This window comes from Aythya ferina, assembly GCF_964211825.1.
Source record: "Aythya ferina genome assembly, chromosome: 11".
NCBI classification, from domain to species: Eukaryota; Metazoa; Chordata; class Aves; order Anseriformes; family Anatidae; genus Aythya; species Aythya ferina.
The window spans coordinates 18,656,517-18,871,820 of NC_140307.1; the positions used below are offsets into that span (position 1 = coordinate 18,656,517).

Genomic DNA, 215,304 nt, shown 5'->3' on the forward strand with positions numbered 1-215,304 from the left:
AGGATATAGTCCCTGTGCAGTTGTGCACCTCTCGTTTATCCTGTCTTATTGGTAGTTCTAGTCTCCAGACTCTGCTGCCTGAAGATTGAGAAGGAATTCTCACAGGGTAAGTTCTGCCCATCTCCTAGGGCTTTCAGATAGAGCCTGCTCGGTCACCCTGAGCTTACACAGTCCACTTGGCAAGAAGAAGGATGTGAGGCAACGGAATGTGCTTAGCACAGACTCTGAACTACAAGACAATTTCACCAGCAAAGTCATAACACTGAATTCCCACCACTGCCTCAGCCAGTCTTGCAACTTCATGAGGACAGAAAATCTAGGATGAAGACAAATACAACTCTCACGTCAGGTGAGTTTAGCTCACATCAGGAGCTAGCAAGCAGAAATTTAGCATTTTTTCTAAACTTGAGATCCTACTGATAAGTATGAATGGCACTAGAGCTTCACGATTGATTGTAAGAATTCTCTTTTTATATGGATAATTTGATCTTATTCTTGATTTCGGAAATACCCCCACTCCTTTTTTTTATTTTTTTAATGTGGGGAAACATCTAGCCTTGAACACTTGGGCCTTAGCAGGGTGCTAAAGATGCATATGCAATTGAAAATCAGTGTTTCTATAGAGAAAAATGTTATTTTAACTTAATAACAGGTGGTACTGTAACAACAGTCTGTTTGTAATACTCACCACTGTGCTGGGAACTTAATTGGTGATTGTTTGAAAACTAGATCATAAGCCAAACATTACAGGTACTGATCAGTTTCCTTAATGTAACAGAAGGTGTTCAGATCTGTGGTGATGAATGGTGTAGGATATGTGTGGTGTAGGAGCCTATGTAGAATATAAGCAGCTATATTTAAAGGCTCTTTTTATGGTAAGTTATGCAAATGACTGAAAAATAAGGCCTGTCTGCTACTTCACCATTGTGTTGATTTTTAAATGGGCTCTGCTGCAGTACTGTCCTGGGAAGATACTCCACAGATGTGCACAACTGTCCTTTTATTTTAATACTGAAAATATTTTTATACCTTTTTACTGGAGAAGTGTAGCGTTGCTCTCCTTTTCTGTAATGCCTCTCATCAAATGCCTCTCATGTTCAAAGTGTAAATGACAGTTCATATCTTGAGGATTTCTTGTACTGTGATGTAAAGAAGGTGTAAGGCAGATCCAGAGCTCCTGTTTCCAGCACTATTTGTTTTATTTAGAACAGAGACTAAACTTCGTCTTGTGTTGTTAGAGGTGTGATGGTAAAACCAACCAAACAAGGCAAATAAAAACAACAACAGAAAAACAACCTGTGTTACAAGAGTTGTCATCTTCGGTAGATTTCCTAATGACTGACTGACTGACTGTTCAAATTTACTTGTGGTAGCTAAAGTAGGAATTAAACCAAACTTTGTTCAGATAAATTGTTTCCTAGAGGAACAAATCAAATCTCTGCACCAGTTTATACTGTGAAGTTTGTGGAGCTAGCTCAGAGCAAGTAAATGAAATGAAAACTTTGCTCAGTGACTGAAAGTTCAATAGAAGCTCCTGTGATGATATTGTTATCCAAGTTCACAATGCCCTTCCAACTGTGAGATGTTTGGGGCAGTTATTCTCAGATGTCCAGTTAATATTTTAACATTTTGGAGCAGAGGTACTTAAAATAGCCATGTAATTCTTGAAATCTCTTCCCTCAATCCTGTTTCAAGTTAGGCAAGTGTTTTGTATATAAGTTAGCAAGACATTGTAAGAACACTGTATTTAAATTCTAAACTTCTACTGGAATATAATTTTATGATCCTTTAAATCACATATCTGTGAAACTTACTGTAACAGATTATTTCATTTTCTCTAAACTGGTGCCATGTTGGGCTTGTAACCCACTGAATTTTCGGTGTGGATTAACCTGCAAATTCAAGGCATTAGCAAACGACAGTTCAAAAACAAAGAAAAATAATAACAAGCAACAAAATCGAACTTGTTATCATACTGATCACAGAGACAGGACTGATTAGGATCTCAGAAAGTCATCTGGCCAATATATTTACCCTATTGATATGCTCTTGGCATACCTGGACTTTTTACCTAGAGAGTTATACTTTGTTTTTCTCTGCATGTATTGACTAGTAGTAGTTTAAGTATGCACAGGGAAAACAAAAATCATGTTTTATTAGTAAAGTACTAGGAAAATGTCAGCTGGTTAGAATTAGAAATTAGTTATAGAAGGGGGGGAGGGCTGGTTAGAATAGGTGAGGTTTTTTGTAATACTCTACATGAAACAATTTGTATTGAACTATCATGTGATTCTTTCATTATTAGTGATTTAGACTACTGGTGCTGCACACCAAAATATCGCAAAGATTTTGTAAGTCTTACAAACCTTAACATTTTGTGGGGAAGGCCTGAGTCCTTTTTAAATACCTTATCACGTTCAGAAATGCAGCCTATACTGCTGGAAATCTTTTCTTTTTTTCCCTAGGCTGAAATAACTAGGTGTAAATTGGCCTAAATTGCCCTTAATACTTAGTTTTTGCCATAGATCAGTTTTAAACAAGGAAAAAAACCCAATGTTCTCTTTGAAGTACTTCATTGCTGTTAGGGTGTGTATAGGCTAGAGAGCAGGTATCACGACTCTGGTTTCTGGCTGGTTCACTGATTGCTTTGAAAACTTGAGACAAACAGGTTGGCAGTTTGTGCCTCAGTTTCTTCTGTCAGAGGACTGGACTGATGCTTATTTCTGAAGGGTGTTTAGAGGCTAATTATTATTTGAAATCTTCAGATAAAGGAGACAAAAGTGATAAGATTTTTCTCTGTTTAAAACAAAAATATAATGCTGGGGGCTCCTCAAAAATGAATATACTTTGTGACTTTTTTTTTTGTCTAAGAACCAATTTTGTAAGTACATTTTTCAGACTTAGCTTCAAGTATGTGATGAAGTCAGTGGAACTGCATGCACGAAGTCAAGAATATTTCAGAGCTTTTGCAGTTCTGGGCCTCTGTTTATAAGCGAAATGCTTTTTATGGTTTGAGATTTTTACAAAATCAACGGTGTTCAAATGTAGCACCTCTTCAACATTTGTCTTTATTCCAACTTAATACAATAACACATCTGCATTAAATATGTCCCTTTCATTTTATATATAAACATTGCCTGCCAGTAAAAGTATTGGTGTAACATTATTAAAAGAGGAAGTCATGCTTCTTATCATGTTGTATGTGACTTAAATGACTGTTTCATATTAAAACTAATCTTTCCTTATGTACTGCTTAAATATACCTGTTTTGGGAATATCAGTTCAGTACTTTTATACAATCTTGAATGTGTTCCACATTGGTGACATGTATTTTTGCAACAACTTTTTTGTTTCAATTTTAAATTAGAGCATGTCTAAAGTAATACATGCATTAGTGCTGTGGTGTGTGGCAAAGTTAATGTATGTAATTCAAATTGGAAAAAAGTTTCCAGACTTTGTCCAACATTAACCCTGTGGCAAGGGATTAAATTACTATGTAATACAAATTATTTCATATCATGATGTGTTTTAAGCTACTCTATGAAGTATGTGATACATTATTGTTTATGGATTGGTAGCTGGCCTGGTATCTTGCATAGAATGAGGTATGATAGATGGTAGCAGTTCATGATAATTAAAACAGGCGACATTTCACAACATGCTGCACTTACGTGCGTTGTCCTCCTGTTGCTGTAACTATTAGCATGAATTCCTTGACGGTATCCACTGACAAATGGGTGAACATGTAGGTGGTAAGCTCATGGGTGTGAAAATCCTATTCTGACGCTCTTTACTTGGATTACAAAACATGATTTATTTTTTTTAATCTATTGGATGTGATTAGATATATGCAGGAAGATGTAGAACTGGATGTACTTCGAAGTTATTCTGCAATGACTTAAGTTTTGTCTGAAGCTTTCTATATTAGAATAGACTCTTCCTTAAAATTGGAAAATTAAGTGTACTTAGCAGAACTTTCAAGGCAATATAACTGTCCTACACTACGTACTGAGTTATGCACATTCACTTCTTTGTATGGAATGCCTCTGATTTCTTGTTGCTTTATATGGAAATAAAGGGTCTCTTTAGTGCCCTAGTGTTGTGTGTCATCACTTCTGAGATAATAAATTCTGAATGGTGTTCAGCCCCTTAGAGGTGCTGCCTATAGCTTAAAGTATTCAAGGTTGCCCTTAGCCATTTCCGAACCAGGGAACTTACACCAAGACCATATGGAGCACCTGTTTTTGTATTGTTTACTGTACAGGATGAATTATCCTTTTCACGATCAAACTGTGTATCTCAGAATAATTTTTGATCCAGCCCAACCTTTTTCCTCAGAGGTATGCTCACTGTATTTCAGGAATTGCTGTATTGAAAACAGGTCAGGGTTGGAGGCATGAGAGGTGTTGCCTTTATACCTGGAGACTCATCATCTGCTAAAGGATGGTCTAAATCTGAATTTCCATGTAACTTGAGGAGGGCAAACTCTTAATGTATTTGTTCTTTTCTTATTTTTTTTTGTCTGAAATGTGTAGTAATTGAGGGATTTTTACTTGAAAGACAGTGTATCCTCCAAGCCTTTGTATATGGCCTCTAGAGCAGATTCTGTGTTCTTTAGGGCCTTCTGACTTGGACTTTTTTGTTCATATTTTCCTTTCAGAGAGAAATTTTTTTTTCAAAAAACGAGTTTATATAAAAAAAACAAGTTACCTATCTACTGCCATCCAAGCAGTGCAAAATATGAACTAATCAAGGTTGTTGACATTATTTTTTTTAATAATGATGTGGTACTTGACCCATTTAGAAGAACAATTATAAAAATCTGAATCAAGTGTTCTTGGAAAATGTGTATGGTAGATTTTTGTCCAGCGCTGCATGTAACTGTGTTGCTTTCTGTTGTCTGGTTTCAGTTTCTTTTAAAATAAAGATTTTTTGTGTGTGTGTGTCTGGGGAAATTGCCTTCCGATTTACGAAGATGATGTAATGTGTAAGTTAACTCTTGAAATGTTTTGCCTGTGAGAACACATTTGGATTGGGCATAATCCTGCAAGAAACTGTAAGATCAAAAAAGGCAGCTTCTGCCTCTATTAGAGAAGTCTGCTGTTCTCTAGAGGCATTAATCTGAATAACTTCAAAGCAGATTAGAAAAGGTCTTGCACCATGAATCCTGTTATTTCTTGAAGGAAGGCTTAGTCATCATTTGCCTGAATAGATTTGATATTTATTTATTTATTTATTGCTTTTGGGAAGACATTATGCAAATAATTATTTATTCCAATTAATAAAATGGGGAAGAATTTTGCGGGGAGGGGGGGATTATTAAACAAATTAGGTAAGGAAATGCAGAGTACTACAAAGATACTTTTTTAAGCCTCCAAAGCCATTAAGAATAAAATAACCTCCTGGAAGATATGAATATATTAGGAACTAGAAGCTCCAGAGCAATATTAGTAAGATTTGATGGGAATAGAAGTCTCCATCCTTCAGAACACAGGAAATAGGAATTTAAAGTTTTTCCAGGGAACGTTTAATCTCTTCCTTTCTCTCACTACAAAGCTTCTTGCACTTTTGACTGATAAAGTAGTAACAGCAGAAGAAAGATCCTGAACGGACCTCTCTTCTAGTTTATTTTGCAAGTGTCACAGCAAGAGCTCAGTCATTTGTCCAAGCAAGCTAGCAATGTGGAATGTCTCTGACACAGGTGCTGGTTTTGTAGATGCATATCAATACAACATGGGGAAGGGGGATTGGAGTGGTTTGTTTTTTTTTTGTTTTTTTTTTGTTTTTTTTTTTTTAAAAAAAAAACGTACTGAAGCTATTTTGTGTAATTTAAGAAGATCAAATACTGGTAAATGTACCTGTGGCCTATATTGTAAATTGTGTATGTGTAATGTCTTACTGCTGGCAGGAATAAATAATAAGCTGCTTCATTTCAGTATATTCTCTGTGATTAAACTAAAAACAACACGTGGATGACCAAAGCAGAAGGCCAGCACTCCACAAGTGTAAGATGTATCCGTGAGTAGACTCTACAAAACTGATGAATGTATTGGGGATCACCACAGCTGCGTTCTGGAGCAGTAGGGGATTTGGAATTGCTGTTACATTACAATTGTTCTGTCCAATGTTGCTCTTTCAATACCATAATTTTAAAACAGTGAGTGAAGTTTTTTTTTTTTTTTTTCCTTTTTTTGAAGGTTACATGTGCCAAAAAATTCCTAAAGTATTCTGACTTCTGCTTACATCTTTTTCCTCGGATACTTCTGAATACTCTGGGAATGTGGAATTTGATTCCGATTCCCGTTGATGATACCAGATCTGAAGCCAGACCCAGATGATACTGGTCTGGGTGAAGGGAGCTGGAGACTGTCCATATTGGTCAGATCATATCGATCATATTGGTTATTGTGGCTTTCTTCCTCGGAAAGAGTCTTTAAACCTTTGATACCTATCCGTATGTTGTACTGATGAAGAACTACAGTTAGATCTTAATGAAAACTGCTAATATTTGCTCGCTCCTTTGGAATACGGCTAATAAAATATGAGAAATTAATCTTCGCTGTGACACGTCAGCAACCTTACCAGGCGCGCCTGCTTTTAAACTTGGTGCCTCACGGCCCCGCGGCCAGGGGGCATGGAGGGGGTGACGGGAGCCCTACTGGCCCCGGGGACCACAACTCCCAGCGTGCGCCGCGCCCCGCTCCCCCCGGCGTGCTATTGGCTGAGGCTGCGGGGCGCCTGCCTGCGGCCCCCGCGGGCGGTGAGGGAGAGGCGGAAGCGCTCCCTCAGAGCCCCGGCAGCGCTCCGCCCCCTCCCCCTCCTGCTCCTCCCTAGCAACGGGCGCTGCGGGCGCCATGCCGGTGTGGCTGCGGGGGCACAGCTGGCGGCAGAGCGGCTCCGCCGTCTTCCTCTCGCTGCCCGTGCCCGGCGTGCGGGTCACCGCCGCCAACATCTTCTGCACCGAGCGCTACCTCAAGGTGGGGCTTCCCTAGACGCAGCTGTTCATGCTATCCACATAATCACGAAGTGGAGGTCTACTGGAAAACAAACCGTTTCCATCTCTTATTTGCTCTAATAGGAGGTAAAATCTTGGTATGGCACACTCGGCAAATCAGCCTTGTCGGTAGCATGTGTTTCCTGAGGTTTGCTGTATGCTTGCACCGAGTATTTTGGCTGTATGGTAATTCATTACAAATTTAAGTATTAGTACATGCTCATTAATTATGTTTCTATAGGTAAGCGTTCCTCCCTTCTTATTTGAAGCCATCTTATACGCTCCTATTGATGACACAAACAGCACAGCGAAGATTGGAAATGGAATTGTTTTCTTCACTTTGTATAAAAAGGAAGTGGGCATGTGGGAATCCCTAACTCTAGAGAATGGTAAGCTTGTGAAAAATAAGGTGCCAGAATACTAGCTTTACTGCTCTTCCAGCTATATTATTTAGTCTAGAAAAATATTACCTTTACCTTCATGACTTTTTGTGTGTATCAGTAATTTTCAGAAAGCCTATGAACTCTGATCTGGCACTGAAAACTACGGTGTCAGTTGGGGATGTAATTATTCTGAATTACCTCTAGCTCCTTCATAAGAAATTGCAGGTGCTCTTTGTGTTTTTACTAGTTTCACACTGACCTTCAAAACCAACTGTTGGAGTTGAAGTGCTGAAGTACTGAAAAGAGAGAAACTACTAGAAAAGGCAGTTTTGGAGGAAAAAAAAAAAGTGCTCTTACTTTACAGTTCAAGCTAAATTAAATTGTATTGCTCATTGTCTGTTCTCTTCTACTTTATTTTTTTTAAGAAGGAACGTGAGAACGTTATAGTGAGCACAAAACAAAGTTTCACATAAAACTTATATTGAGCGTTTAAACGAATCTTAGATTTTCTTTTTAAGAGATGGACTTGATAAAGTGTGCTTTGTGGATTTTGAGAAGTTACATTTTCTTAGGTAAAGTGGAAAGAGGATTTCTGGTTTTATGAATATGGTATGTAACAGTAAAACTTTGGGCCTATATTTCTGAAATATTCTTGTTTGTTTTAAGCTAGTAAGGAGAAACTGCAATATCTGAGAGAGAATGCTGTTCTAAAAGCCCATGAAAAGGCAAAAGAGGAGACAGAAGCAAAAAAAGTTACAAAACAAGAACATAAAAAATATGCTTTGGAGGCCACAATGAAGGTAAATTTGGAAAAATCTCTATCATACATGTAAACATAATTAATTGCCAATGAATCGGGCAGCTGCTTTAAGCGTACCTTAAAAATGTAAGAAGTACTAATTTTTATTACAGCAGTAGAGAATCTTACTTTTAATTTGCACTTAAAACGTATCTACTACCACATATAAAAATGATATAGAAAAAATATAAGAAGTTCTCATTTTATATTAATATTAATCATGAAAAATATTGGTGAGGAATTCAGATTTTTATCAGTTGAAAGGAGACAATAATAATGTAGCAAAATATTAATCTTCTGTAGCCTCTGCAACAGCACAAGTGTTTGGTCATTTGTTGCTTACAAAAACGTGGATATATAAAAACTTATTTATTCATTGTTGTTCTATATCAGGTGTTCACTGCTGTTATTTTTTGTATGTGGTTGTTCTGCATTTTGTGTGTATTCTAAGACACTTTTTTTCCTTAAATGTATATAAAAACTCTGGTAACTTCATTTGTGTTTAAATGAACTTTTAAAGGTATGCAATGAACTTCTAAGATTGCATATGAAATTTCGACAAAAAATAATTTGCAATTAATAACTTTCTCAGCTGAAAGGCTATATCTATTCCCTGTATGTAATAATTCCAAAGAGAAGTAGACAGAAGAAATAATGCATTAAAATGAAGGTATATGTTCACATTTCTGTATATTCCACAGTTGAAATATAGCTAGGATATTGAAGTAAAAGTTTGGTTAACGAACAGTGAAGTGTCATCTTCTAGAATTGCTGGTAATTAGGGCCTCATCAGAAGGCACTTCCTACCTCTCTTACTAAAGTAATCATTATCATTATTGAAGCAGAGGCAGGAAGAGCTTTATCATCAAGTATAATAAAACAGTCCAAGTAGATTTAAAAAATAAAATGATTTTTTCATAATAAAGAAGGTATGTGAACAGCATGCTTTTCTGTGGTGAACCAAAATGAACTCTGGAGATAACAGGAAAACCTACCAAAGGTTTATTTGTGGATTGTATTCTTCAAAATATAAATAAAACTTTATTTTTGACTGTTTTGGGACCATACACCTACATAGTGGTAGTAAAATAGTTAAAACTTGTGACTTCTTTTAAAAGCTAATTAGAAATCTTTCCTAACTATTTTTAAGTGTCTTTCATAACTCTGCTTTTGAGATCATACTAATGGTGAAGATGCACTTAGGAAATGAAACTGGGAAAATAACGGTATCTTTTACTCAGTTCTCTTATTATTGGATGCTACATATCTCAGTTTTATATTTCAAACAGCTAGAAGAAGCAGAAGGAAAAAGAATTGAAGAGCTGAAAGAACAGGAGAAGCAGAAAGTCACTAAGGAGTTGGAGTTATGGAAAGATCAGCTGAAAGATGTTGAGAATCAAAAGAAGGTACAAAAAGAAGGGCAACTACATGAAGAAGTAGAGCAACTAAAGGAGAAGAAAAAGGAAAAAATTAACAAAACTAACATTCCTAGTGAAGAAACTTTGAAGACCAGACTCAAACCTACAAAAGGTTGTATTATTGGGATGTGTTTTATCATTCTTCAGTGTGTGGATGTAACGTTATTCCTGGATGTTTTTAGTTCATCATTTATCTTTGTGTCCACTGTACTGAGTTAATTCTTTTATTTTGCAGTTATTTTTGTGTCTTTATTTTCTTGTGATTTGTTGAGCAATACCATGTGATTTTTTAGCTCTCATTTAAGTCCTTGGAAATAAGCGGGCAAGTTTTGCAGTAGGCTTTAGGAAAGTAGAACAGGAAGTCTTTCTAATAGTGTGTTGCACAGTTTCTGAGAGTGGAGTTCATGTTACCACTAAGGTATCCAACTACTAGTTTTCATAGAAGTAGGCAGTCTGCTTTCACTCTGTCCCATGCCTTAGCCCTACAGAGAGACAATAGTGAAGTAGATCAAGAGAAAATTGTTCATTCTTGTTTTGTTTGTATTGCACTTCACTTGCCCCAACAGAGAGTCATGTAAGTGACAGAGATGGTGGTGTAAGCAGAATGTACATTCATTCATGACAGTGTAGTCAGTAACAGATTGCATGATATACAGAAAGAATAAACATTGTTTGAAACTTTTCTTCAAAAGAACAAGTCCAAACTTTTGCTGTGCTATTATTAGAGATTTATTGCTAACATGCAGAATTAATAAATTAGGAATTTGGTAGAAAAACAGGAAAAAATCACTTTTGCTTCATTTTTCACTTCCAGTACCCCAATTCTCTTTGTAGGTTGTGGTTCCTGTAGTATGTTTTCAGAAAACTTAAAGGAAGAGCAACTACCAGCTCCTCGATCTTCTGGTACAATTAAAATCAACTTCACGTCACGAGTTTTTCCTACAGCCCTACGAGAATCTCGTGTAGCAGAAGAGGAGGAGGTAGAGATTGTTCTCTTTTTAGTATGGTGCTTCTGTTATCTTCCAAGACGGTTAATTATTACTGTTTATTCTGGAAGTTGTCAAAAATGTTACCTGTATGGTATTCTCAACGGCCAAAGAATACTGTCTTATTTAAATCTTAATTTAAATAAAATATATATTAAAGATATATATTTTCACCAAACATGTGATTGTGGTAAATAAAGTTTCATTTCTTTTTTGTTTTTAAATTTGCAATATTAATTGAATTCCATGTAGTACAAGATTTGAAATTTCTTTATACTTAATGTATGTTAAGTTCTGTCTTAAAAAGAAACTCACAGAAGCTTACAGAGTGTCTAAAAGAGCTTTATTGAATATGTATTAGTAATGTAGTAACCTTACTTATCACATAGCAATATTTGGGGAAAATAGGAAAATCCTTCCGTCTTACATTATTAACTATTTCTCTCTGTCCAAAATACATGACAAATAGTACTCTTTTGATAGGACTGAGTGAATAAACAAAAGGAAAACTTAAATTTTACTTCAGAAATAATACTTTTTCATTATATATTAAAAGTGGCTACATAAACAAGCAGAAGCTCGAAGAATAATAAGTGATGATTTGTCTGAGCTGAAAGACTTAAAAGAAGAGGAGAAGAATCCAGACTGGTTAAAGGACAAAGGAAAGTAAGTTAGGTTCCATTTGAAGGTCTATTTAAAATGAAATAAGCAATCACAATCACATACGTCACTTCAAAAAGCAGTCATGTGAATGCATAGAAGAGTTCATTCACCTTTTATTGATCTTCATTGCTTTTAGGCAGTGTCTTTTTTGCAAAGTTGTGTGTTGATATGCTATATTCTGAGCATTAAGTTTGACTGAACTTCACCTATGTTGTTCTCAGAATTTACAACTGACCAAGCTGCTAAAATTTCTATTAAAAAAAAAAACTGTGGTTAACAATAAGTAGGTATTTATTTCATGATGCATCACCTTAATTAAATTACATTTCACTTGTTTTATACTTAGCAAAATGTTTGCAACAGGAAACTATCTTGCAGCTGTGAATGCATATAACCTTGCAGTCCGGCTAAACAATAAGCTTCCACTACTGTATCTGAATCGTGCTGCTTGCCATCTTAAACTGAGGAATTTACACAAAGCCATTGAAGATTCCTCTAAGGTATAAATATATAAGTTCTCAGACTGTTTTCTTACACATGATTGTGATTATTACTGTGATGCTTCTGTTTCAAGCAGATCTGTAAATAACTATTAGTGCAATTCAAAATTTTTAAATTCAGAATTGATATGATGATGCTGATTGATCAGCACACATTTTTTTACTGGTAAAATATTAAAGGAATACCTGCACTTGGGGAAAAAAAAAAAAAAAGACAATTTTGAGCAGGAAAGGTGCAGAATATACACAAATACCCATTGTATTATGTTGTGTTGTTCTTCGCTTGGTGGGAAGAAAGAAAGGGTGATGATAGTGAGGACGGAGACACTTTAAAAACAATACAGATATTTTTAAAGGAGGGCTGGATCACCTCTATTAGCAACTCTCCCTCTTTTTTTTTTTCTTTTTTTTTTTCCTCTCTTGTGCAATGAGAGGGGAGTGACCTCAAATGATAGCTGACAAAATTTGGAGAAAGTTATTACAGAGCTACTATCTTTTGAACTAATAAGTCTTGAGACTTGAAGCCACCCCCTCCCCTTTTTTCAGAGTAACTGGTGTTGCAACATGTGATTTGTTTGTTTGTTTGTAGCATAATAGGCGATATCATTTATGAAAATAAAATACGTTGTTTGAATAAACACTTAGCATAGTATGTATGAGTTTTTAGCCATGGCAATGACACTGTATTTACCAAACTATGAGACAGCAGATAGGAATCTTAGCAATGAGATTGACAAGCCATATAATTACATTTGAATAGTTACTTAGTAAGTGAAAAGAGTATGTGTGTAAATGGAAACAAACAAACCAGAATTATGGAAAATTATGGAAAATCTACCTCTAAATATTTTTGCTATTTTCATTTGTAAAGGCACTAGAATTGCTGACACCACCTGTTCCTGATAATGAGAATGCTCGAGTAAAAGCATATGTGAGACGTGGTACAGCTTTTTGTCAGCTGGAATTATATGCTGAAGGTAAGACTTTGATTTTATGAACACACAAACATGGATTAATACTGACAAGCAAGTAACTCTGTTCAGCAAAACGAGACTGCACGTCTTTATTTTTTATTTTTATTTTTTTTTAGGAAAGACATATTAAAGGAAGCCTGTGCAATCTTTCTTTTTGTTAGGAACCTTTATACCTTAATTTTATTTTTTAAAATCTACTGGCTAATTGCAATTCTACTGTTTTTTTTCACACGTTTTAGGAAAATTGGTTTTACTCCTCATGTAAGCGATACAAATTAGCTTCTCCGTTGAGGAAAAGGCTTTAGTGAGTTGTGTATCTTCCCTTTGGTCTGCTGGTAGTCATTCTTTTTGTGCATAATGGCTGACTCAACTGTGGTAACTTGGTGGCCATGGAAGGTATTATTGTAGAGAGAATGAAAGGCATTAAAATGTGGGATGCAAACTCATGTGTAACTAGATTGCACAAGTTCTTTTGCGTGTGAAGCAATGTTTTATTGGTTTTGAGTTTATAGTATTAGCAATTATAGAATGTACTGACTTAAAATAACCTGAAATATTCCTGAAACATTTGCTCGTGAACTGCGTAGTGACATATCTGTGTTGACCAGCAAGTCGTTTCATCAGGTATGTGTGATCTTTGTGACAGTACCTGAATTACGTGTCCCTCTCAGGTTGGCTTTGTAAGGAAAAGTTACAAGTGAAAGATTATAATAAAAACTAAAGAATATTCAAAATGTCAATGTAGAGCTTTTCCCAGTTCTTATCTTTTTCTGCCCAGGAATCTCTTTGTTGTTTCCTTTCAATTTTATTTTCACTTGGAAACCTTATTAAAAAAAAGATAACTGAGGATTTATGTAATTTATTTAATTAATTCCTCTGCTTATGTTTTCTTTTTTTTTTTTTGAGCTATCTTATTCACAGTTAATGCATTTTTTTTTCTTGTTTTCATGCACATTCGTTCTGTCATTGTTTTTCTGTCTTCTGCAGAACACTTTTGAACACTCCCCTCCTCTGTAATTCCTCTATCCGGTATGCTTATTTTTTAATTTAGACTGATTCTGATGTAGATTGGACTAAAGTGCTCATTTGTCTATTTATTAACTGAATGGCATGTTTTCAACAACTGCAAGACTGTCTGCAGGTAGGAGCCCTAAACTACAAAAAGTCTTTACACGAAAGAAAGCAGATAGTTGATGTGTGTATATGCACGTATGAATGAATGAGCGTCTCTGTTTCCATATTTTGGTATCTGAAAATATATACTAGTGATGTTTCCACTAAAATGTTTTTAAAAATAATATAAGCAAGATATAAATTTGATTTACTGACAAAAGTAAATCCTATTGTTGTTCTGATCTATCTTGCTCAACAGCAAAATTCAAGAGCAATACTTCACGCAGGTGACTGGGAACAGTTACTTCCAGTTAGTTGCTAAAGAGGAAAACACTCTTGCGTTAACGACTGACATTCTTATAAATGTGTCCATACTAGGTCTCCAGGATTATGAAGCAGCTCTCAAGATTGATCCTAAAAATAAAACTATAGAAAAAGATGCAGAGAAGATTCGACACGTAATTCAAGGAACGATGCAAAATTCATAAAAAAAAAAAAAAATAAATCAAAATTAAACAGGAACTTTTTGAGAGAGGTGCCTTTGAGGGCATCAGAAGGAGTCTTAGTTCACGTTCTCTTTCATGTGTTGTTAACTAGACATTTTTTTTCACTTAGAGCACCTACAGAATTTATAGAAGATCAGATACATGAATTAATATTTTTTGCAGGTATGGTACTATAACAAATACAATTAGATATACTGTATATCCTTTTGATACAGAGTTGTCATGTTTTTGCTTTCTGTGATGTATTGGTTAGGCTGAATAATAAAACATATATTTTGTACTTGATGGCAGGTGTTTCTTCCAGTTGCTTGGCCGAGAGCCTTGAGAGAAGTGTTGAGCTCAGTCGGAAATGTTTGGGGTAGTTGCTGTGCTGTCTTTCCACAGATACCTACTGCATTGCAATGGGAGGAGGTGGATACTCCATTTATGGCAGATGAAAGGAGGGCAGTGCAGGAACTTTAGTGGCTCGGTTGATCGTAATGCTCTACTTGCCAAAATATGGCTACTGTCTCATATAATTACTGAGAGGAAGCAGGGGGGGCTAAGGAAGAGAGTCACAGAATCACAGAACTGTAGGGGTTGGAAGGGACCTCGAAAGATCATCGGGTCCAACCCCCCTGCCAAAGCAGATTCCTCAGAGCAGGCTGCCCAGGTAGGCATCCAGACAGGCCTTGAATATCTCCGGAGAAGGAGACTCCACAACCTCCCTGGGCAGCCTGTTCCAATGCTCCATCACCCTCACTGTGAAGTTCTTTCGCATGTCAGTGCGGAACTTCCTGTGCTCTAACTTGCAGCCATTGCCCCTTGTCCCATCCCCACAAACCACTGAGAAGAGGTTGGCTACATCCTTCTATCTCCCACCCCTCAGATGTTTATATACACTGAGGAGATCCCCTCTCAGTCTTCTCCAGGCTGAACAGACCCAGGTTTCACAGCCTTTCCTTGTAGGGAAGATGCTCCAGGCCCCGTATCATCTTTGTGGCCCTCCGCTGGACCAGCGCTCGTGATCGTGAGACTACTAGCAGCTGCTGGTAGAAGGCCTCATCAACATCCTCCTCCTGATCTGGAGACCTGTAGTAGACCCCCACCACCGTGTCCCCCATACCAGCCCACCCCTTAATTCTTACCCACAAGCTCTCCACTTGTCCTTCACCCTCCCCCAGGTGGAGCTGGGTACACTGTAATTGCTCCCTCACATAAAGGGCAACCCCACCCCCTCGCTTCCCCAGCCTGTCTTTCCTAAAGAGGACAGAGCCCTCCATGACAGCATTCCAGTCATGCGAGCTGTCCCACCACGTCTCAGTGATCACAACGAGATCGTGGCCCCGTGACCGAACACAGATATTGAGCTCATCCTGTTTATTTCCCATGCTCCGTGCATCGGTGTACAGGCACTTTAGGGAAGTAGCAGGAGCAGTTACCCCTGGGGGCATGCAAGAAGAAGATACTGGACGGGGGATTGGGAAGGCTACCTTCTCTGAGGAGCCCTCAGACAATCCTGTGGGAGAGCTCAGAAGTTTTACCCTGTCTTCAACAGTGACAGCACTGACGACTTCCCCCAGCCCTTCTCTGTCACCTTTAGCTCCCCTCCCTTCCCCCATAGAACCTAGTTTAAAGCCCTGGTAATCAGCCCAGAGAGCTTGCTCCCCAACACACTTGCACCCCACTTGCTCAGTTGGTGTCTGTCCGTAGCCCACGTACCCGGCCTCTCAAAGGATGGCCCAAGATCAAAATACCCAAATTCCTGGTCCAGACAGCACCCCCTCAGCCAATCATTTACCTGTCCTGTTCTGCTCCTTCTACCTGCATCCCAGTCACCCAGCGGGAGGACAGAGGAGAACACTACCCACACCCCCAATCCCCTCAACATCCTCCCCAGAGATGCAAAGTCCTTTTTAATATTCTTCGTTTTTCTAATAGCGGCTTCCTGGGATCCAACCTGAATGACTACAAATTGCAAGTCCCTAATTCTCTATTATGGTTTTGGAGTCTGTTAGAACAATTTGTATACATCTTTGTAAGATATTTGTATTGCAGTGATTTGTTACAATTACTAAAGGCTCTTTCTGAGGTAGACAGGCACGTTTTCTACTGCTGTGAAATAGACACAGTGCCCTCTCTAGAGGAAAGTTAGGGAAGCAGGTGTCTTTGGTGGTATGAGTAACACCACCTTGTCTCATTTAATTACATTGGGAGCAAATGGATGTTAAACTTGATGATTTCAACACCTGATCTGGTGATACGTATACCGTATCTAAGTCATATTTGTTATGTTGATATTAGTGTCCTGAGGTGCAGGAATGTGGAGACTGACCTTAAGTTTTAAAAGCAGAAAATACTTTTAATTAAAACATAAGCCTTCAAGTGAAATGACTCTTGCACTTAACTGTTTTTACATGCTTGAGTAACACATTTATGATCCCAGTTTCAAAAGCTTTATTTTTACAGGTTTAGGTCTGATTCAGAGAAGTATATCATCAAATGTGCTACATCCTTTTTGATGCATCTTGTTCAACCCAGCAAAACCAAGATATATCAAACATTTCAGTCATTCTGGGAATAACTGTCACTAACAGTCAGATTTCTTTTCTTAAAGCTCGGTGTCTAGGCTAAGTCTGAGAAAATTGAGAGCCATTTTTACAGAGTATGCTGCAAATTGGGGTAGTCATATACCCGACTTCTGTCAATTGCAGTATTCAAATAACCATCTTGAGATGACCCACAGGTGAGTAAGTGTTTTGTAAATGTTTGATCTGCTGGATGGTAAGTACAAGGCAACATCTGTGAAGTAGGCGGTATAGCACCGTATTCACTTGAAGTTGTTTTAAACAGTAAAACCTGAGGCTTTCTCGAAGAGCTACTGGTCATCAGCGTTCTGGGGTCCAGCATGCAGGAAAACACAGGATTGCCAGGATTTGCGCAGACAGGCAGATGAGAAGATTGCTTTTTCCCGGTGTTGGGACCCAAGGGCAGCTTCTCAGCAGAAGTTGTCATCTTTCCCTGCTGAAGAAATAGATTCAACTCAGCCTTTCAAGTAACAGGGCGCAGCATTTCAGATTTGTTACATGTTTGTGGGCAGAGCAGATGTTGCTCAAGGCATGCCCTGAAGCACACGCACAGCCCAGGTCGAGGAGCGTCAGGCTGCTGGAGCGTGACCTTATTTAGCGATAACGGGGCTGCCGCAGAGCGTGCAGTAACACCGCCTGCATTTGCATCACTTTCTGTGCCGGTGCTAATCTTGAGCAACAGCAGCTATTTTTATTACCCTTGCTAATCAGCTGCCGCGCAGACCCGGCTCTGTTTGGCTTTGGGGTTTCCCGTTGGTACCGTACGGAAGGGTGGGGGCTGCAGCAGCGCCCACCCCCCCTCCCCACGCCGCCTTCCCTGGGGGCACGGCCCCACGCCCGCCCCTTCGTTTCCCTCTGCTCGTTGCCAGCCCGCTCCCCGCGCCCCTCGGGGCCCGGCCCCGTCCCCGGCCCTCCCCGCACCGCCCGCCGGGGGCTCCGCGGCCTGGAGCCCGAGCTCGGCGGCGCCGCCGCGTTGCCATAGCAACGGCCGCCCGGGGGGCGCCGGCTGGGGGCGGGGCCGGCGGCCGGCCGCGGGGCGCTTCGGGTGCTGTAGTTCGGGGAGCGGCCGGGCGGCGGGGCCTCGGCGGGGCGCGGACTACGCTCCCCGGCGTGCCCCGGGGCGCCGCCGCCGCGCGCAGGCGCCGGCCCGGGCGGGTCGTTGTTGTTTTGTGGCGGCGTCACCGGCGGTGCGGCCGGCCCGGGCGGGCCGCGCTCAGGTAGGCGGCGGGGCCGCAGCGAGCTCCGAGGGCCCCCGGCTGACCCCGGGCCGTCCCTCGGCGCGGCCCCGGGCTCGGCCGTGTGCTGGGGCTGGGGCTGGGGCTGGGGCTGGGGCTGGGGCTGGGGCTGGGGCTGGGGCTGGGGCTGGGGCTGGGGCTGGGGCTGGGGCTGGGGCTGGGGCTGGCCCCGCAGGTGCGGAGGTGAACAGGACGCGGTGCCGGGGGGGGGGGGGGGGGTTGTTTTGTCAGCCGGTAACTGCGGGCGCTGTGTGTGTGTGTGTGTGTGTGTGTGCTGCACGGAGCTGCTGCCTCGTTTATTTTTAATACCTGATTCCAGGAGGGTAGAGCTAAGAGTGCTCAGAGTCTGTGGGCTTGGAGGAGAAACGCCTCCTGGCTGTTAGTGGCTCGTTGTCGTTTGGTGACAGATCGCAGGCTGGGGAGCAGGACCAGCCGTGGGGCGCAGGGCAGCTGCCAGGCCCTTCAGCGCACAAACACAGCGTTTGAGCTCAGGTTTAGTTGTGACTACAAGGTTTTATTCATCTCTTACAGAACTAAGCTGTTCAGGTGTTGATTAAATTTTAGCAGCAGTGTGCCTAATTATTCTTGTGTTCAAGCTTTTTAGCCTGTTTTGATCTTTTGGATGTAAATAATTATAAGCAATAAAATGCTTTACTTTGTGCTTGTAGGAATATAGCGACCCTAGAGCTGCCTTTCAGTCTTGCATCGTGTTGTCTGTCACCATTCTGATAAATACTGTAGCCACACCGATCAACTCCATGATTTTGAAGTTGTTATTTTTTTTTTATTCTGTTATTTTCTTGCTTTTAAAACTTCTTGGAGACCGATCACCTGTATGCAGTTAACCGTGCAACATTAGTACAGCATTCTGGTTAAACACAGTAAGTAACTCAAGGGCATTTACTGAGGGCAGCAAGTAGTACAAAGTAATGATTATTTGGCTGCTTGTCCCTGTGTTTGTTTTGAATATTTTTGGATTATACAGAGAGCACGTGGCTGTGTCTTGAAGCTGTGGTTTAGGGGGGGAAGACAGGTGCTGAATGGCTACATGGGAACCTGAGGCTGCAGCTGTGTGTTCAGAGGAGCTGGTTTTATGCAGTGCTCCGTTACCTGCTGGTCTGATCTGCATGGAGAGGGAGCTCATGATGGCATTTGGGTGGACTTCACCAGGGCCCAGGGTGAAGTGCTGAGTTGGCTAGAGGAAGACAGACATGCCTGTATCCAGCACTGACTCTGCTCTTCCAAATGTGCCCTTTTCAGATTATAAACGCAGTTGTGTCAACAGATACGTATATTTTTTTTTTGTCTATGAAAGGAGCTGGTATGGTTTTAATAAATAAGTAAGTAAAGCCTGACATCGCCTAGCTGATACTCTAAGAGAAGTGCGGATGAGGGAAGGGAAAGGGACAATGACAACTGTATTCAAATTAGGGCTTCAGAATGGAAATTCAGTTTCTCTGGAAGTCTGATAACTCCGTTGGTTGTTAACTGATATGTTTGCTTTGTGGTCTTACCAGAAGTTTTTATGTGTGAGAAATAAGGCAGATGGATCAAGTTGTCAGAATTCTCTGGAATACAGAAGCCTTATTGAACCGGGATCTGCTTTGTGATTTCATTACTCTGGATGCATTATGTAACACAGAAGCAATAAGCTGCCTGTACTGTTTTTAAGAAGCTTTTTTTTTTTTTCCCCCAATGATATAACTATAATCAATTTTATTTAACAGCTTAACTTTGAAAAAGTATTTTAAAGAACAAGAAGTGCATTACATTTCTTTTTGAAATCTTTTAAAGAACTTTGAAAAGTAATCTAAGCGTGTAACAGTAATGGGTACTCTGTATTCCTCATCCAGGAGAATAAACAGGCAGAGAGCTGCTGCCAGAAAGTTGTCCTGAAAATAATTAGTAAAGTCATCCAGTAGTGTCGTAGAAAGTAAAATGTTTAGGAGTACTTGAAAAGAGTTAACAGAAGCATTATTTTGCCCAGAAGTTGAAGAAAACTAGTTTCAAAAGATCCTAAATTAGTACCTCATCCAAGAAAAGCTGTTTTTCTTAAGTAAATTATAGATCCTATGCCTGTAACAATTCAAAAATGACTTCACCTACTGAAACGTGTCTTTAAGCAATGATGCTTCAAGCAAATTTTAAACTTAATTATTGACTTACTGGCTAGTTTACCATGTGTTTTAGCTAGTCTAAGAGCTTTTTGGCTGGCTGAAATAGGTACGTAGCAAGAGAAGTTGCATTTGCTTCAAGCATAAATGATAATAGGGATATGTGCAAAATAATATATTTTTGGTCTACATCATATTTTTTCTTCTTTTTCCTCAATTTCAAAATAACAACGTGTGACTTAATGTGTAATGTTGTGTGATGACATGATTTTGGTTCTTCTTTTTTTTCTTATTTGTCAAGCGAGCACTGAAATTACATACCTTGAATGTTAAAAGAATCTACGTTTCTTTGCAGTGTGCTTTGAAAATGTCTGAAAATTCCAGTGACAGTGATTCGTCCTGTGGCTGGACTGTCATCAATCATGAGGTACCCGATCTCAAATTAATTGAGTTCTGTCAATATAAGGCTGCCCATGGAGTAAAAAATTGTTGCTGTTTTTTTGTAGACCTTACTTATCAACAGAGGATATAGGAAAAAGTTTTATAAATAATAAAATAGAAAACTGCTGTATCAAAATGTGTATGCTTTATTTTAGCTGTTATAAATTTTAATTGTTATTTAAAAGCATAATTATTGAAGTCTTACTTTGAACTAGAACTTTAGCGAGCTTTTCCTCTATTCCATCTTTATTGAAAGCCTGGACTTTGTGTAAATTGTCTGTTGTTGTCAATGTGTCTATTAACTGTCCATCTGTGTGTCCTCCCCCCAGATCATGGGCAGGTGAAGTATGTAATGCAGAAGGCAGTGATCCAGTGACTTCTCCAAGTCTTTTCTGCCACTAAGCTCTCTCATCCTGGCTTCGGCAGCTGCTGTTTAGGAACAGCTCTCTGTCCCTAGATTCCATCTTGTGGAAAAAATGGTCACAAGCATGTGCTCAGTGACTAGAGTGTTAGTAGGAGGAGTTTTCAAGGCTTGCAAGCATGCTATAGCCACTGTCCTATTCCTAGTTGCATATAACCAATTACTTTTCTTCCTGATGGAGCTTCTCCATCTTTGAGTTGAGCCTCTGAAAAGGTATGTCAGGAGTTTGGGGAGTGGCATAAAGACACGCTGGGTGTGCTGTCACACATCTTCTGTATTGCCTCACTCTGCTTGCAGAATGCTTAGCTAGCTTGGAGAAAGATGCACGTAGGTCTTTTGGGCCTTAATTGCAGGCTTTTAAGTACTTTCTTGAGAGTGGTATGCAGGTTTGTGTTGAGAAGGAAAGGTGTGGAAAATTGAGAGGATCTGGGGTCCCCAGGAGTCAATAGTGTCCAGAGGACTGGTTGGAAATCCCCTGGAAAGGGCCGTGTTACAGGGGTGCGTAATTACGTATTCCATACCCCAGATGCTGAAGCTTTTCTGGACTTTCTTGCTTCAAGTGGAATGTGAGGGAAGCTACAATGAGTAAGGGAATACCAGCTCTTAATTAGCTTTGTTGGGAGGTGCAGGTGACGGGAGGGCAGGGCAGCTCTCCTTACATATGTGCTGTTGGCCCTGTTGTTGAGGCAGGAGGTAGCAAGGCATAAAATACGCAGAAATAACCTGGATTTTGGCCCCATGTGGAAGAGGAATTTGTGTGACAGCGCAGGATTGAGCTAGTTTCAGCAACTGAGAGGATGTTTTCTTCCATTAGGCAAACCCCTCACTGAAGAGGGGCCTTCCATGAGGCCATACACAAAAGCAATCAAATTACTGAGTAAGGAAGTTGTGATGGCAGATCGTGAGGCAGCGGATGGAAAGAGCTAACACCGTGTCTGCAAGGCAAAAAGTGGTTCTTGGTGCAAAATACTTGTTGTCTTTTAAAACCTATTCAATTAATGTGTGGAGCTGTATGAGATTTTTGTATGGCTAGTTGTGTTAGGTACTGGAAGGCTGCTATAAGGTCTCTCTGGAGCTTTCTGTCTGGGCTGAACAACCCCAAGTTGCTCAGCCCCTCTTTGTAGGAGATGTGCTTCAGCCCTTTGATCATCTCTGTGGCCCTCCTCTGGACTTGTCCTGTTAGTCCTTATAGTCTGACAGGTCTGTGTCCTTCTTGTGCTGGGGCCCCGGAGCTGAACACAGCACTCCAGGTGGGGTCTCACGAGGGCAGGGCAGAGGGGGAAGAGTCAACTCCCTCGCACTGCTTTTGATGCAGTCCAGGACAGGACGGGCTTTCTGGGCTGTAAGTGCATGTTGCCAGTTAATGTCGAGCTTCTCATCAACAAACGCCCTCAGGTCCTTCTCCTCAGGGCTGCTTCCAATCCATTATCCATCCAGCCTGTGGTTGTGCTTGGGATTGCCCTGGCCGCGGTGCAGGACCTTGCACTTGGCCCTGTTGAACCTCATGAGCCTGCCCAGGTCCCTCTGGATGCATCCCTTCCCTCTTGCGTGTCGACTGCACCACGCAGCTTGGTGTCATCAGCAAATGTGTCGAGGGTGCACCCAATTTCACTGGCTGTGTCACTGACAAAGATGTTACACAGCGTTGCCTGTGCTAAAACAAATTCAAGTACCTGAAATATCACATTCCTTGGAGGAAAATAGGAAATAATGGCAAAAGATAAGAATGATCAACTTCTTTGTTTTGGGTTGGATGACAGGTTAGGAATCCTGTCACTAACAGAAAAACAGAAAACCCACTCGCTCCAGTCCTCAGGATCAGGATACAGAAGTGCGTAGACTTCTGGACTTCGAGGATTTCTAATAAAAGTAAAAGGGTTTAGAAGTTGGCTACAACAGCTGGGTTACTCAACAATGAATTAATTACATGCTCTCTTTTCATACTTGGGATGGTTATTTTACAGAGCTACTGAAAATGAAATTTGCAGTCATTTGGGATAAAAGATGTGATACTTCTGTTGTCAAAAGAAAAAATCCAGGCTATTTGCCAAATTACTCAAGAATTTAATTTGTGAAGCCTTTTTAAAACAAAGTTAGCTTTGTATTATGATGCAACTCTTCTTGAGGTATCAAATCTTCCTGAAGTACAGCCTCTTCTTAAAAACAAAAGCATACCAACATAAACAAAAACATGTTTGCTTAAGCCATGAAATCAGGCATTTAGGGAAACTGACCTGGTAGTATTACTACTACTGTAATTTCATACCTGCTGTTGCAAAAATAACTAGCTCTGTTTACAAAAACAGTACAAGTTATTTATGGATCAGAGTGACTTAGTATTTTTCAATTGGATTTTGTGTGCTTATGGTTTTCTAATAGTCTTACTTGAGTTCCACTAATTACTATAAGCAAAAATTGTGATACGAAGATTGAATGCTCAGGGTTGTCAAGTCACATTACTGCAGTCTCTGAGTGGTGGTGTTTATCTTCAGTTCCTGTTCTGCTCTGGCAGCTGACTGATAACTGAGTCTCCTTTCTGGATTAAAGACAGCAATACAATTTAGAGACGGTATAAACATTTATTTTCGTGGTGTCAGAGATGTGCTAGTAAAGCAGCCATTTGGGTTTGCTGGTAAGAATTGAGATGGAGTAGGGCATACGTGCTTTTCCTTGTCGTAGTGCTTATCAGAGTACATGTTGGTACTCAGGAAGGCCCCTTTCTTTGTGTGTGTGTTCATTTACATACAACTCATGGACGTGTGTGCAAAAATTAGTTCCCCTATTCAAAGCTTAATTAGCAACTTGCTCTGTTTTTATACATTTTATATAATAAATGAGTCTAATAAAGCTAATAGGAAATAGTTACCCATTAAAAATACTTGGTTTAGTTATTAATTGATACCTAGTTTACTTTTTTCCCCTCTAGAATTGTATTCCATGGCCCTTTTTCGATCATGGTCGTTACTTAGTGTTTCTTCTGATTTTTTTTTTGCTAAAAATCAGTTTTAATGGTGGTTTTTCTTCTCTTGTTTTTATTATTAATGTTCTGTTTTCCTGGTAACCCTTTCTTGTTAGTCTACAGTTAATGGGGTTTTGGTCAGTAACTCTTATTTCAAACTCTTCAACTCCAGGGTTCTGACATAGAGACGGTGACTTCAGAAAATGGAAGCACAAATGATAACCACGAATTCATTTCAGAAGAATATGTTACTTTGCAAGAAGAAGAGCAACCAATCGATTTGCAAGGTAGGATATTAAAAGGGAACCAGTCTCATAAACAAATGCAAGTATTTGTTGTAGCATTGACACAAAATTATTATTTTTAGTAGAGTACTTTGTAGGCCTCTGTCAAAATGCTTGCTTTATCAGTGTTATGTATGTTACCACTGTGTTGTTTAATAATCAATTATCTAAGATATTTTCTTAAAATAAGTGTAAGCAGTAGAGTGTCTTTCATTTTGTTAGTGTTTTAAACGTTATGGAATAATATGCCCTAGTTTATTTTATCAGATAATTTATAGTAGTACTATCACTTAAGATGTGTTAATATATTAAATATAATACTGCTATAGATCAAATAAGAGTAATTTGGAAAGAACCAGCAATGCTTTTATATGTTAAAAAGTGACATTGTGCCACTCTTAGTATTTCTTGAGTTGAAACTGCAAGTCTTGTGCATATTAATATAATGCAAATCCACTTATTTTAATCACTACATGTAATAATATTGGTATGAGAACACATACAGAACTAACATACTCTAACAGTATATGGGAATGAGGGGAATTTATAAAGCTGTGTTTTAATCCCATGGTTGGTTTTTTTTTTTTTTTTTTTTTTTTCCTTATGTAGCTCAGCACAGCACTGATGGAGAGGTACCAGTGGTAGATAACACACTCTCTGCTTTTGAGGAAACTCAGACAGTTCCAGAGGTAACTTATATACAATGTTATTCAGAAGCTTCTGTGAGCCTTATTTCAAAATGCGAAGCAATACTTTAAAGGTATTAAAATGAAGATACTGATTTTTCTTTTTCAAAGCATTAGGAACTCTTGCTACTTTTTCAAGTCAATCTATATTCTATGTATTTGAATAACTTTTTACATTATCTTCTTCCTTAGGGAAGGAAAGAAAAAGTGCATGATGATGGTTCCTGTGTTGGGACTATTAGTGATGATTCTGACATTGTTACGCTTGAAGCTCCGAAAGGGGAAGAAACTCAAAGTCAGGAGGAAGCTCCAGCTGATGGTGAAGAAGCTCGTGGTTCAGAGGATTTTAACATGGGTTCCTCCTCTAGCAGTCAATATGCATTTTCCCAACCAGAAACTGGTAAGAGCAATAAATTACGAAGTAATTGTGTGCAAAAATGACACAGGAAAGAAATCTGCTTAGGAAATCTTGTTTGTCTGGAGCTGGAAAAAGTAAGTCTTGTTGAGTGCACATCCAAATGCTGGCAATACCTTGAACTCTGTTACCCGAACTCTGAAACTTCGTTCAAATATGTGTCTGCATTCTTTTTACTTGGAAGTATTATGTTAAGTGAAGCATTTGCTAATTTAAATAGAAAGTTATTTTCTAGCAATGTAGTAATAATAATATAAAATAATAGTTATTTTCTAGTGCTGATTTGCTCTTAGAATAATGTAGGCTTTCTCTTGGCTGTTCTTTTGGGTATTTGGAGAGTTGGCAATAGTTAGCTACTAGGTTAGAATGATTTTAGGGGCCATGAGGACTAGTAGCAACAGAACTATGAACACATGCTTGTCTTTCCACTTATGTAAATTATGTACATATTAGGATACTCCTAGTATTTAACAGTACTGCATAATATCCAGAGGAAGGATATGAATATTTGAACAGTTAAAAAATAAAATAAAACAAAACAACAACAACAAAATATATATATATAAACAAAACAATCACAAAACAGCAGAACCTTACTGTTGTGTTAATATTCTCATTTCCTAGTCCTTTTTAATTCTGTTTGGCTGCTTATTTGTATTCTTTTCTGTTTTATTCTCTCATAACAGCTTTGCCTTACTGATTTTTTTTTTTTTACCTTTCAAAGTAATTTTTTTCAAGAGGAGGATTTATCTTAAAATGTTGTTTTATCTTCTGTAGTATTAAGCATCTTCATAGCTTTGTGTATTTATGTAATATGCATTGAATTTAGAAACTGACAGCATCTAATTGTGACCAGTGACAATGAGCAGCAAAATTATCGCCTTTAAATCTTCTAGATGACTTGATATAACTTTTAATTGAAAGCTTAGTTTGTTTTTCCTCTTTTCTTTTAGGATTGAGTTCTAAAAATGTTTTTTTTTTTTTTTTTTTTTTTCCTGTTTTTTGTACACAAAAGTCAGTTGGCTGGAGAAGCTGAGGAAGATTCCTGATTATGTAAGGGAATGGGGCAATGAGGTGAAAGAGCATGTGTCTCGCAGTCTTCCTTTCCAAGGTGGTGTGATTAAATTTGATCAGCTTGTGTAAAGCTGATTGCTTATAGCTTGCATGGAGTGTTCTAAAAATTATCACTACCAATCTGACTTGATCTTGTAGTAGTGATATTCCAAACAGATGCTGAAAGCCAATCTTCACTGAAGTTTGGCTAGGCTGTCATTCTGTTTTATTTATTCTTTTTTTGAAAAATGACAAACTTACATGTAGACTTGGAATGGAAATCATTTAACTTTGTAATACGTATTAGTATGTATGCTTGACCAGAGAATGTTACTTGTTGAATTCCAAATCTGTGTGACTGACAAAAACAATTTCTTCCTTCTAAAGCTGATTCCAGCATGGTCTCTAGTACTCCGTGTTTAATTGACCAAGCACTATATAGAATGTCTGGAGCACTTTTGCATTCATTTTAAATGCCAAAGGTTTAGCAGTCCAAGTTTTTATGCCATTTTCTACACATAGCAATACTTGCCGTCTACTTCTTGTTGAGTTTTCTATTGGTTTGGAAAAAGATGAGCTTTACTTTTTCCTTATGTAGATACTAAAACATCCTATGAGGATTTTATTCTACACTTGCATTTGGAAACCATTCCTTTGTAGTTTATGCTGTCCTAACCATGCAAACAGCTTCATGAATGAAGTAAGTTAACTGAGCAAAAGCACTTATTTCAGTATGCAAGTTATGTCTATGCTTCAGATGTATCTGTACAGAGATGCCAAAGAAAATCACGTTGTTAACTGACATTGTCATTATCATCTGTTTTCAAGTGTATATCTTGTGTTTTAAAATTGTAGCAGAAGCTAGAATTTTGGATTGCTGCTGTGATCACACTTTATTTCCTATATACTCTTTCTCATCCTGTTAGTTTGGCTTTGTACTGAATTCTTTCAGCAGTTGTAAGGCAATGTCATTGACAGCTTGTCAGTATCTGCTTAGCAATGACTCTAAACTTCTTGTAGCTTTTTTCTTTGCTTTTTGATTGGCTTTTTTTTTTTTCCTGTTCTTTGCTCTCCACTATACATACATAAATCCTACTTGGTTAAGAGCTTTTTGTTGCTTAACCACTTTTGTATTCCATATGCTTACTTTTCTTTGGTTGTTGGGGGGAAAAATGCTTAACAACACACAAAGAAGCAATAATAACACCTGTCTTACTAAGTATGTCTATATAATCCTTTATAACTTCTGACTTCTGCATTTTTATTTAAAAAACAAACGCCTCTGTCCTGACCGGGATCTGAATGTTTGTCTTTATTGCCCAGAATTGGGGAAGTATGCAACTGGTTAAATGAGTTATTCTAAAATAATGTACTTTCAGACAAGTTATATAAACTAATTTAAGAATTTGCATGTCAGGTAGCTAAGTGATTTGTCTTAATCATAATGTCTCATTTGACTAATATGTAGTAAGAAGGAAATCATCTTCCATAATCTAACATGGTGCTTGTCCATGGAGTCAGAAATTAGACATGTATTTCAGATACTAATTGGTAATCTTCTGTGAGGTTGATGTAATCACTTCTGCTAAATTGGATTATTTTTTCCATGAAAAATCTTAATTGGTAATGGTTTTTATAGATTACTTGTGGCATTGCTTGACATTCTTGTCTGTTCAGTGATGTGTGCGTGGCTTTGCTCAAAAACTTGGTTTTCAGTAGTGAAATGTTCAAGGACAGTAACTCTGTATTAATATTTCTAAACTTGATGATCTCTGATGAGGGAATGAACAACGGTGTTTCTGGAAGGGGTATTAGCTTTGTGTAGTTGCAGGCATCAAACTGAGAACTGTCCAAGCAGGAGCGCTTTGGTACATGCTGGAGGCTTCATTGATCACATTGAGTCTTTTTCAGGCGTGTGAACTAGATATATGAGTGTAGATATTTGGAAGCTGTTCATCCTGCCGCTGCTTCCCTTCTATATTTGCCTTATGCTTGAAGCTTATGCTTTCAAAGGAGAGAGATTAAATAATCATTTTTAGTATACTGGATTATATTTATTTACAGTACTCGTAGAAAGCATTTGAACCGTTAATAGCAATAAGCAGTTCTGGCTCTGTTGTTGTTTTCTCAGTTAGAATCTAAGGCTTTTGGGCTGTAGGAACACAAACATACAAACTGTATCATAAATACCATTCTACAAAAAAAGCTTGGAAGATGATTTGTGTAGTTAAAACTTGTGCTTATCTCAAACCTTGGTTGATCCGTCATTCTAAAACATCAGTCAGGTAATCAGTGTTATGGACCCAGGGTGTTAGGCAGCGACAAACACAGAGGCACCCAAGGGGCTCTTTTCCTGTGCAGGATTTGTTGAAAATGTTTTTAAGCACCTTTCAGGGAAAAAAAAAAAAGTTATATATACAGGTAGCATATTTGCAACAGCTACATGAATGGAACTTCAGTGGAATTTTTCTCTGCAGCTGCAGGTTGATCACAGAATGAAGTTTGAGGCACTACAATAAAACAATGGCTACATCTTTTTAGGAGGCTTTCTTGTAGAAACTGTTGCTCTTGTTATGAAATAGGTGAATCTGAGTATCTCTAAGTGAAGGAAATCTGAGTTCTTAACTTTTCTACTTTGCAAGAATTTGCAGAGGCAGTACGTGTGGATATTTTAAAGAAGTAGCATTGTGTGAAAGAAATGCTTTCTAGTGGGTGAATTACAAGGTGTGGGCAAGTGTCAGACAGTTTTTCCCGGTAATGTTAATTAATGTTAAAAATGATTTTTAACTTTGGATATCAAACATTCTGTATATGATATCAGGTGCAAGCTGTCACATCAAGATTTTTTTTCTTATAAATATTCTCTGAGATGAATGCCCACTATGTTTTTGTGTGAATAAGATGAATTTTTATACTTCAATTATTTTTATAACACCAATTAATGCATTTTAAAGACTGTTCTATGTTGTTTTCCAGTTTTTTCATCTCAGGCTAGCAATGATGAATCAAGTAGCGATGAAACTAGCAATCAGACCAGTCCCACAGTGCGAAGACGTCGGGCTAAGAAGCGGCTGATCTCTAGCTCCGAGGCTGAGAGCAGATCCCCTGCTGACCCAGAGTCCGAACCTCCCAGAGAAGAGCAGCACAAGCGCCAGTTCAGTAGCGGCCTGAATAGATGCATCATACTAGCATTGGTGATTGCCATCAGCATGGGCTTTGGACACTTCTATGGTGAGTTTATAGAAAGTAAAATACATAGAATCAAGAGTGTGCATACGTAGCAAATACCATTTTATTTTTGAATCTAATTTTTCTCATTCTATGCTAAAAATCTAAACCTGGAACCTACAACTGAGATGAATTCACAGCTAATGTGTGGAAAATAGAGAGGCCCTTCAGCAGTGCAAGTGTATTTAATGTAATTACATTAAAATTAAAGCAAATAATAATAAATTAAATATTGTTCACTCTTTCAGGTAGATCTTTCTTCATTTTCTCATACTGCAGTGTCTACGCTTAATTTTTCACATCTTTTCTTTTGAAGTAGATTTATGGTAGTGCTTATCATTCCCACTAGTGTTCAGAAAGTCATTTCAGGCTTTTGTCCTATTTGTACTCATCTGGTAAACGTCAAAGCAAAGCATATTTTTTTACAGGAGTTCACAGTATCAATATTTTTCTCTCTCCAGTGGAAGAAAATAAGCTGTATGTGTCCTTGCAATTCTAGAGTGACTTAACGAGTCCACAATAGCAGCAATTTTTCCGTGTTCAGTGCTTTGCCCAAAGTTGAACATTACAGATTGTTGCTACATTTAACAAATTAGCAGAACTCATTACTGATCTAAATCTGTGGAGTGCAATCCTGATCATGTAAGATTTGTGTGATATGATTAAAAAAAAAAAAAGAGGGTGTTTATTTCTTAGTAGTCATTTTTAATGAGTAGTTCTGGTTGTGTATGAAATGTGCCTTAGTAAGACTTGTGATTCAGTTTGGGACTGGGAATATGACTGTAACTGGATTTGATTTTGACTAATTGTTAGGAATCTGAATTTTGACACTTACTTTGAAAGGCTAATTTTCACTTGACGCAGTTTTTTTCCATCTTAGGTAAACCTGAAGGTAAGAGTCATGAGTGATACTGTGGGTGCTGTGCTTGCATTCAGGTTTAATAATTAAATAGTGTGCATGTATGTATGTTTACACACTCATACCTGTGTATGCATAGTGATATAAAACACGATAACTGAATCTTAGGAACTACTAGTGTATGCAGCATTGTATGCGTGACTAATGCAGTCATGTAAAATACTTCTTCTTTAGCAGTTGCAGCAAGTAATAGCAGGTATAAAACCCCACTGATAAACATTGGCATGCTAGAAGCAGAGAAGAACAGAGTGACTAGAAGGATCTCTGATAATGTTTTGCTCTGGTAACTTGAGGTTTCACTTCTGCTCATCATTTCACCAAATTTAAATTGGAGCTAATGATAAATACCATGCTTTTAAAGAATTTGCAGATGTATGAATGAGAAATATATTTTGGAAATGTACAAGGGGTGATAAATATACTAAGGAATTCAATTTAACCTGTTGAATCTTCTAAACAGAAATTGTCATCACTGATAGCTTTTCAGCAGAGAAAGCAGCTCTGTGTGCCTTTAGTTTTTAATTTGAGTGAAAGTTCTTTGGGATTATGTGATGACTCATCTTTCTGCCACTAGAAGGGAAATCAAACCCTGCTTTCTGTTTTAGGTGTGACTTGTTTTTGTTCTTTAAAACATATTCGCAAAGAGAAATCTATCTTCTAAAGGACTATACCATAGCAGTCTCTTAATGCTAGGTTAGTTGACGTGTTAGGGAATTGTAGGGTGTCGCTTTTTAAGGAATTACTTTTTTTTAATCACTACCAGGATAGTGTTTTCCTTTTTAGCTAGAGCTCCAGGGCTACTTCTTTAAGATTCATTACATTTTTCTTCTCTTTTTATTTTTTTAAGATTTAGAAGAAGAGTAGGATTACATTTTAATAATTGTGTTCTTATTGGTATAAAAAACTGAGTTAGCTGGCTTTGTGATGCTCTAGAAAGGAGATCTGAGAGAGGGCAAGCTTTCCAGGAACAACATACAACTGGAAAAGCTGAAGTTAGGGAACTCTAGCCAGAAGACAGTTTCCTTGTGGACATTCAGATAGTTAATTTCTTTTCTTTAAGCAGAAGCCATAAAAGGAAACATTACCCTAATGCTTGAGATTTGGGTAGATTACTTAAAGAATCTGAAGGATGTTGTGACTTAGAGTAAGCAAAATGACAAATCAGCAACATGGAAATGGTAGCAAAGACACTGGAAAAAAGCATGTGATGAGGTAACATTCCTCACTGATGGGTTTGTCTCCAGCTGGTACTGTATCTAAATCTGCCTTGACAAGGGGAGACAGTGAGTTTGATTCTCTGTCTGTAATTCAATTTCCACTTACCATGAACTCCTTACACTAAATGATGATCTTTCAGATTCTTAAAAGCCATGGACTAATTAAAACGTATCTAAAAACATAAATAAGAAAAACAAATTTACTCTCAGTGTATTTAAATTCACTTATGCAAGGATCTTTGCTTCCTATGAATGTCCATCAGGACACTGTAAACTGAAAATCATTGCTGTAAAGAGGTTGCTTTCCCTTAGCTGTATTGAACTATTGAGGTTCAACTTGGTTTAGAGTACTTTTTTTTTTTTTTTTAAAGTTCATACTTGAGAATATCTTTAACAGAAATTGAGAGCACAAAAAAAATACCTCAGTGTAATAGTATTTACGGAATTTCTTCTCTTTAATAATAATCATCTTAAATACAGATATAGAGGAAAAACTGCACACTCTGCATTGATTTTGAAAGAAATACCTAAACCTTACTGTTGCCATTTGCTGTAGCGTCAATTCAAGAGACACCTAAAAGTGAAGACCTGAAAACTACATCATCTTTACAGAACCTGTATAGGTAGGGAAGCACTAGTAAAGAAGTTTTAACTAAGAGAAAATATTGGTGGCTAGTGCAATAAAGGTATTTTTTTCAGAAATAAATAAAACCTCAGCTTTCTTCTGACAATTGAAAAGACAGGGTATTTGCTGACTCTTCAGACTTTGCTCTTATGGATAAGAATGACAAAGACAAAACCTAGAGATACTTGCTGCTTTGTGAGAAATGTTTACGAATTGTGTTTCTGCATGGAAATTTAAATACTGTGCTGATATTATCTTTTTTATGTAACTTTATTTAACAGTAAATGTTGTAGTTCTGAAACAGATAATCTGTGGACTAATGTACTCCCTTCTGTCTGTGTTGTCTTGCAAGTTACTGAAAAAACAAGAAACCTTACACACATTCATTCCTGCCTTTTTTTTTTTTTTTGCATATAGTGTTCCTAAAGTTTTTTTTTTTTTTTTTTTTTGTTCTTCTCGAATGGGACTAATGGAGAATTGATGGGTCTGTTTGAGAAATTGTTTATTGTTGGAAGAAACAGAATCAGTATATTACAATCTGGTTTTAGCTGTGAGAAAAGATTTTTAACTGTTTAGCTGTAACAAAATTAAGTCTTACTAGTAAGTACTGGGCAGAAATTGCAAGGTAAGAATGCTTCTGAATTTGCAGGGAATATGAAGATGATACTTAGATTTATCTGTTCATATTTTCCTTGTAACTGCTGTAAGTGAGAATATCAAAAAGTTTTTATCTTTTTAGGTACAATACAGATTCAGAAACGTCAGCAGCTGGTAACAAAGACACGTGAATTAAAAGATATGAAAGATGACCTTTACCAGTGCCAACAAGAGCAAGGAGATAAAGTGGGGGTAGGTATGAGTTTAGCTGGAAGTTGTGTGATTATTTGTCTGTCGTTATACGGGTGTAGTTTACAGAAAGTGAAATTATCACACAAATGCATTACATATTTATTTTTAATACATTCCTTTTGAGAATGTCATTTTTAGTTCCACTGAATTATTGACATATTTTGTAATTTGATGAAATTTGTTAATGATATGTGTTTAACCATAAAGTTTTTTTTATGTATGCAGTCCCAGTAGTTGTCTGGCAGTTATCTGGCTCTAGAGACCATCTTCTTCCCTGTGACATAATGCTAGGTTGTCATTTATAAAGACAGGAGAAATAGAACTGTGCTGGTAAAAAAAAAAAAAAAAAAAAAAAAAAAAAAAACCAAACAACAACAAAAAAAACTATTTTGGTTGAACTTACAGTTTTACAACTTTGCTTTTTAAATTATTCATGGTTATTCATTTTTCAAATACTCAACAACCCAGATTTTTTGTTCAGCTTCAGATAATTCAGAGAGAAGACTAGGAAGTGCTTTGTGTGTGGAGTGTTTTTTTCTAATGTTGCTGACAGCAGCAGTTAATACAATACAGTTGTTTAATTCTAGTGTTTGTATGCTAAGAGACTGGGAGTATCCTCATGTGTTAGCGTATGGTTACACGAAAACATTCTTTCAGCAACGAAGTTGATTCAAGATCAATTTCTCTTGCTGAATTGCTTAATAAATTGCTTCTGCTCATGTATTTGTTTTTGTATGTAAACCCTGATTGCTAGGCATAAACAGCATGCACACTTTTTCATTTTGTTTTAAGATGTATCACTTCAAGTATACAGTTTACTATCTTTCAGCTATTTAAATCAGTAAAACACAAGGGGTGATGACCTCTGGTTGGAAGTGGGAGCCTCTCACATGGTCTGTGTTGTCAAGGAAGTGTTTGTGTGTTTATCTCAGAGATACACACACACAGAGCTCTATTTTTGTATCCTGCTGCAACATGTGTCACTTCAGCCAAAATGACAAGTGAACTCTTCTGGGTTTACCTTGGTCTTCTATTTTGCTAGCTAAAATTGTAACAATTCTAATCATACTATGTTTTGCTTGTTTGCCTTAGTTGCTTAAGGGAGATCTCTCCACATGTTTGACTTCTACTGAGACGGAAAAGAAATCCTTTGAATTGCACAAAAAAAGTCTTGCTGCAGAAAATCAACACTTAAGAGAATCCCTAGAGAAGGAAGAAAAAGCTTTGGCTTCACTTCAGGAAGAATTAAGAAAACTAAGACAACAAATCAGAAACTTGGAAGATAAAGGTACTAGTACTGAGTCTATTGTCATGGAAAACCAGAAACTAAGGGAACATTTGGAAGAGGAAAAGCAAAGAAATCATAACTTTCTTAGACAAAAGGAAACGCTCTTTGCTGAAGCACAGATGTTAAGGAGAGAATTGGACAAAGAACGTCGTGTTACAGAAGCTCTGAAAAAAGAACTAGAACAGCTAGGTTCTCGTCAAACACCTGACAATGTTGCTGATGATGATACATTAAGAGAAAATGAAGAAATAGAAACTCTGCGAGGAAGACTAGCAGAACTAGAAAAAAAGCTAAATTTTGAGCAACAACGCTCTGACTTATGGGAGAAGCTGTATGTTGAAGCAAAAGATCAAACTGAAAAACAAGAAATGAATGAAAAGGGACAAAAGAAAGGTGCTAAAGGGCAAAGTAAGTTGAAAAAGAAATCAAAAGAATCATTTTTTGGCTCAGTTAAAGAAACTTTTGATGCCATGAAAAATTCCACCAAAGAGTTTGTTAGACACCATAAAGAAAAGATTAAGCAGGCTAAAGAAGCAGTGAAAGAAAACCTGAAAAAATTCTCTGATTCTGTCAAGTCTACATTCAGACACTTTAAAGATACCACAAAAAACATCTTTGATGAAAAGGAGAAGAAGTCAAATGATAAAAAGTACGAGGCAAACAAGAAAGCTCGAACTTTTTACCGAGAGCATAACTCTTATGAGAATCTGAAGAACATGCATTACAGGGGACCTCACATGTCAAAAGATTTCAAAGATGGAAGAAAACATCAGTTTACGACGTTTGAAAAAGATACAGGTTCAGACAAATGTCTTAACGATCCTTTGTGTAACAGAAGACATCAGTTTGTCCTAAAAGGCTGTTCTGGTATTTTTGAATGTGCTCATCAAGAATTCACTAGTCTCTTTAACAGAGTATCAGATCCTATTAGGGTAGATGAATTTAATCGGCTAATGAAGAAGTATTTGCAACAAGTTGTACATAACTTTCATCATTGGAGAGAACTAGAAAATTTCATCAATAAGTTTTTTCATAATGGGCTTTTTATACATGACCAGATGCTGTTCACTGATTTTGTTAATGATGTCAAGGATTATCTGGAAGATATGAAGGAATACCAAAGTAAGAATGAAAACGTTTTTGATGATTTGGACAAGTACGTCTACAGATACTACTTTCAGTATGATAATTCACCCCAATATGGACCCAGGTTTGTTTCAATGTTTCCTGAACCATTAATGAAATGTAGTCTTTGTAAAAACAACTGGTGGTGGTGTTCTAATAGATTTTTTTCTAGTCACAGTTGTATATAAAGGACTCAGTGGTGGAAATACTAGAGGGTACCTCCCACACTAACATTTCCGTGCCCTTCTTCTCTCGTACCCTCCTAACCCACTTCAAAAAAAAAAAAAAAATAATTTATGTATATATGAGGTACTACAGATCCACTGTACATAGCACAATCAAAATTTCCACAGAGTCTTTTAGAAAACTGTAGCTGCGGGTAGGGTTACTTTAGACTGAACACGTATGAGAGCTTTTCATTTCATCAGACAGGCAATCTCGTGAGAAGCGTTAACTAGGGCTCCCCTGTTGTCCTTCCCTGAATTAGAAGGTTTTTGGATGTGTTTGGGCAGTCTTAAAGTCCTGTTCTGTCAGGGATCTTACCTGCTGGCTTGCAGGAGTTTCACTACTTCGTATAGTACTGAGCTGGTCTTAATCCCCAGATCAAGGCTGCTTGAATAGCAGACTCCAGTTGAGATCCTGGCCCAGACTAAAATTTGTTCAGACTTGCTTACAAATGTCCTTGGCAAGTACTGTTGCCTGCATTGCTTTCCTGTATCTAATGGTATTCTCAGGCTTTCTGCAGAGTAGTTGTGGTAGTTTGACTGGCCCAAAGGTGCTAGAAATGATGGACTTTTTCTACTGCATAGACTTTGGTGAAGAAAATTAAGCAAGCAGCCTTAATATATAGTGTGGAACTTGCTCTTTCTGGAATAATTAAACGTCTATATTTTCTGTGGCTGTTACTAAATTGATTAAATGGTCTTTTGTGCTAATGTTTATTCTGAGCAGGTAGGAAAAAATGCTGTATGTGAACTTCTAGTGCATTACATGTATAAATTAGTCATTGTCTTTGAAGACATAATGGAACTTTTCCCTCTGGTATTCAGCACAACACATATTGAATAGTTAGATTGAGGTGCATTTCTTCAGTTGTGTTTATCTTTTGGATTTGTATTATTTACTATTTTATGTGTTTATTGCAGCAGGAGGTCTGAAATACTTAACAATTTTGGGGTTACTACATGCTATGTGAGGTTGGACCTCCTCTTAGTGAAGGTTGAACTGTCAGGATGTTTCTATCAGTTACCAAGTAGCCTTTTCAAATGTGGTGTTTTGGTTGCTACCTGACTTCAGTTGTTTTTATTTATAGTTCAAGTGCTTTTTACTAATGTATTATTAATTTTTAATTAAGCAGTTTATTTTTAAGCACTTCAGTTTGCAGAGAAGCAAAGCTTTAAATACATTTACTGATTGTGTCATAAAGTATTTTGTATGATCCTGAGGATGAAAATAGCCTTAGCTCAGTTTAGCAGAAGCCTGGACTCTAGTGACAGAATAACAGCATACGGTGTAATGGCACTCTGTGCATCACAAATGGCAATAGGTGAGCAGCTGTTTTTTGTCAGCACCACTCCTTCCCATATAAATGTATTTATTATACTTGCACACTGGAGAACCTCTAAAGTACATGTTTTTAGGCATTGGGGTTTATAAAGTTTTCATTACTTTTATAGAGCAGAATATAATAGAATAGCTTAAAAACAGATTGAGATCTCCACTCAAGCATCACAGTAGGGATACTCAAACAGCTATTCACCTGGCTTTATTCTACAAAGAAATTTAGGAAGCCAGCTTCAAAGCAGTTTTATTTTTAGAAAGAATTTCTTTTAAGTATACCATCTTAATGATGGTTAAAAACAAACAGAAACAGCAACAAAAATCCTGCACGTTTTTCTTGCAAGAGAAAGGACTACTTAATACTATTTTTTTCACCTCAGCATGCTAAAAGCTGTTCTTGATAATGTAATTGTATTTCAAAATGCTTTTAAAAAGTGCTTTCATACGAGTTGTAATAAGTTTTTGTTTACTCCTTGCAGTCGACCTAAAAGGCCTTCTTTTACACAAACTGAAAATACCAGACATGAAAAACAAGCTCAGAAGTACCACCATCGTAATAAAAGAGAAGGTAAATGGCATAAACATGGTCGCACTAATGGAAGACACATGGCAAATCTTGAAATAGAATTGGGGCAATTACCCTTTGATCCAAAATACTAAGTAATTTATGGAAAAAAAAATGAGATTCAATTTAATAATTGACCTCCTCTCTGGAAACTAATTGTTTTTCAAGAAAGCAGCAAGATGCAAGTTTTTCTCTAAATAATTTGTTTCTTACAAATTGTTAAAAGGCACACGTCAAGCTTTCTAATATGCATATTTGGTATTGTTGCTTTAACTGTTCTATGGAAGTGATAAGAGTTTGGGTGCCAGCGGTATTATTACAGAAACTAGGCATGCAATGACTTGTATATGAAAAATATGCTTAATTGCATTCCATTAGTATAGTTCAAGCTTGAGTCATGCATAATGTATCAATAATTAACTCCAGTGTTTGATATACTAACTTCATCTCATCCTTCAAAAAAAAAAAAAAAGGCTTCATTATGGTAATGTACTTGTTAGTGTGTTGTAATCTTACACTTGCTTCTTGTCTTTCGGGGGGTGGTTCAAGAGCCTGTTGAATTGTGAAAAATTTGCTGTGCTGCATTCTAATCAGCTTGCTGATTTAAGCACTTGAAATATCTTGCATATCTGCATATTGTGGAAGAAAAATAAAGAGACAGTCTGGGTAAAAGAGTTTATTTATATTAAAAAAATAGCATAGCTGTACAGTTCTATAAATTGGTCCAGTCTTGTCTGATTTCTTGTTTAAAGTAGTCATATGGTAGCTTTGGTCTTCCTGATGTTCTCTAATGTTGTAAGAGGTTAACACCCCCACCCTGACATAGTGCCACTGAAGTTGCCTTCAGGAAGAGGTTTTTGTGTTTCAAAACAGTCAATAGTTGCCTCATCAAACCTTCCATTTTGACTTACTCAGTTTCAGACTCACTACTCTCTCCTTTCTGCAGTAAAAGATCTTCTAAGCATATTATTGCTATGGAAAACTGATCTCATTAGATCATTAGTCTAGAAACTTATCTTCAGGTACGACTCATTTCAGTCCTCTTCTGTAGATGTAGATATGGCTTCCAACTCGTCCTTGAGGTACGTGAGTGTGAAAGATGGTGGCTGTTTTCTCATAGCCCTTTAAAGCTAGAAATGATGATATTTCCTGTAAATGAACATACATTAGTTTCCACACTCAAAAACTGTATTTCAGTGTTTCAAAATCTTCTGGAAACCGTCAATTCATTAATCCCCTGGAAGTTTTGTCACTTATTTAAGAACTGCTACAGAGGGGCAGAGAGCTATTCTGTTTGATCTCGTCTGGAGAGTATCTTCATCAGATGCTGTTGTTTCAGTACATGGCCCTCATAAAAGAATTGAGGGGAAGAGGTATGCTGACTAATGGCATTTTTGCTTGTCATTGTTTCTTACTTAAAAGTGTATGATTCTGGGAACAGGCATTTATTTTAACATGACAGGAGGAAAATTCTTCCAGAAAACTTTACTTTATGGCATGCAGAATTCATATGGAGGGCATGTGCAAATGTTAAGGACGTATCGCCAGGATGGTATCTGTAGTGTATTATGGACTAGGCAGTTCAATTTTCATTTAAGTGTTTAAAAAAACTACAGACAATACTTAAAAAATCTCAATTATAATTCTCTCAATTTCTCCTGTAACTTTACGTCAAAACTAGTTTGTTTCATCCTGCAGTTACCATACCTGTTCTAGCACGCTGAAGAAAATCAAGTGACTAGGTAATAACGTATCATTGTAAAACTCCTTATTAAGCCAGCCAAGTGGATTTAAGTAAAACACATCTGCTTCATCAATATAGCTTTCATTTCCAGTTAGGTCTGGGGGACATTGAAGGAATCTCATTTTTAGAGGACAGTGAACATGGCTAGGGAGAAAAACAAAACAAACTTCAGAATAAACTGATGAAGACATGAAATGACTAGAATACATCAGTCAAAAAAATTGAATAATTAGGTTTCTTCCCCCTCCACAGCCAATGTTTTCTTCCCTTCTATACTTCATATGAAAGCAGAATTAGAGAAAGTAGATTCATCTCCAAGCTGCTGTGAGTGCTTTTAAGCAGTTCACAGAAAGCAGACTTTTCTGAATACAAACATCCTCTGCAAAGCATCAGTTCCTTAAATGAAAGATAGTTTTCCACATCAGCTTCATGGTTTATATCTGCTTCAATGTGTTGTTTATTTTCCAGGATATATTACAAACTTTTTGGAATAGTGAATTCTATGATTGTATGTTACTAATTTTATTTCTCTACCTTCTAGCAGCAGAAGTAAAGGTAAAATTAAAATGTTTTGACTATAACAGTGAGTCTAGTTTTGTTACAAAAGCTACCACAATGAAGCTATAAGAAATACGGTCTTAAGTCTGCTGCATATCCTCATACAAAGCTATTTTACAAAAACTGAATAAAATGTAGATTGTGAATCTTATTCTGTGGTGTAAGCACAGTTAGCTTATTTTCTGTATTCATTTTTTTTTTAGTGGTATGAAAAACAAACTTCCTGCCTACATTTATCCAGCTCAGACAGGTTTAGGAAAAAAATATAATTTCTGCTAAAATGCCTGGATTTTAATATAATAAACTGCTAGTTACTTTATTACCTGTAAAATGGAGTGGAGTGGCATGGCATCATGATGAAGACAAAAGCTTGTGACTGGTTAGAGTCCTTACAAAGTTCCTGCACGTGACTCATAACATCAAGAGTGCCTCTCTGGTGAATCAAGCCTGTATACAGGGCTGGGAGTAAGTTTGATACAAGCAGGAAGCTTGCTGCAGACTTCTTCCATGCTTTTAGATGTTTTAAAGAAAATCCTAGAGAAACATTTAAGTAAGTTTATGATAAGCAAAAATTTAATTCTGCATAGTACTTCTGAAAACTATTAGTTGAAAACCGTACTTTGAAGTGTTTTAATATGCTGCAGTCTTTACTGTTGGAAAATGGGAATTCAAAGGTTAGTCTTTGAATCCATTACTGTTGGATTTAACAGTGTAAATGTTAAATCCATGTCTGTCCTTCGGAGTCCAGAAGTAAAACTTTGAAGCCAGTGTTTTATCTCTCTAGAGCTTAGTTTTATTTTACTTCTTTTTGTGGGGAAATAATAGTTCATCCATTACTTTGGATGAATGGTATACAGCGACTTACTGATGTGTTGTGATTCACACATCCAAGTAGAGCCAGAATAAATGATAACACATGCTCTGGTATGATTGTGGTATTCTTTATCTCCAATATGCTGAAACTATAGCATTCCCTTTATACATTTGTTATGATCCTTACTGTTAGTTGTTCTTGAGCTACCATCCTTGGAGAAGCTTATTCCCTTCTCACTCCTTTTCTTGAAGGAGGTAATAATAGAAAGAAGACACATTTCTCCTGATGGGAGATAATGTGATTCATTCCTGTCAGTATCATGAGACAAAATGTTTTATGCAGCCTAGTTCTATGACCACCTTTACAGAACCAAAAGAAACAAGTTAGAGTAGACCTGTTTCAGAAGCCAGTAGCGTAGCACAAGTAATTTAAAGAAGTCTTCAGTCAGCCCATGTTCTAACAAATTGCAGATATCTCAGATGAAAACAAAGTCTGATACTTAGTCTGCTTTAAACATGTGGAAACATTCTGTTACAGGCATTTTTAACTGCTTTTGTGAAATAGCTTTAATTTATCTTCAGGTGTGCTTAGAAAGGAATTGAAAATTAACAAACTTTTTTCTGCTTTTATTTGTAATGTTTGGAGCAATTTCAAGACCTTGTTGCAATCACTGAGTTATCAAAAACTATTCTGTCATTTTTTTTCTTTACAAAAGTATCTAGATCATACTTTTCTCTTGATACATTGAGGAAGTGACCTTATTCTATTATAGGTGTAAAAACTGAGACAGATTAACAAAAAAGTGGTCTGACTGGACATTTTCCTGCATGTAAAGTAGAACTGGTTCTTCTTAAATCTGCTATTAAACTGAGCACCGAACTAACCAAAGACATTATTTATTTGATCTTTTCTGGCAGCAAAACTACTGAACTAAGATTTACTTTTGTTAAGACTAACAAAATAGGTTAAAAAATTACAATTTTCTCTGATCTGTTTTTGAACTTCTATGTTAAAGCTATCTAGCTTCGTAAGTTCTAGAAATTTGAATCTTTCCTTTATAACTTTCCAGTAGATAAAGTTTTACATCATGATTTGACTCTTTGTACAGATATTATAGTAGTCTAGCTAATACCTTTGTTTCTGCAAAATAACTATTAGGCGCTTTGTTTTGTATAAAAAGGTTGCAGTTGTCAGATGCCAGTTCAGCAGTTCATGCAAGCTATCTTTAGTTCATTTAAAAGTTAACTGCATTAGTTTAGGGATGTTGTTTGTGGTTTAACAAACTTGCTGTACTATGCCTTAAGGAAAAAGCTATCATGTTAACTGTTCTCCAAACTGCTGTGGAAGTAGACTCCACCTAGAGTTTAGTCAAGAGCAGACAAAGGAACTATCATCATCTCTTAGTTGATGATGCTACTCCAGATTCAGGTCTAGAAAATAATTTCTGAACACAATTTCATACTCAAATGCAATTGCCTGCGCATACTTTAGAGAAGTGAGTGGAGAAATATTACAAAGGAAACAACAGAATTTGCTGTAAGGGTGGCACTGCATTAAAGTTAGGAGTCGCTGAAGCAATTTTTTTTTCTTGTAGGAAATACTTTTATCCATGCTAAGGTTTCTTCCTGTGTATTTCATTCATTTACTGTTCTTCATCCTTTTTTCTAGGCTACTTCTAGTAATCCTTTGTCAAATACCTACATTCGGTATTAACTGTCTGTCTTTGGGTAAACGTTATATATACAAAAGGTTGCAAGACATTTAAAACCAAATTCTTACCGCAAAAAAACATGCAAAATGGCAGTACTGGATAGATGAACCTGAATTCCTTATGGCTCAACGTGCTGTAATAAAACAGATATGGTACTATAGAGAGAAAGCTGAATACATCAGTTCTGTTAACAAAATATGTTTAGAGCATGGAGGACTATAAGAGCACTTAAAAATACTTAAAAGCATGTTATCAATTTAGAGTAATCTCTTTTTAAGAATGTAACAAGAGCATTCAAATTAAGATGATTTCATCAGTTTAAATCACACATTAATAAAAGTGCCTGGCTACTGTGATAGAGCAATAAAGTTGTCTGATTCTATGAATGCTAAATACTTTACCCATGACTTTTCTGTAATAAAAGGCAAGAAAAAGGGTGGATGGTGAGCTAAGATGCAAGTACGCATTCGTATCTCCCAAAGTAACGTTCACCTCTGCTAATACAACTTCACTCCATTCAATTTTTTTTTTTTTGGTGGTGGGATTACTGCAGGACTTGTGATGGGAACCAGACAGGTTCTTACAAGACTAAGGGAATCAAGAAAGGCCTAAAGCCAGTAGATCTACATGAAGTTTGGGGCTGGACTGAAAGACAGGACAATATTTGTGTCCTTGCTACTGTTTTGCTGTATTGTTACTACTGTAGTTTGATACTGTTTACTACTTCGTATTTACTAACTTGCTGTATCTTTTCCTGCCTGAAAGTCTCCTGCTTAATCTACAGTTAACTGAAGCTTTAGAAACAGCTTACCTTCTTTTCTAGTTCTTCAAGTTGTGTATTCATCCCTGTGATAAATGTTCTTAAAAGGTGTGTATAAACTTGTGAATGAACTAAGTTTTAGAAGTCAAAAAAACCCTTATTGGGGATGTATTCAAGAAGCAAATAATGGAGTATTTTCATTAACAGACATCTAGTGAAGGGTTTCCTAACCAGATCTGTTATTCTTTACATGATTCTTAGGTGATTCAGAGGTTTTTTCCATTTCCCACTGAATTTCATGCCAAATTATTTTAATATTTCAGGGTCTAACTAAACACACGTGTATGCTAATAATACAAATGGTAGTATTACCTTCAGTTCTAGAGACTATTGCATAATTGACTGCCTTTTCTCAAGTATTTGAATAGTTTTAAATTTTCTATCATTTAACCTGAATACCATGCTTTGTTGTAGACAGGACATGAGCTTTGATGAAAAGAACACAACTAGCGAAAGATTGTAATTGTACTTAAGAGAAATTACCTGTATACTAACACTGTCCAGATCACTGTCATTAGAAAGATGCGATACCTTTTTGGTGCCAGCACACAGCCATGGATAAAGAAAGGCAGATGGGTACCCAAGATAATCGGTAGTCCCTGGGTCAAGTACCAGTGCCAAGGATGAGAACCATAAAATGTTCCTAAATTCTGCAGCACGTTGAATTTCAAGAAGTTCAACTGAACCAGGACCCACTGGGATGTTCAAGGGAGGGAGGGAAAAAAAGTTAAAAATCCAAATTGAAAAATCAACATCTAAATTGAATTATACGGTCATCATTAGCCTCAAGCGACATTTTCATTCATACTTGTATCTTTTCTACTATCTCTTATCACAGACTTCCTGTTTTGGCAGTTACAGAAGGAAGTGTATAAGGTTTACAGTATACCATTAAAAACTACTGATTTACTAAGAGCTCATTTGAAGTAACAGTTTGTCATTTAAAATAACTAAGAAGTCAGTGTTTAAGAATCTATGACTTCAGATATACTTACAGAAGATAGGCCAGACACAGTCTAGCTACAGAAATAACAGGATTTAGAGAAGTCCACATCATCTGTGTTAAAATGGTTAGTATTAATCTTTGTCTTGTAAGTTGAGTTTAAAGCTACTTACCTCACCAAAAAACACACGGTCAGTTATTAAAGAGATTCCCAATGTGACCAATCTGAAAAAAAACAAAAGTTGATTGCATTGCTGTTGCTTATGTATCAGATTGTACTGTTCTCCAAATTGCTGTCAAAACTTGAAGTTACTCCTAAACTCTTGTAGGATTATCCATACTCATGGCCACTTTACAGTGGCCGTCTGCTATCACCCAGTATCCTTGGCATAATAGCAGGATAAGTTGGAATGATGTTAGTGTTTTTGTCCTTAGGAAATCTCTCTCTGTGACTCTACGCAGCATACACATTCATTTCAAAGAAGCATAACTCTTCTTTAAACTTTTTTTTTTCCCCCCCCTGTGTTTAAACAGCTTTTTTGTATTGAGTCCTCTGTCTCTGCCGCAGCATGTGGTGTTAAAATCAATCTTAAGATATAGGTGCAAACAGTCAATTTAAATTCAGAAGGAACTTACCCAACTGGAATGCAGTTGTGCAGGATGAGGTCTGCTTTCCTCTGTTCTCGCAAAAAATGACTGAAGACCAAAGGTATCCATGGGATAGCAGCGGTGGGACGGATAACAATTGCAAGTGCTATCAGTGTTAAATATTTGCAGCTAGAATGAGGGAACAAAAATAAAAAGTAAACTTATAAGATCTGATCAATTATTTTGCAGACAGTGAGGTTTCCTCAGTATAAATATTGTCATATCCCTGACCCAAAGTTCTGCATGCTCCAGATAACCGATTCTCTGAGTGCAGGTTCTTTGTTTTACTAGAAAGGTTGCCTGCTACATAACTGTCTCATTAGCAATAGAGTCACTAATTAGGAGCGCATACTTGTTTTAAAATAGCTGGTAAAGAAAGTTGTGACTACAAATTTATCTATGGCTGCACCTAAACAATTGTTATCTTTTCTCAAGTTACAGCAAACTTCAACCCTCTAAAGCTTAGTTTAAGGTTTGTTGTAGAGTGACACTTCAGGTAAATAACTGGAGAATAGTCATATTGTATACCAGCTATATTACTACTTCAAAAGAAAAATCTAGAGGAAATACCACAGTTGCTGGTGCTACTTCCTGTGTGAGGTATTCTGGTTGCTTTAAATCCTAAGACAGAAGTCAGCATTTTAAATGGTATCTGTTGTTATCCCAAGCCAAAGATTATCAGTACTGTTAGTAGAAAGTTTCTCACCTGCTCCCCATCTTGGAACCTTTTATTGGGTAGTAGTAAAGGGCAAAAATGGTAAGAAGAGTTTCCACGGTGTTTGTAAGAGTTCTGGTACAGGAATACCATGTAAACCAGGAACACAGCTGGCAGAAGTACTGAAAGTAATTGTGAACAAGGGGATGCACAAGGAGATGTGTTAAAACAAGTTCTATAGCTCTAAATAGCGGTGCTAATTCTGAGGCTTGACTTAGCATCATTTTACCACTGGTCACACTGTAGCAGTGTTAATTACCATGCAAAAAAATTTTTAAAGTCTGAGACTCACCACATACTTCGCTGTTTCTGCATTTTCAAGGTGTCTCACTAATAAATAAAGCTTCACATCAGCAAAGGCTGCCAAAACTGCTTGTACCAGTCTAGGAATCCATATCTACGTAAGCAAAGACAAAACTTCACTTGCAGCAATATCTGTTATAGTCCGAGTTCAAAGAGTTCCAGTTCCCTACTGTATTAGTCAACGACTTAGACACAAAAATTTTAAGTGAATTACTGAATTTCTGTAACTCCCCGTGACTAAAATATAACTGTATGATTCTTTAGCTAGTACTTCTGCCTGAACTAAGCAGCGGCTGCGTTTGTTTGGCCGAGCGCCACTCACCAGCAGCTGCACGTCGTCCTTGCCCAGGAGCTGCAGGGCTTTGTAGATGGCGGCGAGGAGCAGCGGGTAGGCAGAGCCCCGCAGGCGCTGCGCCCACTCCCAGGTGAGGTGCCCATAGCTGCGCACGTTAAGGACGCACCGTGACGGGCCGAGGCCGCGAGCCCCCGCCTCAGCCGCGCTCCGGCCGCTCGCCCTCCCGGCCGGGGAGCAGAGCGCCGGCTTCGCCCCGCCAAAGGATATCCGAAGGCCAGGCGGTGCGCCACCTCCAGCGCCTGCCAGTACTCGTCCGGCACGAAGCTGCTCCGCACCAGGGCGCAGTTCAGCACCCGCACGCCCACCGCCAGCGCCGTCAGGGCCGGGGTCCCGCCGGCAGGGCCTGCGGAAGCACCGCCCGCCGGTGAGGGGCCCGCGCCCCGCCGGCGGCCGCCCCGCCCTTCCTCCCTCCCTCCCTCCCGCTTACCGGCGCCGGGCTGCGCGGCGGCCCCGCGGCCGGCCCCGTACAGCACCGAGCGCCGCCGCCGGAGCCGCACCGCCTGCGGCCGGCCCCGCGGCAGCAGCGGCCCCGCGGCGGCCTCCATCGGCGGGGGCGGCGCCGGGGCCGCGGCGCGGCGCTTGCGCGACCTCTGCGGCTGCGCCTCCTCCTTCCGCGCTGCTCGGCGCGGCTCCTCTCGGCCTTCAGGAGCGGGGCGGCGGCGCCGGCCCTTCCCTCCTCGTCGCTGCGTGTCCGTGCCCGTGCCCGTGCCCGCGTCGCTCCGCGTCCCCGCCGGCAACATGGGGGGGCGGCTGCCGCAGGTGGCGCTGGCCGTGGCGCTCGGCGTGGTCAGCGGGCTCTACATCTACCGGCCCCTCTTCCAGCCGCCCGGCGCTCAGCAGCCCCCCGAGCAGCCGCCGACGGACGCCGCGCCGGGGAAGAAGCCCTGAGGGAGCCGGAGGAGATGGCGCCCGGTGAGGAGACGGCGTCCCCGCCGCCAGCGGGATCCGGGACCGCGCCGGCCGCCTGCCCCCGAGCCGCGCGGGGCTCCTCCCGCTGCCCTCCTGCTGCTGCCGGCCCCAGAGGGCGCCTCCTGCTCGGCCCGGCCCCGCGGCGAGCCGCCGGCAGGAGGCGGGACCGCGCTCGGTACCGGCCTGTAGGGGCGCGGAAATACCCATAAAAATCTGAATGCTTTAAGGTACGTGTGTCCAAGTGTGAATCACCATCAGGGAACTGGGAAAAGAGTCGCCGTTGTGTTTGGTGCTTTTTTTTTTTTTTTTTTTTTTTTTTTTTCCCGAACTATAAACCCCTTTTTTGTCTGCTTGTCGCGGATGCACAGTTGGGCTGTTGGCTGATAAGAGATCCACGCCCAGCTTTGGCTTATGTTCCTGTGTGTTAACACCTGTACGTGCATACTCACCACACATGCGCATGCACGTTTTTCAGTCCTCTCCCACATTTAACGAGAGGAAGGAGTGGAAAGGAGCCTCGTGGGTGCGGCATCGCCAGCAATCTGAGTGGAGCAGGTGCGGAGCTCTTCCAGATCCGGTGTTTTGCAAGGGCTCTGCCCTTGGGCTTGGTCATCAGCGGGGAGAATACTTACACAACGCTCATGACCAGAAGTGCTTCAGAGACAAAAAAAACAAAAACAAAAAACAAAACAAGCAAGCAAGCAAACAAACAAACAAACAAAAAAACACACACAAAAAAACAAAACATCTCCTGGGGTTGTTAGGTCAAGAGTTATTTAATCGGGAGGGTCCTGGGGGAGTTAAGGTTGCCTGGAAGTCAGGTGGTGCTTGGGGAAGTGCTTCAGCACGTAGCTCAGTAGAACAACGGTAGCCTACGTGCACGTCATTCTGAGACTTGAGGATGCGAGGTGAGTAGCTATTTCAAGACTTTAACTCATCTAAAAAGAAACACGAACATACAGATGTGGAGGCTTTGGTCCTGACACAGAAGCCTGTTTGGAAATCACAATGGAAGAAATTTCCCTGGCTGTGCTTTTATTTGAAGTCAGGAACAATGTGATACCGAGAGACAGTCGGTAGACTCCACAGAAGAGGGGAGTGTAAGAGGGGAGTATAGCGGTAGGAGGTGGACAAGGCAGCGCAGCGGAGGGGTGCCTGATATCTGGACGTGAGGAAAGGCCACAAGTCACTGACATCAACAAACGCTGCTGAGGCGACTCCAGCAACTCCTTTCTCTACAGCCCCATTTTATTTTGAACAGCCCACCTGGAAGGGCACGGCTGTGTCTGTCCGTAAGGATGACAGGCGGCTTTCTCCGGGCCCGTCTCAGCAGAGGGGCTGCACGAAGCGGTGCGGGGGGACGGGGCTGCAGGGCAGGAGCTCCGGGGCGGGCAGGGGCCGGCAGGGGGCAGGAGCTGCACACCCGGCCGCGGCCGCTTCGCCTCCGCAGCCCCTCGTGCCTCTGATGGATTTTCTCCGGCGGCCGGGCCGTGCCCTCGGCAGGGTGAGGGCTCGGGGGGTGCAGCCGAGGAGCCGGCCCGGCTCGTGCCAGGGGAGCTTGGGCAGAGCTGGGGGGGCCGCGGGCAGCTCCCGGGCTGAGCCCGCGGGGCTGAGGCGGGGCCGGGGCGGGCCCCGCGTCCGTGAGGAGCCGCCCCCGCCCCTGCCCCAGCCCCATCCCCGGCCCCGGCCCGCACGGGAAGTGATGTTGCCCTGACGGAAAAGGCGATTTACAGCCCAAAAACACGGACGCGGCGCTGCCGGAGCCGCGGGGTGGCGGGGCCGGGCAGGTAGGCGGGGGGCGGGGGGCGGGGGGCGGGGGGCGAGGCAAGGCTGAGGGGCCGCCCGTGGGGCACGGCGGGGCCGCAGCGGCTTCCCGCAGCCCTCGGAGGGGCTTCGGCGCCCCGTGGGGCTCCGCCGGGCGGTGCTAGCGGGCGGGCCGCGCTTCCCCTGCGGGCGCTGGGCTGCGCTGGGGCCGGGCCGGCGCTGCTGCAGCGCGGGGAAGGCGCCTCGGGCCTGGCGGGGCAGCGGCTGCGGCAGCGGCGCCTCGCCCGCAGCAGGAGGCGTGCTCGGCGCGGGGAAGGGGGGGGGGGGGGGGGGGACAGCCGGCCTGAGTTAAAAATAAAATGAAAATAAGGCTTTTTTGGTGAGTTACAGAGGGAGCGGTGTGAGCGTGGTTCCTCTGGCTAGTCAGGAGCTGGGGCTCGTGTCTGAGGGCAGCACGGCTCTGACATCTGTTGCTGCTCTCCCGGACCGCCTGCCAGAAGGGCTCAGGGGGCCTCAGCCTGGTTTGCTCGGGCCAAGCCAACAGTTTGATGACCTTAGATCTAAGGATTGCTAAAGCCATCAGGAAGACTTCTTAGTTGTTCTAATTCTAGTAGCAGCTACATCGCTATTTAATACCGGTTGTAGTTTTTGTGCTACTGGCGAGGTGTAAAGGACGTGCCTGGAGCTGTCAGAAACACCCAGCCTCACTTCTTGGCTCTCCTTGGAGATGCGTGAGGTGCGGTTTGAGCCTGTTGATGGTGTGACTGCTCGAACAGTTTACGTATTGGTTAGCACGTACAAGTTTTTCATCGGAGTAACACGTGCCTGGAGTAGGAGTCCCCCTAGGCACTCCTGGAAAGGTGATCTTTGTATTTACTGCTGGTACTGAAACTCTACAAAACGCCTACTGGGTCCCATACGTGAAATATGTTAGCGCCACTGATCAATTTCTAAGGTCGCTTCTGCATGCCTGTTCTTGGAAACTTGCTCCTACGTAGAATTGTCTTCTCAGTCCTTGCTTTTCTTCATAGACATGTAGCACTTTTGTGACTGTTCCAAAATTATTTTCCAGTCAGGAAAAAAGTGTCTAATTGAATATGCATTTCAAATGTGAATACGTTATTGTAGGAATAGTATTTGTGATGCTAAAGGGTTTGTCTCAAAAGTGTGTTTGAAGAGAGAGAAAAAAGAACAGCACATTCCTGTGTTTCTAGTTCAGGGCTCTAATTTTACACCTGCTTAATTTGTTCCAGAAAGGAGTTCTGGGTGGGAAGCATCTGCTACGGCATACACTGTTGCATTTTTAGAGTTAATAAAATTTCTCATCTGGGACCAGATATCTAAAACCAGACTGTAAGTTTGTTTTCATCACTATCTTTAAACGTGGTAACATTATTTTATCACTTGACTACACATTTCCTTTTCATTCAAAGAGAAGATTGGTGAGATAAAAGAATTTTTAAGTAGCTCTTTGTGTTTACAGGAACAAATGTTACAAGCTGTGTTCCTTGTATGTTCTATTTGGATTCTCAGTTAGTCTATTACTGATAGGTGTCTGCTGTGCTGGCACAGGGGCCATTGATCGATCTGCCAGTTTTCAGTATTACCCTGGATCTGCACATCAGCACTGTTAATGAGAGCAGTCTGTCATGGTCACCAGAGGGCTGGTAAGAATTTAATTTAGAAACAGGCAAAGTGGGCACTATATATGGAATATAAAGAATGGCGACTCCTTTCTCCTTGTTACTTAATGGTTCAGGGAATAATTATAGCCAGGTGCATTTAAAGTGTATTCAACTTCTGATTTAAATAGTTAACTATCAGATACTCTCTTCTGTATTAAAGACTTATTATTTTACTCCACTGCACATGTGATCTGATCCTGCAGGTGATCCTAAGTTTGTTCTTATTTCTGTGATTTCAGAGGGCTACTTACATACTTACAGCTAAGTGTTTGCTGGGCTGCGCGTGTAAAGTGCTCAAGGACTTGTTTTCACGCCTGTCTTGCAGATGCCACCTATGCTGGAGATATCATTATGTTTACAGAACTGACTTCAAATGTGGCTGAAAAGTTGTTTAAGTACAGCATGGCTTAAGAAATAGTTATTTAAAAAGGAGCTCATTTTTAGAGCAAAACCTTTCTTTTTCTTCTATTTATACAAATATATTCTCAACCAGTTGTCTTCTGGGAATAGCATCTGGTTATGAGACTTCTTTTCCTAATTTTTATTTTTTGTCTTTCTAGTCTGAAAACTGCTTCCTTGTTGTACAAGTTAGTCCTGCCTGCTGACATTAAATCAGCTGTGATCAGACCCTTTTATCTCCCTTGGAGGTAAAGCCACGACGAATAAGGAGTCGTAGTCCTTAATTTCTTTATTGAAATATTCTAATACTGTTTTCTTTTCATAAATGTTAGAACAATTTACTTTTGCTTATTGTAATGAGTAGTCTCAACTTTTGTGATTTATTTTCCGATACAATAAGCTTTGAAGATTACATTTGGGCATATAGATTAAAACATAGCCTATAACCAGCATAATTTCTTCTGTGATGTTGCTGTGGCTTCAAGGAGTTGAAAATAGTGTGATAGATTCATGAGAGTTTTACGTGGTACCAGCTGTTGTAATCCTTTTCATGTACTGGGCAGCACTTTGAAGCTGACTTGACAAGTTCTACGGTGTTTGAACTACCAAAGGGGAAAAAAAAAAAAAAAGCATTGCTTTTATGACTCTGAAGATAATATAAAAATGTAAACTAATGCAGCGCTATTTTCCCAAGTTTGGGAACCCATTTCCCATAGGTGCTCTGTTTTCCCATGGCTGATATTCGCACTGAAGAGAAAGGAGCGAGTCTAAACCATAGCAGATACAGGCACTTCAGGAAGACGCTGTGAAGACTGCTAGCGAGGTAGGAAAGGGGCAGGAAACAGCAATGAAGATACGAGCTTAGTAGGAGGAGTACAGCTTTTCTAGAAATTTGTGGTTTGCAGTGGAAAAAGGAGTTGGTAGATACATGAATAGTCTTTTTAAATTAGAAGTTGAATTTGTGGGCACTTGCAAGTGGTATTTTGAATCTCACTCTATACTTCTGCAACAACTACTTATGTAAAACAGGTATGTGAATTAAAGGGCTGTAAGGAGTGTATGTAGCTGGTATTTTTTTGTGCCCAGATAATATACTGGATGGATAAGGATAACTGCTGTACCAATCGAGAAGCTGATACTAGGTTAACTTTGGTGTTGGTGACAAACAAGGAGTTTTGCAGCTGGCCATCTTTCTACTTGTGCCTACAGCTGTCATTTGAAGAGATGACCTGTTGGAATAAAAAGCAAAATAGTTAAGTATTACTCGAGATTAATTTTTTGTTTCCTCTGAGGTAAGATGAGGCAACACTTACTAAACTAACTTATAAATGGAAAGGGTAGATGAGATTTCAGGTTAGAATTAGAAACAGCAGAATTCAAAATAAGCTGAGAACAGTCAATATACCCTTGTTACAGTACTTCTGTTAAGCATATTAACTTGCAGGGCAGCATGTGTCATCAGCAGGTGATGAAGGTTCTCTTGCAGAAGTACTGCCATTTTAAGGGGATCTTCCCATTTCTAATTAGATGCTTCAAAATGCTTATGCTGCCATGCTAGCTGATCTACAACCATGAAAGTGAACAGCATGTGCTCTCCAAGTGCACCAGATTTCACTCTATCTCATTATTTTCATAACTGTTGGATATTTATTTGGTTCTTTTGCCTGCTCAGTGAAAGGGTTATAACAAAAAGGTTGCTATGTGAGCTGAAAAGAAAGAAAAACAATTTTGTCCAATAACATCTTTGGGAAAGGGGAATATTTCTACTAGACTGAAGGCTACAGTCATCAATAAGAACTAGTAAAACATGTATGTTCAGTAGGAGGAAAAGAAAGTTGAATCATTTTATGATTAAAAAAACAAATTTTCATTCTTTTCTTTTGTGTCTCTGCCAGTCGTGCATATTATGAATCATATTAGTAGGTGCTGAGGAAAGATTCATTCCCGCTTTAAATCCTTGCTGACAGTCGCATGACTAACACGTAGCGTGCTGCATTTTGAAAACTTCAGAGCATCACTCAAAGCAAGCAGTTGTGGGAGTTGCATTTGAATTTGATAGCAAGCCTTTTATAATTATTTTTCGATTGGGTAAATGTAGCCCTAAGTTTGACTTGCTAAAGTAGGGTTATTGTTTATTTAGCTATGATATAGAAGAGGTGACTACGTATCTTTATTTGATAATTTTTGGAATTGTCAGTTTGGATATAGCATGTAGTGCACAGGATGGGGCCTGAGACCCTGATATTTGTTAGGAGAAGCTGAAGAGCTGACTTTGGAAGATCTACGAAAAGAGCTTGCTGCAAAAGTTGAAGTGTGCATTTTGGTAGACTTCAAAAGGGGAAAAAAAAAAAAAGTTTGAATGGTTAATGCACGTAAACTCAGCCAGATTTTATTCTATTAGCTGTTTTATTTCTACTAATAGATGTGCTTACGTTTAATTTGCTTTTAAATAGAAAATGCCTTTAATTCCAAAATGGAAGGAAATGTGTGGTAAAATTGCAGGATTCTCAATTTTCAGGTGTCAGTGTGTGGCAGCACGAGCTGTGGCTAGTCTGGGGCAATGCGTGTACAGCGTGGCCAGGCAGTGGGACGCTCTTACAACCTAAAAATGGTAACTGCCAGCTCTTCAGAGGAGGCATGCATCTGGCTCTTGCCTTGATCCAGCTGCACAAAGTGTGTAGGACTTCATCTCGCTGTGGCTTCTTGCCCTTCTGTGAAGGAGTACGGAAACTGATCAACAGGCCCAAATGCTGGGGAGAAAGGCAGAAATGACAGGGACAGAGAAACTCAATTTATGTCTAATAGGCTTTATTTCTGTAGGCTAAGAGGCATGTCCTCATTTCAGCTTTGTTTTTTGCATTGTAAATTTGGAGCTTTGCTTCAAGAAATCCTTATTGCACACACAATTTCCAGTGTGACATGCTGAACATTACAGAATTTCTCTTCAGTCTAGCATCCTGAGTGATCTTGAGGAATGGGAGCAGTAACATTTTTACTTAATGGAAGTCACAGAAGGAGTAGAATAGAGCAAATAGAACTGAACGTCCCAATTTGGCAGTGTACACCAGAATCACTACCTGTACAAACCCACCAATTCCTCTAGCACACTCTGGATTAACCAGTCAGGTCAGTCATACTTAACTTAGGGAGTCACTGAATAAATGTGGAAATGAAAGAGCTCTAATATTAATGACCTTCATGGTTTAAGAAATGATAGGGGAGAATAATAGCATTACGGATGTCTCGTGAGGTTTCATATGCTTTATTGCGTGAAAGGTCAAACGATACAGCACAAATGGAATATTTTTCTGTAGTTCGGAACTTATGCATATAGAGAATATGTATGCATAATGCAGAATATATATTCTATTATGCAAATATATATAATATAAAGCTACATTTATCAAACAAGTAGAGCAAAGTTACTCTGTACTCTGAAAGAATGCCAAAATGAGTTTAACAAATGCTTCTCAGCTAGTTATGTTCAGTAGATGTTATCTTGACAGGAGAAAAGGTGGTAGGTGCTAAGTTGGGCTTGCCTAACAATTTCTAGCTAGGCAGACTGATTGCAGAAGTGTGTACATCACGTAGGCAGACTTGACATTTTTGCCCAGATCAGCCTGTCTGTGGATGGAACTATTCACAGGTAGCTAACTAGTTCTACCGAGTGTGCTTCAGGTGAGTGAGCGCTGCATTTATGGTGGGAGAAACAGTTCTGCAGGCAAGCATTAGCTAAGCCATTCAACTTTTCTTCCTGAGAACTAATTTAAAGTGGAAAAGACACTGTTGTCATCTTATGGGGAGAATGAAGACCACTTGTCATGTTAAATAGACTTACAAAAGATGTGAACGGGGTGTAGAGCTGGAAAGAAAACCCATTTCTGTCCAAATCGGGACTCTATTGAGATCCATCTTAAAAAGCAGCGTTGTTGTCTTGGCGATGACGAACTGGACCAGGCAGTGCAAAGAACAAATGCATATGGGTTAAGTGTCAGCATGTAAAAACATCAAAGCAGCTTTCAAAATTGTATTAATTGTATAAGACTGTGAAACACTGAAAATCCTTTCAAGGAAGCTGTAGTGCATGTTCATTTCCATTGGTACGACAGCTTCCTGTAAAGCTACTACATTTTTTAATTAATACACTTAGTCATCAACCCTGTTGATATGTAGATAAAGATCATTGATCTCAAATGCGATTTGTAGCTCTTCAAGCTGAACGTAGAGATACCAGATTATTACTGTGCAGTTACAGCTGCATACCAAAATGCAGGGCTGCTTTTGTCTGCATACGTTACTGTCCTAGGTGCTTTCTTCATGAAATCAGGCCCTCACTTCCTAAGTATTTATGACACGAGGAACCAACATAAATCTCACTTTCAGAAGAGCACGTGTAATATTTCTTCCATCTTTAGATTAAATATTCCTCTTTTAAGCTGATGTAATTCGAACGGTGTGAGTGTTGCAAAGAATATCACTTATTGCATGCAAATGGATCAGGTTTGCTCAGTCCAAAAATAATGTTTGTTCTTGCAAATAACTATTAAATTTTATTGCTGTTTTAAATTCAGAACTTTGTATTTGCTCTTTCTTGGTGTCTTAGCAGTTTGTACATAGACGCTGTGTTTTTCCTAATATTTCAGAACTTGATTGGGAAGTAAGAACGTGATTCGAGAATTAAAAAAATAATTTGGCATTTCTCTTTTCATTCAGATCTAGAGCAAGCACCTACACTCTTGGCTTTGTCTCAGGACAAGTTGTGACTATAATTATGTTAATAGAAAGTGGAGACAGTACATTTGTAGTTCAACAGAAATGACAAATTGATTAGATCCACTCATTTGGGATAATTTTAATAGTCTCTTCTGAGATATTAATCTGTTCTTCAAATGTAAGCAGATTTGCTTTCTGGAAGTACACTTCCAGTGTTTTTCCTGTGAAAAAGATGGCAGAGCTTGGTGTGAGGTTTTCCGAAGTGCTGATGTTTGAGTGCCCAGTTGCTGGGAAAGATTCATGTCTTCGGGCAGTGAGCTGTTCCATGAAAACAAAATTGATGCCTCTATCTATTATTTTAGTGTGACATTCGCTTTATTCCTGAAGAGTATCTTGTAACCCTTGGAAGTTACTCACCCGGAATCGCATTTGGAGAATATTTTTAAGAAGCTGTTACCTGTTAAAAAAGTTACTGATCTTAAACATTGATACTTTAACTGATTGTTTATCTCTTGCAATGCTGAAAGAAGGCTCAGTCACAATCATTAGTAACTGCCTAGATTGGCTCACATGTGAACCAAAAGAACAGAAGTGTTTTACTTTGAATCGGTATTACAGAATATTTAACAGATGTGCCTTTTGGGTAGCAGAAGGGACTGCCTGACCTACTTTCATTTTAATTGCAGAAGGAGTATTTTGTGATTTGATGCTGGCAGAGTTCAGCCGCTACATTTCTGATGTGAAAGTTGATCATCTGAGTATGGTTTGCCTTTTTTTTCTTGGTGGGTTCTTGGTGTGAGGAGAGTAGTTGCTGTTCAATATAAAGGATTTTCACCCCTCCTTTCAGGTCTGTTTAGTTCTGTCTTGGGATATTAGCATGTTGCTGCACTTACAGACTGCTGTGGCAGCAAGTGGCAAGCTGATTCGTGTGACAGATGGTCTGTTTCCCACTGCAGCTCGAGTAACTTTTTCCAGTGTCTTTTCTTGAGAAGCTGCCTTCTTCCAAGGAAACAACTGTAATTCTGCTTTACAGTTGTAGGAATCTGCCTGTACCAATAAGTATTTTTCCTATTTACCTCCTCCCCCCCCCCACCCCTTTTCATTTTGGACTATATTTGTCTCACTTGAAATAATTGCTGTTAGCACCTGATCAGTCTCTTCTTGAGGTTTGCCAGCATGTATGTCAGTCAATTCATAGGCAGTGTGTCCCAGTGGCTCTTTACCCTCCTTTTGCATTTTTTAAGTTTCCTCTTTGATTGCCAGTAGAGGTTTTGTGGCACAGATAAGATTTGTGGATGCTAATGAATAATGTTGCCCTGGGCTACCGGCTGGTTGTTTTTCATTCCACTGTCTGGCATGTGAAGACTCTGCTGTGGCTGTTGGTAAAGACAAGCTGAGATTCTTGTCTGTGCTGGAAAAAGCCATAACTGGTCATAGTGCTGAAGAACAGACCCCAGCAGAACTGGGTCATCGGAGGCTGGGGGCAGCTGACTCTGCTGTGAGGCAAGTTCATAGCTTTCGGCTTTGGAAATGGAGAATTGTCTGTAGCATTAAGTGAGGTGGCTTGTTGCTCGATCCTTTGGCCCCTATTTCTGTCTCCAGTGGCGGATGTCCAGGTTCCTGTGGGAACCTCTGTCAGACAGGTAACAACCTAGCAGTTTCTTCTTGGGGAAGTGTCTGATGTGGGATGGCTTGGGCACTTCCAGCTTTTCTTAGGAGCGTAAAATACACGAAGGCAAACTTTCTGAAGCTTGGGATGAAGAATGCTATGTGCTGTCCAAATGTGTTTGACTGTCCTTAGGCTTCCTCCTGAGTTCCTAGACTTACGTGGCATATAGATCAGTTTTACAAGGAGGCCATGAATTCCAAGCATTCAGATCGTCTTTTTCATACAGGTTGTAACCTGTTCATAAAAATTCTTCAGAAAAACCCCAACACCAAACAGCAGGAAAATTTAACAACTGAATAACTGGCCATTCGTCTTTAGAGCTCTAGCTTCAAAACTGCTTTTCATGGTTGCAGGACTTTACTGACGCAGATTTGATCCCTTACACATAGTTGTAAAAGGTCCAGTCTCATAAACCCCCGAGCTTCAGATACCAGCGAGAGGAAGGCTCACCTTGGGCTGGCTGCAGTGGTTCCTGTTCCAGCTGCTACCACGCCGTTTGCACGCTCTTCCTGCCACTGCAGAAGGGGTGGCTCAGCTGTTTGTGCAGCATTTGCTGACACCCTGCAAATGTGTTTGTTTAAAAGCAGAGGCTTTAAGTAACCAAACTTTGATGTCCTAGTTTGTAAATTAGGACAAAAACAGAGGGTGCCAACTCTGCAGTTTGAAATCAATATAACTTCACTTAGAGAAAATAATCTTAATTTCAACTATGTCTTTCTATTGAAGTCTTACTGCTGTGAATAAAAGCTTTCTGGAGGGGGAGAGTGGGAATTGGTGTTCTTCATACCAGGTTGGTAAGAAGAAAGTTAAGCAGCCTCATTCATTTCTGAACAGAAATGATGAGGTTTGGAAATTATTTATGAATTACTCTCCTCTTAGAGATGGCAAAAATGTTTCTGTGTGGAACAGCTTGAACTCCTTTAATGTTGCTGGTTGAGGCTTCCAGGCAGGCAGTTGGCGTTCAGCATGTGTAGCTGCTCCGCGGGGCTGTTTGCAACACAGCAGAGCTGTTGCTTGGTCGCTTTGTCAACACTTCTTATCCTGTTCCTCCTTCTGCCCTCCCGAGCAGTTACCAGACATTCTCAGCACTTGTGGTCTAAGTATTTCTTCACTGTAAGCTAATGTGCTGGTATTGATCAGGAAAGCAGTTAAAGACAAAAAACGTTCACTTTGCCAAAAATTGAGTGCCCACTTTGTTATTGCGTGTGGGAGCAAAAAAAGGACTTCTGTCTTCTCTTGAAGCTGAGGTGAAATTTGTTGAAGGTTGGAGTGAGCCAAGAATGGTTAGACTTTTAAAGATTGTCGCCCGTAACAAAATGTCCAAGAAATGGATTTTAGTTAAAATCTGGAAAAATACTAAGGCAGGGCATGAAAAATGTTCTGCTGCAGTTAATTATTTGCCATCTCAGCATAACAAAACTTCCGTGTTCCCTGAGGAAAAGGGCAATGATCGTTGCCTTGATTTACAGGCAAGGAGGTGAGATAGTTGAGCACTGCAGCAAGTGAATTAGGAAGCTTCTGGCGTTGTCTTTGTTACTGGTGGATGAATGCATTAAGGATATGCTAAATTTTGCAGCCAGCTTTCTGTAGCACTTCTGAAGTGACAAGGCTGGAGAGTAGTCTTACAAACCCTAATTTCCTTTCTTACTTGAAACACTGTGAGAAACAAACTGAGACAAGAAGGCGTTGTGCAAGGTAACCCATCTGCTGTTAAATCTCACTCATCACTCGCTTGGTCCACATCTTTCAGTATCTGTAACCTCAGGAGTGTTTGAGAGAGGGGACGAGACCTCGTGCTGGTGGCAGCAGCCCACAGCTCCTCTCCCATCCCGGGGACCCAGGGCAGGGAGCGCCGGCCAGGAGCGCCTTGGTGCTGGCGCCAGTGCCATGGCGTGGCCTGGGCGCGTGGATCCGGCCTGCTGGGGCCTGTGTTAACAGGCCCTGATGAATGGGCTCATTGTGGAGGAAGAGGTGGTTTACAAGTTAAATCACGAATTTTATTTCCTTGAAGTTAAGTGAGTAAAACGTCCGTGCATCTCGGAGGGTTGAGGGGGGCTCCCAGGTTTGGTTGCCACGGGGTGTGCCTGGTGCCATCACACTCCCAGGGCCCGCAGGGGTGCGCGAGGGTCCCACGGGGCCGGGGCACTGCCGCCTGCGCCCTGCTCCCGCTTGGTGTCCTGACGTCGGTTTTGTTATAGGTACCTTTTTCTGTCATCTGTAAAGGCATAAAGCCAGGCTCAAGACAAATTCTCCACAGGATTTTGCATGCTTTTAGTGCTCACCGTGTTTTATTATTAGACTGCCGCGTTTGCTGTATTTTATTTGTATCTCTAATGAAACACACTGCACCTTCCATTTCCCTATGAAGAGAAGGTCTGCAGTCTAAGGAAGGGCTCCGGGTTTGTTACTTGGTTTAGAGAAAACTTGTTAATTATGTTGCTTAGTTTTAAAGGGAGGAAAAGAGATCACTTGATCGGTCAGCAAGACCACATGACAAGCAGCTGAATGTAATTAGGTGGGCAGGGTGGTTGTGCAGGGCTGGCAGCTTGGCATGCCAGTGCAAATTTGAGAGAGATTATTCTAAACTACACTCTTACGGTTTTATTTTCTTGCTCTGCTGATACTGATTGCAGATGAAAAACAGCTCTTTTTGCATGACTATGGTATTCAAGACATCTGGACTGCGTGAGGAAACACTGAGCTGAGGTACCTGTGGGAAAACTACAGAGCCTTTGCAGTTGTTAAGCTTAGGTATGTAAATGTTTCCTCTTCCTTATTTATTTTCTTAAGATCTATTACATTATTTTCTTTGAGCTGACAGTTGTCCTATACCAAGTGTTACTGTGTTAAGAGCTTTGAAACAATGTCAGTGTGTGAACAGCCTTAAATGTTTTGAGAGACCTGGTTCAACATTGAAGAATCCTTGTGTTCTCCAGCAATATGTAAACTTAAAATAGTGAACTACACTAATTTATGTAAAACACGGGTGTTGGGTTTAGATATCAAACCTGCAGCTATTTAGTACATCTTTTGTCATTTCTTTTTGCTGGCTGTTTTTGGCAATTGCCAAGTGTTCTTGGCGCGTGTCATTCTCGTTGAGGTTAACTGGAAGGGTTGGGGAGTGCTAGTGGCAGAGGACCTGAACGTGGTACAGGGAGAGGAGGGCATTCCCACTGGGATGTCAAAACTTAGAAGCATAAAAACCCCACAAATTACAGTGTTTTAATTTTCTTGGATTCGGTCTTGGACAAATGATGTACAGTGCGGAGCTGCCTGTAGTTCATAACTGAATCAGTCTAGGTTAGCCGAGTTAGCAGGAACATGGGAAAGAAATCAGTCCAAGTTAAAGACAAACCTGGGTAAGTTTATCAATAAGATTGAAATAAAAAAAAAAAAAAAAAATGCAGTGACCAGTGCCAGGATTTGATAACCATAAGGTGCCGTTTCTTGTCCCAGGTTGTTACCCTGTATTTTCTACTGCGTTTGTGTCAAACTCCTTCTGTAGTCAGAGGGCAGAATTAGACCTTTGATTGTAAAGTATACTGTGCAAATAATATCTCATGATACACAACAACCTAACTCAGTATTTGTAAATATTGTACTACTTGAACTCCACCTTCCCTCTCCCATATTTATTCCTGTGATCCCATTAACATACATAGATAAACTATTATTAACAAAATGTTCCTTTTGTGTGGCATTTTTTAACTGGGTTGCACACCATTATGTTTATTCTCATGTGTAATGAATGTATTGGTGATAAAGGGAATAAAAATAGTATGTTGCATGGCTGTTATTTTTACTTAAAGAAATTGGACAGCAAGGAACTGAGATAAACTGAGAGCTCATTTGGTTCACACTCCTTGTTCAATCATACAGTAAATTATTTCAGTCTTAATTATATAAAAAGCAATATGGGGGTGGGATATTATTACTATGTTTTGTATCTCCTTTGGAAGAAATGCAAGATATTTGTGCCCATGTGATAAGGTCATTCCTTGCCACTCCAAGCATGAGCTTGTAATCAGATGTCCTTTTTAGCCTAGGTGTTTGTCAGTGTTTTTCCTGTTGTGGACCAAAATTCCAGTCTTTGCAGACTCTGAATAACCAAGGAGGAGTTGTTCAGAGAACAGAAAACAGGAGTTTCCTCCATGTCTGTGGGAAGGTCACAAGGCATTCCCAAGATTATAATTGATGTCTATCACAGAGTATCTTAAAATGATTTTTCTAGTCCTAATCATCAACCCTTGAATTATGTTTATGGGAGAAAAGTGACAAATTCATCAATTGAACTACACAAATGGGCTTCCTTGCTGTTTCATTAAGATATTTGGAGTGTATGAAAAAGCTTATATAAAATAACAGGGAGCAAAGATGTTTTGTAAACACTGATACTGGCTTACTCTTATTTCTTCCCTGAGCTGGAGGGGTTGGTTGTCATAGATGCTTTATTATAGTTTATGGTTAAATAACACTCTTCAATTATTGCATTACAAGTGTGTTTTGACTGTTTTGTCTTATAGAAACCATTTCCGGCACATATTAGGATAGTGGTTTCTATAAGGAGTTAGTCTAATAGTGTAAGTTGTTTGAAGACTTAATTTTGATGTTAAGATTCTGTTGTATAGAGTCAAGCAATATTCTAGCACATGATGCTTACCCCCCTTTTCCTCCCCATTCTCCCAGTGGCTTTTTCTCTGTCTGATGTTTTCCAGCATGTCCTTTAACAGCACTGTTTTAAGCAAAACAACCTGAGTAATTAGGCCTGGTAAAGACAAACTAAGAATCAAATTCAGCAGTTTTTTTCTTTCTTTTTCTTTTTTTTTTTTTAATGTAACGAAAAATGCCATCAAAGAGAAATGGTAGATTTTTTTTTTTTTCCCTGTACAAAAAATACGAAAAAAGAATGCCAACAGTCAAGTTCTAAAACTATGCAAAACTTAAAGAATGAATTCAAATCACCTTATAAACTGTTCATGGAACGCCTCCTGACAGAATGAGGGAAATAAACTTCAGTGAAAGGGAAGTAGAAGTAGCTTTTAAAGGAGAAAAACTTATACTAGACCAATGAAGCATTAAGTTGTTTGGCTTTGTAACTAGGAAATAATATAGTTCCTGCTTCTGAATTTTGTTTAAACACTGTGTAATAAATATAAAGGAATAGAGATATATAAATTAAAGGAATAAAAATTCTTTATAAAAACTCAGTTTCAATACATTATGCTGTGACAGTTGGCTTAAACAGAAGCAGAATGGGCATCTTCGTGAGGTGGGAGTTCTCTGGGACTGAGTGGGTTGCTCTATGTTATTGTAGCTCCATCCTAGCCAATGATGTTGATACTGATTAGTACTATTTTCTTTTTCGCTTACTGAATTTGCTTTCAGCAGAATCTCGTTATTGAATTTTTGTTTTCTTCTATAGAAAAACATGTGCAATGATTTACATTCAAACCAAAGCTGGTGTTTTAACAGAAGATGAAACAGCAGCACCTAGTTTAGTGTTTTCAAATTAGTAACTGTTGTTGGACGGTGCATTGCATCGTTCCAATCTCTTGTGACTTGTGGACAGAAGTGCATAGCTGAATAGGCTCTTTCATGAATCTGCTTGTCCTTTATGTCCTGTTTGTTATTTTGGAGCTTTGAAGTTCCAAATAATGTAGAAGGTAAGAAATTAGTAATCACTACATGAAATGGGAGCATCAGTTGGCTTGAGACTTTCTGATTCTTCCTAAGTACACAAAGTTTTATGCTTTCCTGACTGAACAGTAAGCACAGTCTGAATCCACTGTGGTATGAAAATAATATAGAGCTATATATTATAACTGAGTAACTGCAATGATGAGTAAGGACAAGCTGTGGCATTGGACGTGATTCTTTTTGCTTTCCTTGCAGGGCTCACGTATATCTCCATGACAAGAGTTAGTGTGAGAAATCATGTTTCGCTGTGTTGTTTCTCTGAGCAATCTCAGCTGTATGTCAAGGTTTAACTAAAATTCACACTGTAATATGGGATTCTGATCAGACTGGCAAGATAAATAGCGTTGGCAACTCAGGCTGAAAAACAACAGGCTTTTTGAATGGAAGCTTTGTGTTCTGCAGTTCAGCCCACTTAATCGGTACTTCTTTTGAATGATCCCTTCCCCGAGGCTCTAGAAAAGGAGCCTTGCTAGGATACGAACTGAAGCAAGCGTCTTGCCAAAGCAAAAGCACTGTCTGAATATTTTGGCAGGCTGCAGAGCCTCAATAGAAAGCTTGGACAATGTTAGTATGTGTTGTGGTTGGAGCTCTTCAAGGGGAAGATTTGATGTCTTGTTGCAAGAGCAGGCTTATTTTTCAATTCCTGCCAAACAAACAACCAACAACAACAAAAAACAAACCACAAACCAGCTGTATTTCTGGCTTTGCTTTTTTAGAAGAGTTTGAGTGATACCTTTGAGCCACATCCATGCTCCAAAATAACTGTGTCCTGCTGTTCACAGGTCAAGATTTCTGCTTTGCTGTCTCATGCTAGTAACTTCTTGAGGAGAACGGGTAGTGCCTGTTGAATACTGGGTCTGTTTGAGGAGTGACATTTATTATGTAAAGGACAAGTGGAATTATTCCTGGAGTATTCTCAGCAAGTTATTTCTAAACTTCTCATAGCATTTATGAAACACAGAAGCATCATACATGCTTATTGTTTCCAGACATGTTTACTAAAAAGTCCTATGCAGTACTGAGATGAAAATATTTTTCTAAGACTAGCTATTACAGACTCAGAAATCAAAGGCTGAGGACCTTTTTTAGATCTGCTATGAGCAGAATATTGATCCATCTCTTTATTTCTTTGAAGTGTCATGCTGCCAGCCTGCAGTGCTCTGGCTGTCTCCCCATTGCAGAGGTTGCTAGCATGGTGTGGGGTAGACCCTGTGAGCTTAGCACCTGCTTAGCACCTCTATTTTTATTTTTAAATTTTGGAAGAGCCTCAGTTTTGTGAGTCTAATTATTTTTTTCCATCCAAGTCTGCATGCACAAGTTCTCTGTTTAGCTTCTCCAGCTGCCCCTTGTTTTCAGGTCTGGTCATATCGGATCTTAGATTAAGGGACAGAAGGAATAAGCCTTTCTAGTTACTAGACAGGGTGTTTCTCAACTGACAGTTTGCCTAATTTTTTCCTGGGTAATTAAAAGCTTACTTTGTTCCCCCCCCCCTTTGCCAGATCCATTTAAGAAACCCTTCTGATTCCGTAACTCCACAAATAATTTCTTAGTATTCTTAATGTCATGGCCCAGTATTCACAGATAATACAAACATTCCAGCTCATTAGAAATGGATAATGGTTAGTTCTTCAGTGAATATCTTTGAGAACCAGTAAGTTTTCTGAGGAACAGGTTGTCAGCATGAGGCGGTGTTTTCATAATTACTGTAAGTGTGATTTGACACATCAGTCTTGCTCCAGAAGATTACGATGCTGTGTGGTTAGCTGTTTTTATCTGGCACGTGTAGACAGACTCACTCAGGAACTTACAGGGCTTTGGATATTTCTGTGTCATCTAAGTAATAGGAAAACTTTTAACCTCCTGAGGAATAAACAGAAAAGAACGTAGGAAGTCCTGTGTTCTGTGTTTCCCTGTTATTTATTGTTGAACTAAATCAAGTTAACTTGCACCAAAACTCAGGAAAGTTCACATTATAGGAAAGCAGTACTGCTAAAGGTAGCAGCTGAGGGAAAAAAAAACAAAACAACTTTTGTTGCATCTTCCAATCAAAAACCTGAGTTAGCAAGGAAGAGTTAATCTTGTAAGAAAACCAAGAGAGGCAGGTAAGGTATTTCTCAATTTGAAGGATGAGAAAGGTGGATTAAATCCTGCAGTGAGCTTTTTTCCTGCCCCACCCCTCTTGTATGCTGCCCACATCTTGTCAGGAGCATGGTGCAGTTTTATAGTCATGTTTATATCATATTTGATTTTTTCCTTTATTTAACAGTCTAATAGGTATCTTAAGGTTATTTGTTGCCTAACCTTCTCCATATGCTCTTAATTGACCTGGTCATGATCAATTATCTTTGCCAGATTGTTTTTCTCTAATGCAGCATGTATCTTCTGTTCTTCATGAGCTTGGCAGTTTGAGCTTTTGAGGAAACATTGTCTGTATTCCAGGTTTCTATCCTCCAAAACAAGGTGGGAGACAGCTGAGAACTTTCCTGCCCTGGAGGAAAAAAACAATATATGTATTTTAAAAGAAGCTGCAAGTATTTTCCTCTGGCTGTTGACAGAGCATGTACTTAAACAAAAAACCTAGCCTGACTAATGTGGATGATTCAGGAGGCTGTAATACACGTTGGCTGAGCATAAAATCTAATACTTTCTTTAGCACGAGTACGTGTACATCTTATTCCTGAGATGCCACTCCATTCATATTCTAACTGTTCACATTAAATTGCTTTCTTTTCAATTGTTAGATTTTTACCTATTGTCCCTTTTCCTCTGCTTTTTCCTGTTGTACGTGTATTCTAGCTATCTGCAGAAGATTTTTATCTCCGGTAGAACCCAACCATTCCTTAAAGAAATGCTGAATTCCTATAATTCTTTGTGATCCTTATAATTTTCTCCTTTGTCTTTCAGCCTCTGTTTCTGAGGGCAGAAATAGGAGTACAGTCTTTCCTTACTTGCCTGGAACTGGAAGTGTTGTTCAGTGGGTGGATGGGCGGGCAAAGTTACTCTTTCTGTGAGTATGAGCAGCTTCGTGGGTGAAATCCTGGTGGCTCCTGTGTTTCTGGCTCATGTACAGCCTGCCCTGTCCGTGGAGAGGGAGCTCACCAGCAGGAGACTTGCTCAGGGTTTTGGGCTGATGTGCTGTAATGAGGCTTAGAGAAATTAATGTATTCTGCAAAACCTAGCTCAGTCTGTTTGAAGGTCAGAAACAGTATCTTTGGCCACAACAAAACTGGAAAGCTTAGACCAAGAATCTTAGTTCCATGTCACTCTAAGCCTTCTGTCCTTGCTGCTCTGTGAGCGTGTTTATATTAACTGCATTTCTGGTCATGTTGCTGTGAGAGACTTTTGCCACCTCTTAGCTGGACCTGCCAATTGAAAGTGTTGCAAACTGTGTGTAAATAAATGTATGTACGACTGGCATTCCTGATTCCCTGATACTCTCAAGAGCTGATACAGTGTACTGATGGGTTATAAATGCTAAGGTTAGGCTGTGGATAAGCCATGAGCTGGGTCCCAAAGCAGACAGAATTGTCACATCAAGGAAGGATGAAGGGCATCGCTTCACGTTTCCTGTTCATAAGTTAGTGAAGAAGTCTGGTACATCACCTTGTGAGGCATTATGGCATAAAGTATTTATTAGAGGAACAGTTGAATGGTTGAGGAAAGAGTAAGTAGTATGGAACTGTTTGAAAAATAAATCAATGAAATATTTACTTTATTTTTTTACTCTGATTCCTCAAATTGTACAGACCTTTGCTTCACTGCTGGAAATTTAAGGCAACTGCTGATGAGAGTTCAAAGAGGTAACTTGGGTGTCAGAAGCTCTTGTTCCCAGAAGGGACATGGATCCACAAAATTCTGCAGTTCTAGCTATGCTGGCAGCTGGCAAAGTGCCCTGAGCATCTTCAGCTGAGATCAACATTTTGGAACTAAAATTTTGCAGCTCTTTTTTTTTTTTTTTTTTTTCACATATTTGCAGACTTATATATATCCTAGGTATCCTTAAAATGACTTAGATCTTTCCAAGAAAGAGGCAATACATTGAGCCTCCGATTCCTTAAATTTCTGTAAAGATAACGCTAAGGAAAATGTCAAGTTAAGCAATTGAGAGTGACGAAAAGATAAGTGCTCAGAGCGACTGCATCTTCTCTCCTAGCTTACGAGAGGAAGGGGTCACTTCCTTTCTGTAGTTTATGTTGCACAGAATTTCCAAAAAGTGTTACTTGGGCCAAATTAAAGGAAGTCAGGTGGTGTATGTTTCGAAGGAAAAAAGTGGAGTCAGAATACTTCAGTAGTGTCAAGTGCATATTTATTAACTCTCTTGCCTCAGCACAGCAGTTGCTTGAGCATATACAAATTGTTGTTATAATTTGTTTATATTACATTTGTGCATAGTAGGAATGTTGACTAACTCCTCGTCCCTTTTTTTTAAGGCAGATCTGACAAGTGCCTGACGGTGACCAGTTCTGACAGCACTGAGGTGCCACTGAAGCCTTAGAGCAGGGTGCGGCCGATCGCCACGCTTCACTTCTGCTAGGCAGGGTTGTGGTTATTGCTTTGCTGCAGTGTGACCGCAGTGCTGGTACGACGGGGATAGTGCATGTCTTCCTTTGAGGTCCAGATCCCTTTCCCAGTGCTTCTGCTGTAACATGTCATGCGACATATAAAAAAAAAAGCAGCTATTGAAGTTAGTTTATGTCTGCATAGTGCCCAGGTGAGGAACTTCGTTTTTTTCCCAGTACAAGTTGACTTGCACTTGCAGAAACCTGTACAACTACATTATTGCCCTGTGCTTTTATTTACACATTGTTAGCTGAGAGCCCTGTGGTATTTTCCTCTTCTGTGTGGGATTCTTCCACACTCTTCTTCCAACTTTTTTGTGGTAAGCATGAAGCCTCAACTGCTTTTTAAGAATAAAGCCGTATTTAGGAAAACCTTCAATTGCAAAGCATTTCTGAACTCTAAATTGCATTAACATTTGCACAGTATATTTACAAATATGGGTTCATTGATTATAAATACTGGGAAGCCCTCTAAAGCAGACAGACTTTTGTGCCTGTTGCACTCTATGCCTGCTGTGATAGATCCCCAGGCTGTAAGCCTGTGGATATACTCCCTCCTCCCACGGACAGCTAGATCTCCATCGCAGGGAGAACTTGCAGACTTTGCTGCAGCCTGGCTCCTACCTCTATGATACAGCCTAGTGAAGTGCTCACTGTTCCAGTATGGGCTGTATCCTCCTAAACAAAGAAGGCAAGGCCAAGACATGACTTGTCTTTGTCTTTAATGTCTACCTGAAAGCTAAGAGTGGCTTGCAGAAGTTGGTCACTGTTAGAAGTTAAGTGTAACCCTTGCAAGTCTGCTGCACATACCCTAAAGGGTAAAGTGATGAGTTCCTGTGGTATGTGAAAACATGAATTAGTTATAGGTCTTATCTACATTTTCTTTTTGTTCAATCCTAGTTAGTTTGTCTGTTTATGAGTATGTGGTATGTCCTATCGTGTTCGTCATTAGCTTTATGGCTGGCTGGACTGCAGATCTGGGATACTGGGGTGACATCTGAGTTGTGTAGTTAGTTCACTTGCTATGTGAAGGAAGAGAGGTTACAGTTAAGTAAATGGGTTTTATTTGAGTAGTTTAATACAGAAGTGTTCTTGCTTGTGAGGGTGCTGACTGGGCGCTGCAGTGTAGAGAAGAACCTTTCCATTGTTTCCTTGTTTCTACCTTTTGTCTCAACTGGCCTCATTTACATGTGCATCGCTTCTCTGTGGAATGAGGTGGTGTTGCGGGTGTGGTCTGGAGTCGTATCAGGCATAATACCTTATGTTTTTGCCAAAATCTTTGCCAAAGAATAGTTTTTCTCTTGTTTAGAAACCTACGGTAAAGCCAACTTTCCCCATGGAACCTGAGGGGCGATGTGCTTGGGTCTGTGTATGGGAGTGAAAGAAGCAAAGCAGCTGTTGGCATTAGAGACTGCCACCCGCTTTCACCGAGAGAGAAGGATGTAAAGCTGGGAGCTTGACAGAAACTGAACAGTTATGATCCATACACTCTCTCCTTAATGCATCTTTGTACGAAAAGACTTGTTAGTCACAATGTATTAACGTGTGTGGGTGATTTAGCAGATATTTTGTGTCTGCTCCCAAGTAGGTCGTGCACAAATCTCTTCTGAAATGTTATGTGCCTTTAGAAATAAATGGGACATGTGAACTGTGTAATTGCTTCCCAGCCACGCTTCGACATGGAGAGGTGGCACACCTCTTTATCTCTGAGCACCCATCAACATGAATGCAAACAGGTGACACGTAAACTTCTTGGCTGTGTGCTAAAGAGGTGGTGCTAGAAAAATACTCCTGGTAGGAGTACTGTCTGAAGTGTGCCCTTACTCTTCCTTTAGCAGAGTTTGGGGTAAGTGGTATACTTTACTTTAAATTGATGTGCCTTAGGACTGTCTGAATAAGAGCATTTTCAGATTTCTTGAATTTTATGCTGTGTGTGTACGCATTTTTACTTGCAGCTCAGTGCTTTTTTCTTCTTTTTGCTTCTGTTCTCTTATCACTTCCTGCCTTCTTCCTCCTTCCCTCCATCAGCTCTGTAACAGTGCAAGAGCCGTGTGTTTTGAGTGATGCCTGCTTGTTCAAAAAGCACATTCCCTGTCCCTGTAGTGCAAAGGAGAAATCCTGCACCAAGCCAACTTCTGTAAGTTTTCAGGAACAATGCTGCTATAGTCCTAAGTGTTTTATCACACAATAGGATTATATTATTTGTATCCCAGAGGCAAAAATATGAGCCAATAGCCTTAGTGCCTATTAATGTGAAACTACCTTGGACTAGGAACTTTCCTGAATGAGAGCAGCACCTGCTTTGTGGAGCATCCCTTGGCAAAGCACCATCTGGACGTGTGTGTTATGGGCAGGCTCCAGAGCAGCAGCCGTACAGGCACAGGTTAAGAGATGGCTGGGAGGGTCCTGTCAGCCCCTGGAGTTTTCCCAGAACTGTTTGTAACCTGTCTGTCTGCATGCCAGGCTAAGTGCAAAGCCAGAGCTGCGTGGGGTTCAAGGAGGGCTTTACAAAAGAAGCAGCCCTTCTTGCTGTGGAGTCTAAGCTATCTCCTCCAGTGATTCCTACCCCCAGACAAGGACTTACTTTTAAAAGTGGGTTTGGGGAAGGGTTATTTTACAACAATTTCAGGTGCTGCTTTTTTTTTTTTTTTTTTCCTTTCTTTTGGAGACCTGATAAATTCTGATTGTGTCATCAATTTTCTCTTATTCTTCCATTCCTACCTCCCACCCTCTTGATATAAGAGGTGTAGAAATGTGGAAGAAAAAACGAAAGTGTGACGCTATAAAGCCTAATACAAAGCACAGCAGAAGTGGAAGAAAGAAATGGGACAGCTTCATAGTAACAGGTCCAGGATTTTGAGAAATGCGCCGGCAGTTTTTTTCTATGCATATACTTTTCTGTGAATATATTCTTATTTCTGTAGTATGGAGCTGGATGTGTCTGGACTCTAGGACTGCAGGCCTTGGAAGCAGAGGGTGGAGGTTGCTTTTTAAATATTTGTACAGGGAGGAGGACAAAGTTTGAAACTGCCCTGAAAGTAACTCTGCATGTCTCCAAGGATAGGTTAACTGTGCAGGGTTTCACAAGAACCACTCCCTGGAGATAGTTGAATAACAGATTGGCATTATGGGGTGCAGTGAAAGGTGTGTGCATTTCAAAAGCCTAAAGAGAAAATTTTCTTCTGAAGCAACCCCTTTAGAAAGCATTTTTATGCCCTTCCTGTGAAGGGCTCCTCGCTTTCTACCAATCATTTACAAATTATATTTGTTATCAGCCATATGGAGAGCCATATTGAGTTTTAAGTGGTCTGTTTGGTGTGGCCTGTTTGCCCAAACAGATGTTCCACAAATCTGATATAACAGCGGGGATACCTTAAGTTTTTTTTTTTTTTTTTTCCCCAGGGTCTAAGGCTTTCTCCTAGCTCTGGCCAGTGGAAGGGTTCAGCTGTTCAGCTGTAACTCGTAGCAGAACTAAACCTTAACAGCTTCTTACTGTTCCAAGTGATGCTGCTGCAGTGCCTGTAAGATCTTGCACAGGATGAAATAAAATTTAGGTTGTGAGGAAGTTAATTTAACAGTGACTAGCTGGCATTATTGTTTGTATCTGCTGCTAAAAATATGCTCTACAGGCCTATGGCTAGCTAACAAAATACCAACAAGACAAGGCAAATACTTCTCTATGAGTGCAGAAGCATAGTAGAAGATGTGAAGCGAGCTTCTCTTTGTATAATATACTGGCTGTAAGACTTGCATTTAAGCCTCTTTTAGGCAACAGTAAATTTAGGGGTATTGAAGCTGAAAGAACGTATACTTGAGTAGAGGGGATATTTACACAGCTCTTTGCCCTTGGCAGAACATCTGAGAGCAAAAGAAACACTGTATAAGAGAAGGAAGTCTAAATAAAATCTAATCTTCAGTAAAAACCTCCTTGTTTGCTTTTTAAAGCATTTTCCCTTCCTTCTAATGCATTTGAATGAAAAGAGGCTTTGTAGAGCCACAAAGTAAATGATCTGTTTTTTTTCTTTTTCCCCAAGATGGGGAAGGATTTAAAAACAAGCAAACAAACATGCACACACGCAAGCTTTTGCTTGTGTTTGTGATTATGTTTGTTGGCTCAGGCTTCTCACTTCTGCTAAAAAAGTTCTCATGTCAGTGCGTGGCTGCCTGTTCCACTTGCTCACTGGACTGTATCACTGTCAGATCTGCGTGGTGGATGCAGGCCTGCAGCTGTGGTATATTTATGTAAAATAACTATTATTTTTGTTTGTTTGTTTGTTTCAACCTCTTAATCTGTTGGAAAATGTGTTAAAACCCAGCAGTGGAAAGTGAATGGGTTGGCTCTCACGTGTTAGTGCCCAAGTGTTAACTCTGGTAGCTTATCATAGTTAAATTCCAATCCTGCAAGGTCTTGCTGTTATTGCTGGTGTAATGTAAAGTAAGCGTTGGCTGGGGATGGGGACATTTCAGGACAAGAAAAAGTAAAAAGTTGTCTAATGCTTTCCACTGACTCTTCAGTCAGAGGTATCTCAGAATAAATCTGATTCTCTGCATTTGGTCACGGCAAGCCCAGGCACGGCTAAACTGATTGATCGGGGCTCTGTCTTGTATCCAAGAGCAGTACTAATGTAAAGCTGAAACTTCAGAGAGAGTTACAGTTTTAGTTTAATGGTGGTGATTGACGCCTACTTACTAGGGGTACGGGTTTGTTCCAGTCCTCCAGCTGTGAGTTGATATTCACGAAATGAATTGGTTTGTATCTTGGTATCCGTTTCCCTCCTTGATAAGAGGCGACTGTATGCCAGTTTTCTGTTGCTTTTAGAAAGGTTATTTTAGGCTTATCTTTTCATGTTCATTTCTCTGAAAACAACATAAGGCAGCTCTCTGTTTGTTTAGGGGGAAGAGACGCTCAGCAGCTACTCAACAGGAAAGTACTAGTGCACCTGCACTAGTCTTTCTAGTATGCATTACATTTTCCAGAGCTTTTTGTTATATGTTCCAGCTGGTTTTGCACTTTGATCAGAATATATCCAACACGGTATAGCTTAAAACTAGCATCCTAATAAAAACTTTTGAAAATTGCCCTCTAAACTTTATTAAAAATGCTATTTTTATTCTGTTATGAAAATACTTGTTTGAGACTGAAAAATAGCTATTAATAGAGAAATGGTTGTCATATGAAAGAAGACAGAACTATGGTCAACTACTCTGAGAGCCTGTTAGAGAGCGTTTGCAAAAGTTGAATAAATGTGTAATATTTGAAGTGTTGTGATGCCTTTTTATTTAAATGTAGTGGGCAGTCTGAGGGGGGGAAAAAGGATTTTGTGTGTTAATAATGTCACAATGAATGTGAGATCAGAATTGCATTGCTAATGCATTTAAGCAGCTTTTGCCAGCTTTCACATAGGTTAAAAACAGTTATGGAGTTCATTTTCCAGGCACCTTGAATGCTTTTCTTTGATCTTGATTTTCAGTCTTTCCTGAAGAAGCTAAAATTGTGTTACATCCACTTTGTAGTAAAAGGTGCATAATAGAAATGAATTATGTTTTTTTTTTTTTTTTCCTCTCCTGTCACAGCTAAATTTCTCTTTGATACTTGGCATAATTGAGAGTTTAAGGTGAAAGCAGTGTAAAAGAACACAGAACTGGGCCTGCTGCTGGATCCTTTGTAGTTCAAGTGGTGACTTGTATTTTAAACATCTGTCAAAAGAAGCCTTGGTGGAGTTGTTGCCTAACTAACGCTTTTTGCTTTGCTTTTTAAGGTGTCTCCTGAATTCTCACTATGTCTGATGGGGACTATGATTACCTCATAAAATTTCTAGCACTCGGTGACTCTGGAGTAGGAAAGACCAGCCTTCTTTACCAATATACAGATGGCAAATTTAATTCCAAGTTTATCACAACCGTGGGCATCGACTTCCGGGAAAAGAGAGTGGTGAGTTTTCACAAGCAGTGTGCTACTTTAAAATGATAGCTGTTTGGTAGCTGGTGGCTAACATCTGTTTTTTTTTTTTTTTTTTTTCCAAATCTATTCTGCTAATCTTTATGTGTAGGCATGCCATCCATAGTTACTATATATTTAATTTTGTGACAAGGGAATTATCTTATTTGGCCTGTTTTTATTTTTTTTTTTTGTGTGTCCATTTTCCCCAAAGTTAAAATAACAAGAGGTGATTCTAAGCAACCATATCATACTGCTCAGGAGGGGTAGATGAGCGTATCTGCTCAGTGGGTTGTGCTCACAGAAGCTCATGTTGAACTCTACATGAGGAAGGCTTGAGCTGTCACAAAAAATGTTTTTGTTGTTTGTGAACTGAAATGGCTTTAAAACCATTTAAATATATGTGAAAGAAATCAGGTAATGTGATGTATAGAGCTGAGCAGGCTTCCTGAGCAGTTACCGCTATGAGAGAAGAATTATGGAAGACAAAGTAGAAAGGCTTTTTTAACCCCCAAGTTGTTGTTCAAGTAGGAAAATATGCTTTTGATGGGATGCTGCGGGGCACTGCATCATGATAACTGGCTGGGTGCTGGTCCTGCCTGCACTAAGAAATTGAGTTAGCACAGCTTTTTCTTTCATTCTCATGTGGAAGTACTAAATGTCTTTCAGTGTAGTCTGTTAAAATTTTGAGTGCCCCTTGAATATTGTGTTCAGTTTTGGGACCTTTTTCTACAGTAACTGAGTTGCTTGAGCATGTACAGTTGAAGGGACTAGAAAACAAGACATGTGAGGGGAGCAGCTGAGGGATCTGGGGCTGTTTAGTCTGGAGAAGAGCAGGCAGAGGCCTCATCGCTCCGTACAACTACCTGAAGGAAGGTTGCAGTAAAGGTGTCAGTTCTCTTCTCAGGTGACAAGTGACAGGGAATGGCTTCAAGCTGAGACAGGGAAGGTTTAGATTGGAAGTTAGGAAGAATTTCGTCATGGAGGGGGGCTGGTTAAGCATTGGAATGGGCTGCCCAGGGAAGTGTCACTGTCCGTGGAGGCACTTAAGAGAGATCTGGAGATGGTACTAAGGAATGTGGCTCAGTGATGGGACTTTGGACATCAGGTTGACGGTTGGACTTGACGATCTTGAAAGTCTTTTCCAACCTAGATGGTTCTATGATTACCCAAGTGTCTAGAAGTCTGGGTGCTGTAAGATTAGGACATTGTATAGACTGGCTTTTGGTGGATGACATGCACCACAGCAGTGGAAGGAGTAAATGTCCTCCTGTGATGTGAAACTAGTCTCCTGAATAACTTAGTATTCCTTTTGTGGGATGGTATGCATGATGGATTTTCACAGTTGGCATGTCTGATAATTGAGTTTAAGTTTCACAGCCTGATTCATCTAATCCACAAATTCAGTAAGCTTATGTGTCTTTAAAGATAACATTTGTAACTCCAGTAATCTTAGGTACAACAACAATTGAAGGAAAAGACAATCCAATGTGAAGTGTTCTAAACAACAAGTGAACCTATTTTTATCTGATCTTTCCAAAGCTAACAGATGTCCTTGTTTATATTTTCACGCTGAGTAAACTCTTCAGCTTTCATTATTAGCATCCAATTTCTGCTTTTATAAACTATGATATGACAAGATCTACCCTAATCTCTTTCAATAATTTTTTGACAACTGAAAAGATACATCATTAGCTTGGAGTATGTTCTGTTTGCTAATGATGTTCTGTTACTGGTACAAATTTATTGCCAGGTTGCATGTTGTGATCGTTGCTGTCTTATAATTACATTTTCGTGTGAACAGGATAGAACATAATAGTAAAAAGTAGAAAATTGAAATACAAAAAATAAGCTTGCCTAGTGAAACTCAGTGGCCACTCTAAATATTTGCTTGGAACATGTAGTCTATTGGAAATGTTTTTTTGTTTTTTGTTTTTTTTTAGTTCCAACTTATCCTTATTTTTAAATACTCAATTAAATACAAAATTAAAATGCAACTCGTATTACTTTTGTCATAAAGTAAAGGGATTGACTTGTAGTTGGGTATCCTTGCATTGGCAATGCTAGTTTTGCTGCATTTAAGAACTTGAAATGTCAGTTATTTTGTGTTTCGTAGAGGTTGGCCTGCTAACACTTAGTCTTGCAAATTTACCTTTTGAAGGTGTATAGGCCAAATGGTCCAGATGGCGTTGGTGGCAGAGGACAGCGGATACATCTTCAGCTCTGGGATACTGCAGGGCAGGAGAGGTATGTTTCCATCCCTGCCCCTCCAATCTAGAAAGTGAAGCAGGTGCTATCAAGTTAGATGCAAATGGAACCAAGTACATGAATTCTCCTTATTGATTGTTAGATTTTATTGGTATGACTCACGATGGGTAAATGTATTTACTATGGTGTTGGACAGTGATGACACTTTCTCATGAGTACCCATTAAATCACAACTGTATTACATTAGAATCTTAAAACTGTAATTGTTGCTTTTTGTTTTCTGGAAACTTTCAGTTATTTTTTTCATGGCCAACACATATAGCTGTTTTTAAGGTTTTTCTTTTTTTATTTTTTTAAACCTCTGTGAATATGCCAAGGTGATGGAAAAGTCGGACTGGTGAAATCACATCAGACGGTTCTTTCCTATTTGTCCATTAAAAGACAAACATCCTAACGGTTGATTGTCTGAAAATCAAGAACCGATGTTGTGTGTTGTAACAAGTTTTAGTTCAAAGTTTGTTTTTTGTTCTCATTTTAATTTCCGAATCTTGATGAAGGCATGCTGTATAATGCAAGACTTTATTTAAAGCTCTCAGGCTTGAGTGAAATATCTCCTTGACTTCCTTAGGCCTGGGTTAGGCCATAGTAATGTTAGCAATTCCTGTTATCTGTTCCTTACATCAGCAAAATAATTATTATGAATATTTCATTCTGGTTAATCCAGTCTTTAGATACCTCGGTTTCATGACTATATGTGATTATATTTTCAAAGTAACTTATCAGATGTGCTGAATAATTTCACTTTGCTGCTCTAGGTTTCGTAGCTTGACAACAGCTTTCTTCAGGGATGCCATGGGGTTTCTTCTACTCTTTGATCTGACAAACGAGCAAAGCTTCCTCAATGTCAGGAACTGGATAAGTACGGCATTCTTTCTTCTTTCTTTTCTCTCTTTGTATTTCTGCAGCAGTGGATGGGGGCTGTTTTTGCAAATGTCTCACTGAGAAATAGAACTGAAAATACTGGTTTTTGAAGATTTCTCAGGAAGAAGAAAGTAAAGGTTGCATTTGTAATTGTGATAGCTGTTGGTGGCTTCTAGTGTTTACCTGAAATTCAGCTTTGCCTACTTAATGTTGAATTTTAACCTATATAAAAGCAAGCTCAGAGAGCATCATATCCCTGACTCAGGTGATATTCAGTAATTTAAGCCTGTGGAAAGCCTATTTGACTCACCTGAAGCTTTGTCAGCAAAGCTTAACGGAAGGCAAAAGTTACTAGGCTGGTGTGTCTAGGGGAAGCCTTGCTCAAACCTGTTGCATCATCCATCAGGAGAAGGAAGTAGTTGTACTTTTTTTTCTGCCAGCTCAGTGAAGATGCTTGTTGAGCATAATCCTTTAAGCTACAAATACACACCTGCTCTGCCAGCCTTCACAGGCTTCTGCTCCCTCAGCTTGTTCACTGAGTGTGTGAGAGTGGCATCTACCTGTTCCCTGCCTCCTCAGTACAACTGCAAAAGTCTTGAGAGAGAATAGATAACGCAATTGTTTCTCTTTCAGAAAGTCATTTAACTTGAAAGTCGTTGTATTCTTCAAGAATATTAAACAGTAATATTCTTGAAGAGCTGTATGTGACAGTAAGTCATGACTCCTATTCATATTATTTCTGTTAGGTCAGCTACAAATGCATGCGTATTGTGAAAACCCTGACATTGTATTATGTGGAAACAAGAGTGATCTGGAAGACCAAAGAATGGTGAAAGAAGAAGAGGCTAAGGAACTTGCAGAAAAATATGGGTAAGTAACTTCCTTCCAGTTATTGCTGTGTTTAAAGCAAAGTGAAATGCTTTCTGTAATGCCTTTTCTGAATAATGGAAGGTTATTGTGTGAAGTATTTTTAGAATGCTGAACTGACCTATACAATACCCCCCCACCACCTTTTTTTTTTTTTTTTTGTCTGTCAGAGATTAATGCTTTCTGCATCATCTAAAAAATTGCACTTAATCTTCCACTGGAGATTAGTTGATCTTCTTTCCTTGGTAGCAAGCAAAGTAAAAAGAAAGTAAACGGTTTCACAAACATTTTGGAGAACACGTAGATTTTAGCTGTAAAAGCAGGTGAATTACGGTGCTCTAATTACTTGCTCTTGCCTGTGCTGAAGCTTTCTATAAGGCACAGAAAACCTGGGTCTCTTGTGAAGCAAAATCTAAAAGCATTTGGTGAAGTGATGACCATCGCATGAGATTTTAGGGGGGAGGAAGTAATGCCAAGCAATGACATCCTAATTTACAAGTTGAGTTTTGTTACACCAGTTTGTTGTAGAGCAGCTCTTGCCACTGGCATGGCAGCTGAAACCTGCTGCCTCAGTTTCTTTGAGAGCCTCGGGACTCATTCACAGGCATTTGGAGAGTAATTACAGAGTACTGGGTTCCCACAGAAGAAAGCAATGGTCTGGATCATTGTTCCCCTGTTGTCTGTCCCCCTACCCGTACTGCCAGCCTGTTCAGTCTTTCCTCAGTTGTTCAAGCAATTTTGTGCTTAACTGAGTTCTAGGTCACTTAGCCTCAAAAGGTTCAGCTGTGTCTTCTGGCAGGCACCTGCACTCTCACAGACTCCGAGAGAGCCTGAAAACCAAACATCAAACAGATCAGCAGAAAGACAGGGCAGCCTTCTATTTCTCCATCCCTACAGGCAAGGGTCATGTGTCCCTAAAGGAACGATGGCAAAGTTTTTCTTCCTATCATATGCTAATTAATCCCGTAGCACTCTTATAACTCATGAAACTATTCCAATGGCTTTCATCTCCACACTACCTTTGTGTTTCAGTGTGGATCAAAGTGTGTTTTTTGAAGCAAATCTTCTGACCTGTTAGATTCACATAGTGGAGCAGCCTTCTAGCATGTGAACTGGATTCCTTCTCCCTTAAAAACTAAACCAGATAATGTGCTCCAACCAGTAATCTGTATCCAGAATAGTGGGGGGGATTCTGGGGGACTAGACGTGATTTTGGACCAGCTCTAAACCACAAGACACATGTAGTGTGAACACCGAGTCCTAAATGGTAATTGTTGTGTTCTGTAGGTTTGGTCTTGTGCCGTGCTGTTTTCTATCACAGATGTAGACACAAACTAGCTTTCCTTGACCTTGAAGACCAATAAAAAGCAAATTGTCTGTTAGAAATAAATGCGTTTAGCGCACTGTGGCATTGAGACAGAATAGGTGCTAGGATTTGCATACTTTCCCAAATGCTTGTGAGAAGAAGCAAACTAAATCCTAATGTAGCAGTTGTCTGTTGACGGAAGTATGAGATACTCAGTGTCCTCTTTCTGTGGAAAGACCTTGTACTGGTAAGTGATGTGTTTTGAAAATGGTTACAGGAGACCTAGACGTTTAGATTAGTCATTGGATCTTTCAAATTAAATAAAAAAAAATTTAAGTTATGAAGTGTTTAATTTCAGTCAATAGGGTGGTAACACTAATGGCGCTGCTCTGGCACCACCCTGTGGAGAACAGTGAGCACTGAAGGTCTCACCAGTGAAACACCCTTGGCAATAATGGAAAGTAGCAGAATGTGTTCAATACCCAGGTGTCCAGAAACTTTTTCTAGCAAAGACGTAAGGGGTTATGAGTGTGCTGAAATGAACCTTTTACCAAAAAATAAACAAACAAGCAAACATAAAAACTGCTGCCTAAACTTTGTCAAGATATCTCAGAAGTCCGCTAGAAAAAGGAGTGGTGGTGAGGAGAATTAGAAAGCCACCTACTTGTAGTAGTTCCAAAATATAGAGGGACTGGATGGGTAAAAGTACATGTGCAATTGCTTGAAAATTCACCTGGTGGGTCTGACACAAGACTGGCCAAAGCTTACTCTTTAATGAGGTCTGAATGTTGTGAGTCTTGAATATCTTACCCTTACCAATTTTTACAGACAGTAAGAGTCATATGCTAGTTTAGGGTGCAGTCTAAAGTACTACAGCAAGAAGGGGCCCTTTCACAATTATGACACTGAATTTTCTTCAGGTAGAAGTTGGAATTAAATTTGGTTAACCTAGCAGTTTCTCTCAGGACAGACATTTTACATTAATTTACTGTGTATTACTGCTTGCAGTCCTATTTTTACATCTGTAGCCATTTTCCAATGATAAGCTTTGAATTGGGTGAACATCAATGTCCATTAGTTCTTTTAACTGCATAATTGTCCACTGGAAATAATTATCTCTATCTTCCTATTCCAGTGTCCTACTTTTTCTTTGCTCCTTTTTTTTTTTTCATGTGAGTTGTCTTTTTAGTTATCTGTACTATTACCATTTTCATTTTACTCAGACTTCCTTTTCCTTGAGCATCTTTTGCTTTGCTTTCTTTATTTCCAGCTTTGTTCCTTTTATTATCTTGCTAGTGCCTTCGTTCTACTGTACTTGCTTTTTCTGCTATATCCGTTTACCCTGACACATATGATATGAACTCCTATCTTTTGTCCAATCCCCTATTTCTATTTTGTGTTCTCCTTTATCTCTTTAGCCAGCTGTATCTGCTGCTTTCCGGTCTTGCTAGGCATAGGGTGTTCAGGGCAATAAGGAGAGAGGAGAAAATACCCTACGTACACTCTCCATTGTGACACGGATGCACTTCCCTCAAAATCTGGATCCCCAAGCAGTGCATGTACATGTCTTTATATTTGTCTATAGTTATTTGCTTTGGGTAGGGATGTATACTGAACTAGACTGCTCAATAAAGGAGCAGTGGCTGCTGAGTTTAGTACGAGGAAGAATATTTTCTCTCTGACTTTTCTCTGCTGGAGACAGGTTTCCTCAGGAAGTTGTTCCCCTGCCGGGGCTGCTGACATAAACTGTAAAACAAGTTATTGCTCCAGTTCAGTGACACCTTTTGTAGTGATGATAATAGCACCTCAGTAGAAGTCTTTGCTGCCCTGCCTGTGTGGGAACTGCATGTTGGCACTCCCTCTCTTGTGATGACACCCTAGCTTACGTAGATAGAAATCAGTAAAGAACACATTGGCAGGCAAGGCTATATAAAATAATTGCATCTGTTACAGGTGAACAGATCTGAAAAACAGACCTCAGGAATGTGACTCCGGGAATTTGTACTGACCGCTGTCAAATAAATATAAAATAATTTAACTTAATGCTTATGTAAATAAGCATTACTTATAATGCTTATAAGTATATTATAAGTATATTATATTACTTATAATGCTTATAAGCATTATAAGTAATAATAAGTAATTATAAGCATTATAATGCTTATAAGCATTAATAGCTTATTATGTAAATAAGCATAACTTAATGCTCTGTAAAATAATTTAACTTAATGCTTATCCTGTTGTTCTACCAACAAAGTGAGACACTTTGTTTCTTTTGCATTTTAGGCCACTGACCACACTGTCTCTCAGTTGTGGAGTAACAATAACAGCGTTAGTGTGACTTTTAAGTATAAGGCAGTATTCATGTATTGGTTTTGCTCCTCTCCTGTGATTATGAACTGTGATTTAAGTTTCTGTTTTTTGCCTTCTGCAGAATACCGTATTTTGAAACCAGTGCAGCTAATGGGAATAACGTAAGCAAAGCCATTGATACTCTGCTTGACCTTATCATGAAGCGCATGGAGCGGTGTGTGGATAAGTCCTGGATCCCAGAAGGGGTAGTGCGTTCCAATGGGCACAGCTCTACAGAACAACTGAATGAGGAGCAAGAAAAAGGCAGATGTGGCTGTTAGCTCAGTTACAATTAAATTTAATGTATATGCTAAAGTATAGTACAGTTGTAGCTTAACTGTTTAACTTACAGATAAATAACATTGAGTAGTTATTTAACGAGCTATATTAACTCTTGATACTAATTTTGGGGTTTTGCTCTCAAACAACATAGACCTTTGCTTGCAAGCTATGCAGCTTATTAGTCATGGGACAGAAATTCATCAGTTTGGTGTAGCACTGCATATTTCCCAAATTCTTTGCTTTGGAGGGAAGGAGAGAATAGTTTTCATTAACAAAGGTAGAAGCATCTCTCGGTATGGGCAGTGAGAGAAGGTAGGTTTCTGAATTGAAGGGTAGGCATGTAATTAGGTACTGTGACAACTCTTAGTTTCTGCAAACAGCAAGAAATACGTTCTTGATTTTTGGTAGAACAGTTCTTGATTGTATTTTAACAGAAACATTTAATCATTTCATGAATCAATGACAATCATAAAGAGCAAATCCTGTATTCAGCAAAACCCTGCAAGTAGCTTTTCACTGTTTTTCAAACCTTTGGTATTTAGTGACGATGGCCAAAAGAAAGCTATTTTACATGGAGTGTAAAACTTTATGGAGAAGCATGGGGGTGCATACGTAGAGCACTTTAGGTATGTCATGAAACTGAACATTTAAACTACAACTGTACTATGTAAAATATAGCCAACACAGCCTATGAGACCTCCTGACATCATTTGAATTTCTAGAACATGCATATACATATAAATATATGTGTAAATGGCATACGTGTACGTCTGTTATGTTTCTTTTATTATTACCAGTCATGTTTTAACAGGAATGTAGGGTAACCTAGATGTCAGCAAAATTTCATCAGAACTAATGCTTTGTACTGAGTTTGTTTTACCAAACACAGATTTGTAATATTTCTTCACATTTGGATTGAAAAATGAATAACAATTCTCCTATGGTGAAATGCAGCGAAGATACCAGTTCTGTCTAAATCAGTATTTCTATAAATTTATGATGCTTATTTTCTGCTGCCAACTTTCGTGTCATGTACATCTTGGTTATCATATATTCATTTATGACTTGTTTGTTTCCTTTAGGTTGTGTTTAAAGTTACTAAGTTACTTTCCCTCCCCGCCCCTGGTAGATCAACTGAATGTCAATTTTGGTTTTGGTGGATCATGTTACTTGTTGATCATTTTTATTTATTCTTGAAGCAACCTAAGGAACAATCAGTATTTTAGGTCTTTTTTCTTTTTCTCCAGACTGATTCATAAGATGTGCCTACCAAGCTGTTTTTCTACCCTGGCAGAGGTTGTATAACTCTAAAGTATTGCCAATTAAAGTCATAACATACCAAATTGAGTCTTTTTACAGACTTTCCACAGCAGCTTGTTTACAAACTCCAATGCTATTACTGCTTTAGAAATTACATATTTATTTATTTAAATATTCTGTCTGTTTGGCTACTGCAGTTTCAGGCAAATGTTTAAATCGGTTGTGAACATGAATTGCAATGTAACACATCTTTTGAAGGACCAAAAATGTTTCTAGAACAGGAGGTAATCAAAAGATTATATACGCGGTGTGGCCTCTGGCTATATTAAGAATGTAAGAGTAAGTGTTAAAATTTGGTTCTTAAAATATTTTTACAAAATAATGTATTCTTCTTTAGCAAACACAACATGTAAATATTAAATTTTTATCACAACGTACACAGAATATTTTGAAAGTGCAATATAATTTGACTGCTCCGAGGCGAAGACAGATTAAAGCAATTTATATTGAATAAATGCATTTTTTTCTACTGCATCACAATATCAAGGTTCTGAAATGCTTGTGGACCGGAGTTACTGTAGTTTAATTCAGAGTGCCTTCTGAAGTTACTTACCATCATGTTTCTGACCAGTAAAGTATCAAACTCTACTGTAGCACACAATATGTTTCAATGTACTTTGGTGTCTAAGTTTATTTTAATGTAACTCTTTGCTTTTCAGAGGGTTGCAGTGGAGCTTTGTCAGGCACTGACTTTAATGGAAGTTCTTGTGTTTATAGCTCCATCCAGTTCCTGAAAACAGTAAAGAATATTGCAACCAACTACTGAGCTAAGTGACTACTGAAATGGTGTAAAAAATATTTCCTTTTGGATACTTATGTTTAGATTGGATATTAAATATTAAATGCTGAAACTGTCATATTTTTGTCATTCATATTATATGTAACTACTGTATAAAGAGTCTACATAAAATTGCTTTGATGTAAGCCTTAAATCTTATGGCACTTTTCAGTCTGTTTTAATTATTTGGTGATGAAACTTTTTGTTGCCTTTTTAGCTCTCATGAGAAATTATGGTAAATGTTTCTTGACAGTAAATTGCAGTGTTTTTGCTAGTCTACTGCTAGTTTAAAAACAAAACACAAAAGTAACTTTCATGCAATGAGAAACTGGTATTTCAAGATAAGTGCTTTTTTTTTCCCCCCTCCCGTGTCAGATGAAAATGTTGAGATCTGTAATGGAATGGAAAGTTTTGGAAAGCATTTCCATTAAGATGTTTTGTCTCAGGATTTCTTACCGAGTAATTAAACATTCCTGATCTCAACTTTGTCAGCATTTGTTGAACTGAATCGTAACATTACCCATTGTCTCAGTTCAACAACAGTCTGTGTCCTTCTTCACTGTCCCTATGCCTTATAGCTTTTTTAGTTCAAATGCATGTAAATTCCCTGCTCTAGTTTCAGTGTCACCATTCTTGTTCTCCTCTGGCATTGACTGAACCAGTCAGACGTGACGGGTGTTGCAACCTAGGTGATGCCAGAAGGAACCCAAACCCATAGAATAAAATAGAGGCGACACTTCTGTATGTATAAGACATTCAGAAACTTGCTGATGTGAGCACATAGCCACAAGAAATCAGAAGTTGGAACGGGTTCCCTGAGAAGTTATCAAGTCACCATCCTTGAAGATAATGAAAATTCAACTGGATTGGGCCCTGAGCTACTTGTTGAAAGCAGGAGAAATTACACCGGGAGTTTAGATTACCTCTAGCAGTCTCAGCTAACCAGATTATACTTTCTATGAGCCCAATCCTCCAGGCACATGTGCCTGTATGTGGTTGTTCTTATTTCCGTTATGATACTTGGACAAGCATGTAAGTTTAGCAGTACATACTCTTTTCTCATAATCCAGCTGGTTTCTGGCTCCAGCAGCCCTCAATCTGTGTTGCATTTTTAGATCAGAAATAAGCAGTCTGTATCCACCATGTATTAACATGCATTTGAAGAGGAGGTTAGCACATTGATATGAAAAAGGCAGTGAGATGAAGAAAAATCCTTGTAAATGCTTGTAGTATCACTGCTCTCATATCCCATCTGTCTGTTGGGGGTGTTGGTGATGGTCTGCAATTCACCGTGCTGCAATCATAGAAGCCACTAAAAACATCACACTGTATAGTACTCTGCCTGGAGTGAGCTTTCTTCAGTGAAATAAATACAACTGGGGCAGGGTTAGGGCAGTCACAGGGGCAGGAAACTCAAACTAATCATACTGAAAACAAATGACTGCATTTGCATAGCAGCCCTAGGCTGAGGAAATCTTTATTACTGCTTTTTGGTTTTGCCTCTAGCTGTGAACTTGATGTCTTCATAGCTTCCCTCATACAACTGCTTTGAGTATGTCTCTAGCTTTTCTTCCTATCACCTGGGTTGCCGTCTTCTGTCACAGCCACCAAGCCTTCCCTCGGGCAGACCGTGCGGCTGGCTGCTGTCTTATACAGCCCTGGCCCGCTCCCTGTCTGAGAGGCCGTGCTGAGCTGCTGGTCCTGAGGGCTGGACGTTCAGTACCAGCCACAAGTCATGCTCTAGCAAGTCATCCTCCTGCCATAGGATGTGGCTGAGGCCCTTCAGAAAGATTGGAGCCAAGTTCCGTGCTGATAAGGTTAGTATCACTACTGCTCTGAATCCATTTTTATTCCTTCTATCTTTTTAATACAACCCCAGGCTGGCTGACTTTTTTGTTGCCCTACAAGCATGTGCCCTACAGGCATGTGCGATTCAACACATGAACTTTTCACCAAATGTTCAGGTAGTTTTAAAGGGAGAAGCAGGAATTGAGGTGTTGGAGCTTTACATAATGAAGAGATTTCAGATGCTGAGTGGGGACAGCACCCTAGAACTGAAGATGAGAGAGGAGACCCGTTCTGGGTTTCACGGGCACAGAAACGGACAGGACCAAGCTTCTCCGTGGGCCGGTACCCGCACAGGAGGGATGGAAGGGGCGAGGGGTTATTTCTGTTCTGAAGGGGGAATGCGTGCCTCAGGAAGGGGGAGTCCCCTGGGAAAGCGCGAAGAGCGCTGATTTTAAAAGCCGAAGTACAGCGAAGTGCTAACAGTGCTTATTAAACAGCTCATTTGTTCATGGTTTTGTTCGCGCCCGTCGCTGCGGCCGCTCTGAAGCGGAGGCCGGGGCCTGGCTGCGGGCGCTGCGCCCCCGCCTGCCCACCGGGGGGCGCCGCCGTCCCCTCACGGCGCGGCGGCCGCGGCCTTCCGGGGAGCCGGGCGCCATCTTCCGCCGGGGCGGGCGGGGCGGCGGCCATGCGCATCGAGAAGTGCTACTTCTGCTCCGGGCCCATCTACCCGGGGCACGGCGTCGTCTTCGTGCGCAACGACTGCAAGGTACGGGGCGGCCTGGCCCGGGCCTCGGGACGGGGCCTGCTGCCTGTCGGCCCGGCCGGGCCCGGCGCGGGGCGAGGCTCGCACGCGGCGCCTGCTGCCGGGGCCCGGCCCCTGCCGGCCCAGTCACAGCTCCTGGGGGCTGGATGTAAAAAAAAAAAAAAAAGGGGGGGGTAAAAAAGGTCGTGGGAGGCTATTGCTGAAGGTTATATGTGTGCTGTTTTCTTTAGAAGCGATTACCGGAGGGGAATGAGTTTAAGCTTGCAAAAAGGTGCGGTTTTCACGAGCTCTTGGGTAACGGGTGTGATTTTCCGTGCGTTTAAGTGAAGTTTTAGCCCCGGTCTGGGTGGCAGGGAGCCCAGGGTACCTCGGGGGTGGGCAGCTTCGTGGGCACTGAGGGACTCTAGATGGTGATGGGGTTGTTTTTTTCTTTCCCTTTCTTGCCTCGTTGTCATCTTGCTACTTACTTTTTTTGACTGGAAAATGGCAGCTGGATGTGGGACTACTTCCAGTGGGTTGGGGCTGGGTTGTGCATAGCTCAACAGCTTACCACGTAATTTCAGTACTAGTTTAAGTGAAATTTCTAGTGTCAGTAGTAAAGTTTCTTTTATGCATCTTTGACAGGCCTGAAAACGCCACCTGGATGAACATAAGTGGCTTCCATGGCTAGTTGGGGCAGGTGCCTCAAACGAGTCTAGCAGAATGTAGCTATAAAATTAAATGCAACCTTTTGTTCCATAGCTACCTTCAGAGAGCTGGGGGTGGCCGTGGGATCCAGATATAAACCACGGATTGAACTAAGTGATAGTGAAATATATATAAACAACTCAATGAAAAAATGTTTTGTTCCAGATTGGTTCTTGTGACCCTATGATGGCCATAGCCATTGGTAATTGGTAAAGACTCCATAACAACTTCAGAATTAAATAAGTTATGCCTGGCCATGTAAAGAGGAGACCTAGCACATGACAGCGAGTATTTCATGACCAGAATAAAAGTGATATTTTCTCAGTGGCAACTTCTGTGTGTACTTTATTTCATGATGTAATCGTGCAGTTCGTTAAATGGCATTGGGAACCCACTTGGTAAGCAGCTGTCTGGTTATTCTTTGCTTCTCTGTCATTTACGGAGGATGAGATTGATGCTACTAGCTTGCACCAAATATTTAATGTTGTCCTTTTTCTTACAAGCCTTGATTTAAAGTATTCCAAATGAACTATGTAGGGTATTTAAATAAAATACAGCAGCAATTTTGAAAATATCGTTCATTTGCAATTTAAGATCACTGTGTGGAATGAATGATTTTTAAGATTTTTCATTAAATATGAATCAATTAATAGTATTTAAACTCTGGAAACTTATAGGTCTTTCCAATGGGACTTTAATATTAAAGACTAGTCTCTTAATCTTTTACTTTGAATATTCAACCATTTTTTCTGGTTGTTTTTCAGTCCAGTACCTAGCGGGAAACTAGGGTTAAGCTATTATGCATCATTAACTAGAAGAACACAGTGTAATTTGAACGAACTTTAGCAATTCTTGTTGTGTTGGATTTTGCAGATTATATTTGGAGTAGTAGAGCAAAAACCCAAAGCATTCTCAATTATTTTTGTAGATGAGTGGAGTAATTGTACATTACAACATGTAGAAATCTGTAGAATATATGGAAAAAAAGGAGCAAGGAAAAAAAAGGAAAAATGGTCGGTTGGAATGTTTTGGTTTGTGCTTTAATTGCTTTCAGTAAATTCAGTCCAAGGCATTATGATATGCTCAGCACTCCTCTTGAGTGTTGATCTTTAAAGTTTAAAACTGTGATCCAAAAGACAGGTATTTCTGTGCATGTACTACAATGAAAAATATTATATGAGAGGTATGAGGATTTCTTCTTGTCAGGATGGCACTGTATCTAAAAAGCGTTGACAGGTATAGAAAATTACTTATTCACAGTACATGTTTGGTTTTATAGCTATTTTGGCAGATGATAAATAAAACCCAGCCAAGTTGTGAGGATTTTAATCAGCTTAACTGTATGTTGTATATGTCACTGACAGCTGTGAAAATGACTTTATAAAGAAGAAACAAGAACAGTGCTTGAAACTGTTTGTTTTATAAGCAAAAACTTTATGAAAGAAACAAAACTAGTCATGTAATTATGGGAGATTACTTTTACATATCCTCGCTGTGCTATTCTCTTCTCTTTCTAAATTTAAGTGGTTTCCAACTTTTTTTTGTAGTCAGTTGTCACTTAGGAGGATGACTTCAGACATTGGGGGGATCTAGCATCTTCCTTACATCTTGCTTCTGCCCCCATTGCTTTTTCACTATGTCATGATGCAAGAAGCATCATTATGCTTTATTATTTGGGAGCTGCTGATGAGGATACCAATCTGGTTCTTAGACGCCAAATTGTACTGAGTGTCTTAGGTTGCCGAACTTAATTGCAGCAGTCCTTTGTGTAATGAAACTTGCTGTAGCTGAATGTTGCACTGAGAGTGAAACAAATTAATAAATATATATGATAAAGCAAGTGTGTTTAGTTTTCCTGTACAGGGTTCTGCTGAAATGTAACACAAATACTAACTTTTGAAAGAGTGTTCTTTTTGTGTGCTCTAGCAAGGTTTGTGCATGTTTATTTCATTAAGACTCTGAGTTTAGTCTGGTTGGGTTCCAGAGACCCCGTAGGTAGTGTATGCATGCCTTAGTGTATAGTAACAGCAACGTGAACTCTGGAAGAATGCATCATGTCTGAAATTTAACTACTCCACCAAAAGCTTAGTGTGGTAGGGTTAAGCACTACGTGTATTAGCAATTGCTGCTCGCCCAGCTGCAGTCCCTCACCTTTTTTCCTGTTTCTGCATCACAGTTATTACAGACAAAAATCTGCAAAATAGAGGTAATACTTGCCTGTAAGCTGGTAATTTGCTAAAATATACTATCACTGAGAATAATTAAAAAAACAGCCCCCAAAACAGTCACCATCCCTTACAGTTGCTTAATAGTGACATTTGAAATAAGAAGACTGAAATTTAAAAGATCTGTGTCATTTTCGATGAGCTATATTGTTAAGAGAAATGCCACTGTTTGATACCCTGTTTGCAATTGGGCGGGAATAACATATTTGACTTTTTTCTTTTTTTCCAAGATATTTAGATTCTGCAAATCAAAATGTCACAAAAACTTCAAGAAGAAGCGGAATCCAAGAAAGATCAGATGGACCAAAGCGTTCCGGAAAGCAGCTGGCAAAGAATTGACAGTGGTAAGGAGATGAACTTCTTATTCTACACTTTACACTAATTCATCAAAACTGCAGTAAGCTAGCCTTTTCCACTTCTGAACACATTAGGTTAACTAGTAGCATGTTTTATTGTTTAGTTAGATGAGCACCAGGGATGGAGTTACTGTAGAAAAGAGGATTTCCTTGAGGGTGAGCTATTCATTTGGTTTGTCTATAACATTGAACTTCATGTTTCAGCTTCTGTGTGAAAGCTGGTTGCATATATCCCCAATGCATGCAAAATCCAAGGCATGCTTTTTCCATCTGTAAATCTACTCTGTGAATGTAGACCTTTGGTAATTGTATTTCTGCACAATCAGATAATCTGGTTTACAGTAAGAAGTCTCTCTATATAAACACCAATGTTACCTTTGGAAATATCCTTAATGCCTACAGTATATAGGGAAAGTCTTTGCATAGATAGGAATGTTTCAAAAAGAGTGTATGAGAACTTAAGATGGTTAAAAAGAAAAGACAAATGTACTTCAGTGTTAAAAATACTAAGTATTCATATTTTACAGGACTGTCCTTAAGTAATAAATGTCGCCAGGTGGTTGTTCACAAAGTATTTCTGAAGGACTGGCTTATTCTTCCCCTTAGAGTGACTGAGGACACTGATGTTATGTCCTGTCACACTTGGAATTTAGAAGATTTTTTTTGGCCAGTGTTTGCTTTTTTTTTGTACATTTTGATGCTATGACATGGTGAAGGCTAGTATTTGTTTCATAATGGAGCAAAGTTTGTGAGTCTGTGTGCCATTTCTTGCTACTACATATTGTAGCTCTCATTGAAACTGTCTTTACATGAAGTGAAGATTAAAACTCTGCTTTACAGTTACAAAAGAAAAAAAAAAAAGAGCCTGTGGGTAAGGAAAAATCTTCAGATAAAACTGGTGCAAAAATAATTATGTCTAGCAGAAAAAAAAACACCTCTCATCAGCCCACCCCGAACCCTACAGTGTCATCAATTGAAATATTTCACCATTTCAAATGATTTTCTATTGTTATGATATTCTTACAATGAAATAACGTTTCTTGAACTTTTTCAGAATTCTGGGCTTTTGAATAATGACTACACATTTTGCCTTCTACCTGTCTAGTCTACTCTGTAGTTCCTACTTCATTTTAGAACTTTTCTCTTCCCTTTGTCTTATTAAAAAGAAAATAGTCAAAGGAGATGGTTTGGTAAATAGTTCTTTTCAGGCAAATCACTGTGGCATGTGAGACTTTGAGGTCAAACACTAATATATGCCCTCATAGTCTAGTAATCTCTAAATTTATTTAAAATACAGGAATCGAGAATATTAATAGTTGAGTGCTACAATAAGAATGTATTGATCTAAATATGCTTCTGTATATAATCTGTATTTACTTTTTCTTAATACAGGATAATTCATTTGAATTTGAAAAACGTAGAAATGAGCCAGTGAAATACCAGAGAGAGTTGTGGAACAAGACTGGTGAGTCATGGTAGAAAAAGAACTGAAGAGTAACTGTGAGGAGTGAACTTCTACTTTACATGAACATGTTTTCAGGAGACTGTGTAGAATAGTTGCTCTCTCTAATGATTGTTCGTGGAAATTACTGGAGTTATGACCAAATTCTTAGGTGTGGGGCTGTTATGAATGGGTATGGGGTTTTGCTTGTTTTTATTCTATTTATTTATTTATTTTCAGAAACTGTTTAGAAAACCAGGTGTAGCATTACTGTATTTTGAACTGTTATCTTTGAAAAAGCCTTGGTTGTTCTCCAGAATTTTAAGAGGCTCCCAGTGTAAGCCTCTTTATACTAATACCATTGTTTGTTCCCATTCATTCTGCTTTAGTTTGTTTCATAAATAATATAAATGATATAAAATGGAAGAGTTACTTTGTAAGTTAGGGGTGAATGCCAGAAAGGGGAAGACGGTAACTTGCATCTGATTTCAAATAGAGTAAGAGGCTTTTCTTGTGATGCTTAACTGTAAAAAATGTATGTAGGCATAGAAGTGAAACCATTAATAAGTTTTAAAATATAACTCATTATTATACAAAAAAATCTGTTCTCTTTGAAGAAGGAAGAACTTCTATGCAATATGAGTTCTCTCTGTTGTAGAGGTTTCATATTATGGAGTACTGGTAGTGTTGCTCTGTAAAATAACATCTATTTTCAACTGTATCTATGTAAGCACTTTTACAGCAACTTCTGCTTTGTTTCAGTTGATGCAATGAAGAGAGTGGAGGAGATCAAGCAAAAACGCCAAGCTAGGTTTATTATGAACAGGTGAGGAGAAGCATTTGTATTACAGGAGCTCTTGCAGATCTGTACTAGACAGTCGGTCTTTCCAGAAAAATAACAATTAGGAGTTTTAAATGTTTATTTGCTTTGTTACATATACATGTATGGTAGTCGAAGTGATGAGGTAAAATAGTTTGAGTGGAGTCTGCTGTGCTACCTAACTACTATGCTATATAGGCTGTCAAAGAAAATGTAGCTTTTACACATGCAATTGTAATAGTGGTATTTCATTATTTTTAGCTTGGATTTCCAGATTTAAACACATTTCTGATAAGAGCTGATAGTGCTGGCTTTCTGATTTTGAATCCATTATGTAGTTAAATAGGTTTTCAAATAGTTTTTATATTTATTTGCTTACAGTCAGAGTTACTTAACACTTATTTACCTATAGCTAAATACGTGTGTCATGGATTAAACAGAAAACATCCACCACCTCTTAAAAGGTAATTTAATTTAATGTCCCCTATCCTCCAGATTAAAGAAGAACAAAGAATTGCAGAAGGCAGAAGATATCAAAGAAGTCAAACAGAATATCCACCTTCTTCGTGCTCCACATGCAGGTAAGAACTTGATTTACCTGGTTTGTGTATACTCTTAGAGTATACAATTTTATGATGAATATTGATCTTTTTTTAGTACGACTTACCCTACTCACCAATAATCTTATGTTTTTTTTTTTTTTTTTTTTTTTTAACAATTAAATTGACTATTGAATGTGAAGTATAGCTCTTGTCATGAAATGTGAGCAATATCTTTGTTCTGAATCAAACATACCTTTTTGCTTATTTGGTCTTGCATTTATCCCTTCTTACTGCAGTGTTTTCATTTTATTGCACGTAATACCTGGTACTTTCAGAACTGCAAATCTCTTAATCAGTGTATTTATATAAGTCTTCCCTTTGAATTGAATCATTTGAACTCAACAGCCAGCCGCATTAATTAATATAAAATACATGAGATTTTTTTTTGTTGTTATCTAATTGTGGAAATGTAGCTTTTTTATGTAGTTCACTGTGTGAACTTATGTAAGAATACTGTTTCCGGAATATAATCCTAACTTTTTGCGATATAATGGTAATTCTGCTAATTTGGACTAAAAACTGTCTAGTACAGATAAAATATTGTATATTCTTTGTCAGTGAACTGAGTTTTTAAGTTAGCTTTGAGTTGCAGATACCTATTCCTCCTAAATTTTCTGTTTTCCAAACAGCTTGTTGAAAGTGCTATTTTGTGTTAGATCATGTTGAGAAAAACAGATTATAAAGTACAGCTAATGGAACACAGAGAGAATTTAAAAAAAAAAAAAAACGAACCAACACTTATATCCATTAGTTCGTGTTCTGTAAAAATTACTAATGACCTTGTCTCAGTTGGAGGTAGGTTACTGTATTAGATGTTAACTAGAAATCTGTAAGGTTTTTTGCATTTCTGTTTGTGTTATGTACAAATCTTAAGACTGTAGCTATGTGAAACAGGCTTTTGTTAGGATATATTTATGCTTAATTTTTTGTTTGTTTTTTAGCTTTGCTTATGCTAAGGGAATGATGCACACTAACGTGCAATTGTTTCTCAGACAACAACAGTTTCCTTTTCAGTGTATTGCATTAAAGAGCAGAAACAAATGTCAGTCCTGTATTTTTTTTTCAATTTGGTAGCATTATTAAGAGGTAACATTATTGCCATCCAACACACCATTCAGGACAGCTTAAATCTTTTTGCTAGCTACATAAGTGGAAAAATACGTTGACTGCATTTTAGACTTTTGCATAAAAACTGTATCAGCTGTTCTATTGCAGCAATTCTATAATTTTTAGGTGATGATGGAGGTTAACAATAAATAATATTCAGCTTGGTGGGTTTACTGTTAAACAACTGCTTAATATATTCAGGTTGTTTTGCCTGTTGAGACATCTTGAATTTAATATTTCTTTGTTTTGAAGGCAAACCAAAACAGCTGGAAGAGAAAATGGTGCAGAAGCTACAAGAGGATGTGGATATGGAAGAAGCCTCTTAAAATGCTTGTATCTTATTGTCATCTCTTCAGCAGTTAACAATTGCTTACTGGTTCACCTGGCATCGTTCAGAGCTATGCTTACAGTTGAAGAAAAATACATTTTAATAAACAGTGGCTGTTACAGTTTGGATGATTTTTGTTATTATAAAAAAAAATAATATGAATAATGGTTTGGGCAGTACTTTGGTTATCTAAGTGGAGAAAACCTTGTCAGCAGGATGAAAAATAAAGCATCTTATTTGAGATAGTGTGTTCTTTCTTACCCAGAAAGAAAGTGTACTTTTCCTTTTCCCTAATAACTCAAGGAGTAAAAGATGTTGGCACTAGACTTATTTTGCATATTCTTCTGTAGCAGTGAAAGCAGATAAAAATGTATTTTAATGGTTATGCGGTGGGGCAGGGTGTATTATTTTTATTCAGTGCAATGCAGAAATTTGTTTTCACCCTGGTCATTGGGAACGTTTTTTGGTTTGTTATGAATGCAAATTATTTTTGTTTCATCTCCTCTTTAAGTCAACTTCACCCAAATTACAGTGCAATTGACATTAAACCTGGCAAAACTAACATTGATGTAGCACTGGCTGCTATTTGGAAAATAATAATGGTGGTAGCATCTGGTCTGAAGTTTGAACCACCATTCTTCTTAGCTACTGAAATTCAAATCTGACATGTAATCAAGCTGATTAAGATGCTGAATAAATCATGCTTCTGACTGTTTTTACCTAATACTCAGGATTATTTTGACAGAAAGGAACCTTATGTTAAACGTAGGTATTTTGCATATTGTGATGGTATTTATTCAGTGTATCATCAGTAGAGATAAGTTCACTGCTTTTTTAAAACTGCATACAGTTTATCTACAACACTGTGATAAGAGAAGCTTTCTGAAAACATTTAAAATAGCATTTACTTCTCTGTCAGTGATGATTTCCCCGAAAAATAATTATTAGTACATATTGAAATCTGGAATAAACTATATCAACTCATAAACTTCCTCATATCTATTGTGTACTTTTTTCTTTTTTATGATGTGGTCTGTTTTACCAAAATATTTGATGTCATTAATCTTTGAAGTGGGATACTAAAATCTCATTACAGATTTTTTTTTAAACTGAATTTAAAGAGTTAAAGTTCAGTGTGTGTTAAGTTTTAATTTTCTGCAAAAATAGTAATTAAATTTGTGCTAAGCAGAGAAATCAGATGGGATTCACCACCTGTTTTGCACTATGTATGAAAAAAAATCTATTTGTAGGAGGGCTTTTTTTAAATTAAAAGACTTATGCTACATAGTGTCTGCATTTTTTCTGTCCACTTATCTGTAAATGAACTGCACTACGTAGGACACCTGTTTGTTCACTTGTGGGATTGATTGTTAACTCTTTTCTATGAATGTCCGTCAGTGAAGTGGTCATTGTACAGTAGCTGATAAAACCTTTTGGGGAGCACACTACAATGTAGATCCTAAGCATCCTGCCAGTTGTATGAGTTTAATCTGTGTGCCTCTTTCTATCCAACTGTGTGAATTGGAAGCAAGGGCTAGCTGAAAGGCAATACTGGAGCTGTCCGTCGTCGTGCAGGTATGCCATTTCCCTCAGGAGTGGACACTGGAAGCCTGCTGCGAACACCATGTGACTATGTGGGATATAAGTGAATAGTTAGAAAATAAAATTGTCTTGGGTAACGCTTTTCTACTTCAACTGTTTAGCTTGGATGCTGGCTTGTGGAGGTGTGCAGTCATGTGGAGTCTGGGAGCTCTCACCTGACTCCTCCCTGTGGGGTTCAGAGAGCCCTGGGACTAGATATAGCACTGTCTTAGGTGCAGAGATACCTTTATAGATCTGTTAGCAAATTTTACTCTTTTTTTTTTTACGTGTGTGGCTATTGTCTGAAGCCTTGCTGGTCAGCACTTTGTGGGGCGCCGTTTCTGCCACGCCTGGTAAGCCCGTGGCCTTCACTAAGTGACACCTTGCTAGAAATAATAACCTCAGTTTTTGTGGAATGCTAAATTAGTGGGAGATGGGTACAAGTGTTCATTTCAGTGTGTTAGGCTGTTTATCACATGTGGGTCTGCTGCCAAAGATGGAGGAACAGCGCTGCGGCACCTGTGCCGGGCGGGTGGGACAGCTCCTGAGGTAACTGCCCCGAAATGGCCGCCACGTGCCTGCAGAGGGTGTGGGCCTGCTCCTCTGAGCTGCGTTTTGCCAGAGGGCATCTCAATGTTTTTGCAAGAAGTAAGATCTGGAGATGCTTCTTTTTACTCGTGGTCTTTGGTTTGGTGATTCATTGATTCTTCAGTTGTGTGTGGAATCTCTTGGGTTTTGGTGAAATTTTGATTCCAAGCCAGAGAACTACAAAATATGTAAGTGGTGGGTAGTGGGGGAGGTTTCTTCTTTGCTTGTTCTGCTTGCTTTTATTTTCAAGTCTCCCTGTTAGTCTTTCCTTTGCAAGTACTGACTAAAAGTGTTAAAAACAAAACAAAAAACAAACAAAACCCAGTTTTCTCTATAATCAAATTGTGCTGACCATGTCTTTCCATGTTTTTGGAAAATCTTACTTTTTAGTACTTAATAAAGGAAAAATTTGTGGCTAACAGCACAAACAGCACTTTTGTAAACTAGTTGAGAAACAAAAGGTGTTAGATATAGTAAACATGTTGAAAATACAACTTTTTTCCTGTAAGTGTACACAAAAGCTTACAGCCTATAGGCCTTGTTCAATGCTTTTTTTTTTTTTTTTTTTTTTTTTTTTTTTTTTTTAAGCCTCCTAAATATTAGATTTGTTTGGATGTCTTTTAAATATTGAGAAGTAGTTCCTGAGAGAAGCTTGATGGTGTTTGGAAACTTTAATTTTGGAATAAAACGTGGGTGTGTATATATTGTAATCTATGTAGCTAACTGACTTTTGATGTTTCCAGTAATAGTGATGGAGCCCCAAACACAAATAAGGTCTGTCCTTTTGCAACACAAAGAAACATAAATCATTTCAATATGTTGACATGGTCATATGTGTCGATGGCTGGAACAGCAATACAGACAGCTGCTAATAGGTCCAAAGGCTTATATCCCAAGAGAAGATATTTCAGCCTCCAGGCTGTTCAATTCCTCATTTACTGCTGTGGTCTCAAAAATTCAATCTCCTTCACCAGCCTAACTTATTTATGGGTTTCACTGAACTGCGACCAGAGAGAGCAGAAAGCAGAAATAAATCAACTGCTGATGAAATTGTCTGCTTGTTATCTGTTTTTAGATCTAAATTTTAAAAGGCCTTATGCAAAGAAATACAGAAGGTATTTTAAAATTGTTATCAGTAATAGTCCAAATTCCAAGATCAGTTATTTTGATATTATTTCAAGGTGCCTAGACAAAAAACATTGAACACTTTGGTTTTATTTGCTAAATACTAGCAGGTTTTTTGTGTGTGACCTGATGACATGATTATAGCCATGATGTTTAGAACAAGCAGCATTACTCACGAACAGGTAGGAGCAGAGTGGGTTTGTGGAGATAGCTGAGTTTGAAGATGTTATTTGGTGGTGGTGGTTCTTTTCCTCTCACTTAGATCTTCCATTTTCTGTTCTGTTAGGTAAAGTCACTCTAGTTCATTAAAATGTTCTCTAAGTAATTTTTCAAGGTGAAGCAACAGCAGTTTATCTTAGATATATATGGCAGAGACGGTATGTTACTGAATAAAGGAGGATATTGGCTCTAGCTCTACAAGCAGAATTATTTACTAGTGAAATTGTTTTGGTACAGGAAACAGTCCTGAACAGAAATAGATGTGTTATTTATAAGGCATTAATACTGTGCTTCCATGACTTATCACCTGGAATTGAGGTGGGGGTCTCTGCATAATTGAGAGGAACTTCTTGTTTACTGTTTCTATAAGCTGTTTTCTGTAAAGCTCTGCTCCATGCTAAACTTGCTGATTAAGAGAATTGCTTCTGTAATCCACTTTGACTGAAGTGATTCTTGAGTTGAGAATTTGAGAGCTTTCTCTGTTCTTGTCAAAATAAAAAGCTGTCAAAAATTCCCTCTGTGTTGAGGCTAGCAACGGTTACAGTATTGCTGTTTTATTCAAGATGTTGCCAAGTGTAAAGCTTCCGGCTTTTAAGCCTCACTACTGAAATTCACCCTAAAAAGCAGCACCTGGTAAGGTGAGTGGTGGAAAGATCCAATGTTTTTCTCTCTCGCAATGACCATTGCCCATTATTTACAGCACTCAACAAGCTTAGATTGCACTTCAAATCCTCATGTATTCAGATTCAGGTTTTATGTACTCCCTGATGCAAAACCTGGGGACAGAGTAGTACATGCCATACAGGTTTAGCTCTCTTCATAAAGGGGCCAAACTTGCACTCAGTAGTCTCGGAACTTAGCCGTGAAGACAACTTTTTCTTCTAACAAGCCTAACAAACTGATGCTTCATTTGAAATTCGGAAAGAGCCAACCAGACTGGCACCTGGGCTGCTCCTGACTTCTCTGTTTGTTTTGTTGTGTCTGGGTACATATGCGAAGACATTTGGGATTAATTTGATTGGGCCTGCTGGGGATGAGAATAGTCTCGGGATAAATTTATTTATTTTTTTTAAATAGAAGATACAGATATCATAATGTGATGCTAGTTCATGTGTGATATTTACAAAGAAGTAGCAGTTACCCTTGAGCAAGGGATAAATTCAGAATGATCTATTCATGAAGCACATTTATCCAGGGTTCCTTAGGGCTTGGCCTTGCTGCTACTTGTGTTGTCTCATATAGAAGATCCCCCAGGGTATCTGTGATGCTGCTTTTAAAATACTTGGACTTTATCTCCATGGATGCTTACCTCTGTGTCTGGTGTTAACCTGGGAGGTGATGTTGTCACCGGCACTGACAGAAAGCTGTGATATAAAGGTGACAGGAAGCATTCTTCACTTTCCACAGCTGGTGTAGATTAATTCCTTTCCAAAGAGAAGGAGATGGCTGTCTGAGAATTGCTTTTAACTGTCTGTTGAAGGCTTTCTGCAGCAGACCTGGAGAATTCAGGTTCTGCTAAAAAAAAAAAATATATACAGCTGTGAACACATGAGTTGTTCTTAGGTCCAACTGCTTGAGCAGGGCAAAAACCTGTCTCATAACAAATTTAACCACATTATCTGTTGGTAGGAAAACAGTGTCTGCAGGCAGCAATATTGCAAGTGAGCATTTCCAGTGGTCATAAGGTTCTGCACTTCCCTCAGTTCAGTTGGTTTTGTTATTGTACCATAATGATCTACATTATGTGCTAAATTTTGCTGAACTATCTACTACTACAATTTCTTTGAACAGTCATTTGAATCTGCCTTAAGTTCATGAGATTAATTTATTTGACCAAATCTTGCTAATAGATTTTCATTTTCCATGGTGATTGAGTTTAATTTTGGAAAGCTTTAAAGTTTTTAGGCTGACGATACAGGAATTTTCATGATGGTTCATACCCAAAGTCCCTTTAACCTAGTACTAATGATGGTGGCCAGTATGTCAGATCTTTTCAGAGAAGTACAACAAAGCATGCAAGCATGCATCATCTGAGTGATCTTTTTTTTTTTTTTTTTTTTTGTGTGTGTGTGTATGTTATCATCCCAAACTCAAGCAGTCGGTAATTTAGGGATTTCTTTGGAAATTGCTGGTGAACCATTTTGAAACTCATTATACTTTTATCTCTCAAATATAATGTGGTAATGAATAGTACTCTTTAATTGCTTATTGAGGGAAATATTTTATTTGTGTTTCAGATTTGATACTATCAGATTTTCTGTAGTTCTGGTATTATGAGAAGCTGAATAATCATGCTCTTATCACCTTTTCTGCATCATTTGTTGGGTTGTGGACCTCCAGTTACCTATTTTCCAAACCAAAGGGTCCTAATTTATTACCCTGTTCTGCAGAAGGCCATACTCTGAGCATTGTTGCTCTTTTCTACATATAAAGTGCTTTTCTGGTTTATAGGATGGAATGATGAGACATTCTTACAATGTGCAAGATATGGAGATGCCCTGGATGCCTGCACTGTTTTCTTTTATTATTTTTTTTCTTGTGTATCTAAGTGTCTTTTGGACCAATACCTGCTAGCTTTTTCCTGCATATGTTGCAGAAAGAAGATGAGTTTAGCTTTGTTCACATTTCTTTTGATTTAAAACTTGCCAGGTCATTCAATGTTTTTGCTTTCTAAATATCTTTAGTGAACAGGCAAGTCTACGACAACCTGCGTGCATCAGACATCATGTTTAGGATTTTGCTTTTAAGAGAAGTGAAATATGCAACGTTATAAAAAATTAAACAGACACACAAAGAAGAACCGCAAAGGGATTAAATTCTGTCAAAACAGATCTCGACAGATGGACGTGTACTGCTCTTAACAAGCCAAGAATATCACCTTGAATGCTCTTTGCTCATGAGAACTGTGACTTGGAAGTGAGCAATACAGCTGTGTTAAATGCTTGAGCAAGTACATGGTTGTAGGTGCAGGGGAGTGCTCACTAGCATGAAGTTTTATGAATCATTTACCTTTTTAAAAGTAATTTCTGCCATCCTAAGTGCAGTATGCTATTTCCCTTCCCACGTGTTTCTTGTAATAGCTGGGAGGTGAGTAGACAGCTTCAGGTCAACAGAACTGAATTTTATTCCTGGTTCTGCTTCCCTCAGTAATCCTATTCAAGTTGCTTTGCATTTCCCAGTGGTTTCTAAAATGGTCCACCTGATCCCAAGGAGTACATTCCGTCTCTTTCATCTGCAAGTGGGACTTTCCCAGCAATTAATCTTAATTTTATCATAGAAGCCTACAGGACATCTTTGTGTCATTTCAATCTTTCTTACTTTACCAGCTCTGAAAGTGGTTAAGTTTTCATTCATCCTTTCAATTTTTTTGATAGATTTGGGTCACCAGCTGGGGATTTTAGGGACAGTTTTACTGGTTACGGTGGAAGTCAGATGGGACTGTTAACGTGCTCATGTGATACAAGTCCATATAACACGCCAGATGCAGTGCCGTTCAGTAATGACTCCATTGATCTGACCCCACACACCTGACTGGGAATAAAGACGCTCCCACGAGAACAGGAAGTTGGCTGCTGTTTTGCTATGCCTAGGGTGTGCAACATCTAACTTATTTCTGCTCGAGTTAAACAGAAATTCCAGTAGTTCTTAGATTTTTGTAACATTTTGTGTTCTATATGATTTTCTTTTAAGCCATGTTTCAGAAGCACTTTCTGCTTATGCAATTTAGAAATCCTAATAGACCAGCATAAGTCTAGTAGCAATCAAATGTAGCACTGAAATCTGTATTTATTATCACTAGGGAGACAGAGCAAAAGAGCTGAAATATTTCCAAAGTATTCACTCAAGATATAGTCATATGTGTTTTGTGATTCCAAGGTTGCAGACTTTGATTTATAGCCTGAAATGTAATCCAGCATTTTAAAATATAATTTTAAACCTTTTTTTCCTTAGCCTTCAAGCTTATGAAGAATGAATCTCAGCCAAGTGTGAATACCTTGAAGAAGTGATGTCTTGCTCTGCAGATAAGCAAAATGGTGAGACACATTTGCACTATACTAAATCCAGTTTTAGTTCTGACTTGTGTTAATCAAAATTAAAACTATTGACTCTTCAGTTTTTCTCAATACAGCAACACTTGATTTAATCTCACAGTCCCAAAATCTCTCTTACTACCTGACAGTCCTGAAGGTTTTTGAGCTGAGATTGTTATTGATGATAAAAATCTTTCTGGTTTACTCAGAGGAAAGGTAAATTCAAATCCAAATAAACAGTATGTGGCTTGCTATTCTAAATGTATTGTGTGTTTTCATAGATAATTCTTAAATATCTTTATTTTCTCTTTGAAACAAAGAAAAGATGACCCAGGTAATTGGTGCTGGAAAATCATGGATAAAAATTATGAGGGAGAATAAAGCCCTTGGCTAACATCAGTTTTGCATGACCTATGTTTTAGAAACTTGATCTGATTGAGCCATTGTAGCATGAAGGAAATGAGTATCTTTTTTGAAAACTTCATGATGGGATCCCAGATAATCAGTAACCTAGGGCATACTTCTAAGGATGCAGAAAATGCAGTCAGGAAAGATTTCCTTTCTTGGAATAAAAAAAAAAAGTCTTGGAATGAGTCTTAACATCCAGTCATTAACGTTAGAAACTAATCAATCCCTGAAATGTCTTTCGCTCTTCTTTCCTCAACATTCTATTTATCAGATGGTAAGAATTTGATACAGAACCCAGCCGAATAAGGTATTCAGTGTGTTGTGATTCAGCTGCTTGGCAAAAGACCCTGCTTTGGCAGTTCCCAAACTGATCTTTTGAAGTACTCCTGAGGGAAGGAGACTTCTTTCCAGAACTGTCCTCCTTTGGTGTGGCCATCTGTCTCTACACAGTCATTTGGGCAAAATATAAACTACAAACAGGAAATTGCCCAGTTGCCAGATTAGCTGCAGAATATGCACTAACACTCTACTCATTCATGAGGATTTAGTGCCAGGGTTCTTTGCTAAGGATAAAACACAATATCATATTTTCCCTTCCTGTCAGTGTTGGATTATAAACTAAATCCTGCTCGTTTTACTTTCAGAAGTAGTCCCAAAGGATTTTGGTGGGATTAATTGCATATGAAAAAGCAAGCAGGATTTGGCATTCTGTGTACTTTGAAAATGAAATAGAGGTAAACATTATCAAAAGCTTGAGCTTACTGATGCTATTTCAGCTTGCCTTGTGATCTGAATCTTTTCTGTTGAACAATTCGTTAAAGATGATCATGTAACTTTAGAAAAAAATGCTTAGAGTTCTGAAAAGGAAAGAAAGCCATGTACTTTTTTTGGACTATATGAGTTAACAAAGAATTTGATTCCTTCTTTTATTCCTTTTTTTTTTTTTTTTTTTTTTTTTCTTCCCTCACATGTGTGTATATTTTTTGCTCTTTTTCCCCCCCTTGTAATATTCTAAAGCTTATGCTGGGGAGAGTATGCAAAACATCTACACGATACAATGGGAAATAATATTCTTGAAAAGCTTTCTCCTTTATGGGTTTACAGTTTGTGGAACAAATTGTAATTCTGGAGAAGCATAGATGAATTTAGGGATGAAAAGCTCCAAAAAGTAAAAGTTGGTACTTGATGAACTTGAGGCAGTTGTAGCATCGGCTGTCCTAGATTTTATATGAGGAGGGAGTAGAGGAAGCTCTGTCAGAACAGACCTAAACCATTTTTTTACCCTTCTAATCTTTTGTAATCCATTTTTATGGCTTTTCAGGAGGTAAGGATATTTCACATACCTTGGTCTTTGGCCTTTTTGAGGTTGCCAATTTATAATTAAAAATTGATTTGGAATGCTGTGTAAAATCTGTTTCAATTACTTGTTCTCCTGCAGACTCAAACTGTGAGTTTATTGTACTCTGGAAGGAGCCCTGGGGGAAGGTTGGCTTTCCTGGGAAGGGAACGGAGGGGTCTTGGGTACCCAAACACTCTGGGAGCATGGAGTGTGTGGGCAAGGAGGTCAAAAAAGCCAATGTTTAACTTATCCAAGTTCTTCAGATATGGAGGATTGACCTAAGGTGAGAGCCAGAGTTGGCTGGTTAATCCCATCACCCCAGGAGCACAATTGGTTTTTGAAAACTAATTTCAAGATCCTGAAAATCAGTAATAATCTCAGGTAGTGTTAGTGGGCCTGTGTGAAGGCTGAGCCATGGAGAAGGGAGGAAGGGTTGCCTGATGCCTTGAGCACCAGAGCTGCAGGGTTTCTTTGCAACATGGTTTCCTTGCTGCTCTGTTACTTCTCCGTCTGTAAAAGTAAGGCTAAGTGTTTTGCAAAGATAACACCCAGTCTGCCTTGGCTATGTTGTGCCTTGAGGTAGAAAGCAGTAAGCTGTGTCCGAGGCCATCCCCTGTTCTAGGGAGACTGACCCCACAGCAGCTGTTGTGCAGACAGTGCAGAGCAACAGCTTTTGATAAATGAGAAATTTCCCTTGTACTTTCTCACAGCCCAGCAGCTGTTTGCTCCAGTCATCATCATTATCCTCCACAGCATCCCCCAGAGCTCCCTCCGTACCTGTCCTCTGGTCCTCTGCCTCCTCGCATGGCAGCATCTAGTCCTTTGTTAGTGCAGAGGTCCTGCTCTGATAAACGTATCTTGGGCAGCAGTGATACACAAAAATGCAGCTGCATTTTGAAAGCGCCGTATAAAATATTTTTATATGAAGCCTAAGTCCATGATTCCTGTCCTGAAGTTTTTGTTCTGAGGAAGCATGTTAACTACTTCAGTGAACAAAAAAGACCTAAAATAGCATGATGTGGCCTTCCCTGAGGGCAAGGACGCAGCGCTCCACTTGTCTGAATCTCTACATCTGCCGTCTTATTTACTTACCTCATGTATCAGCAGCCCAGCTTTCTTTATGGGGGTGTAGCTAATAAATCGTACATGATAGTTTTCTTACTGTTGCTGCGTGATCTGGGTGATAATATGGTGACAGACAGCAGCAGAATACACTAGGATCTAAGTGCTCTTTTTCCTCTAATTCCAAATAGGAAGGAAAATTGATGCATAATTTATGTGTTGAGATGTGTAATGCAGTTTTAGTGTTTCTATGGGAATCATTCCCATTGTTTTTAGGTACTCATCCATCTTATTGAAAAATTGTTGTTTATCCAAAAGTACAAGAACCAAAGGCATAATTTCATGTAGGTTGTTATTAGGGAAGCACGGGAAATTCTTGACATTGTTTTTCACATACTTTTCTGAGCATTTCTTTTCAGTTATCCTGATTTGATCTCAGAAATTTCCTACTCTATTTTCGACTCTTCTCTAAATGTGAACAGTGATAAGTGAAAACAGAAGATGCCATTATTTAATCTTTTTACCCATGCTTTCATATCTAGCAAAGCAGCAAGGTGCAAACTAGGGCAAGCTTAAGATGTTTTCAGTCCTCATTTTTGGCTGTCGTACGCTTCCTCTATAAGCAGCAGCTGACAGCATGTACAGGATAACTACTTGAGTGGAATATGTGCTACGTCTTTTAATTCTCAGTGCCTGAGTGTTTAATGTGAAATGTTATTTTATTGGTTAATATTGCTTTGCAGCAGCATTAGTAGGAAAATAGGAAAGATACAAAGAGGCTCCACAGATACTGCAGCACACCATAGAAGCAAGATTGTCATTTTTATCCTTCAACAAATTACACCCACTCCCTACTGTATGAGCGATGCATTTAATTTATTTTCATCTATGTCTTATTGATTCCACAGTCATGCGTTTATTTTCATTTGTTATCAAATCTGCAACGGTCTGATCCTGTGGCATCATATTTAGATTTTTGAATTGCGTCATTGTCTTGCCATCTGTTAAAGCCCTGTGTCTGCTGAGCACTATTGTGAGAGGGCCTCCAATTGCTAGCCAAGTCAGAGAGGTAACAGATTTTTAATTATACACACAGGATGGGAGTGGTGGGGGACTGAACAGTGAGCGATTATTGCTTGGACAGTGGTTGTCTCTCTCAAACAGCCTGCTAACAGCGTGCGGTCTACTAGAAGTAGCTAATGTTATGCGTGTGTAACTGCTCTTGGGAGATAAGCTGAGGGAAGTGGACTTCCTGTGGGGGGTCTGTAATTGCTGGGCACCCAGCTGTGTGAGAAAAGTGGGTACAGAATTAATCACATTTGGTAGCTGGAAGAAGCTGAAAGCTCCCTGTGACCCACCTTCTGACCTAGTGCATGCTGAACCTATAGCTTCTTGCTTTGATAAATGGGAAGGCCCCTATACATAATTGCTTCCTCTGTTTTCTGTTGATTAGAATTCAGAGTAGGCCACTTTGGAACTGAAAATGAAGAGACAAAGTGTACAAAGCCTTTGTCTGCTGGATGCATATCATCTTCAGACCATTTTGCACCAGCAGGTTACTAGGTGTTCGCTCATCCTGTCTCCATGTGGCTCTCAATTTCGTCCAAAAAAACGGTAGGGAAGAAGCCCCAGCAGCTCAAAGCAGTTCTGCTCCTTTGTTGCGACAGAAATCCCCTAAGACTTATCAGGAACTTGTTCTGTTTTATTCTCCTTTTTGTGCCTTTACAAGTGTATTTGGAAAGTAAAAGATGCCAGGAACATCTATGGCAGCAATAAACTGAAGATCAAAGAGCAAAACCTGTCTGCAGGGGTTTAGGCTGTGTAATTAAAGGCTTGTCTGGAGGTGGATTAGGGGGGGAGTTATAGTTCCCTCAGAATTGCTGTGGGTAAATTGGATGTAGAATTAATTCATTCAGGCTATAAGAAAGAGGGGATGCTAGAAAGAGGTGCTCTCTGGGTGCCTGGAGGGTGCAGCTCGCTAGGGGCCAACCCCAAGGAGGTTTCCCAAATGCTGAAATAGCTTTTGGAGTTGTGGAGATACGGCTGTCCCAAAGCATCATCAATGAATGCCCTGTGTGCGTCACTGCTACTGTAAAGGGCTTGTATGCTGCACATGTTAATGCTCTGGTGTGGGGCTTTCTGCTCAACAGCAGTCCCTACTTCTATGCCCAATGCAAAATACTTCCTGCTGGAGGCTTTTACCAAGAATGATTAATCAAATTAATGGTTAAAGCGAGGGATGTGTAAAATACGCTGATGACTTGGTTTTCCCCTCTGCTGTGCACTTTGTTAAACCACACTAATTGGTGTTATGGCTTCTGAGATTTTCTCCTCTGTTGATGTAAATACAGCAATGGAACCCTAACCGTATGGAATATAAGTTGATTAGTCATCAGATCTCAAACCCTGCTTGAAGACAGCCCTATTGTCAGAGCCAGGTTTCACGTGCTCCAAATTGTCAGGTTGTTACTGAGTTGTTTAGTGTGTAGGTAAGTGCATCTTAGTACAGTGACAGACACAAATTTGCTTACTAATTCTCAGTGAGAGCTTCACATCATTCTTGGATGATCCAGGGGTGAGCTAAGTTGGAGAAATTTCAATAAAATTGGGGGTAGGTTGATTGTTTTGGATTTTTTGTTTTATTTTTATTTTTTAATGCAGGAAGTACGTGTATATTTTCAACATGGTACCAATCAGAAAAGCAAAGTGAACACAAGCTTCTGAGTCAGCAAAGTGCCATCCAGGGTGGGAATTAGAATAAATGATACGAGCTGTTTTGACAAAAACAAATGAATCTCTAAATGTGCCTGTTTCAGCTAATAAATCTTTTAATTAGTATTAGTGCTGTGTGCTGGTATGATGCTCGCAAATACCTTTGTAGATGAAGAAAAAATACAGCAGAATTTGTGTAGCTGCTAGGGATGCACAGTATAAAGAATTTAGGTTAAATGGAGGCGGGGGAAGAGACTTTAAGAGTATCTTGAAATAATTTGTCATTCTGATGAATTGTGGCTTGCAACCAGAACAAGTGGTGCACTTCTAGAGGTGGGGAAGTATAAATTTTGTGGGATGATGTACTATGTATCATTGACACACTTTTCCGTACTCCCATGTGTGTTGCTGATGCAAGTTTCAAATGAGCTGTCTTCAAGAGGTTTCACTGCTTTAGAGTTATACGGTGCTCTCTACAAGATACTAAGGCATCTGCGTCTTCATAACTAATTAGAACTTGCTCAGTGTGGGCCCTGGTGGACAATAAATTCAGTTATCTCCTAAATTCCCCAGGCCAATGCTGAGAGAAGGCTGTGTGCAAAATGGAAAATGGTGCTTGTTAGCATTGGCTAGTTAAAGCCTGTTATAGATGAGGCACGATTATTTTAATGTATGACTATTATGCTCCCCTTTATATGAGAGGCCAATGTGGTGATTTTTTTTTTAATTTTTATTTTTGCCAGGAATATCTGATTTAAAAGTAGAAGAAAAATATTAAACCCAACCCAAATATATCCACAATTAATATTACTGGCGCACTATACTCACCCAAGTTATGCGCGTATTCCTGCTATGCCTTTATAGATCACTGAAACCTGCCCAAGTTTATGATTGTGCTCCCTAAGAACCTCACTGATTCTTCCTACGTAGTCTGGAGATTTGTAACCCAAGCTTCGAGAAGACATGCTGCATTACAGCTTCCAGGTTGTGTTGGTACACCATTGCTAATGAATTACTACAAAAGCACATCATTCACTTGTGTGATCAGGTGCCTCTGTTAATTAGTGTGTGTGTGTCCAGAGCAGCGGTCAGCCACAGAGGGGTGCCCTGGGCAACTGTTTTACCTGCCCTCCTGCCGTGGTGTCTGGTAGGTGGGCTCACCGCTGAGCTCTTCAGAGTCACCTTCAGCCATGAAAATGCTGAAGTGCAAAGTTTACCAAAGGGCCAGGCAAACAAAGCAAGTGTGGCAGAGAGGGCGTGATGGATGATGCTTGTGGATGGGGAGAAGTGATGCATTTCTTTTGGCTGATGCAGCAAGGACAACTTGAATGGAAGTCATGGTCGCAGAAAGTAATGAGGTGGGTTTTGTTTTTGTTCGGGGATCCTCTATGTCCTCATGACAATGACAGGAACAAGATCAGAAAATCTTTCACAAATAAAAGGAGGAAAAAAAAATATTCTATGTAGAATTTTAATTATAATTAGTCAAGGGGAATAGCAACATTTACAAAAAAAAAAAAAAAAGCTTGATTTGAACACATTTCTAGATCTAAGCAATGATTCATCCTTTTTATTTTTTTTTATTTTTTATTTTATTTTATTTTTTTTTTTTTAAACATCTCTTAAATTTGTTCAACAGCCAGAAGCTATTTTGGAGCAAATCCAAGGAAATAAACCTTGTACAATAAATAAGACAGAGGTTATAAGGCATCGGCATTACAGTGACTATATAAATATCATTAGTATATGAATCACTTGACAGTCTAATAAGGGAAAACATTTTTCTTTAATTTTTTTCTGTATATATACTCTCTTCAGTGCTTATAATCTGAATATTAAAGTTGAAATTTTTAATACATAATCGTAGACACAATGACTATGCTTGTTCTCATTAAGGACCTTATTTGGAAAAGTAAGAGTGGATAAGTGTAAGGAGTTATCTAGACAGCAAGGTCAGTAGTAAGAATAGCCATCTGGTGATGACTGGGAGCTATACTTACAGAAAGAGAAATTAAACTGAGAAGCAATGGCTTCTAATTACACAGCTAAAAAAAGCCCTGACTGGTTGTTTACAACACACTGCTGAAAGAATATTGCAGCTAGGGCATGAGAAGAGAGAGAACTAGGCCACTGACAAATGGCAACTGGGAATGTGCAAGGGAGAAATTCCACTCATTGGTATTTTGTCTTCAGTGGTGGCTGGTTTCACATTCCCAGGGCCAATGGCAGACTTTACAGGAAATTCTGTCCATGTAAGGAGTAATCTTGTCTGCCAGGGAGCTGCAGAAGAAAGCAATTTCTCCTGTGTCTTGAGAGAAAACACTGATGAAAAATGATGGTAAATATGGAAGAAAATGAGTAATCTTTGGAAGCTTGATCTGCTGGCTAAAAGCATCCAGTGTAACCCCTTGTGACTCTATTTGTGGGATATTTGCTTACGTAAAGGTGAGGCTTAGCAAAGCTTCTTTAGTTTTAATACTACTACAGATGGAAGTCTGGCCTAAAAATCTTGATGTAGCTTATCTGAGTTTTGAGAGGAGAAAAATAATATTTTAATTTTTCACATCACATTTCTAAGGAATAGCTAGTATGATTAATATTCAGCATAGGTACTGTCTTGTGTCAAGCTGTTAATTACAGCCATATCAGCCAAAATCAGCTGCGGGGAAAACCTTGATAAAAATAATAGAGTTTTATCAAAGAAAAGTGCAATTTCATTAGAAACACACATTAGTTGGAGTGGTGATTTTGATTAAAAAAGATAGTGTAATTGCTGGTGGACCTTCTTGAGGACAGAGCAATCCTTTTCATTTATCTTGCTTAGAAAAGGATGCTGATAATGTCATTGGAAGGAAAAGTAAAATTAGAAGAACAACCAGAAGAATATAAAGGGAGAGGAATTGATGTTTTCATGGAGGTGGGCTTGAAAGCTATAGAAACTGCAGTTCTGTTGGCAGTTTCAGGTAAAAACTCTTTTGTTTTTATTTTCTTGCATAGCTGAAATACAGTTTTGAAGTGACTTTGATTTTGACGTGGAACTTAGTGCTAGGATATGTTTAGGAGGATGTTAGCATCTCTGAAGCAGCAATGTAGCTCTGCTAAAGCAAATGCATATTGCATTGCATGTTTCCGTTTTTCCCCAGGTTAAGGTTAAGACACGTTACAGTAGAATTTCTTCACTGACTTGCAAATCTCATTAGAGCAAGACGATAGATGTCAGTGGTAGGAAAAATTGAAAGATTGACCTCAATACCAAGAGAAAACCTCTTGTCTGTATTCAACTTGGTTGAGAAAGTAAAGGTCAGGCAGCTAAAATCTCCAGTGAGGTACCTACGTCTCATTTCCCAGATCAATTCCCAGGTATTCCCCCTCAGGGCTCACACTCTAGCCCTGTGCAGACACCAGCAAAAGTGGAACAAAATGCACTACATTTAATTCCCCTGTCTACAGACTGCCTACAGACTCGTACCATTCCACATTTCTCACATAGACTTGTACAAGATGAATGGTTCACATATTTCCCTGTTTTTCATGTTCTCAGCAGTTATTAGAACAAACATGTGGCTCTCATTGACTTGTTGTGCCTGGCAGCAGCAGCCTTTTGGTGCATCATATGCCTGGTGTTACTGTTAGCATGTTTTGTGGTGTCACTGGCGAAAGAGTCAACTGGTGTAAACTGCGTTTGAAACAAAGGGAACTGTGTTAATCAAGTCCAGAAAGGATGTGTCCCATTAGAGACACATCCTTTCTGGACTAGGTTTGTAATGGTTTTGTTTTAGTTTCCTAGCTGATGGAAACAGTATTTTAGAGAAAACTTTTTCTGTTAATTGGCTCATATCATACACTATTAGCAGAAGGTGGTTTAAAAAAAATAACACTCCTTGTGGGTAAAACTGGCAACCTCCATTCTGAAAGTGACTTTTAGCATTTCCCATGTTATCCACCTCACTGGGAACCATTCTTTTATAGCACCTTGTTAGTACACCTTAATCCTATGTTATACTTTTGCTGTTTCAGCTGTATGTCTTTTGTCTCAGCTGACATCAGCAAATACTTCTCAGCCAGCACCAGGAGGTCCTGATCTGCAGTAACTTGTGCCCAAACTTGTGCATTGCTCTTGCAGAGTGTGTAGCTCTTACTCCTCGGTGGGGCGGCTCCTGCCATGGTTGAACACTCGGTACTTCTGGTTTGTTCACACTTTCTTCTTTTTCTTCAGTCTCCTCACCACCTTCTTGGTTTCCTGCTCCAACAAAATGAAAAACCGCTCTGGTCTGTGCACTTGGCCATTGGATTTTTTCATTGCCAGATTTTTCCTTCTTCTGTTTGAAAGCTTGATGTACCTGTAACCTATCGGTTTAATTTGTTTTAAGATATTCCTCTAGAAGTCATGATTAGAGGCTGAAAGTCTTAATCTTGATTCAGTCTTTGCAAAGCTCATAGTATCCACATGGCAAAATGAGGCACAGCGAATTACAGGGTCAAAGAGGATTCATTGGCAGAACTAGAAACTGGGTCCTGTTTTAGCCATGAGGCCATTTTGCTTGATGCATCAAGGACAAAATCTTAAGTTTCATAGTTATATGTATACATATATTTAATTCCCTTCAATGATTTGTGTTTTTGAACTGAATTCAGAGATGTGTCCATTTCTTTTGATAGCACTGAGGAGTTTGAAGGTAGGTTTGCTCTCTGGGTGTGTTTCACAGTGGGACTCCCACAAACTGCTGTCCCAGAACAGGAGATGGAGCCAGGGTAGGTTGAGCAGTGGAATGGAAATGGTGATGGGAGCTGCTTACGTTGGAACTGCCACTGAAAGGAACATAATCGTATTCAGCATCTACACAGCAACAGGATCTTCCCTTTTGGTTATTTCTAAATGGTAACCAAGCTCTCAAAGTTTTTGCAAAAGGAGCTTTTACTTTCTGAATTTTGAGACCTCTTAAAATACATCCATCTTGCAGGATGTTTTCTTGTTTTCTTGCCTTGTTATCCAGATGTTGTAAGGTATCTTTCCCACTACACACAGGAATGAGGGAAATCAGTATGCACATAGCTCTGTGGAATGAAGGAATCTGTTCTTAGTTTACAATTCTCCCTCAGCTTGTTTAAGAGCATGCAAGGTTTCCTGCTCCCTTTGCCACCTGTTAGACCTGCAATCTCAAGCTACACAGCTGCCAAAACCAGTCCAGCTTTGTAATTGCTTATTCTGCAAACGAAGACAGGAATCTTTTCTGACTCATCCTCTTTGTTTATAAAGTTACTTTCATTTTTCCTTTTCTTTTCACTATTCTTCTTTTCTTCCATGTTCTTTTCTTTGCTACACTTCTATTGCTTTCCTCATTCTCATTCATTTTCCCTGTTGCTGTTTGTAGACCCAGTTCTCCTATTTCATTTCTGCATTCTTCCCCGATTTATTGTCTATCCTCAATCACTGGGATGCTATCTCCTTCCTTTATCCGGGATCCCTTCTATTGATCCATCCCCGCAGAGTGGCAGGCTCATTTGTGACTTTTGTTACAGCAGAGAGCTATGTGCAGCGTGTAGCTAGTCTCAGCTTCCTCCTCTGTCTCTGCTTTTGTCTCTGATAGCTTAGATGCCGCAGCATATAGGTTTTTACTGAACACAATATGATAGAGAGAAAAGCTTTTCTCCTAGGCTGAGTGATGTAGCAAGGCAAATGTCGCACCAGATGGCTTTTGCCAGAGGGACATATAGGTACACACCACTCTTTGAACACCCCGGTGCATTATGGCGTTGTTGTCAATTGAAACAGCTGCTAAAGGATTCCAGAATCTGGCACTTAGACTGCAGCTTGTACGATGCATCGCCTGTACTTGGGGAAGCACAAATGGCAAACAGCGGTGGTTACAGTGTAAGCACTAGGCAGAGCTAGTGGGGTCCCAGGTGGGGGCTACTCGCCTATTTGTGCTGCCCACGCACCCTGCAGGCTGGTGTGGCACTGCTGCTGCTTCTCCTCTTACCCTGCATGAGGGCAAGCGACTCTGAGGGACAAAGCTCAAGGCCCTGGTGAGCCCTTGCCAGTGTGGGTCTGTACAGCCCTTCTGCTGCAGGCTGGGGCAGGCGCAGAAGGAATTACAAGGTCCTCAGGAACAGAGCATATATATTGTTAGGAAGCTTTGGATGGTTCAGGAGAGTGGATGCATTACACTATAAATATGCCTAAAGAACAAACACCAGAGAAAGAGTATTGCAAGCTAAACGTTGGCAGAAGTAATGGGCATAAACTGGCAGTGAATAAATTTGGATTGGAAGTGAAGTGCCAAACTGTCAGAAGAGTAAAGCCCTTGTACAACACATCTATAGCAGAAGCAAAAGGGGGGATGATAAAGTAGTAAACTACTATTTCTTATTTTTATTTTTTAATTTTTTAAGAAGCATTATCTGGGCATGGTAGCAGGTGGTGGAGTCGATGACTCAGGAAGCTCCTTAGTCCTGTGTACTCATTTCCAAACTATTCAAGGTCCTATATGCCAGCTCAGACTGGGGATAAATTTGATACTAGAAAGAGAAGAAAGCAAAAAGTTATGAAAAAACAACTTTAAGTGTTAGTGTAAAGATTTTTCTTTCTGATGTAATGAATTTATATTAAAAAAAAAATCCAGGGTTAATAATGAAACATGTTTTTATAGATGGACTTAAGAATTAGAATTTTTATCACTTTTTTTTTTTTTTTTTTTTTTTTTTTTTTTTTTTTCCTGATGTTTTATTACAGTGCTCTCTGAATACCAGAGATCAAGCTACCTACCCACAGTCTGGTATTCAGACATTCAAGCTTCCTTTAATTTTAGAGAACTTTTAATCTCATGTGAAAATGACTACATGTGGAGTTGCTCAAGTGACAGGAAAAAAAAATAGGAGTTAAACTTATTTTCCACTGAAAGCTGAATAAAACATTCAAGAGTCCCATCAGATCCTCTCTGCTGTCACCACAAGAGACGCCATTATGATGCAAGACAGTCTTTTCAAGATTTAAGCTCTCTTATTTCATGAAATGTAAATTTTGAAGTTGTTATCATGGTATGGAAGCTATTAGCAATTAGCAGTTGATATACCTCTACCCTTTCTTGCTAGTTAGTACATCAGAAATCTGCAAAGGAAATTACTTGCTTGATTAAAATATCTTTTAAAATTATTTTTTATCTTTTTTTTTTTTTTTTTTTGGTGAGCAATTTCCATTAGCACTTTTCCCTGACTGGTGAGATGCCTACTTTTTAATCTGTTGGAAAACCCTGAAGATTAGTTACGACATTTAAAATTAAAAGAAAAAAAAACACATCCTTTTTAGATGGCTGTAAGGTTTTGCTGTAGATGTAGGTATTTTCATCTATGAGGTGTTGAATTTGTGTCTGCCTCTTCATTCCCAGGGACAGGAATACGCATACTGGCCCCAATTTTGTTGTTTTTCTCTTTGGTGTTGCAGCAGAGTTTTGTCCGTGATAATACCCTAAAGTGTTATTTGTTTAAATTCTAAGTGCTCTTCTCATTAAATCAGGAGACTGTGTTAATTAGTACATATTACATTGAAAACCAAGGGTTTATGAAACAACTTTTTGCTAGCAAAATATAAATTGTGTTCAACTGCCTGGGGAAAACAGGCAGTGGCGTTTCTGTGTGCCAGTGATCTTAGCCTTAAAATAGATTTACTTTCAACTTTGGTTTCATTTTTAATTACAGCTGCAGAAGGAAATCTGATTTTTTTTTTTTTTTTTTTTAGATTTTATACCTGATTTTTTTAGCTTTTTTTTTTTTTTTTTTTTTCTTTTTTTTTTCTTTAGATGAAATGATGTTTTGTATGTGAGAGAATGTTTTCTCACATTGGACATGTTTTTGTGTTTTTCTGGAAAAAAAAAATTAAGCTTCTCATCTGTTACTGTCCTGACCTTCAGGGTTTAGGTAGGATAAAGAACACTTGAGTATAAATCATTCACACTCCTTTAAAGCACCTTTAAAAATATGGTTACTGTGAAATTGCTACATTTGCTTAAATAGTTGGGACATGTTTTCACCCTAAGAATGTCCCTTTGTAGGCCTTACCTGTGTGTAAAGTTGTTTTGGTTTACTTCCTTTGGTTGAAACCAAAGTTTAATTAAAAATTAAATTTCCTTAAAGTCAGTTTAATACCAGCATACTCATAACAGACTTTTAAAATCAAAATGCCTCTGTCTTAACCTCAACTCTTTTTAATCTCCTATAATGACATAGTCAAGTTCATTAAAAATTATATATATATATTTACAGTTTCTTTAGGATAGTGTGACTCACTTTGCAGCTCAGAGGGAGTTACTGTTAACAATACCCACAAAACAGTACGCTGTGCAAGGGCAAGACAGATTTTCATCAACAACTACAAAAAGAGATGCCTCTTGAAAGGGCATTTGAATTTGCTTTCCTGTCAGTAGATGCTGTCAGTGTCCAACAGCAAAGCTGAGCTTGAAAATATGGTGTTTGGTGTATCCGAGGGGAAGGCATAAAAATAGACTCCAAAGAAGAGCCCACCAGTTCTGGCTGAAAACTGCAGCAGTTTTTTTATGCTGACATTTGTGGGATTCCTCTATTTCAAGTACTAAGTGCCTAGAGACATTCAGCTTTTGGCTCCTTGAGGCATGGAACTGCTATGAATAACGGTGGTGTATGAGAGGCCAGAGCAGCTGGACAGGGATCTGGGCACCAGTTATCTATCCTCTGTCTCCTTGGAGCTGTAGACGCACACAAGCTGTTTTTTATTTCGTCTTGCCCTTCTGATTCATGGTGACTTGCTTTTTGTATTTGCATATCAGCCGCCCTCTGACTGCCTGTTGCATCCTGACATGACGACAGAACTTTGATTCAACTTACTGAGTAAAAGTGTAGTTTCAGAGATCAGCTATTCGTGGTTGTCTCCATCCACATCCAGATTCAGCAGGTACATGTGAGACAGCAACTCTGCATATACACAAAAAATTACAGAAGTCCAATTTTGAGTCTGGATTGTGTTTAGCTTCAGAGAACGTAGAAACAAAATCAAGCTCTTCCTTAGCTGGTAGCAGTGTAGGTGTTAGGATTATTCCTGCCAATATTTGGGCTAAAGTCACGTCCATATTCAGTAGTGAATAAGATGCAATTCACATCCATTGCTGCTGCAAGGCATGCTGGCCATTTGTTCGTTGGATTTTAATAGCCATGGTGTCCCTGTTGTACTCCTTGGTCAGGCTGCTGATCAAAGCTTGCTGTGCTAAGTGTATGGCAAGAAGCTTTTCTTTCTCCCCACGCTTCTCCAATCTCCAGATCAGTCACCAACAGTTTCCTTTGTTCTTCTTGATTTCATCTTTCTTGTATTAGCTACCCTGCTCTTTCCAGTCTGGGCATCTCCCCTTCTATTTAGCCAACTTTATCATATTCGTTCCCTTTCAGGATGATACCATATTCACCTGTTAGCTGGCTCACTACTGGCGTATTTCGTTGGTTGATTTAGGGAGATAACAGAGGAAAGCGAGCTCATTTGAGCAGATGGGAATGTCATATGAGTACTATTGTTTAGACAAAAATAAACTCTTAAACTGTGGCTTGTAATTATTTCAGTTGCATTTGTTGTATTTCTGTATTGTATGTGTATATACACTTATATAAGTTTGAATTTATTTATTTATTTGATTTATTTCCCCCCTGAGTAAAAATGTGCTTAAAGCTCTGAAGACTGCAGACTGTCCACTGTATCAGACTTGCTGTTATGATTAGGTAAGGGTCACAGCTTCATTCTTGTGGGGGACATTTGTGCAACCTTCTGTGCTCCTGTAGGGTCCTGGTCACAGATCTGAGACCCCACATGTTCAGAGGAGAGCTAATGGATCAGGATATAGATCATTTTAAATAAGCTACAAAATGCCAATTCTTTTTTAACTTAAAAAGTTTTACTGTTGGCCATTATGGTGGGGGAAAGGATCTCAGAAAATAACTAAATATGTAAGTATATATGACCATGTAAAGGAAAAAAACAAAATTATATAAAATACTTGTGATTGCACAAAACTGCAAGGTAAAAGCTAGGGGAAATATATATTTTTTTCCTTTTAGTCTTTCAGATATTTCTTAAGATACAGCAAAATTGGAGTTAAAAACTAACGCTTGGATATGTGAATTAGATGTGTGTACCTCATTAGCATCAAGACTAAATGCTTGGCTTCTCAAGTCCTATTTAGCATGTTAATTAAACTTATCTAGTACTTGGTAACAGTAACTTCTGCATGATGCACAACTCAATTCCGTGAGTGTCCCTGCAATGTTACAGAACAGTGCCCTAAATAAAAACACTTCCAGCAATTGCCTGCTATGTAATTGGGTTAAATTATGAAGCCACTAAGGAGAGTACAAGCAGCTGTAACTTGAGCCTTTTTAAATCTCAATTATTAAATATTTTTATGGGGTGCATCTACAAACAAATAGATCCGTGGGGAGGCTTTGGATGAAATTGTATAGTTGTGTGTAATGCCCAAATGTAATTCTTGGCAAGGCCATTTGTCACTGTGTGCATTGGGACCTCTTTCTGGCACGCTGCCCTGCTCTGGGTGCTCAGTGCTGGTGGAAAGTCATCTCCCGTGTCCCTGCTGGGAAACAAGGTCCATGTGCAAAGCATGGGCCAGGGGAAGCAGAAACAGCTCTGTTGTATACTTAGCAGCTGCACTGAAGTTGTGCATCTCTGTGCTCATCCCGTAACAATGGAGAGATCACCAAAGAAGCATATAAAAAATAAATCTGCAGTTCCATTAGAATACTAGATATTCCACTGCTTATTGGGAAGGAAAGTATTAATTTCATTTACAAATGGGTTTGTGTCTCTTTTCTAACACACGGCTTAATCCTGATGAACTTCTCTACTTGGAACCCAGCTAACAGTAATTTGGAGGCTGCTGCCTGATGACCCGTTTTGGAACACCTCTTGTGACCAGGGACTTGGCTGGCAATATTAATCGGCTGCAGTGGAGAAATTGACTTTGAGCGGTTCACTTGGTAAATTACAGGCTCTGCTCCTAATTACGGACACACGCTTCTGGGAACATAATCATACAATTCCTGAAGGTATATCTGGGTTGTTGTGCCCAGATTTTAAAAGCTAGAGGGTAAGATATTGGGTTTTCTTTAACATTAACGTATAAAGTGAAAGCCTGGGGCCACATGGCTCAATACACGCTGTGCTAACAAAATAATGAAAGCCTGCTCTAAAGTAAAGCAGAAAAATCTGCCTTTCCTATAAACATCAACCTGAGCATCAGAGCAGTTGTTTAATTCTTGAACCTTACTCCTGTCACACAGCAAGAGCCCCTGGAGGATATCTCCCCTGCAGCAGACAGTAATCACTGAAGACAGCTACTCCCCTGAAATAACCTGGTGAAGGCTCCCATTGCCAAGAAGCAGGAATGAAACGCGGACAGGAGACTGAACTCTCTCAGTGCCTCATTCGTGTAATGGACAATCTCCCGCTTAATGAATATTTCAGATCAAAACATGCCATTTTCTATAGTAGGTTTTGGGAGAAATATCACTCACTTTTCCAGTGTAATGCAGTGAGCAAGCCGGCTCTGCACCAGCAGCACTGCAGCCATGTCACTGTAACCTGGCTTTATTTTGCCTTTGGAGCTGAATCCTCTTAGAGTTGCAATCAGGGAGGCAGTCTGTGCTTCAGCCCCCTCTCCAGAGGACACGTCACGTCACTGCTGTGTCCTCACACATGAGCTAACAATTTGCTTCTCGTTCCTCTCTTCCTGACATAATTTCATACAGTGGAACAGTGAGGTCCATTCTGTATTTTCTCAGTGTATTCAGTGTATGTGAGCTGTTTTTTTTTTTTTTTTTTTTTTTTTTTTTTTTTCTTTCTGGCTTTATGCAGCAGAGTGTTATTTCCCCTCTGATTTAATCTAAGGAGAGAAGCCCTCACTGGACATGACTTTATTTGTGCTGCTAGTGGCTGTGTGAGGACAGCCAGCCACACCAGGAACAGTGTTGCTGGTCTCATAACCCACTCTTACATGGCTGTATGTCCGCTCAAAAGACAATGACTAGTCAGATTGCAGATTCTCTGCCAGAGGTCAGCGATACCCTAGTGTATATGTGGCATGGGCATTTTTAGATGTCTATGCTCAGAGCAGTTTGCAGGACCCAGCTGGCGATGAGATCTGCTGGGACAATCCATTCTCTCGCCTTTAAGATTTTTATGTTTGTTCTCCCTATCATATCAGTAGTAGCAGTGGAGAGAACCCAATGGATTTCCAGAGACCCAGGGTTGCAGGGGGTATGTAGCATTCTGTATAAAAGTAGAAAAATCAAAGTTTTTGCTCTCGAGAGAAAATGCCATTGGATATTAGGAAAAAAAATATGGCTAAAATACCAGTAGAATATTGCTTCTGTTGGTGTTGAAAGCCTGTGTGTCGATAACCACAGCATTTCTTTTAAGCTTGCCTGCAAAGCCAGAGTCTGCAGGTATTCTTGTGAGGTTAGAAACAGATTCACTGCTCTTGGAGCACCGCCGCTTGGATTGCTGTCTCCATTTTGCTGTGTGGCTTGTCGAGGTGTCTTCGTTTACTTTGTGCATACACCTGATGAGCTAGCAGATGCTTGCTGTGCTCTTCCTGAGTCATGAAATTCTAGTGAAATGCTTTGGTTGTGTTTCTAGAACTTTCCTTTATTGTAGCCTATTGTAGCATGACCATCCCATGTTTGTTGATTACACACGTAGACACCTGCATAAGTCTACATACCCATTTGCTGTGCTTCTGACACAGGGCATGGCTAGCACAATAAACCAGATTTTGTAGCCTTAAAGCTAACTGTTGTTGTGGTGTTTCCCCTTGTTCAGCAGTATACTTTAAAAGGGTTTTCATGCCTCTGGATCATATGGTACAAAGAAAGGAAAATGACAACGTTATTCATATTTTTCTTTTTTTTCTTCTTTTTTTTTTTTTCTTTTGTTAATCCCCCCCCTTTATTTATTTATTTATTTATTTATTTATTTATTTATTTTTTAGGTTTTACACATTCAGAAGCAAAGTAACTCCTATCACAGTCATCAAGTCATCAACCCATTTTTCTGGCAAAATTTACTGTGATATATCACTGCAGTGGAGCTCAATTCAATATAAGGACTGAAGTTCAGTAAGCTTTACTTTTGAACTGCATAGAATTTGACGTACTGCTTGTAAATCCCTTAAAATATATTGAATTAACTTCTCATGAATATATATATATATAATTATTGTAATGGACCTAATGGAAAATTATTCACACCTGTGTTTTCATTATGTGGAAAAGTAGGCCAAGGTGTAAGTTTTGTCATACTATATCTGAATTACTTCATGCATTACCACCTCCAAGTTTATGGCAGGGCATTTATGGCCAAAGTGGCTGCAGCTTTCAACGTTTAACATGCAAGCATCTGGGTGCCAGGGAAGGAAAAAGCTTTGCATGATTTGGTGTGGTGGGGTTTAATCTTTCTTTCTGACAAGTGCAAATTGACTTTGTAATGGTATTTCTTCTTGCTGAAAGTAATAACAATTAAACCAATTGTGGAATTCCTGTAAAAACTGCTGGCAGACTTTTCTTGAGAATACGATATGTATTTTCTATCTTCATTCAATTTCATCACCTAAGTAGCAAATCATTTAAAACTGCATATTATCATTCCAAGTTTGACTCCATTGTTTTTATTTTTAAAGGATACTATTTCTATTTAACTTATTTCTTATTTCATCTTACAGGACTTACAGTGTTACCTCAAAGATTAGGAGACAATTTTACTTTAAAAGTCGAGTTTGTTTATACATTAAGCTACTTCAATCTACTTTCTGGAGATGTAATATGAGAGGAAAACCTGCAGAGGGCACTATATTGTCTTAGATGAATTTGAAAGATTTCAGAACCAATGTGGATGTAGGCTTTCCTAGATTTCTGTAGCTTGGTAAAATTATAATCAGAAAATGTGTTCATATAGCTAGCTTTCTGGTAGCGATAAGTGGAGTTACTGATTGGTCATCAAGACAAATATCTCTATTTCTTATGTCTTTGAGGTGAAGGGATACAAAATGGAGATGCCAATTCTTGTCCTCTGCTTGCTTGCTTCACCAATAATTGTCTGAACATTTCAGCTGTTTAAATGATTGGGAAATTAATGTAGCTTAATAAGGTAGAATCTGAAAATGCCAAGTGTCAGTACAGGAGATCTGAAAAACACTGTTACAAAGTGTGCAAAATTAATTCTCATCAATTAAAGGGAAGGCTCATATTTCAGATATGAGCTCTCCCTCCCCATCAGGAGAATGGTACAGTACAGTTATTCTGGCTGAAATGATTCATGAATGGAAATTTCTGTTGATTGTGTTATTCCAGAGATTAATAGTTGCTCAACTCTATTTATACGGCAAAACAATTTTGGTGGATATTGGAAAGTGATAAAAATGTTGTGTCCCACTGTGTGCTTGCAAAGTGGATTTAACTTAAAATTCAGTGGATTTAAAATATGTACAGCAAGTTACGGCATACCTTTTCCAGTTGTCTTGATATTTTTGTTTAGAGTGAGGGTTTCTGTGAGCCAGCTGGTGCCTCGGCATTGCCACAGTCTGCCTTGTTTTTTTTTCTGCAGAATTTTAATAGCATTTACTTTCTAGTTTCATTTCTACTCGTGCTTTGATTTGTCTGAAACAGTCACGTCTTTTAGCTGCTATTACATAGTGAAACTGGTTTTAGTCACTTCAGAACCACTATTTACAAAAGTGCTTTTTTTTTTTTTTTTTTCTTTTTTCTTTTTTCTTTTTTCTTTTTTAAATTCAGAGAGCTGAAACAGACCTCAAGATCAGCTCTGGTTGCAAGGTGATGCTTTATAGAGAATGGTGAACAATAACAAACTCGCACAGCTTGCAAAGTGCTTGGCTAAAAAAACATACGGGTAGCAATTGCCTGGATTTTTTACCTTGGGTCTCCTAGCTTTTCCTATTTTGAATGGTCTTCTAGCTCTGTAATTGAGGGATTTTATGAGATTGTGAGTGGTGTTGAGATAGGCATTCGAGAGGCCACCGAGGATTTCCACTGCAGTTTAGCAGTTTTTTCTACCTGCAAAATCAAGCAGGTGCTGTAGAGGAAGGAGGGAGGGTGGGGGAAAACAGACAGAGAAGAGCTGAGTAATCTTGACTCTGATCTTGCTTTAAAGGGGTTGCAAATGATCTTTACCCTTCAGGCTTTTGGCCAAACTTTCATCATTCACTTCCAAGCCCCAGCCTGAGCAACCCTCCTGGTGTGCAGGAGAGAAGCTGATACTACCCGTGTGATCAGACCCCCCTGCAACTCAGCACTGAAAAAATACTCCTGTCCTTCTGCACTTCTGTCAAGGGGACTTGAGACAGGCCAACAGATTCCTGTTTCTTAATAAAGTCAAATTATTCAGACATCAAGGGAAAATATTTGGCAGAGGGATAGCTTCTGTTCAAGTCCTGTAAGGTTCACTGGGCTGGCAACTTGCTGGGAAAGGGGGAGTGTGTTTTTCTGACAGGACCCGCAAGCTACCATCTGTAAATTACCTCTTAAAAATGTTAATCATTGTATGGCAGAGATATGGAAGCTCCTTCTAGTGAGAGATTTTCACAGAGGAACAGGATAACTTGATGCCATTTCTGTGGTTCTGTTCTCTGCTTCCTTGTCACTGGAAGTTGTATTGGGACTTTTGTGGTTTCCCTGCTACTGCATGGCTAGACCTTTCAGATCATGGGGCAGCTGTCATAAAAAGAAAATTTGAAAAATTGGAAAATGTGATGGAAAATGATCTGTTCATCTTGATCTGTAGATTTAAACTAGAGGAAGGTGAGCTGCAAAGCCATGGAAAAAGCAAGAAGTCCTTTTTTGCATTGTGGCAAGAAAGAGCATGCAAAAAATCCTGCATTTGTTTGTTACTGCCAGCGAAGCCAGTTTCCTTGATGCTTATCTCATGTCCTGGAGTTCCTGCTAGGCATTGTGAGGGGGAAGTTAGCAACAGCTCTGCAGAATGGCCTCTAAGTTAGACTCTGCACAGCTTTGTATTTCTGCTACAAAAGAGCACATTTAATTCACATCCTGTGGAAGGCAACAAAATACTGAAGAACTTGGAGAAGATAGATTTGTTCAGATTGTTGAGAAGATGACTCAGGACTTTTAATAGCCCTTTCCTGAAAGCACCTACTGACTATTGCCTGAAAGTAATTATTCCTTGCGAGATGAATGGCAATATCGTGTATTTGCTTCTGCCTTGTGTTACATCTGACGAGCACAACACCGTGATACAAGGGTGAGTTGGGAGCTGAAAAAAATCTATCAGATAGCTGCTCTGGTTTGCTATCCTAGCTGATGGAGGCAACACAGATATTAAAGGTTAAATTAACGGGATGATCTGTACCACCCTTAGCACTTTCACATCAAGGTTCAGATGTGGTCCTATTTTTGAACATTCTTTCCCTAGAACTAGGATTTCTGGTTGCACACTATGGTTAAAGTGGAGCTACATGGACAAAGGTTAAGATCATCAAATTCACTCAAAAAAAAGTACTTGCATTTCTTCTAAAACTGCTCCTGCAAAATTTCTAAATAAACTTTCCAACACTGAAAGAACAGGGATATAGGTAGCCTGTGCCAGTGCCCCAGATCTGTCAGCACTTGTGGACTCCAGTAAAGCTCAGCACAAGCCTCTGCCTGCACGCCTCTTCTCTGGGCTTGTACTCCAGGTCGATGGCTGTCAGTGGCTGCACGGCGTGCAGTACTCTTAGCACAACGGAGATACAGGGAAGGACAGAGCTATTTGCCATAGCTTTTTCTATAAAGAAGTGATATATAAAAATACTATAACTTGCTAATGAGCAGCAGCCTCTGGCATGCACCACGGTGGCATATAAATGAAGTCCACAATGCTGTGGATTGGATTACAGTAGAGCAGGAACTCTGCAACCAAATGAAACCGTCCAGAAAGACCACATGTAGTGTATATAATCCCTTTGATCAGAACTAGGGCATGTCACCATCAAAACCACTTCTTAACTGTAATAAAACATGCACAGGGTCTGTAATAATTACAGATACTGGATTGCTGATCTTGTCTGAAACACCAAAGTCCATTAAGCCAGAACACTCCCATCTGTTTCCGTGGTGTTTCTGTTTGGCACCTAATACCTGATATGGAAATGGTATGGGAATTAGGAAGCAAGACTATTTCCCCTTCCTTTATTACTATTTATTATTATTATTATTATTATTTATTTTTAACCTCTAAAAAACAACCCTGAAACTTTTAAAGCTATATTGTATCTTGAAGACCATTTCTGTTACACATTTATAAACCTCTGTAAATAGGACTCTCTAATGAACTAGCTGGCAGAGCCATAATCGTATTACTGCAAACAGAACCTGCTAATAAGTAGGAGCAGAGCTACTCTGCATCTATCTTTATGTAGACATTGAGGTGAAAAACAGTTGTCATCCGTTTGGGTGTATTGATTTATGTAGCTGACTACAGGGCAATTTAAAGAAGATTAGAGAGAGGCAAACGTGTTTGTCTCTCTTCTGTGCTGATTCATGTGGGAAACTGCCTCAGCAAACAGTAATTATTGTTTCATTGAAACAGCTTTTAATATAGTAAATTTCACCTAGTGACAAAGTAATGTGACTATTTGAAATAGCAAACGGTACAGAAACCTGCTGGGAATATCGATAGCATAGCACCAAATTAGAAGTGTATGCAGTAGTCTGTCAGCTTCTGTTCTGCTAACTGACGTATAGAGAAATGCAGAGAAGCCAAGTGTGCATATTCTTTAAGATTAGTTTTCTGAATTCTGTTTTTATCTTCTTCTGGTTGCCTTTAATCCAGCTAAATGTGTAAACGAGAATCCCATTTTCTTCTAGGAACAGGAAAAAAATACTTCCCTTTTTAGAATGTTGCATTAAATATATAAATATACATATATGTATGTATATGTACTTATATTTGTCCCTGAGATGTGGATCATTCAGTCTTGTCTGAGGCCCTAATTACAAATTTAAAATCTTTAACTTGAAGTGTGTACTTCTGACTAACTCCTTGTGTGTTTGCTTGTTCTGTCTGATGACTGATAAGCACATCTCCAGAGCGTATAAAGAACCTGTATTTATTCAATATGTTTTGATAGTTCAGTCAGAACGGATTCAACAGAAACATTAACAATGTATTTTAGTGAATATTTTCAAATCAATACCATGACAGCTTCCAATCCTTCCATGGATTCTGTGACTTGGAAAGTACTTTATAAAACACCATGTGGAGGCTGGAGATGGTCCTGGGCACCCTGTTCGAGGGGCTCTGCTGGAGCAGGGGCGTTGGACCAGGTGACCTTCAGAGGTCCCTTCCAGTTTAACAATTCTGTGGTGTGCTGTCCCAAATCCTATGCTAGGGAGATGCCAGCTCTTTTGAGAAGGCTAATGTCTGATACTTTATTCAGTATAACTGTCTATTAATTAGCTAATTAGTAATTTGCTCCGTACTTTAGCACTAAAGGAATGCATTCAGGGTTGTAGTTTGCTTTAACACTTCTGTTGTGCATCAAAGAAGTGAAAATAAATGAAAGCTTTTTGGTTAGTATGTGTTGCCTGCTGGTATTAGTAAGAAATCTTTCTGCTGTAGAGTGAGCGTGACTTCATGTGGTGGAGGATTGACACTCACTCATATAAAAGCCACACAAAATGTTAGACTCTTTGCTTACCTTTCTTCTCCCTCTCCTTTCTGTGGTTGCATTTTAAGATTGAAGTTGTTTTTGAGGTCTGTGTATTCATCAGTTGGATTTCTACACTGAACCCAGCATTATTCAAGACTGACAACTTTCATTTGTGTCTCTGGTAGCCCTGTTCCTTTCTTTCCTGGAAAGATTAAGAACACAGCAGAGATTCAGATTCAGTTGGAAAGTTTTCTGAAACCATACAGGTTTGATCTGAAGAGAATGAAGCTTGTACCACTATGTTACTGAAGAAAAAATAAAGGAGGTGGGAAATTTTCATGGAGAAAGAGTAGGGCAAATATTAAAACCTGGAGTTTTGTGTACAGTAAGATCATCTGACTAAATAACCTGCTGAGATTTTTTTCTTAGTGTTTCTACTACGGCATAAGAAGGAAGTTCAGGGGCTTCACTACACATTCTTTGAAGTTCCTGACATTTTCTCAGGTGTGCCTCTATTTTGGCAATTCAATGCTTAGAAAAATCAATAAATACTTTTTATTTTTTTTCTTTCTTTTTTTTTTTTTTTCCTCTAGTATTTGCTTATCTGCTTCTTAGTTCAGCTTGTATCCAGAATAGGGAAGATAACACCATGCAATCAATCATTTCTCAGCAGACATCAGCAATTTCTCTACAGCCTAGCACTTCTCTAACCCAGTGCTTAGGATGCTCAGTTTTGCTTTGCTTTAAGTGTGCATTTAAGAAAAGATCCATATAAAACATAATATAAGCACAGAAAGTAGGCATACCAAACACCTAAATAAGCCTTTATTTTTGTTCACTGACTGGTAAGCTACAATTTCTCCCCATGTAACATTTTTCAGGGACAATTTTTGGCTCAGCTGAAGTTTTCTCTCATTTTTATGTCATAGCGTTACTTATAACCTTTGGTTACCTCTAAATAATGTCTTCATTCCCCTGTAACTGGAATGGATTGAAGTAACGAGTCATGGCAGAAGGGACTCCAAACTGGTGCTGGAATTCATTTGGCTTGTGAAAAATGGGGATTTGGCCAGTGGGGCAGTAATTATAACATCTCCTTGTGTTTTCAATAGCTGTGGACAGACATTTTTTATACTGCCTGGAAGGCAGTCAGTCAGCGAATTGGTCTTCTCAGAAAAATGACAGAGCATTGCAACTAAATATTGACTAATAAGTCATTTTTGTTAGGTGCTTTGTTTCCAGCTGGCCATTGTATGCATGGAAGTGAGATAGTTTGGTTGGCTAACCAACCTCAGTGACAAAGTGTTTTGCACTGACTTTGCTAATAACAGTTTGTTAGAGCCTGCTTATGCTATGGCAGTCCAACAATTTTACTAAAGGGCAACGATGGAGACAAACCAGTTTATGAAATTTTTCATCTGGTCTTTTATCATTTCAGCATGTTGTAATGTGTTTGTTAGCATTTTATTATATATTGAAGTCTTAAACCTTGATCTCTTTCTAGATCTCTCTCTCCATTCTTCTCTCCTTTCCAATGTTTATGTTGTAAAGGCAAGGAAATATTTATAATTTCCCTCCAAAACATTTTTTGGAAGTTGTCCTTTATTCTGTAGCTATTTTGAGTTCCAATGAAAATAAATCTTCTACTCTGGAAAGGTATCGTATCACAAATACTCTTAGTTCACACTCCAGGGAGTTCCTAATGCTCAGTGACAATACAAATGGCACCCATTAGTTTGCAGTTTTGCCAAATTACTTCAGTTACAAATAATGAGACTTTAAGGAATCCTGTGGGATTCGGTAACCCAAGCAACTGCAACCAGATAGGAATTGAAAATTATTTTTCTGGTGAGGCAAAAGATAAAAAGTACATGGAATCAAAGAGTGTGATATATGTTTTGGTTTTGGATTAATTGAGTGATAGATGAAAGACCTTTTATTTCACCCCAAACACTCCAAATTTAAGTTCGGAAACAATAGTATACAGTATTTTTCAAGCTTATGACTGTCTCTAGTAGGGCTAAAATGTAGCTAGTGACAGTTATAAATAATGCAGGCTGTATTAATGCCATGTGCTGTGGTATGATTTGTGTTTTAAGACAACCAAACTCAGCTTTGTCAGGGGAGTGATTTTGAGTGAAAGGTTCCAGCAAGCCATAACCTCTTAATATTAATTTTCTGACATTATTCTTGTCTGAACATAAAGATCCAGCTCTGACAATTGTAAGCTGATATAAAAACTCACTTGGGGAAAAGTCTGTGTTTGTGACTGGTCCCTGGTCAATATTTTAGTGCCTTTCTTTTTTTTTTTCTGGATGCTCACAGCAGCAGCTGTGGCTGCAGTTCAGAGCCCTAGTTTTCTACTCCCAAAGAGCAGTAATAGGAGACAGGGTGGGTGCTCACAGCAAGTGCCAACTAGCAGAGTGGCTCCAGGCCAGAGTAGCCTTAACAAATCCAATACTTTACTGTGACCTGCTGCAGCACTGAGTTCTCCTTCAGTAATTTTCATTGCTTTCTGACTTCCATCAATACCACCTTTCAGCTGCAAGGCCAATTCCTTTATGTATACCCTATTGGTCTGACTGACATCTTCCATCTAACGTGTTTTCTGTCTGCAAACAGTTTTTACCAGTTTGTAACTGACACGCTGAAAGGGCTATATTATGGGGAGTGAGAGGCTCAGGAAGAAAGGGCTTTGTGAGGACCAAATAATAATAAGCAGCCATAGCAGTGATGCACTTTTTCCTTTCCTACATTTACTTACAAATACATGTTCAATTGATAATTCCCTGATGTAAGTTTTGGTCTGATGGGGCTCCAGGACAGACAGATCTTTGAAGGGGACGTGCCCAAACAGGCTCCTAACTGAGATGCCCACAATGCCCCCAAAAGCTTTTACACATTTTTTTTTGTCACTTCTAAAATATTTTATTAGAATGAAACTCAAAGATTTAATGTTTAAAACAAAAAATCCCAAATGCACAGAGAAGGAGGAACAAGAATTAGAGAATTTGCACATGATTCTCCTGGGATGATTTTTTTTTTTCCTTTTTAAGAGGTTACAGAGGGTAAAAATCCGGAGAGGACTACATGGTTGTATGGCTTGCAGAACTTACTTTTTCTGAGTCTCAACATCTCTAAAGATTTTTTTAAAGGTTTTTACATATGTGTGTGCTTATCTTTTGATATACACTCTATGTTGCACATTTGCAGTTGTCCCTGTTTGTATGACATATTAGTTCTTCATCTTCCACTGAAGCTCTGCTATACTACTGAAATGATGTAACTGTAAAGACCAACAGACCAAAGCTTAAAAAGTGTTGGAACACTTCTGGAGGTTTCTTCCATTTCTGATAAGGAATGAATTGAATGTTTGGACTGCAGAGCTTGTATGTAGCTGTCTCTTTTTACTGTAAATTCTTGATTGATTTTTATCTGAGAGAAGTTGAAAAATAAAACTCTTGAATATGGATGATATGAAGATAAAGAGCTTGAATTCAGATTCTGATATAAAGTACAGAGAAAATATTTCAATTTTATTTTCCTTATTTTTTTTTCATAATTCAGTAGCTTTTAAAATCAGAATTTAAATGATATTTAATTAGGCTTCTCTCTCCTATAGTACTAACAAAACAGGAGAAAAGCCTACTTTTATGTTGAAGCAAAAGTGCTTGCAAATAAACTGGTGTTTAATCAAGTGATCTGGGTTAGACCTCAGTCCTCTCTCTTTGTTGGTACTTCTGATGTTGTGGATGAATTTGTAGCACGTATTTCTGAGATGATAATGAGACTCAACTCATAGAAGCATTGGGAAAATACCGAGCTTTGTAAACTGATTTCTCATCATCAGATGAAAAACTAGCTAAGCGAAAATTTATGCCACAAAACTTCAAGTGGCTGCATTAAGAGAATGTTTAAAATGTATCTGCAATTAAGCTAGGAGATGTTTTCACGAAACTGCTATTAGGTAATTGATGGCTCTTTCAAGAGAGGTAAGATGACAGCACAGCTGCTCTATAAATCACGAAAATTAATGTTTTTCCTGCACTTTTCTAATAGCACTGTTCTTGATTAAATCTTCTGTTCTCTGCTCTTGCTCCTAGAGAAATCTTGGTGCTGATGTCAGTGAGACTGTCAGCATCTCATTCACAGAACAAACAACCTGGCTGCTCTCAAAGGATTTGCAGTTCTTACAATGAAAATAGCCCTTTCAACATAAATCAATATCCCAAAGTCATAGAAAGTCTGTAGCCAGGCAAATAAATAGTTGCACTAGAATATTCTTAGGCTCACTTTATACATTTTGTGCAATCACCGATGTGCTAAAAACATTGACTAGGTCAGAAATAAATGAGATACTAAGTGGATCAATCAAAGCAGTTATCTAATTAGGTTGGGTATAAAAACATGTTTTACAACTTCTTACCTACTGGAGTACGAACGGTTGATAAGCCAGGGAGAGTTTTGCTCAGGAGGAGTACTGGTGCAAGGCCCTCCTTCCGTGGATAAACCTTTCTTGGAAAGAGACTGCTCACTGTTGTGTGGCTGATAAACAAACCTGATACACAAAGGGCAGGCTGTGCAAACTGGGATCGTTTCATTTCATCAAATATGGGTGTTTGTGTAGGAACAGAGGACCTTTAGGTATCTTTGGTTTGTTTGTTTTCCCCATTTCTGAAATTTGATGATATTTTACCCTTGTTATACATGTCAGTATGATTTAACGTAAGTTCGTGTCTCATAAAAAAGCATGCGTTAATGTTAACTGTGCTTTGGGAAAGAAAGTGAACTAGGTCTACAGAGCTTCTTTCCAAACTGAATTTTTCTGTAACAAAAAACCATAGATGTCCAAAGGGTTTTCCAGCTGGAATTTAACAGGAACTGAATATTATTATGGCCTGCATTTTGCAGGGGTTGTTCAAATATTTTTCAGTTCTGATTTCCCACAAGATGTGCAGGAAGCCTGAGTATCAGTGGTGAGTGTTGACAAGCAGTACAGCAAGGCTTACACTGAACCTGGAGAACATGGCAAAAACAAGTGTCTGTGTTTGTCATGAACAGGACAACAACAAAAAACAGTGAAATGGGGGTTGGGGGAGGGCGTGGGGGGTCATTGTCAAATGTACACTTTATCTAATTGTAAATGAATTTGGAAATCTTTTTGTTATACATTTTAGATGCTCTTTTTTTTACTCAGACAGCCCGCCCCCAAGATGATGATTAGCTCTGTGAGGTGCAGCAGCCTTTCTGAATACTCTCTTCTGAATGCACTGCATCCTGATTCACGGGGAGCTTCTTAATTTTTTATAGCTTTTCAAAATCTACTGTCACAAGACAGTAATGAAAATAATGAAACATCCTTATGGGGAAAAAGTGCTATTTTCTTTTTGATTTTTTCCCCTGCTCACTTTCTCTACTTTCCTCTCCCTTTCTCTCCTCTCAGTTGTTTCTCCCTGACATCTTACTGGGAAAGATTCTCTTTTCCATGATAGGAAATATTTGGAAGGCATTATACAAAACATCAGCACTTCCAGTTTTCTCTGGTTGCATTTGACAGTGGTTAATGAAGTCCTGACAGAAGCTAATTAAGTTGTAAACAGTCTTCTAGCTGTAAATACATCTAGTGGGGAAATGAGCAGTATTATTGATAGGACTCCTTCCCTTGATTGCTTATATTGGAGCTTTGGGCTTTAATGTTATGCAAAGCAATGGGAGATACAGGCATTATTAAAGACACCTGCATGTTCAGCATGCTATTCATTGCCTCTTTTGAATTTATGTTTCAATTAAAATAAATAAATAAAAAAAAGGTGGATCCCTGCTGTCTGCTCTTGTTGCAGCTTCCAGGGGACCCCTGGGGAAGCTCTGCTCAGGGTGGCACTCGCAGGCTGCCGCTTGTTGGGGACAGCAGGGAGGCAGGGCAGCGGGCAGGGAGCCAGCAAAGTTCAGTCAGGAAGAGCTGACTCACCTGACTTGTCCTTGCAAAATTTTGCTCATTTGGCATTTCTCTCATGGAAAATTTCTGTCTGTTGAGGAACAGCGCCACATCTGAACTGGCTGGATTTGTCAGCTCCCTTTCCATGCTCCTTGAGGAGGGCTTGCAGGTCTGGAGCAGGGGTTGCAGAGCCAGAGCAAGCTGCTTCAGCAGAGCAATGCAGTGGGCTTGGACACAGACTGCTCAGCACAGGGCACCTGGTACCCTCCACTGAGACCCTGGGGGTCTGCTGGGGGAACTGGTGTAGCTGAAACAGTTCCTGAAATAACTATGAAATCCAGTCAGTTCTTAGCTAGACTGGAATATTTTACTCTGAAGATGCCTGAATTAAATGGACAGATTTCAAAACAGCAAACACAAAAAATCACCCCAAACTTTATGCTGCAGTTTAACAGTATCCTGTGAGACATTTGGGTGTGTGCATTGACAGGCCCTAAAATGCCCGTGTTGGTTTTGTCTTGCAAGTACCCAAGAAGAATGGTATTTACTGTTTCTCTCTATGACATTGTGCCACTGTTGCCCCTTTTTTTAAGCAGAGTTTTTTTTTTGTATTTACCTATTTATTTATAGCACATCTTGTTATAGCAGCTGTCTTTCTACCTTTACTTTGCCATTTAAGCATAGAATTTCAATTAGACCCTTGTCACCTCTGAAGTATTGAAACCATTTACAGTATTGTTGACATGTCAGTTATAACGCCTTCCTCTGTGCTCTTCAGAGAGATGGCCAAAGGGGACTGTATGTGATGAAGATCAATTTAATTATTATTATTTTTTTAATGTTTGCCTTTAATATAGTCAAATAAATGGAATTTTAAAATAAACTTAACTGTTTGAATCCAAGGGAAAATACAAAGCAAGCATGAGGATAGAATATAACAAATCTTCATACTCTTGTTATTGTTGTTGACTTTGTCTCTCTCTCCTCTGTTTAACAAGAGCTTTGCATATTTATGTGAAGAAACTTCTTGACAATGTATTGGTTTCTGCAAAATCTCTCCTCCTTTCTCTGCAGTTTGTGCTCCAACCACAACAGGCTGTACAAACCACAGCCATGGTTTGCTCACCTGTATGGCCCCAGCAGACACAGAGCGTAGTAGCAGCATTGGATTTCCTGCACGTGCACAGCTCCGCTGTGCCACGTGTGCGTGGCAGGTTCCTGGGCCAGGCTGCATTTTAGAGGGCACAGGGAGGAATCTGGACATGCAATTTGGAGATGCAGTTCTGAAGTTTATAGTTTAAGACTTTTCTCCAATAAAAGATTTTCTGCTTCAGTGTACATGAGGTTTGCTTTATACGTTGGTCATGTCTTAATTGGTCATGTCTGAATCACTGGAGAGGAAATCTGCAATATTTGCTTTCATATATGGTGCAACTGTGTTAGCGCCTGAACTAACAGAAAATGAAATCTTCCAGCTTTAGTAGTAAAATGGAAATTTGGAGAATACTTGGTCCTAATACAAGTAGTATTACAGTAGAATGAGGCATTTGCTTTCTTCCAAATAATAGCAGAAAGTCAAATGAACAGTGATTGCCAATAGACATATTTTTCCTGAATGATCAAAGATAACTTCCAGTAACTTCACACAAATAGCTAACAGAAAACAAAGGAAGAACAGAAAATAAAGTTGCCAGACTTTATGTCCCTTTGGGATCAAGGGTCATTGAGTCATGCAGAGATATTGAAGCAACAGAAAGTAGAAGTTCTCTAGAAGCAAAATAAAAACACAGCTCTTTCCTTTCCTCCCATTCACAAGGTCAACACACGCTCTCCTCTGCTACTTAGCTGTAATTTCTGCCTAAGAGCTGCTCTGTCAGGTAGAGTGGAACTGAGCAGTGTTTGAAAATGTTTGCATTTGCCCTGAATAAATGTAACATTGGCATAGTGGAATGCTACTTGTAACTGAGACTGGGGACTGCATTGCTATCCATGCAGTAATGTCCCTTATGAAGCTTGTGTTAGCTCCTGTGTAACTATGCGGCCCGTCCGGGAATGTGTGTCCTCTTTCCTTTCCATCACGGGCTGTTTTCCCAGGGCCGTGCAGCTCTGGCCTCTCCCTGTGCTGCAGCAATGAAAGATGCACACAGTAAGGGTAGCATTTCTACTGCCTTCTTAGCAGGGAGACAGAGCTTCTTCACAAGGTGACTTGGGAATACAAGGGCTAGAGAGCCAGAAGTAATCCTTTCGAGGTGCAGGGGATGACAGAGCTGTATTCCTGGTGCGGCACTTGGATCTGCTTGGGCAGCTGCAGCTGGGTGGTGAGGGAAAGGCTGCCCATGCTATGCTGGGCAGCTGGGCATGCAGAGACAGTCACAGCCCCCTGGAAACCTGCAGCAGGAAAGCAGACCACGGGCAGTGCCATGGCTGAGAGAGGGGACACCTCTCTAGGAGCTGTTTATGGGCCTGAGGAGTTTGCTGAAAATCACGATGAGCTGAAAAGTGTTGTATTAGAAAGTGAAGAGCAGTAGAAAGAAGCACTGTGCAAGGACACAGTAGGAAGGGAAAACAAAATTTGTTCTGAAGTCATTTAATTTTAATCTGTCCATCCCAGCAGGTCTACCTTTTCTTGCTTTAAAAGGTTACCTTGGTCTAGCTTTCCATATGCTTCATTTTAATGAAACCTGGCTTTACAGATTGGAAACCTTTGGTGCCTTTTGGCTTTGAAGTAGTGAAGCAGCTCCACTTTGAGCTGCTGGCTAGTTCAGGTCTTATAACACATGGCCATCAGGAGAGAAGAATAGATGTCCAGAAATGTAGAAATGTGCTTTTGAAAAAGGAATGATAAAGAAGAAATGCAGCCTCCAGTAAAAGCTCCAAACAGCCAAAATACCCAACATACCCAACACCACTCTTTTTGTCACTGCGTTCAAGAAGATCGCTGCATAGTCACTGTTTGAGTGGCTCTTCTGGCACATGCACTATTGCTTCAGCCTAGGAAAAATAAAGTAGCACTGTGCAGGATATCTCAGCAGGGAAAAATCATAGAAACAGAGCAGAGCTTTGGCATATGTAATTTCCTTTTTTAATTCTCTCTCTCAGTTTATGTTTCGTTCTCCCATTGTAGATTCTTCATTTCCATCTTATATTTGTGGATCACATTGCTAAATATGCAAGGGTATGAATCCAAATTAAGAGGTACTGTTAGCAGAAAATAAATTGTTTTGTTCAAGCTATGGCCATGCTTCTCAGGACATTGTCAATGTCACAGGATTTGGGTTGATGCTAGGATTACTTGGCTGTTTTTTTTTTTTTCATGTTCTCATTCCTTTTCATGAGAAATTTAAATGTCTTTCAAAATAGTTATCTTCACAGCTGTGTAGATTTAAATGAGAACTGATAAGAACAGCAAGTGTTGGGGGAAATGATGGCATCAAGATTCACCAAATACTTAAATTTTACTTCTCCGCACCCACATTTTAAATTTACAACCTCCTTCCCTTGGATAACAAGCATTAACTTTTTTCTTTTTCTTTTCTTTTCTTTTTTTTTTTTTTTTTTTTGTATTCTTTTTCTTTCTTCTGGTTAACACCAAACTGAAATTATCTGCTTCATATCAGAATTGTTTTGACTAAATATATTACTCATGACATATATTTAACCTCTTGGTGTGGTATGAAAAAGCATGCCAATGACTTTCTTAATACCTACTTTCTTTTGTTTGAGTGCCTATCAGAGCCTTTAGCTTTGCTTTGCATTTGAATAAATGTTGTAAAAGTGGGAAGAATGTTGATGAGATTGAACGTTTTAGCTTCAGGGTTTGACACTCTAAATCTGGCTAAAATCTAAACTCTTTAATGTTTCTTTATCTGTACTGACAAAAAAAAAAAGTAGCGTAGGCTGAAATTCTAAATGCTCACTGAAGTGCAGTGGCACATAGTGATTTCCTTGCTTTAGCTATGATTCTTCGTGTTTCCCTGGCTGTTCAACTAAAATCATTTTTGTCTCTCCTATAGCACATTGCAGGCTAGTGATTGAGAACTTTTTGGAGAAACTGCACAATATTGCAGGAGGTTATTCAGATCCTATCTTTACTATGAATTTTGTAAGTCCTACTATTACTGTTAATGACAGGTCTGGGGAATGCTGGCAGCTGCTTTGTAGTTTTTCCTTCTAGCAAGACCTGCAGTGTCAGGCACCACATGCCACTATCCTCATCACAGGGGCTCGCTGCTGCAAAGCTGTTCATATCATGTTTTCCTCCTGAGTTCCCGTTCTAACAAGGAAAGTAGCAAGTGCCGGATTTCTTTATCGTAAACTAAGGATTTCTGATTTGACAAGCGGAGATGAAAGTCAAACAATTTTTAGGCAGCAAGGGAATTCAGTACCCTGCTTGTTTGACATTACTGAGGCACTTTGCTGGTGGTGTTTCTGAATATTAACTAACCTAATGTAAAAGGTTTGATGTCAATCTAGAGAAGCAGTTGTTTCTTTAGAACTGGGTCTTGGGCCAGTCATGGGAGTGTCTGACCTGCCTGGAAAATGGGGGAAACAGTGTTATTATGCAGGACTTTTAAAAATGGAAGTTGTCACATGAACCTCTGGTGCTTTGTGGCAACAAATTTGAAGAAATTTATAGTAAAGCAAGTCCTTATACAAACTGAAAGTGCTAGCAGAACTTAATTACGGGCAGAGGCCAGCAGGAAGAGAGCTGAGTGTCAGATGAATAGCTCCCCTAAAGGTTTTAATTTTTAATTATAGATTACAGGAAGATTTTGCTGAGTTCCCTAAGATCAATATGGAGTACAGATCATTCATTCTCACTGCAGTGCACTAGTGGCATAGTTATAAATATTCAAAAAGAAAATGGAAGTAATGTAAACAGGCCCCTGTTCTGAAGACAATTACATTGACGTACAATACCGTTATGTGCTGTGACATACTGCAGCCTGCTCAAAGGCAGTGGCCATGTTCCAAAGGTCTAGGAGTCCACAAGAGAAAAACTATGTAATTAGTGACTGCATATATTCATCATGCCTGATTTTTCCCCAAAGATTCCTGCTGGTGGATTTTTCCCCAGCAGGTGAGCAGGCTGCGTTGTAGTACAGTAATGTTTGTCAGAAAGCAGTGTCTGGTACAGCCCTGCAAGCACTGCTCACTTCAGTGCATGAGCATCACACTTTTTTTTTTTTTTTTTCCTGAAGTATGGCATTTTATTGTTTTGCTTAATTTTTCCTCAAATTGAGTTGCTAAATTACTGACCTTTACCCACTTGGAGACTGTTATTCTGAGATTATTAGATTAATAATTACTGTATTCAATTATTATATTTAATATAGTCAGCCAGTAGCTATGCTACTCCCTAAAATAGATTAAAATAAGATTCAAATTTAATTCAACAAACTTTTGATTATTTTTCTGTTGCTGAATAATGCTGAAAAACATATGGTTATTTCAGTTTCATATTTATGTAGTATTGATTTTTTTTAAATTTATTTTTTTTGATGAGCAAGGTAGAGTTATCTCTATTGAAAATTTTCTAAGATAAAATGACTCTAATCAAGGCACCCTGGTAAGCTGTCTGCATGGCTGATGTAAGCATGGCTGCTTACACTTACAAGATTTGATCCTAACTTGTGCTGCTGCAAGCTAGCTCACTTTGCTGTTCACAGAGATTGTGGCTTGATGACTGTTTTATGAGGGCCAAAGGGCTGGAAGGTTACACCGAAAGAAATGAGGAATATGTGGTGCAGGAGCTGTTTGCTGCAGATGCCAGAGTTAATTAAGGGGCTTCACTGAGCCTGGTTGTGGATGCTTCTAATGCACTATGCAATTGATTAGTTGTAATTATGTTTATGAGTTAGATTAACAAGACTACACTGATGTTCTGTTAGTTACCCATCATTATTTCAGTCCTGCTGGTCAGTGTAACAGAAATATTCTCTCTTATTCTGGTTTGTGTGGCAGAATGCAATGCCAGAGACAGACAAACTGCTGACTGAGGTGGGCTCTACCTTTTAAGAGTATTTCAGTTGAAAAAAAATTACCTGTAAATTTTGCAGAAGAAAATAGCTTTTGGAGACAAAGTCTTAGACTGAAACTCTTCAAACATACCAAATGTCTTATGCGTCGATGGGGGAATGGGGATGGATGGTATTGTCTTCAGCTTGTGGAGTTGGCAGACAACAGGACATGAAATCACACGAGCAGCACACGCGGAACAACTGATGTTCCTGGCAGGTAATTAATTCTCTCAGGTGTACTTTTTTTTTTTGTTTGTTTTTGAACCACCCAAAAGATCTCCTATTAAAGGAGGGAAAATCCAATAGAAACCCAATGAAAGACAACAGCATTGTCCTTTTCAATGTGGCAGCCCATAGAGATTTTTTGAGTAATATTCCTTGTGTTTTCCCATGTTGCAAATTTAGGTGACAAAAATGTGAGAACTTTTTATATTTTTACACTCATTGCCAATGTGGAGAGCTGTGAAGAGGAGGATTTGCTCTGCAAAGATGGTTAAAGTCAGCTATTTTGACAGGTTTCCTGATGTTCTAATTTAGTTGTTAATATTCTCTGATGTCCAGAATCCTTCATTTTTCAGCAATAGGGATGAAAACTTTATGCAATAATTCTGCCTTAGCAGGACACACTGTTTGTGAGATCTTTCCTTCTTATGAGAAGTAGGGATCTGTGCTGTTACAATTCTGCATGCATTGTTCTTTACTTGATATTGCTGTCTGCGAGCCACAAAGGTGGGGGACTGTGTGACATATTTATCCCAAGTAGAAAGTGCAGTCGCAAGAAATCCCACTTGCAAGAAATCTCAAAATTATTTCAGTGCTGGATGTCACAGGGAAATGTTCTTTGAGGTTATTGGTACAGGGGAAGAAATGAGGTTAAAAGCTGAAAAGCTGAGGTGCAAATAGTGGATGCTGCAGACAGAAGTGTCCTGGTCATCAGCCAAAGCAGCAGACTGCAGCAGATGCAGACTGGCACTTCAAGGGGAACAGGTTATTCTCTAGCATTAGACAGCCCCAAATTGCATATTCAAGAAGGAATATAAAAATAATTATTTAAGGATTTTTCTTTGTGTATGTCTGAGAAAATAGTACGTCAATGAGAACACTTTAAAAACTAATGTGTGACTTTTGCAATGACTCCTGAGTTGTGTATTCCAAACGCTGACTCTGTGAGTGTGTGTGCGCTTCCCTGGCTGCTGGGAGGGCTGCATGGACCTCTGCTGTATGCTGTGCAATCCTTCTGGAGTTCCCAACCTCTGGTTAAATGGCTTTGCTAGAGCACCCTGGCATTAACTGTGACAGGGAGCTACTTGTTAAAGTGGTAGTGCTTTTGACTCCAGTGCCCCGTATGAATGGACTTTGTCTTCTTGTTTCGACTTGTACTTTGTATGCATACCATTGCACAATATATATTATCCCAAATATTTTAGAAATTAATGTACCATATCAATATTTCAAAGAGCTCTGAAGACTTTGAATGTCACAGTGAGAGGAGGCATAGTTCAAAAATTAAAGCTTAAAAAGATGCAGTTGGAAGAAGTTTGGGCTGTCTGCCCAATTTGGACACGGATGTGCTGTATGACCTTCGTGTAGGACACCTCAAGCTCAGTCTTTCTTGTTTTGTGAGTAGGTCTGAAGACTGCAGCGGAGACTACACGCTGCACAAAGCAGTATTCTTAAATGTTAAGGCTGTTACAGCAAGGTGGGCTGTTACTGCTCTGTGGAAGAGGTGACTTCCAGACTGCAGCAGAAGTGTTATGAAAGTAGAGGGTTTTGCATCAAATCACAGCAACTCCAAATTTACACTCTGCAAATTAAAATCTTACAATGAAACCCAGCAGCATGTAAGGATTATCCAGGCCCTGACCAGAGGTCAAAGCAGAAATCCATGGGAATTCCTGGAGTTCTCTTTCTTCTCTAATAATAATATTTGTTACTAAAAACCAAGAAGAAGAACAAGACTCTCTACAAGTCTATTGGCAGCATCTTGGAAAAGAACTGAACACAGTCCTCTCTCCCTCTGCTTTGGAACCCATCTTCTCAAATCTTTCTTCCTATGCCTTCCTGCTCTGGGAAATAAACTTCAGAGGCTTTGTTTTCTTACGGCTTCTTTCACCAGCAATTTGGAGTCATACTTCCCTTACTAGGAGCATATTTAACCCATTGCTTTAATAGAAATAATCTGAGTGTGACTGAGAGCAGCTTTTGCTTTCATTGCCACTCTGTGGACCGTTCTGTAGTGAGAAAGCAGTGCTGGTTATGCATCTGCACAAGTTATGGCCTTTCCAGTAGAGAGGGGTGCAAAGCAGAGATACCAGAGAAAGAAAAGGAGGTAAGAATTTTGTACAAAGCTTTTTTTTTTTTTTTTTTTTTTTTTTTTTATATATAGGAACATATGGAACATATTTCAAAGTCAAAGGGGAATTTAAGTTGTTGGAGAATAATTACAAAAATTGGAGCTGGGCCAACATGCAAAGTCTGGTGTTCCTGGCTCTTACAAATGGCTCCATGAAATCTTAATGATGAGAAAATGTCAAGGCCTCAGGCTTTACTCTGTGGGCAGAATGTAATCTCTTGTATGTATTCCCTGAGGTCTTTTGGGGCTGCTTACTCAGTCCCTGACAAATGGAACCTTTACTATAAATTACTAGCATAAACCCATGTAACACTTCTGGTTTTGTGGAAGGTCTCCCTTTCAGATTGATTCACTATTACAGGACCTTAAATCAGAGATTTCAAAAACTTGTACAACAAATAAGGACACCTGAATTTAAAAGTGTTCTGAAGTTGAAGAAAAACAGGAGTTGCATTCATTATAAAATAGCCTTGGAACAGTTTCACAGTTTAAGAAGCTTAAACCTTGGTGGTTTCTAGAGAGAACTTGGATCTGTAAACTGGCCTCTTGCTATGCCTGTTAATCAGCTGAGTAGGGAAGCCAAACCTGACTTTCCCAGTTTTCTTTCTTCCTGGTCTTCTACCAACAGACTTGATGTGCAATATCACTGTAAAAAAGAGTGATCCTCCAATAGACTGTGGTCCTAAAGGCAAAAACTTGACGAATGCTAAAGGCAATCTTTAAAGAAGTTCAGAGTGTATAGATTTTTAGTTAGGTCAGGGATTTGGAGATGTAAAATTAAACTACAGAAGTCCTCAAACATTTGCGGTAACTTTTTTCAAGATTAATCTGTCAGTTACAGCTTTGTCCAGAGCTGTCAAAGAAAATGTTATAGATCTTATTTACTTTTTGTAACTCTTTTCCAGTAAGTATGCCAAGTGTGATAACTATATCATATAATCAGTCCTGAAGAGTGCATGTAAATTTAAATAACAGTAATAGGGGTTAGGATCTGGTGGATGTGGTTTGAACTGTTCAGTACATACTGCCAAAGAATCAGGACAATTTCACAAGCAAATTCTGGTCTATTATCTGCTTACATTCTGCAGTCATAATGTTATTGGAAAAAATGTAATATTCTATTTGAAGGACTGTGACCCAATTAATGAGTTTTTCCTGATGTATCACCAATTTCCAACCTTTTTCCACTGGAGAACAACTGATTTTTTTTAAGTGAAGGTTGGTTTCTTGTACTGCAAGTTTAAACCTACTGAGAATGGGCTTCTGGCTCTTAGGTACATTTTTTATAAATACTGCTGATTCTCTGCCAAGAGTCCACAGACCATAAGGTTAAAAATTCTAGTTTACACAAACAGGATGTTTTTACCTCTGTTGGATGGATGCCATCTTTGGTTGGCTGTATATGGATGTTTAACAGCCATTTGTGTGAGTGTGTGCAGTATTAATGGATGCAGAAAAGAATGTGGGAATCAGTAAGTAAATCCTCGTGCAATTTTTTAAAGTCAAACCCGTTAGCTTCCTCTTCCCTACATCATCTCTGTCCACCCAGTGCAACCTATGGTATGCATTTCTGACTTCTGCTTCCACAGACTTTTCCAAATGGTAAATGGTTAGAAAATTATATCTCCTTCATGCTGCAAATGTTGAATAAGCTTTTCACTAAAAACTATAATTGTGTAGTATAGTTATAGTAGGTATGTATTTAGATGGTTAAGTTTGCAAAGATGAATTTTATAGCTGCTGTGTAGAAAGACTTGCAAATAACTTTATTCCTCTGCTTTCAAGCTCTGATTCAGAAATATTCCATCATTACTTTATATTCTACTGCAGCTGGTAACAAAACAGACAGTGCTTGCAGTGGAAAACACCGGTTAATACCGAGGTTTTAGGTGTTGAACTTTTTAAGTAACACATTTCTAATTGCAAACTACAGCTTCAAGATCATTTTCTTACTGAAAATCCTGCTGCAACAACTGAAGAGGCAGTGATTTTTGCTAATTTCTCCATGCAATTCAGGTTCTATGTGAAAAGTAGGGGATGTTTTAAACATATGAGTGTACACTGATAGTGGTTAATGAACAGAAAGATTTAAATGTTATAGAAGAGTCTTGAACTTTTATCTGGCCATATAAAACAAGGTCAGAAAGATACAATAGAAAGAGTGTAGTAGGGTTAAATAAAAGAAAAGATGGATGAACTGTGTGGGTCTGTGTACAGAAGGTGTTTATATAAGCTATAATTTGGAAGCTGCAAGTGCAGCACTAGTTCTTGATTAACAAAAAGAAGGTGTATAATTTAATTGGAAAGTTTTACTGAGTTAGTTTGCACAGCAAAAACAAAGAGTATACATGAGAGAAGAGAATACAACCAAAATACTACTGACAAAATTGTCACTTGTCTGCCCTGGCAGGGAACATTGGCGAGAATGTGAGACAGAAAGGTCAAAGAAAGAATAATTGGAAATGGTTATTTATAGCCTCTTATGTATACCTCCTAGGCATTTCAGCATATAAAAATGCAGACTAAATCAAGAGAAGTTGATGCAGGTAAGAAAGGTCAGGGAGACAGTCATTGCTGAATGACATTAACTATTTTTGTGGAATTGTTGGTGTAGGAAAACCATTTCTATATGTGAAGAAAATGGCTGTAGGAAACATACCAGGTTTTCAGCTAAAACATTATTATACTTTTAATAATCTTAGTTTTGGCCCTGACATTAGTTGCTTTGGACATATAGGAGCTGTAGGTCCACACCCTGTTTGCAGAGCAGAACTACTCAAAACACCCCAGCTCCCCAAAAGAGGTTGTTAATGAAAATACAGAACTGCAAAGTTCTGAAGAAATCTCTATTCTGTGCTTCGGATTAAGGACATGGAACCCACAATAATTGTAAATGAAAGGTCTCCACTGAAGGCATTACTAGAAGTTATATGTTAATGATCAGAGAAAATCCAAATTTCAGTTGTTCTCGGAGGCCAAGACAGTTGAATTATGAATGTCAGTTAAACCTGGGCTAAGGTGATCAGACCTGCAGAGATCCAGCACAGCCCCTCCAGGGGAAAGGCTGCTGCCCTGGGTTGCTCTGGGCCACTGGGCAGTGCAGTTACTGTGGCCAGGTGGGTGAGCTGAAACAGGTTCTGGACTGCAGAAGGTTGTGTAGGCATGCTTGAATCAGATCTTCGTTCTTCATTACTGCTGTGATTCCACATCATTTTGGTTGTTCCTCAGTCACTGAACTTTAAAATAACATTGCTTTGCTCAGCTCTTCTGACTAATGAGCTGGTCTGTCTGTAGGAGGTACCGAACTCATTGCTATTCATTGCAACAAAAAGCTTATTTAAGCTCTTCCCACCTGCCCCCATGATACTACAGAGTAGGGCAGTCTTAAAAGCAGAATTTGAGTCCTCGTGCTGAAAGTTTCTGTTAGAGCTTTTAGCACCATTAAACACTCAGTGCCAGGTACACTTTGAAAGGTGTAGCACTGTACCTGTTGTGGGCTTTTGATCTCCTAATTACCTGCGAGCAATTTGGGTCCAAGACCTCAGGTCTGAATTTTCTCCTTTCAATTTATCTCTCAGAGTTTAAGAACACTATTAAGAGGTGAACTTGAAATTCTCACTAAAACTTAGAAATAACAGCTGAATGCATTTAGTCTTTTCATGATTGTTCGTAAGGATCTATGTTTGCACCCACACTGCCTGCCTGTCACCACATTACTGACAGAGACTTGAAAAAGAAGCAGTGAAGGGACAAATGTTTGTTCTTTAGTTATTGATTTTGTTGGCATGAGGTTTGAAGAGTCAATGAACAGAACTGTTGAACTGAAATAAATACCTGTTCATTTCATTGATAATACGGCAAATAAGGAGATTTTGTATTGCACATAGAATGTGCATAATCTTTGAACACTCCCCGGACCCAGATTTCTTAGGGGTTTAAAGTTTTGTGGGGGCTTTCTATCCGCCTCTCTCTGTCCAGCATCCAGCAGTCCAGGATAACTGCAGTTGCAGCTGAGTTTGCCTATTCAAACATTTGTGTCCTTTTCAAGATAATCTTTTCAGGTGGATTGCCTTTTCATATCTTTTAATTTATGGGAGAAGAATAGATTAGTTCATATATTTGTCTTTATATATTTTGTCTTTAACAGGCAAAACTAAAAGACTAATTTTGCTAATACAATATTTTCAGGTATACTTCACAATTTGATAGAATATAATAATAGTAATTATTTTTTTGCTGACAATTAATTTAAAAAATCCAAGATTTTTCTGTCTGGGTATTGCTGTGCACATAAAATCTATTTTATAAACTTAGCAAATCTGTGAATTCAAACAGTCTTTGAATTTGCTTCCACCTGTTTTCATTGGTTGGAGTATGTTATATATTTCTTAATTGGCAGACCTAACCTGTGAGCTGTCATCTTTTGGTCTTTTTGTTTTTTTTTATTATTATTATTATTATTATTATTATTTATTTATTTATTTATTTATTATGTATCCCAAATCACCACACTGTAATTATATTGAATTCTGTCTTTAATAATATTTGATTTATTTAAAAAGACAAGTCTGAAGTGATAATACCCTGGAGCAAATTCAGATTGGTTTAGCTAATTGACTTCAATGGAGTTGGATTAGCAGCAGATAGAAGGAACTTTTTATTTCATCTACGCCCCTGGCATTACCTTCCATTTATGGAGACATCAAGCAAACTAGAAGTCAAACACACAGTTGATGGTATTTGGTTTATCTGGAGTTTTCAAAATGACTTTGGTGGTCTTGCCATCCTCCTAGTCCAGGAATCCTGTGCCTGTAACTAGTGAACCAGAATTTTCTGCTGCATGAAATGTTACCAAGTTGTTGATTCACCAAAACCAATTCAGTATAATTTCTGCTTGTTTTGCTATGATTGGCAAATATGGACATGGATTTTTACACATATCTTGATATCTGACTGCTGTAATAGTTCTCCCCTGGGAATCATGAATAACAATAATGAGAACCTTTGTGTATTTAAAGCAAGAAAAATACATGATGTGTATGCTTTTTGGACTGTTTTCTTCTACAACAACACTCACAAAGTATAAATAGTGTGACATGATGTAGAAAGTGTGGCAAAGGCAGTCTGTGAAATGTGCTGCTTTATACAAAGTTCCTTGCCAAGGCTGCAGTACTACTGAAATAGATGTTATTTATGTTTCATATTTGGATGTTAGGTTTTCATAGTGAGATCGTGTACAAAAAGCACTTTTCTCCTCTAAGTAGATGTTGATTTTTGTACTTTGAAAATGTTTCATTGCACCAACTTTTCTTTCTGTGTTGGAAATGATTGAATAAAATTGTTTTGGTGGAGCAAATGATTTTAAGATACATAAAATGTACTAAAATTACATTGAATTCAAGCTCCATCTGTTGAAACATTGAGAGTTTAGGATATTAGATGAAGTTGGAATATTTAGGAGGAAAACTGCAGTCCGTGTGGGAACCTTGAACACTAGCAGAGAACTTTGACTTACAGACAGGCAACCAAGAGAGAAGGGGCTGGAGGACACAGAGAATGCTGCAGTGTTTGCCTATAGATATATTTAATTTATATGGGTTGAGATACACAAATCTAAATGTCTTCTGGCAAATTGAATTAAATATGAGAATCACCTCAAAAATAAGTGGCAGAAACATCCCAAGGGAAAGATCAGTAGAAAAGATCAGAAAGATCATAGATATTGAACTATGTGATCTTTCCAAAAGTATCTTGCACAGGCTCATAAGAGCTAATGAGGATGCAGGAAAGCATAACTGCAAACAACTGTCATTTCTGTGTGTTAGCACTGTGATCATTTTGAGTGTCTAATTCACACTATGAAAAAGTTGAATTATGGCCTACGAACTTTGAGACATGTCTTCTAGATAAGAAAGTTGTTTCCTTTGCAGAACCACATGGTATTATTTTTTATCCACTTATGAAGGAAAATATTTTTGATGTCACATTAGCTATGTTCAACACAGATCCAGTTCATTGTTTTGTGTGCTTTTTGATGTGTGAAAATGTTTGTCCTTATGTTATATTCTGTGCATCTCTGAATTTCTTCTTCTGTCTGCTGACCTCCCAACCTTGTAAATGAATCTGTCAGGTAAAACAGCACCAGATGCTTTCCAGAGATTCAGATACTCTTCTCTTGTAGTGTTATACTTACCATTTCAGTAGTGAAAAAAAAAAAAAAAAAAAAAAGGTCATGATTTTCCTTCTGTAAATCCAGGTTTTAATGTTCCTTTCCTCACGCATTTCAACTTAATCTGTAATCTTTTGTTATTTTAATGCTCCCATATCATTTTTTGCTATTAGGTTTGGCCACTTAGTTGGCCTTCTCCGAGGTTACTATTGCTATTCTGTATTTACCGAATTTCTGCTTTCCCTTATGGGGTTGGCTTACGCACAAATAATGACCTGCATGCTTGAGGGCTTGCTAAATTAATTATACCACATAAATAAGTTTGATCAATACATATCTGTCATAAGACTCTTGATGCTTTGGAGAGCATTAAAAATCTTTTCTCACTCTCCATTGTTGAATAAAACTCCCATCTCTCTCTTCAGTTTAACCTTTAATGTCAGAAGCGAATTAATTGGATAACTGAACTCCATGAAAACAGGGTATATTTTGAGATTGGATGACACTGGCTATGAACATCAAATATTAAATAGGTTCTGAAAAGCACTGAAACAAAGGCAGGAAAGGCCATAATTCATTCTGCTTCAGAGACAATATTTTGGCTCTTGTTTTTCTAAAACTTTGGAGATCTATTGAATTACCAGGATTTAGATAATGAAACAAATGGAAAATTGTCAAATAAGTGAGAGGTATTTTCACTCTCATTCATTGGTATGTGATAACTGATGCAGTTAAAAGGAGAAATCAGCGTTCATCAGCTGAACATCATGTCATATATTGTGTCCTCCTCTACAAATGAAAAACCCAATGGCAGGAAAGTCTCTTCCCTGTTGGGAGCTAAATTTAAATAAGCAAAGCGAATTGTTATGGAAGATGTTGTGGTCATGTCAATGTTTGAATATTTAAGGTATTCACAGAAAAGCTATGACAAAACTATAGATTTTCTCTGTTGAAAAATGTCATCATGCTAAAGGAAAAGCAATTTGTGGAATGATTGTTGCTGTTAGTGCTTTTTATTAAGGATGGACCTTACTTTTTTCAATTTCTCACCAAGGTGAGAAATTTCAAGAGAGCAGAAAAAAAAAAAAGTAATAGCTACATTCAAACTAAATTGTATCTTCATAATGGTTGTAGAATATACAGTCTGCTGGGATTGTCTTTCACTTTTTTCAACATATTTTTAAAGCCTGATTTTTTTTTTTTTTTTTTCAGTGTAAATCAAAGTTTCCTTATTGCTATGTTCCTGACAGCATCACAGTGGAAAGGTATGTTCCCTCAGTTAGTAAAATAGCCTAATTCATGAGTAATTCTCTTTAGTTTAGAATTCTGCCATTTATAGATATTGAAAACCTAAAATGTTTTATATCTTTGTATACAGAAGCAATCAAATTATAAGTAGCTTTTGAGTCCCATAACTCTGCTGTAGGCAAAGATATCAGGATACAAGGGTCACCATGCATTTGAGGTAAGTGAAACTTTTTAACAATTTATAATAGGAGTTGGAAAATGTTTATTTTTCCTCAATGAAAATTGTTTTGGCAGAAATGATCTCTGGCCTCTTCCTACTTTTTTATTGCTATATATTTATGCAGCATTAAATCATGTGAATCCTTCAGGGATATCACCACACAGTCTCCTGACTGTGCATGGGCCAGCGCTCTCCATTCCTGTGAGACTGGGAGGTAAAAACACCCACCCTTTGTAGCACTCCTGTGCTCAAAGGGAAAAGCATCACTTGTTGCTTTTTAGTGGAACATGCATGAGGGTTGATGGTCCACCCAGCCCAGGGTTTATTCTTTGCCAGAAGCAGTAGCAGATGTGGTTTGTGGAGACATCAACAAACTTATTAATATGGAGAGAGAGAGAGAACCAAAAGCAACAAGGTTGAGAGAATAATGGATATTATGAAATGTGATTCTTGTCAAAACTGATTTAGGGAAAGCAGACAATAATTGAAATAAATGAATACTCTCCATTGCACATCCCCCTTCCACTCCTGCCAGCGCTAAAGAGACATATGAATGTGCTTTCTGCTTTTTTTAATGTTGGCTCTTTGTCAAGGTTACCTGTACTTGACCTTCTGATACTGTGCTGTAAAATGCCTTTGATGTTGTGTCTGGAATGCAAGGCACAGACTTCTCTTAGAAACACAAATCCTACTGGAAGCAGTTGCATGTATTTCAATAAATGCAATCATTTGAGTTACTTAGAGTTCATGTGACAGAAATAAATTTATGCAGGAAGCAAACACAGACTGTCTATAGAAAGTGGAAAGCTGGTATCTGTAGCTGGATAGCTATGTATAGATGAGTACCTTTTTTCTTGCATAACTTTTAAGTGGGTTTGTTTTTCATAAAGCATTTCTTCTGATGTCAGCTCATTAATATTGCGAGACTTGGCTTAGAAATGTCTGACAAAACCAGGAGATTGCAACTGCTGTCATCTGAGGAGCTATCCCTTCAGGCTAGTTAAGGAGATCCTTTTGTGCTGCAAGGAGAGTAAGCACAGGTGGGACTGAGCTTCCCATTATGTTGCCTATCTGGAGGAGGATACCCTTGATAGAGGTGAAGTCAGTGTTACAGGAAGCCACCTTCTTCCCCTGGAGTGAGAGAAGTGGCTCTGTGATGGTTTTCAATGTATGTGTCCAGAATTTCTGAGCACTGGTTTGAATAGATAGGGAACCTGGAGGTGTCACAGCTAAATTTCAAAAGAGAAACTTCCTAGAGTGTTCCAGAAAAAAGGCTGTAAATGTTCATCTACCAAAATGCCCCAGCTTCTCAACAGTGGGTTCTGACTCAGCAACACAGAATTCCACAGAGCCAGTTACTGAAGTGTGTTTCAAAAGGTGGAGCCTTGGAGATTGGAGTCTATCATTTCAATGCAAAAATAAGGGAATTATATATCTTCTGAAATACCTTAGAAACACAGAGGGTTAGTTTTGACATCTATTACTGGCAGGGCACTGGGGCATACTAGGTGTTACCAATTCTTAGCATGCTTAAGAAGTTGGGCCAGTACTGAAGACTTCAGTTAACAGTATAAAGATGGCATATAATAAGATCTTTTGCATTAAAAAAGGTATTTCAGATGAATCATATTGTGAACATTGTAGAGCAAATGCAATAACAAATCATTCAGATTTCAAATGTTATAAATGAACTAAAAAAGAATCTAGCAAAATAACATATTGCTATTGAAAAAGTATGGAGTTCTGCAGTTTGAGAATAAATGCTTACAAAAAGGAGCTGTTTTCAAGATGGCCATGTTGTTATAAACCAAAATTTTTGTGCTTTTTCAGTGTATACAACTGATATTCTCTTTCTATGTGTTCCTTTGTGTTAATAAATAAATAAATAAATAACCCTTAATTTTTCCTTCTTTCTAACCTCCTCCACACTTGAATCATGTAAAATTTCCATTGGTGAATTTTCCAATCATATTTACTCTACCTTTCTGTCTTGTCTTGTGTGTGAGTCTGTTAGTTAGTTTGTTGATGTTAGTTAGTTTTTTGCTTTTCAACACGTCAAGGGCAAAAATCTGACTATAGGTCCTCCTGTTTCACACAGTGCCGCTGTGACTCCTGGGTGTGCAGGGTCCCCTGGCAGGGACCAGGACAGAGAGCAGGGCAGGCCGAGGCTGGGGTGTGCATCCAGTGCAGAAGCAATCCTGGCAGTACTGTGCAATTCCCCTACCCTGAGACAAGCTGGTTTGCTTTGTTTTCTGTTCCTCCAGGAACAGAATGTTAAGATGAATGTATGGGCATTCCTTTGGTGATAACATATGGAAAAGCATACTTGTAGCTGGAAAGTGGTCCTTGCAACTGGGCTCCTTTGAATATGGAGCACAGCTTGCTGGTGCTTCCCCTCATTTTTTCATGATACCATTTTTGTCTTTGTGTATCCAAAATCGACTTCTTCCTGTATGTCCCTACTATACTCTGAACTTCTCCCCCCAACCCATTATCATGTAAGTTGTCTTATACAACTCTCTACACCTTATAAATAAAAGCTGTAATGCTGCCTCCGTAATTTCTCTGCATTGTAACACCATGCTCTTTATTTCCCTTACTTCTGCATTGCCATGTCCTGACCCAGGCTGACCCAGGAGATGTGCCCTCTTCAGGCTAATCCTTTCTGCAATAATCCCCTAACTCACAGCGCTAAGGGCCTTGGTGCTTTTGGGTTCTCTGTCTGGGCTTCCCAAACTTTGTCTCAGCTGTGCCAACTCTAAGCTATGCAGTGCTGCAGAAATGCTAAACAGCTAACAGGTCCTCAGCCTCTCCTTCCTACACAGTCTGATTGCCAGCCAGCAATGTACATGGGATCCCCTCACTGCGGCTGAGAGAGCAAAGGAGACCTTCCTGGGAGGCTGGAGCTTGATGGGTGCTGTGGAAGGTGAGGGACTGAAGGTGAAGTCTGGTGACTGTTCTGCATCTTATTTCTCCCGGGAACACTTCCTTCTTTGCTGACTATCTCTCACGCTCTGTAAGTCCCACCCCACAGCAGGGCTCCTTCCCTTGGACAGGGGCTGTTCGGTAGCGCTTGGCCTCTCGGGAGGCCCGTGTGGCTTAGGAGCTGCACCTTGGCCACTGTCATGCTGCACCTCATCCCCAGCACGTCACCCAGGGAGGTGACGTCCTTCAGGCTTGGCGGTGATACCTGGTTTAGGTACATCATTATTTCTAAGTCACTTTGGCAGGAAAGTTTATTTACATTTCGTAATTATCTTAAAGTCTCATTACTGGAGACACCTGGTACTTGCTGTCACATTTAAGGTTGCAAAACAGTTCCCATAGCAACAGCTGCCTGCACACCGTCATTTTGCAGTGTTTCCCTATTGGCTAAAAAATCCACAATTGCTTTCTGTCCAAGGTTTAATTTTCCCATCAATCAATTCTGAATTAATTAGAGGTACAAGAATATATTATTTCTTATTAGACAAAAACTATCTTCCCATTTTCTTTTAGACAAAGCTATTGCAAGATTAGGCAGGCTGAACACTACTAGTATTTTAATCAATATAAATCCCATTTAAAACTTTTGAAGGATTTAAATTGTGGCCATGTCTAAAGACCCAAAATGCGTTATGAATCAAGAGATATTTAAATTTCTTTTACCACTATATAAGAAATGAATATTAATCTGCAAATGCATCTCAGATCTACTGACAGTTCTCAGATCTCTTGGCAGTTTCCTGTGCAGCACCTTTGTGTTCACAGCAGCTGCAGCAGAATTACAGGTCTTCCATTGTACTTTCTGGTGCCTAGCCGTCTTGTGCACAGTGTTTCGAATACACAGCTTTCTGCTTGAACCCAAATGCCATCCTATCCAACAGATTAGAGCCCACATGTATTTTTTTTTAAATGCAGTGCAAGTTAATCACACTTTTATGTCTTGAGAGATCAGAAGAAAATAAGGACATTATGCTTAAATTACTTTTATTCCCTGTGTAAAGGTGTCACAATAATCTTCAGTAATCTGAGGATACCAGTTTTATTCATGAAATAAAATATTTTTCTATTCAAACTAAATATATGTATATCTTTTATAGTAAAACACTTTGTATGATGGAATGAGTGTATGGAAATTACTTAGGCTTAAGTAGAAAATTAAACAAATCAAATTACATACTGAAAATATGTCACAATAAAAACAATGCAGTAAGGTTGAATACTAAAGCTGGTACTATTGGTGTAATTTCACCTTATTTTTCTCATTCAGCATTAATATTTAATAACACTGTAATTTAAATGTATTCAATATAATAGACTGTAGAACTTGGGCTGTGAGTCTGAGATGAGTTCAGTGTACTTTAAAGCTGTTACAATAAGAGATTTTTTCAGCAGCAAATATATTTTCTAACATACCTGTGCTCCAGGAAAAAGTTTTGCTCCTGAGGGAATTGAACACATTGACTTTTAAAAAGACAAGTGGTCCCAATCTTATTTGAATAAATATCTCATCAACTTGCCATTAATAAGTTGTAATGGAATTAACCAATGGTATATTTTGGACAGTTAATTTACAAAGGAAATACCTATTTTCCCATTTGTGTTAAGGAATGTATTTTCTAAAGTATCTGAAACATATAATTAGTTTAATTAAAATTTAATTCTTTTAAAAAATCTGAACTGTACCCCTTTGAATTGGTAGTTCAGCAGCAGATTAGCAGAAAAAGACAGATTAAAATTTACTTATTCACCCTTTGCAGCCTCTTCCAATATATTCAGACCTTCTGGGTTTTTATCACATTTTTGTTGACATGTTAATGTATAATGTGAAAGTGTGGAAAGACTGTAAGAAAATGTGGGAGGAGAAAAATCACAGACATCTTAAATAACATTCAGAGTAAGTGAAATGGGTGTATGGATTTTTTGCTGCTTATGTCCAGATACTAGTTTTAGAGGATATTAATTCTAAGCATCCACTGAATGTGTCTCTCAAGTCAGCCTGGTTTTCATTTTTCCATTATAGCTGAGTTCCTGGACTGTTCTATAACAGCGTCATTATTTTTACAGTCTGATACTGCAAATTATGTAGCAATATTAAACTATCTTGTGGTGTTTGAATAACACAAGCAAGTCAGTAAAGCAGATGAAAGTTGAGGTTTACAAAGACAGCTCTAGCTAGAAAAGCAAAATGGGAACAATTTGTTTTTCATATTCAACAGCAAGCAGAGTATTCCTATGACTATGGAAATACAGGATGCCATTGTTAATGACAGAGTACCTCAAATTAAATAGCAAGCATTCACTTTTTCCTGGAAAAGAAGTAATTTTCCTGGCTGTGGAGGCAGGTTCTGCAGTTTCCTTTAATATTTTATCATTTCCACGTTTTTGTGTAATGTGTTTCCAAACACTTCTTATGAGATTATGATAATAAATAATAGACATAATGAATGTCTATTAGTGTCTGGGGCTTGAACATGTTTGAGATTTGTTGTAGCAATACCATCTTCTGACAAAGACTTTTGAGGAATGAGAATTTACATCTTACAACATTGTTTGTTTTTAAATAATATTTCGCATATAGTTAAACAAAACAAAACAAAGCACATCCTTTTGAATTAAAAGCCTGTCAAGCATGCCAAGCTGCGAGTGGACCTCTGGGTGAATATATTATTTGCTATCTACATATAGCTCATACAAACTCTCAACTCAATCCAGCCCTTGTCTGGTGGTAATGACCAGGATAACTGCTGGAGATAGACATATGGAGTCTTTCCCTTTGGGAGGGATGTGTGGCAGGGGGGCATACTTGGTACCACCAGCTTCAAATACCGCCTTCTTTTTTGTTCTTGATAGACTGGGTTTTGCTTTATTTTGATTTTGAGTGCCTGTCATAGTATGGGAGGAGATGTTCTGAAGCTGCTTATATATTGTTTACTTTTGCTGGCAAAAGTCGTTGAAAGAGGGATCTTTGAAAGATAGTGTATATGTGAAACAGCCTCGTTCTAATTTACACCAAGACTGGAAAAAAGCCAAAGTGGGCTTCTCCAGAAATGAGACGAGTTGGCAACAGCTGTAATAATATTATCTCCAAATCTTTTAGGTCTTCTGATGAGGACCTTGCCTCAGGCTGCTGAGGTGAGTGATTGAATTACAGTGGATTACATTCTGTTGTTGAGTGTGATTTATATCCACAAAAGGAAAACAAACAAACAAACAAACAAACAAAACAGTAAAAGAATAGTAAAAAAGTTTTTATCTTACTAAAAAAGATGACTCAATGTGCAGAGAACTTTTTTTTTTTTTTTTTTTTTTTTTTCAGTGGAAATCACTATGGCAATTGACAAAGTATTATTTTAATTTCACAGTGTTCTATAGGCTGCTTTGGGTTAGTACTTTTATCTCTGTGAAAAACAGCGTAGAATCTGGGGCAGTGTTTGAAAACATATCCTTGAATGGAAGTTATCTGAAGAAAGAAGGTAGACCACCTGCTCAATAACTACTGTTAGTGCTAGAATTTACCGTTGGGTTTTATGCTAGCAGGACATGATGTAGGCTGTGCTGTTTAACAAAAAATCCACACTGTGTTGGAGTACTGAACCAAATATTTGTCTGTCTTCTCCTGTTGCTTAAACGTAGCCTTACCAGGCATTAGCCATGAATCTAGGAGCATGCTGAATTTACTGCAGGTGGGAATATAGAAAAATATATTTTCTAGCTTAAAAGTGATTTGGGTATCTACTGATTTTCTCTGCTCTTTTTTTTTGTGATAAGGGGTTTCCTCTTTCTGGGTACTTTACTACACAGTGTTTGGCTTATTAAATAAAAATGTAATAAATATTCATAAAAGTGTACATTTCTTATATCATTGATTTCCTTTCAACAGTTTATAGAAAGTTTCTTTAACATACAATAAGAACAACTTGAAAGATTTACCATGTCAAATATATCTTTTTAGAAACTCAGAACTGTTAATTTCCTTTCCAATTTTTAAATTCTCATAAATTTACAATGACTTAACGATGAAAACCATCCCTTCCTTGTAGTGACAAAGCCTCCATATTCATCTATAACCTCAAGAATGTGTAGACTGTGTAATATTTCATGGCAGATGGATTAAAATATATCTTAACAAAAGTATTTAATTAAGTTTCAAAAATTATAAGCAAAGGAGTGTTTACAGCCTTGTTTCTTCCAGTGTCATTAACCTTATACAATGGCATCCTGTCATATTTCAAAGCTGAACTTGCACAGTTTCACCTTCTGTCTAGTATTTTTATTCACAATGCAGTCAGCTCTCTGTGCAGTCATATATCTTATTCATGTAGTTGTTCACTGATGCAATGATCAAGTCTCTTGTCAATCTGCTTTCCATTAAGTTGAATAGCTTGAGTTCCTTCATCCTTATTATTTTTTTTTTCTTCAGTTCTGGGTTATTTTTGTGATCCTCTTTCCAGTTTCTGAGTGGCTATAGGACCATGAATGGCAGGGTCTGATAGTTATGTCAGTGCACTCCTCAGTGGCAAAGCTTTTCTTACAGTCACTTAATATTCTACTGTTCCATATATCCCTTTTCTCAGCATAGCACCAGGGACACATTGAAGCATGAGTTTTCAGTGATCTTTAAGGTCATTCTCATTCTGAGCAACTGTTGTCAAAGGAGATCCCTTATTGATTTATTTTTTTTCCACATGTACCACTTTGCACCTGTGGTATTAAGATTCCTTTGATTAGATTGTGACCACCCAGTTAACTCTAACGATGCAACGACTTCTGTCATAAATAAATGTTAAGCATTTTAAAAATTATTCCTGTGTAGATTTACCAGTCAGTTGTCTGCTCTTACCCATATGCTGGCAGATCTCTTAAGTAAGTTTTAGAAATATTTAATTGACTCTTTGCAATCCCTCACATGCAAATTTTTCGTTCTAAATTAAGTACCTTGAAGACACCAGAGTGGACTGTACTGACACAGCTGTCTCTATCAAACTGCTATGTATCTTTCTAAAAAAGCTGACAGGTTGTTTTAACAGGACCAGCTTACTGGGAAAACATCAATTATTTCAGTTTGGCTGCAGACTGGCACCGATGAGCTTTCTTGCCAGCTACAAGATCACTGCTCTGGGCTTCGCATAAGGCTGACCAGTTTTTGATCTAGTTTCCCTGCCACCATTTTTACCAGTTGTAAACACTGCAAATACATGCAAATTCCATGCTTTAGAATTTCATTTCTTTTTTTTTTTTTTTTTGGTTAAAAAATTGTTGTCAGTTGATCAGCTAATTATCTGGATCTGTTGATTTGAAATTGTTACATTTCTTCAGATGCTGCTTTGCATCTTCTTTTATTACAGGTTGTGCAGTTCTGCTTTGGTCACAGTCAGGTAGGAGGAATATGCGTTTTAGTGCTATCTTTTAAATTTTAAATAGAGAAAAAAAGATTTAAGAAGCTTGTATTTTATGAATTGGTATTTGATTTTCCTATCTGTATAAAGTAGAGAGTATATGTCTTGCTGACAAATTGTTTTTTAGAAATTGTTTTTAAGAGCTTGTTCCTAATGTCTATGATCCCACAGGCTATTTCATTGATTCCTTCAGTGTCTGTGATCAGTCATTTGCATTATAGATCTTATTAAATGGCTATTAACTTTTCGCTTTGTGTTTTTCTTTTTCTGCTAGCATGGTTTATAGATGAATAAAATGGAAGTCAATTTCTTTCCCCCCCCTTTTTAAATCTAGTATGTTTTTTTGGGTTTGTGAAAGTGTGGGAAGCTGGCATCCAGTAGGATTTTTGCTAGGGTTTTCATTTTGAAATATAGTACTCGAAGCAGTGATATTGCTTTTTCTATTACAGCCATACAGGATATGAAAGAAGGAAGAGTTTCAGGAGATGCATAATTTATAACCCCTTTTCTTTTATTTATTTATTAAAAAAAAAAAAACACAAACATTTTTTTCCCCCTAGAGAGAGAACTTAAAAAGTACATTGGATAAAGCAACAAATAAAAATAATAAGAAGAGGTATGAAACCAGGAAGAAGAAACTTCTGTATAAAAGTCTCTGAAAAATGGGATGATTATACAAGAGAAGTTTTATTCAGCATGAAAAGATTAAATCCAGGAATGACATTTTTCTTTTTAAATTTTAACTTCCTCCCACTAAGCACAGAGTCATGCAAATGAGGGAAAGGTGCAGTAATTGAGTCCTTTGAAAGTGAAACATCACTTAGAATCAGGAGGGAATTCAATGAACTATTTAATTTAGAATCTCTTTCAAGTGTATTAAATAGGGTTTCTCGTTTCTGAACTTGCACTGGAAAAAGTTCTAGCTGATGTTAAAATATTTGTTCTATTTAAGAGTATTGTGTTTCAGTTTAGAGGTAGGAAAGGCAATGTCATCAGATTGAGAGCTGACCAGAGTGGATATATTACATGGATTGCTGTCTTGTGTTTTGAGATCTGTGGTGAGCAGGACTTGCTAATTATGTCTGCTGACTTAGATTGGAAGGAAACTTTGATTTGAAGAGATTTAGTGCTTTTTACCAGAATTACTGGCTGAAGTTTTGCAAAAGGAAACTTAGTTTGAATTATAATTATGATTATGTGCTATCAGCAAACTCTCATTGCATATCTGTGGCACAGATGGCAATGCAAGGAACTTATGAGCATGAGGCAGGACCATAAGTAATGTATTAGTCAGACTGAAAGCTCAGTCTGTTGTTTCCAAGAGTAACCAGTTGCAGTTAATTAGGCTTCTGGAAAACAAATTGTTCTTCCTGGGCTGTCAGTTCTGTATGGAGTATTATGTGCAATAGCATCTAACTGACCCATTTCCTGTAAACGTATCTGATTGTTCTTTTTGGCCTTATGTTTCTAGAATGTACCTGGCTTTGTTTAAACTGGCCTACAGTTAAACTGTGAGCTATAAATGTCTGCACTGTATATAACTGTGCACAGTACTACCTGCCTTCTAGCTTGCATTGGCAAGTCATTCCCTGTAAATCTTCTTAGTACAATGTGTGCAGCTTTCTCTGCACCAGAATGGCTGTTTTTACAATTCCACTCCATTCCTCCTTCCCGTCATTCTGGTCCTATTATTTTTATTTTTATTTATTAATTTCCCCCCCCCCTTTAACATTGGTTTCCTTTTCTGTGCATTAATTTGGATGACATTTCTCATGTTCTTCCCTTTCAAAGAATAGCACTGTTATAGGTATCCTCCTGATGTTTACTGCACTGAACTGCAATGCAAAGCAGCAGTATTCTCCTCATAAATTATACTATAGGAGAAACTATGAAGAATTATGAGAATAGGAAAATAAAAATGTTAGTGACTAAATTACCTTCTAACTTTACTCTTATGTTGTGTAAAGCTGGATACTTGTTTCTATTTTTTTTTCTCTGATTTTGGAAACAAGTCACATGCAAAAAACATCTCCAAATTACTAAGTAGTGCAACTGTTTAAAATGTGACAGCAGCACTGCTCAGTCTGCTATCACGAATAGCTGTTTTTGTGTCTCATTGCTGTGGGTTGCCATTTCAAAATATGTTTCCAGAGGCTCAAAGGAATGCAATCCCCTGTGCTAGAAGCCTTCCAGATGTAACATTCTGCAATAACCTCATGCAGTTCAGTAACAGACTGACATGTTTGCAATGGGCTCAGGGAAGGAAATATTTTTCTTTGAAAACTGGGCAACCTCTTCTTCTTGTGGCCCTGTGTGAGCCACAAGTTGGAGCCTGCAGAGGTGCTTTCCAACCTCAACCATTCTGTGGTTCTGTGAAAACTAGTATAGGGTAGCTGGAACAAAGAGAATTTGGGCTGTTTGAAGTAGGTATTATCTCTGAGAAATTAAAGCATAAGGAATGCCATCTGGTCCATGAAAATATGCCACTGCAATGATTACTGTATTAAAGAAAGTAGTCTCCTAGCATTTAGCAGGGTAATGAATATCATTGCTATCACTTGAAACAAGATGGCAAAACTGAGGATTTGTTAGAGCGAAAAAATTCTCCATTGTTTGAGGAACAAAATTGTTCTAAGTCATTTACGTGGCCTCTGGTCACCAATTAGATAAATTCCTCAGCTGATCCAAGTCCCCTTAGCAATGTAAAGCTGGTGCCGAATTAGCTTTACAGCTTCTCTTCTAGTGGAAATACATATCTGCCACTGCACATGTAGAGCATCCTACAGATTTTCACTGTTCCGTTCTTTAAGTAGCTGGTGCTTCTCTTGGCACTTAAAGAACCCGGTATTCATCCTGGGAGATATCAATATCTTGCCTGTGACAGCAATGCATATATCTCAAGCTGTACAAAATGAATTTGTGTCATGTCACCTGTAGAACCTGATAACCACACTGATCATTTTCAGCCATGGGAAAGCTTTTGTGTTTGATTTGAGCAAGGAATGCCTGGATAGTCTGGAAGTGATTAGGAAGTGGTTGTCATTTTACAGTGCAAGGCTGGTAGCTTTTTAATAGCCTGGTGAATGTGTGTCTGCATCTTTCAGAAAAAATGGAATGAGCTTTAACTGAAAAATACACACTACTTAATTCTGCTAGTCCTGCCTGGATGGTGGTGCATCTGCAGCCAGAAAAGAGTATTACTGAATCTTACCATGCCATTTACATTGCTGACAAACTCATATTGCAGCTGTACATATAGAAACTATGGGAAGCAAATAAAACATTTCTCAGTTATTAATTTAATAGTAGACTTTGGGCAAATGAGTGAACTTCCTGTTTCCAAATATGGCCTTCATGTTTAGGTCCTCTGTACTTTATAGGTATTTAATAATATCTGTTTTCTTATCCTGAATTCAAGAGGATTGAACACCTGTTTTTTCTATCAACTACTACTTAAAAGCATACTCTAGATTTCTAGAAACAAACAAACTGAAAAATCAATTTAAGAAATCTGAAGCATTTATGAAATATGGTTTTTAATTTCCTGGACTTTAGCATCCCCGTGGTACAATGACTGTCTCAGCTGGATGTTGAGGAAGTTTGTCAACTTAGTGGCAAACTGGAAGGAAGTCACTAGTACTGTTCTTGGATTGCACTATAAAAACTGAGGAGAAGAAAAGTCCATGGTCATTCCCTTTTCCTAGCAGAGCTTTCTCCTTGATGCTCTGTCAGGGGGAAGACTGAATTTCTGTTACCCTTCAATAGACTTGCCTCTCAGATATTGGGGTCCATGTAGAAACTCTGAATCTCCATGCAGTTATGTGCTCCTGGTAACTGTGCAAACCTTGTCAGCACAGCCTTCAGGGATCTGTACTTTCCACCAAGAGATGTGGTATAAAAAATAAAGGTATGCCTTCACAGGCATACCTTTCACATACCTTTATACCATACTTCTCCATCCTGGTGCACAGCCATCATCATGTCTGCAGTAATTGAGGAAGATGCTTTAGTAGGGTGACCTTTACTCAACTATACATAACTGGGACTATCTGTGGGGAACCTTCGTATGTCCATATCTGCCCCCTGCAAGATGGTTGTGATGCTGGTCATGTAGTGTCTACTCTAGGTACAAAAGAGTCCCAGTGTGAACTTGCTGGACTGGTTGTTAAATACATTAAACTCTTCTGAATGGAATCCTTGCATTGAATAGTAAAATTCTGTGTTTATATTTATCTTTGCAGTGTCTAATTAAATCTCTGTGAGATTGGTCATTCATGCCGCAGGTTTCCAGGAGCTATGAACCAATTCTTAATTCTCTGTTAAATGCAGGGAGTTCTCATTTTAGAAGTTTTCTTTTGTATGTTGAAATTTAAATAATTTGAACTTCAAACAGGCATTCAATTTTACATATTTTTTTCCCCTGGCTTTGATAAAATAGTGAGCCTGCACAAAAGGTAAAATTGTTCAGCTGACTAGCTTGAACAAACCTGTTCTTGAATAAAACTTTCTCTTTGCTCACCAGTTAAAGCTTTGTGGAGTTTTTTAGACAGGTATGAAAGGCACCTTGTCTGCACATCGCAGAAGCTCACAATCGTTTTCTGGAAACTGCGGATGGAGGCAGATTGTTGTGCTATACTGGACAACTTCCAACACATTTTCTCCTGTGCTGCAGGTAGCAGTGGCCCATTCTTTGCCAACATTTATATGGAGTTATTTTAATTTATATGAAGCTTCGTTTATAAAATAAATAAATAAATAATAGGTTTTCAAATGCTTCATTGGTTAGTCTCATATCTCAGAAATATTACATTTCAGTAACCTACTTACTCAAGTTTTCACAATAATTATAAAGTTTTCTAACAATAATAATTTCTGATTGGCAACTTTGAATTTTGTTGGCTAAAGTAGCCTAAACATCTAAGTTCTGAACTTTAGAAGATATAGTAGGAAACTACATAAGGAAAATTTCCCATGTCTAAAATAAGATTAAAATAGAAAATGTAAAATAAACCTAAAAAAGTTAAGCTACTGATCTATTTTACTCATTTTAATTGGAAGAAGGAAATGTTACTTTGATAAATAGAAAAAACTTAAATTTAAAAGTAAAGGTAGTTATCTTCTTTTATATTAGCTGTTTGACTCTATGGGCTATTGTTTGGAAAAGTCACAGTGATAATATTGTGAAATATATTGAGAACAGTTTTACAAACTTTGGCCTGCATGTACAGTATCGGATACCTTTATGTTTAATATATCTGTCCCTTGGGTTTATACAAAACAATTACCTTTGTAATATACAAAACAGTTTGCTTTGTAATATACAAAACAGTTACCTTTGCAGGTAACTGGGACAGTTCCTTGCAAAATTCCTTGTTTAGTCATCATCAGTGGGGTTGTTTATTAATTTTGTACTAAACTTCATGAACTTATCTCTACTGAGAACACATCTTGTATTGTAACTGGGCTGCAAGTGGAAAGATTGCATGCTTGCTCTGGCTTACACATACTGGGGTAAATGAGCTGCAGTGGGGTGGTGGAGCTGAATCCACTAAGGTAGGCTATAATTGGAGATACAGAGCAGATAATTAGAGACATGATAATTATGGATATGAAAACCCCTCCAGCAGAGGGACACAATTATATGGTTGTGCTGTTGGCTCCTCAGTCAGGAAGCTGACAGCTCTCCTCTACTTGTTGAAGAGGACTGTAGTTTAATGACATGAGATTTCATAAAGCCAAAAAAAGCCTATTTTCCGTCATAGAATAGAATACTATGACTCCAATTCTGGGAAAAACAATGCTGAATTTCATGTATATGTATTTATCAAAATCTAACACCATCTATTCCAGCTGAGTTAGGCACATACCTGGAATAGCAGCAGCAAATCTACTGATATTACAGCAGTTATTCATTTTTTATGTTTCCATGATACTAGAGATATTTCAGGGACAATATAATGTGGAAACACAGACAGTGTAAATGGCCCAAGGTCATAATGGTGGTACCAGTTAGATAAAACATTTTTTTTTGTATCGCATTTTATAGGCATTTCATATGCCCCCAAACAGCTTCACTCATGAATAGTATTTTTGTTTTTTTTTTAATAACCTGTGGGCCTCTGTGAAAAGCAATGACAACACTGTGATTGTTTTGCAAGCATGTTTCTAGGGTAAAGTACAATGACACAGTCATACAGCATTTTTGCAACACAGAAACTGCAAGACTATATTCTGACTCCCTTGCAGAGTTGCTTTTTCCCCAAATAATTGAATGCATGAAATAGCAACACCACCATTTTTGAAAGATTATTTCTGGTTTGGATGAACAAATATATATATATATTAACTCAAAGGTAGTGACTAATTTTAAAAGTTATGATGGGTCATATTTTCTCCATCTGTGATTATCAGAGTGTAGAAAAGTCACTCTGAGTTTAGGCAGGAAATTTTGTATCCACTTGTAAAAGTAAAAAAACAAGCAAATCAAAAAACAAACAAACAAACAAAACCACAACAAAACAGAACAAAAGAAAGTGTAGACTAAGAACATCCTCATGCAGGAAATCTGTTCAGAAGAGTTCTGTGTGTTGCAAGGTACAGTGCTGAACAAATGATACCACTGCAACTGAAGTAAATTTTCAAGAAATGTTGCAAATGACAGAACCTATTGAACATGGTGTTTTGCTTAAATTGCAAGTCAAGCTTGTCTGCAAATACTAAAAAAGGCCTGAATTAGAAAGATGGCTTTAAGGAGCAACTGCGGTAGTCAGTTATGAGACAGTGTGGGGAGATAAAGATCTACAACACAGTAGACTTGCAGGCCATTTTAATGCTTTAGAGATATATTTTCTTCTTCTTTTACACATCTTTCTCATCCCAAATCTCACTCATGAAGGTCATTTGCTACGTGATTTTCTTCATTTCTTCCTGGGATGAATCTCTAAACATTTACTTGGATGATAAGTTATGTATGCATATTTAGATGTTAGAGAAAAGATAGACTGAAATGTCTTTACAGTGAGATTCTTTGCAATTGTAAGGTAAACTTTGTCTCCATTTTGCAGACAAAATTCAAGGAGGTTGTTTGGTCCAGAAGATTTAGATCTGTACAGAACTCAAAATTATTTGTGTGTAAATAATGGGCTGACTGTGGTGTATCCATTATTGTATGAATAATTTATATAGACCTGGAGACCTGCTGTATGCTTTAATGCCTTTAAGGCAAATGCGCTTGTTTTACAAACAGACAGTTAAAAATCCAATACTGGACAGTTAAAAATCTGTTTTACTTTCTGGTTTAAATTACCCTGTAAGGTGATTAAGTCAAAGCTATGGCCCTTGACTTCACTGTCTTGACGCAAAGGTCGCATTTCATTTCTGCAGCTTTATTGCCTTGACAGTTTGCCTGGCAATTGTAACTTTATAGTGCTGGAGACTAAACCAGGTTACTGATCAGACATAATAAGATAGAAACAGGTTTTCACTCTGTGTGGCACTAGGTCTGTGAGCTGTTGAGAATAACAAGCACTAATTATTTAGATTATAATACAATAGTGTCTCCATACTAATGACAACCCCAGGAAACTCTCATGGGTTAGTTTGACTCCAAAGCAGCATGGTTCTTACAAACAAGAGTGATTCAAACTTGTTTTGCCTGTCTTACAGTGCTCATTGCTATTGGGAAACCATGTTTTGCCTATTAGTAAAGCAAACAAACCTGGTGGTGGTATAAGGAAGGCAGACCAAGGCATTGGCCAACCCACATGCATTTTTCATCCTGAAGTGGTATGCAGGCACTGGGATCTAAAATACAGACCTTAAACCTGGCACAGCCTATCTTTGAATGACAATGCAGTGGGCTGTGCTAATTTTATATGACATTGACATCCCCAAGTGCAACCTTTTGAAGCAACTACTCTTTTCCAGAATATTAAAACCACTAAATAAGTGTCAAATAGCATCATTCAGCGTATGAAGAATAGTTAAGGAAGTAGATCCTCATTCACACAACTTTGATTTTTAGATCGTTAGATATAAAGCTCATGAATCTTTACCAAACTACTTCATTCACTGAAATCCATAATTGATTTTTTTCACCATGAGACTTGTGCTGAACAAATCAATTTTTAGCATCTGTCTGAAAGCAGAGGCCATAAATCACCTATTTTACTATAAACTCTTGGGATTTCAGTAGCAGGTTTTCAAAGCCTGTTGGACTAAATTTACATGAGGTGTATATTTACTTGTTCTGCTCTAAAATATTCTTTAGTACAATATATATGTGCAAGTAAGAGAGGTTTTACTTGGTCTGTTATTTCATTTTGGTTCAAGACATTTATTGGCTTTGATTAAAATGAAAACAATGGAAAATACATTGAGCTTAATATATTTTTTTTTATTATTATTTTTTTATTTTAAACAGTGTTCTGTAAAGATCTTAATGAAATTTAATGTTTACCATGACTTTGTTTAATCAGTTACTTATTTTGTATTTCATTCACTCCTAAATACCTTGCTTGGAGTCAAAGCCCTACTATTTTAGATGCTATAGAAATGTGAAAGAAGAAGACAATCTGTTTTTACCATCTGCTACTTGTTCTTGCAAATTTGCACTTATATGGCCCATTTTACGCGGCATATGCAGTTTCTGTTATATTAAAAGCAATGTTTGCCATATATTAACTGAGTACATATGAAAGTCCTTGCCTGAAGTTTCAGTGCCAATTAAATGGCAGAGGAGCTCAGTACAAACTTGCGTGAATGTGTTGGTGTCTGTAAGAAAGAGCTGTAAGTTAAAACACATTTTGGGAAGGAGCAAAAGAAAAATGACAAAGTGTCTGAATATATGCTGGCTTCACATACAGATGGTTGGTTTCTTAATTCCTTTTCAAGGTCATGAACTATAAAGAACAGATTGTACAAGAACTACCTAGTACAGAATTACCTAGTCCCTCTTAGCTGGCTTCCCATAATTGTTGTGGCACATGGTCTTTCTATACCTGTTCTGTCACTGACTCATTGAGCAACCTTCAGTAGCACTCTTGGAGTTGTGTTTCAAGATATCTGCTAGCACTGCACACCTTTGCCTTGTTTTTTTCTAAATTGAGACAGCAGTATCTTAACTTGATGAAGCATCTGTCAATGAAACAGAAGATTTATGAGTTTGTGTAATTGAGAAAGATGCATGTTGCCCATGTGCTGGAACTGGGGAGGAGAGATTTCCCTGTCCTCTAGCTCAGCTTCTGTATCTATAAATTAGAGATTATACTTAACCGTCCTTTGTGCAAGACTTGTAATTTCTCAGCTGATGCAATTCTCTAGGATTATCTTCTTTCATTTTAGAGGTTGTTATTTTATCCATAGTTCTAATTAAACAAAGTTTTAATTTCTAGTAAATACACACCAAATCCTTAAAAAGTATGGATATCAAAAGTTGATCATAGAAATAATTGAAGATTTGAAGACTGAGACCTTAGGAGAGTCCCACTCAATGAGTAATAACTGAAGCATTTTAGTGCTTATAGTGTGTGTGCATTTATTTGGGAAAATAGTTTTTAATGAAAATGACAATTATTTAACATTTTGTTTTCTGAGATTAAGGTTAATAATAGGAAAAACATGTTTTCTGAGTAGAGGATATAACCTATAATTTCAAGGACTATACTGGTTATAGAGAAGTACCTTAAACTGCTTAGAATAGACAACATCAGCTAAAAAGCAGTGCTTTTCTAAAGTATTAAGCACAATTGCTATTTAATACAAACCCTGTATGCACCAGAAAGTGGTTAATGAACGAATCTGACTACAGCTACTAGATACTAGCTAGTGGGTTAGGACCAGGTTTAAAAGTGGAAGAAATTATTTGTAGCTGGATAGAAAGCAACCCGTCAGCAACCCTTGTGTATGTCAAGATGTAAATGTGCCTAAATCCCTTTTGGATGAAGATTTACTCTGTTTCCTTTAAAGCCTTTTTATTTCATATGTGCTTGTCTCTTTTCTGTTCCTCTGTGTGCAGTACTGGTGCTTTCCAGTAAACAAGATGTGAATTCAGTCTCCTATTACAAAATGGCTTCACTGTCAGTATGAATAGCAGTAGCATAAATATTTTGAGGAGGTTTTCAAATTGAGAGTATGTTCACTCGTATTACAAGTTAATATTTGAGAAGTGCTATATGTTTATTTAGAAAAAAAATGGAAGAACAACTGATCGGCAGGACAAGCATTGTGAGCGTTTTCCTCCTGATACCAAACAAATAAACAAAACCAACCAAACAAAAGAATTACCACCACCACCAAAAAAAAGCTACCAAGAAATGTTGTTTCCATAGTCTGTCAAGATGAGAAATGAAATTGAAACTTGCTTGGAAACCACAAAGAAGCACTTGGAGATAAAATCTGATGAAAATCCATCAGAGTGGCAGAGAGTGATTGTATTTCAGGGCAGTTCACCTGTCTGAGATGGAAGGGCTCTGAAGCTGCAGACAGTGACAAAATGCTTGGTTTATTATTTGAATATTTTTGTCAAAGCTAAAGCTTGACAAATTTAAAATATCCTCCTGAAAGATATACCATGACAAGAAACTTTAAATGGGAAACAGTGTAATTTCGTGAGTAGTGTCATTTATAACATTGCTGCTTCCAGAAATCTCTGTTTGGGTATCTCAAAATATGTGTGGATTTTACTTCCACATAGCAGTGGTTACCTTGATCAACTGTTATTGTATCTAAACTTTTATTCTGAATGTGAGAATTTTGTTTGTTTGTTTTTAACAAAAAGTATATTCTGGTCTAAATGGAAGGTTAATTGTAGAGTTGTATTCAGTTTGATAGCCACACAGGTACAAAAGATGACAGAATTCTTACACTTCCCAGAGGCTATTCTTTTCTGCATCTCATTTAGAAAATATTCATCCCAACCAGCATGTAGTAAGAAAATCTGAAATTTTGGAGAAAACCAAAGTTTGGACAACCCTAACCAATCACAGTTCTCTTTTATGAGCAGAAGGTGTTCAAATAAATGTGTTTTTCTTGGTAATATTGGTCACTAGAGATGCATTGCACTGTCATTTTCATTTATTTCAATGCCCCTCCCATGTGTTTGCACAGTTGCATTATGTTCCTTATTGCATCTGCAGTTGTGCATAGTGAAAATTATTACTGAAAAGGTATTGATGTACCACGTTTGCTCAGAGATCATGTGATTCCAACAGAGAAGCTGGCAACCTTTTCAGCTGGCGATCTACACAGAGCAAGAACTGGGTAAGCCAAGGAAAGGAAAACACTAAAGGAAGAGTCTCAGAATGTTAACTGTTGGTAAAACCAGAGCTGTGCATGAAAGCAGGTGAAGCAATGGACCGCACTTCAAGAGAAAAGGAAATGGAGAGAAGCTATAGACTCAGCAGTGAAGCTGCTACTATGGCAGGACCCTGCAGAGCTTTCTGTCCATATATCTGAAATCCTGTGCAGAAAATTCAAATGAAGATATTCTCTGCTTAGCTGACTTGCAAAAACCCTTTTACAGCAGTAAAGAGCTGGTTAGATAGACTGTACTTCATTGTTTTTTAACAGCTCTGCCATTAGCAAAGGTGTTAGCATGTGAGTATTCATGTTTTGCTAGTGCTGACTGATACATTATCAATTTGATTAAGCTTTTCTTCCTGTGTCTGTTTTCTAGGTATAGTCAGGATATTGTTTGCTTCAAAGTGCATTATTTAATTTCACTTGTATTTACTTAACATTGTGTTAAAATTTTGTGTAGTTGATCTGTTTTTACATTTTTAACAGTATTTTATTTTTATAGTGGAATATTTGGAACCATTAGAAACACTCTCTTTTGCATATCTGATAGCAGGAGGACCAGCATCTATTTTTGGTTCTCTCCATTTTTATTTGCAAATTAACACAAAACTCCAGGTGCTGACATGGAAGAAATGCAAGCCAACATTATGGTTTTGCATGACTGTACATAGCTTTATGTGAATTATCTTAGACATTCTCTGGAGTCATGGAATTGCTGCTGGCAAGGAATGTGATAAAAAAACATTTTATTTTTTATGCCATGATCAAGAGATGTTGGTTGCATCTTCATGAAATGATTGCAAAATGTATAAGAAACCCTAGCTATCTTCATCTGATAGGTGCAATAAAATGCTCAGACATTAAAACTGTTTGGCTTCCTTGAAATACCACAAAAGCTTCTGACTCAGTAGCTTAACCATCTGAACTTGCTGCTGCCCAGAAGAAAGTTGAACTGGAGTCTATGAGTGGTATTTTGTCAACAGTCTTAATGTGATCTAGCAAATGATACAGCAACATTCAGAAAAGAATGTCCGTCAGAGTTTTGCAATCTTTTTCTTAGTCTTGACATGGATTTTGGTCTTCTAGTTTTGGAGAAAACTGACATTTAGATGCAGTATGTGCTACATTTTCAACAGTTTCTACAAAGCTTGGAGGTGTGATGGTTAACTAAACAAAGAGATTGTCTCTTTTCTGTTATTATATTACCATTTGTGAATTTTACATGTTGGAATTTCATGGGACATGAAATGTCACATGAGTGAACCTGAAATTAGAGTGAATGATATAAAATTCTGAATTAGAGTGAATGATATAAAATGACCATTGGTAAAAAAAACTGCATTGACAGATCCTGATTGGGCATATTTGCTCCAGAGGGATCATGCTAAATCAGCTGATGTAACAGGAATAAATTGCAATTTTAATACACTGCTTGTGCAAAATTCAAGGAAGTTACTAATTGTATTTCTCATTGAATACTTCTTTTTCCATTGCGCTTCCTCCTTTACCACTTGCCTTCTACCTCTAGATATTAACATTTTCAAGTTAAGTAATAAAGTAGCAATTAAAATTCAGGATGCAATAAAGCTAGAACAGAAGTGTGTGTTACTGCCCTGTGTAGTTACAGTAATTCAGATTCTTTTGTCAAGTCAGGGTTCTCAAGATTTCCCCCCCCAGTTCTTTAAAGCTGTTAAATGCTATGAAAGCCAACAATTGGTTCCACCTGTTTCTCTCCTACAGGGTGGAAAGAGCATTGAAGCATAGGTGAAAACAATCTGTTTCAACTAATGTTTAAAGCTCCAGTAAATGTGAACTTTTCACCACAAGCCCTCTAAAGATCTGTAACCATGTATTAGTGTGCTCTTACTCAACTTATTCAAGAAATAGCTGCTTGTTTTATTACACACAGATAAATATACACACACTTGCTCATGCAGCTATATCCAGGTGAATGAGTCAAGAATAATAAACCTGAAAGAAGCTGCACATTCTGTAATTTTGATGCAAGTTTCCTCAGGCTTTGCTAATGTTTCTTTTATGCATCCATCAATCCATCCATTTTATCCATCAATGGATATCTTTAAATATTTGTGTTACAGAGTCCCTTGATAATTATTTTTTCCCCACCCAAGAACAACAAATTGTGTTCAGAATATTTGCAATCAATTCTTTGAAAGCAAGTATTTGAATACTTTAAGATAAAAAGAATTGATGAATTTGCTGTATTCTTGCAGAGAAAATCTCAACTAGCTGAAAAACTTATTCATGATTCGTTGAGCTCTAATGTAAACACACTTTTACAATAAAAAGGATTTATATTGATTAGAATAGAAATTTTGATGAAGTTAAAGCCACACTCAGATTGAAACCCTAAGTATCTGTGATGGACTAGTAAAGGTACATTTAAAAATCTGAGTAGTATTAATATTTAAATATTAAAAAATTGTGTTTATCACACCAGATAGCTTTTATTGTAGTTTCAGAATTTCTGTAGAGGTTGTGGGTTTCAAGTATAATCATGGCCTTTAAGAATAATATTCTTAATTTGTGTTTTCTTGGAAAAACTAATATTATAAAATAAAATAGAAAAAGAAATTTAAGGTGTGTCCTGAGGCTCTTTTTCATATTCAGGAGAGTTTCTGATAAGACATCCCTAGATTTGTTATGTCCATTTTGTATAAAATGTTTGCTGTAATAGAAGTAGCACTAGATTAGATATGCTACTTTGGTTTTACAACACACATGCATTTGAAAATAGCCTTTGATTTGAACTTTGAAAGCTACAAAGAGTACCTAATTTACCTCATTTAAATATATATTTTTTTAATTTCTGGTTTTGCACCCATGCTTTCAGAGGCTTGTCCTTTCCAAAAAAAACCAAACCAAAACAAAAACAAACAAACAAAAAAACACTGTTAGGGCCAAATTCTGCATTCACATGTGTCAGTTGAACCACAGAGTTCAGGGCAGGGGCATTACTTTAATCAAGGACACAGTCTGACGTCACTTTCTGAGGCCAACCACCTATGAAGACAACACTAGAGTTACTGACACCTGAAAGGTTTAAAACCATTTTTCTTACTCTATTTAATATAACAGTTCCTAGTACTTAGACACTTGAAATACCATCTCTCCCACCAGCATTTGTGTATACAAGTGATCAGGTATAAATAGTTTTTAGTATATTTTCTGTAATTATATCTAATAGATAATGAGCAGTTACAAATTGATCAGGACATCAAATTTTAGTAGCAGACATGCCATATGGCATCAGAGCCATAATTGTTAGGATGTAAGAATTTCTTGAGAAAATAGAAGTTGCTCCCAATCCTATAAATTCTACATGAATGTTCTTTAGGATTTACGTTATTTTAGAAGCAATCCTCTTTCTCTTCTCTGTTCCCAAACATTTTTCAATCTGTCTGAAAAATGTCTGAGATTGTTACTTTTCTCTGCAGGCCTCCAAATTGCCTGATGGGTTTAAGATTGATTTCTGTACCACAGGTGCCTTTTGTCATTTATGAACTTTGCCAGCATTTTCAAAAATGAATGCATAAAAGTCAAGCACTTTTAGTATCCAGGTGGAACTAGTTTGAGTTTCAGATGAGCTGGAATTTCCCAGAATAGCTACATACCCTTTCAAATTAAATTTTATATTAAGTGAAAAATTGAAGATGTTTATTTTCAGTTATCCAGTTAAAAATAAATAAATATATATATGTATTTGAAGGGTTAAATTTTTGCAGCATTAGGCAAAAAATGCCTGCCAAAATATTGCCTACCTGGCTACAATTTGGACAGTTTAGAACAGCTGTATTCCAAACTGGTTGCAAGGAACTAACATATGAATTTCAATTAACTTACTCCTTTCTATATTTTTGGGCAATACTCTGTTTTGTTTAGGTCCAGGTTTAAAATTTGGTTGGTATTAGCTTTTAAAATAACTCTTCTCAAAACACAGTAAGTAGCTACCAAAGAACAAGTAATTTGAGACACGAGCTTAAGGTCAAAGCAATGGAGGAGTTACAAAGTCTCACTTGATGACTAAATGCTGGAAGAATTAATCATGTGTCTGTCTTGCCTAGTACCGAACTGTGATTAACAGCGGCTGAGCTACATGTCTGAGATCCTGAAATGTTCTTAATTTCCTGATGCCATCCCAAAATACAATAAAAAATGTTTCTTTTCTAGCTTCTGTAGCCCTTTACATCTCTTGAACTGTTTTTGTCTAGAATTCACAGTTTCTAATTGACTAAAAGTAGTTCGTGATTAATTTAACAAACTATTGACCAGTTGTCTCATGTTCTAGTTTTTACTACAGTTCTGGTGTGCTACTTCTGCATTCAAATCACACAGATAATGGTGCTGTTTGTTTCATTAAACAAAAGATATATAAACACATACAAGTGCAAACATAAATCGCACAGTAATTCAAGATACATTATGTCACAAAACATGTTAATTTTATGTTATAAAATTTTATTTGCTAAATGAAAGATAAATTGCAATAATGTGAAAGGATGCTGAAAATTATTTTTGATTTAGAGCCAAGTCTGGGACTTCCCTGTGTAACGTGGTAGATTTCCATGATAACTACATTAAAATATAAGAGGTAAATGGTTGTGCCATGCTGTGTGAAATCAGTAAGTATTATGATGGTAATCTATCCACCAATTTTATTTTTATAACCTGATACATTTTATTTTAGGTTTCTAGATTTGGAAGTAGTAACATCGATTTTTAAAAAGTTGTTGTTGTTGTTATTATTATTATTTAATTTCTAAAGTATATAATACCTAGACCTAGATCAGGAAAAAAATAATAATTAAAAACAACAACAAGATATGTTGTATGTTGTGAATTTGGCTTCACAGTAAGTAGTTAATTGAATGCTTGCATCTTTGCAAAAGCCCTGGCCATAATAGAAAATTGAAAAGCTTCATATTTGCCTTTTTGATAATAAAGTAAAAAAAAAGGCAGAAGATTTTTTATCTTGCAGAACAATATTTTGTCATTGGTAATCCAACATACTTTGCTTTTCTAATTATTTTTTGTCATTCTCATTTTGACTATAGACTAAGTAATCTAAATTTTTAGAACATAGCATTACTGATATCCATTACCTTGTAAGGCATGAGTAACATAGGGAGGTTCTTCAAGCTATAAAACGTCATCTGTGTCCTTATGCTCTTGTAGCTGCATTCAATGGCACAGAATTTTCCTTCATTATTTTCCTCAAAAGGTAAAACCTCCTACTTATTTTTTCAATATTTCAGGTAGTGTCTGTATATGTTCTATAGTCTGTAGCAGAAATTAGGTTAGTACTGGTTGGTTTTAGCTTTCTTTCTCGTGTATTTCCCTAAGCTCAGTGTTTAGACTTGGTAATGGTGTTTCAGTCTGCTTCTCTGGGATGCTTAGTACCTTCCTCTACCTTAGGTGCTCAACTTGGGTAAGATCAAGCCCAGGATAAGCACATGACCTGGGTTTTCCATACAGTCAGATCCCAAAGTTCATCTTGGGAACTGATGATTTACTGCTTTGAGAACACTAGTCTGGAGAGTTGTGTGTCTGCAGTAAATACGGAGCACAGAACTTGTTAATCAATGAGTATAACCTATTATTTCCTTAAATGAGAAGGATTCTGTGGTTAACAGTTCCCACAAGAATTTTAGGGCAACACTGTCCAGTATCAAAAATTTGTATGCTGGTCAGACTTGATATTAGACCAGAAGTACTCTTTTCTATGATGATTGGGAATCCACGGTTAGGAGACAGAAAGTTGTACTCCTGCTTGTGATGTAAGTTTTTAACCTGGTTTAGGCATGGAGAAGGGAAGTTTTTTTCTTCAAAATGTGAATGCTCAGTTCAAAAGGTAAATCTGCTCATTTTCTAACTCAAGTATTGCTTTAATGTTAATAAAGTAATGAAAAGGTAATGTTAACATTGATTAAACTGTTGATCATGCCAGCTTGACCACCGGAGCTCTGCGCATCAGAACATGCATTACTGCTTGTCATTCTTTTAAGTTGTTACTCTTTAGACTGAATGATTTTAGAAGAAATATATTCTTCTTCCTCAGTTTTAACCTTAACCTTACATACGAAAAAGAATGCAGACTCAAACTTTTAAAGCACTGATAAAAAGTCTCCTTTTAACTAATTTTACAGTATTAATGACTGAAAAGACTAGATAGTTTTCTCCTGGAAACCATTCATTTAAGAGTATGCCAGCTGCTCTCTAATCATTTTACAATCTGTTTTGCAATATATAGGACACTGAGATTTAAAATAATCTACTTTAGGACACTGAGATTTAATATAATCTAATTTACTGAATATTTCAGCATTTGGAAAGGATTTTCAGACTTTTCTGGGAGTTGTCTAAAATATTTAGCAGTTCCTAAATTGCAGAGTTTTTTTTTTTTTTTTTGTAATTTTGAAAAACAAGAGGAGATGTGAAAATACATTTTTTATTGTTGTTGATAAAGGGACTAAGCTTTTATTCTTCTTATTATTATATTATAATAATTCCCTTATTATTTATATTAAGGGATTAAGCTTTTATTCAAATTCTGTAAATGAAAAGAAATTGTGTCTATAGTTCTACAATATGTGTCATGGAATGATAAAAAGCTAGTTCATGTTTGCATCGTAAAAATGCTTCGTAATTTTTTGATGCAAAATAATAGTGAAGAACATGAAACCCTTCACTGATATTATGAACTCTCATAAAAGGTTTATAATTTTCTTCATCAATCGAATGCAGATAAAGTACAAGGTATATCCTTAATTATGTTATGGTATTTTTCAATAAAATTCCTCACTTTCAAGAAGCTAACGTGTAAGGAAGAAATATTTTGTGATTAATTCTGACTCTGTTAAACATAACAGTACATCTGGAGGCTATCTTTAAAAACTCTTGAGTTATGCCATACTTAATGAAATTCTGATTAACAAATTTGCAACGGAAGTTAGAACAAAAAAAATACTGATGTTGAAAGGGATTGCAGCAACATTTAGTGAAAAGTAGTGATGTGTTGTTCTGAAATATATGTATGTATATATATTTGGTTTATTCTGGAATACATTTTATACAGAGCTTTATAATAAAGTATAATATTTTAGAATGACTCTACTCCAACCTTTAAGTATAAGTGTTGGTTCTTTGGCTCTGATTTGTCATCCCAACTCTGGAGGTTAGGTATAAAGGTATCATGATTGAATAAACAGATCACACTTAAAATTATGCAAATATGTATAACTGCTCTATTGAAGTAAAAAAATGAGAAATGATGTTTAATATTTAAAAAGCACTGGAGCCATGTCTGGTAGGTTAATCCTCTGCCTTGGTATAGTACATACATAACTCAGCATTTCAAGAAGCAAAATTATTATTTTATTTCCCACCTATATAATGTAGATACAGATAATGTAATGGAAATTCTCTAATTCTAGTCTTCACCATTAAAACAAGAACATGCCCATCATTACAAGTACCGATTCAATCTGGAAAATTCTTATCTTCCTCTCGAGCACAGTTGTTCCTTATCAGACACTTTTAATACATTCTAGTGAGAAGTAATCAGTGTGGCAGTGTTCAAAAAGTTGTGGTGGTGATATGATCTCATTGCTAAGAAGCTTCACTATTATAAAACAAACAAACAAACAAAAAACACAATAAAACTCATTCTTCTCACCTGAATATTTCCTTATCTAAAGCCTACTGTGTGTATCTTGGTTAACTTCCTCAGATGATTTAAACTTTGTCTTCTACCTTACTATGTATCCTAAGTATTAATGATCATTATCTTTTTGGCTAAAACATATAGAGTATTTATTGCTTAATTTCAGCTTTTTAGGCCCTTCAGCATTAGTATATTTACATATAGAAAATATTATGCTGGAACATATGTGGCAAACAATATATAGAATAAAATCAATGTGCGTTTGCCTCTCTGTACATAATAGCAATTTAATTTCAGCCAGCTTCTACCTTGCCAATGCCAATGTCACTATTTGTATCCAAGCCTGGAGCTGTGTTATTAATGGTACGATACTAAAAATAAAAGAAAATACAAGAAATGAAGTCAGGTTTGTTACTTTGTTTTGGACAGAGCCTTTCTCTGCCTTTTATATGTCTTCACGTGTAAAAGAAATAATTTTTAGTTTCTCCTAATTGCAAATAAATGACCTATAGTTGTATTCAATACTAGGAATATGTAGCATACAGCAAAAATAATGATATTTATTTGTAGCATCTCTGAGTGAATTGAGAACATACTTATGATGAAGATGTGAAATCTGTTGTATCTCTGATATGAATTCAGAACATATTTATGATGCATATGTAAAACTTCCTGGTGATGAATGTTAATACTGCAGATTAAGACCCCAAATCAGTAAATGGAATATTTTCTTGTACATATAACTCTGGATTTCATGTCTAAGTACACATCTGAAGAATGTAAATTGATTGCAATGTATAGGGAGACTTTTGGTTAATGTCTTTTTTTCTTTTCAAATTTTTTTTTTAATTTTTTTTTTTTTTTTTAGTGTGTAAGCATGATAGTGTCCAGATGTATGGGACATACAATTCAGGTGAGTATTCTGTTTATAGTTTCCAGTCAAGTATTAGAAATATGTTTGTCCTGATGTCTGATCCTTGATTATTTCTAAATGTTTGACCAGATATAGTCTTTGCAGTGTCTTGTGAAGTGTCTTTCAGCTGTCTGGATTACAGCATAATCGTCATATTGCTCATTGTCTCTTGGGTCAATGTTCAGGCCTCTGAACTTAACCTGTGGAAGAAATGCTGAAGTTGTTTCTAAGAATATAATTTGAGGTAAAACTCTTTCTCTATTTCCATTGAAGTGGATTAGTTGCAAACCTTTGCAGACCCAAGAACTACAAAAATTTCAGTGTATTTTCACAGGACAGATTAACAGCAAAAAAGATTATGTGTCTTTCATCTTAAGATAAATACATATTTCTGAAGTACTTTAAAATTTAAAACTGCATTAGAAGCTTTTATTTGTAGGTTCTCTCTGATTCAATCTGTCTTAATAGATTTATGTGCACAGTGTAAATTGATTCCTACTGAAAAGAAAGACTAGGAATAGAAAACACATTTTTATACTGATAGCTCAGTGTAATGGCCAGGAGAATGACTGTTTCATGGGTGACATGCTCTGTTGTATTTTCAGACCCTAAGAAGCAGAAGTGAAAGATGTTGCTAGTCTATCCTTAAATATATTGAAATCCTTGAGGACTGCTTTTGGAAATGGATGATTATGTTTAACTTGTTTTCCACTGATCAGAGGAAACTGAAAATTCAAACTATTATTTGATTTCCATGTTTTTTTTTTTGTTTTTTTTTTTAATACGCAAATAGTGGGTTTTTATTGTTTTTATAACTAAAGCATTTAAACGCAAGAGTATAGTCTCCCTACATGCTACATGGCATCCCAAAGAGATGGAAAAGATAGATTCTCAAATGATGTGTTATGGCAGAGCATAGTTGTAGGCAGCAGTTCAGATGAGGCTCTATTTCATTTAAAATATAAATGTAATAAAGGCTTGGGCAGCAGTAGGAAATTGTTATTGATTTCCATGCATGACACACCGCTGGCTTCTGACAAAAAGCTGATTACAGACACCTTCTGTTCAAGAAAGTATCCAAATATTCTGCCTGGGGCAGCCTCATAGATGGTGCTCAGCTGTCAGAGCCTTTGTGTGAGTACCCAGACGAGGCTAATGAATGGTGCACAGGCTGCCACGTCTTGGACAGACTGTGCATTAACTGGAAGCGCTGCAATGGTTTGCAGTTATGGGGTTGTTTTTCTTTGTATTTGTCAGTTGCTTGGGAAGTAATTGGCAACAAGAACTGGTAGGAAATGTTCTGATAAAATAAAATATCCAACAGATCAAGAAAGTTAGGCAGTTCCTCCAGTGGATGAGACTGGTGGGTCAGTTCCATTTATGGACCATGGAAGCTCCAGGTCACAGAACACAGGGGTTTCTCATGACAAGTTTGCTCCAGAGGTGTGGAACGTACTGAATCCTGTCCTCAGGGAATGAAGGGATCAAGGGCGCTACATCCTGAATCCGGCTGTCATTTGGAGTGAAATTGCATTAAGGTAGGGCTGTGAGGTTCCTGACTGCTTGCCATCCTAGAGTTCAGCTTGTGTGGAACATGGTTTCTCTGTTGAGAGATATGTGTGAGAGGAGCCCTCCTGTGATTCTCTGGTGATTCTCCAGTCCTATAAGCATCATTGTTGAGTTGACTTGACATGGCCCCAAGACCTTTTGTTTTCAGAATACTGTACTTCAGTGTACTCAGGCAAAATTTTCTCAGAATTCCTGATTCACAGAAAGTTAAAAGAGAGACTGAAGCCAAATCAGAATTAAATTGATGTTTTTAAGTAACTCATATACTGCCTTTACAGCCAGGTTTACTGACCACAGGAAAAATTCAGCTCCTAGAATTTTGTAATTCCATGAAAAGACATTTATAATACTTGTAGCATGAAGTACAGTTGAAAAACTCAAAGGAAAAAAAAAAAAAAGACTTTTCATCATTTATATTGTCTACCAGATAGGTTTTATTTTAATTGATTGAGGTGTCACCAGGTGAGCTATTCTGGCAATTTTCTCTGTCCTTACTTATTAGTATTTGATAGTATTTGATGATCTATAAATGCAAGACAAATACTAAAGTCAATTTTCACAATGCATTAGGGTAATTATTGTATCGCGTTATTAGTCTAAAACTCAATTGGCTGAATAAGTAGCAGAAAGACTGCCACGTATAGTAGTATAGTATGGAAGAGAACTGTACATTACTTATAAAATCACTGCTAAAGAGGATACATATATATATATATATTAACTTGTAACTTAGTTTTGTTCAAAGGTGAACTTGGAGTTCTGAAATATATTTAGTAAGCTTCTGTATTTGAAACATTTCAGTGACTCTAATAGCTGCTTTAGATTGAGCTGCTTTTGGTAGTCACAGATATGGCTGGTTGGGATGTTTCATCTGGCTTAGTCTGGGAAATAAAAAATGTCAAAGTTATGTAAGAAAGCTCAGCAGGAGACTGTTAGATCCAGCAAGTGCTATTAAAATGTTATGGCTATGGTTCCAAATGACAAGGGAATGGCCTTGAACAAAGAAATCCGGACAAAACAGGAAAACCTTTCTAAAAAGGCTAATTATTTTATATATATACATAATATGTTATCTCCTGTGATAATTATATATATATATTCAAAAATTTAAAAAAAGAAAAAGAAAAAGAAAGAAAGAAGAGCCAACTCAAACTGTTATAACTGGTGTCAAGAGATGATACAGCTCTTGGTTGGTGGTATTTCTCATGGCAGGGACAAAAGAAGTGATTTCAGTCTCTGTGAAGCTGAGGGCAGAATACAATAGATGAGAAAAAAATTCTGCTAACTTCATTTACACTTGTAGTTTGACCCAGAAGGATTTCAGTACTTTGCTGAATGTGTTCATCCTTTTGTAAAACTGTAACAGAAATCAGAAGAAGTCTGGTGAGTCAAATTTTGTAGCTGTAGACTTGCACATCTATATTTATTCCAGTAAATGTACCCATTTATATTACTTTCAGGATGGTAGAAAAGCTGTTTTAATTTCATATTAGTTTTCCTCTCTAGAGAGAAAGAGATATAAAGCAACACTTTCTCTAAAAGGTAAGATGAAGTATCTTTTATTTAAAACAACACTAACACTTTAAAATAAAGCGATTCTTTGTTCTGTGGAACACATATAGCAATGAGAAGGATGCATCTTCTCTTTTGTAAACATATAGTTATGTATTCATTTGGTTAAAGAACATAGGCATAGAACATAGAATCTGAAAGGATTTATTTTCATCTATAGGAATGAAGTCAAAACAATTTGTTTGTAATTCATGACAGTAAATAAAAACTCATGATAAAGTATACTTTGTAGAGGGTTTCTCACATTTTATTTTGATAGTATTCTTTTTCTGTTGCTCTCTCTTATGGAAGCTATTTGTTTTTTTTTTTTTTTTAATTAATTAATATTTATTTTTAGACTCATAATGGTATCATGTTTCTGTTAGAAGAATGGGAGGAACTGAGCCTGCCTGGAGAGGAGGCTGTGGTGAGTGCAGTGGCAGCAGGTGGGAAGGCTCCAGCAGGGAGAAGCCAGCCTGGCCTTGGAGGGGGTGGAAGGAACCTCCTAGGGACCGGAGGAGGGCAGATTTGGCAGTGTCTCAGAACAGGAATGTCTACAGGACTCTGTGTGGTTCCTGGATACCACAGTACTGTCCTCTCTTTTCCTCCCTTACAGCAGAGGAAACTTTTCCATTTTCAATAAGAAGGATGCAGCAAATTTAACATCTGTAGCATAATCCTACTTTAAACTCTCTGGGAAAGCTTGAAATGTTTGGGGTTTTATAGTGCTGAAAGCAATTCTATGCTGAGAAAGCTCATTGCTTTCCTGTACTAACCTGTTTGCGTCTGATGTATTTTGCTGTGTGTTTGTATTGTAATTCCTTTAATGGAAAGGATGTATTTTTATTATTATAAATGCTAGCATTTATTTCTTAGATCCATGAACATAGCTAGATATACGAGGAGGGAGGAAATGATTTTTAAACATTCCAAAAACATCTTCTCCATCTCCTCCATTTCTGCTATGGTTGGAAAATCCTAGATTTTTGAACATTGATTACTTCTAATGTTTTAAGTAATGGAGAAACAAGTGTTTTTAAGAAAATTAATCTCCCATCTGCAGAGCAGGACAGATGTTGAATCATGGTTAAATAGGTGTAAGCTGCAAATCAGCATTAATCTTAAGCAGTATTGTTGATGACATTGAAGGCTATTTTTTTTTTTTTAATTTTAATTTACTTGTAACCAATGTTAAACACTAGGATATTTTTTTTTTTTTTTTTCCACCAAGAAAATGGTCATTGCTGGTAGAAATAGCTGGATTATTTTGAAAGCTGATCTCACTACCTCTAGCAATGCATGCATATTTAAACAAAATTAGCGAACTTTCAAGGGGTTTCCTGAGCATAAAACAAGTAGGATCTTCATTCGTTTGTTTATTTTTCCCTGTTGATTTCTTTTCCACAGGCATAACACAGGGCTATTAGTACATTATCAGCATGTGATATGACTCTCCTCTCATTACCTCAGAACTTTATGCAGCAGCCTAAGATGTCCCTGGTATCCTTCACTTTGCCTTTAGCTCCCTCCCATGTCACTTTACACATCTGACCGGGCATGGGACAGAATATTTGCTGTGGCAGATATAGAGCTGTGCACGTGCTGTGTGACCAGCTGGCTGCACTTGCTTTTCACCATACTCACCTCTACTTGCCTTTCCGACCGTGGGCAACTGGCCTAGGTCTCTCTTGGTCACTGCTTCTTATAAATCTCTAAAAAGGTCATGCCTTTGAAATATTCACTGCTCTGTCAGTTTTGCTTGGAATTGGCCATAAGTTTAAAAACAAACAAATGTGATGCAGGATATTTGCAGGTTAATAGGGGTTAATGGCTTAATTCTCTCTTTTAAGGAAATCAAGATGGCGTATGCAACTGATTGCAGGACTATGCTGTAGTTCTTAAAAAATGAGGCACTTGTATTTAGGATAATTGCTGTTCAGTGCAAGTTAAAAAAAAAAAATCTAATTTTTTACGTAATGCGTGCTGGAATTAGAGCTCATACTGAATAGACTAGATCTTTCTGGTTTCTGTTAATCTCTAGCTGGTGTATTTGAAGCTCCATAAAAAGAAACTGCAAAGTAATTGAGCCTAAAGTAATGCATTAATAACTAATCTCCTAGAATTCCTCAGCTGGAAAGAAGTAAAATATTTTATTTATTATTTATTTCAGGATGGTTTGGTTATGGCCTGCAAGTGAGAACTATAGAAAAAGACTACAGGGGAGTACAGAAATTTTAAATAAGAATAACTAGTAAGGTGATTATATAGAACAGTACCTAAATCCTTTCCAAAACTGCAAAGAAAAATTTTTGTTGTGAAGCCTGAATTCTTTGTTTATTAACTATTTACTCATTTTTAGAGAAGAATGATTTTATCCCGGAGTCTTGACACAAAATTCTAATCAAAAAATGTACTCATTATTTCTCTGAGGAATTAGTTAGCTTATGGAAATTTGAGCGTGTATAATGTGTTCTAATATGCTGAATATACTTTTTCTGAGCTCTTTGATGAGCTACAGTAGAGGTGTCACATTAGTAGGAAAAACATGAATACAGAAAAGAAAGTCTTTGTACTGTGAGAAAAGATACTACTGTGTTTGGGGTTAACCAAGCAGGATATTGTACATTCTGTTTTCTGAGTGGTGTTAAAAATGGAAAAAACCCACAGTATGAATTCAGCGTACCGTACATAAACATGGTAATAGTGATAAATTAACTCTAGTATGATATATTCTTAATTACATAATAATCACACAAGTATCACAAAATGCATAATTATATTCTATCACATTATATAACAATATATAATACATTACACAACTAAATGAACTGACAGTTATTATTTACAAGATATAGTTGTTATTATTGTAATATCTGCTAAAATGTTAAAGCTGTGGTTCTAATAGCATTCCCAGTTTTTAGTAAGACAATATGAGTACTAACTGAGGGGGAAGTCCTCAAATATGCTGGGCAATTTGGTTCAGAAACTGTAGAAAGCTAATGGAGCAGCCATTTTATGTTAGATTTGGATTAATAGGGGGAAACTAAGAAGCTAAGTTAAAAGCACCAGGTGAAATAAATAAGACAAAATTCTTTTTTTTTTTTTTTTTTTTTTTTTTTTGAGGAAAAGGATATATTGGAACAGCAAAATTATACTTTTCAGAAAAACAGACTTCCATAAATTCAGGGAACAGGATTTCCTGTGAAGGTAGGCTAAGTGATGAGTGCAGCTTTTGAGGGAGACTGAGAATTTGCTTTTGTGCATGTAATTATATACAACGTGGAGGTGAAACAGCAATGATAGAAACAAACCATAGTGGCTGTATTGGAAACTTTTCACTGACTTCAAGATCAAATAGAAATCATACAGAATGAGGAAAAAGAACATGTAGCTATGTCAGAATGCAAAGGAATAGAACAGATCTGTAGGGATCAAATTGGTCGGGAATTTTAATTATCAAGAGGCACAAAAAATAAGTAATGGGGCTAGAACACAGGGGAAACAACAGAGATGTATTACCGCTACTAAACAGAAGAAGCATAAATACTCTGGTACAGAGAAGGATAAAATGTCCAATAGTTTTCTGCAAAATTTGTTCAATAATTTTCTGCAGAAATGCTCAGTGTCTCAGTGCTTGTAAAAAAAATAATTAAAAAAACTAACAAGGAAAAGAAGGTTAGGTCAATTTACATAAAACAAATGTGTTGGCATACTTCAGGGATAAATGTCAAAGCTGGCAGTATCTGACTGAAGTCACCTTACAATACTTGGCAAAAAGTAGCTAAAGTCCTTTTGGAACTCTGTATGGTTATCTTACTGAATGAATGCGGACAGATGCTCTGCAGAAGTGTTAGTACAACTGTGCTAGCTGATCTAGCCTGTTCATACTAGAGAGCAATCTCTTCCCCTTCCTCTGAGGGAGGTCCTAATTCAGTGATTTTTCATAGCAGAGGTTCTGATCCAATCTACAAAGATAGAGGCCAAATACACAGTTCCAGTCTTTAGACTTCACCCTTGTTTCAAGATGGTTTAGGGAGTTTTGATTAGGACCTAAATCTGCTTATGAGAGACAGCTGGTTGATTTGCAACTTGTCTGCCAGATGCACTTGTCTGCCCTCATACTTCTAGGTAATGATGTTTGTTATGTCCCCTTCTGGAAATGTACTTTGATTTTTTTTTTTTTTTTTTTTTTTTTTTTTTTTTGATAGTACAGCCATTAGGTACTGTTCCTTCTCCCTCTCTGTTTAAGAAGCTGAAATATTTCTTCTAGTAATCAGCAACATCGCAAATGCATTAAGAATTTTTTTTACATTAAGAAGAAAAGTAAAATAAAATCTCCAAGTTCATAATAAGGACAATGGGAGGCATCTTTGGGCATTCCTGAAGATGAGTAAATTCAGTGGCTCCTGAAGCAATAACAAAAATGTACCAACTACAACTAGAATTGATTTGTGTGGCTGAGGCCACAGTGTCCTTCTACACAGGAAAGGCGAAGACAAATTGAAGATTCAATGTAAAGCTGAAGAGTGAGAAGGAAAACAGAACATAGCTCAGCATTGACTTTAAGGTATATATCTGGAATTAGAAAAAAGAAGGAGAATCAAAAGAACAAAGGTACTGAGAGAGAAAGCGGCAGGAGCTGGAGAAAGGGTGGCACAACTAAACATATACCAAGCACCTGCTGAGGTCTGATATTGTAAATTGAGTGCACCAATAATTTCTAATTGCATCACAGCAGAACTCGATCTTAGTAAAACTGAAGCACAGAATCACTGAATTGTCTAGGTTGGAAGAGACCTCAAGATCATTGAGTCCATCCTCTGACCTAACACTAACAAGTCCTCCACTAAACCGTATCGCTAAGTTCAACATCCAAACATCTAAACAGTTCTTTCTGCACCCTGGGATTCATGTCAACAGTAATTTGTTCTACTCCTTACGCAAAATAAGAGAAGCAAGGTGCATCTTCAGCCCTAATTCCCATGTGTGCTTGTGCTCTGAGTGAAGTATTTCTTCCCCACATCACATCTAATCTAAATCTCCCCTCTATTTGTTCAAAACCATTATCCCTTGTTCCATGGCTACACTCCCTGATAGAGTCCCTCTCTGGCTCTCTTTTAGGCCACTTTTATGGGTTGGGTTAGGTGGCAAAAATGCAGGACCTAGCAAATCATAGCCTTATCTACCTTGGACCACATGTTCCATATGTTCTTTTCCTACTCAGGCTCTAGCCTCTGATCAGTGTAACACAGAGTCATAGAAACATTAAGGTTGGAAAAGACCTCCAGGATCATCTGGTCCAACCATCACCCTGCTTCCAATGTCACCCACTAAACCATGTCCCTATGCACCAAGTCCAACCTTGCCTTGAACACCCTCAGGGATGGTGATGCCACCACTTCCCTGGGAAACCTGTTCCAATGCCTGTCTGCTCCTTCTGAGAAGAAAAGTCTCCTACTTGTTTGAATTGTTGCAGAGCAGTGCTTACACTGAGTCAAGGACTTGTCAGCTTCCCACTCTGTCCTTTTTTTTTTTTTCTTGCTAAGTTTCTATCCTTCTCCTCAGGATAGAAAGTCATAAAAGACCTACATGAGGAGAAGGATGTAAAGGGCCAGGAAGATACAGATATACTTCTGTAGCCAGAAAGAGCTTATTAGCTGACTAGTTCTGCATGCCACTATGCTGTTAACACATACTGCTACCATAACCACAAGTATAAAAGTACACTGTCATCGATCTCTGTAGCATAGCAGCAGGAAAAAACTTCAAAACTATGTAAGGTAATTTCCAAAGGGTAAAATATAAATCTTATAACTGGTGAAAACAAAGAAACAACAACAAAGGGCTGAGAATCAAGTCTTGAATGCATCTTTTAAAGACTTTTATTAATTCCTTGTGAAAAAGCAGAAAGAACCTATCCATATTTAATTGGAAAGCATATGAAGCACCACAAACTTTTTCCAACATGTTCCTTGTGCTGCCACAAGAAAATCTTCAGACAGCCTCATCTCTTAAATCTAGTCAGGAACAACACTTTTATTTTTAAGATATTAAAGTCTGAAAGTAAAGGCCCTATTTCTTGGCACATCTGGCTTGCAATTCATACTTAAATGATAGCGGTCTTAAATATGACTAATGAAAAACCAACAGGTGGGGAAATAGTGAAAATTATTATTTTCTTTTCCATTTTGTTTTGAGGTGTTTCTGAAATCTGTGTTCTTTATTTAGATTTAAGGACTCCAGCAAAGGATATTTCCTAGGCATTTTATTATGCTCATATTCTGCTTTTGTCTCAACTAAAGTCAAAGAGTCAGAAATGTTATATACCATTATTATTAAATGTATTTAGGTTTAGAAATAGTGATTAAGGCTTGTGTCATTTAATGCTAAGTCTCTGGAAATGTGCTGCATATGTTTGAGTTCAGCTTAGTGGAACATTCTCTGACAATAGTATGAGTTACGCTCTTACATTATGTCCTGTCATAAGGCTACATCTTTCCTGTAGATTAATGTCTAGGTGATGGAACCTTAAGAGCACTGTGCTATCTGTCTGAATATCTCACTGTGTTATGTTTACTGCTTAAAAAGCTTGTTGCATAATGACTGACTTTACTGTACTGTTTGAAGTAATCATGTTACAATACAGTGTATGCTCTCAAGAGTGCAGTTTAAATTTCTACTTTATTGGACAGTATGTAGTCTGGCATAATTGTAAATAGAGTAGAAGAGAATGGCTGTGTCCTGAGGTTGCCCCAGTACACAGTGCAGAGATGAACACAGTAAGTAGAGCTGCTGGAAAATGTTTGAAAATTTGTAAGATTTTCTACATTTTTCTGATTCCCTATTAAAAGACATGATTTTGAGATATCCACTAAAACTCAGCCTGTAGGTACAATCCAGTCATCACTGAGGTTTGTCTTTTCTTCTTGTCTCAGTGAAAAGCTTTCCTTCTGCCTTCTCCCTGATCCACGCTCCTTGCTGTTGTTAAAAAGAAAATGAATTTGAGATGTTTATACACATTTTGTTGAAAAGCTTTTGCTTTGGGCTAATTTTTTTCCACTTGGCAGCCAGCTTTTGTCCTGGAATCTCTCTGATAGTTGCTGTACTATTTGGCAGCTTGTGGCATTGCAAGGTGTAATGACTGGCTTCAGATTTTCTGTTTCCTTCCAGCACCGTAATATATGGTGGTAGAAATGCAGTGTATGAACCCCTTTTTCTTTACAGAGGGGATGACAGGTTACCATTCATCACATACACTTGTAAACATTTCAACTAGATGTAACCAGAAGAGTGGTGCAATTATTCCTAGTAACTTTCTCTCCAGTATAATTTTTTGACATCATAGGCAAGCCAGCATGAATGTACTTTCATTCTTCATCTGAGGAAAAGCTGATGCAGTTCTGTTAGGACTGTCATCATGACCAATTCCATTTGCAGTCAGTCTAATCTCTCCTTTTTCTTTTATTTCTTAGTGTGCTATTACCAATATTCTTTCAGTGCTGCACATAGCATGAAATCTGTTATGCTTGTAAAATGTGTTAAGTTTCTGTACCTTGAATTTGCACTTATTAAAGTGAATTTGAGCCATTGCATTCCAAATTTTTTATATTTCTATTTGACAAAATATGTGTGGAATTTTCCCCTGACACTGTGACTGTTGTGAACTGGGGTCTTTGAAAAATATTTTCATGCTGAGGAACCAGATGGACAGGCAGCCGATCAGAATACCTCCTTGTTTAAAATGATATGAACTTATTTCCTGTTAATTGAATTCATGAGGTCAGCGAGAACTTGTTTTTAAGAATAATTTTGTCCTTTTCATTCTTATACTCACTTATTATGACTTTAATACCAACATAATCATTCCTTGCTAGTAACTTCAGAGATTTAAATGTTGAAATTAATATTTGTGATGACACAGCAAGTCTTTGTGGAATTCATAGTCTTTCCAAAAATTCAGGTCATTATATAAAGTCACAGAATAAATGAGCATTTTTTAAGAATTGGACTTCTTTTCTCTGGTGTTATTTAATGCAAAATAAAAAAGTAGCATAAATGCCATCCTCAAACCAAAACCCAATTCCTCTTTTCCCCGCTTCAGCAATCCCAAAGTAGGAAGTATGGTACAATTTAGGACTCGAAGTTTGGTTGGCATTTATTCCCATGACTGGGAATTTGGAACAATGAGTGGGATGATTATAATTTTTTTTTTTTCTCTTTGCATTTTGTACAGAATGTTGTTTTTTTCTCCCCTCTGATGCACCTTATTTTGCATTTACCTTGTATCTTACTCTTGACAAGGGTTTTGGCATTATATGTGCTTAAATAATGATATTTGCCCCCAGAAGACGGTTGTTCTGAGGACAGACTGAAAAAGCAAAACAAAACCCAGCCCCAAACCTTTTTTAAAGAAACAACTTTTGAGGAATGGTATAAATTACACTGAGATCTTGAAAATGCTACATGATACTGTAAGAACTTGAACAAATGTCTACGTATAAGAGCTTTTTCTTTTCTTTTTAATATACTGTTTTCTTTTGAGGCAGCTTACCAAATGGAGAATTATGTAGTAATCCAGTGCACTTTTAAGAATAGTTCTTAGTTTTAAGGGTTCGCTTTCAATAAGAGTTGTTATATTCCTCTTAGAATTTTATTCTTATTCTTAGAATTAGAACAATACAGTTGCTGAAGGAGTATGTCAGAAGTTTTCCACACAGGCAATGTTTCTGCAGTGTTTCTAAAATGCACTTGTGAGAATTAAGTGTTGTTCACCTGTTGCCAATGAGCCTCAGTGTCATTCGGGCAGTGCACATGTGTGGCTGGGAAGAAACCCTACAATTCAGAAAGAAAAATAAACTCATTAAAATTATCTGCTTTAAAGTATCCAGACTTTGCTGGAAAACAAGGTGTGGGTAAGATGACTCCATACAGGTCACCTGATGGGATTTCAAGGAAATTAAATCTTAGAGGAGTTTGGTCCAATCCTCCAATGTGAAAAAGACTGTGTAAAAAGAATGTGTGCATCCAGACCCTTTGGCTCCTCCAGGTACTTACTGCTCTTCTGTGCATTTGCCTTGTTTTTAAAAAATGGCATATCGCATGCTACAAGCCTTCCCTATGGCAGGTGACAATAACTCAAAATGAACCCAAACCTGATTGTAGATTAGTAAACTTGTGATATGATTTGCATTTTGCATGTAGTCTATGCATTTTCTCAGTTGCTTCATTGTATGCACCTTCTAATGTATCATTTTCTGGTGAAAAATAATCTACGATAGGGAGTTATTTTCACATGGTGGCTATCCTTACAGGTGCCTAAATGGTCCATAGTATTTTTTAAACTTTTAAGTTTCCAGGTGCCAAAAAAGCTTTTGTTTTTAAAAACTGTGCTTTCTAATTCTAAAATATAAACAACATAATTTTGCAAGTTATATGAATAAATCAGTTATTTGATAATATGCATACATAGATTCTTCACAAAAACCTTTCTGCATGATTAAGAGTTTTTGTTTTCAGTGTTTTCCATCTTCTCCACCCTTCCTCTTTCATAAACTAAGCTTTTACAGTAGCATTGTGTTATCTTTCCTTGCTCTACTTTCCATACTTAAAAACAAAATAAAGAAACAAATGAGTAGAGGACTCCCTCATCTAAAGGAGGGGGAGTGAGAGAGCAGTTGTGGGGTTTAGCTGCCCAGCACGGTAAAACCACCACATGTTGCTAAATAGAAACGATGGTTTCCTTGTGATGGGGGAACATAGGAATCAGAACAAGAAGACAGTTTCTACTGGAAACAAGATTTATTGTTTTAGGTTAAAGATATATAAATGTTTGTCTTTATGATGTTCATGAAGCATAATTACACCACACCAAAGCAGTAAAGAGCATTATCAAGCTTGCTACAGTTTGAGTGTTAACAACTAACAAACAAAAGATCATAATCCTCCTCCAGTGCAGAGCTATCTTGACTTTTTTCTTTTGGCTTCTAGCCCTGAAGTTGTGATAGGTATGTGCAGCTGCAACAGGGACCATGGATGGCCAAATTGTTGTTCAGAGCTGCACTAACTGCATGAAGTTCAACAAGGCCAAGTGCCGGGTCCTGCACCTGGGGCGCAATAACCCCAAGCAGAGCTACAGGCTGGGAGAGGAATGGTTGGAGAACTGCCAGGCAGAGAAGGACCTGGGAGTGATGGTGGATAGTCGGCTGAATATGAGCCAGCAGTGCGCTCAGGTGGCCAAGAAGGCCAACGGCATCCTGGCTTGTATCAGGAACAGTGTGACCAGCAGGGCTAGGGAGGTGATCGTCCCCCTGTACTCAGCTCTGGTGAGGCCGCACCTCGAGTACTGTGTTCAGTTTTGGGCCCCTCACTACAAGAAGGACATGGAGGTGCTTGAGCGGGTACAGAGAAGGGCAACGAAGCTGGTGAGGGGCCTGGAGAACAAGTCCTACGAGGAGCGGCTGAGGGAGCTGGGCTTGTTCAGCCTGGAGAAGAGGAGGCTCAGGGGCGACCTTATCGCTCTCTATGGGTACCTCAAGGGAGGCTGTAGCGAGGTGGGGGTTGGCCTGTTCTCCCACGTGCCTGGTGACAGGACGAGGGGGAATGGGCTTAAGTTGAGCCAGGGGAGTTTTAGGTTGGATGTTAGGAAGAACTTCTTCACTGAAAGGGTTGTGAGGCACTGGAACAGGCTGCCCAGGGAAGTGGTGGAGTCACCATCCCTGGAAGTCTTCAAAAGACGTTTAGATGTAGAGCTTAGGGAAATGGTTTAGTGGGGACTGTTAGCATTAGGTCAGAGGTTGGACTCAATGATCTTGAGGTCTCTTCCAACCTAGAAAATTCTGTGATTCTGTGATTCTGTAACTGGAAAACTAGCTGGAAACACCAGTGCACATTGATTGGGGAAAGGTATCAGGGTGAGCTCAGTGCTACCAGTCAGAAGCTGTTGTGGGGAGTCCCACTGAGGGGTGCTTGGGTGAGCTGAGGGGGCAGTGAGGTGAAGAGTGCTGAGGTGAGAGGAGTCCTGCTGGGGTGGTGGTGGGGTGAAGGGTGCTGAGGTGAAGTGAGGGGAGTCGTGCTGAAGGGCAGTGGGGCGAGGTGACTGTGCATTGAGGTGAGGGGAGCCTGGCAGCAAGGTGAGAGGTGACCAGGTGAGAATGGGAGGAGGGCTGGGGGGAGTCCTCTCAGGCCAGACAATGCCTGCTGGAAGAAGGTTCGAGAGTTGGCAGGGTGTGGTTGTGGGGTGGAAGCTGGGGTGGGTGGCCGAGAAGGGTGGCTCTTTGGAGTTGTAGGTCAGTCCTTGCATTGGTTTTCAGTAAAACTTTGAGTTTTCTTCACTTAAAGATGGAAAAAATTGTACACTTTCTCAGGAACTTGATGCAGGCCCACCACCAAAAATAGCCTGGCTTGCAGTGTCCCATAAAAAAATTTGTCCAGGAAAACTAGTGGTGGATGGCACCTACCCTGAGAGAGGGGAAAGGATGTCTGGGGAGGAACTGCAGACAGCAGTTTTTTTTTTTTTTTTTTTTTTAATCCCTTTCCCTTTCTTTCCCACTTCCTCTCTTCTTAATGAAGAGGATAGCTCTGAGGGGGGGGGGGGGGGGGGGGGGGGGAATTTTAGGGGGAAACTTTTTTTTGTTCCCTCTGAATTGTGTCCTCTGTGATTTAGTTTTTTGATTCTTGGAGAGGCAACTCCAAAAAATCCTATTATGTGCGGCTCTAATTGGTAGCTTTAAATGTTCTTTTATTAGTTGGTGTCTGTCAGTGCAGTCAGGAGGCATTCTGAGCTTTGTGAAGGAAAAAATGCACTTACAAATGCATCCGATTCAAATCAGTAGTTAGGCTGTCAAGTGTCTGGCAAGATATAGATGAGTTACCTTGCAAGCATTAACATCATATGAATGATAGTTTACAATGTCATTCTTAAAGGAGTTTGGGACCTCAGCAAGCTGCCTGAGTGTAAGGATAAAAAATGTGATACAAAAATATCTTACATTCAGAGCAATCCACTTTCAAAAAAAAAAAAAAAAAAGATAATTAAGGCTAAGACACAAAACATGCACACAAATGCTGCAGCTATGTTTAAGCAGTGATAAGTAGTGACGATATTTTGGTGCTTGGATAGTTATGATCACAGTGCAGCCATTATCTGGTAAGTAAAGTTGCAACTTTGAGATCAACACATTAAGTTCACTTTTGAGATGTATATTATGCATCTTAAAGCAAGGCTATACTTCCACTTCTCAGAAATCTTACTTCAGCATTTCTTGATTTTGTTGTAAGAAATCACTCTTTAGAGTAGAAGTGAATAGCTTGAACTTGTCTGGTAGATTTCACATATTTTAATATAAATAAAATGAACATTAAATATTTTGTATTCTTACATTAAGTATAAGCATCTGTCCTGTATTTTTACGTAGTCACTTGATTTGTTTCATGTTTTGTATAATTAAAAATCCGGTGATATAATATATATACCTTATGCCCAATTGGTTCGGTTACTTTTTGAGGCTAAGCTTAATTAGTTTGTCAACAAAATCATATGAAAAGGGAATGAATGGTAACTTTAATTATGACTTACAGCTTAATTTTGTGCCATCTTCTAGCTTCCTTTTATCAAAATTTGGGCTGCTTAATATAAAGCTCTCCAGAGGCAGCATTACTTTCTAACATCCAGTTTTAGAACTGAGCTATCATTTTATAACTATGGGCTAACAGGAAAGCACGATTCCCCTAGAGGCTGTTGCAAGCAACTTGGTAAGAAAAAAGAAATATTTCAGGAAACAGATTATCCCTGACAAATATATACAGCTGTCTAATAGAGCAACCTCCTCAGACCCTGTCCATGTCACAGGATTTTTCAGGTCTCTATAATCTTCTTACTTTTACAGAAGCCTGTTTTGTATCCATTAGTATGCATGTGTATATTCTAATAGACTACAAAAGTGCTGTGTGACCTACTTACTGAGAACCTGGTTTTACATCCCATTAGTGTGCATGTATTTTTACAGTAATAGACTTCTAAAAACACCACATGACCCATTTATTCTGCTTCATCAGTAACTCTCTGTGTATGTGTATGTGTATGTATATATGTATGTTCTTTTTCATTGTTTATGAAAAACTTCCAATGCTGAACAAGAGCTCTGTGCTGTTTGGACTGCTTAGATGCTAATATGATATTTATTCTGTATAAAATAATTCATGACACTTAAAGGCATTTGCAATGAAAGAAAACAGAATGTAGACAAGCAACCTGTATTGAGAGGCAGATTAATATTGCAATGTAAGCTGGCCTGTTTTTTAAAGATATCTTTCTCATTTTACTGATTTCCTGTTGAACTTGCTCACACCTTAATTGATTCATTTTTTTCTGAGATTTACTCAGTGTGTTCAGCATGAAAGAAGTTCTTATAATAGAAGACGTTTTTTTTTTTTTTTTTTTTAAATTTTCTTTTTAGTGTAATCCCTGAATGTTGTAAAGGACCACGTGTTTTGTTTGAAAGCTGCCATCTGCCTGTGTTGTTTGATATGCTTTATATTTCAAGCTGATCTTAATTTTATAGATCTCAATCAAAACTCTTCATTGATCTAAAAGGCTGAGGGGTCCCTGTAGATTCTAATAGAAAATGTTTATAGTTGTGGTCGTCTTTGTCACCCATTTTCTGTACTTCCTATTGCTCAATTTTATTCTTTTTGAGGACAGGGATATGGAAAGTTAATAGCATTTAAGATACATGTCAACCATGGACCATGTAATAATGTTTTGGTCTCTGTTCTTTTCTCAGTACTGCCTAAGATTCAATTTGCTTTTTTGACTGCCATTGAACAGTAATCTGGCAGCTACAAGAAATGACCTACAGTTACCCCAGATCTGAAATCCAGATGAAGGAACTCAGCTCGTTGTATATACAAAGTGATCACTTCCCTTTATATTATTTATATTCAGCCTGATCTGCTAGGGTGTGGGTACTTTGGCAGATGCTTAATCCTTTTGTCCTATACATTTTCAAGAGGATAGTTTTGTGGTATAGTGTCATTCTTGGGGAGTTTAGATGGTCTGTGCATTGGCCCCTCTATTTTTGAGCATATGCTGAAATGTATATCTTGCATCAAAAACGTATGTGGTAGTGGTTTTATAATATCATTCTTCTTGTAGCACCCATACTGGTAAGGAAACTATGCCCGGTGTGTAGGAGACTTCTTTGAAAACTTCAGAGCCCTTTAGGTTCCTATCTGCATCTCAGGTAGTTGCTTGTTTTAAGTGGCACAGCTGTGCCACTTAAACCTGCACAATGGTCTGACCCTGGAGTGATTTACTTTCTGTCCTTCCCTATGTGTATCTTGTAGTCAGTCACTAGTTTATACCAGACTGCAGCTTGGAGAGCTGGTCTCAGAAGGTGTTGAAACAGATATTCTAGTACCAAGAGTAAATAGGCATAGCAGAGGAGAAGAGGACAGAGTGGTCTAGTCCAAGGGATTTATTTTTTGGGAAAAGAAGTGAATACCAGTAGGAGAGGTTATTACATTTCCCTAGGACCATTAATGTGTCATTTGGTGTGATGTGAACCTGCTTAATTAATTGTATTTAATTTTGGGGGTTTTATGCTTCTGAGGAAGAAGCAATTGCATGGGGGTGTTCCACACAAGCAATTTGATTTATTTTGTACCTCATCTGCACATAGATGCTTCCCTTTCCATTATATTGTTACTTATAATTTACATTGTGCCTAGGTTCATTAATTTCAGTACTGGGATTTCTTAGCGTAACAGGAAAAGTTGATCTATTGAGTATGATCTCATAAGATCAATGTTGTAGTTAATTTGATACATATGCTGATATTTGATCAAATAACTGATATTTGATCTTTAGGTAATCATGCACGAGTAGGGAATGGCACCATATGAAATAGGTTTTTCTACCTATATGTGACCTGCAAGATAACTTTTGTAGATGGCCATCCTGCTTTTCCTGTTTTGACTTTTTCATGTGGAAACTCAGAGTTTGAAGAAATCAAAATAATTCATGTCATTTGGAAGCTTTACATTAAAGTCTTGATGAAGTTCATGTAAGGTGAGTTTTTTTTGGAAAAAGGAAATTGCTAGGAGTTACTGCTTTCCAAAATCCTATTTAGTCTTGCAAAACATGGTGCATTTTCCCTCATGATAATTAATTTGAAGTAGGTATCAATGTTATGTCTGAAACGAATGGACATGTAACCTGGAAAGATACAAGATTGATTTTTAATTTAACAAGGTACATTCAAAAAGGTGGTCAGTCCACTCAATAAATATCACATGAGATAGGTGTAAATGTTAATGTTGGTTCACTTACATGTGTTTTGAACTCCAAACAATAGCTTCTTAGAGTTGTAATGAAGACATGCTCAAAAAGTGAGAGAAGTCTAAAACCAAAATGTATTCAATATACATCGCTGTGCTACATAAGTGTATTTTTATTGCATATTTTTATTTATATTAGGCAAAGTCCAGCAGTGGTGTGTGGGTGTCTTACTGTATTGAACTTTTCACCGCCATAAAACTCAGTTATCCAGACTGCTCAATGGAAAGTGGAAGTAAACATGGACATATTTATCTAAATATTCTGTATTCCTCTTGAACGTCAGTGATTGCTGCTGTTCAAATATTGTTTAAAAAATACCTTGTAGAACTGTTGTCTTTGATTTTTGCCTAACTGAAGGCTAGAGAAATAAACTATCAAGGCAGTTGACAGCAAGGTCGTGTCTGAAATTAATAAGTAGAGTGTATCGGAAAAAGGACAGTAATAGTACTCCCCTGCAGTTGTTGTTTTTAATAGTTGCTTGTTTTAAATTTTTGTGTGTTTATCTGACTTTTGCTCCCTTCTCTGGAATGAATGTTGTGCCCATTCCTGACTGCGGGTCAGGTAAGTAGGCATGGCTTGAATGGAACTTACTGAAAGGTGTGAACAGACTGATTTTTGTTATATTTTCAACTTTATGAAATGGTTAAAAATAAAAGGAGTAAATTCAGAATATGTTAAACCACTCACTTATGGTTAAAATTACAAGGGCTTATGAATGCTTCTGTGTTGAACTCAGTTATGGGGGACAGCTATATTTTATGCAAGATTAATAAACTGAAGAAGGGAAACAGCTCTTGACACATAGAAACATGACTACTCAGAGATTACTCATTTAGCTACTCCACAGTAACACAAATACGTGTATAATGTCAATTGTCAACTGCTGCTATTTTTGTAGTCTTTATTACCTGTGTTGAAGCCTTGGGACTTTAGCTGGAGAATCCAGGGTACCTCTAAGCATGAATGGTCTACTGCTTTGATTTGCTCATAAATTTTAGTATTATGTGTATTAAACTTACGTGTTTTATTTTCTGAAGTGGTTCCATCTATGATGTGGGTTTTAACTAAGTGACATATCCTTCCCAACCTGCCAAAATATTAGACTCTAATTACAGTTTATGATGCTTAGGATGAAACAGTGAAATCGTTGCAGATTGTGATTACAGAAGGGTTTAGAGCCATAAAATGCATACAGATATTGCATATGGGGAAAAATAGACTTAAGCTGTGTTGATAACTGTGTGTAGGTTTCAGCAGAATTTAAGATTTCTTTTTGCACTGAATGCATTAATTTTCCATGGCTATTTTTAATGATCCCCTGGGCCCAAATTGTGTATTGCATAACTCCATTTAGTGTCACAGAAAATTACTTACTGCTTTTATAATATAAATCACAAAACAACATTGTGTTTTGTTTAAAAATAATAGTTGATCTTTAAAGACTTTTTGACAAATAGCAAAATACGACTAAAAAGAAGGACTTGAAAGCTTAATTGTTGCAGTTTGTATTGGTAATTACAGCAGTGAGTATCTGACTATCTCCTAGAACTCTCATGGGATTTTATCTTTTGAGTAAGAAACAATAAAAATAACATTTGTATTGAAATAATTTGCAATTGTAGGAAAAAAATGTTGACTTAAATGATCAGAATAGTTTATTTTAGAGAGACTGTCAGAGAGGACTATAGTAAGGGGAAAAAATGAATGCTGAAAGGAGCCTTAGAAATAAATCAAATTTATGTGAGGCTCAAATTAAAAGGCAAAGCAATGGCATATTTATCTCTTCATTCTGTTTTCTCCATTTTATGGTTTGCTCAGTTAGCTTTTTATTTAGTAGTAATGAGAAGTAACAAGTCTTTTTCTGTTCTCAGTGTGCTTTCATGTGCCTATAACTCACATAGGTGGTTTGTGAGATTGATCTTTCTTAAATAATTGTTCTACTGTACTGTATCAGTGGTAGAGTTACTAACTTCAATTGACATGAAAAACTCATCTAATGCATAGCAGTTGTCAGAAGTAGTGTCACCGCAGTTGTTTGATATTTTTTTTGTAAACTTTTGTGAAGGTAATTCTGTATAACTCTGCATCTTAAATCTGTAGATTTAAGCAGATCTTGAGGTTCTATGGCTAACCAAACAAGTAGTGTTGAGAAGAGGAATCATGGTTGGAAATTGTATTAAGTATGCAAGTTCTTCAGAAGGCAAATGTTAAAAGTACCACAAAGTGTGAAGCCTAATATTTTCTGAATAAGAAACCAAAGGGTGTGCCCATGTCAGTGGTTTGGATTGGACTAGTTATGCTTAGGAAAGTAATCCCCTGATTGTTCCCATCTACCCTCCTTTTGCATGATCATGAGGTGGTCCTGGTGCTTGCGGCTTTCACCATTTTGGGTGGTGGTACATAGTACAAAACTACAAAATAAATTCCTGTGATGTATAGATCTTGGAATTTAAGTGTCTCTGGATTCACTCTGCGGATCATCTTCTATTAGTCCTGATTGAGTAGACACGGCTAAAGTTGGGGCTGTGGTTTTGTTGGAACTGGTATAAAGTGGAAATCACCATGTGGCATGAGTGGTATTACCATCCGAGATGCTATTCCACAAACAAAATAACCTTTGTGAAGAATGTTATTAAGGTACCATGGCATATTTCACAGGAGTAGGAAATACTATAGCTTTCTGCCTGTTAAAATGCTAGCCTCATCAGGTTTTGAGGAAGGAGAAGGACATAACACTGAGAAATTGTGTGGAAGAATAAATTGTATTTAGGCTACTTTGTTCTCTCCATGTAGCACATATACTGCCTGTATGGCTCTAACTATATCTGGAGGAAACCACTTAAGATGTTTGCATTTGTCTCTTTTTTTGTATTGTTTTTGTGTTGATTTGTACCATCTACTTATTTATGAACATTCTGTTCATTTTGTAATAAAGCTGAATAGTATTACAGTAAATCTGTATAGATTATAATGGCTTGCTTAATGAAACTTAATTTTTGTTCAGGGCTCTGCCACTTTATATTTTTAGACAGTAAACACAATAGATTTTCTTCCTTAAAATGATAATGCTGTGTAATCTGGAGACTTCTAAAGGGATTGTCATTAATATTTTAAACACTTGAGATTATTACCCTGTCTACAACAAAGCATTAATTGTTTGTGTTTACAAAACTATTGTATTTTATGAAAAAGCAAGCTAATATTACAAATTTTGGCTGAAAGGAACCATTATTACTTGCTCAGTTGGTGAACATCAAGAACTAGAATTTAGTGATTTGTTTTGTGGCTGAGCTAAACTAATTTCATTCTTTGAATCTTCATCCCATTTGAGTTCAAATGATCTCTTAATTTATAGTAGTAAATGTTTCTGTAATTTTTGGAGAATATCCAATTATTCGGCTGTTGACATTGCTCCATTTGAGAGCAGGTTAGAGAATTTTTAGGAATCTATTGCTAATTAATTCATCTGGTAGTAAGATTAAGCTAAATGGCCCAGTAGTTATTGAAAACCAATCTTTTTGAAGTGAAGGAGGAGGGCACTTCAGAATTTAAAACTATTTTAAGAGAAGTGTTCTGAATACTGCATACTATAACATAGTTTTGCAAATAAGAACTGTCATTTATTCCAGCAGCAGTGATAGCCTTTTAGTGTTTTGTCTCATTGTTTACTCAAAATACAGAAGAGTGTAAAGTATTTTGGATATATCATTTAAAATTCCCCCATCTGTGAGTGCACTAAAACAGTCTTGTTCTCCATCTGTCCCTTGTTTCTGTCATATGGTTGAATCAGTGACACGTATGGTTGTTTTTACTTTGGAACAGTCTCAGGCAGAAACTGAGTGAACACTGCTAAGTGAACTATGTTTAAACATAGCACCACTATTTTTAATAAAATATATTCCCAATTTTAGTACTAAGGATTTAGATTTAAATAGTTCTGAGTCAAATCCTGAATATAAAGTAAGATATTTTTAAGGGCTTTTTAAAAATTATTTAATATATCCTATTAAAAAGACATTGCATCGTGTTTTATTTATGTCTCTAGAAGTGCTTTGAATCTAAAGTTGCTGCACAGGTATTGGGGATTTCAGCTAATCACTTTAGCAAAGGGAGGGGGTGATGTGTTCTATGGCAAAGCAAGAAAAAATAGTGCAGTTTAAGATGTAACTTTTTTGAACGTTAACATGGTTTCTCAGTAGACAACTAATCTTTGTATGTGAAGGGAAGGAACTTGCTCTAACACATATCTAGTAAAATCTACAAACTTTGGGTAACTTATTCACAAGGATTTCTGTGTGTTTGTCCTTATTTTAATTTGTGTTTCTTCAGAAACATGAGATGACTGACTCCTTGGCTCATGTAGCATTCATGTTAATGTTCTATCTTTATGTAAATCCCATGGCTGAGATTAGAAACTTGGATTCTAGTTTTATTTAAGTGATGTTACTGATTTTTAGTGCAGTTTTAACTATCAATGGAATGACAAGGAAGATCATTTTTCCTGCACTCCTCTCTAATGTTTTTTGCATGTATTTTTTTCTCCTTTGGAAATATGTTTTCCCTGTCAAATCTTTAAAAATGTATAGGTCAGGAGACTGTTACTCATCCTAATGCCATCCTATTTACCTGTTAGCTCCATAATAAAAGATACTCCTCATTAACACCTGAGGAAATAGGGTTGTGCTGTGCTGAAAAATGCAGTAAAAACATAAATATATACATTAATTGCTTTTCATGGACTACATTTAGTCTCCAGATTATTTTGAACAACTAAACATAACAATTGCATTTAAAATTTGAAATCCAGTTAATGAAGATATAAAAAGATAGTGTCTTAGGTTGTTCCTCCTGTGGGAATGGGCTTGGTCTGTAAATATTTGAGTACAATTCTTGGTGTAATTTCTGCTTTGATGCATCTGTGTGAAAAATATTTTCATGCTTTTTACAATTTTGAAATGAGCATATTATATACTGATTGATGTTATCAGATTAGCAAAGTCTAGAAGCTTTTTTTTTTTCATTTGGGCTCAAATCTTTGGTTAATTGTTTCATGACAAGGATTGCTGTTATTAGTGTAGAGCTCCTGTCTGATGCTTTCCTTTTGCAGAGAAGCAGCAGGTTTTCACAATGTGGCCAGCATTGTTCCTCAACTCTGCTTCTACCTCTGTGGTTGCCTCTTTTCACCTCTTCTCTTGTATTCCTGCTGAGGCTTCAGTTCAGCTACTGGCTGGTGCTCTTTGCTATAAATATAAACACCTTCTTTTGACAAGCTCATAATAAATGAGAGAAATAGTAATTTTACACAAGTCTGGAATTCTAACTTGATTGTTGAAAATTAAGGGCTTAGAAACACAAAATTCCACTTCTAAAAATACATCTGAAGAGCTGCTCAATACAAGATTTGCAAAAGTATTCTTATTTTGCTAATCACTGGTAAGGAACTGCTGGTACTTCTGTGTTGTGGATAAACATTTAGAGAGGTTGTCATTGCTGTTATATGTCATATTTGTAGGAAGTCTAGCACAACAAAACCCCAGACTTGTCCTGTAGGTGCTGTCTCTGTAAATGTTCAATAACAGGGCTGTGGTAGGTGTCAGCAGATGGTACTACTACATGCACTACACAAGCAGTGCTCTTATCCTATGAGCATATGTTCAGTCTTGGGAAGACATGCTGTGTTGCTCTTAGCTTTGGTTATGCAAGTCTCAGTACAGTGACAGGTCTTCTGGAGAAGGCATATGAGAGCAGCAGGAGACTTTGCTGCCTATCCTGGTTTCTGATTAAATTTAATTTTTGAGGCAGAGCTGCTTTTTGAGAACTGCCCACTGTTATTAAGTATGTTATTGAAGAAAGAGATTGCCTACAGGCATTTCAATCATCATTTCTGTCCCAAACCCTGAACGGAGGATCTGTATAAATAGAACAAGTTATGTTTAAATTATACACAGACTTGACGTCTGTAGTTTCTCATCCATTAACAACTATCATGCAAGGCTCCACACATCTTCCATCATTTGGAAGATGTGTGGAAGAGTAGCACCAGAGCGGATGCTGCTGTGGGAAGAAAGGGAGACAAGGAGGGAAAAAAAAAAAGTATTTTACAGTATCATATACACTGTGTATGGCTTTTCTTTCAAATGATCTATTTAACAAATTCCATGGATTTTTTTTTTTTAAGGGAGAAAGCAAAGGAAAAAATAACTGTTTTCTGGCAAGTAAATTTAAGTCCATAATTGGCTGTGAATATAGAAGAGCTTTGGTAATACAGGCAAATACATTTCTTGATTAAGAGGTATAGATATTAGAGAAGGAAGAAATATCACATGTTCTTTCACTTTGGGGAGCTTGCTAGGTAAAGCAATGCTCACAAACAGAAGGCATTCTTGGAACTGAAAGTCTGAGACTGTATCAGCAAATCAGCCTTGGGAAGAAAGGAAGGTAGTACACAGTCCTGAGACAAGTATTGGCCATGTTGAATAGTTACAAGCTGATATGTGAATCATTTGACAAATTCTTTCTGAATACAAAATACTCCAATGTGAATGCTTTCCCAAATTTAATTCAGCTTTTCTGTTTTTTTTTTTTTTTTTTTTTTTTTTCCAAATGGCTCAGCAGTGTTAATTGGCTCTCCACCTTTCAAAAATCTATACATCTCACTTTTTGTTGTTCTGATAAATGGCATCTATAGCTTCAAAATCAAAACAGGGTTTAAGTGGCAAAGACTTCTGCATAGAAGACCAGACTGAAAGGGTTGAAGATGGATTCTGCAGTGACTCTTCACGTCTTCAGTTCAGTTTACTCTCCTTTGAAATTTTACTTGGTCTCCTGTGATCTGGAGATCATTGTAGTACCCAAATACTAGGCAAATGAGCACATAACCTGCTCAGCCTATCCACTGGTATCACTACTAGCATTGTAATGTAGAATCAGATACTCTTCGTTACAGGTTTTTTGGTTAATGTCATATGCTTTAAAGGTAGTTTGTCACTGTTGTGTTTGTCTTCACCATATTTTCTGCGTTTTGTGACTATGACACATAAAATACACATGAAGTGGTTCCATTTTGGCCTGCTTTCTTTACTTGTACATCATGGCCCAGAAGAGCCGCTTGTAACTTTTCTTGCTTGTTACATATCTTCAGCTTTACACAGAATATAAAATGTGTGTTGCTATTAGTTATTTGCTAAATGTTGCCGATAAAGGGAAAGTCTTTAATTGCAGTAAGTTGTTTCCATAGTCTGGGAGCCTGTACAGGAAGTTTCTAGTCTTTGTTGTAGAATTGAATTTGTTCTTTATTGCTTTAAAAGTAAGAAATCAATGAGGTATTGTCTGAACTAGTCAGAAATGATTTCTTCAGCAAGTTTTTCCCAGTTTTCTAGGAATTACATTTGTCTGATGATGTGGCCAATTGATTCATGGTGCTGTACAGTTTTTAGGTGTATTAAAAAAAATAAATTTTTGCTAGTTGGCATAAAGTTATGAGTACAGCAATAATTAAATCCCTCTCTGGTGAAGTGCTGCTACCCAGTGCATTGTAAGGGTGTTCTTAATAGGATATTGGAAAATTGCAAGGCAATTCAGAGAGGATAAAGAGAGATGAACAAGAATGTCTGGAAATGGAAGTAGAAAGAACAGGGTTTCAAACACCACCTTCTGTGGTTAAAGTATACAAATATGCCTCAAAATACAGGTGCCACCAGATGTTTCAGGAACCATTTGTGTGATATGCAGGTAATGCAAATCTAACATGAAGAAAGAGGAAATAAAGTTGTGCTGCTTTTGATGTACACATGTTTTGAGGATATATTCTGTGCTGAAATAGCTTGCATATCATCATTTGCTTTATATTTCAACTCGTGTTTATATCAATATACTCACATGCTCCAAAACTTATTTTTGTAATGGCCAGTCAGCAAGAGAGCTAAACCATGTGTCTCAGGAATTGCTTGTCAACTGCATAATGAAGATGAATGGCATCTGAAGTTTTGTGATCTGATTATGCAAAAATAGCTTTTTATGGCAGCAATGATTTCGCTTTTACAGTCTGTAGAAAGCCATGCACCATGCATTTTATTAATCACACAAAGTAAGATTTAAGGGAGGGAGGTGGGGGAGAAAAGGTGCTGGGTATTCTGGGTCTCTTCCAAGCAGGTGGCTAGCCTGGTGCTAAAAATTTCATTCATTTTGGGCAGACTTAATGGTAGAAAGAGTATCAAATGACAGTGAAATTCTCAAATGACAGTGAGCTTAATTAAGTGTTGATTCTGCTGCTGTGATTTGAAGAACACCTAAGACAATATTGAATGGCAAATATTTGCCAGGATTGGCTAGATCATAAAATGGATGATGGAAATGCCAAGTAGGACTGTCTTGAACTCCTGATCCCTCGTCTTTCCTGTGAGATCTAATTATAAAGAAAACTTGTGGATGACATCTTTGATATACTCTTGCATCCAAATGAATTCAGAATTTGTCTTGGTAGGCAAGCATAAACAAACATAAGGAAACATTCGGGAATGTTTCTACTAGAAGCCAATTATGAAGGTGGTGTTTTATTTTTTTGAATTGGAAAACACACAATAAAACTTCTGTCATAAGTTCCCATTGTCCTTAACATCTAGAAAGATTATAATGAGACATTTCAAAAGGCACAGGATGGCTCTTGCTGTGTTGCTAGGCCCTTTGTTTAAATTAGGAGAATCACAAATCTCACGAGCCTTGCAGGTGTCTTTTTCTCAGGAGATTTTCAGATTTATGCAGTTAAACCTTCTGAAAGGTTGTTATTACAGCACATTGAGCCTATGGAGGATAAGGATTGTATGCTGTTACAGCAGCAAATGACAAGTCATTTGTCTGTTCAATAAATGGTTGGAACTGATTTTTTTGGGTGCAAAGTAGTGAGTTCTGTATCAGAAAGGAAGAGGAAACAGAATGAAATGGTATGAGTATGTGACTTCCATTCATCTTCAGACTTTCTGTGAGCACTGGGGCAATTAGAACCCAAAGAATGGTGATGAAAACAGAATGCATTATCATGCAGCATCATAAAACTCCAAACATACAGTGTGATTTTTTTCCACTTGTATCCCAGAAGATAGCTCGTGTTTGCTTTGTGTTGTGACACAATCCCTGCAGTATTTTCTGGGCATTACTTTTTTCACTAGCACTGCATCTAGTCTCATCACTGATATCCAACTCAGTCATCTCTGCATTACCGTACTGTGTATAACTCTGTACAGTATTTCTGTTGTGTTGCAGGAAAAATGTGACCTAATTTCCCAGAAATAGGGCCTGTCTGAGGGTAGAAAGTTAAAATAATGACTGTGCATTCACTTTAAGGCAATTGTTTGAACCTAGAAGTATTTTGCAGCATTCAGGGCTGCTCTGTAGTGATGTGGTAGGGACCAGTTATTAAAGGATAAGACTGGACTGAAAGGGCTTGTGGTGTACGAGAATCACTTATTGGAAAGAAGACACCCATACTTTCTGTCTTTATTCACCCAATCCATCTTTTTCATAAATGGGAATTCATAAAGCAGCATTAACAGTGAAGCATTTGTAACATAAAGCTGTGGTATCAGAATGTGCATTGATCTCAGGGCTGGGATTCAGTGTGTTTCCTAATGGGAAAATTCATCCTAAGAGAGTCGGTATTTGAAGTACTAAGGTCAGATAACAAAGCTGATGATGATAGTAGCAGTGACAATAAAACTGAACTCAAAACAAAGCCAGTAGAAGTAAAGAAAGTGGGTTGTTGTTTTTCTAAATTTACTATGTTCTCCTTCCTGTCTTCCTTTGGTGTGTAGGACAGCATATTCACGGTGTGCTAACAACGCACTGAGAGATTCAAGGAGAGCTACCTGGAGAATGTCTTAGCATTAATTCACTAAAACAAAGAGCATGGGTTTCAAACCTCTTTGAGGTTTTTGTCTTTTTGTGGTTTAATTCCTTCACCTCAGGTCTCTATTATGTTTATAATTTTTGTTGTAAGGAAAATATGACACTGGCTTCTGCCAGTATTTAGATTACAGCATGGATTCATCAAGCTTCAGCAGTGTTGTGGATGTGTGGTTTTGGTTCAGCCTACTTAGTTGTTTCTTGGAGAATGCATTGGCTTTCCAAGGTTATGGTGGGTGGAAGTACCACTGGGAAATTCAATAAGGAAGCCACGTCTCTTTGCAAATGTGTAATATGAAAATTCCATTTGCTCAGTGTAGGGTAAGAAGTGTTTGTTCAAAATGATATAATTAAGAAATGTCTTTGACAAGCTGACAGTTACACAGTTATCCATACCAGTGCAGAGTGAAAAATAGGTGTAAAAAACTGTTGAAGATTCTCTTATAGTTCTTAGTATTGGTGCTAGAGTTCAGAACTGGGAAGAATTAGGCCTTTTAAAGTGATGGATGTTTAAAAGCTGTTTGGCGGTGTGTCAGCAGACAGGAGAGAGCAATTTGTAATAACAGAGACCATAATCTCATTCCAGAGAGAGAGTCTGAATGAAAGGGTTGCGTGGCTGTTTGTTTTTTTTTTTTTTTTCCTCCATGTGTCCCAAAACTCAGTGCAAGACACTGATCCACCTTTTGTTATAAACATTTCTTTATAAACGGCTGCCCTTCCCTCTAAGGGTTCCACTATGCAGAACTTTATGGAAGTGCTAAAAGCACAAAGAAGTATTGCAAAGTCAGCCTCGTGTATTTTTAATTGAATACCATTCACTCCATCTTCTTCAGTCAGGAAATAGAAAGCAGAAAGGGAAAGGTGTCAGTCTTTGTATTTTATGTCTTAACTGCTTCATCTTTCCCTCTTCCACTAACTACAAAGCAGTGGAAGAAAGCATCTGGGAAAAAAAGCATCTTTGTGATTTACAAAAATTGCCCTAATTACATAAATGTGTAGTTTCTTTCCTTGAGAAGTATTTATCAGGGGAAATGTTTTTCCTCCAGTGGAGAATTTTAAGATAAATGAAAAATAACTGAATCTCTTTTCAAGAAGACTTTAAAAAAATATTTATTTTACTAGCAATAGGTAGGGCCCTCTGTATCTAAAAAAATAAAAATAAAATCCTAGCTGTATGGCCTTTTCCTTAACCCAATGGAGACTAATATCCAGTCAGCCTTCACTAAGCAGTTGTTGAGAACGCTTAATATCTAAGTATGAGAGCTTCTTTGTGCTCCTTGGAGATCTGGCATGCAGTTTCAGAACAACCTCTCAGTGGTATACAATTGCCTGAGTTCTTCAGGTGGTGTCTTTTTCCAAGTGAATTTGATTGTGGCTTGTGAACTTCATACACAGACATTTAATGTTTACTTGTTAAGGTTGAATTTCTAAAATTGGTGTCTTGATTCTGAATATTTTTGCATATTATATGCAGGTTTTTCAGTGAAATCTGTTACAGAAACTGAATTCACAATATAACTCCATAATAGCACTTCATGTGCTCTCCTTATGGTTGGAAATGCAAAATCTACCCATTGATATCAAAGTCAGCAGAGGAGAAACTGTGTAAGCAAGTAGTGAGATAATTATGAATGAGTTTCCTGGTGTACACAGGGTATTGCTAAGTGTTGCTAAACTCAGTAGATTCCAACTGTTAACAGAAGGATGGCGAGCATAATTACTTAAGAGACAAACAGTCTGTATTGACTCATTTACAGTTCTTAAGTGTACGTAAAGAGCTTTTGTGCAGCAGAGCCAGAACTTAAAACCCTTGTGAAAACATGGGAATGCTGTGTTGTTGTGTTTAAAAGAAACTGGTGCATGACCTAATGGCAGCTTATCTGATAGGAAGAAATGCTGAACCATTTCTTTTTTCTGAAGCTAAGATCCAACAGGAGGAGAAATTCGTGACTAAAGGCTAGGATATTTGGTATGTGTTGTAGTTATTCTCTAAACATACAGAAAAATAAGCATGTGTTGATGAATATTTTGAAAAAGTTAGGGAAATTGAAACACAGTTTTGTACAGTAATATTAAACAATATTTACTGAAGAAGAATCATCAGATTTTTCTGATTTTCTGAAATGGCAGCGTCTGTCATTCCATATTTAATTCAGAGAGATTTTTTGCTTCTGGAAGAAGCTCCTGTTAATCATTAGAAATGTTACTGTGATTCCATTGCAAGTTAATTAAACACAAGTTGCTTATTTGGACATTAGACTGATAGAGATGTATATTTTTTATACCTAATATTTATCTATACACTGATATATCATGGTTTGCCATCACATCCACCTCAAAAAATGGCCAGCATTTGCATGTTCAGAAAAAAGACCAAAAAGCAAATGTGGCCATTTAATAACTTCTGCATATGTATATTTTTTCCTTCTGAGCTCACAAACAGTGGTCATTTTTGGAGGTGGATGTGATGACAAACCATACTCTACTAGCGTGTTCCAAGCATTGTTCTCTAGCTAAATTACAAGTCATAGTAGTTCTCTGTATGGGCAGTAACTTCTGAATGAGCAAAATCCCTGAAAACTCATTCCCTAGAAGTGAATGGGCTGTTTTTTCCACTCTGTTCCAAGAAGGACAGATGCTATGCTCAGGCATAGGCTGAATATTAAACAGTACTTCTGGTGGTTCTGCATGACTGTTCTAGACATCTTCACAGTGCATTCATGACTACATTTTACTTATACCCACTAATGGTGCTCTGCTTATCACCACTGAAACAGATAATGATACATTTTCCGTGGTATCTATGGATTTCTTTGTTTTGGTACTGAATGCTCATGAATTTGAGCAGTTTATTTAGCTGGATCAGTGCACTAATCTAACTTGCCATGAGCTATGTAAGCACTGCTGCTGTCACAAGGAAGGGGCAGGAATGCATGACTGGGTAAGGCTTCCAGGGGTGGCAGCGAAAACTTCATTTGACATGAGTTGTGTGAAGCTGTGCTTGAGTAAAAATAATTTCTGTATAAGAAAATGCTGTTGAAAAGACGAGGTTTTCTTATTTTGATACTGTTTGTAGTACTATGTTTTTGAGGACTGTTGTATGTGATGAAAAAAGAAAAGGTAGTTGCGCAATTAGTTATTTAGGGTATGTGAAATGGCTTGGAACCTACTATCCCTTCCAGCCAGTTTTAGAAGAACCTAGCAGGTATTAAGGGCGTCCTGATGGCTCCCCTGCAAGGTGGAGTAGCTGGGGGTTGAACATTCTCCCAAAAGAGAACTGCATTCTGAATCATTTCCCTTCTGCCTTGTATAGGTTGTGGCATTGCATTTAGGCTGGAGGTTTTAGAGCAGGAACACAGATTATTAATGAATTCAGGTTATTTTTACTCATAATTTTTCATTAAATATATGGCAGCTATACCGTTTTAGAACGACTGAAACCCTGGTTTTGAATTTCAGTTAAGTGAATGAGGGATTTATGATGGAAGTTATAATAAAAATGAATGCACGTAAACTAGAAAGACAAGCCTTAAAACTGTGCCTAAAGACCTTATTATAGCTATAAGGATTATTCGGCATTCAGATCCTTGAATTATTGTTATATAATAATATGTTAACCTCATAATGCTCATATTAGGGTTTGGTTTGTGTTTCCTTCTCCTCCATTCCTTTCTCTTATATTTGGGCTTAAAGCCACTCAGGAACATGGTAGCCACATAAGCTGATACCGCGAACAATTCAAAAAGCTCATAATCACAGCAAAAGCAAAAACTTTTATTACAAAAACTGTACTAAAACTGCAGAGGTTGTAACAAGTCTTTCATCTAATCCAAATGCAGAATAACATCTGCACCTTTTTCCAAAGGGTCTACAGACAAAAAGTAATTTATTTACAAAAGCCCTGGAGAATTAGTTTTCCTTTTTTTTTTTTTTTTTTTTTCCCCTTCTCTAGTTTACCAGATGCAGGCTGGATTTTTGCAGCTCCTGTTTTAGTCATTCTCTTTCCAAAAAAGAGTGTGAAAAATGATTCGGTAAAACTAAATATAGGAATTCAAAGTGGAAAGGAGGTTTTCTTTAAGATGTATTTTGAGTTAGGCTAGAAGGTTGGAAAAGCTGCAGTAATGTATTAAATGCTTTTGTGGGTTATTATACTGATATGTTGTGGGCAGGATCTGTGGCTATGTGACCAAGAGCCACACAGTGAGTGGACAGTGGTATAAATAAATAAAATACAGCATACGTAAGACTTTTAATTTAAATGATTATACTGCCTTCATTGTTCAGGAATTGACTGATATGTTAATGAGTTTGATTGAATTATGTCCTGAGGCATGCTAATTTGAGTAATGCATCTTTTATTACATAAGTATATACAATTTACGCAGAACTGTCTAATTTATTTTGAATTTTAATAAGGTTACAGCTTCTATGTCAGGATCTGTGCTAACAGCCATTGGTTGTAGCAGGTGAGGAACAACAATGTATATGGTAGCTGATAGCAATGGATATTTTGAGGCTCAACGAATGTTGAGCTTCAAATCTCAAGGGAAAAAACAAACAAACAAAAAACCCAACAATATTTATTTATTATTTTTTTAAAAATAATTATCTCCATATATATGGCAATGTAGGTTTAACCATCCTTGGCAGCATGTATAATAAGGGCTGGTGATGAAAATTGGGAACCTTCCTGACATTAATTTTAAGTCAGATTTAGTTTTCTCTTTGATTTTAGGAGTTACTAGTTTTACTGTGATGTAATTCAATATGTGTGAGAGAAACAATTTCTATATCTTCTCTTCTTGGCTGTATTTGATTCAGAAATCATTAGAGCGCATACAGTTCAAATTATCCAGCAAGAAGATGACAGATGAGTGGCTTCCCTGGGTCAGACTGAATGCCTGTTTAATCTGGTGTCCTGATTCTAAAGAAGGAAGAGAGTTTTACTTTTTCACAGAAAGCTGTGTGCAGAACTGTAGGGCTGATGGTTTTCATTAGACGATGTTGTATTAGATGTTATTAATACCTAATAATGCAGTTGCATTTTTTGTCAGAGTTCAGGAGTTGACAGTTACAATTTGTAGTCAATTTTGTTATATTCTTTATATTTCTTAAAATGTTTGTGTGATTTTCTTTTAAACTGAGGTTGGTTTTTGGAATATTTTTGTATGCATATGATGGGGATCTTGGCTTTCAAAGTCTGATAGGCATGTGTCCATTTGCATACTCTTTTAATTACCTTTTTTTTTTTTTTTTTTTTTGAAATGAACCTGAACCACTTTGTCTGTGTAAAGACTTACAGGTTAAATAGATTTTGCCAGAAAAGTTGATGAGCTTAAATAGCAGTTGTCAGTTTTACAAGTGCAGAAGTTTTTTTGATAATATGATCTAAAGGAAAGATAAAATTCAAATGAAGTTATTTTTAAAACATCTTGTACTTCTTGAACTCCTGCTCGCTGATGGAGTATCCTTGATAGAGTGTAGGTGTTAGCTTTGGCTTCTTTCCTATATGTAGTTATTCAGCTAAGACAATCCAATAGGAATTAATTACTTCAGCAATGATTGAAGAAATCTTGTTTCTAATCTAAGCCTTTTTTCTATGAAGTTCATAACATAAAAGTAGCTTCTGGCCACTTGAAAATGCTATATTATAATGAAAAAGAATTTCCTTGAATCCACATTGTCCAGCAGAAATGCTTTTGTCTCTTTAACAGTTATAGCAGAATCTTTGCCATATAATGTTTAATCTTTCCTTATCTTTTAATTACTGTGCAAATCTAACAAAAAGCCTGTCTTTGAGCTAAATGCTTATATAGATGTAGGGGCAGGCTGGTTTCCAGTTTTGTTCTCTAGCATTAAGAAATATGAAACTGGTTTGGGAAAAACTCAAACTAATAAGATTTAAAGGCCTCATTTAACAGTTTGAACACAGGCAGGCATAGGTTTATCAATAAATAGCAGTGTGATTGTACATGTGGACTTGTAGAAATGTTCATAGTGGTATTTCCAAATAACCCTCACTTCTCTGCCACTCAGTATTTCTGAACAATTTTTAGCAGCATCATGTTTATAGTTGACAAATAGTATAGTTGCATGCCACTGAAGCAAATAAATAAATAAATAAATAAATTTGTGGGGTCCTAGGTTATTTAATCAGAATGCTGCAGAATAACTAATTGTGAGACATGTAACCTGCAGATAGACTACTATTTTGGCATGCTTGAAGCCTGGTTCTGTTTCTTGTTCTGGCATAGATATGTTATATTATGTTACATCCATCATATTGTATGATGTTAGTTGACTGTCTCTGCTTCTGTTGTCCTTTCTTATCGTAGTGTGTCTATCTATTTTGATAATCCATTTGCAGCAAGAAATATCTGCTTCTGATTTTATTTTTAGGGATAATAGTTGACATATAAGGGATATATGCACCATATATGCTATAAAACATGGTCTAGTTAAATACAAATATAAGCAGATAACTTTTCCTTTCTATTTTTTCTTAGAGGAAGTTTACATTACTTTCTGTAACTTAATTGTAAATCCAGTATAACTGTAGACCAGACAGCATGCTAAGTCTGAATTAAGAGCTTGTCAGTTTGAATTTTAAATTTGTATCTCAATTTGCACTTCTAGCTTAATGAATAAGTAGTTTAAATTTGAAAAATACTCAGCCTTTTGGGATATTTGGATTTTTGCTTTGGACTTGCATTTGATATCTAGTGATAGCAAATAGAGAGAAATTAGAATTTTACTGAGTGTGGTAATAGTTGAAAATAAACTAAACCTCATAGGTTTTTTGTTGTTCCATATTTTATTTGTGGACTGTGAGTTCTGGAACCAAATCCTACTTCAGATGGTATAATGAGATTTTTGTTTTGGCATAGTACTTTTTCAGATAGGCACCTTATAAAATAGCCAGAGGGAATCCTTATTACTGTAGAACTAAGTGACTTTGTAATTTCCATATAAAGCATACAAAAAGTACTATGGCTGTGTATAGAGTTACACTTTTGTCTTTGAAAAGATGTCCTTTGATAACTTTTTAACCTCCGCCAAAAGCACAAAAGCTACTGCTACTAACTAAAATGTTTCATGCACCAAAGCCCTCAGTAATTCTGCAAGACACTTCACAATTTAGTGATTTTTTTCTGTTAATCTGTGAATAACAAGATTACACCAGTACTTAATTAATTTTTTTACAGTTTGACTAACATCTAAACTCCTCCACTAAAAACAAATGTTCTCTCTGAGATGAGAAATTCAAATAATTGCAGATGTGATGTACTTTTTTATATGGAATAAAAATGTAGTACTTCAGAAAACATTGCTCTGTTCCTAGAGTAATGTGTGCATTTGTAGTGGAAACTAAGATACAATTATCTCCATGTGGGACTGCACTTGTTCTCTGGAGATATCTGCTTTCATTGAAACATGCTTGCACCTCATGCTTGGCACATCTTTTTCTGTAGGGAGAAAAGTAAAGTACAGTGAATTCAACAGTTAACAACTACTGTTGTTTTCAGAGGTATTTAAATCATGCCTAAGGCAAAAAAAAAGTCATAGCAAAGTCCGAAATTTGATGGTTTTCACTGAAGATGGAAACCCCACCCTCCCTTTAATGGTCTGTATAGCAAGGCTGTTGGCTGTTGAGAATCAGTTTAATCTTAGTCAAAATTTAAAAGAACTGACGATGCTTCATTATAAAAAACAAAAATGTTTTTTTTGGATTGTAAAGCTCTTCCTTTGGCAAAATAAAATAGAATTTGCTTTTAATAAAATAAATTGACACTGAAATACTTATTATACTATAAATACTTAAAACAATTTGATAAGCTTGCAGCCTAAGAGGTGGCTTTGACTCTTCAAGTTTTATGGAGTTGTATTTTTCTTTTTGTATCTTTTTTTGTGTCCTTAAGAATGGAATTTCACCAAACTTATTCCACTATTGCATAGTTTACAAATCTTATTGAGAATACTTTTTTTCTTGTAAATCACATTTGTGTATTAAATTATGCTGGTGAGAAGTACCTTATTCGTAGTTGATTTCATCAAGCTTTTTGATCTGTTCTTTTAAGTGTCCTGATTTTGCAGATAATAAATCTGCTTTACTAGACTTTCAAAAAGTAGATGTTTAATGCAGGCTTTGGTGCCAAGTCAGTTTTGCTACTAATGGTATATCCTTTTTGATGCATCTTTAAATAATACAGAGTTATGTGCAAGCTGGCTTTCAACCACAATGACAAAAAATGAACACGTTTCATTACTAGAGGCATAATCTTGAACAGCTTTCCTAGACTTGTTTTAAATGCTCTAGTATCAAGATTACCTTTTTCTGGATGCGAGTTTCTGCATCTATTTATTTGTTCCTTTGGAATATGAATGTTGGTTCAGGTAGTTTTTGTTCACAATGCCTACTGAAACAGTTACCTTATTGCTCCATGTGTACCACTGTAGTAACAGATATTAGCATATACTGAAGCTTTAACACTGGAGAAAATTTGCTGTCTCCCACTTTTCCTTTCTTTAATGTAAAATCTGATGGGATGGGCTACATAAAAAGAGTTAGTTGTTGGTGTGGAACGCTGAATCTATTGTTCCTTGTGACCAGTGTGGCATGGCAATCCAAGAGATCTCTTCCCAAATCTTTGGGCAGCTACAAAGCTCTGCTGTGCGAAGAATTGTTGTTAGCTTCTAAGCTAGAGCATTTTTCGGAGTGTTGATAATGAGGGAAGGATAAAAAAACAAAACAAAACACAACCCTATAAGCTTACCTCAAGCATAAATAGAGACAATAGCACAGCCTTTTGGGTTCCCAGGTTGAAAAGTTGCATATTCTCAAAACTTTACTTAAATGGTGATCAAGTACTCTTGCAGTCAGAGTAAAGTATTAAACAATACTGTTTAATACAATAAATACAATATTAAAATTAAAGTAAGTATTAAACATGTTTTATACGTGTTTTCCTCAGCTGTGACTAGACAGAGTCCAACCCATATTAATGATTTTGTTTTTGTTTGTGTGCAGTGTATCTTAGTTATGTGATTCTATGGCATTGGCTGACTAATCTTACATAATAAAACGCTTTGCAGAGTGCTGAATTTGTAACTACTGATTTCAGTAGCTTTTAAAACTTCTGTTTCAAACAATGCTCAGATGACAGACCTTTCATGAGCATGGGGCGTGGACAGAAAGAATAGGAAAATTCTGTTGTTCTGCTTCTCTATTATGTGTTAACCAAGGCAGTACTGAAACTATATTTTGTAATTGATTTATATCTAATCAATTTTGTTCCTCTCATGGAATCTCTAAGTGCAGAACTGTATTCCTCCTGCTCTTTTTTCTTTCTTATAGTCATGGTCAACTTGGAACAGATATCTGATAATTATCCTCTGTCAGTTAGTTGTCTAAATAATTTACATTGTAAGAGTCTCAAAGGACTCTCCAGCTGACAGGTCTGATTTAGAGTTGTGAAGTCTTTGTTACACAAAAAAGCCTTTCTCATTTACTTCTGCACTTCCTTCTCTGTTCTATTGCAATACATCTTGTTTTGGATTTTGGATTGGTAATACTTTGATACTGTCATACAGATACAACTGTTCCTTGAAATATTGATGTTCATTTCCTGATGTGCTTACTTAACCTCTGCATAAAGATCAATGGAACACTTGGAGAACAGTTAATTGTGTTTACTGACAGAACTGTTGTCTGAAGCAGAGGATCTTAACCCATTTCTCTGTTTCAGTAAGCTGATCCTAGCTGTTGTGTTGAGACAGATAGGACCCTTTCAGCTGGAGCTAGCCTAAACAGCTATCTCAGTCATCAACAGAGATTTAATCCCTTCTCACAGATTTAGCTAATGGGTCTAAATAGTAACACTTAACAAAATTGCAAGCTGTTTATAGAGAAAAGATTCAGTTTATGCAATAAATATATGTAAGCTTTGCTTTCGTGTGTATGTGACAGCGAAGAACATGTATTCAGTTATACTCGTCTTTGTTTTCAGCTGGTAAAAATACAAAAAGCAAATCCTTTAGTATTTGTGTGCATTTATGTAAACAGTGTTTCTGGTTTCTAATTTTTTCTGCAATGTAATTTCTCCCTGATCAGAAATGAAGTTCTCTGCAGTAGAGAGATGTGCTGCAATTATACAGGCTATTGGACATTATAGAGCGTATCTGATATGAGCTAAGTTCACTGCTGCTCTTGACTTCAGGGGATCCTGCAGTGTTTTTTCTCTAATGACAAACTGAGTAGGGGAGAATGAGGGACTTGATTTAGTTTCATAGCAGTCAGAATGCTGGGGAAGCTCAGTCTGACATGAGCATCTTTTCACAAATTACATAGGAAAAGTTGATATCATTCAAAGGGCATATTGACTTCACATGATCAAGTAGGTGCAAATTAACATGTTGATACATTGATGTATCATTACATGAAAATTTCTATTGTTTCTCAAGCTCCTCAGGAGAATATCCCACTTAGTTAATGCTGTTGTCTTGTCTCGGGGAAATGATCTCCGCAGTCTTCAGCCTGAACTTGTTTGTGATGGCCTCCAGGCTGGGAATCTGGTGGTTTTTTTATTACCTATTATTTATTTGCCCACCTTGTGCACCCATGTATACAGACTTGGTACAAAAGGAGTGCAATCTGAAGCTGGATTACATTCAGCCCTACTCTGAATCTCTTCTTCCTCATCTCCATCCTTTTTTCTGAGCGTTTCTCCATACTACTGGAGACAATTCAGTGAAGGCTACTAAATAAATAAAAACTTCAGTGGCTAATTGCATTTTGAAGATGATCATGTTTCCCTCCTATCTCTCTGTAAAATATCCCCTTACTCATGCCACTTTGCCCATCACCTGTAATGCGTTTTTCTCATCCTCTCTTTCCTGCTGAGATTGCTCTCACGTCAGAAATTAACTCCTTGTCTTCAAGGTCCTTTCTTCTACCTGATCAATAATGGTCATAGTTATCTGCACTGTATCATTTCAG

The 215,304-nt window shown here is 38.0% G+C and overlaps 6 protein-coding genes and 1 long non-coding RNA gene across 25 annotated transcripts; 5 read left to right on the forward strand and 2 right to left on the reverse strand.

Annotated features, from left to right (window-relative positions):
- The first annotated feature begins 6,778 nt into the window (after positions 1–6,778).
- On the forward strand, positions 6,779–14,618 carry DNAAF4 (dynein axonemal assembly factor 4). 5 transcript variants are annotated; one of them, XM_084532267.1, is made up of 10 exons: positions 6,779–6,977; positions 7,236–7,383; positions 8,044–8,177; positions 9,466–9,706; positions 10,429–10,574; positions 11,137–11,246; positions 11,590–11,743; positions 12,615–12,720; positions 13,705–13,746; positions 14,209–14,618. In XM_084532267.1, the coding sequence occupies exons 1-9, from the start codon at positions 6,855–6,857 to the stop codon at positions 13,713–13,715; spliced, it is 1,173 nt and encodes a 390-aa protein (XP_084388393.1). In that variant the 5' UTR covers positions 6,779–6,854; the 3' UTR covers positions 13,716–13,746; positions 14,209–14,618. The 5 variants fall into 5 exon arrangements, with proteins under 5 accessions (XP_084388393.1, XP_084388390.1, XP_084388392.1 ...); XM_084532264.1 differs by lacking the exon at positions 13,705–13,746; XM_084532266.1 differs by lacking the exons at positions 13,705–13,746; positions 14,209–14,618 and adding an exon at positions 12,834–13,163.
- A 2,103-nt stretch (positions 14,619–16,721) lies between these two features.
- PIERCE2 (piercer of microtubule wall 2) lies at positions 16,722–17,905 on the reverse strand. 7 transcript variants are annotated; one of them, XM_084532287.1, is made up of 2 exons: positions 17,825–17,905; positions 16,722–17,336 (listed from the first exon to the last, which is right to left on the reverse strand). In XM_084532287.1, the coding sequence occupies exon 2, from the start codon at positions 17,328–17,330 to the stop codon at positions 16,974–16,976; it is 357 nt and encodes a 118-aa protein (XP_084388413.1). In that variant the 5' UTR covers positions 17,331–17,336; positions 17,825–17,905; the 3' UTR covers positions 16,722–16,973. The 7 variants fall into 7 exon arrangements, with proteins under 7 accessions (XP_084388413.1, XP_084388409.1, XP_084388408.1 ...); XM_084532283.1 differs by having other exon boundaries at positions 16,722–17,339; XM_084532282.1 differs by lacking the exon at positions 17,825–17,905 and adding an exon at positions 17,602–17,731 and having other exon boundaries at positions 16,722–17,339.
- An 88-nt stretch (positions 17,906–17,993) lies between these two features.
- On the forward strand, positions 17,994–38,606 carry CCPG1 (cell cycle progression 1). Of its 3 annotated transcripts, none has more exons than XM_084532272.1 (10): positions 17,994–18,120; positions 20,608–20,679; positions 24,246–24,360; positions 24,967–25,046; positions 25,236–25,443; positions 26,474–26,569; positions 29,488–29,742; positions 33,240–33,349; positions 34,442–35,847; positions 37,802–38,606. In XM_084532272.1, the coding sequence occupies exons 2-10, from the start codon at positions 20,620–20,622 to the stop codon at positions 37,980–37,982; spliced, it is 2,511 nt and encodes an 836-aa protein (XP_084388398.1). In that variant the 5' UTR covers positions 17,994–18,120; positions 20,608–20,619; the 3' UTR covers positions 37,983–38,606. The 3 variants fall into 3 exon arrangements, with proteins under 3 accessions (XP_084388398.1, XP_084388397.1, XP_084388396.1); XM_084532270.1 differs by lacking the exon at positions 17,994–18,120 and adding an exon at positions 18,938–19,019; XM_084532271.1 differs by lacking the exon at positions 26,474–26,569 and having other exon boundaries at positions 18,003–18,120.
- On the reverse strand, positions 37,953–47,631 carry PIGB (phosphatidylinositol glycan anchor biosynthesis class B). Its single transcript, XM_084532274.1, has 12 exons — positions 46,926–47,631; positions 46,706–46,841; positions 46,466–46,583; positions 46,133–46,237; positions 45,832–45,962; positions 45,114–45,254; positions 44,651–44,702; positions 44,018–44,229; positions 42,783–42,847; positions 40,513–40,723; positions 39,595–39,775; positions 37,953–39,036 (listed from the first exon to the last, which is right to left on the reverse strand). The coding sequence occupies exons 1-12, from the start codon at positions 47,236–47,238 to the stop codon at positions 38,917–38,919; spliced, it is 1,785 nt and encodes a 594-aa protein (XP_084388400.1). The 5' UTR covers positions 47,239–47,631; the 3' UTR covers positions 37,953–38,916.
- Positions 47,632–49,046: 1,415 nt separating this feature from the next.
- Positions 49,047–82,526, forward strand: RAB27A (RAB27A, member RAS oncogene family). 7 transcript variants are annotated; one of them, XM_084532276.1, is made up of 9 exons: positions 49,123–49,194; positions 50,425–50,524; positions 51,950–52,078; positions 60,271–60,388; positions 73,653–73,825; positions 75,993–76,078; positions 76,855–76,958; positions 77,707–77,830; positions 81,568–82,526. In XM_084532276.1, exons 5-9 carry the CDS (start codon positions 73,673–73,675, stop codon positions 81,764–81,766), a joined length of 666 nt encoding a protein of 221 aa, XP_084388402.1. In that variant the 5' UTR covers positions 49,123–49,194; positions 50,425–50,524; positions 51,950–52,078; positions 60,271–60,388; positions 73,653–73,672; the 3' UTR covers positions 81,767–82,526. The 7 variants fall into 7 exon arrangements, with proteins under 7 accessions (XP_084388401.1, XP_084388406.1, XP_084388402.1 ...); XM_084532277.1 differs by lacking the exon at positions 49,123–49,194 and adding an exon at positions 51,417–51,503; XM_084532278.1 differs by lacking the exons at positions 49,123–49,194; positions 50,425–50,524 and adding exons at positions 50,822–50,838; positions 51,417–51,503.
- Positions 82,527–86,280: 3,754 nt separating this feature from the next.
- On the forward strand, positions 86,281–94,970 carry RSL24D1 (ribosomal L24 domain containing 1). Its single transcript, XM_084532290.1, has 6 exons — positions 86,281–86,419; positions 89,559–89,672; positions 91,077–91,149; positions 91,888–91,951; positions 92,441–92,526; positions 93,907–94,970. Exons 1-6 carry the CDS (start codon positions 86,339–86,341, stop codon positions 93,978–93,980), a joined length of 492 nt encoding a protein of 163 aa, XP_084388416.1. The 5' UTR covers positions 86,281–86,338; the 3' UTR covers positions 93,981–94,970.
- A 1,210-nt stretch (positions 94,971–96,180) lies between these two features.
- Positions 96,181–150,254, forward strand: LOC311442733. Its single transcript, XR_014696814.1, has 5 exons — positions 96,181–96,339; positions 101,447–101,529; positions 147,423–147,475; positions 147,589–147,675; positions 149,777–150,254. It is a non-coding gene; the product is annotated as an uncharacterized lncRNA (long non-coding RNA).
- The last annotated feature ends 65,050 nt before the right edge of the window (positions 150,255–215,304 follow it).

Coding starts and splice junctions, on each gene's coding strand:
- RAB27A (XM_084532275.1), top strand. CDS start 73,673: ATGTCTGATGGGGACTATGATTACCTCATAAAATTTCTAGCACTCGGT. Junction 76,079..76,854: donor GATACTGCAGGGCAGGAGAG/GTATGTTTCCAT, acceptor TTGCTGCTCTAG/GTTTCGTAGCTTGACAACAG. Junction 76,959..77,706: donor CAATGTCAGGAACTGGATAA/GTACGGCATTCT, acceptor TATTTCTGTTAG/GTCAGCTACAAATGCATGCG.
- RSL24D1 (XM_084532290.1), top strand. CDS start 86,339: ATGCGCATCGAGAAGTGCTACTTCTGCTCCGGGCCCATCTACCCGGGG. Junction 86,420..89,558: donor TCGTGCGCAACGACTGCAAG/GTACGGGGCGGC, acceptor TTTTTTTCCAAG/ATATTTAGATTCTGCAAATC. Junction 91,150..91,887: donor AGAGTTGTGGAACAAGACTG/GTGAGTCATGGT, acceptor GCTTTGTTTCAG/TTGATGCAATGAAGAGAGTG.
- PIERCE2 (XM_084532287.1), bottom strand. CDS start 17,330: ATGACAACTTCTGCTGAGAAGCTGCCCTTGGGTCCCAACACCGGGAAA.
- DNAAF4 (XM_084532264.1), top strand. CDS start 6,855: ATGCCGGTGTGGCTGCGGGGGCACAGCTGGCGGCAGAGCGGCTCCGCC. Junction 8,178..9,465: donor CTTTGGAGGCCACAATGAAG/GTAAATTTGGAA, acceptor TATTTCAAACAG/CTAGAAGAAGCAGAAGGAAA. Junction 11,247..11,589: donor TGGTTAAAGGACAAAGGAAA/GTAAGTTAGGTT, acceptor TTTTATACTTAG/CAAAATGTTTGCAACAGGAA.
- CCPG1 (XM_084532272.1), top strand. CDS start 20,620: ATGTCTGAAAATTCCAGTGACAGTGATTCGTCCTGTGGCTGGACTGTC. Junction 20,680..24,245: donor GGACTGTCATCAATCATGAG/GTACCCGATCTC, acceptor CTTCAACTCCAG/GGTTCTGACATAGAGACGGT. Junction 25,444..26,473: donor ATTTTCCCAACCAGAAACTG/GTAAGAGCAATA, acceptor TGTACACAAAAG/TCAGTTGGCTGGAGAAGCTG.
- PIGB (XM_084532274.1), bottom strand. CDS start 47,238: ATGTTGCCGGCGGGGACGCGGAGCGACGCGGGCACGGGCACGGGCACG. Junction 46,584..46,705: donor GCGCACCGCCTGGCCTTCGG/ATATCCTTTGGC, acceptor TAACGTGCGCAG/CTATGGGCACCTCACCTGGG. Junction 45,963..46,132: donor CAGAAACAGCGAAGTATGTG/GTGAGTCTCAGA, acceptor AATTACTTTCAG/TACTTCTGCCAGCTGTGTTC.